General features: G+C 54.8%; 4 protein-coding genes, 1 long non-coding RNA gene, 1 other non-coding gene and 12 pseudogenes across 11 annotated transcripts; 1 reads left to right on the forward strand and 17 right to left on the reverse strand.

The window, feature by feature from the left end:
• The first annotated feature begins 4,948 nt into the window (after positions 1–4,948).
• Positions 4,949–24,751, forward strand: Wfs1 (wolframin ER transmembrane glycoprotein). Of its 2 annotated transcripts, none has more exons than XM_003464363.5 (8): positions 4,949–5,120; positions 11,080–11,312; positions 15,692–15,774; positions 16,798–16,942; positions 17,495–17,665; positions 18,003–18,083; positions 19,067–19,218; positions 22,318–24,751. In XM_003464363.5, the coding sequence occupies exons 2-8, from the start codon at positions 11,081–11,083 to the stop codon at positions 24,118–24,120; spliced, it is 2,667 nt and encodes an 888-aa protein (XP_003464411.1). In that variant the 5' UTR covers positions 4,949–5,120; position 11,080; the 3' UTR covers positions 24,121–24,751. The 2 variants fall into 2 exon arrangements, with proteins under 2 accessions (XP_003464411.1, XP_005001246.1); XM_005001189.4 differs by having other exon boundaries at positions 4,961–5,120; positions 11,076–11,312.
• A 4,689-nt stretch (positions 24,752–29,440) lies between these two features.
• On the reverse strand, positions 29,441–29,542 carry LOC111755331 (U6 spliceosomal RNA). The gene has a single exon (XR_002789888.1). It is a non-coding gene; the product is annotated as a U6 spliceosomal RNA (small nuclear RNA).
• Positions 29,543–41,997: 12,455 nt separating this feature from the next.
• On the reverse strand, positions 41,998–129,190 carry Ppp2r2c (protein phosphatase 2 regulatory subunit Bgamma). 5 transcript variants are annotated; one of them, XM_063230202.1, is made up of 10 exons: positions 128,966–129,190; positions 74,483–74,580; positions 72,094–72,259; positions 70,719–70,831; positions 67,103–67,280; positions 55,191–55,355; positions 50,615–50,815; positions 48,871–49,040; positions 47,516–47,607; positions 41,998–44,488 (listed from the first exon to the last, which is right to left on the reverse strand). In XM_063230202.1, the coding sequence occupies exons 1-10, from the start codon at positions 129,033–129,035 to the stop codon at positions 44,197–44,199; spliced, it is 1,545 nt and encodes a 514-aa protein (XP_063086272.1). In that variant the 5' UTR covers positions 129,036–129,190; the 3' UTR covers positions 41,998–44,196. The 5 variants fall into 5 exon arrangements, with proteins under 5 accessions (XP_063086272.1, XP_063086273.1, XP_063086271.1 ...); XM_063230203.1 differs by having other exon boundaries at positions 128,889–129,031; XM_063230201.1 differs by lacking the exon at positions 128,966–129,190 and adding an exon at positions 121,832–121,958.
• Positions 129,191–132,462: 3,272 nt separating this feature from the next.
• LOC134471410 (uncharacterized) lies at positions 132,463–142,873 on the reverse strand. The gene is made up of 3 exons (XR_010040880.1): positions 142,749–142,873; positions 142,384–142,546; positions 132,463–137,490 (listed from the first exon to the last, which is right to left on the reverse strand). It is a non-coding gene; the product is annotated as an uncharacterized LOC134471410 (long non-coding RNA).
• A 7,338-nt stretch (positions 142,874–150,211) lies between these two features.
• On the reverse strand, positions 150,212–152,165 carry LOC134471526 (basic proline-rich protein-like; the record flags this gene model as incomplete). Its single annotated transcript, XM_063230415.1, has 2 exons — positions 150,212–151,674; positions 152,003–152,165. Coding segments are annotated over 2 exons (1,626 nt in total), but the record flags the coding sequence as incomplete, so codon positions are not given.
• Positions 152,166–153,553: 1,388 nt separating this feature from the next.
• On the reverse strand, positions 153,554–154,730 carry LOC134471527 (uncharacterized; annotated as a pseudogene).
• Positions 154,731–163,793: 9,063 nt separating this feature from the next.
• LOC134471528 (uncharacterized) lies at positions 163,794–164,844 on the reverse strand (the record flags this gene model as incomplete). Its single annotated transcript, XM_063230416.1, has 2 exons — positions 163,794–164,149; positions 164,514–164,844. Coding segments are annotated over 2 exons (687 nt in total), but the record flags the coding sequence as incomplete, so codon positions are not given.
• A 1,673-nt stretch (positions 164,845–166,517) lies between these two features.
• On the reverse strand, positions 166,518–170,227 carry LOC134471529 (basic proline-rich protein-like; annotated as a pseudogene).
• Positions 170,228–189,753: 19,526 nt separating this feature from the next.
• Positions 189,754–197,939, reverse strand: LOC134471530 (basic proline-rich protein-like; annotated as a pseudogene).
• A 1,495-nt stretch (positions 197,940–199,434) lies between these two features.
• Positions 199,435–201,780, reverse strand: LOC134471461 (basic proline-rich protein-like; annotated as a pseudogene).
• Positions 201,781–211,844: 10,064 nt separating this feature from the next.
• LOC134471462 (basic proline-rich protein-like) lies at positions 211,845–222,775 on the reverse strand (annotated as a pseudogene).
• A 2,469-nt stretch (positions 222,776–225,244) lies between these two features.
• LOC134471463 (uncharacterized) lies at positions 225,245–226,974 on the reverse strand (annotated as a pseudogene).
• A 3,025-nt stretch (positions 226,975–229,999) lies between these two features.
• On the reverse strand, positions 230,000–231,936 carry LOC134471464 (uncharacterized; annotated as a pseudogene).
• A 651-nt stretch (positions 231,937–232,587) lies between these two features.
• On the reverse strand, positions 232,588–236,426 carry LOC134471532 (basic proline-rich protein-like; annotated as a pseudogene).
• A 2,029-nt stretch (positions 236,427–238,455) lies between these two features.
• On the reverse strand, positions 238,456–239,744 carry LOC134471533 (uncharacterized; annotated as a pseudogene).
• Positions 239,745–241,226: 1,482 nt separating this feature from the next.
• On the reverse strand, positions 241,227–250,057 carry LOC134471465 (basic proline-rich protein-like; annotated as a pseudogene).
• A 264-nt stretch (positions 250,058–250,321) lies between these two features.
• Positions 250,322–253,083, reverse strand: LOC134471531 (basic proline-rich protein-like; annotated as a pseudogene).
• A 1,756-nt stretch (positions 253,084–254,839) lies between these two features.
• Positions 254,840–257,286, reverse strand: part of LOC134471534 (basic proline-rich protein-like) — a 5,455-nt pseudogene continuing 3,008 nt past the window's right edge.

Raw genomic sequence — 257,286 nt, forward strand, 5'->3', positions numbered from 1 at the left:
GTCAATTCCTAAAATTCTCTGGACCTGTCTTCCTTATGGGAAGTCATTACTAAAATTATAAATACCCTGTTGATTATATTTGACTCCTGCACACTTACTTAATTCTACAGATACCTTCTACTGTAGTCCAAATCCCAAACAAAAAGGCAAAACTTGACCTTCAAACCTCATAGAGATCTTAATATGGCTTTTTGTATTTCCAACAATAGAGATAACCATAACACTTGTGACACTTGGAGTTCTGAGACAGGTAAATCGACACAAGGTGGAGCTGCCTGGGCCCCCCATGGACCATGCCTCAAATGCAGCAGAAGACATTGGACAAGAGAGTGCCCCATCCTGGCATTCCTTTGAGACCTTGCCCCAGGGCTACTGGACTGTCCTAGCCACCAGAAAGAGGGTAAGTCATCCTAATTTCCAACCCTCACAGGAAATGCCAACACTGCCAGATTCATCGCCGACAGATCTGCTTAGACTTGCTGCTGAAGACTGACGTGGCTCAGGGCCAACAACAGCCCCCTTTATGGGTGTCCGTCTCAGAGTCCAAGTCACACTAAAAGTCTCAGGTAAGACATTCTCTATACTTGTGGACATAGAGGCCATATATGCAGAGCTCTTCCTGAGTTTTCAGGCCACTATAGTAAGTCCTTGATCCCTAGGAGGTATTAAGGGTCAACCTATACCATATACAAACAGGCCCTATTTTGTACAGGTCTCAGACTGCTTCTTCCCAATCCACCCAGTGGTGCCAAATCTTCCCTCCACCACTCACTCTACAGTCCTAAATCTTAAAAATGCTTTTTATTCTCTTGTGTTTACAGGCTGACCCAGATACTGAGGTCTCAAGAGCTTACACCTGTTATCGCTACTAAACCTCTCCTTAATGATACTAGACCACCTCCTTCCTTTCTTATTCACTAATTTCTCAGACAACCCTGGTCAAGACTTTTGTCTTCTCACTTTGTTTATACTTTTTCAGGATACATAAAAGCCTTTCCCACAACCAGGGAAACTACTGATATACTTACTAAAATCCTGTTACAGCAAATCATTCCAAGGACTACAACCAGGTTACAGTGACCCATACCTGATATTCTTGGCAACCTCAACAGTGATCAAAGTTGCTAGACTGCCATCCTGGTTTCACATCACTCAGGCTAAGTGGTGCCCTTCCAGCCTTAGATCTAATCATCCTGTTGCCTACTCATCTCCTTCTCTGCCTTACAAAGGCCACAACTCTCAGGCTGTCATGTTTTGTTATCCAATTTGGTTTCTAATTTCTTATTCTTTTTACAGCAGGACTCTTAACAGTATTTCCTAAAGACTCCAATGTTATTCATACCAGAGACAAGCCTTACCCTCTTAACTTTTACCCTTTCAGATGGGGAAGTAATCACCTCTCATAACTTCACTCCTCCTAACCCCACACTTATTTTTCAGAATTCTACCTTACTGTAGCAATGATTCTACCTCAGTGTGGTCCTGATATAATGACATGTCTAAATCAAATGCACCTTTCCTTCTACCTCATCTGGGTCCTTAAATATGACAGTGACATGTCTCCTCATAACATCTTGTCTCTTTGTTTTTCCAGTCTAACATACGTGCATTCACCAGTGAAGCTGTCCTGACTAAAACAACTGGCACCAGCTTCTACTTGGGAATCAACCATCATCCTGTCGACTCCCCTCGACCCCAGTACAGCACCCCCAGCCAGCAGGAAGCAGTAAAGAGAGAAATCTTTGCCCCTTTTCATAATAATAATCATAAGACGGGATATGAAAGAGCTTTGGCCCAGATAGGACACTGTAGCCTGTAAAGCCTTAGGCGGAACCAAAGAGTTCCTATCTCCCCCACCCCTAGGAATTTAACTATGGCGCCAAACAAAGACCAATGGGCTACCTGTGCATCCCTGATACTCCCTCAGGTTCCACCCCAAACCTAGGCTACTTATAAGCCTCCACTCCACATGTTCCACGGAGAGATCGCCAACCCCTGGGAGGGGGAAATGCCATGCTCCAGGGGGTCAGGGGTGACTCTCCCCGCATTCTCAAAATAAAGGTCATTTATATTTCATACTTCTTATCTTTTCAGCTGCCGCTGGTCCGCCACAGTTCTATCAAATCCCAAAAGCTGATATTCGCAGGTTATTTATTCCATGTCATTTTGTTTCTTTTTGTTGAACTGCATTAGTATGGCTATCGCTTCCTCTTTTTTCCCTTCCTTCATTTTCCTCACGGTTTGTTCTCCCTGGCCCCACCCAGCTTCTACCTATTGATTGACAGGCCGCCCTTTCTTTTCTACTGGTTGCTAATTTCTATCTCCTGCAGTCACAATCTGGCTCATCCCCTGAGGGCATATTAGAAGTCAATGATAAGGGTGTTGGCCTGGAGCCTCTTTCTCTGCTGTCTTCCAGGTAACAAATCAGGCCCTCTTACTTCCTTCTTCCCCCTCAGCCGGAGGTGACTGTAGCCCATTCTGACCCTTCCACGATAAGACAGACTTTATATAGTTTTTTCAAGCTAATACAGATTTCCCCTATAGCATGTGGCTTATGTTTCAAGCCTGCTCACTTAGCAATCACAGCACAAAATTACAGACACTCTCAGATTAGACTGTACATTTGGCAAAGGGCATTGCTTTCTAGTACTTCCTGTCCTGGGGACCTGCTCTAAGTCTGATCTCTACTGTGATTGAGCCACATCTGTGAGAGGGGAACTGCGTGGCTGTCTTTCCTCTGAAAAGAGTAAGAACCGCACCTTCTCTCTGCCTTCCCCTGTTGGGAATGTTCCTTCTTTTTCCCTGGGCAAATGAGTCCCAGCCTGGGAAAGAACAGCTGATCATATAACCAGAGCGCCTGGACCATTGTTCCAGTGCCCCTAGGAAGCTGATGTGCCCAGATTTTCCTTTCTTTGGCTGTGGCCTGTGATAGAACTGTCAGCCTGGTCTTTCTGAAATGTTGCAAGACTTTCTCTGAATCCTAGTTTGGAACCACAGCAAAGTTCAGCTCAGGGACTCTGCTTAGAATCTCTTTAATCTGTGTTTCCCTTCCAGCTCTCTCTGGGCTCCTGTTCACTACATGATACCCTTTCTGGAACTGTCTTTCAAGTCCTCTTCCTTTTATGGGATGATTTTCCTCCTCCTTGTATTTACTTGAAGTTGTTTTCCTCTTTGCTAATTTGTCCTCACCTTGATTATTTAATTTCTGAATTTTAAAAAATGGGTTTTTTGAAACAGTCTTCTCATGCTGCCTAGGCTGGACTTGCTGTGTTGTTCTAGGATCAAATTGCTGTGGTTTCCTGAGCAGCTGCCAACCAGCAGCACGTGGGAGATGAAGTTGAGGACTTTCTTGTAGATAGCAAAGAATGAGTTAGCAAAATCACGCTGCATTGTTAGGGAAGGCCGTTTGACTTGCAAGTGCAGATGGGGCTGCTGGTCCCCAGGTGGGCAAGGGAGACACCCAGGGAGAGCCCAGCCCTCCTTCCTAGCTGCAGGGCAGAACAGGTGAGTCAAAAATAAAAGAAACTCAGAAGAGATCTCTAAACTCTTAAAAAATAGATGGGAGACAGAAGCTTTTCCAGATTAAGAATTAGGGCTGGGGGTGCAGCTCAGTGCCAGCATGCATGAGGCCCTGTGTTCCGTTCCCCTAACCACCACCAAAACAAAACAGAACAAAAGTTAAGAAACAAGCTATGGCTTGAAGGGAGGGAAGGAAAGAGAGAGGCTGATAAATGGGCGCCCTTATGGTGAGCCAGCACAGCAGTTCCTTCTGATGTACTGTTGCATGGTAGGCCGGCTGCACACAATGAACATAGCCTGTGTGTGTCAGGAAGCTAGAAGGCTCTTCCAACGCTTTCACCGTGAAGGAATGACAGGGGCGAGGGGACAGGTGTGTGCTCGGATTTCAACAGTACCCAGTGCGGACCTGTAGAGCAGCACCCCGTGACACCCCACCGCACGTACAATCTTCTCAGTAATAAAAAACGGTTCCAGCGTCACCTATCCCGTAGAGTCCCTGGAATGAAATTAAAAACCTCTTCACGTGAAAACCCAGCCAGAGGGCGCGGGCAGAGCCAGGCTTCAGAGCGCTGTTTCCTCCCGCCGCTGGGAGCCACGCAGGGTTGCAGAAGATGGGGACCGAGGAACTGAGACTCATCAGATGGGGACACGAGCGGCTTTGACAAGGTGCAGGAGAAAATGTGTTCCATGAACAGAGCCCACCCGTCCACCCCTAATATTAGCTCCTGATCCGTGGGCGGCGCAGCCTCTGGGGAACCTGGAGCTGCACTCTGACAGCGCCAGCCCTGCACCGGCACCGCGGGTTGGCTCCGAAGACCAGAGGTGGAGCCCACAGACAAGACCTCCCTTCCAGGCCGGGCTCGAGCGCCGATCTCCCGACCGCCTGAGCCTCCACGCACCCCTCCCTGGACTAACGCATATTTTCCCGCGTGCTGCAATCCCCTCGGGGGAACTGTGCCCCGCTGCATCTGATCTTGTGGATTTAAAGCTACTTTTTTCTGTCCCTGCTGCTATATTGGCAAAGCCCTCTGTATGGACAGCAGTACCGAAATTCGAGGGTGCAAAATCTATTTGTTAATAATCACAGCTGCGAGTATAATCAATCGGAGGCGGGACTGAGACTTGTCAGTGAGTCCAACCACTTGTTCAGCAACTGACTCAGTCTTGGTTTTACTGCAGGACGTCCCGTGGGCGGGGCTCGGGAGAGCCAGTTCGGGCCGACTCCGCTCGGAAACTTTCGCTAGGGCGGCCCCGCCCACCAGATGCCCAGAGACCTTCTGCTCAGGAGAGCCAGCCTCAGCAGGCGAGGCGTGCTGTGATTGGCAGAAGTGCACATTGATTGGCGGGCATTCTGACCGCTCCAGCGGGCCGAGTCGGTGCTGTGCCGTAGGAGCCGCAACGGGAGTGGAGAGCTGTCGGAGACCCCGCCCTCAATCCCCGCCCCCTGGCGCCGGAGGCCGAGCTAGCCGGCTTCTACCGCAGCGCCCCGCCGGCCGCGCTCGGTTCTCCTCTCCCGCGCCTCCCGTGGCTCCAGACTAACTTTGCGGCGCGCCTGGAGGCCAGAGGGCGTTGCGACACCGCGTTCGGCCCACTCGCGGCTGGTGAGTGCTTTCGGGCAAGGACAAGTCTCGAGGTGGGTCGCGGGGAGCAGGCTGGGGCAGAAGAGTCCCGATTGCCGGGAGGCGCCGGCCGCCGCGTGCCTCGGTTTCCCCTTCTGAGTCGATGAGTGGCCGCCCCCTCCCCAATCTCTGCAAGTTCCAGAAGTTGGAGGACCAGGGGTACCGCTTGCTCCCCGGGGCCCGAGGTGATCTCTACTCGGGCCGATCGGGGCCTCCCGGAGCGCGCGCCCCTCTCGCAGCCTCGGACCAGGTCTCTCAGGCCCTCGCCTGCAGCACCGTTCCGCCCGCGAACTCACGGCGACATCCCCCTGAGGGTGAGGAGAGCGGCTCGGGAGCCCAGCGGCGCGTGAGACAGGGCTGCTGGCGGCAAGCAGGCACACCGCCTGCGCCCCCCACAAGTTGCCCCGTCATGCACTGCCCCCAACAGTCCCAGGGGACCCAGGGCCGCCTTCGAACCCACCTGCCCGCTGGAAAATACAGGCCCCAGAGAGGGCTGCAGGGGAAATCGGGGTTTAGTACTCTGCGGGATCCGAGCTGACTGAACCCCGCCAGCCTACCTAGAGGTCGTGTGACAGTTCCTCTCCTGGTCGGGGCTCCCCTCAGTACAGGGGAGAGGAAAGGGACAACCCTACCCCCTACCTGGTGGGACCTGGTCTGGTGCGACCCTGTCCCTCTCCTCCAATGACCCGGGCTGTGGTGTGGATCCCACCCTCTGGAATTTAGTTTCTAGTCCAGTAGGTGCAGCTTTCTGGAGAACGTTGCCCAACCTCCTGGTTGTGAGGGAGGAGTGTCCTCCTACCTCTGTCTTGTAGTTGACTTTAGGAAACTTCAAGAAACTGGACACACACCCCCATCGTTGGCCCTCTCTGTGGTCTGGGATAGGAGTTACAGTCCTCAGGTGATACAAAAAGCTGGGGGCAGAGGAGGAGGATGTGAGAGGTCTGGGAGCCCCAGCAAGTGTGGCTCCGCCTCCCCTCACCTTGGACAATGACCTTTGGCATTTAGCCCAGGGCTTTACAGTTTGTAAAAGGATCCTGCTTTCTGTCAGGATCCATCACTCAGAGCTGCTGTGCCCCAGATCCCCTGGGGAGCCCAGAAACCAGACATCCACCTTTGAAAAGGGGGCCCAGGGAGCCCTTTGCTTCTGAATCTAGGAAGAGTTCTTTACATTCCATTGGCTCTCTTCCTGCCTCCTCCAGACTTGGGCAGGGCTGGCTGGAAGTCCCTGTGTCACCTCTGTTCCCAGGAGGAAGAATGTAGGACCCCTCCAGCTCTGGCTGCTCTCACCCCAGCCTTTGGAGCTGGTTGCAAAAGGGAACCCGGTCCAGTCTTGGCCCCCAGAAATGCCAATGCTGCAGGTCAGATGCCCAACAGGACTTTAGTGGCACCAATAGGTAGACAGGACGGTTTGTTGTCTGCAGGGCACAGCGTTCCCTCCCGCCTCCCTCACTCAGGAGGTGGGCTGTAGTCCCAGCCTGAGCCAGGCCATGTTCTTCCCGGAAGTCCCCTGTTCTTCGTATTCAGGGGAGAAATGGCTTTGTGCCATCAGTGCCTCACAGGCTTTGTATTTGTGACCTGTCTCTCCTGCCTGCCCTGGCCTGGGCTCTTCGCCTCTCCCTGGACAGCCCCCAGCCCTCCTGGGATCTCCCCAATCACATCTGGACCAGGCAGCCATGATGCTCCTTAAGCTGCTGTTGCTAGGCCTGTGGGCAGGAGTCATCCGGGCCTGGCACAGCGGGGTGGGGGGCGGGAGGGTGGTGTTCAGGCTTCCAGGACCTACCGTGCCTTCACAGAGCCTCTCCTTCCTGAGTCTCCCCTTCAGCAGTTACATCCCAAGGCCCTGCGCCTTCCCAGCCATGATGCTGGCTCGCTGTCCCTGGGCCACCTCTTCTCTTGGACACCTCCTCTCAGCCCACGCCTGCTGACCGGCCCAGAGCAGGGGCCAGGTGTGGCAGCAGGCCTAGTTCTGCTCTGTGTTCCTGTACCCCTTGCCACATTAGGGAAGGCTGAAATGTTCCTTGGTTCAGCCCTTAATACTCTGGGCAAAAATAGGTACCTGGGATCTACCAAGGGCTTTGTGCCCTTGTCTTGAGTCCTGTGCTTGGGTCAGGCCAGGGAGGCACTGCAGGCTGAGGACCTGCTGGGGCCTGCTTCCCTGGGGCTTGGTAACAGGTGGGTTTTAAAATAACACTTTGCTGCATTTCCGGGGGGGGGGGGTGAATTTGCACGTTAAAGAAAATCAAAGAAATATAGTTTTAAGAGAATTTTCACCCAGAGACAACAAGATTAACATGGGGAAGGGGTATTTTCTGCCATCTGTTTCTACAGGTAACTTTGCTTTTGACCTAAATAGCCAGGGTGACAGCTTACCCTGGGAACAGTGTCCTCTGAGCATTTCTCTGTCTTCACACCTCGATATATGAGATCACGTTTTGTGGCTGTAGATGTCCTCAATTTCATTACTCTTCCCTCTGTGGATGCCAAGGGTGCCACTTGCGAGGGGGACCCTGTGTATGACCCTACAGGTGTCTCCGTGATTCCCATTCGGTGCAGGCACTGGTCATCTTGGCCTCTGGCTCCGAGGTGGAGGGGGTGGCCCCACAGAGAATGGAAGGGCCAGCCTGGGCAGTGAGCGTGGAGCATTCCGGTGGAAGGTCACACGTGGTCACTCTGCTCCGTGTCTCAGCAGTTGAGTGGCCACAGCAACCCTCCCTCAGGGGTGGCAGCTTCTCAGCTGAGCTCCTTGGTGCTGGCGTTTGTGTTTGGATGGGATAAAAATATGCCTTGGCACTCACGGGGAAGGAATGCTAGTCCCTCCGTGTTTCAGGATCTTACACCATGGCACCATCGTGCTGCCCCTTGGGGAGTTGGGGTCAGGGGAGGAGGACAGACGGGGTGACAGGTCCTTGTCCTCTAGGGATGCCTGCATCTAGGGAGGGACTCACTTAAAGTCTGACAGCCACATCTGTCCCTGCTCAGGCTCCTTCCAGGGCCAGGCCGACTCACGCACGTTAAGCCCCCAGCCCGAGCCCTGTTACACAGTCCCTGCCCTCTGGGCTCTCGGTCGCACTGGTCAGGAAGGAGGGAGTAGACACAGGTCCTTTCTGCATGGATTCCTCTTGGCCTTCGGTGTCCAACCACGGGCAGGACTAGTCCTCCATGGACCGGAAATCCATCCCTTGCTGACCGGAGGTTTTCCTCTAAGTGGTTTCACTTTGGCTGACTTTTTAAGACTTTTTTTTAGTTGAATGGGAGAAACACTCAGAGTTTTCCTCAGTGCCTCACAGCTCACCGAGCACTTGCACCTCTGTCCCACCCACAGCAGCCATGCAGAAGGTGCTGCCCCTGCCTTACGGGCGGGAAACTCAGATACTGAGATTAAATCGATGCCGTGGTGATAATGTCCCTGGTCAGGACAGCGCTGTCCCTCCCACTGCTGCCGCAGAGCGAGGCAGGCCGGAGAGGCCGGCTGTGTAAGGAAACAGGACCCCGGAGGAGTTACCGGGAGGCACCACTGCAGTGGGCTCTGGGGCTGCCCAGCTTGGGGGGGGGGGGTGCAGAAAGGCTCCCAAGAGCAAGGTCAGCAGTTGTGCCTTGCGGTGCGGGGCAGCCAGCGTTCTGGGGTGAAGGGGTGGGGTGGGGTGCCCATGGAGGTAGAAAGGCTCTCTTGTCACAAGTACACTTGCTCAGGCTTTGGACTCGAATCTTGGCCCTGGCACTGTGAGCTGTTTGGCCTGGAGCAAGTCTCTCATCTGTCTGGGACTCGGTTTGCTGGCTGTGAAATGGGGGGACAGTCAAGGGCTAGGCAGTTTCTCCACCCAGACACAGGGATGATGTCACGCTTATCTGCCAGAGAGCGGGACCTGTGGGGAAGTTTGTGACACGCTGAGCTAGTGTCCGTGGTGATGAGCACTGCCCTCCTGTCAGAAGCCAGGACCCGGTAGAGGTGACTACCCTCTGCCGCCGTCCTTGGCATGGGCACCACGGGACAGGGTGAGCCAGAGTGTGGCCTTCCACCCGGCACAGCTGTGGCTCTGTGTGCCTGGCTGTCCAGTGCCCATTCCCTGCTCCGCTGGCCGTGGGCCCCTGGGGTCTGCCCTTGTGATTCAGCACAAAGCTTGCGGGAGGCTGCAGTTAATGGGCAGCGCCCTGGGCCCATGCTCGAATTCAAGAGGCCTGGCCACTGCTTCTGGGCTTGAGTCAGCCCCTGCAGGGATGTTTTAAAATAAGGGCTCGAGCCGGGCGTGGTGGTTCACGCCTGTAATCCCAGCACTTGGGAGGTTGAGGTGGGAGGATTGTTTCGAGTTCAAGACCAGCCTGGGCTACAAAGTGAGCTCAAGGCCAGCCTGAACTGCATAGTGAGACCCCGTCTCAAAAAAGACAAAAAAATACAATTAGGAGAGCTTCGTGCCGGGGTGTAGCTCAGAGGTAGAATGCACAAGGCCCTGAGTTCGATCCCCAGGACCACAAAGGGAAAAAAAGGAGGCAACGCTTCCTTTTGAAGATCCTGGCTGCTCTTTGACACAGATCTGCTCTTCAGGACTGTGGGTGTCTGGAGTGGAGCAGGAGGGAGCTGTGTGGGGCTGGCATATGGGACCTGGCCCTGTCCCTTCAGTGGCAGTGGTATCCAGAAACATCCAGCACCACCCTTTTGGGCCGGGGCAGGGCTTGGAGAGGGGATATCAGCCACCTCATACAGTGCAGTGTCTGGTCCCACTGGGTAGACACCCAGTCGCCAAGGTGATGTCCCACCCCAACGAGGACATGGAGGTGCAGCAGGGCCACAGGCTGCTCAGGGCCACCCACTTTAATATGAGAGTCACCTGGCTGTGTGTCTCAGTTTCCCTGTGTGACCCTGAGCTTGCAGAGGCAGTCTCCCCACACCTTCTGTGTACAGTTCTGACAGCTTTTGGATTTGTGCCCTGGACGCTGGTCCAGGCCCTGGGTCCTCCAGAGCTTTCTGCTCCATGGTCCACGGCTCACACAGGTGCACTTAATGGAGTTGAGGAGCTGTTTTCAGTGTTGCTAAGCAGCTCATGGGCCTGGTGGTTGCTGACCTATCCCCAGCCTGCCGGCCCATCAGCTGTGCTCTCTGGTGTGTTCCAGAAGACCCTTCCAGTGTCACCACCACACTGTGCATCCATTTGCTCTTTAGTGTGTGCTGACAACTCTGGGACTTTCGCTCTGTGACTAGGGCCCTGTGGGAGGGCCCAGGGCCAGAGGATTGGGTCTGACTTCCTCATGGTTGTGTGCTCTGTACCAGGGTATGTGCTCCCTAGAACCCCTGTGAGCAGTCACAGGGACTTGGTGGCTTACGCTGCAGCAATTCATGTGTGCACCGAGCTGGTTGCTTCTGTCCCTGCCCCTCTCCAGTGACAGGCGGTGGCCATCAGCCTTCAGGAAGCATCCTGTGTCTTCATGTGTCTCTTACAAGTCCCTAGATTTAGGGCCACCTGAATCCAGAATGATCCATTTCAAGATCTTCAGCTTAATTACATCTGCAGAGATTCACTGTCCCAGCTAATGTCGCTTCTGCAGATTTGGGTGACTTGCCACTAGGGACCCCTGTCCTGCCCTTTGGCCAGGCCCCGAGCTCAGTGCTTCACTCCCATGGTTGCTGCTGGGAGGTGGGGATGCAGGGCCTGAGCTGCCCTGAGCAGATGGAGCAGGAGGGCCGGAATGAGTCTCCTTGACCTGGGGCTGGGCCTGCAGTGCTGTGAGTTCACGAGATCCCAGAGTGCTCTTTTGCGCCGCCCATCTCTGCTCTAGAGCCCAGACTGGCCTCAAAAACTTGTGGCCATCCTTCTGCCTCAGCCACCTGAGTGCAGGTTTTACAGGCATGTGCTGACACACCCAGCTTTTTCTTCTCTTTACCAAAACTGCAAGCTGGAGCAGGCTGGAGCCTGGCATGCCTCTGACCCTCTGCTTTTCCCCCAGGCAGGATGGACTCCGGCACATCTCCACTGAGCCCCTTAGACCTACAGTCCCCACCACCACCACAGCCCCAGGCACGGGCTCGGCTCAACGCCACTGCCTCTGTGGAACAGGAGGGGAGCGAGGCACCCCGAGCTTCAGGACCTCAGGCTGGGCCTGGCCTGCATGTTGGAGAAGCAGCTGCCCCCACCAAGCCCCAGGTCCCTCATGCCAAGAGCCGAGAAGGAGTGGACAGAGCTGGTAAGGGGCGAGCTGGGAAGCCCAGTGGCCATGCTATTCAGTGAGCAGGTGCGGGTGGCCCAGGAACCCCTGGTCATCGCCGTAGGACCACATCTGCACCCTGCATCTGCCCCTGCCCCTGTGCGCAGTCCCACATAGGCCGCAGGTTGCAGATGCAGTGAGGGCTCGTGGGGTGCTCAGTACCCTATTCTGAGAGCCCCTGGGTGCTTGTCGGAAGCCCTGAGTTGCCTCTCCTCCCGGAGAGGCCCTAGCTGGGCTCAGCACTTTCCTACCTGCTCAAGGCCCGTCCGGGGACCTCCATCCCAGATGTGCCACCCACCCAGGGCTCTCCTGCCTCTGGTGCTTCCTGACCTCGGGCCACAGCAAGAGCTGCTGCCCCTGCGCGCTCACACTTGGTGGCACACGCATTCCCAAGCAGTGGCATTGCTCCTCTGTGGCCGCTGCTGTTCCCTGCCCCAGGTGCTCATGGGAAGTGCTCCTCTCTGTGTCCACAGCTGGCTTTTGTCTCCCTTCTCCTGTGTCTCTGTCCCTGGCAGGCATGGAGCACAGCTGAAACTGAGGGAAGGATTCCGGCACCAGAACGGATTGGCAACCAGCCGAGGGTAGAGGGGCAGGGCTTGTTTGGGGCCGTGGAAGCTGGGAGGAAGAGGGCGCACCTGGGGCAGGGCTCAGTGTGTGCACAGGGGTGACTTGGGGCCAGAGGTCCCCATGATGGGTCCTGAGCCACATGGGAGCGGGCTTGTCCCCTCCAGTCAGTGCCATTGACCCACACTGCGTGCCTCACTGTCCGCTTTTGGGACAGAGCTCCACGCTCTCTGGAGCGCATGGGCGGCAGCAGTCACAGCAGGGCTGTGTTTCCTCGAGGTCCGGAGTGCAGGTTTTCCTTTCCCCAGGGAGCCCTGCAGTACACAGACTGTGCAGAGTAGAGAAGACCCATGGCTCTCATGTCCCCCATGTGCTGAGCTCCTCTGTCACTCAGGCAGGGTGGTTGGGGGCCTTCGCACTCCAGTTGGGGAGCGCACATGAAGAGGTCCCCTCTGCCATCATCAGGTCACCTCCCTCACCCCCTCTCTCCAGCTCACGTCAGCCCTGTCATCCATTTCCCTGAGCAAGGCCCAAGGCCTGCAGTGATTGCTCCAGCCACACGGAGGCTTCTGACCTATGGTGCCCCCAGCCCCTCCTGCCTGCAGGGCAACTCATGACCCTGCCCAGTGGGCCTGTGTGGGGAAACTGAGGCTCAGAGTCTCGTGACCGGCAGAGTACCTACCTCTCCTGTTACTGGCAGAGCTGGAGGGGGTTCCAGTCAGGCCGAGGGGGGCTCCCTCAGTCCTTGCCATCTCCTTGGACAATCACCGTCTTCCTCCATCTGCCTCCAAGATTCTCCGAGGTGCCTGGCTCCGGGACCTGGGCTTGGCCACAAGTGCCACCTGGTCTGCTGCCTCTTGGCTGCAGGGAGAGGCCAGGGCTGGAGGTTGGGTCTCAATCTGAGTAAGGCCACACAGCCCGCAGAGCAGCTACCAGAGTAAGAGACGGTGATCAGGAAGCAGATGTGGTCTGCGTTTGGCTCTGTCCCCAGTGGAAGTGAATAGCTAGCTGCAAGGGCCGGCAGTGACCAGGGTGACACTCAGTGCGCGTCTGGGTCGCTCGTGGCCAGGGAGCTCCACGGTACAGCCTCAGGAAGTGCATGAGAAGTGGGACAGGGCAGGCCAGGATCAGTCACAGGGGCCGAGACCCAGCCCTGTCCTCCAGGAGCCCTGGGCAAGTCCCAGTGTCCTGGAGGCTAAATCCGTGCTGGTGACTTTGGGGTGCAGCTCCTGGGGCTCCCAGAAGGGGCATTAGGAAGGCTGCCCAGAGGAGGCGGCCCCTGCCTGTGCACATGGGCAGCACCAGGCTGGTCCTGCAGTCCCTGTTCTCAGGAAAGGCTGGAGGCAGGTTACCATCTGTGCTTCCTGTCCTGCATGTGTCCCTGGCCAGTCTCCTGGCACATGGGGACCTGCTGCCCATGTGGATCAGGCTGGAAGAGGTGCCTGGGCAGGGAGCAGAGAGTGCTGGGCCCTGGGCAGGATGCATTCCTCACACCCAAGATGTAGGGGGTGGGTCCTTGGCTAGCTGAGCATTGGGGAGTGGGGCTGAGACCTGAGGGGCATCAGGGAACCCGGGCAGAGCCTGAGGAGTGCAAGTCTTGGCGCAGAATGATGTGGATGACTGAAAGGCCACTGTGACCTGTCCCCAGCTGGGCCTGGCCAGGCTCCTGTGCAGACGGTGTCCAGATCGTTGGGGACCTTGGCTGTGCACCCTTTGGTTGTTACTTTTAACCTCCTGCTTACCCTAGCACCTGTCCAGACAGGATGTGGTCCTCAGGCTGTCCTGGCAGGTGGCTCTCTGAGCTCCTGGTACCCAGGCCAGCCCTGAACCAGGGCTCCATCAGTGTCTGGTGGGAGAACCCTCAGCCTCCGTCCCTGTCCCAGGTGTCGGCCTCACTGTGTCCCCTCAGGAGTTTCAGAGACAGCGTCATACCCTGATGTGGGATGGCCCGAGTGCCCCATGTGGAGACTCCCCTGATAACTCCAGCTCCCCATGTGCAGCCTTGGTGGTCCTCCCTGCCCTGTGTCGGGGCCTCCTTTGTGCAGGAGGAACCCTGTTTCCCCACCATTTTGGTTCCCATGGGACAAGGGCATACCCCGCGCTTTGCCCGGCACACAACCCCCTCAGGCCTTCACGGCCACCTGTGCCACAGGAACAGACGCTAGAGGCCAGGGCAGCAAGTGACATGAGGCAGTCAGGTGAGCAGGTTTTGTTGCAACCTCTGTGACAATTTCTGTCTGAATGTCCCTCAGGAGTCTTGTGTGCTCAGGAGTAGCGTTCTGGGCAGGTGACTGGATTTTGGGGGTGCCATAGCAGACTTGCAGTTGGAAGTGGGTCCCTGGGGGTGTATGACCCAGAAGACTCCCAGGTGAGGAGCTGGGGGTGCAGCACCGTAGAGACAGCTGTGGCTTCACGTTCAGGGGCTGCGTGTTTACCGCTTCACTCTTGTAAGAACATCTGACCTGCATTTGAAAACAGAACAAACTCAGTCGGAGCCGAGTGGTCACAGTGACAAAGCAAAAGCAGATGGCTCAGTGCCAGCTGTGTTGGGGAGCTCAGAATAGGACGGGCTGCTGGGGAAGCACCCGGGGCTGCCCTATGTGGCCTGGGGTGACCCACGGAGCCCACCATCTCCTCCCCTGCGGAATCCACCCACCAGCCAGGGAGCTGGTAGCTGTTCAGTGGCTGGGCCAAAGGTGAGGATGTGATGGGATTTGGGGGACAGGCAGAAACTGCAGGAGCTGCTCACAGTGGCATCTCTGTCCACCCTGCCCCTCCACACTCAGCCAGAAGCTGGACGATGGAGCTGGGCAGGATAGTCCAGCCCGTGAAGCCAGGTGCTCCCCGTGAGTACTGGTTTCCTAAATCAAAGAAACTGGTAACAATGACTTTTTTTTAAATTCAATTATTGTAATAATCCCCACTGTTGGGGAAATGGATGGAGTCACTCGATGCTTTGGAAATTGGGGTGACTTGGAACAGTAGAGCACAGCACAAGATGTGTGACTCTTGGCCCTTTGACCGGAAATTCAGCTGGCCTGTGACAACCAGGAGGCGGGGGCCATAGGAGTGATGTTCCTGGTCCTGCAGGTGGAAGGGGGATTGGGCCCTTCATAAAGAGACCCCAGACGGCTCCCCCAGCCCCCTGAGTGTACAGCAAGATGGTGTGACTGTGCACCATGAGTTCTGGCGGACACCCACTCTGCTGCACTCCAGACTCAGGCTTGCAGCCTGCAGAACTGCAAGCTTGAGTTCCTCTGCGTGGGGCCCAGCTGGGTGGTGGCCGGTATCCGGCAGCTCCAGGCCAGGCTGCTGGCCTTAAAGTAAAAAGCACCCTGAGGTGTCCACAGGAGACCCTCCCTTTGTGACGCACTCCGTTGGCTGGGTTTTTGTTCTGTAGGTCACAAGCTCTCAAACTACAGCCCATTGGGAGCAGGCCTAAATGGAGGGGTCAGGGGTGGGACTCAGGGTTCCCCTCAGAGCTGCTGGGGATTGATGGGCCAGGGAGGGCAGCAGTGCAGGCTTGGAGGGAAACCGCCCACCCTGTCTGTGTCTGTCTCTATATATGTAGCCTGATTTTTGTTTGTTTTGTTTTTTGAGACATGGTCTCACTATGTAGCTCAGTCTGGCCTCAAACTCACAGCAATCCTCCTGCCTCAGCCTTCCAGGTGCTGGGACTATACCTAGCCTGGGTTTTACGGGAAGGATCAGCCACAGCTGAAGCCCACTCTTGCCTTGTCTCCTGCTCTTCCGGGAATGACAGCCCCTGTGACAGTTCTGCTTGTTTCTCCCAGGACCCATTAAAGGCAACATGGATGTCCCCTTTGAGGAGATCTTGGAGAAGGCCAAGGCAGGAGACCCCAAGGCCCAGACCGAGGTGAGGACCATGGTGATGGAGGGGAAGCTGGGGACACAGCCCCTGCCCAACCAGCCTGGCTGAGGGCTTGTGCCCAGGGACGGGGCGTGCATCCCTCTCTGTTCATTGTGTCCTTAGCTTTTTACAGGGATCCTCAGGTGTGGTGGGGCTGCCCATCCTTGTGTGCCACTGTGTCACCGACTCAGGCCTGGGCTTGGGATGTCCTTGGAGGTGGGTCAGCCTGCCCAGGTGACAGTGAGGCCAGGGAGCCTTGGTGACCGCCCAGGTCACACAGCCAGGCCTGGCAGCTTCTGACCCCGCCCAGCTACCCTCATCATCCCACAGTGGTCCTGTGGATGCGTCCCAAGCAGTGGCCTGTCCCCCTGTGCCTGGCTCGAGTAGGTGATGACAGTCACCCAGAAGACACTCGCTCCACACATCCCTGAGGATCAGGACAGCTCCGTGCTGAACCAGGGACAAAGAGCCCATGTCCTCAGGTTGCAGCTGTGTTGGGCTCTGAGGCCCTGCATCCGGCTGCCCAGTGTCCCCAGGCCAACAGGACATAGGACCCTAATGTGCGTGGGTCTGTGTGTGACCTGGGTCTCTATTTGTCCTTTTGTAGGGTAAGAGGATGGGACCAGGCCAAGTAGTGAGTACCGTGGTTTTAACTCAGCTTTCTCGTAGAGCGCAAAACAAGCTGCCATGTCCACAGCTTGTGTAAGAGTGGCTATGGTTGTGTTTCAATAAAACTTTATTTACAGAAAACAAAATAAGCACTTGGCCTGTGGGCAGTGTTGTCCCTGGCTGGCTGGTCCCTCTCCAATCCTGATGGCTTGTGCCCCTGGCTGCTTGCAGAGGCGCTCAGTGCACCGGCCATCACTCAACTTCCATCTACATGATGAGCCTTGGGCTTCACAAGACAGGAACAGCTTAAGGAGGAGCCAAGAGCACCGTCTCTAGGGGACCCCAGTGGGAACCATTCCTGCCACCCCGAGTTTTGGGTGGGTTGGGTCCAGCAGCCTGGTGATGGTGCCCGCCCTGCAGGTGGGGAAGCACTATCTGCGACTGGCAGACACCGCCGACGAGGAGCTCAACAGCTGCACGGCCGTGGACTGGCTGCTGCTGTCGGCCAAGCAGGGCCGGCGTGAGGCAGTGAAGCTGCTGCGCCGCTGCCTGGCAGACAGGAGAGGTGAGTGGGGTGGGGTGTCCCAGCAGCTCCAGGTGGAGGCAGGGCACCCCGGCCTTGGGTAGGCTGTCACCCTGTCCTGCCCAAGGAAAGCGCCGTCCCTGGGCTCCCAAGCCTAGCTTCCTGCAGTTCCAAACCTGGGGAGGGAGGAAATCGGTCACAGATGTTTTGTTTTCAATGGTGGTTTATGTTTAGATTGTAAAAACCTTTTGTGCTTATCACACACAGCATGGAACAGACCTTAACGCGGTGCAGTGCGGGACTGAGTCTAGGGCCTTTGCACTTAGCTATGTCCCCAGCCCTTTTTCAAGGTGATTTTTTTTTTGGTTTTTTTTTTTTTGAGACAGTGTCTTGCTGAGAGCCAAGGCTGGAACTTGTGATCCTCTTGTCTCAGCCTCCCACAGTGCTGGGATTACAGGCATGTGCCACCATGCCTGGCTGCCGGGATGTCCTTGGGTCACGTGTCCATGCCATTCGTTAGGCGCAGCTCTCCCAGTGCAGGCAGCCCGGGCTGAGGGGCTCAGCAACTCATGGCCACCTCTGCCCATCCCGCAGGCATCACAGCCGAGAATGAGCTGCAGGTGAGGCAGCTGTCTTCCGAGACCGACCTGGAGCGCGCCGTGCGTAAAGCCGCCCTGGTCATGTACTGGAAGCTCAACCCCAAGAGGAAAAAGCAGGTGGCCGTGTCGGAGCTGCTGGAGAACGTCGGGCAGGTCAACGAGCATGGTGGGCAGCATCGCGGGCTCGGGCCCACCGTAGGGACAGGGTGGAGGGCGAGGAGACGGGTGAGGGCAGGTTGAGCCAGGAGCTGGGCTGGGCAGGGCTAAGCATAGAGAAACTTGCTGCCCCAGTGACCCGGGGGAGGAGGGCCATTGCCCAATGAGAGCGCTGCTGTGTCCCTGTGGGGGGTGTGTCAGCCCTTGCAAGGCCTGTGGACTCCAGTGACGGTCTCAGGCTCTGTGCTTCCCGAGTTTGGTGACCCATGGAGGGCCCCAAAGCCCAGGGGCTGCAGGCCACTAGGAGAAAACTAGCCCCAATTCTCAGCCGTCCCTGTCCCCTGCAGATGGAGTCGGGCAGCCGGGCCCTGTGCCCAAGGTCCTGCAGAAGCAGCGGCGGATGCTGGAGCGCCTGGTCAGCAGCGAGTGTGAGTAGGGCTTTCCGGACTTCCCCTGCTGCCCCGGTGCCCGCCGCCTCCAGCACGCAGGTCCCGGGCTGGGGAATGGATTCCGGGTGTAGGGCCCGTGGTTGTCAGTGTCTGGGGCACCAGGACCTGGACTCTGCCACTGGAAAGAGTGTGACTATCCTTGCCGGACAGAGAGGCCAACAGCAAGGGTGGGTGCCCTAGGCAGGGGGACAGCATGACAGAGCCTAAGTGGGCAGCCACAGGGGTGTGAGGGTCTGGGGAGGGGGTAGAGATCTGGGGAGCACTGAGCAGGGCTTCTCCAGGGCTAGGAAACTGGAAGATGTATTCCTGCCCTCTATGGGCAGTGCTCACCCTGCTGGACATTGTGTCCACAGACTAGGGCCTGGGCTCCATTCCAGAAGAGGCGAGGCCAAGGACCACAAGGGTCCTGCTCAGCATTAACAGGAGGCTGAGCCAGGGATGTGCTGGGAGAGGAATGAGCACACCAGGCCCCTTGTTTGATGTCTGTCCCTCTCGCCAGATGGTCCCCCCATGCCTAGGCACACACGAGGGTTTGCTTGCCGTTGTCTGTCCAGTCCCTGGAGAAGTGCTTGGCTTGGATGGTCAGTGGGTGCACAGTGGGCCCTGTAGATTGTGCTGGATGGAGGACTAGTCTGTGCACAGTAGGGCCTCTCCTGATCCTGTTGGAAGTCTCTGGGAAGCGTCTTTAGGGCAGTGGAGTGGCTCAAAGGTGCAGGACGCTGGGCATTAGGAGCTGGGAGGACGGTCACTTAACGGAGCAGAGGCTGGCATGTGGCATCCCCGTCCCTTGTCCCCATGAGGCCGGTCATCACTGGTCTCCGTGCCAGGGAAGAGTCCTGCACCTGAACTCGCTTGGCTCCTGCCCCAGCCAGGACCAGGCCACTGTCCCCACCCCCCATCCGCATCCGATCCCGGATGGCTGGCAGTCCGGGAGGCCCTAGCCATTTTCTCTTGGTCTTCAGCCAAGAACTATATCGCGCTGGACGACTTCGTGGAGATCACCAAGAAGTACGCCAAGGGCATCATCCCCACCAACCTGTTCCTGCAGGACGATGATGACGACGACGACGAGCTGGCTGGGAAGGGCCCTGAGGACCTGCCGCTGCACCAGAGGGTGAGTGGCTGCCTGTCCCTGCCCAGGGCGCTGGTGCCACGGGGAAGCTGTGATGGGGAGGTCCTGGCCGTCACAGACGTCCCAGAGCTGTAGCCCTCATGCCTAGGCACTTCCTGGGTCCTGTGTGGAGGTGCATCTGCAGGAGGCCACCTCCCTCTTACTCAGCTGGGCCACAAACACAGCCATGGTGGGCGGATGTGCGTAGGGGAAGCACGCTGCGGCCCCGCAAGTGTCTTTCCACACAGAGTGCCCTGTGGACAGCAGGCCAGGCTCTGGCTTCCTGCTTCTCACGTGTAGAGAAGCCTTATGTGCACAGGCCGGGCCAGCTCCTCAAAGGCACCCACCATAAGCAAAGTGCAGGTGTCCAGCAGCCAGGGCAGGAAGCAGTTCGGGCTCAGCTCATGAGGCTGGATTGGAGGTTACTCACCAGGGTCCCCAGGGACTAGACCTCCTGCCCCAGACAAGGCTACAGGCAGCACAGGCTCCGAGCACAGGGGCCACTCTGCAGCCCTTGGGCTCTGTCGCCTGGCATTCCTGGGCTGTGCATGTAGTTGCTGAAAACCCAATAAGCCCACTGGCAGGACAGAGGGCTCGCAGCAGGGCATGATGGTCAGCTGAGTGGCACCAGGCAGGAGCCACTGTGTGCACAGCACACAGATGGGAGAGAAGACAGCAGAGAACAGGAGACGCTCAGGGACTTGTGTGGGGGTCCCCGAGGAGCACCTGGATCAGGAGTTCCCCTGGGGCAACAAGTTACAGGCCTCCTTTTCCCTCCTGGACAGGCATCATGTCCAGGATAAGAGACCTGGCCACTGTAGGGTCTGGATGCCGGGCGCAAAGTGCCTGGTCCTGTGGAGCTTGGGTTCACAGACAGGACCCCTGGTTCCCATCCCACTCTTGAAAAGGAAGCTAGGTGCCCACTTGTGGTTCCTGGAAAATGCCAGTGTAGTCAGAGGGGAAGGGTTGCTGGGCCAGGTGTCCGGCGTGAGCACTAGTGACATCCTTCCCGGGCTCGGTCTGAGCAGCATGCATCACCGCAGAGGGTGTTGAGCCAGTGCTGAGTCTGGAGGTCCTTTTAGGGAGAGAGCGACTTCAGGTTTTCTGCCAAGAAGTAAACAAGGATGCACGCTTCCTCTGGAGCCCGCAGAGTCCAGACCTGTGCCAACTCCTATTGAGAGCCCGCAGAGCAGAGGCAGCAGACGTCACAGCGTCCCCAGCTCCAGTGCAGCTCGCCCCAGACGACCTGCAGCTGTGCCCTGCTGCCCAGGCACAGGGGGCAGCGCAGACCAGGCCCTCTCCAAGGCGACTGGGTAGCACAGATGAGCCTCACGTGCTTCATACTAAGTCCCTGGAAATCAGCCCAGACAGCGATCATCTCATCCCGCAGGCCCAACCGAGCAGGGAGCCATGGGCTTCCTCGCCACTCCTCCCCTCAGGCTGTCCAACGGGCTCTGGTGGCAGTCACGGCACCCTGTCCTGTTCCTTGGCCAGTGAAGACTGGTCCCTCAGCCTGCACGGAGCAGGCTTCACCCTGGCTCTCTACAGCCCTATTCTTCACTTTTGTTGATTTTCCTGAATGAAGGTCAAATGCATGTGTTAAGTACGCACTCCCTGGACCCCCACCTGTGCTCATGCCACACCTCAGGGCTGTCCAGGGCCTCGTCCCTCTGCTCTTCCCGCCCCCCCACTGTGCCCTGGCACAGTGGGTGTCTCCTGGGGGATGAGTGGGACCCTTCTGTGCCCTTGGGAGGCGGCTCTGGGCCTGACAAAGCTGTGAGGAGTGGCCTCTTTATGAACAGCGTGGGGGTGCCTCACGCATCCTGTGGTGATGGACGGGGTGGGCAGCTGGCTCTCAGGGTCTCATTCGGCTCCTGCAGCCAAAGCCAGCTTTGGTCAAGAGGCAGGCACTGCCTCCACCGTGCCAAGCTGGTGGACACGGTAGGGCCCAGGGCACTCACACCGCAGCCTTGGAGCCTCGTATGGCCTTGTGGAGTGGGGGTCCCATGACCCTTGGTCCTTGGGAGGGTGATGCTCTCGCTGCAGTGGGAGACAGCTGCAGCCTGGCTCCCGACAGGCAGCCTAGGGCTTCGTCCTCCCAAGCAGGAGGCCGGAGACAAGGATGAGGTGAGCAACAGTGGCTTCGTCCAGGTGCCTAAAGTCTCCAGGGAGAAGCAGGCACAGCTGAGACCTGAACCTGGTGGAAGGCAGGCTGAGCAGAGAAGGGCTGAGGCCAGAAGACAGGGCTGGCCCTGCAGGGCTGAGGGCAACTTGGAGAGGAATGGTCAGTATGGGCCGCACATGATGTGATTGAAGTGTACGTATGGTCGGCGTTGAACGTTTTTTGCCCTTTTGAGACAAGGTCTCCCTATGCAGTTCAGGCTGGCCTTGAGCTCACTTTGTAGCCCAGGCTGGTGTTGAACTCACAACGATCCTCCTGCCTCAGCCTCCTGAGTGCTAGGATTACAGAGGTATACCACCACACCTGGCTCTTAAACTTTTAAAATATTTTAAAAATTTATCCCAGTCAAAGACACATTGAGCCACTTCCAAATCCTCCCCACTTGCTTCCAACACACTCATCCCACCCTGTTTAGCCACTTTCCAAAGGGGCTCCTTCTGGGAGCCCTTCCTCTGTGTGACCGTAAGCACACAGTGCTGCCCCCTGGTGCCCACTGGAAGGCACCTTGTGAAAATGTGCCTTGCATGCGCATCCACTGTGCTCTGAATGGATTCCAGAGAGCCAGGCAGCCACAACCCTGCGACTAAAGGCACCCAGGAAGGAGGACTTTGGGGCTGCTGCAGAAAGTGACGAAAAGGATGGGATCCATGTGTCCGGGGCGAGGGAGGACTCTGCGGAGGCCTTACTGGCATGCGCCTTTCCCTGTCATAGTTTATGACTTGACGTTCATGATTCTCACCACGCAGAGCTTGGGCCCAAGGAGGCCTGGCCAGGCGGAGCAAGGCGGAGTGGGGTGGAGCGGGTGGGAGGACCCCTGTGGCTCGGGCAGGCAGGCGGGTCGTTCACTCTGCACAGGGCGAGGGGGCTGAGGCGTTGAGGGGTCCCCAGGCCCACTGGTTCCAGCTCCTGTCTCCCCGCAGGTGGTGAAGTACCCACTGCATGCCATCATGGAGATCAAGGAGTACCTGATCGATGTGGCCTCCAAGGCGGGCATGCACTGGCTGTCCACCATCGTCCCCACCCACCACATCAATGCCCTCATCTTCTTCTTCATCATCAGCAACCTCACCATCGACTTCTTTGCCTTCTGCATCCCGCTGGTGTTCTTCTACCTGTCCTTCGTGTCCATGGTGATCTGCACCCTCAAGGTCTTCCAGGACAGCAAGGCCTGGGAGAACTTCCGCACCCTCACCGACCTGCTGCTTCGCTTTGAGCCCGACCTGGATGTGGACCAGGCCGAGGTCAACTTCGGCTGGAACCACCTGGAGCCCTACGCCCACTTCCTGCTCTCCGTCGTCTTCGTCATCTTCTCCTTCCCCTTGGCCAGCAAGGACTGGATCCCTTGCTCAGAGCTGGCCGTCATCGCTGCCTTCTTCACCGTCACCAGCTACATGAGCCTCAGCAGCTCTGCCGAGCCCTATACCAGGCGGGCCCTGGTCACTGAGGTGGCTGCCGGGCTGCTGTCCCTGCTGCCCACCCTGCCGCTGGACGGGCACTACCTGAAGATGCTTGGGCAGACCTTCTACACCGTGCCCGTTGGCCACTTTGTCACCCTCAACATCAGCCTGCCCTGCGTGCTCTACATCCACCTCCTCTACCTCTTCTTCCGCATGGCCCAGCTGCGGAGCTTCAAGGGCGTCTACTGCTACCTGGTGCCCTACCTGGTCTGCTTCATGTGGTGCGAGCTCACCGTGGTCATCCTGCTGGAGTCCACCGGCCTGGGCCTGGTCCGCGCCTCCATCGGCTACTTCCTCTTCCTCTTTGCCCTGCCCATCCTGGTGGCTGGCCTGGCACTCATGGGCGTGGTGCAGTTCACCCGCTGGTTCGTGTCCCTGGACCTCACCAAGATCCTGGTCACCGTGGCAGTCTGCAGCGTGCCCCTGCTGTTCCGCTGGTGGACCAAGGCCAGCTTCTCTGCCGTGGAGTTGCTCAAGTCACTGACGCGCAGCTCCGTGGTCAAGCTCATCCTGGTGTGGCTCACAGCCATCGGGCTCTTCTGCTGGTTCTACGTGTACCGCTCGGAGGGCATGAAGGTGTACAACTCCACGCTGACCTGGCAGCAGTACAGCCACCTGTGTGGGCCGCGGGCCTGGAAGGAGACCAACATGGCCCGCACCCAGATCCTGTGCAGCCACCTGCAGGGCCACCGGGTCACATGGACAGGCCGCTTCAAGTACGTGCGGGTGACAGAGATCGACAACAGCGCCGAGTCGGCCATCAATATGCTGCCCTTCTTCATCGGTGACTGGATGCGCTGCCTCTATGGCGAGGCCTACCCAGCCTGCAGCCCCGGCAACGCGTCCACGGCTGAGGAGGAGCTGTGCCGCCTCAAGCTGCTGGCCAAGCACCCGTGCCACATCAAGAAGTTTGACCGCTACAAGTTTGAGATCACGGTGGGCGTGCCGCTGGGCGACGGCAGCCGCGCCCACGAGGAGGATGACATCACCAAGGACATTGTGCTGCGGGCCAGCAGTGAGTTCAAGGGTGTGCTGCTCAGCCTGCGCCAGGGCAGCCTCATCGAGTTCAGCACCATCCTGGAGGGCCGCCTGGGCAGCAAGTGGCCGGTCTTCGAGCTCAAGGCCATCAGCTGCCTCAACTGCGCGGCACAGCTTGAGCCCGCCCGGCGCCATGTGAAGATCGAGCATGACTGGCGGAGCAGTGTGCACGGTGCCCTCAAGTTCGCCTTCGACTTCTTCTTCTTCCCCTTCCTATCCGCCATGTGAGCCGACGCCAGGCATGCATGTGCCCCGAGTGCAGACCGGGGCCTGGGGACCTGACTCATGTGCAGGCTGCCCAGACCCCAGTGCTGGGCTGGCGGTCCCTTTACTGTATCCCTCGGGACGCTGAGCTTCCTAGACGTTGCATGCAGTCTTTACTGTGACCCTCACCCTCCCAGGGACGCCGGGGTGCAGGCCAGACCAGCAAGAGCCCCTGTCCCAGAAAGCACTTTACAGATGGATCCCCTCCCCCCACACGCTCCATTGGCCTTTATTTACTTCTGTCGGGTTTGTTTCATAAAAAACCAAGTGTGTGTCCGCAGCATTTCTTATTTATTTGGTTACTGCTAAGCCCTGACAGCTGCGGGCCTGTCCTGGGGCCTGCACAGCTGCCTACAGCCTGTCCTGGAGCTGAGGCCTCACCAGTGGGGACCAGTGTGTCCCCAGCCTGGGCCCCAGCCTGAATCAGGTCTAGCAGGTGGTGAGTGAGTTCAAGAAGCTTCCTTGAGGCCACCCCTTGGGAACCAGGAAGCCCAGAGCGTCCTTCCTGGTGCCCAGGAGAGCTCAGCCAGACTGCCCTGGAGGAGAGGGTCCAGGTCCTAAAGCAGCTGAAATAAAGAGCTTTTATGAAGTCTCACACCTGTCCTCGTGTTCGAAGGCGGTCTTTCCTGTCCCCTCATGCCCACCAGTAGGTGCTGGGCTCCTGTGAGTGAAACACAAGGGCAGTTGGAGTTGTAAGCGGCAGAACCCGTGTTCACATAGTCGATGCCCAATTGCCAAGAAGCACAAGGGGCCCTTGAGGTCTGTGCAGGGATCCTGGGGTGGGGGCAGCAGGGGCACCTGGCACCAGCGCACCCAGTGTCAGCCCAGTTGCCGGGAGCTCTTCAGAGAGGAGTATGCATGGCCACAGGGTCTCTGCAGCCTGAATTCCTGGTGAGATACAGTGAGTGATGGTTCTCAGCTGGGCGGTTGCTGCCCTGGTCCAGCCTTGCCGTGCATAATAGTAATCCAGGGATTATCCAGGGCTTGGATCACGTGGGGTGCTGGAGCAGCTCAGCCCCACCCAGTGGGTGAGCTCAGGCCCTGGGGTTCTTAGTTTCTCCCCTGGGGGTGGGAGCAGGTCCTATACCACCCCTTACCCCCGCAGGTCAGGTTGGGGATGTACTGGCTGGTTCAGGGCGCACCAGACTTGGTTGTTCTGGGCCTTGTGTATAACATGGGTGCAGGCAGCCACATCCCTTCTGCCCAGCAGGGTCCACCTGAGACCCCTCAAGGTAAAGAAACACAGGAGCTTGCTCCTGGTTTTCCTCCTGGACAGTGGAATGAGGTTAAAGGCCAGCTGGGTTGCCCTCTCCACCCTGCAGGTTGTGAGGCTAGAGATGCAGTGATGGTGACCAAGGGACTCTGCGGCCCAGTGCACCACAGACTGGAAACCCAAAGTCTTTTCAGGTCCTGTGACAACCTCAGGGTTCAGAGAGGAGGGCGCAGCCCGTGTGATCAGCGGATCCCAGGCCACCATGCTCTCCCTGGCAAGCATAGTGCTGAGTCCACAGCTGCCCACAGAACCATGGCCCCAGTTGGAGGAGAGGATGTCAGGGACTGACCAGAGTCTCCACTACCACCTGTGCCCGGGCCTCTGTGTGCTGGGCAGTGGTTTAGGGTCCCCGTGTGGACACCTGGATGGCCCTCCTTGAAGAAGAACAATTCTCTCCATCCTGGCTAAACCTACCTGTCTCATGTACTGTTTGGGTGCGGTGCTGGCCAGGACTTCCGCTGATCCCCTCAATGTAAGTCAGTCTGGCCAGTTGCTGGTGTGGAGTCTTTGAAGCAAGGGACAGGCAGTTTCCCCACTTGTGATTTCTAAAAAGCCTGTGTGAGCCGGGCTGGAGGGAGGGCCAGGCTCCATGCTGCGGGCTGGGACAGAGTCGCAAGAGAAGAAGCTGTGACTCCCAGGACAGAAAGGGTCACACATCCATGCTGCAGCACCAGCCCCAGTACTTCCTCGAGCTGTGCTGTGCAGATTGGTCTCCCATGGCCTTCTCTTTATGCCCAGCTCTTAGTGCTCACGTACTTCTTGCTACTGTCATGGTCACTCATTCCCGAGCCACTGCCCTCTTCACCAATGAATAAAATCTGGGTTTGGCCCTGGGTTGAGGCTTTTGTTCCAGTTGACCATCACCCCAGCTGGACTTAGGACCCCTTGGCTCCCCACTACTGTAGATACACCTCGGTGCCTTTGTCCTTGCCATGGGTAGCACTGGAAGTGGTAGATTAAAATTAGCGCACTAGAATTCCCATAACTTCTCCATGGAATTTCAAATGCAAATTTCCTGGACCCTGAAAGGTATGGGTGGGAGAAACCAACTTGTACAGAGCTCCAAGGTGCAGGTAGCAAAGGTGTCCTTGCCTTTCAAAAACAGTGTGCCTGGATCGGGGTCCTGCAGCTGAGCCTCTTACCTGCGTGACCGTGGGCAAGTCCCAGCTTTCAAGGCCTCAGTTCCCTCATCTGTAAAATGTGGATATAACAGGATCTGCCTCACTGAATATTTGTGATGGGAAAAGAAGTTAATTTTCTGACAGCAGTTAGAAAAGAGTCCAGCATGAGTGCATGCTCCATAAACTTTTGGCAATTTTTTGCCCGAGAGGCAGGATCTCACTAAGTAGCCCAGTCAGGCCTCAAGCTCATGTGCTCCTCCTGCCTCAGCCTCCCAATTGGGGGGTTACAGGCATGCACCACCACGCCTGGTACATTTGGTAATTTTTAAAAAGAGGTTAAACATTTAAAAACTTCTGAATGACCAAGAGATAGGCCCTCGCCAGCAGACTGTAAAGACGTTGCTGGCATGGAAAGAATTTAAAATTTGGATTGGAACTGAGTGGGTGGCCTGGTCCACAGGATGCAGCCAGCTGTCCAGGAGTTCATCCATCCTCACCACACAGCCAGAAACGCCCAGCCAGCATCTGACTGTCGATATGAAATGTGGCCCGTCCACCTTAACTCTCAGCCTCTGACGTATCACTGTCGCCCTTGCACAAATATTTACTGGGGCGTTATGCTGGGGAGGGGCCTGCGATTCCATGGTTTGAATCAGGCTGCTGTAGCCACCTCCAGAGAATCCCGAGCCTATGGGGTTGGCCCAGATGTCTGAGGCCCCGAGGGGAGGGGAGGCTTCCAGGGAGGGGGCTGGGGCCCACAGAGGCGTGGGTGGCGTGGCCTGGGCAGCGGGTCAGGATCGGGGTTTGTGGAGTTCCCGTGTAGTGTGGCTGGGTGGCTGGAGAGCCAGCAGGCAGGGGTGACTTCAGGGACGTAGCCTTTGTCCCACAGGGAACCTGGATGAGATCAAGGTTGAGCTCTGGGGAGCTGTACCTGGGAGTCCTGAGAGGCCAGGTTTGGGGGAGAAGAAAGACTAAAAGTTCCCTATTCTCAGCAGGCCTTGGTGTGGAGCCCTCTCTGAGATCAGCAAGGCTGCAGTAGCCCCAGGCCAAAGCTCCCTCTAGTCCCCTGGAGAGTCCCCAAGATCATACCCCCTGGGACAGAGGCAGCTGCTGTAGGAGGTGACTCCGCCCCCTGCAGAGTGGCTTTCTGCCCCTTGCTTCAGTGGAGACTAGGCCCCACCCCTCATCATCATGTAAATAAATTATGCAAATGACCATTCATAAACAGCAATTCTTGAAGGGCCATGGATGAGCAAGTTCCCCAGTCTCATAGGTAGGAGGTGGCAGAATTGGGAGGGGAACTGGCACTGTCCCCACCCAGGCACCCAGAGCTCCTGATCACTCCACAGCTGGAAGCTTCGAGAAGGGGAACCTGGCAGTCAGCGATCTCTGTCCTCAGCCTGGACAGCGTGCTGGCCTGGCTGATGTCCTGCTCTCTGTGCTACCCCTGGCCCTGGCAGCCACACCCAGCTGCCTCCACTCACTGGGTCCCAAGGGAGTTTGTCCTGGTTGATACCTAAGGACCAGGGTCTCCCCGGCTGTCTGGCCCCAAAGGCCCACTCCCACCCATCATCCAGGTCCTAGGTGCGAAACTCTGTCAGATGGGTGGAATCGGACAGGCCAAAGCTCCCATGTACCCCTTGGCCTGATGGCAGCTTCCAGACTGAACGCTGCTCCCTGGGAAGAGCCCTGTCCAGGCTTCGTGCTGGCCTCGTGTGAAGGCAAACCTGAGGCATCTCGGGCTTTGTGTGGACACAGAACTCGGTAAACAGCACCATTTTCCTGCCAGCAGAAACAGGTGAGACCTCTTCTTCCATAGGAACAGGAGCCTTGGTTTGAAGCTGGGCCTTGAGCCCAGGGCAACCACATTCCCCAGCTCCCCTGCAGCCCAGTGGCTTAATGATGTTCCTTGTATCTAGGACAAAAGGCCTGACACCCAACAGCCTAGGCTGATTTTTTTTTTTTAAGGAGAAAAAGAAAAAAACAGAAAAAGGATACAAGTAATACAAAATTTTAAAAATAAACAGTAAGAAATCACTAGTTAATAGATTACATATTCTCATCTTAGAAATAGTTGTTCAAGTTACAAATTTGAAGCATATAAAGTGGACTTTCAAACAGTGAGAGTGCATACAGTTTTGTTCAATGATCCAAAAAAACTCAGTAATATGTTTATCCATCTTATACCCTTAAACATATATGCAGTTATGACCTATAGAGCACTTTCTTTTCTTTTGTACAATGACAATTACACATTTTGGGTTTTATTACTCCCACAGTTCTTATTACTTTTTTCGAAGAGAGTAAAACTAAATGCGACATATCAGAACAGAGTCAGTCAAATCAAAAAGATGGACATAATAGATAATGTAAAAACAAAATACAAGGTGATCAACAATGGTTACCATACTGCCTCTTGCTATTTTAAGAAGAATTTCCAGTTATAATAAGATTGAACAAAACAGTAAAGAATAAAACCAAAGCATTGGAGACATTACAGGACTTTAAAAGAAGATAATAGTCAACCAGAATGGGCATCATAATGAATCTTATTGTCTTCACAGTTGTTGCCTATACTTTCGAACTTGGTACTATCAAGCAAAGCAGAATAGGGGAAAATCAGTCAAAACAAAATGGTGAGGACAATACAGATTTCAAATCAAGTTAATAGGAAATCAAAGTAGGTTACTATAATGTATCCTGCTATTTTTATTTGTTTTTCCCTTAAATAAAAAGATAAAAAGAAAAAGTAAATAATTTTTTTTTAAAAAGGGGGATTGAGGTAAAAGAGGGCATAACAACACAACAGCGCGGGTCAAAACATAACCATTTAAGCAAAATAGTGTTTCACCACAAGATATCCTGACGTAAAAACAGTTACCATAGTGTTAAAAATATGGAATGCTTCACAAATTTGCGTGTCATCCTTGCGCAGGGGCCATGCTAATCTTCTCTGTATCCAATTTTTTAGGCTGATTTTGGCTCACACTTCAGTCCGCTGTTGGCTGGTTCTGAGGCACAACAGCATGGCAGAGGGGCCTAGTGCAGGGAAGCTGCTCAGGGCAGAGGGGACAGGAAGCAGAGGGTGAGGAGAGGAACAGGGAGGGAGATAAACCCTTCCAGCCCCACCCCTGTCCAGATGTGTAAGTTCAAGGCTCAGAGCCCAGCTGCAGCTTGGGAGGGGGGCGGGGAGCAGGTCCCTAGGCGGTACCCAGAGGGATGCTCTGACCTCAGGCTCTCTCCTCACTCTGCCTGTCAGCCAAATCTGAGCAGCCTCCTCCGCGCACCCTTCTGCCAGGGTGCTCTGCCTTGTCACGGGCTGGAAGCCACGGGACCCGCCTCCCATGGACTGGAACTTCTGAACCCGTGAGCCCAAATAAAGCTTTCCTCCTTTAAATTGATTTTCTCAGGTCTAAGGTGTGATCAAAAAATACAGAGCATGTTTAAAATAGAAAGCTTATTATACTAAAAGACACATTATCATGCACCCGCCTTAGAGCCTTCCCTCTCTCCTAGAACCCATTCATCCCATCCTTCTTGCCACTTCCTGAAGCAGATCTAGAGTCCTCTGTCATGAGGGCCTTTAATTGCGATGTCATGGCTGCCTTCAGTGTCCTGAAGTTACTAAAAATATTTGCCTCTCATGGTCATTTTGGCTTTGGGGCTGAGCCCGAAGTCCCCGTGTGCAAAGCCCTGTGAAGAACTGGATGCAGGCACAGCGTGGTATTTTTATGAGGCTGCTTTTCCCCGGGATGGCGTGTGGCAGCAGCGTTTCATATCTAGCACAAACACCCCTGAAGGACTCCAGAAGTGCTCCAGAAAGTGGAGGGAAAGATGGGCTAAGCGTGTTCAAAGACGGGGAGGATTATGACAGGTGTTTGTGTCAATGTGTCTTCCACTGTTAACACCTTTAAAACATAAATGTTCACCACATACTTGGATCACCCTCTAGTTTTGTCCCATCAGTGGGTCAGGGACTAATGTAGCCATAAAGGACCCGGGGTCTCCTGCCCTTACTCTCTCCTGCCACGTTGGACTGGCTTCAGGACCATGGCAAGCCCCAAGGAGGAGCAACACCAGCTCAGACTCCTCCTATCAGAGACAGAATTATTTGGGGTCTCTAGCAACAGAGTTGCACCCCTGACCATGTCTGCTGGCCTGGGGCTGCAGGCATGAGCAGTAACCAGCCATCGTCCTCCTGCCAGCCTCCACTGGGACCTGCCAGGCAACACCAGGGTCCTGAGACAGCTCAGACCCCTCAGGCTGCCCTCGGCTGGCACTTGCTGGCTGCAGGCTGCCTCACCCTTTCCTCCGGGTCCCCCTGCGCCCCGTGCTGCAGCAGTGTCCTCCTTGGTGGAGCCCCCAAGTCTCAGCATGGCCACAGCCCATCCCGGGGTGGCCAGGACCCAGCTGCAAGGTTCAGCAGGGCTTTCCTAAGGACTGGCTGTGGGCAGAGGAAAGGTCGTCACCCTACGAGGGGCCGGTTGTTCCCCATGTTGTAGATGAGGTCCTGGAGGTCAGCAAGGCAAGGGTGTCATCCCAGGGCCCACAGCTGGCATCAGGTCAGGATCAGCATCCACTGCCTGGAGTCCCAGGGTGGGAACGCTGTGGGTGCTCAGGAAACTCGCGTTCAATGAGTGAACAGATGATGGACCGCTGTGCGGAGAAGAACCCCAACCAGCGCGTGGGCACAGACACCTGCACCTGTGGGAGCCTCTGCAAGTGACCCCGTTAGGAATTTACTTCAGCCACACCACGCCGCATGCCTGGAGTTTGGGAGGCGTGGGCTGATTAACCCCCCTCGCCGCCCTCCCTGGCGCTGCCTCTGCAGACCCGGCCCTCCCCGGGGTCACGTGCCTGGTGGACTCTGCCTCATTCAGACCATGCCTCGGGGAGACAGCGGGGCTTTGTTTCTGTTTTTGCTTTTTTTAAGGACCTCACTGTCTGAAAAGACTCCTCCCAATGAGCAACTCTGGGCTCCACCAGCTTCCCAATGCTGGGATCCTGGCAAACCCTTGTCAGCAGCTCATCCAGTCCTAACCCTAACCCTAACCCTAACTTCACAGCATAACTTTGAATTTAGTTTGGTGAAACCAAACCAAAACAGTAGGGAGGGGTTCCTCTTGTCTTCCTTTCTAAAAGTGAAGTCAATTGACAGAACTCACAGGTTTAGCGAGGCCAGTAGGGAGGTGGCCAGGTTCCCCCAGCATCTCTGCGGGAGGTGAGGGAGCCCGGGACCCTGGAGCTTCGTGGCTGTCATCTCATTTCATGCTCGCACGGCTCCTGCGGGGGAGACTGTGGTCCCGGCTTTACACACAGGGAGCCTGGGCCACATACAAGGGCAGCGACCTGCCCGAGACCCGAAGGTCCCTGCCACCACCCCGCAGCCCCTCCCCACGTGGCACGGCACAGCAGATGGGCTGTCACTGCTGAGGTCTGTTTGTAAGAATCAGCACAGCAGGGCCAGGATACAGCTCAGCGGCACAGCACCTGCCTGACAAGTGCAAGGTCCTGAGTTCGAATCCTGGTACCAAAAGGAAGAAAAAAAGAATCAGTGCATTAACATGGCTTCTCTGGGGAAATGAGCTGTTGTGAGCCACCTGAGTGGCCGGGAGCCCAGGCCTCAGCCAATAGCCTCCTCAAATGACCTTTGGGACAGTGCCACCTAGAGGTGGTGGCCACAGCCAAAGATGACCACAGACTCGGGAGACCCTGAAGCCAGGACCCCGCTAGGCTAGCCTTGGGTCCTGACCCACTAAAACTCAGTGTGGTGCTGGGATGGGATCAAGGGCCTGGCCCAGACAAGGCGCGGACTCTACCGCCAAGCTAGACCCCCCCACCCCACTTATTCTTTATTTTGAGGAAAGGTCTCGCTGAGTTGCCCAGGCTAAAATTGTTCTCTTCCTGCTTCAGCCCCAGTGTTGTAGTTGTTGTTGTTGTTGTTTTTTGTTGTTGTTGTTGTTTTTTTAATGCATTCTTTCTTTGATATTAGGGATTGAACTCACAACCTTGAGCTTGCCAGGAAGGAACTTCCACCACTGAGCTAAACCCCTGGCCCTTCAGTGTTGCAGTTTGTTGCAGTTTTAAACGGCTGGATTTTGGGGTAATTTGTTGCGCAGCCGCAGGTAACCGATATGCTGCCTTCCCCAGGCCAGGGGCCGTCCCTTTCAGGCTCCCTTCCCAGCCCCCTCAAAGCCCCCGGAAGCTCAGAATGTCTTCCTGGCGACTCTGGGACTGTTCTGTTTGCCAGAGGGTGGGTCCCACTCTCCCATGCTTGCGCCGTACTTTTCTGGATATTTCCACCACTCCCGCCTCAATTCCCTTTAATGGGGCTTAAAGTGAGCGCAGTTGTTCTGAGCGTGGGACTTCAACAATTTCAGAATCTCCAGGAACTAAGCTGCTGGTGTCCTGGGCCACCACGTTTGTCCTCCTGATCTGATGCCTGTTTCTTTCCCGGCCTGCTAGGGGCCTAGGGCAGGGCTCTGGGACATTTGCTAGGGATTGGATGTGGCTTATCCCCAAGGCAGGTGGGTTCCCCCATGTGGTGGCATCAAGTGGTGGGGCCCTGGGGAGTTGAAACCTGACCAAGCCACTGCCGGGGAAGAGATGAATGCTGATCGCAGGGTGAAGCAATTTTCCCTAAGAGTGGGTTTAGGGCGTGCAGCCGCTCAAGTCTTGGCCCCACCCACAGGTTTGGCCCCACCCATATGTTTGGTCCTGCCCACATTTAACCCCACCCACGACCGCCTGTCCCTTCCTGCTCCTCTGCCATGCCATGCTGGGATGCAGCCCAGAGTTCTTACCAGAGGCCAAACAGTGCCGGCCCCAAATTTGGATTTTCAGCCTCCAAATCCATGAGCTGCCACCAAACCACTGGCAGCTTGACTTTTGCTTTCCTGCTCTGAATGGCAATTTTGCTATTCATAAACAATGCCAGTAAAGGCAGTTTGTGGCAGCAGCCCAAATAGACCGAGCCGATATTCCCTTGTTTTTCTAATTTTCCAGATGTAGATGCTATCCACCGACGACAACGAAGACACATGTAGCCCTTGCAGCATTTTCAGGATAAACAGTTATCTGGCAATGTATCTGTCTGGCTTCTTCCTTCTGTTCTCTAATCCCTTTGCTGAGTGTCGTGAACAACCAACATGCAGCAACGGAGATGCGTACTCAGCTTCTGCCTTGCATCCCTAAGCACTCTCTTCCACAGTTCCCGCTTTCCGGCTTCGGCCGTGCTATTGGCTTGTGGTCCCTCCCTCCTGGCTGTCCCTGGTACCTGCTGTCCCCTCCCCCTGGCCTCCTTTGCATCTCCTATGTTGGATCCAGGATTAAGGGGTGCTACATATTTTAGCCAGGAAATAAGTCAGGCTTCTCTGACACAGCGCCCAATGCAGCCGCTTATGCGAGGAACATTTCCTTTCTTTGAGGGATAATAAAAGTGCTGTGCTGTGTGGTTTCTCCCATCCTGCTGCTCTCTTGGACCCATATTTTCTCTCTGGAGATGTAAAAGCTGCTGCAGACCCCGCTTTGAGTCCCCAGCCTACCCAGTGTCAAGGGTCAAAGGGCAAGCTGAGGCCTGACTCTCTCCTTTCAGAGCAACACTGGGAGCTGCCTGCCCATCGACTTTGCACTGGCTGTGCCTTGATGCAAAAGAGGCTGGGAAATGTGGCCCTTGCCCGTGGTGGTGTGGCCAGATGACAGCCCTGCGGATGAATGAGGAGGGAATGTCCTATATGGGGACAACCAGGAGTCCCTTCCTTGGCGTCCTCTGTCTTCCTGGCTTCTGCCTTCACATTGGGGGACGCATCCTCAGAAACGGCACATGGATAAATGAAGGGAGGCACTTCAGAATCTTCCCATTGTGAACTCGGCCCCTCAGTGGGCTCCTCGAATACTGATGCTGACCTGGGTCCTGGGACTGGTTCAGCCAGTGGAACAGCAGCATGTGTAACTCCAGCAGAGGCCCAAGAGGCACATGTACCTTGTGGCTCTTGGAGATGCTGGCCCATCATGGGAAGAGACCATGCGGTGACCAGAGGCATGTGTGATGGCAGCTGGGTTGCGTTGCTCAGCCTTGAGTCAACCCCACGTGTGCCAGGGAGGCCATTCTAGAACATTTAGCTCAAGGTGAGAATGGTGAGAGGTAGAAGTGCTTAGTTTTTTTAAGCCACTAAATGTTTGGGGTGGTTTGTTACACAGCACAAGTTAACAGACATAGGACTGTCTGTGAGTGTGTGAAACGGTGCTGATTGGATTTCCTGGAGAACATGGCAGATAGATAACAGCAGCTACAGAGGCTCTCTGAGGTAGCCAGCTTAGATTCCAGGAATGGTGCAGTGTGGGGAGTCCTAAGCAGGGGGAGATACACCCTGCTGACCCAGGAATGAATTAAGCTGAGAGAAACCAACTGGAAATGCAATCCTGGTGCTACGACTGGAACAGCTAAAGTCTCAGTGCCGAAGCTGGCCCACACCTCTGAAAAACGCAGCTTGAATTTCCTGCTGCTGCTGCTGCATCTGAATCAGAACAGCAGGGATAGAGATGTGAAAGCTCTGAGAGTGGGCATCAGCAAACGGAATTGAGAGCAGAGCTGGCGGGGAGCTCTACATTGACCTGCAGTGAGTGAGAGGAACGGGGACCCTTCCATAGACTAGGAGGCCCCAACAGAGGACATTCTGGGACCGGGCAGACTAGCCAGAACAGGATGCTGCAGTGACTTCAGTCACATATTCCCCTCTCATGCAGGATTGGTGGGGAGCGCTTGATCTGGGTGACGCCATGGACTAAGACTCAGTAGGCTAGCCCAAACCAGGTCCCCTGTGCCTGGCAGGGCATCCTAATGCAGTGAAGCCTTCAGCAGGTTGACTGACCTGGAGGGGCGGGCCCAGCATAGGCTGCCCAGGTCTGTGTCTCCCTAGTACACTGCAGTGGGTGGGAACACCTAACCAGCACAATTCAAACAAACTATAACCAACAAAGAAAGAAACTGGGCCTCCTATATACGCTTGTATGGAAGGAACAAAAAATATGAGAAGAGGAGGAAACAAGAAAGGGTCCTCGGCCCCCAATCCTGAGAACACTGATCCAGGAAAGGTAAATGCAAAGGAGAATGAGGACAGAAAACATGCAATATCAAGCATGGCACCAATAGACATAAAGCAATATCTCCAGGACCTCATAAATGAGTTCAAAAGTGAAGTATTTAACCAAGTAAAGCAAGATATAAGTAGAATAGTTAGAGAAATGCTAAGCACTGCCCAAGAAAAAAACAGATGATGGAATGGAAGAACAGAAAAAAAGGGGAGAATTGATGGAGAAAATAGAAAAAACATAGAATACGTGAAGCAGGTTCAAAGAGATTACCAGGATAATAAAAACTCTATTGAAAGCTGGCATAACAGCTTGAAAAAAACTAAGGATAGATTATCTGAACTGGAGGACAGATTTGTAATGTAAGAGCATGAAATGAAAAACTTCTTAAAAATAACAAGGAAACAAGCAGTAACAATACAAAGGCTAGAAGATAAGAGGATCTATAACTTAAGAATTAAGAATGTAAAGGAAGAAGCAGGGATACAAACAAATGAACTACAAAGGCTATTCACAGAAATAATCTAGGAGAACTTCCCTAATATGGGAAAAGGTAAAGATACTCAGATCTATGAGGCATACAGGACCCCAGCCACCTACAACCCAAACAGAACTACACCCAGGCATATAATAATCAAAATTCCAGAAATCCAATATAAGAATAGAATATTAAAAGCTGTCAGAGACAAGAAACAGATCACTTACAAGGGAACACCCATCAGAATTACAGCAGACTTCTCTGCACAAACCATCAAATCACAAAGCGCATAGGGGGGAATAATTCAAGCTTTGAAAGATAATAAACTCCAGTCAAGATTGATATATCCTGCACAACTGTCCCTAGAAATTAATGGAGAAACAAGGTGCTTCCAGGATAAAGAGGAACTAGAGGAATTTGCAACCACTAATTTAACTCTACACAGAATAGTGGAGGACATTCCAAAAAAGAAAATACCAAGATTCCAGAAACAGTGGCAGAGAGGCCACAATGAATGGAACAGAAAGCAAAATGAAGAAGACAAACTGACAACTAATGACAGAAAAAGAGCTCAACAGAAATGAGGCAGAGAAGATTGGATGGTATAAACAGCTATTTTGGAGAAAAGACATCATAATAGCTAGTGCTGATTTAATATCATCTTGTTTTGAAGTCCCATCAAGCTTTTGTTCTTCTGTCTCCATCAGTCTTAACAGGTTGTATCTTATTGGATTTTATTATATGTGATAATATTAACAAAAACTTTTATAGACAAGGAGATTATACAGAAATGATTGTTCATTTTCTGTTAGTTTGTTCTAAATACCCTGTAATACTGTCATTCTCTTGAATGGTTTTTTTTTTCTTTTTTGAGATGGGGTCTCGCTATGCAGTTTAGGCTGTCCTTGGGCTCACCTTGTAGCCCAGGCTGTACTCGAACTTGCAATGATCCTCCCACTTCAGCCTCCTGAGTGCTGGGATTACAGGCATGCGCCACCACGGCCGGCTCTCTTGAATGGTTTTACATTGTCTTATATGTTTGATGCTACAGTATACGAAGTTATACTCAAAGATTTCAAGGGAAGAGACACTATGGAACCTACTTTTATGTCTGGATATCTTGTGGTGAGACACTATTTTGCTTAAATGGTTATGTTCTGACCTGTGCTGTTTTGTTGTTATGTCCTCTTTTATCTCAATTTCCTTTTTTTATTATTTACTTTTATTTTTATCTTTTTAATTAAGGGAAAAATAAATAAAAAATAGCAGGATATATTATAGTAACCCACTTTGATTTCCTATTAACTTGATTTGAAAGCATGTATTGCTCTCACCATCTTGTTTTGATTGATTTTCCTCTATTCTGTTTTGCTTGATAGTACCAACTTCGAGAGTATAGGCATCAACTGTGAAGATAATAAGATTCACTATGACACCCATTCTGGTTTGACTATTATCTTCTTTTGAAGTCCTGTAATGTCTCTAATATTTTGGCTTTACTGGTTTTGTTCTTTACTGTTTTGTTCAATTTTATTATAACTTAAGATATAGGCAATTCTTTTTAAGATAGCAAGAGGCATTATGGTAACCATTGTTGATCACCTTGTATTTTTTTTTTTTTTTTTTGTCTATTTTATCGGTACTGGGGATCGAACTCACGACCGCCTGCTTGCAAGGCAGGTGTTTATGCCACTGAGCTAAATCCCCAGCCCCCGTATTTTGTTTTTACATTATGTATTATGTCCATCCTTTTGATTTGACTGACTCTGTTTTGTTATGTCACATTTGGTTTTTTCTCTTCAAAAAAAAAGTAATAAGAACTGTGGGAGTAATAAAACCCAAAATGTGTAATTGTTATTGTAAAATAGAGAGGAAAAGAAAGTGCTCTAAAGTATATAATTGCATGTATATTTAAGCGTATAAGATAGATAACCATATTACTGAGTTTTTGTTGGATCATTGAATAGAACTGTTTGCAGTCTCACTGTTTGAATGTGCACTTTATAGCCTTTAATTTTGTAACTTGAACAATTATTCCTAAGATGATAATATGTAATCTATTAACTAATGATTTCCTACTGTTTATTTTTTTTTAATTCTGTAAAACTTGTACCCTTTTTCTGTTTTTTTTTTCTCCTTAAATAAAATTTAAAAAAATAAAAATAGAAAAGGTGCTGATTTCCCCTCATGCATGCGTTATGATTTGGTGGGCTCAGTCTGGGTTAGAAGCAGTCCTTGAGAGCAGCGCTTCCTTGATTTCTAACCTCCCTCCCAGGCTGTGAAACCCACGGGACTCTGACACTCCCAAGCAAGCTTTCCTGGCGTCCTCATTGTCACAGTGGGCTGAGCTTGGCCTCGATGGCCCTGACACGCGTGCTGTCCCAGCCACTGTGCCCACACAGTGGCCTTTTTGCGTCTGGAAGTGTGGATTCTTCGGGCCTGGAGTTCTTCTCTTCCCTTCCTCCATTTCCTGCTCTTTTCTTCCTGACTTCAGAGCGCTGACAGGCTCTGTTTTCTCCAAGTGTCTCTTTGATTTTTAAACATCTACATCCTGAGAAATTTCCTGAATTTTATCTCCCAATCTCTGGAGAAATCTTTGCTCGGCCATCGCACTCCCAGTTCCCATGGTTTCTGCCCTTTGAACATTTCCTGTCTCCTCTCATCTCATGTGGACGTTTATTGTAATATTTTTAGAAAATCTTTATTCAATTACTGCTCGTATCTGATGGTTCCCATGCCTGCTTGCTCTGCTTTCTCAGCTTGTTTTCACCCTGGTCTTTTCTGAAGCAGGGCTGTCTCTGGCGCCCACCGGGCCTCGCAGCACAGCACCGTGCCGCCCAGAGGCTGTGTGCTGAGCAGGGCAGGATACGGATGCAGTGATGCTCCCCCGTGGGATGCCTGGGTCCTCCAGATGCCAGTGTTGGGGTCTCAGTGTCTCACTTGGGGAGCCTCTCAACTGCTCCCTGGCGGTGGGGGTTACCCATTCTCAGTACGCAGCTCCTCCTTGGTCCCAAAGGAGGAGCACCACCCTAGTGCATGAGCCTCTCTTGAGCCACTCTGCCTTCTGCAGGGTAGCATTGGGGTCGGTCCTTCAACAGGTGCTCTTTCCTCCCGCACCCCATCATCGGGTCTGGGGTCCTCTGCTGTCCCTCCCTGCTCACTCAGGCTCTGCCGGCTGGAAACTGCCCCCCCCCCCATCACTTCCCAGAGCTTCAGGCTGCTGCTCCCTCCCAGTCCCCTGGCCTCGTGGATTTCTGTCGGCTGTTGCCACAGGAGTGAGGGGTGGGAAACAGGAAGCTTCGGTCTGGAGTGCACACCAGGGGCCTGGGGGCCATGCACTGTGCCAAACAGTCCAGATGGGACTGGCTCAGTGAGTTCCCATGAAGACATCAGCACAGGGCTGCACTGGGCACAGAGATACAGCAGGATGCGGAGGTGGTCTCTGGCCTTATTGTGGCTTGTGCTGTGACACCAAAGAGGAGGCTCAGTGGAGGCAGGGGCTCGGGCTCAAGCCTCATCCAAGTTTCTTGGGGAGCAAAGTGTGCAGTCAGGTGTAGGAAGGAGAAGGAGAATCTGGACGGCGGCCAGCAGTATCCCTCAGAACAGCACCTGCAGGGACCTGGATGCCCAGGGACCAGGGTGTCTGGCACAGCTTGGTAACTACGACCCTGGGCTCTGGGTGAGTCACCCTCCAGTTTGTGACACAGTGAGAATGAGCGCACCCTGTGTCCAGGTGACCACGTGGGTGACTGAGCCACACATTTGCAGCTCCCAGTACTGTGCACGGCTCAGGGGTGTCCCTGTTTATACCAATAACGACATGCTGTGCAGGGATAGACAAGAAAGCGGGTCGTCCACAGACACCAGTGTTGGGGGCCTCAGAGCTTGTGGTCCAGGGAGAGATGTGACCCCAATTATGCTTCCAAGTCCGTGACTGTTAATTACGAAGTCAATTTCCTGGATTAAGAAGCCTAAATTACTAAAGCAACCCTCTGGGTGGTCTGTGGGTGGCTCCACGAATGATTGGCGTGTGGGCCAGCAAATGGAAGGGGAAGGCCTCCCCTGGGGGTGGTTCTGTCCAATGGGCTTGCAGCCGGATGCACTGACAGAGAAGGAGGAGGAAGTCAGCCTGCTTTTCAACAGCTCCACTGTGCTGTAGCCTGGGTGCCTTTTGCTGCGGTCGCCTGTGGATGCCAGACTCCAGCTTCTGCAGCCTTGCGAGACAGACTCACACCAGCGGCTCTGTAAGGAGCTTCCAGCCTGCAGCCTGGGATTGGCCGCCGCCTTCTTTAGACTTCTTTTCCGTGGGTTCAGCGGCTCTTCAGCTCTCCAGCACGTGGACGCCCACTGCGGCCTCATCCTGGGAATTGATCATGGTTTTCCTTTTTTCTGTTGTTTCTGTTCCCCTAGAGAATCCAAGATGACCATCTCAAGGGCAGGGAGGGAGTCAAGGCTATCGCACTACCCGCAGCCACCTGCACCCTCCCTGGCCTCCACAGCTGGCGCACAGGGCTGGGCACAGCATGGAGCCCCAAGTGCCTGGCTACCTCTGTGCCTGCTCCCCTGTCTCCTGAAGCCCCACGACCCTAGTAGGAGTCACCACCTCACCTCACCACCATTAGGAAACCCACCCTTAGGAACCCCAGCCATCAGCAGGAACCAAGTGCCATGTGACCATGGGCAGTATCTGGACCGCTCTGAGCACCCTCATCTGTAAATAAGGAGCTCTCCCCTAAAGGGGTTGCCATGGGAACACGCCTGGGGATATTGGTGTCCAGGGCTGCTGTGACCAAGGACTACAAACTTGGTGGCTTGAAAGAATACACATTTATTACCATCCATCCTGACAGTCAGAGGATAACATGGGTCACCATGGGCCAAGGTCCAGGGTGGCAGGGCTGGTTTTCCAGGGCTGTCAGGAGAATCTGTTTGCTGGCCTTGCTGAGCTCCTAGAGGCCTCAGGTCTTCAGAGTCAGCAATGGCTGTGATAGACCGCATGTCACCCCTCTGGTCCTCTCTCTTGTGACAAATGCAGGCAGGGCTGGTTAATGCTGCAGAGCTCATGGGGTGTCAGGGCCTGCCCAGAGATCCAGGACAATCTCCCATCCTGAGGTGGGCACACCAACCTAAGCACATCTGCACGATCTGTGTCGGAGCCTCACTGGCATTGGCCGAAGCTGGATGTGGGAGGCCGGGGCCACACCATCTGCCACAGTCCCAAGCCCTCCCATTTGCGGGCATTGTCACCATTGTGGTTTGAAACCTGACCCCACTATTTCCTAGTTCTTGAACATTAGGCCCATGTTACATTACTTCCCCCCTCTTAGCCTCAGTTTCTCCACCTGTACAATGAATAGGGCCACAGGAACACTGCCCCCTTCCCCTGCAAAAGAGGGATCTTGTGACACCTAGACAACACCCATGTGGCAGAACCAGGTCACATGGGTCCCCAGATGGCCTGAGGAGCTGTGAGCTGTTTGCATGTACAGATCAGAAGTTAGCTGGGGAGCCAGAGGTCACAGAGTTAGGAAGCACCTTCTCCCTCCAGCTGCCCTGGGGACTGTGCAGGTGACGGAGGAGCGGGCCTGAGTGTAGATCCCACGGACAGACGGGTGTAAGCAGTGAGATCCGGGCAGGTGCACAGGACCCGGGTGCACAGCTTTTCCCGTCCGCCGGCAGGCCATGCAGCTTCCTGCACCAGCCCAGGGCCCTGGCTCTTCTCCACTGGGTGGGTGAGGTGACCCAGGACCCTGAGGCTGGGAGGCAGCAATCCCCCTGGGAACCAGGTCCCCTGCAGAGCCCACCTGGCTCGTGACCTGAAACCCATCCTGCACCCCATGACAGGCTCGGCCACATGAAACAGCATTCTGGGTCTTGGGTTAGATGTAACATTTGTTATTTTATTGGAAAAAGCTGGTATTCACATATTTATAATTTTATTCAACAGTTGGATAATCTGTGAGACACCCAAGAAAGAAAGAATGCACCTAGGAGTTCCCGAATCCAAACCCTCAGGCCCACTACACCCACGCCCCTTCCCACCCAGGGCTGCGCCTCAGAGAACAGCAGCCCAAGGGGAAGAAATAAAGCCCCAGTGACGGTGTCACCCCAAGAAGACCAGAGGTGGAAGCAGAAAAAGGGCTCAAGCCTGTGGCTTCCTGGAGTCCCCCACAAATTTTTGCCCCTCCCCATATTTCATTATTTGCAGCCGGCTTTGGACCCTGCGTCTTCTAGGGACCCAAAGCCACGCTTTTCTTCTGAGATCTCTCCCCAGCTTTCCTTTGCTCCCCACCCCCTTTTTGGTTTGGTACCCAAAGTTTAGAACAGAGGTCAGGAAGTAGAAACCGCGTGAGGACCCCTTCCGAGACCATGTAGGATCTGCACTCTGGAGATGATGAATGGTAAGCCTGGGACGCCAGGGGAACTTAGACCTTCCAATTCCCATTTCCTCTCTGGACGCCGGGATCACAGAGGGAGACGGCGGTGCCCAGGTCCCCAGCAAGTGCTTGAGGCCCGCAGCGCTGGATTTTGGCTTCGGCGAGATTTCTGTACAATTTCCAACACCCTCAAGCATCTTTACACGGGGGGATGAAGTCACCCGCTCTTGTGATTGTTAAACTTAACTAAGGTAGATATGTACATATAATACTGTCCGGGCCAGCTGGATTAGACAGCGCTATATAAACAGACATCTTCATTCACATCAATCAAAAAGAAAAACTCAGTGGATCCATTTGTGTGTAAATATACTATGGCCAGCAGTGAGTGCACATGCGTTTTGTGCTTTTACACACACACACACACACACACACACACACACACAGCCCATGGCAGCCCACCAAGGACGCCCCTGAGGCCATTGCCTGGCTGATGGTCTGCAGTGTAGGAAATGAAGACACGAGCCTGGCCCAGCTGGGTCCTGCCTGACTGCTCTTGCACCCCAGGCCTGAGCTGCCTGGTTCTGCTGCCATCCTGAGGGCCACAGGACAGAGGGTGGAGTCCAGTGTCACCCAGCAGGATGCACTGTGGAGACCTTGCTCCCTGCAGACCTCAGGGCTGGGTGGGGGAGCGTGTGTGGTCCTCAAAAATACCCTAATGTGGTCACAACATGCATTTCCTCTTGGAGGCGGTTCAGCATGGCTGCACCAGGAGCTGCAGGTGCCACCTGGGGTACAGTCCCTGGGAGGGGACAGCCCTACGGCACCAAACACAGCGGCTCCTCCATCTTCCCTCTGTGTCACCCCTTGTTATCGAGATGCTGCTGTGTCCTGCTTCACAAGTGCAGAGAGGCTGCCTTCAGGCCTGGGTTCATGTGAGCATGGTGCCCACGCAGGGCAGGACGGCACCCCAGCGTGACAGTTCCTGGCACCTGCCTCGGGCACTACATCTCTACCCAGCGCCTCGGCTTCCTCTTGTGTACAATGCTGACAGTAATTCTTCTCCCTCTATCCCTGGCCCCAGCGCAGGGCCCGGCACAGGGACATGAACAGACATCCACGTCAGTCATAGGCGGGAGCCAGTGTCCCAAGGGGAGGTACCCAGCAATTTTGACAGACGACAGCAAAGCTGCCCGGACTGGGCTGCAGGAATCTGAGCACCCCACCCAGCGTGCCCCAGCAGCTCAGCGATGCGACACTGAGGCAAGGGGACAGGCAGGCGTGGAGCCCTACCTTCCCCTCGGGAACCTGCCCTGGTATGGGACATCCACAAATTCTCAGTGCCAGCTCCCCACCGGGAAGCTGAGGCAGGACCAGCTCCAGGCAGGGCCAGCTGCCCACTTACATCCAAGTCCCAGCAGGCCCATGCAAGCCTCAGTCTCTGTCCTGGAGCCTCTATTCAGACCAGCTCCGGCCTCCCCTCAAGAGAGCAGCCGAATGAAAATTAATAGCATGGGAAAGACCGCAGCCCTGGCCGGCAGCGGGAGAGTGATGAGAACCCTGAACCATGCGGACGGGACCACAGCCGCCAGGAACCTGCACCTGTGGACACTGCTTCCTCCTCTAGACAGGTCGCAGCCGTCCAAGGCCAGTGCGGCCCAGGGCAGCTGGCAGAGCGGGCCCCACTAGGGCCACCGGGGCCTAGTGCATGTCGGAGTTGACCTTGTCCTGGAAGATGTAGAGGTTGTTGGTGGCGGCGATGGCGATGATGTTCTCGGCCGGGTGCCAGGCCGTGTGTAGGATCTTCTTGGTGAAGTCCAGGCTGTCCACGCTGACGTCGTCCCGCCGCCGCTTGCCCCCCACGCACACGCGCCGCGGCTTGAGCACAGCCCGCGGCTTGCTGCTCTCCCGTGACGCCTCCAGGGTCACGTCCCGCTTGCTGTTGCGGTCGAACATGCGGAAGAAGTTGTTGTAAGCCCCAGTCATGATGACGCTGGTGGGAGAGGGACAGGTGTCAGCAGAGTGGGGACAGAGAGAGACACAGAGGAACAGGACGGAGGGGGCAGCCACAGCTGCCACTGCCACTGAGACTTTGGGGCCACGTGCTAAGAGTCCTTTAAGGCTCTACCCCAACACAGACTCGACACCCTCCTGCCTTCTCCCCCAAGTGTAGGAACTGTCCCTGGGCCCTCCCACTGTCCACTGCCCAGCTCCAAAGAACTAGGTGTAATGCTGGCCACGGTGGGCTGCGGCAGGTCCCTGAGCAGTCACACGAAGGGTGAACACAGTGGCCACGGGGTTGGTCCAGGCTCCACAGACCCTGACAGTGTTCCCATCCACTCCCAGTTCCCTCCTCCTCGGCAGGCACTTTCGCCTGGTGATGTAAGGGCAAAGTTGTAGAGGAGCAAACTTTCAGAGCAGAAGTTAACGGTCAGTCAGTCAGGGGCCTGTGTCCACGCGTCTGTCAGCCTGCTCAGCTCAGTCAGCCCTGACTATCCAGCTGCTTCTCTGGGACAACGCGCTGGGTCAACCTGACTGTGCCTGCGGCGATGCTTATGTTTCTCCCTACTTGGCAAAATACTTACGGCTTTTCCAACCTGCTTCAAGGACTTCATGTCGGGGTCAGACTGACCCAGTCAAGGACACACTGGACTCTACCCACTCAGCTCAGACCCCTCCCCTGCCTCCCGGGGTGTTCCTACCTTGTGGTAAACAATTCCTTTTAAGTAAACCTACTTAGAACCAGCTGGCTTGACAACACAGGGCTCAGTGCATGAAAACAATCATGTGATAACCTGCCACCAGCCTGGTATCTCCTGCTTGCAGAATGTACTTAAGCTGCACTAAGCGGACCTGGGGCTGGTGGCTCGGAACCGTGCCCCCCACCACCCCCAGCCTGCTAGTGTAATGAATCATGGCCTTCCAAACTCCTCGGTACAGAGGACCTTCCTTTCGGGTCAGAACCAGGTTTCTACAACAGTGGCAGGAAGGGTTAACATTCTGTGAGGCTGGACCTGGGACAGAGGGCAGTTCCAGGAAGGGGTCTGTCGGCCTTAGGTCTCCAGGACAGTATGGGAATGGGGGCCACCTGGGCACCTGGTCAGTGGCCTGCCTAGGGATACAATGTGGTCCCACCCTGCCTGTGCCACAGCCTTTGGGAGTCCCTGGGTCCTGGGCCTCAGCGCTTGCCTATAGCTTGGCATCCTGATGACACAGTGTAAAGATGGCCCCACAGGGGACAGCAGTGCAGAGGGCCCGCTGGCATGGGTTGGCTCCCTGGGGGAAGGGCTCCTGGCCCAGCCCTGTGGACTGTCAATCACAGTGTTCCCCCCCTGCCCCCATGATACTCATGTCCATGCTGATTGGCTCCAAAGTGAGCCTGTGACCCAACAAAGCCAATCAGATTCTTCCATGAGAATTCAGACACCCTGAAAGAGCCAATGGGGCCGAAGACAACAGGCAGGGGACTCTTTGGGGTTGTCATCCAAGCAAAAGGGGGGAAACGGCCTGCAGCAGGAGAGGGTGAGGCAGGGACATAGGGGAAGCAGAGAGGGACAGACAGGGACAGGTTAGAGGCAAGGAGGTCACCCCAAAGCCAGCCAGCCTCCAGGAGCCCTGAGGGGCTTCTCTTCGGAACAAGGCACCGGGAGTCGCCAGGTGGGCCCAGGTCTCTTTTTCCCACACAGAGCCCACTGCAGAGGAGGAGGCGTGGGAGCTGGCCTGGAGGAGGGCAGGATGCTGGGACAGGTGACCTGGACAGCATGGGCCTGCCAGCATCTACGGTCAAAGGGGACCTGCAATCTTGATGGGTGTCACAGGGACTCACAGGCGCCCTCTGGTGGCAACACAAGGGGACCCCCCCGGGCCCTGCTCCTCAACACACGTCCACGCATGGTAGCTGGAATGGAGGCATCTTTTCTTTTTTTTTTTTTTTTTTTTTTTTTTTGTCTTTTTCATTTTTCTCGGTACCAGGGATCGAACTCACGACCGCCTGCTTGCAAGGCAGGTGCTTATGCCGCTGGAGGCATCTTTTCACAGCCGCGAGCCCCTCGCCTGCGGCCTTCACAGGACCCCATGACCATCTCCCACGGTGCACAGTGGAGCCCCAAACATGCAGCACTCCAGCTTGAGAAATTCCTCAGGGCCCTGGACGTGGGTGTGGGCAGGAGAGGGCCACTCAGGCTCCGTCCCTGGGGCTTGGTCCTGGCCTCCTCAATGTCCTTTCGTGGAGCCCCATGGCCATCACGGTGACCCATCTGAGTGACCCCTCCGGGCCCTGTCCCTGTCCCCGCCTACCTCCCCCTATAGTCGCACCTAGGCCCAAAGCCAGAGGTCCAAGCATGGCAGTTCTGCTGGCCCCCACCTCACAAGCTGGCCAGGGCAAGATTCATCCCTGCTTTCCCTGTCACAGTGAGACCTCTCCCACACACCAAGTGTCGGACAGAAGGAGGCACTGAGAGGCCACTGCTTGGCTCTGCAGACTGGGAAGCAGCTTTGACCCTCAAGTCCGAGCCATGCAGCCCACACTCAGTGCTGTGAAAGATTGTGAAGACTGGGGAGGAGTTTCCTGCCTTGGGGGCAGAGGGAGAATCCCTGGGCCCTGGGTTGCAGGGAGGAGAGGACCCTCAGGTAGTCGGGAGAGCACTGCTGGGAGCTGTCCCCATCCATAGCCAGCCTGGGCTGTGGCCACGCGGAGCTCACGTCGGGCACAGGAGCGAGGCTGAGAGTGGAGGGCGGACGTGTGGGTCCTGGCCGGCCTGGACAGGCGCCCCTGCTATGTTTATGAGCCCCAGAGTGATTTCATGGGGCTGCCGCCAAGGCCGTGGCCCAAACAGTGATGGCGGGAGGGGAGGAAGGTGGACAGGGTCAGGGCCAGGTGTGAACTGCCCGCTGCCTTTCGGAGCCCTGAGGACTCGGGACCCGGGCTACCACGTGCATCCCTGATGCCGCAGAATAGGGGCCCTTAGGATCAGGACAAGAAAGCGCCGGGCAGCGGGCGGAGGGCGGGGGAGGGGCTCACCTGTCGCTGCCGTTCCAGGCGCACTCGAACTTGTCAAAGATGCAGTCGTTCTCGTAGAGGGAGCAGAGCTTGCTGCGCAGGTAATCGTGCACCTGCGGGGGGCGTGGCCAGTGAGAGGCGTGGCCAGGCGAGGGGCGGGGCGGGGCCTGGCGATCGCAGGCAGCTTCCGCTTGGAAGGCGGAGCCCGCAGCCTGCATAGACTTCAGGCTGCCACGGGGAGCATCGCCGGGGCCCTGACCAGGTCTGGGACCAGTCACTGCTCCTGGACCGTCGACGGCACCCCAGACTCTCACGACAGGAGAAAAGTAGCGCTTATTTGCTGGGTCCCCCAAGCCGTCAGCACCATCCTGCACACGCCGTTTCTAGCAGACTCTAAGTCGCCCTAAAATGCGAGGTGCTGGGCTGCATCACTACTTGGCATCAATCTGCCTGCAGGGCCAGAAGCCGGGCACCCAGCTTGGGGCGAGAGCCTAATTCTCCTTCATGCGGTCCCCGTGAGCCTGGGATGCTCTAAAGGTTCCACAGCCCCCCAATATGCACGGGGCTCACAGGCAGGAGGCCAGTGTGGGCCCGGGCCGCACGCCTGCAGGTGTGAGCGCAGCTTCTTTGGTCCCTGTCTCCCTCTCCGGCCTTGGAGGAACACGGAGGGGGGCCGGTCTTGCCGGGAGTCGGGGAACCACAGCCACTGTTGTGGGTTCACAGGTGGCCTGAGTCAGACGGCACACACGACTCTGAAGCCCTGCACCCTTTAGGGGATCCCCAGAACATAGCCCTCCCTGGCCCTCGGGAGCAAGCAAAGGACTTTGGGTCAGATCAGAGCTAGATAGTGCCTGCTGTGAACCACTTTTTCTCCCTCCCACAGCCCTCTTTAAGATTTAGTCTTGCTAAATTGTTAAGTTGTGCAGGCTGGGTTTGAACTTATGATCTTTCTGCCTCAGCCTCCCAAAGTGCTGGGATTACAGCTTTGCACCACCCCATTCAGCTTCCCCTCACTACACTAACACCATGTGAGTTTGGTTCCTACCCCAAGCTGTCTGGAAGGACCACGACAGAACACTAATGAATAGTGCTTTCCATGACACACTCAGGCTGGCCCCAGGTACTGGGTAAAGGATCTGTGCTGGGGACCCTGAGACATGGGTGAGCCTGGGTCACCTGGCTGGCGTTGTTAACGGGTGCTCCCTGGAGACGGCAGTGCTGAGATCACCCAGCATGCAATCCCAGATGCCAGCACCCCAAATTCTGGCCCCACCACTTCCCCTCCCTGAGGGCTGGCTTGGCGATGGCCCTGGCTCTCCAGGAGGCAGGGTGAGCCCCTCGGGGGTCCTGGGCACAGTTCGGGACCCGGGGCCCACCTGGTAGGTCTCTATGGGCCTCGCCTCCATGTTCAGGTCCCAGACCTTGACCGTGAGGTAGTCCCGTGTGAGCATGTAGCGGCCGCTGTGACTGAACTTCACGTCCGACACCGAGGAGATGATCTCGGAGAAGAAGGAGCGGCTGCTAGGGTCCTCAGGCTCCTCGAAGACTGTGGAGACAGAGCCAACCTCGTCACCAGGACGCCCACCCCAGGCCAGAAGGACAGGTGGCTACAGGGACCTGCAGTTCAGCCATCATTTGTACATTCACTAACTCATTCATCAAACCTGCACTACGGTACTGAGGTACAGGCCCAAACTGGGAGGATTTCAGGGGATTTGAGGCAATGCATTTTTCACTGTGGTGATTTATTCAAACACACTCCACATATTTAATTATCTGCCACATTAGTTCATCCAACCCCCAATGAAAATGTCAGCTGACAGCCTTGTTCCTCCCATTTTATAGCCAAGAAAACTACAAACCAGGCCCAGGCCTCAGAGCTACAAGAACTCCAGGGCCTGAGCCCAAAGCGCTAGGCAAGGCACTGCCCTCTGCTGCCCCCTACTGGTGGCCAGCCCTGGACCAGGGTGCCATTCCCTCCTGTCCCTGGTGTCACAGCGCTCCTGGATAGTCCCATCCTTTAGCAATCCTGGGTTGGAGCAGGTGGGGACTGGGACCTGCAGAGCCAGGCGTTAACATCGTGGGAAGGACTAGCCATCCTCATGGAAACGAAATCTGACCAGCACTCCAGAGCCCCTCCTGGCCTTGAGATCCCAGCCCCGAGCCTCTCCTCTGGGGTCCCCCTTACTCCCTTCAAGTCCAGAGTCCATGTTGCTCCCACCTTAACCTTTTGCAGACATGCAATTCTCAGCCAGCTCCCTTCCACAAAGCAGCTGGGGTCCCCCCATCCTGGGCAGCGCCCTGGCTCCCTCTTGCGGGCAGTGACCCCTGGGAAAGGTGCGCTCCACACAGTAAGAGCAGCTCATGCAAAAGCCCTGAGGCTGGCCAGACTGAGGGATATACAGACAGAGAAAGCAGTAGCAGGGGAGGAGGGCCGTGGGGGCCAGGACTGGTGAGCCAGGCCGAGCGATGAGGGTGCTGGCACAGGGCAGGTGCAAGCACTGAGGTCCAGAGGCCAAGGGTGAGCACGGTAGGAGATGAGGCCTCCTTCCCATGCAGGAAGGAAGGTTCTGGCATCCTGAGGCTGGGCTGCAGAGCAGATTCATCTTCACCTCAGCCCAGCAGGGCGGGCGGGAGGTGCTCTTCCGGGCCAGCAAAGGCTCCCTCGTCCACTGGAGGCCTCTGCCACCTGCCCTGCCCAATGTTCTCTCTGGGCTCCAGTGTCCTGGCTGAGCCGGTGGGGCAGGGCACAGAGGGCCATGGGTGAGGGAAGGAGCCGTAGAGAGCTGATGTGAGGCTGGGGTGTGGATAAGGCCATGAGGTCTCCTGGGCCACACTGAGCACCCAGAGCACCTGCAGGCTCACCTAACCAGCCACCTGCGGGCAAGGGCAGCGGTCACCTCTTTGGGGGTCGAGGCTCCATGCTGTCCGAGGGACTAGAACACGGGCTCTGTTCCAGGGGAGCGGGGCCCCAGGCTGCTGGGCAGATGGGGAGAGGCCCAGGGGCTCATGAGCACCTACTCCCCAATCCTGTCCCAGCCCCTGACCACACACAGGGAGCCCAGCTGGCTTCTCTGCTACTGGAGCCAGCACTCCAAATGGGGCCAACCCTGTGCCCACCTTGGGGGTGGCCATGGTCCTCTGGTCTAAGTACCCCAAGACACCAGGGCTGGCCCGAGTCCCAGCGTGCCTTGTGGGGCGAGGTAGGAGTGGGCATCGGCGGGCAAAGGCGCACCCTGAGCTCAGGGCTGGCGTGACTGGAGAGCTGCCTGCCAGTCTGGAGGAGGAGAAGCAGAGGCCAAAGGCCACGAGGACCCCAACCTGCCATGGAGACAAGACAGCAAGGATCACTGGCTGCATCTTAGCGGTTCCCGCTGTACTCGGACATTTCTAATCATCTTTCCCCTCCTTCCTTTTTTTTTTTTTTACAGTGGTACCTGGGATTGAAACCAGGGAGCCCCAGCCCAGCCCTTTTTGTTTACTTGGATTATTTTGAGGTAACAGTCTTACTAAATTACTCAGGCTGAACTCAAATTTGCAATCCTCCTGCTTCAGCCTCCCAGAGTGCTGGGATAACAGACATGAGCTATTGTGCACCCAAGGTCTTGAGTTCAGTTTCTAGTACTAAAAGAAAAAAAAAAAAAGAATATTTTTGTGGGGCTGGAGATACAGCTCAGTGGCATAGCACCTCCCCGACAAGCACAAAGTCCTGAGTTCGATTCCTGGTACAAAAATGAGCCACCATGCCAGGACTTCTGATGGTTTTTAAGGACAAATGCGCCAAGGTGCAAAGGATAAGTGGGAAAGTTATTAACCAGCCTGAAAAATTATCTAAAAATTCTTACTTTTCTTTTTATCTATGATATTTTTGATCTATGAAATTTGGAGGGGAAGAAAAAATTTTTTGTCTTTTCGAGACAGGGTCTCGCTACGTGGTTCAGGCTGGCCTCGAACTCACTTCATAGCTCAGGCTGGTCTCAGACTCTCAGCGATCCTCTTGCCTCAGCCTGCCAAGTGCTGGGATGGCAGGCATGCGCCATCACGCCCGGCCAAAAACCCCAAGAAATTCCGGCACAATGTCTTCGGAAGACAGACCAATCTGCTCCCTATCAGTCCCTGCCCTTTGCCCCTGCCCGCAGCCTCCTCCCTGGCCTCACGCAACTCTGACGGCGTCCTCTTGCCTAACACCTCCATGGCCCCCCAGCGCCCCCGAGACCGAGGTTCAAGGCCCTACTCGAGGCTGACGAGCTCCTTCCTAACTGGGTCCCAAGCCTCCTGCTGCCCCCGGCGCACCCTTCCCGCACACCTCAGGCAAGGCTGCTGGGAGTGGAGGACCTTGTGCCCTGGCCACACTGCTGTGTGACCCCAGGTGAGGCCCAGACTTCTCTGAGCCCAAGGCAATGCTGAGCCTTCAGAAGTAGGGCCCAGAGTCACTGAGCCAGGGCGAACCCACTAATCCAAGTTCCATTTTTTCCATTTCATTTTTTCCTTACTGCTCCCTGAAAATCTCTTCCTCGTTTTGTGGCCCTAACAGGCCAGGCCAAGCCCCTCCCCACTCAGTACTCCTGTGTCTTCATGGCTTTCAGGACAGATCAAAGCTCCTGCCATGGCCCCCACTCCCTCAACCTTCCCTGCCCTTCCCTCTCTGCTTTGCTCCTGCCATGTGGGCCTCGAGACCCAGCCACAGGGCCTTTGCACCTCTGCAGAGCTGAGCCCTGGCTCTGCCCCCTGTACCTGTGAGGACCAGGCCGAGGCTACCTTCCTGCTGCAGATCCATTAGCAGGGGTTAAGTACCAGGCGTCTACCCCATGTGGCCCCTTTAAATGAGCCTTTCAAGAAAAAGACCCTGGATGGACAGCAGGAGACTCTCTGAGGTAACTTGGGGCTCCCTGGCTGGGCAACCTTCAGCAAACATCTCAATTCATCTATGCATCAACTCGGTAGATCATGCCAGCCCCTAAAGATGTCACACCATCCTCCCTGGAACCTGTGCCAGAAGGGACCTTGAAACTGGCAGTTGTCCTGAGGATCAACACAGCCTCATGGTGACCCAGGGAAGGCAAGGGTCAAGGAGCAGGTGAGGAAGCACCCCGCCCCCACCCCGACAATGGACACAGCGGCCTCTAGAGGCCAGAAGTGGCAAGGCCGTGATTCTCCCGTGGAGCCTCCCAGAGACCAGCCTGTCACAGCCACAGCGGCCTTGGGCCCGTGGCCTCCATGAGGATGGCACGGAGAGGAGCTCGACTGTCCCCGCCGCATACTTAGGGAACCGCTGTGCTGGGGCTTAGCCTCCCTGCCCGCTGCTGCACACTGACCAAGTTGGAATCATGGCCTATGTTGAGAGTTCACAGCGGTTTCCATGGTTACCCTGTCACAAGACCTGGCAGACAAAAGACCCAGGTGTCCACTGTAATAGAAGCCAGGGTCAGGGGACGGGGTGGCCTGCATACCCCGAGCATGGCTCCAGGTAGACAGGACAGGCAGTGACCATGCCCCCTGGACCCTCAGGCTCCTCGTCTGTCTGGTGGCATCTGAGACGACACCACTTCCCTGGGAGGTCGCTCCCAGCACCCATGATGGGCGTCAAGGAGCCCGCCGACCCAGTGCATGTAAAGACCTGGCCTGTTCTCTGGGTGTCCAGCGGCGCTTGGGGCATTGGGAGCACTCGACAGCCCAGCCACCCGCTAAGTGGAGACAACGCTGGGAGCTGACAAGGATTTCAGGGATTTGGAGGATGAGGATTTCAGCCATGCACTGCTGGCTTATGGCGAATTAAACGGGAAAGGCAGACACATTGGGAGGGCAGTTAAGACTGGTCCAGGAAGCTGGGCGTGGTGGCGCACGCCTGTCATCCCAGCCTTGGGAGGCTGAGGCAGGAGGATCAGTGTGAGTCTGAGACCAGCCTGGGATACATAGTGGCTCAAGGACTGCCTGAACTGCATAGAGAGAATCTGTCTCAAAAAGACAAAGAAAGAAAGAAAAAGAAAGAAAGAAAGAGGTGCAGAGGCCTTCTGCCTGCATTCAAGGAAAGAATCTGGGCTGGGGTAGATAGAGCGCTTGTCTGGCATGTGTCAGGCCCTGGGTTCAATCCCCAGTACAGAGAGACAGAGACAGAGAGAGGCAGGGAGGGAGCTGTCAATTTTCTCTGCAAGATATTGAGCATAAGAAAAAATATTCTAGAAAACTAATGTGCAGAATTAACACTAATAGGAAAATGCGCAAGACATTAATGAAAAAGGAAACCACAGTGGGCTGCGGTGATGCGTGCCTCTAATCCTAACAGTCTGGGAGGCTGAGGCAGGAGGATCACAGTTCAAGCTCAGCCTGGGCAACTTGATGACTAGGAAGACCCCATACTGAAAAGGAACAGGGTTCAGTGCAAAGGCCTGGGTTCAATCCCGAGTGTCGCAAAAAGAAAAAGAAAAAAGAAATTGGCTTTAAAAAAAGAAAAAAAGCAAATCTCAGCCAGGAGTGATGGTGCACACTTGTGACACCAATACGCAGAAGGCTGAGGCAGAAGGGTCCCTGCAAGTTCTAGGCCAGCCCGGGCCACATGGCAAGACCCAGTTTATAAAATTAAACAAATAGGTAGAAGGAAGCAACTTGACACTGTCCTCATAAGTGAAATAAATCAGACTCACATTTGTAAATATCGTATTTTCTCTCTAGTGTACAAAATAATAAAAAACTGAAAGAGTAATAAGATCCAAAATATATAACAGATACTGAGATAATGAAAGGGAAGGAAAGTGCTCTAAAGGGTGTAACTGTGTATGTCTAAGTATGCAAGACAGCTAATGATATTACTAAGCTTCTGTTAGTTCATCAGACAGAATGGTTTGTGCTGTCCTTGTCTGATTGTGCACTTTTTATGCTTTGATTGTGTGACTTGAGCAACTGCTTCCAAGATAACAATATGTAATTTGTGCACTAGTGATTTCTTAGCTTTTTTTTTGAAATTCTGTATTATTTCTACCCTTTTTTCTGTTTTGCTTTTTTTCTCTAAATAAAAAAAAAACTAGTAAAATTTTTAAAAATTAAATAAATAGAACCTCTCTCTTAAAATGACACTGGACAGACTGACACCCACTCTGCCGGGACATGCTGGGGTGTGTTTACCATCCTGACTTCCAGAGAAAGGAAACGCATGCCATGCCCAGGACAGAGCACTGTGACAAACCAGGCGAAGAGAAAAAGGAAGAGCAACTTCATCAGGCCAGCGGCTCTGCCCGCTGCGGCTGCGGGGAGGGGCCTGGACCCCAGGATGCTGCCCAAGCCAGCAGCCGGCCTTGGGAACTTCTGAGAACACCTGGCCTTGGGGTCTCCGGGCTCTATGACCTGATCTACTGGGGTCCTGAAGCCCAGCATCACCTGGGACAGGGAACAGCATGGCACAGCTGAGATGTGGGGTGGGTCCTTGGCCCCAGGCTCCCACAGCGCCCCTGGTGGCCCCCTGGTCACACGCCAAGGAGCTCAGGAACCTGCGTGGTTGGAGCAGGAAGTCCCAAGAGCATGGCCAGGTGCGGAGGTCAGGGCACCTCTCTTTGCTACCCCAGGTTCCCAGACTCGGGGGCCCTGGCAGCCAGATGGCTCCTGTCTGAGCAGGGACCAGCAGTCAGGACCCGGCCCAACAGTCAGAGCCGAGATCAGGGAGCCCAGGCCACATACCCACATCTGCACTAGCGCGGCCACTTACGCTTGGAGTGCCTGTCACACAGGGCGGCCGCCCGCATGTCGCACAGTCGCAGGGAGCCCTTGCTGCTGCTGTAGACAAAGAGATTGCAGTGGTGGGGGTGGAACTCGGATGCAGTGATCACCTCCGTGAGGTCCTCCATGTTTGCTGGCTTGATGTCCACAATATCTGGGCAGCCGGGTCAAGGAAGGTGGCAGCAGGCGCCCCACAGCTCCCCAGGAAATTCAAGCTGCCTCAGGATCCTAGATCCAGACACAAACCCCGGCAGCCAGAGGGTCCCCAGCATGTCCTTGGACCTGCAGAGCCAAGCCTCCTCCCCAGTGAGTGATGAGATGACCGAGGAGTGGTCTCCAGGCCCCAGTGACACCTCTGCACCATGGGTGACCCCTGAATCCTGCGTCTGGTGTGTCATGATCCTCTGAAGAAGTCACTGTCCGTCCTGTCACTCTCCTGCCCCACCCAGGGCTCTGTGGTGTCCGCGCCCCAAACCTGACCCTGCTACTGTCCCGGGGTAGGGGACCCCTCAGGACCGTACTCACTTCTTAAAGCACTGTTTCCATGTGACACAAAATGCAGTTGTGGCCAAGGTGGACAGGACACCACTGGGCAGCCCTGTCCCTGTGTCTCCAGAGCCCAGAGCCATGCCCAGCACCTGGGGGAAAGCACAGCATCCTGCAGACCATGAGCACCCACTGGGGCCCTGGTCACCGGGTCCTGGACCTGCCTGGGTCATCAAGTCCATCTGTGTAGCCTCAGTTTCATTTCCGCACAGCAGGCTGGGCATGGCAGGGTACCCCTTTTCTTTGGAGAGCTGTCCCCTCCTCATTGTATAGCAAAAGATGCACTTCACTTCCGGGAGAACATGGCGGATAGATAACAGCAGCTATGGAGGCTCTCTGAGATACTCAGCTTAGATTCCAGGAATGGTGTGGTGTGAGGAGTCCTAAGCAAGGGGAGATATGCCCTGCAGACCCAGGAACGAACTAAGCTGAGAGAAACCAACTGGAAATGCAATCCCGGTGCTATAACAGGAACAGATAAAATCTCAGCGGCGAAGATGGAACCCGCACCTCTGGAAACCACAATTTGAATTTCCTGCCACTACTGCATCGGCACAGCAGGGATAGAGACGTGAAAGCTCTGAGAGTGGGAATTGGCGAATGGCATTGAGAGTGGGACTGGCGGGGAGCCCTGCATCAACCTGAGGTGAGTGAGAGGAACGGGGACCCTTCCATAGACTAGGAGGCTCCAACAGAGGAAATTCTGGGACCGGGCAGACTAGCTAGAATAGGATGCTGCAGTGACTTTGGTTGTATATTCCCCTCTCATGTGGGATTGGTGGGGAGCGCTTGATCTGGGTGACACCATGGACTAAGACTCAGTAGGAGAGCCCAAACCAGGTCCCTGGGCCTGGCAGTGCACCCTAATGCAGTGAAGCCTTCAGCAAGTTGATTGACCTGGAAGGGCGGGCCCAGCATAGGTTGCCCAGGTCTGTGTCTCCCTAGTACACTGCAGTGGGAGGGAACACCTAACCAGCACAATTCAAACAAACTATAACCAACAAAGAAAGAAACTGGGCCTCCTATATACGCTTGTATGGAAAGAAGAAAAAATATGAGAAGAGGAGGAAACAAGAAAGGGTCCTCAGCCCCCAATCCTGAGAACACTGATCCAGGAAAGGTAAATGCAAAGGAGAATGAGGACAGAAAACATGCAATATCAGGCATGGCACCAATAGACATAAAGCGATATCTCCAGGACCTCATAAATGAGTTCAAAAGTGAAGTATTTAACCAAGTAAAGCAAGATATAAGTAGAATAGTTACAGAAATGCTAAGCACTGCCCAAGAAAAAACAGATGGTGGAATGGAAGAACAGAAAAAAAGGGAAGAATTGTTTGATGGAGAAAATAGAGAAAACATAGAATACATGAAGCAGGTTCAAAGAGATTACCAGGAAAGTAAAAACTCTATTGAAAGCTGGCATAACAGCTTGAAAGAAACTAAGGATAGATTATCTGAACTGGAGGACAGATTTGTAATGTGGGAGCATGAAATGAAAAACTTCTTAAAAATAACAAGGAAACAAACAGCAATAATACAAAGGATAGAAGATGATAAGAGGATCTATAACTTAAGAATTAAGAACATAAAAGAAGAAGTAGGGATACAAACAAATGAACTACAAAGGCTATTCACAGAAATAATCCAGGAGAATTTCCCTAATTTAGCAAAAGGTAAAGATACTCAGATGTATGAGGCATACAGGACCCCAGCCACCTACAACCCGAACAGAACTACATTCAGGCATGCAATAATCAAAACTCCAGAAATCCAATATAAGAACAGAATATTAAAAGCCATCAGAAACAAGACACAGATCACTTACAAGGGAACACCCATCAGAATTACAGCAGACCTCTCAGCACAAACCAACAAATCACGAAGAGCGTGGGGGGAAATAATTCAAGCTTTGAAAGATAATAAACTCCAGCCAAGATTGATATATCCTGCACAACTGTCCCTATAAATTAATGGAAAAACAAGGTGCTTCCAGGATAAAGAGGAGCTAGAGGAATTTGCAATCACCAATTCAACTCTACAGAGAGTACTGCAGGACATTCCAAAAAAAGAAAATACCAAGATTCCAGAAACAGTGGCAGAGGGGCCACAATGAATGGAGCAGAAAGCAAAATGAAGAAGACAAACTGACAATTAATGACAGAAAAAGAGCTCAACAGAAATGAGGCAGAGAAGGTTGGATGGTAGGAACAGCTATTTTGGAGAAAACAAGACATTATAATAGCTAGTGCTGACTTAATATCATCTTGTTTTGAAGTCCCATCAAGCTTTTGTTCTTCTGTCTCCATCAGTCTTGACAGGTTGTATCTTACTGGATTTTATTATATGTGATAATATAAACACTTTTATATACAAGGAGATTATACAGAAACCATTGTTCATTTTCTGTTAGTTGATTCTAAATACCCTGTAATACTGTCATTCTCTTGAATGGTTTTACATTGTCTTGATATGTTTGATGCTGCAGTATACGAAGTTATACTCAAAGATTTCAAGGGAAGAGACACTATGGTAACTACTTCTATGTCAGGATATCTTGTGGTGAAACACTATTTTGCTTAAATGGTTATGTTTTGACCTGCGCTGTTTTGTTGTTATGCCCTTTTTTATCTCAATCTCCTTTTTTATTATTTACTTTTTTATTTTTATCTTTTTAATTAAGGGAAAAATAAATAAAAGTAGCAGGATATATTATAGTAACCCACTTTGATTTCCTATTGACTTGATTTGAAACCCTGTATTGCTCTCGCCATCTTGTTTTGACTGATTTTTCTCTATTCTGTTTTACTTGATAGTACCAAGTTTGAGAGTATAGGCAACAACTGTGAAGATAATAAGATTCATTATGACGCCCAATCTGGTTTGACTATTATCTTCTTTTTAAGTTCTGTAATGTCTCCAATATTTTGGTTTTATTGGTTTTGTTCTTTACTGTTTTGTTCAATTTTATTATAACTTATGATATAGGCAATTCTTTTTAAGATAGCAAGAGGCATTATGGTAACCATTGTTGATCACCTTGGTTTTTTTTTTTTTTTTTTTTTTTTATCTATTTTATCGGTACTGGGGATCGAACTCATGACCGCCTGCTTGCAAGGCAGGTGCTTATGTCACTGAGCTAAATCCCCAGCCCCTGTATTTTGTTTTTACATTATGTATTATGTCCATCCTTTTGATTTGACTGACTCTGTTTTGTTATGTCACATTTGGTTTTATTCTCTTCAAAAAGAGTAATAATAATAAAATGTGTGATTGTCATTGTACAAAAGAGAGAAGAAAGTGCTCTAAAGGATATAACTGCATGTATATTTAAGTGTATAAGATAGATAACCATATTATTGAGTTTTGTTGGATTATTTAACAGAACTGTTTGCAGTTTCAGTGTTTGAATGTCCACTTTATATGCTTTAATTTTGTAACTTGAACAATTTCTAAGATGACAATATGCAATCTATTAACTAGTGATTTCCTACTGTTTTTCTGAAATTCTGTATAACTTGTAACCTTTTTCTGTTTTTTTCTTTTTCTCCTTAAATAAAATTTTAAAAAAAGATGCACCCTATTCCCCCTCAGCCACTATACTTCAGTTTGTTAATTGCCTAGGTAACAGTTCCTGGTCCAGTTCTGGGTAGTTTTGTCTTCTAGAAACAGCTGCTCACTGTGAGGGCCAATCCCCAGCTGACCACCGGCCATCGGCCACTGTCCTTTCTGCCTGCTATTCTGGGAATGATCCCCATCAGTGCCATCCACATAAATAAATCTGCCTCAAACCCTGGGTGTCCTTTCATGACTGCCTGCAGAATTCCCACCTCGCTCAGGTGTGTTCAAGGTCACCTGGGAGCAGCTCTCTAGGGTGAGAGGAATCAACTCCTCAAGCCCCGCCCACGAAGCATATGTGGGCAATTTTTTCACCTAATTCTGTCTGCCTATGGGCTACGGGATCCTTTCCATCTCTCTTTGGCAACTAAGAGTCAGTTTCCTGCAGGAAAGGTTTGTCAGGCCTCAGGCACCCTCAAGGGACCAGCACACTGGGAAGAGGAGAAGGAGGAAGAGGACAAGAAGGGGAGGACAGCTAAGACCCACACATCTCAGATCAGCCGGAATTACCTTCTTCAGGGCCAGGGGCCAAGGGTGACCTCCAAAAGTTGTATGCAGAAGCCCTGATCTCCAGAGACGACCTTGACCTTATTCGGGAAAAGGGTCTGAACAGATTTAACAAACTTGGGAATCTTGAGGTAAGATCACCCTGGCTGGCCCTAAGCCCAACCTAAGTGGCACCCAGGGCAAAGACAGAGGCACCCAGGTAAGTGACAGACATCAGAGAGGTGGCAGTGTGTGGAGGCAGAGGCAGGGACTGAGAGGGGCAGCCCCTGCAGCTGGGAGAGACAAGGATGGCTGGGCAGATGCAGCCTTGAGGGACAAGTGGGTCGATCAGTTCCACCTTGAGGCTCCCTGGGCCCATCAATCAAGGTGGGGAACTGGGTTGTAAAAGAAAATGCACCCTCAGCCCATACACTGCAGTTTGTAAGCTGCCCGGGTAACAGTTCTTTCCAGTTCCAGTTGCTTCTGGTCTCTTAGAAATGGCTGGTTATTGTGATGCACAGTGTTTAAACCAGTCCCCCATCCACAAGCCATCCTGCCTCTGTCCTTCCTGCCTGCTCATCTCACACAAGCCCGGGACCACCCAAGATCCAGGGCTGCTGTCCTGGGTGTGACCCCCATCAGTGCCCGCCAATGTAAGCAAACACACCTCCAAGTCCTGGGGGGTCATTTCGGTGCTTCTGCTCGCCATAGCAGAGTGACCGCATTGGGGCACAGTGGGTGCTGGGGGAGTCCACAAAGCTTGAAATCAAGGGGCCGGGCTGAGCAGCCCAAGGGTGAAGCTCAGGTCCTTCTGGCCAAGAGCACAGGAAATTCGATCCATGGCGTCTGTATGGTCCTCGGGTTGCAGAGGTTTTTATAGAAACTCCTTTTTTGCCGCAGCCAAGGGCCCCCCCAGATTCCCTGGGCCTGGCCAACAACACCAGTATTGTGGCTGCTGCAGCTCAGAAATGTCAGAGACTAGGTCTCTCCGTGCCTTGGGGCCCCGCTAGCACCCTCCCTGCCTGATGAACTGCACCAGACAGAGCTCAGTGTCCCCACCCGCACAGCGAGCCTGTTACTCTGTGGCACCAGGCCATACACGAAGAACCACCCTGGTTGTTCCTGCAAAGAGGCCAAGGGAGGGGCCCACACGTGGAGTACTCAGAGACAGCCAGGCAGCACAAGGCCGCCAGGGCCAGCGACTGCAGGGGAGACACTGCGCCAGGCACTCCGCAGAGGCAGTGACTAACTGAGCACCCGGACTCAGTGACAGCACCACAGTGCGGTGCCCAGACACCAGCAGGCACGGAAGCTTTCCCAGGAGGAAGGGACACCATGCTCCAGTCCATCCAGGGGGCGAGGGGGGCCAGAGCCGCGATGATGTTCATGGGCCACACAGGACACTGTGGCAGAGAGAGCTGGCACCTCAGCTTCCCAAGGTCCCCCCTGCACTTCTCCCTTTTGTTCCACAGCCATCCCCACCTCTCTCCACAGCTCTGCACCCCAGGGCCCAGCTGTGTCCCTTGGCAAGGCGCAGCTGAGCACTGACCCTGAGTCCACAAGGGCAAAGGTTGTGGCCTTGGGCTCTGTGGATCTAAGTCAGCAAAATGGGGTTCTTCCAGGTGTCTCCTGGGAGCTGCTCTCAGGCTGTCCCCATGGCAACCAGGCAGCTGCTGACGAGAGGATGGAGGATGCCCTGCCAAGGGCACCCTATGAAAGGCCCCCGAAGGGGCTGGCCAGGGGCGGGGGTGCAGAGGCTTCTGTCTGCTTAGTTCTCACTGCCTCAGAGCCCAGAAGTTCAAGTCCAAGGGTCAGCAGGGATGGTCCCGCCTGAATCCTGTCCCCTGGGCTTTGTAGTCATCCTCTGCTCCTTGGGTCCTCGTGTGGCCTCTCTGTGCTCACACATCGTCAGTATCCAGGTGCCCTTCTTCCTTAAGGACAGCAGCCTGGTTGAGATGGGGCCACCCTGCTGCCCTGACTTAAACTTAACTATTCCTTCAACACCCCACCATCGGGCACCGTCCCATCCTGGGGTCCTGGTGCTACTAATGGTGGGGACAGTTTGGAGTGTGACAACCCCTTCTTGTCTCTACTTCTTGACGATGCTCTTGATGAGCATCTTCTTGACGATGACAGTGCAGCCCCTCATGGGGAATAGAACCCTCATTTCCTGATGATCAGGATGGCAGGTTTGAGTCCTGCGCAAGACACTGCTGCCAGCTCCCTCTGGGGAACACACTCAGCTGTCACCCCTCAACAGCAGGAAAGCAAACACCCCAGTTAGTCGTGTCCTCCGGCACCCTGTCATGCTGTCTACAGGATGCGGAGATAATTTCAGCTTGCAGGCTGTCATGGGCACTGAGGGTTAGCATGTGGCCAATTTGGAATCAAAATCAGTCTTTCTCCCCCCCTGGAGAGTGGAGGAACCCATAAAACTGAGCAGGATGCAAACCAGGCAATGCTACTGCCCCCCAGAAGGCCCAGGAGCATCAGTGCTGACCGCATGCCCTGGTTTCCAGGAGCTGGAGCCCCAGCAGGTGTGGAGGTATACACCTGTAACCCCAGCACTCTGCGAGGCTGAGACAGGAAGATGGCAGGTTTGAGTCCAGCTTGGGCAACTCAGCAACTAAGCAAGACCCAGCCTCAAAATAAAACGTGGAGACTGCTCGGCGAGTGCCCAGGGTGAGGAGCAAAGGTGGGAGGTGGAGACCCTGAAACCAGGCTTGGTGGCAGCTCTGGTCACGGGGCTTCGGTGGGCAGCACATTGTAGGGCACCGGGAAGGTTGAGGACTGGATGCGCCCCATCCTAGAGCCACCTAGAGGAAGGGGTACAGATGCTGCACGCTGCCAGAGCCCAGCACTCAGCCACACCAGGACATGGCCTCCCAGCCTGGCTGCCCCAGCTGTGCGACTCGGCAGATCCCGAGACCCTGGCAGGGCACAGTGTCTTCCTCAGTCAAAGGGGGCTGTGAATGCTGCCAACTGCACAGAGCACTGTGACACAGAGGAAGTGCCTGCAATGGTGACCAGGGGAAGGAGGGGCAGAATGGGCAGGTGACAGGAGAAGCCCTCAGCCTCCTGCCCTGGGAGGGGCTGACCACCTAGCTGCCGGGCCCTCGGGGGACACGTAGGAGAAACACAGGCTGGCGCCCGGGAACTGCACCAAGAACGAGCATCCCAGATCCACGCTGACCCAGGGCTTCGACCGGCTCCCTCCCAGCACAAACAACCATTCAGGGGAAGAAAAATCAATGGGACTATTTTTAAAATTCTTCGAGTGCTAAAAATAAAGCAGAGGCCATCAGTCCGGCCTCTTGTGCAGCTTGTCACCCTGAGGACCCAGCCAGCTGCAGAAAACCCACCCAGAGCCAGGTACCCATGCAGAGCACTGGTATTCAAGCCGCAAGAGGCTTTCCAAACTCGCTGAGCAGACTTCGAGAACTCACACTGACCCCAGGGCTTGTTTAAGAGAGAAAACAACCGGGCTTAATGCTGGGTCCTGATCAGTGGCCGGGCCATAAGTGAACAGTTTCTCTGTCCCTTACAAATACCCTTAGGACAGCCAGCAGATGGCTGTGATCCCAGCACTCTGGGAGGCTGAGGCAGAGCTGCAAGTTCGAGCTCACACTGGGCAACTTAGTGAGATCCTACCTCAAAATAAGAAGTGGTCTGGGGGCATGGCTCAGTGCAAAGGATCTGGGCTCAACCTCCAGCATCACCAAAGGAAACAACCAAAAAATAAAAATAAGAACCCGGGGAGAAGATGTTTTGTCCATTTTCTTTCATGAAAGCTGACAGTCGGGGTGGGTTGGGAGGGGAGACAGCACAGGGCTGAGCCCGCACCTTCAGGCCCCAGAGCAGAGCCATCTCCTCGGCTCTTCAGGGTCTGGGGTCTGAGCTTCCCAATGCCCAGACTGACAGGGAGGTGTCCACCTGTCCTGCTCCATCGATGGCCACCTGCAGCCCAGGCCATGGGTGGCCTGCATGCTGCCTTAGAGGACCCAGAGGAGCAGTGCCTGGGTTCCTGATCCCAGGCCCCAGCAAAAAGGCTGAGTTGTGGCATTTACAGCAAACCCGGGCAACCAGGATGGGCCAGGAGCCCTGCGGGGCGTGGAGAGGGCAGGCGGGAGGTGCTGGTGATGGGGTAGACACTCAGGGCCTTCGGGAACAGCAGGCTCAGAGAGAGATGCTGGGGTTGGAGCCGGGCGTGGTGGCTCATGCCTGTAATCCCAGCACTCAGGAGGCTGAGGCAGGAGGATCGTTGGGAGTTTGAGACCAGCCTAGGCTACAAAGTGAGCTCAAGGCCAGCCTGAACTGCACAGCGAGACCCTATCTCAAAAAGACCAGAGAGAGAGAGAGAGAGAGAGAGAGAGAGAGAGAGAGAGAGAGATATGCTGGGGAGGGGCCAGCAGAGGCAGGTACAGCCCCAGCCCAAGGCTGATGCCCAGGAACAGTCAGGAGGCACCAAGAAGCCAGCCACTGTCCAGGGTGACTCCACCAGGTGCTGAAGGAGCCGCTGGGGCTTCGCACAGCAGCTCGGTCAGGATAGGGTCACCAGGGGCCAGGAGGCTGCTGGACCGGAGGTCTAAATGAACGCTACTGCACTGAATAGAGCACTCGGTTCACAGCAGCCTGGCCACAGCTCTCAAGCTCGGCCAGCAGGGTCCCAGCAGCAGGTGCAAGCCAGACACCTGGCATCCCGGAGCAGAGCAGGCCACTCACTTCCTTTGTTAAATACAAAGGTTACAAATGCTTTCATGGTGTTTATCTTTACAGCTACTTCCTAGATATGGTGTGTGATGTTCTATTTTTTATTTTATCTTAAGACCATGTCTTCCTATGTAGTTCAGCCTGGCCTTGAGCTCACAGTGATCCTCCTGCCTCAGCCTCCTAAGTAGGATTACAGGTCTGCAGCATCACAGCTGGCTCAGGCACCATGTTTTAATTTATAATAGTGACGCTAATTCCCTTTCAAAAGACAGTGATTTAGGCAAAATTTAGCATCCTGATTTAAAGATAACTCATAAAATTTAGAAAACTACATGGCAAGCAGATGTGGCAATGGCTTTCTTTGAAAGACGTGCTCAGAGCTGGAGCCACCAACCCGGGCAGCCCACAGCTTGCACACTGTCCAGCTGGCCTCAGCCATCTCCCACCTGCAGGCCCCTCCCACATATCGCACCCCAGACCCTCCCAGGAGACCCCTACCTGTGTGCTGCCCCCACCCCCAGCCCCACTCCAACCCACCTGCGCACACAGGCTCTCGGGGAAGTCACCCATCTGGGGCTGGTCCAACGGTGAGTTCACAGCTAAGTGAGCTGACGGGAGATGGAGCCCGGTAGAAAGGCCCATTGCTGGGGCGAGGCCCAGGGGGCACTCGGCTCCCTGCTCACCATGTCCCGAACAGCTTCTGCTCCACCATCCCCAGTGCCAGTGCCGAACCACTCTACCTTGGAGCCCAGGGACAGAATGACTGGTAGGCGGCTCTGGAAATGGCAGAGTCCTAACCAGGAAGCCCTGTGGATCTTGGCCTCCCCATTTGCGGACCTGGGGTCCCTGCATTTCATGTCCCTTGCTTTATGCTACTGGGAAGTGGTGAATGATGTCAGACCCGGCAGTGGGCATCTGTCTGTCTGTCCATCTCAAAGGCCCCAGTACCTGCATCTCCTGATGACCTCTGGGAGGAATCGGCTGGGAGCAGCTGTGAGCCCTGCCTGGCCAACCAGAGTGAGGGCTTCTCCTTCCTCAACAGTGACAGGCTCAGAGGAAGCCATGCCCAGATGGAGCCACAGGGGAGCCACTAGGGTCCTGGTGGGATGGAGCCCAGACTGCTGGCACACAAATGTCACCACAGGAGCCCAAGGGGAGCCAGAGGGCAGACCCGAGGCAGGCAGCCACCCCAGGATGCCAGGAGCCCCTGGACCCACCCATGCCTGAAGCCCTCTTATGGTTACAAAGACCTATAACAGCCATGTTCACCGAGCGAGGCCGTGTGACCCTGGCAGCAGAAAAGCCTTAACTAACCATGGCTCCACGCGGCGGGGGCACTAACCATGGCTCCATGCGGCAGAAACAGGTGGTCAGCTCAGGCTCTGCAGCCCGAGTAGAAGTACAGCCCGGTCCTATCCGTCCTGCTGAGGCTGGGCTTTTATGCTCCACTCTTCCTGGAGCCTCCTGACCTCTCCATCCTCTCCCACCCTCCACTCACCACAGCCAGGACCCAGTGATAGGTGCTGAGGTCCCTGCACATCCGGAGCTGACTCAGCCTATGAGGAGGGATCACAGAGGTGTGACTCTGCTGAGGGCACACAGCTCGGTGTGGCAGTGAGGCTCCTAGACAGGTTCCAGCAGCAAAGCCCTGGCTGGCACGTGCCCCAGGCCTCTCAGTTGGCTCCGGGCTGTCCCAGCTCCCTCCTTCTGGATGGCATCTTCCCACTTTCCTGGCCCTGTCACCCTTTCCTTCTGGCCCAGCAGCCTGCTCCCTTTTGCTCTAGGTCCCTGCAGACCTGCAGAGACTGTCTGGTCCCACGAAGGTCCAGGGTGTCCCCCCACCCCACATCCCCCTGCACACCTGGCCAGCTCTGAGTTCCAGCTAATGGTGGTTGACCTTGAGACCACAAAGTGTCACCTCCTAGGGGTCAGGCAGGTGACACAACATAAAACTAATGGTGATTCCAAGCACCATGGTACTACCTGGCACCCGGGGCCTCACGCACGTCACTGCCACTGAGGATGGCCTGGAGAAGAGCTATGTCCACTTGGCCTGCCCTCCCCAGGCCGAAGCTCCGTGTCGGCCCCTGGCCTCACTGCCTGCTGGGAATTGTCCACCCCTTGCCTCAAGCTTAACCTCGAACAGGGACACCAAGGAGAGCCCCCTGCACCCCACTCTAAGCCCCGGGCAGGACCCCAGTGCTGTCCCTCTAACCCAGGTGCAGATCTTGGGCCCTGGGAAAGGGGACAAGGAGGGAGCCATCCTTGGGCCACCTGTCCCTCTTCTAGGGCCAGGACTCTGGGTTCTTTCCCTTCTGCACAGACCCCTGTTCGGGGAGGGTCAGGGTGACAGGAACCATGGCCACTCACGTGTGACCTTCAGCAGCTGTGTCTGTTACATTTCCCCAAGCAGAGGACGCTGGATCCCACATCCAGGCCTCACGCACATGCTCACCCAAAGGGTCCTAGATGAAGCCATGAACCAGAGCACAAGCCCCGCCCCCGCCCCACCCACGTGCCCTCCTCGCAGGACCAGGATACTGAAGCTCCTGTCGGTGACCGCCAGGTGCCAGAGGTTGATGCGCAGGTCGTCCGCCGACATGTAGGTCTCGCAGTCGCTGTTGACGGAGATGGAGTTGATGTGGTAGGTGTGGCCATTGGCGAAGATCCTCCTTGGGCTCACCTCCACCATCAGGTCCATGGGCTTCAGCACCGGCACCTGGGCAGGGCCAAGGTCAGAGCTGGGCTTCAGGGGCAGGGAGGGTGGCAGGGTGCAGTGGGCATGAAACTTCATTATTTTATTTTATTTGTGTCTTTTTGAGACAGGGTCTTGCTATGCAGTTCAGGCTGGCTTTGAGCTCACTGTGTAGCCCAGGCTGCTCTCAAACACACACCCATCCTCCTGCTTCAGCCTCCCAAGTGCTGGGATTACAGGCATGCACCACCAGGCCTCACTGAGCATATGACTTTAATGAAAAGCTGCACTACTCAGGCAGGTGTCCATCCTGATGTTTCCGGGATTAAAATAAGCAGGGACAAATACAAATGTCCCTCACCTGCCCAGCCCTGCAGGAAAACCTGCTGACTCTACCCAGGCAGACTGCTAGGATTGGTCCTGAGCCCAGGCTGGATGTTTACCACTGTGTCAGTGAGTGAGTAGCTGAAGCCCTCTGCCCCTGGTTCCCTCAGCTATGACATGGAAGAAAGTAACACAGCAGAGCCAGCTAACTGTCCACCAAACACAGCATCTGTCTTCCACAATGATGTGTTTGAGAGATGCCACCCAGATGTGGACTACATTTCCCAGCATCCCTTGCATCTGATTGATGACTCTGACCAATGAAATGCGAGCAAAGTGTCACATGTTCAGTGACTAGCTGGTGAAGCAACAGTGTCTTTCCACCTGGAACATGAGGATTCCTGCCTTAGGGGTGATGGAGAAAGAAGCCTGTGGAGAGCCGCAGCCAACCAGAGCACCCACCCCAGCCTTCCAGCCAGGAGAAACGCATTTCTGTGCAGAGCACCTGAGTGCTAGATGGTGTGTCACAGTGGCTGGAGCTGGTGGTCCCTGCAGTGACATCGGACATGGGCCTTTGCTTTCACTGTGCCCTCTGCTTGTAATGCCAGCAGACAGACACACAGACGTGGCTTCATCTAACCACATCTAGCCTCATCTCCCCACACCTGGCTGGACTGCATACACAGGAAACTGAACCCAACCCGCCCCACATGCAGGCCAAGCCAGGGACCGCGCAGGGTCCCTTGCATGGTACAGCTGTCACCTGCTCTGGGGGGATGGGGCACCAGTCGGGTGTGGCACATTGTCTCTGGTTTATCTATCTCTTTGGCACCTAGTCCATGCCCAGCCCAGAGAGGCACACATGGGTGACTGAATGAGAGGCCAGTGGGCTATGTCCTTGAACTTGAGGACAGGTGATACGGGTGACAGCCTCTGTGTTTTCACGTATCACAGCACCTGAGCCCATCTGGCTCTGGTGGTTCCAGTGTCTCCACCTGGGTCTGCATGCGTGGGAGCCTCCGTCCCTGTGTTTAGACCTGCAGGAGCCTCCCTGCGCCTGTTCCCACCTGTTGGTTCATCCAGGTCTGCCACAAACCTCCCCTGCCCTGGGGCACAGCCACCATCCACATAGGAGACCCTGGGGCAGTAAAGACAGGAAGTCCAGCTGCTCCAGGTGAACACACTCAGGGAAACCCCAACCCAGCAAAGGCCTGGTGTCTCCGCCTCCTTGGGGCACAGTGCTTCCTCCTGGCACTGCCATCCTCCAATCCAGTCTCCAAGGCCATTTGAATACATAAGAGGAGGAGGAAAGAAGCTGCCCTGAAAGCTTCGGGTCGTCAGGAATAAAGCATCCTCCTGATGACTCCCAACAGTCATGACCTAGTTGGAGTGATGGGCAAGAAAATGAACACCAGCACTGAGGGCAGAACGGTGTCAGACACAAAAGGTTAGAGTGAACGCAGGATGGATAAGATTTTCTTCTGGCCTGTGTAGAAAACAAAGGCTTTACAGAGATGAAGGCTGACAGGATTTTAAAGGATGAATGGGAGTTCACCAAATAGAGAAGATGGAGAAAGGTCTTCTGAGCTCTCACAGCCGCTGTGTGTCCCTCTGCCACAGCACCGCACACCAGTGCACAGTGATTCAGTGTCGGTCTCCTTGGGCAAGGGCTGGGGACACTATAGGGGACAGGATTGAGTCTCGGATTCACCTCTGGTGCCTTAGCTCCGACCCCACACACAGCAGCTACTCAGTACACATTGGCTGCCGCCATCATGGCTTCGGCAGAAAGCCAGGTACGATTCGGGTGGCTTCAGTAACATGAACAAACAAGGTCAGAGGCAAGAGGAAGAAAGACCTGGTCACCTATGCTGTTTAACAATCGTGTCATCCAGACAGGGTTAGGAGTCACCTAGCGAATTGGAGGAAACCGGTGGATAGTGTTTCCAGAAGTGATTGGCATGTGGGCCAGCAAATGGAGGGGGAAGGCCCGCCCTGATGGTGGTTTCATCCAATGGGCTTGCAGCTGGATGGACTGACAGGGAAGGAGGAGGAAGCAGGCCGGCATTTGAACAACTCCGTTGTGTTGTACCCTGAGTTCCTTTTGTTGGCACTGCCTGTGAACCCCAGACTTCAGCTTCTGCAGCCTTGCGAGGCAGACTCGCACCAGCGGCTCTCCAGGGAGCTTCCAGCCTGCAGCCTGGGACTGGCGCCGCCTTCTTTAGTCCTCTTTTCCGTGGGTTCAGCAGACGGACGCCCACTGCGGCCTCTCTCAGTGAACTGGGCTAATTAACCCCCTTGGTCCCTTGCACAGTGATCTACATTCTATTGATTCTGCTCCTCTAGGGAACCCTGGCAAATAAACACCCGCGTTTCCCTCCTTCTCAGCCTTGGTTTACAGTTAAGTGTCTGGGGAGACAGTTGACATAAAAACTCCCATGCGGGAGGGAAGGTGTGATTCCCACTGGCCTCCTGCTCTGCCTCAAATGCCAGGCCAATCTAGATGTGATAATTGCGTCCCTCCCGCATAGCCCTCATAAACCTCCCTGGGCTGGGGGTGCAGGGCAGGAATTGTCAGTCCCACTGCCAGTGCAGAAGGGAAATAGCTTTCCCGCATTCTCAGAATTTGTGCAATTTGCCAGTCATTTAGAAGCCAGCATATTTTTGTTTTGCTTTGTTTTGTTTTTTTGAGACAGGGTCTCCCTATGCAGTTCAGGCTGGCCCTGAGCTCACTTTGTAGCCCAGGCTGGTCTCGAACTTGCAACGATCCTCCTAACTCAGCCTCCCAAGTGCTGGGATTACAGGCTGAACCACCATGCCCAGCTAAGCCAGCGTGTTTAAACACCAATTTCTTCTCTGAGACAACACTGATAACCCTTCTACTGATGACAGACACTGGGTGCTTGGCATGTATGCATCTGCTCAGTCTCATCAGGAAAGGAACAAGCATGGAGCACTTTGCTGGTGAGAAACTGAGGCGTGAAGCACAGGAAGAACCCTAAGCCTCTCAACTAGGACCAACCAGGACGCAAACCTGCCCCTAGCTCCAACCTGAAGGCCCAAGTCCTGCAGACCTCCTGGTTTCATGAAGGAAGCATAGCACTCCTCACTCCCCTGGGACCCCCAGTGGACGCTCACCTGCAGCGACGTCACCGTGGACAGGTCCTTCAGCTTCCCCTCCTCATCCTTCAGGTTGTAGCCCTCGGGCCTCTTATCCCGCTCAGTAATCTTCCATAACTTGATGGTTTTATCTTTAAGGACAGAACAGAGAAAGTGGACACATGACCATCCACCAGGACAGAGGACAGAGAACCCATCACACCAGTTGCAGGTGACACAGACTCCAGAGGCCACGTGGCCTCACCCCGTTCTCAGACAGCACACCCGCAGGCACCTCACACACCTCATAGATGGATGCGTACACAGTGTGTCTTTTACACTGTTCCTTCCTCATCACCGATCGAAACAGCGACAGTGCTTCTGAAGGTCACTCTCAGCTCCTAAGCTGATTTCCAGGTGCGGGACCACTGTACTTTCCCACTCTGTTTATTTTTTGGGGTACTAGAGATTAAACCAGTGCCTTTGCGCTGAGCTACATCCCCATTCATTCATTTGCTCAGGATTTATAATTTTGAGTTAGGGTCTCATTAAGTCTTTAAATTGTCAGTCTGGACTCAAACTTTGGATCCTCCTACCTCAGCCTCCCAGAGTGCTGGATTACAGGTTATCCCAGCCTACTCTTTAAAGTCCTTAGCTGACAACCTGACCCATCTGCTCCTCCTAAGGAACAGCACCCTGCCATCCAGCAATGAGCTCCTAGGAGCCTCATTTCCCTGGACTCTATATCTCAGAGGAAGCTTCAGTAGCTGTGATGGTTAATCTGGGTGTCATCTCTCCTGCACCGTGATACCCAGATATCTGGTTAAATGAGTCTTAGGTCCTGCTGTGAAAGATTTTAGATGAGGTTAAAAGTTCAGTCACTAAAGCCTGTGACTTTCTACCCCATGGTGGGCCTCATCCAATCAGCTGAAGGCCAGCTAACACCAAGTCTAACCTGGGAGACCTTTAGCCTACTCGCTGGGTCTCCAGCCTGCAGCCCAACCTGCAGGTCACACGGCCAGCTCCCGGTCACATCCACCAATTCCTGAGTCAGTCTCCACCTCTGTCTCTGTTTATCTCTGTTTGTCTGCTTCTATCACCTCTTTCCCTCATGGCTCTGGTTTCTCTGGAGAACGCCACCCAGCAGAGTGCCCAGAATAATCACCAGCATGCCCAGCAGAAGTAATCGGTGAATTCAGTCTGCATCCCACAGTCAGTGGGACCTAGTCCCCTCCACCCCAAAGGCAGCATTCACAAAGGTATCGGGTGGCACTGTTTACAATGGGAGTGATCAGGGTCCAGCCTGGCTTCTCAGGGCTGCTCTGAGCATCACTCTTCAGGATCTAAAGACCCAGAAACATGCGCACAACCAGAGTGACACAGATGGCCTCCACTGACCCCAATGAGGGCTCACCGTTGGTGGACAGCAGCGAGTGGGCCGCATTCTGCTGCGGGAGCCATTTGATCTTGTTGATCTTCTCCTCTATCTCCAGACTCTTGAGATAGTCGAACTCGGGCTCGTGGCTCTGGAAGGTGCTATAGACATCGTACTCACCCTGGCTATGAGGCGCATTTTTGCTCTGCAGGGAAACCACAGGTGGGATGAGCTGCGGGACAGCCTGATGCCACCTCGGGATTGGCTGGCCAGCAGCACCAGTGGGCCCAATGCGATGACCAAAGAACACCCTGCACTTCACTACCCTGCAGGGTAAAGCAAGGCCAGTCCTGAGAGAACAGGGAGCCCGAAGCAAGCCAGGCTGTTCCAGCTCCAGAAGGCCAGGGGCCCAGCCAGTCAGGCCAACAGGTTGCTAGGCAGCGGGGTTTAATGGCTCACCTCCTCCTGAGTGTATAAAGGTGCTACTGTGGCTGAGCAGTTCCTCTCCTCTCCTCCCGAGAGTAAGGGCTCCATCCCACCCCAGCTTTCACCTTTTCTTTATTTTTCTCATCCTCTCGGTGTCCTTCACCCCAAGAGCTTCAGATCATGGCAGGCAAGTACAGTATCCCAGCAAGCTCACGTGTACTGAGCAGCTACTACAGGCTGAGCACTGAGCCAAGGGGCCCCCACACCTCACTTCTTCTGTGCTTAGGGCTCCTCCCTAGGTGGGTGGGGGTCACAGGACCACCCACTCCTACGGGTGGAAGTGGAGACCCAGAGGCCAGGTAGCTTCAAGGGGCCATGGTCACTGAGCGGCCACCATTCCCTCTACTGGGGTCAGATGCTAATGCTCAGGCTGTGACAGTGCCTTTTCCGGGCCCTGGCCTGTGCCTGAGCCTGTGGTTCCCTCCTGGGCCGGACTTGCACTTTGGAGCAGAGGCTGTGCTGGGGTGGCCCCGAAGCATCACACAGGGGACAGTCAGGGCCCCTTGGCCTCCATGGCAGCTCCTGTCTCAGTTGGGAAAGCAGAGTTCCTCAAAATAAAGACCCCACTGTGGAGCCCCTGCACGGCTAGGGGTGAGTCCCCCCCCCCCCACAACTCAGGTTCACACGACGTAAGCCCACAGCCTCAAATGAAGGCCACCACAGCTCCCTGCTCCTCTTCATTTTTCTAAGCACCCATGTTCATTATTTAAAGGTATCTATTTTTAGGTTCCTACTCCTGTCTTGGTTTTTGCAAGGCTCTAAAGCTCTTGAATATTTTGAATATCACCTCCAACTCACTTTCTTGGAAATGATCACAGGTTATGACAAAGGTCAGGGGAGCAGAATGAAGAAAAACTAAAGGAGAAAATTTCAGAACGGAGTGGATCAGGTCTGCCAATGTAACTGCTCTCTGCAGCCCAGTGAAAGACAGGCTGGACTCTGCAGTCCCGTGGACTCGGGTCTACCCTGTGAAACCCATGGCACCTGCCACAGAACTGACCCCTGGCACATGCCACCCAGAGCGCTGATGTGTGGGCGTCCCCGAGCCCACCCTGGGGACTCAGGTAAACCCTGCGGCTGCGTTCACTGTGAGCATCAGCTTGCCCAGACTCAGGTGGGAGGGGAAGACTCCTCTGGACTCCTTTGTCCTGCCCACTCGTCCTGCCCACTCTCCCCTCCTGGTCTCTGTGCAGCCAGAGTCTCAGTGCCTACAGTCCAGGTCCCAGACCTGCTATGCTCCTCACTAGCTGGGTGACTCAAGACTTTGCCCATCTGTAAAGTGGATGTGGATCCTCACCTCCCAGGGGAGCAATTAAAAGACACTCAGCACCTAATCTGAGCAAAGCAGGTGCTTAGTAAGTGGGGGTGGGATCTTTTCATCACCGAGGGCTTTCAGGGTTTTAAAATGACCCTGGGGCAGCTGTCCTAGGTTCAGTCAGGTGTGGACAGGGGAGGAAATAAAAAGGGGCTGGGAGGGCCCACAGGAGTGGGTATGCCCCTGCCTTCCCTGGTGGGCACTGCGTGCCAGGCTGCCCAAACAGGGAGAGGTCCCCCTGGTGCTTCAGCAAGAGCAGCAGCACGGTCTGCCTGGCTTTCTAGGGTCAAGAACAGCAGCACAGCAGGCATCGAGCAATCAGCCAACCCCTGCAGGTGGTGGAGCTCAGAAGGGCAAGCCCACTGGACCTGGGAGCTCTAGGGCTGCACCTGCTGGCCATGTTCCCCACCTCCTTTCCCAGGATCCCGCGGTGCAGGTGGAGCTGGGCTGAGGAGGCAACCCTGGCAGGAGGCAGTGACACTTATGGGCCACAGGCGCCTCCACTCTCCAGTTCTCACCCCCCACCTGCCACCTCACCCCAACCTTCCCACCTGACCCCGCCCCTATACTTGCCCCTCCCACCTGACCCCACCCACACTGGCCCCTCCCATCCGGCCCTCCACGCACCTCTGGTTCCCGCTGGAAGATGACAACCCGGCCGCCCTTGTCGCCTGTGGCCAGCAGCTCCCCCGTGTGGTTGAACTCGACAGTAGAGATGATATCGGCTGCAGAGAGATAGGAGGGGCACTCATAACAGCCACCAGCAGGGTGACACCCATCCCCAGGGCCCACACCCTTGGACGGAGGATGGGAAGGGGAAGTCTCCCGGGGCTTCCTGTCCCTCCCTGCAGGAAGCGGTCTGCAGGTGTCTGTCTGGGAGCAAAATACAGGACAGCAAGTGGTCAGGGTGCATGCCTGGGGGGCTGGCAGCTCGGCAGAGGATAAGACAGTGGCCAGAGCATGGACCCTGTGGGGAGAGCAGGTCCCTGGGGAAGAACAGCGGAGTCATCCTTAGAGCTGGATGAAAATGGAAAAGTTGGCACCTAAAGCCACCTGGACATGGCCTCACCCTTCTGACCTAAACCCCACAGGGCCCCGAGCTCCGGCCACGGGGGCAGACCAGCCCTTCCCAGCCACTGGAGATGGACACAGTGCCGGGGGGGGGGGCAGTGTCCAGGATGGAGCCCTGGGGACCCCTCCAGACTGCGCCCCTGGGACACATTCCTCCCTGCTTCCCGCCCAGAGCTCCTAAAGTCACCCCAGTACCTGGCGCCTTGGGCTCCCAGGGGGCCCCTTGTGTGTTTTAGAGAAGCAGCAGCCCCACCTCCAGGCCCCAGTGTTGATGCTGGGAGCAAGGGGACCCCCCCCACTTCCACCCCAACGTTCTCAGGCTCCATGAGTCACACATCCCAGGACCAGCCTGGCAGAGAGGACTGGAACTGGGCTGGCAGAAGGAAAGCCACCCCTTCGAGACACAGATGGCTCGGCGATGCACTCATCACCTCAAAGCACAGGCTGTTCCACCAGCAAGCTTTGGGGCCCCAAAATGATCTTTATTCTTAGTCCGCATTCCCAGTATTTGAGAAATGCGAGTGTTCCTGTAAAAACCCACACATTCAGTGTGTCTTTAAAAATGTAAAGTTCTAGAATACCCAGACTATGCCCCACCAGCACCCAGCAGTGGGTCCCATGAAGGGGACCTTTTGCCTCGCCCTCCTGGAGTAGACGCTGTGCACACCCAAACCTCCCTCCCTGTCAGAACCACAGAGGCAGCCCCTCTTGCTGGCAGCCCAAGGATTCGGGAGTCCCAGGCCCACCCCGCACTCCACTCTGACAGCCGCAGGGGGCTGGACAGGCTCCCGAGTCGTGGAGGGTGTCATGGTGCCTTTCTAGAGGTCGCAGGAAAGCCTCCTAAGCTGATAGGACCTTAAAAGGGGACTGGATCCTGGGACTCAGTAGAACGCTGTTAGAAGATGCGGCCTGATTGGACAAGGGGGTCCCAGGGGTGTAGCCTGATAGGAAGAGGCGGTCCCAGGGGAGGGGCCTGGTGGGAAAAGACTGTCCCCAGGGCCCCAGGGCAAGGCCTGATGGGAAGAGGCAGCCTCCGGGGCGTGGCCTGGAAGGTCTCAGAGGCGGGGCCTGGAGGACGACTTGGTCCCAGAAGGTGGGGCTTGGTGAGAAGGGCTGTTTCAGAGGCGTGGTCTGGCGATGAGGTGGTCCCAGGGACCCGGCCGCACAGGTTCATTGCCCTCCTGGCTCCTCCCTCTAAATTGTGCTTCCTTCAGCCCTTGCCTTGAGCAGCTCCCCTCTGCCAGGCCCCCGTGCCGGGCTGCCCTCTTTTTTTTTGTTTGTTTTTTTCCTTTTTATCGGTACCGGGGATCGAACTCACGACTGCCTGCTTGCAAGGCAGGCGCTTATGCCACTGAGCTAAATCCCCAGCCCCGGGATGCCCTCTTTTGGAGCAGCGGACTAGGACTACAGAGTAGAACGTGAGGCACAATCAACCTCTCTTCACTTAAATTGTGAGTGTCAGGTGTTTTGTCCCTGCGGTATGGTCAGTGACTAAGGCCGGGGCTCGGTGCACAGCCTTCCTTATCTCCTCCCTGCTGCTTCATGGTCTGGGGATGGCAGCCCCGGGGCTGGAGGACTCCCCAGGTGCCCGATTCTCTCCCTCCACCCCACACCAGGTCCTGCTGGCGCCATCACATAACTGGCCCACTTGCTTCTCCGGGTCCACTGCAGTCTGGCTGCAGTGAAGCAGTGAGAGGGAGCTGGCACACCTGAGACCCACACTGTGTCACCCCTGCTCAAGGCTCCCTTGTGGGTCCACATTTCATAGTCAGGAGAGCAAAGGTCTCAGAATGGCCTAACAGCACCTGGCGAAGCTCACTGGTTACCCGTACTATGCCCTGCGCCTCCCCCTTGGCTTCTGAGGGCATGGGCTGCCCAGGGTGGCCGTGGGACCTGGGGTGGGGTGGGGGTTGGCAGAGTCACTGGCCAAGCCCACGCCCAGCCCATTCAGTTACCACAGCCACACCTCCAGGTCTCAACTTAGTGGAAGGACCGGACGACTGCATCCAGCCCAGCCTCCTCCTGCTCTCTCTCCCTCCTTGCACTCCTGACCACGGGCTCCAGGCTCCCTTCGGTCACTTCTGCTCCCCAAAGGTCCGTTGTGTGCCCCATCCACATCCCATGCAGAGCAGCCTGATGCCCCCTCATCCTGGCCTCTGCTTCCTAGGACACTCGCCCGTCTGTGACCTATCTCCCCCAGCAGAGCAGCTCTGGGGCTTTGAAGGCCACAGCTGCACCACAAGGCCTCTGCGGTCCTGTGTGAGCTGGGCTGCAGCAGACATCTGCTCAACACTGGCCCTAGGAGTCGGTCCCTGGTCTCCCCAGCCCTCTGGGCCCCGGCAGATGCTGGCTGTGATGTCACCAGGAAAGGAGAGAGAAGGGTTAGAAGCGGATGAGAGGCTGTACACTTAAAACTGATCCAGACGACGCCCACACTGTTGTACTTAGGCAAGACCAGGAGAGCAGCACACTACGGGGGACCACGGGTCCACCAGCATGGGGGCACAGTGTCCCAGCCACCTGATGCTGACTGTCCATGAGCAGTCTGCCCCGGCCAGGGTCACCCAGAGGCTGACACTGAGCCTCAGCCTAGCCATGCTGAGTCCCAGGGTAGCACTGGTGCTGGCTGCTGCATATTAAGACCCCCGAAGGGGAAAGAACAGGATGTAAAATTGTACATAAAACGTGCCTAATTATATAGACCAGTGATCACAGCCCTGAGAAAGAAGTAAGCTCGCAGCGGAAAGCTGGGGGAGAAGGCTCCAGAATGCTGACAGGGATCGCTTTGGTATGGCTGAAACAGAATCAATTTTTTCCTCCTCTTTCTACTCTTCTATGTTTTCTAAATTTTCTGTAATGAATGTGGATTATTTCTAATAGCTGTATTGGGGTATAATTGATATACACATTTGCATAATTTAATGTGTACGTCTGGTGCATTTAGACACATGCATAATGCATGTTATTTTTATGATGGGGAAAATAGCAACACTATTAAATTAAAACACCAACAAAACCACTGCTATGGGGCCATGAGGTCCGCCGTAGCTGGGTGGTTACCACAGTAACAGGCACTAACGTCTGCAAGCAATTTACAATTTCTGTGTCATTTTCATATCCGCTGTCCTCTGCACCTCAGCCCAGCTCCCGAGGGGGACATCACTACACCCCCAGGCAGTGGGAGAAGGAATCCTCCATGACTGGCACTACTGGGCAGGACTCTGCGGTCTCTGCTTCCCACCAGCCACCTGCTAGGGAAGTGCGCAGATGGATCCGGGCGCCCAGCCGTGTACCACCCAAAGCCCCAGCCTTTCCAATCCTGTGGTGCAAAATCTATGAAGCCACTAAAGCCCCTCCAACTAAGGCGCAGGTCCAGCAAAGGCCTGGTGCCCAGTATCTGCATGTGGGATCTTCTTTTTGTTGCAGTACCAGGGGTTGAGTCCAGGTCCTTTGTACTGAGCTGATCCCTGACCCGCTTTATTTTTTGAGACACTGTCTGGCTGGGTTTCGATTTACAATCCTCCTGCCTCAGGCTCCCACAGTACAGGGATTACAGAAATGTTTGACTAAGCTTATAGCGAGTTGTCTTCAGAGTTTGCTTTAGGAAAAAGCACCTGCATTAATAGCCAGAGGTTCTATCCCTGGAACCCCCACATCAGCCACCTGGTGGCCCCTGTGCAGCACAGGCCACCCATTCTGGAGGGATGGGACCTATGTCCCGCATCACCTCCTCAGGAAGCTCTCCTAACACACCTCGCTCCATCCCCAGGGTGGTGGTCCTGGGACCACCAAGTGCCCCTTATAGGGTCCCAAGCACATGCTCCCTGATAACGCCTGTGTCCCACAGCCTGCAGCCCTTAGCCTGGGGGCCAGTGCGGTGCTGATCACGGTCACCTGTGGCTCCCAGGCACAAGGTCTGCATGGTTCTGCTCTGAGCCTGTAGGAGCGGCTCCTTTCCCAACAAAACCACATCCGAGGCACACAGAATGACAGCAAGCCAGGCTGGAGTGAGCCCCAGAAAGGGATCCCCAAAAGTAGGGTAAAGTCTGCCTGAGTCTCTGGCCAAACCCAGGCTACACAGGCACCTGACAGGTCCAGGTAGCTGCAGGCAGCGAAGGTATGAGGTGTGGCTCAGCTGGCCCACGTCTGCCACAGTGTTTGGCCAAGGATCCACTCCCACAGGGAGAATAAACTGCATGCAGGCGCAGTGGGGCTCAACTGTGATCTCAGCGCCTAAGAGGCTGAAGCAGGAGGATCGCCATGAGTTCAAGGCCAGCCTGGCCTACACAGTGAGTTCAAAGTCACCACCTTCTGTGCCTTTGGGCTGTCCTCCTCTGGACCTGTCACATAAATAGGATCATCCCGTGTGTGGCTATCCATCTTCTTTTACCTGGCACAGGGTTCTCTTAGAAACCCCATTTCTTTTATAGCTAAGAAATATTCCACTACATCTCAGCACTGTGTTTTAAGACAGTTCCTTGCTCATCAAACAGAAACGGGGCCCTGGAAGAGATCTAGGGTATCACAAGCCTCAGCAATCCCTGCATCCTCACCTGAACTGTGGCAGTGCCCAGCAATGTCAGCTGCAAGGCTGCTGCAGGGTGGATATCACTGCCCCTTCCAGGGCACTCCACAGGGGGTGGGGGAGGGGGATGCCAGGGTGATGGCTGCCAGCTGATCCCTGCCCAAGACCCAGCCAAGTGTGTGCTGGCTGGGCTGGCAGAGGCAGATGGCCTTGGAGGAGGGCAGCATGGGTTTGCCTGTGAGCAGTGGGGTCTGTTCCTGAGGCTGTGTGTGGCAGACCAGGGGAGACTGTGTCACAGTGAAGGGGACACCAGTGCCAGCCTGGGTGCTGTCCCTCAGTCACAACCCTATGGCTCTTCAAAGATGGCCAGGTGGCCTGGGCCAGCTGCTGCCTCGGGACCCAAGAAGGAGACCAGCCGGCCCAGTCTGATTTCTTGCAGCACAGCACCTTGAGACCCCTACCCTCCTAGGGGTCCCCCAATGATGGGCGTTCTCTGAGTCCCCAAGCAACAGCCAGGTCACCAGGGCCAAGCACTGACAGCAGGGCGGGAAGGTCCCCATGCTCAGCCTCCGGGCCTCAGCTGCCCCTCTACAAGGGGCCCAAGACCCGGGGCTGGATGTGGAGATGAAAGGAGACAGCACATGGACCACCCCCCTGGCACCTGGAGTCTAGCAAAACTGTTATTAGTGATGGAGGAAGAGGAGGATGCTGAAGAGGAGGAGGTGTGATCCACACATACAGGGAATGTTACAAGTTTTTAAACAACTTCCTGCAGTAAGACAGACTGCAGGGCACCAAGCCCCTCCCACAGTAATCACCCACAGCCCCTGCTTCGGCTTCACTTACCCCCTCATTCCCGCCACTTCTGAAGCAGCTCGAGTCCTCTTTCATCGGTGTCTTTGCAAGGCGGGAGCAAAACACAAAATGCTGCCGCTGCTGAGCACCATGCAACAGAAGGCGGCTCGCAGACAGGACGCTGCCCTCACCCACCAGAGCTGGCACGCTCTGACTTCTCCCCAAAGTCAAAAGGACCATGAAAAGAAATACTTTGAATGGATTCTGGGCATCAAGGCAACTACAACGGTGCAAGTATGACATGGAAGAGGACTCCAGAGCTGCTTCAGGAAGTGGCCACAGGATGAGTGTGTCCCGAAGCGGGGGGAGAGAGCAGTGCCAATGCGTCTTTTTATTTGAGCATATTTTCTTTCCAGTTTAAACACTCACCGAGTTTTCACTCACACCACGAACTGTACCCGGCCATATCAGAGGGCGCCAGAGGAGGCTGCACTGAGCACAGGGAAGAGCGCTGTGAACTCGCCGCGGGGACTGGCTTCAGCTCCCGCCATGTGCTGCGGCTGTGACCCACACCAGGCTGCGTTTCTCCGTCCCGCCTGCAGCACAGTGACCAGTGCTGGCCATGGTGGTGGCTCTGCAAGCCATGAAGCACCATCCAGTGCCAGGAGGAGCACGACGGCCTCATGCTGATCCCCACTGACCACTCAGTCTGGACCTGTCAGCTGGCCGGGGCAGGCTTCTATCCTCCTGGCATGGGACACCACCACCACCCCCCCGCCGGGCTCCTCCTGCTCAGGTTACAGCCAGCTTGAATACCCAGCCGGCAGACAGACAACAGGGGTGGGCACTGGCCTGGCAACAAGGACACCTCTCAGGTCTCATCGTGTCAGTGTGCCTGCCAGACCCTTGAGCCAGGCTGTCTGATCTGGGCAGCAGTTGGGAGCTGCTGTGTCCTGTCCCAATTTCCTAAGCTGTGCTGAGGTCAGAGCTGGCAGGGCCAGCCCAAGTCCTCTGGCCTCTGCCACTGTCACTGTTTCAGAGAGACTTCAAAACTAATGCCTCGTCACTGCACACTCCGTCGGACACAGGTCTCCTCAACCTGGCTGCCCCTCCTGCTCACTACTTACAGCCTGACGCCTAGCCCAGCAGGCATCTTTCATTTCTCCAAAAGATGCAGCTATTTATCAGCAAGCACGTACTGCACCCCTGCTGCCGCCACCGATTTCTGCCAGATTCGCCCAAGCAAGCCCATGAGGAAAATCCAGGGTGTTCCCCATACTTCAGTCCCATACAGGAAACTTGAACCCAGGCCCTGCCCTGCCGCCTCCCACAGACCCCACTGGGGTGCGCCCAGCCACCTGGATTTCTGAGCTGGACTTTATCAAAACTAAAACTGCACACTATTTAACAGAAATCTTTATGAAATAAAAAAGCCCACAATGGAATGAGGAAATATTTGAGATGCGGGCAAAGGACAAGCCACTTGTGTCCTCAATGTGTAAAGACTTCATGCAGCTCAGCCACAAGAACATCAGCAAGCAGATGAAAGACTGAGGGGACCCCTCCTTAAACACTGGGCGGGGGCAGCCGTGCACATCGGAAGACACCCGGCCTCCTGAATCCCCAAGGAGCTGCACCTCGAGGCCTCCCACAGACACAGATGCACGTGCTTGAGAATGGCTCGAGTTTTCAGGACCGATGGCACCAACCTGGTGAAGATATGGGGTGTCTGGAACATCTGTCCCGTGCCGGTACCATGGGAGTGCTCTGAGCAGCTCCTTAAACACAAAGCAAGGCATGCTGGCCCATCCCTGTAACCCTAGCACTTGGGAAGCTGAGGCAGGAGCATCCACCATGAGTTGTAGGCCAGCTGGGCTACATAGTGAGACCCTACCCCCAAAAAAGTTAAGCGCATGCCCCACATGCCATGCAAACACTCTCAGTGGAGAGCAGAAAACACATGAGCACACATATGTTGACACGTATGTTCATCCACAGCAGCTCAGTCTAAACGGCCTTCAGCAGGTGAAAGAATGAACATGCTCCAGCACAACCATGCGACAAGCAAGTGCACAGCCACACAAAGGGTCACACTATGCTCACTCAAGACAACATGGGAGCATCTCAGAGTGATTATGCTGAGCCAGAGAAGCCAACTAAGCACTGCGCGGTCCCTTCCCACCAGAACACAAACCCAGAGCTCAGTGACAGAAAGCTGCTCGGCGGTGACCAGGGCACAGGGCAGGGACAGAAGGAGCCCCAAGGGAGTGAGGGCCACTCCAGGATGACAGTGATGCTGGGAGCCGGGCTGACGGGGTTTCCCAAGTGCACACAGCCACTGGGGCACAGGAGAAACAGCCCGTGTGACTCAACCCTCAAAGTAGATGCCGTGCATTGAACTGAAGTTTTTATTTTTTAATTTCATTTTAAAGAGAAAAAAACACAGAAAAATCAAGAAGCTAAAAAACAACAACAAATGCAAAAAGACGACAACAAAACCAACTAGAGTGATACAGGTTTTCAAAACAAGATGCCAGGAGTTTAACAATGGTTGTGATACTGCATGTTGGTGTCTTCAATTAGTTGCTCAGTTGGCAGATACAGGAATAAAACAAAACAGTAAAACGGAACGAAACACTGGATTTCAAAAACAAGACAGGCGGAAATCCCCGCCCCCAACTGCCGGTGCGCACTGCCATCCTCCAAGTAGACGCCCGACCCCCAGCCCAGGCTGCAGTCAGTCAAACAGCACAGCGCCAGGCTGATCCTTTCACCTCAGCTGCCGTCATCTCCCCGAGTCCCCTGCATCAGCCAGCGCTCCCAGGGTGAGGGGGTGAGGGTGCTCTTGGGGTTCCCCCGCCTGTGCACGGGCCGGCTCATGGGCGGGCATGGCTTGTCTTCTTGCACTAAAGTTCTTTTTAAGTCTTCCTTTACAGTAAGGGCAAAGAAGAAGGGCAGACAGGAGAAACAGTGCCCCCGCTCCGAGGCCTCCGGCAGCGGTGGATCTGACCCCGTGACCTGGATAATCGAATCTGCCTTCCAGTCCAGGTAACCCTATCCAGGGAAACACCACAGTTCGGCTCTCTTTTCAGCAACAAAGAACATGAATTTTTACCAAGTCCTGAAATGTCCCAGATTCATCCGATGAGGTCTGACCCACCCAGCCTCGAGAAGCTCACTATGCACGCATGGAATAAACAAATGGTCACCTCACTCTCCCGGGTGCTCACACCCCACTGGTGATGATGGAACCGGAAGCCAGATGGGCAGTCTGAGCAGCCCCTCGGGGAGGCCCGCATAGACACTGCCATTTACAGGACCCCTAGATGTGACCAGGAAGGAGCAAATCAGTGGCAAAGCTTGAAAACCAGCGTGCAGCTGGCAGGGGCCTAGCTGACAGGTGTCCACCAGAGATGCCCTGCACCCTGGACCATGGGACTCTGCAACTGAGTGAGAGTGCTTGGGACAGCTGAGCCACAGGACACGGGCCTAGACAGAAGCCAGACGCCAGGCCAGCTGTGGCTGTGCAGCCTTCCTGGCCCATCTCCCAGGGGGAGCGCTGCCAGGACTCCAGAGACCCAGCCCCGCCCTGCCCAAGCAGGAGGCCAGCGGGGGCCACAGTGCCCTCCTGTGTCCTTTGAGTCCGAACCACGCTGAAGAGATTTACAAAACCACCCCTTTTCTTACGCACACCCAACGTGGGTGGGGACAAAACCCTGCTGTATAAAGCACTTTTTCAGGAAAAAATAAGAAATTATTTATGTTAGCTGGTAGTAGATTTGTGTGATTTTTTAAAATTTGGAAATATATTCATCCATAAATCTTTATTATCTCAGCTTTAATTTCTAGCATCAACTTCTAAACATCAGCGACGCAGCCCACGTACGCCAAGGCTTTCCGGGGCCCAGCGGTCCCTGTTACGAGTGTAAAGAGGTCTAAGCCCAAAACATCTCCCCGCCACCTGGTAAAACAAGCTAAGCAACCCGAGCTTTGACTGCAGCGCACCTGTCACTCCCATAGTGGTCCTCCGGGCAGCAGCTGCTGGCCCACCTAGGACACTCCCTGTCCCTGTACTGATGTCCTCTGTCCCCAGACACACAATGGAGAGGTCACAGCCAGCCTGGGGGCTGAGGGCCACACCAACTGCTGGCTCTCCTGCTCTGCTGCTCCGGGATGACCTGGGAAGCCAAGGGGGTCAAGGACCTTGCTAGAAGCTGGACGTGGCGGGGCACTGTCATCCCAGCACTCGGGAGGCTGAGCAGTCTGGGCTAGAAAGTGAGGCAAGGCCAGCCTGACCATGTCTCAAAAAGAGGAAAAGAGAAACTCCCTCAAGGCAGAGTGCTCCAGCCACTCAGCCTGCCCGCCAAGCCACCTGCAGGGTGGGTGGGGACAAAACCCTACAAGCAGAACATTGGGGGCCGGGGAGACGCTTCTGCTGGTTGCCAGGCTGTCTCTGGCCTGCCTCCTTCACCTGTGGACTCATATTCATAAAAACGGTCCATCCGTGTTTGCTGTATGTAATGAAGACCCTCACCGTGGGTGGCTGGTGCATGTGTGCGACACACCTGTGCTCTCGTGATGTCTCCGGCCCCTCCCCTCCCATCTCTCGGTCTCCCTGCCCTTTTACAAAGGATCTATCTCCCTGCTTCCTACCGTCTTTCATTTTGCTCTTTATTTATACTTTGGGTCTCTCATATATGAGAAACCACATGACCTATAAGCATCTGATTTATTGCACTTTTAACATCAGGGTCTCAAGGTGCATCCATTCTCCTACAAATGACCCAAGCTCAACCTTCTTTGTGGCACAGTAATATTCCACCATGGGCCAATACCACATTTTTTTTTATCTGTTCACCTGTTGATGGACATATAGGTATTTGGCTATATATATTTTGCCTGTTGATGGACATATAGGTATTTGGCTACTGCAAGATCTGCCTACTGCAAGCTGTGCAGTGTGGGTGTGCATGGATCACTGGAAGGTGACATCTTTAACTCTTCTGAAAATTGGAGATTTCTCAAAAATGACCCAGCCACTTCCCTCCTAGGTATCTTCCTGTACTCTACACATGCTCACTCGGGAGTCACCCAGCACATCAGCTATGAAGGTGACGCCCAGTGACCCCAGGCAGCCCATGGTGAAGACAATGAGGCACTTGGGCCCTCCAGAGGCCGAGGGTGAGACCAACACCTGCAGCAGCTGCTGGCCCTGGCCTCTGGTGCCCTGGCCCTGTGAGGCCCAGACCTGCCCTCCTCTGCTCACTGCCCTCGGTCACCAGGATTTTATGCAGGCAGCTCTGGGGCCACAGTCACAGGCTGGTGACCCCAGGTCAGTGCCAATGCCCAGGCAGTGAGCTCATTGAGGATGGTGGAAAGCAAGTCCCCGGCAATAAGCCTGAGCTTCCTGCTGCTCAGGAAACAGAATCCACTGTGGAGGTCTGAGCAGAGACACGGCTGGGAGGACACTGGAGGTGATAACAGTGGCTGCCGGTGCCTTGGGAATCAGGGCGGCTTCCTGGAGAAGGAGACTGAGAAAGCCCTGCGCTGCAAGGAGGTGATGGGCTGCATGGTGTGTCTCCTGGCCACCTCCACCTTCCTAGCTGGGAACCCAGTGGGCAGGAGGGGCCAGGAGGAGCCGCCAGCCCTCGCCAGCACCAGAGCAGGAGGGAGCTTCCACCGCAGAACCCTGATGTTGAATGAACAAAAGGCACGACCACGAGGACTCCCTGGCCAAAACAATGATTGCTCCTGGCTGGGGTCAGAGCCTTAGATTCAGAGGGGCCACAGGACAGGTGGCTTAGCAGCAAGAACTACAGGAACAGCCTCAGCCTCTCCCTTGCTCCCTGGGCGTCTTCCTTGACTGGAAAAAAGAATGAAACTGGGCTCAAATCCCAGCCCTGCATCCAAGCACATAGAGCTCTGAGCAAACATCAGTGGAATAAGGTCAGTCAGGACCCGGCTGCAGGGAGGGCTCCAGCTGGGCACCCTGGTGGGCAGCCACACCCACAGTCCCCTCTGGTCCAACAGGGCTTTGCCCACCACGAGAGGTGGACACTATCCTGACCTCACCATCTGCCCAGCACTTTGGGGCACAGGAACACCCCCTTCCCAGCTTGGTCACAAAGTGCCAGGTGGCAGGATGGTAACCCCAAAGTCTTGGATGGGAGACCTTCAGAGAACAAGGAGATGGTCCCTGATCCTATGAGGGTGTCAGAATCACCCTCAGCCTGCCAGGAAATGGCAGGGACTGTGGAGGGGGCCAGGAATCCGTGATAAACAGGCCCCAAGAGGGGCTCTTAGCGGGGAGCCAGGAGCTGCAATCCGTTCAAGGGTGGGAGGCACGGACATGGGAGCTCAGGCTGGGAACACAGCTGGAATCAAGACGGGGTCACTTCCATCAAGCCCTCACCAAAAACAGGGAAGGGAAGTCAAGAGGTGCTAAGCCGGGGACCCCTCACAGGGGCCCAAGGAAGTAACTACACAGCTTCCCCGGCACCACAGCTCACACAAAGGCTACGTCCACAAGGACACTGCCCAGCTCCATGTTTAACCCAAAGAGCGCCACCCTGGCTGTTGATCCTGGGGGCCAAGGGTTACTGCTTCAGGACACCTGGTGAAACCCACCTAGCTTCGCCTGTGAAAATTCCCGCTGGCCGCCTCCTCCCTGAATGTGCACTTCAATTACCATGTACCTGTGTTTCCATGGCAATGTCCTGCTACTGCCCGGTCCAAGGTGAGCAGTGGGAATCCTGCTCTGTGATATTCGGGGGCGATGGGACCTCTGCAGTGGGGTGTCCAACATGGAATGGGCAGCCCAGGTGGGTAGAGCCCCTGGGGTGCCCATCTGATGGCCAGGTCAGCCTGGAACCACAGCCCCTCTGCTGGCGCCACTCCGAGCAAGACCACACCTTCCAGGCCTCCACCGCCTCAGGGACAGAGCAGCAGTGATGATCGTGCCCACTGCTATGCGTGCCCACAACGAGAGTCAAGCTGCAGGGCTCAGGTCCACACCTCCTGTAATTCTGCCAGGGAGTGACCATTAGATCAGGCTCCCCATTTCTTAGCTGAGAAACCAGCAGGCAGGGTTAAGGGGGCCCCCAAGGTCATGAGGCTCCTGGGCAGAACCCGATCACCCCTTCTTCACTGCTCCCACGCCACCTGCTAACTGCGGCCTGGCAGCCACTCAGCTGGGGTCTAGCACAAATAAACGGGTGAATGACCAAGGCAGGAAGAGATAAATGAATGCCAGAGTCCCCAAGTCAGAGGCAGGAGAACCCCAACCTAATTACGAGGGGAGACCCAGGGCAGTCCCCGAGGAACACTCACGGAAGGCCTGTCGTTATCTTTTACTGCTTCCAGGGACATTAGCCGACCCCTCAGATTCCCAGGCAGTGATCAGCAGAGGAGGGGCCGGGTCTGCTCCCTGCCACCCCATGGGTCCAGGCCAGGCAGCGGTCCATCCTGAATCCAGATGCTGACAGGACAACAGGCAGAAAGCAGACCCAAATCTCACTGGCAAGTCCAAACTCCTGCCACCTGACAACCACACAGAACAGGGCTGAGCAGATACATAACTCGAGCCCCAGGCAAGCAAGACCAGGCAATAGCTTCCCAGGGGCAGGCAGGGCCCTAAAGGTGGCTGCCAGCAAGGCCACTTGGCGACTTTCAGTGGATCCTAGTGGGGACTCCTTTTAGCTAATAACGCAGGAGAATGTGACACGGAGGGCAGTGTGTGAGAATGGTAATTACACCCGCACCTCCACAGTCAGCACAGTCAAGTGCCCAGCTAGGCCTGGCCTCCCCTGAGTGTCACACGTACTCACATACCAACTTCAGAACCATTTAAGAATTCTGCTCTTCCGCTCCCTTCCACTCTGCCTCGTGGATGCACCCAATGGGCTAACTCGTGAGACTGACCCCTGTCAGGCCCTGCCCCCCCCCCACCCAGGTGGATGCCACTGGGAAGGTGGCCATTCGTCACTCACTAGCAACTCACAGCTTGGCAAAATAAAACCCTGCCTCGCCCCTTCTGCTTCTGCCAAACCCCAACAGCTCACTGTGGAGAGATGAACTGTGTTCTCCCCCAAAAATGTGTGCACATTTGAATCCCCAGAACCTACGACGTGAAGAAGTGTTTTTGCGGCCATGATGATGAGAGCTCATCCTGGATTCCCAGAAGGCCCTACACCTAGCAACAAGAAAGAGAAGAGGACAAGCAGAGGAGGGGCGACGCTAAAAGCGAGGGGAAACCGGAGTAAGGAGGACGGCTCTCCTCTCTCCCCGGACTGCGGCTGTGGCCTGCTGACCCGGGAAAGCCACCTGGTGTGTAGTAGTCATGGCAACCACGGGAGGCCAATAAGCTCCCTGATCGGAAATGGAGGTGGACAGTGTGCTTCCTGGCCTTGGAGAGGCCCAGCAAACACAGGACACAGCAAGTCATGATGAAAACACTGCATAATGGACGGTACACTGTGATGTCTTGAGAAGGCAGGTGCTTAACTAAGTTACTCAGTATCTCTAATCGTGGGATGTAGAGGACAGGCCCCTACTGCCCTAGGATGCACTGTGTCAGCTTGAGAAGTTTAGAAGTTTAACTAGGTGACTCGGTAGTAGATAGCCTGCCCTGTGCAGGAGGAGGGCCAGGAGATGGGGTGCGTGCTGCAGCAGTCTGTGTACAATGTAAGGGGAGAAAGAGCTCCCCTCGTGTTTGCTATTGCTGCTTCTGCTGTCTTCTGCCACCTTGAACTGTGGCCCCAGTGCCTTGCACCCCGCCTTGGAGCCAGCTGATTATGGACTAAAACCTCCACAAACTGTGAGCTAAAGAAACCTCTTCTTTCTTCATTTTGGGTGTCTGGTATTTTGTCTCATAGCAAGGAGAGAAACGTAACAAAGACACTCTGCATTCCCCAAACCACAGCAGATTCTGAGAGCATGTGTTGCTAAAATCCTGGCTCTCCTCCCACCATACTCAGATTGGACCCAAGGCCTCTGCACGTCCCAGCCCTTTTTTATTTTTCACTTTGAGACAGATTCTGTGAGGTTGCTAAATTGCCTTGGCTGGGCTTGGATTTGTGATTCTCCTGCCTCAGCCTTCAAAGATGTTGGGATTATAGACATGTTCCACCAGGCCCGGTTCCCCATATTGTGAAGTTAGACACCCTCAAACAAGTGAGTTGAACAAATCTTCAACTATTGAAAATAGATAAGAGACAGGTTTTAAAAATTTTCCCCAAGAATAAAAAACGCATTAAAAATTACTCCCCAGGGTTACAAAGCAGAGTCACTGCTGCGAGCTGCTGGGCCGAGAGTGGCAGGTTCCAGTCTCAGGAAGCCACCAAGGCCTCCAGCTGGAGGCAGGCTGAGCTGAGATGCACCCCAGTATGCAGACAACAGAGAGTTAATGCGTAAAACAGCATACATCATTTTAAGATACTAGATACAGAAGTGATGACCAATAATTTGCCTTTTCTTTCCTTTTGTGCACTATGGCTACTAAGAGTTTTAAATTACACACATGGCTCCCATTGTTTCATCTGCTCAGCACCAATGTATCTGATACTGCAGATTTTAAATATTAAGTTGTGTCTTTACTTAACAAAAACATTATAATACCAAGAGACCCAACAGGAGCCCAGGGTCTGATAAACTGATAATCCAACTGCAATGGTAGATTCCTCTTTTCTTCCTTTCCTTTTTAGGCCCCCTCAATTCCCTTCTAAGAGAGCTGTCCCTGAAATCCTAGTTAGTCATCCTTCCCACCTGACCATACCCCCACAACGGCTTATCTGATTGGATCAAGGGGCAGCCATGCCCTCATAGAAACAGCCAATCATCAGGCTTCCTAGAGAGCTAAGAGGACCATGCCTCTCTCCCAGGACCCCAGCAGGTAGACAGGAGGGCGTAGGGAGCCCTGTGAGTGCAGAGAGATGTGAGTTGGGATGTGAGGGTGGGGGTGGGGGACCCCAAACCTACCCTGGAGCACAGATAATCTGGAGCACAACAGGTACCCTGCAGGGCAAGTGAGAGTGGGGCCTGGAGAGTACACACGGGCCAGCCCAGCCAGGGCTGTCACTATCCCAGGGCCCCTAAAGGATAGTGAGGCATTTATAAAGGATCACAATACTCAGACTTTATTTTTTATTTATTTATTTTTTTTTTGTCTTTTTCCTTTTTATCGGTACCCAGGATTGAACTCCGACTGCCTGCTTGCAAGGCAGGCGCTTATGCCGCTGAGCTAAATCCCCAGCCCAATACTCAGACTTTATTAAACATGAAACACTGCTGTTGGTTTCTTCACTGTTAAAAACAAAAAAGTCAACCGTGGTGTTGTATCCACTGCCCTGGAGAGCTAGATCGTAGAAATTCAGCCAAGCAACCAGAGGGAGGACACACATGAAAGGCCGTGTTCCGGCCAAATGGTGGCAAACAGCGGCTTGTGTTCTCCGTGGCAGTCATCCTGCCACCTTCACTAAACGAAACACAGACAGCTGAGCTACGCACAGAAAGGCATGGTCACGGCACGAGAGCTGTTCCTAAAATAGCCAACCCGGGGTCTTCGAAGTGAGCTCTAGCCTCTCGCGCTGGGGTTTTGCTAAGTGGCCAAATTGGGCTTGAACTTGCAATCCTGCTGCCTTCCACGGGATTATAGGCATGTCCCACCATGCCCACCTTTGTTTTTTAAATAAATAAAACTGCCTAAAAATATATTCCACAGAGGAGAAGCAAAAGCAAAACAAATCACAAACAAAACCAAACAAACGGAAACCTCACCTTGGCCTAAGGCTTGCTGGCATGGAGCCAAGGCAGGCTAGTGGAGAAACCAAGCCCCCGTGGCCTTGGGGAGCTTCCTGTAGCCTGGCGGTGGGCCAGGCACTGGGACTGTGGGGCTGGAACAGATGGGCCCGGCACCCTCCTCCCAGGGCTGCCCTGAGCTTTGCCAGGAGCGGCCAGCCCTTGAGCAGGAGGTTGAGGGGGCAGGCACTGGGGATGGGAACCACCATGGGATACGGACAGCACCACTGTCACAGGCCCCCTGGGCAGCAAGAATCAAGTCTGTGACAACAGACCAGAAGCTGCCACTCCATCTTAGCCCTGGGGACATGGCCACCATTGATGTGATATGTGAACCTCGGAGACCTTAATGGCACAAGGACCTCAGGCCTACATTCCCAGGCCAGCCAACATGCAATCCAAGAATGAACAAATGGCAGCAGGCTCAGTGCCTGGGCCCACACTCCAAGTGCCCTGGCCCAGCCCACCCCAGTGCAGCTTCCCAGGCTGATGAGACCGAGCCAGCTGTAATTACACCAGCACCAAGCGCTCCGGGACTGTCGGGCGGGTGCGGGCCTAATGAAGCATCCCATGTCGTACAAAGCCTGGTGCGCACTTTAATTAACCCTCCACGTGTGTGTGCCTCACTCCCAAGGTGTCCCAACAGACTCCCAAGACCTGAACAGGGATACTGCAAGGGTGAAGGCCTTAGGGTGCACCACAGATCGGGGACTTGGCAGCAGAGTGGGGCCTGGGGGCTGAGCTCCCATTTGGAGGGAACAGTGTCCCAAAGATGGGGTGTGGAGAGGTGCAGCTGATATAGGATGAGGTACACAGGCAGGACGGTGCCTGGAAGGTTCAGGCGTATTCCTGGAGGCCGTTCTGATGGTCGGGAAGTGTGCACAGGGTGCTGGGGGGGCGGAGCAGAGTCAGCGGGTGGACTCAGCTCCGGACCGCACAAGTGTGGCAGAACCTTGCCAGGAGGAAGCTGTTCCCGGTCACATGTCTCGCTCCACCCTCACAGCAGCCCTAAGGGGCAGCCACTACCAGCACCCACATTTTAATGACGAGGATGTCAACGGCCAGAGAGCAGAAGTAATAGCCAGGAAGCAGGCGGGCAGGGCTGAGCTGTCTGCCTACCTAGGACCTGAAGCCGCCCTGGAGCATGAGTGTCAAGGCAGGGCTGACACCGTGGTGGCAAGCAGGGTGGGAGAAAGTGCGGTTCTCAGCCTCCCCACAACCTCCACCACGCAAAGATCCCGAGTCACCACCCTTGTCTGTGCCCTGCCGTCAGGTCTCAAACAACAGTCTCTAGTCACCTGGCTTCCTGCCGTCACCCAGCCCCAGCACCTCTGCCGCGTACTCAGCCACTCCTTATCCCGGTGCCTCCATGCCTTTGTCTGAGAAATGGAACTAAGAAGACCTCGAGGGGTTGCCGTAAGGATTACAGGAGTACACAGCTGAGAAGTAACTGGGACAAAGCCTGGCAAACAGCAGGGGTTCTGCCCAGCTCCATAGCTCTAATCCCCTCTTCCTTTCTTAGCAACACCAGTGGTGAGTGGGTGCTGGGGCTTCGGGTCCCCAGGGTGACCCCGAGATGTGCCAAGGCCACTGTGCTGTGCTGTGGTTGCCCACGTTCCCAAAGGTTCACATGTGGGAAATGTAATCCCCAAACTCTGGAGGTGAGGCCTGCAGAAGACAACACGGGGAGGGGAGGTCATGAGGCCATGGGGTGCGGCCCCAGCACAGCAGGACTAGTGGCTTCAGAAGACACAGGGTGGGCTGAGGATTTAGCTCAGCAGTTCACTGCTTGCCTGGTAAGTGTGAGGTCCTGAGTTCAATCCTGGTACCAAAAACAACAACAATACAAAACACCAGAACAGCGCGGAGTCCTGAGCTGGCACCTGCTCTGCTTCCATGGCTAATGATCCAGCACCAGCCCTCAGCAGCTCCCAGACCTTTTACCCTAAAATTACCTGGTGTCAGGCGCAGACAGGCTCCGGGGGAACAGGTGAGGAAACCAAGGTTCCGGGCTCCAGGGCTCGGCTTGGAGTGGGGGGTATGGAGACCCCTGCCCCACAGCTGTGAGCAGCAGCAGGGCTACTCTGTCCTGTGTCGCTTCAGGGGACCAGGGACGAGCCCAGGTGTCTTCTGTGCAGAACACTTGGTGGGCAGAAGGTCCCCAACTCCATTCAAAGCGTGAACACTGGGGGTGTGTAATCAGGAGAAGACAAGACCCAGGGATGAGAGGCCATGTGCCCGGGGCTCTGAGAGTCATGAGACTCTCGCAGTGGCCCAGGGGTCACGTCGGGCCAGCGTCGGGAGACGCAAGGTCAGACTCAGGTCGGAGCAGAATGGGCAGGGAGGCAGGGAGCCCTGAGCACTCAGCATCCTCCTCCCTGCCCCCCAGGCCAGTGGCCTCCAGGGGAAGGGGACCTTGTGGTGGCTGGGACCTTACAGAAGCCACAGCCACAGCCAGCTCCTTCTGCCTTAAAGACTTTGGTGCCAGGTCACACAGGTACTACCCTCCAGATGCCAGGCCCTCTAACAGGGAGGGGTGCTGGTGATCCCCAACCCCATGGCCTGTCCTCACAGGCTTGGGGCATGGGCATCTTCCACTGAACAGGACCATTCTTGCTGGATGAGCAGCCTCCTCCTGGGCATGACGTTGGGTGACCTTGGTGGGGCCTGCAGAGGTCACCCCCCAACCTTGCACCAGGCTGGGATTTGGCCTGGGCTCCTTGAATCCCAAGGGCAATGTCTCAAGAGACCTCTCCAGCCTGGCTGCCTGGCATGCCCATGACTGGCTCACTCTGCACATGGTGCCAGCTTCGGTGTAAACACAATCGCCTGCCAAGACTGTTGGGGTGGTCCCCAGGGACCCAAGTCACAGTCACTGACACACACATAGCAGCAACACAAAGCTGTCTCCTGATCAAGGGCAAATCAACCTGTGCCAAACCTGCACTGATGGAGGCCAAGCAGTAAAGCCAGAATTCATGTCCAGGCCAAGCTGCTGGGCCATCACCATCACACCCTGGGACCCAGTGCTCCTGGCTGTGCAGGGACAGCTGATGGCCTGGAACCCTGTCCCAAACAATCCCACCAGGCGAGCTGGTCCCCTGTCACTGCATCCTGTCAGATGACTCAATGGCATCCTGCCCTCTCTCAGGGACAAAGAGAGGGAGGGCCCCAGCGGCCAGAGAGCTTCAAGAAAGTTCCTTCCTATAAATCTCCCCTGAGCTCTGCCCACACTGAACCCTGAGCTCAGCACCCAGGAGACCCACAGGCCCCGGCTAGGAAACCAGACATGTCCCCGATGCACTGTCCCCAAGCCACAGCCAGGAGACCAGCACTCCAGCCATGCAGAGACAGAGCAGCGGCTGGTCCGGGTCCACTGGGCCTCCAATGAGCTGTGCACAGCAAGGGTTTCTAAGGAGAAAAAATGAAGGAAGAAGTCCCTTCCCCATCGGGCCAACTCCGCCCCAAAAGTGAAAACACTTCCTGCATCTTTACAGGGCCATAAAACAAACGACAAAACCAAGAAAACACAAAATAGAGACCACATGCTGACCCCAGTGCTTCACCACTGACCTTTGCAGAAACCAAGAGGCAACTCCGCACCTCCGAGTGCAGCTGCAGAAAATCAGGGCCCGAAGTCGAGGGGTCAGACTGGGCATCGGTGCCAATGATGCAGCTCAAAGCAACAGGGGGCAACTCTGAAATCAAGGTGGCCACAGGACCAGGGCCCCTGGGTGTTCAAGGGAGGGAGGGTTTCAGGGTTGTGGAGATAATCCTGCCCTTCTTAGATCACAGACGGGTCCCTCTAGTCCATGCCTGTGTCCTCACGGCCTCCATCCCTCTGTGTCTCTGTGACCAGCAGCCAGACTTCAGGCTGACTTTTATCCAGTATGACCTTGTCTTAGCTGGTTACGTGCACAAGGTCTCCATTCCTGATAAAATCACATGCTGAGGTCCTGGGTGGATGTACATCTGGGTGAACGTTCCTCACACAACTGCCTAGAATCCCAATCTTGAGGGGCTCTGTGTTCTCAGAGGCGGATTCTTCACCCCTTCTCTCTCTCTCTCTCTCTCTCTCTCTCTCTCTCTCTCTCTCTCTCTGTGCACACACACTCCACTCCAAATGGCAGGTGGGCACAACTTCCCAAGGACACACTGTGGGACAACACCCAGGCTGGCGCACGGCCATGACAAATGGCCTGCCAAGTCCCGCTGCCAGAGTCTCCTTCCACCAGAATGTGCTGCGGGTGGTGAAGGTGAGAACAAGATCATTAGCCACAGGAAACCCAAAGGCCCCTCCCTGTGCTTGGCAGCAGGCCACAGAGTCCTCCAGGTACCAGCCCAGGGCTCTAAGCTGCACGGGTGGCTTCTGGTCCCAAGGACAGATGCCCTTTTCCAGCAGAATGTGCCAGTCCTGTCTCAACAGCCATGCTTCCCCGTGCCCATCTGGCATTCCCACCTGCACAGGTCGCAAAGTGAGCTGACCCTGGCCGAGCTCCTGCTGTCTCCTGGGGACCCTGCCATCTGGGACTCACATGACAGAGATGTGCTCTCAGCCTGCCACAGGGCACGCTGAAGGAAAGGATGGAGGGGGAACACAGTAGCAGTGGAAAACCGAGTGCCTGCTGCCTGGTGTGACTGCAGTGGAAGGTAGCCCCCAAGCAGCAGCACCAAGGACAGGCAGGTCTTTAAAGGTGCCAGGGTAACGAGGTTCTGACAGTGAACAGATGACGCCACTATGGTGGGAGTAGCTCCCGTCAGAACAGGTTTGGCCCAAAGGGAAGCCCAGCCCTGCTTGCAAGCTCGGGCCATGTGACACCTCGAGTCCTGCCAGGACCCAGCAAGATGACCCTCAGCGGGGCGGCTCCTGCTCACGGGTTTCATCGTAGAAATGACCCAATCCTTCGCGTTCTGTTACAGGCACACAGGACAGACCGAGACCTCGACAGAAGAGAAGCAGCCTTCCACCCCCTGCACGCAGTAGTTCTGGCACCGGACCTACGGGAACACGGAACGACAACTGCGTGTACCTGGTGACCGCAGTGCTCTGGGCACACAGCAGATGCACGCTGCATGCTTGTAAAGGTCCCAGAGGCGTGTTCCGGGCCAGCATGGAGAACTAGTCCTCCACGGAGGCCCTGGGAGGGCTCCATGGGGAGCTGATTCTTGGGAGGGGACCAGCAGGACAGAGGCATAGTCCCATGCCACAGGCAACAGGACAAGGCCGTCAAGGTTACTGACAGCAAAAATCATGAGCTGACCCTTCCCCCCAGTTGTCCGTCACCCCGACATCACTGGGCACAGCATCAGGATACAGCAGGCTTTGCTGGGCTCTGGGTAGCACTGCGTGTACCTCCTTCCTTTTTGGAGGCGCCTCCCATTGCCTGTGTACCCTAGAAATGGAATCGCAGAACGTATGCCTGGCCAATCACACACCACTTCCTGGTTGTCATGTGACCTATGTGGGCCAATTAGATTGCTCCCACTGGGACTCATTCATAAACACATCCACCAAAAGGGGGTTGTGACAGAATTGAGCCCGCACTACAGGGAGTGAACCACGAAGGAGCAACGCTACTTACAGGGTGATTTCTGATGAAATAGGGGGCAGCTGTGGGGCACCGAGGGGCACTGGGGTGCACCTCCCTCAGGGTCATCAACTTGCAATCTGAGCGGTGGAACATTTAGGGTCTGCCGTGCCCACCTCCCTGTGGAAAGAGGCTTTGCAGGCAGCCCAGGGGACACACTCACCTGGTGCTGGACATCTCACACGCAGACTCCTGAGCTGACTTGGATGTTTGTGTGTGAGGGGTATGGGGATGGAACCCAGGCCTCTGCACTGGTCTGTAGCTTCAGCCCTTCTTTTATCTTTTGAGACAGTCTTTCTAAGACACTAAATTGCCTGGGATGGGTTTGAATTTGAGATCCTCCTGCTTCAGCCTCCCAGAGCCTGGGATCATAGATGTGTACCACTGCGACTACGACCACATTCAACTGGAATTTTTTTTTTTAAAGAGAATTTCCCCTTCTCCAGCAATGTTCCAGGAAAGCCGCAGGCTGTATAAACTGTATTCTGCGCCTAGATCCAGCAGATCCAATGGGGGAACTTTCTTGTCTTCTTTATTTTACAGTAGCAGAACCTCCTTCTCTCACAAATACCACTCCACCCTGAAGAACCATACGCCAACAGAGAGACGGAAACCCCACAAACATGGGTGTCCCTGAGACTTTCTGAGATTTAAACAGACCCCTGCACTCAGCAGCCAGGGTGAGAATGCACCCTGGTCCCAGCCTGCAGGACTGTCTGGTCCACCTGATGAGTGCCAACCACCAGTGCCTAGCCAATCAGCAGGCACTGGGGCGAGTGAGCTCCCCTCCCACATTTAAAGAAGGAGGAGCCTTCTGGGGGGAGCCTGAGAGCTAAAGGAGGCACTGCTGACTCGGTCTGTGGGGGCTGCCCTGACAAAGCCCCACAGCTGGGGCTCCCACAGCAGAAGTAAATTTCCTGACCCTTGGGAAGGTGCGGCTGCCACGATGGCTTCTCCAGAGGAAGCACACGTTTAACAGGACCAGAGGGTGGACTCATTTGGACCAAACTCACAAAAGGCTGAGGGATAAACCAGACCACTCATTCAAACACTGACAATGCCAAAAACCCGCACACCCTCCAGGCACAGGCTCCGAGTTACACGTCTCAGTCTAAATAAGATTCTGGGACAGTGGACAGCTCTTTCCTGCATTTTACAGATGCATACCCAGTGCCTGGACCGGTAAAGAGAACTGGCTGGAGTCCTCAGCCAAGGCGCAGCAGAGCTGCGACTGGAACCTAGGTCTGTTTGGCTCCCCACCCTGCAGACTTCTAATACAGATGGCTGACCCTGAGCTGCAAACTTCTTTGGTACCAAGAGCCAGCAAACTCTGGACAGAGCCATCATCAGTATCTCAGCTCTGTAACAGTGCTGGAAGAGGAGACACAGCAGTATGCAATGAGTGTGTGTGGCAGTGTTCAAATAAAACTTTATTTAGAGACCGGATTATGCCCGCTCTGGACCATGGGACACAGCACAAGCGTCCTCCATTTCTGCCTGTGGTGTTGGCTTTTGCTAACTTAAACACTGCCCCTTTGTGTCCACCTTCTGAGTTAAACTGCCATATCTCTTTAAAAGGTGAGTGTATAGTTCAAACAGATAATCAATAACCAGTGAATGGCCAGCCCCTCGTCCCTCAAAGAAAGACAATAACAAAGATGGAAATCTGCACTTTAAGGTTGCAAAGAAGAAACTGCACCGGAAAAATCTAATGCAAATGTGAAAAGGAACCCTGCAGGCTGCCCAGCATTGCGAAGTTCATGTTAGCTCAGACGCCTCAGAACAGTAACTGGGAGCCCCGGGGGTGGCCTGCCTGATGATGCCTGCTCCATGTGGACCCAGGGCCAGAAAGGCCAGAGCGCTGCCTGAGGCCCACCCACACTTTCTCTGCTGTTTCCCACCTTGGGTCAGGGAACCACCAAAGGGATGACAGGTCAGAAGAGACAGGTGATTTCTCTGCGTGAGGAGCTCCCAGCCTGGGAACAGCATTCTGTGTCCCTGTGTGGCAAGGCCCACAGTCAAGCGTCCCCAGGGTCACACTGAACCTCCACAGAGTGTGCACATCGCTGGGGACAATAGTGGCCGGCTGCCAGGGAACTCGAAGACAGGCTGGTGGGGCCTTTGGAAAATCCAGGCCACTTCCCTGACGCCTTTGCCCTGTTTTCACCCCAGGACAGCTCCACCGGTGCCTGGGAGGAAAAGGTTCCTCACGCCCCTGCTGCCCTGGGCTCTGACGGTTGCCCCAGTTTAAGAAGACAAACTTAGAGGCCCCACGGGGCTTCAGTTTCCAGGCCCAAGGACTGGAACAGCAGGGGGTGGGGGCCAAGGGGCAGCAGCCAGGCTGATAAAGGGAATCGGATCGAGCAGTGCCAGCCACAGCCCCGTGTGAACACCTGAACCCTGACCTACTGCAAATGGCCAACAATGTGACCGAGGGCAAAGCAACCCACTCCCAAACGACATCAACACATCCCCCAGGAAGTGAGCAGGCGCTGACACCCGCCTCACCAGCGGCACCCCACCTTCCGGGCTTCCGGCTCCCCCAGATAGCAGCACCCACGGCTGGGACAGTGGCCAGTACCACCTGGGTCACTGGTGACCCCAACCCCACTCCAGACTGTGCTCCTGAGGCTGAGCTCAGAGCCTGGGAGCAGGGTTGGCTTCCAGTTTGTTCTCAGCCCATGTCTCAAGCCACTCACCCTGCCCTCCTTGGGGACACTGCACTCCAGCAGCCACACCCCCACATCCACAAAGAGCAGAGGGCACAGAATCGAGGCCTCCACTGTGGCAGCTTCTACCAGGTGGCCAAAGGCCCTCACCTGGAAGCCACAACCTCCTTGCCACTTCCTACTGTCCCCACTGGGCCCCCAAGTACTTTCTCCTTTGTCTGTGGTACTAGGGACTAAACCTAGGGCCTCTGAACTGAGCTATATTCCCAGCCTTGTTTGAGACAGAGTCTGCTAAACTGCCAAGGCTGGGTTTGAACTCAACCATTCTCCTGGCTCAGCTTCTCCGGGTGCTGGGATTATAGTGGTACACCACCACATCTGCCTTCTGGGGTGTCTCCTATAACGACCCTTATCTCAGGGAAGAGGGTTCCAAATTCTCAGGCAAATCACCTCCCAACACTGCAGTGTCTCTGAGGGGACCTAGACCTCTAGACCAGGCCACGGCTCCAGTGGGCACAGAAGGACCATACTAGGCCCAAGGACGTAACACACACTGTGTCCAAAGGCCCCCAGGGTGTCCACAGCCCACAAGAGCAGCCCACCATGCCCACCAAGGCCAGTACCTTCAAAACCTTGGAATCTCCTGAAAATCTCAGCGCCCAGTCATTGCCCACCAACCTCCAGCAGGACCCAGTGTTTGAGGCCAGAGAGCGTCTGAGACCAAGACAGCAGGGACCACATATGACACCCGTTCCCTGGGAGGATCAGGGCAGCATGCAAACACATTTATCTTTCCTTATCAACACAGGAAAATCAGCACTAGGAGAGGAAAGGCTATAAATAGCGTCCCATCAATTTAGGTCGGTTACACTGCCAAACAGGTTAGGAAAAACCCATGACTCTCAGCCCTTTGGGATTCCTGAGGGTTGCTGAACAGGTTTCTTCGTGCAGAGCTAACAGATTCCAGGTCCTCCTGACATAGCAGGAGGGCGGGGGGGGCGCAGCCTTGATGCCTTCAGCACCTCTTGGTCTACAGGGACAAAGGACCTTCTGGACAGCTGGCTCTCTTCACCCCCGGGGCAGCATGTGGAATCTCTGTCCCTGAGCACATCCCCGTGCAGGGCATCGCAAGCCCCCTGGGCCCAGGCTGCCCAGAGCCCCCAGCCCTGCTGTTTCTATCCCCCATGTCCACTGATCACCTGTCTGGTCTCCTTGCGTACCCACGGTAGAACAGTCACCAAAGCAAAGGGCAAGTGCTTCGTCCCACTTCTCAAAAAGCTTGGTCAAGGGCCTGGCTGCACCCAGCTGTCAAAAAGCAGCTGCAGGAGGTGCGGTGTCACAGGCTTGTAATCCCTGCTCCCTGGGAGGCCGAGACGGGAAGGCTGCAAATTCAACACATCCAAGACAACTCCATGACCTATGGACACTGTGTCTGAAACAAAAACTGGGAAGGGTGAAGATGGAGGGTGGCAGTGACACGGTTCACAGCCCAAAGTCCAAACTGTCCCTTTCCTGCTGGTGACCCAGGGCCTGCAGCACACAGCCGGAAAATCCTCTGCAGCCTCAGCTGCAACCTCTTTGTTCTAAAGATGAGCAGTGGCACCACAGCAGGAAACGGGACCGGGCCAGTGGCACAGGGAGTTGGGAAAGAGCAAGTGTCACACATCACCTAATCTGGACCCTGTCACTCTTCAGCCCGCTGGCCTGGAGGCAGCAGTGCATGTTCTCAGTGTCTTCTGATGTTCAGGTGCAGGTGAACCCAGGACTCCATTCGGGGACAGGAGGGACCAGGGACAGCACACCCCAGTGTCTGTCCCCTCCCGTGGAAGGGGCAGAAGTGTCCCGTGGAAGGGACAGGGAACTGCCGCCTCTTGAAACAGATTGACAAGGCCTCAGAAGCAGGGAACAGACAGGGGTGCTCCAAGCTCCTCTGCCTCAGGCCAACCCCCAGGAGCCCACCCCCAGTTGCCTGCCTGCACCTGGAACGGCTGTCCCCATCACAGCTTGGTCACTGCATGTGATCTTCCTGCCCCTGCTCTGCCTGGAGCTCCTGCAAAGCAAACCAGGTCACACATGACTCGTAAACAGAGAGTGAGGTCAGCCCAAGGAAAGCCAGGTTCAAACACGGCTTCTGTGTCAGTGGTGCACAGGCTGCCCAGCAGCTGTACTGAAATCCACCAGGGGTGGGCATGGCGCACCGCCAGGCAACAGGGACCCACGGGACACATCAGCCTCCCCAGGGCAGTCACCTCATGTCCCAGCTCAGGCCCTGCCCCAACCCGCTCGGCTCCCTCCCTATAGCCCCTCCCTGCCCCGATCTATACAGCATTTTGGTGACTCTGTTACCCTCCAGCAACACACGGCACAGATTGTCCAGGGTCAGTGCCAACCACGTTTGGCCCATGGCCATGCACACGTGGGTTGGCAGCCCGGGGACCCTCTGGGGATGCCTGGGTCTCACGAGAGCAGAATCTTGGGCTACTCTTTGGTGAGGAGAAGCCAGGGCTGGATGTGTTGGCTCTGCCTCCTGGCAGAGCTGGTTACCAAGGAAACAGAGGCAAAGAGTACATGATCTCACACAGGTGGCTGCTGGTGGAGCTGAGTTTAGGAGGAAGAAACGTGATCGGCATGGATGTGGCAGAAGCCAGCGCACCAGTGGGCCAGGCCGGTGGCCTAGTGACACACGGAGCAGACAAAGGCTCCTTTCTGTCTGCGACTCTGAGCAGTGCTGGGGACGTGCTGAGAACCCAAGGATCCAAGACACACACCTGCCACCATCACCGCCTGCCGGGTTCCTAGTGGAACAGGCAGAAACACGGGGGCAGACAGGGCAGCCAGACCGGGCAGGTCCCAGAAATCTGCTCCCACTCACCCCGCATGGGCACTGCACTGCAGGATCAGCAGAAATAACTAATTACTCCAGTCTGGAGCCCAAAAAGATAAAGAATCAGAGTTATTACACAGGCACGGTGGTGCTCTATGGCTCGCTCCCGAGGGGTGCCAGGCACTGGTTTATAGCACCCCACACACGGGGCGATGATTTTCAGTTTCTAATGCTCCAAAGCAGACATGGGTTAAAGGAAAACTAGAAATCTCACTTTATGAATTTAGAAATAGCTCTTTCTACCCAGAAGAAGCAGAGATGCAAAGGCCCTTTCCTCTTTGTTTTCTTCTAAATTAGGGAGATGTGATGGGGTGACAGAGGACACTAGCCACCCAGTCACAGCCAGGCCCCAGGGCCACCTCCCTCCCAACAGCCCCCACCCCACCCCACTCATCTACCCCTACATACCCACTGAGCGCTCCCCAATCGGAACTCTGGGCACTGCACAACACCCCCAAGTTCCACATGGAGGAAACTTTCTGTTTCATGGATTTTCTTGTTTTTTGATACAAGGGCTCACTATGTAAATCAGGCTGTCCTTGAACCCATGGCAATCCTCCTGCCTCAGCTTCTAGGGAGCTGGGGTCACAGGCATACACCACCACACCTGGATTTCATGGGGAAGGAACTTAATCCCCAAGACAACACTGCCAGGAGATGGAGACCAGGTAGAGGTGACCAGGACCCGAGGATACCCTCACGAATGATAGGTGCCCTCATCCCACTGGGTTAATCATCACAATGGCGGGTTTGTTAGGAAAGTGAGTGGCACCCTCTGGCTGGCTTGTACCCTCTCCGGCACCTCTGCCTCCCACCGTGGGACCCTTGCAAGGTGCCAGCCCCTTGACCCCAGACTTCTCCGCCTTCAGAACTATAAGAAAGAAACCATGCTTCCTTTTAAGTTACCCAGCCTCAAGCAGTTTGGGATAGCAAAACAAAACTGACCCAGACAACATGTCGGATGGGGGGACAGAGGACCAGGCCAGGGATGTCCCACAGCTTCACTTTCAGGAAATCCTCAGGAAAAGACTTTCAGGTCTCCATACCTGGGCAATCTCCAGCCCAGCCACAAGCCCAGGAGCACAAACAGGGACCCAACATCCCATCAGATCCGGGCCCAGGGCACCGTCTACAGGGTGGGTATGTGGTGCCCAACAGCCGAGACCCCAGACACCACAGCATCACAGTGGCCAGCAGCTGTCTGCAGCGGGGACAGACTGGGCAGAGCTGCTTCAAGCCTGAGAGCCCTGGCTACCGCACCCCAGGGGATGCTGCTGGTGCTGTCCATGGTGCTGACACAGCCCTCTCCAGGGGACCTCCCCCTGTGCTGTTGGGGAGCCCCTTCCTACAGCTATCACCGCACCTGTGCTGCTGCCCAGCCTGGTGCTTCCTCTGCAGGGCTGGGATCTCCTGAGCTGGGCCAGAGGAAGGGCACTGCCTGGGAAGTGCTTCAAGAACCCCAGAGAGGGACACACTCTGGGGACCCCTCAGGGGCCCCAACCAGGAACAGCAGTCATCTCATGGGTCCTTGGGTGAGGGCTGTCCTGCACCTCCAGCTCTGCGGGTGGGTCCTCTGCAAAGAGGGTCCCAGCAACTCAAGGTGACCTCCAGGGCACCCAAGGGCTGCCCTGGAGAGAAAGCACCTAGGGCCTCTGCTCAAGAACTCGGCAAAGGCCTGCACAGGTGTGAACGTCAGCCCAGCCCAGCCTTCAGCTCCTCCCTCGAGCCCTCCCCACACAGACACCGAAGTGGCACTTTTCCTGGCCTGGCTGCCCCCTCCTGGGCTCACAGCCTGTCCCAAACCTCCCACCACCACCACCAGCTCAGAGGACTCCAGCTCCCCAAGTGCCCTGCAAGACCCTGGTGTATAACCTCAACCCCATCCTCACTGACCACACGCATGCACTGTGATGCCTGCCAGAAAGCCCACCCAGTTCCCCTCCTCCTAGTTCAGCACACCAGGGCCTGGCTTCTCCCATTCCCAGACCTGTGCGGTGCTCCCCAGGCCTCTGCTCCCATCACGACTGTCCCAGAGAGGAGCAAAGAAATTCATATAAAAGCTTAAGAAACACCCGAGTGATTGTGATATGGAAATAAAGGGAGGGGCTGGGCATACAGCACCCACAGGAGACCCTGCAATGCCTCGACTTCTGTGCTGGGCTGGCCCAGCACAGGCAGGACACCCCAGACTCAGGGCCCCCCAGCTGTGGCCCCTCCCCCAGCACCACCAAGAGACACCCGCTGCTCTCGGTCCTCTGAGTCTCTCTTCCTGCCCCTGTGTGTCCCACAGGCTGCTACAGAAGCCACCTGGCCACCCTGCAAACCCGGAGGAAACCCAGGCCGAGCCAGTGGGCAGGAGAAGGTAGGTGGCCAATGCTACCATCTCATCTCATATCCTTGGGCTGACACATCCTGCTGTGACTCAGAGGCTGCCAGTGGCCAGAGGACCCAGAGCAAGGATTCCAACCTGTGCTCCAAGGAGCCACCAGACTGTGTCTAACTTGCCATCACCCGTGCGGGCGTCAGCACCTAGCCTGCTGCTCTGGCCATCTGCCCCCGGCAGGAGGCCTGTCCTCCCTTCAGAGCAGTGCCACCTGCCTCAGCCCCCGGGGCCACCAATCTGTGACCATGCGGCTTAATGACCACTCAGTTCCATTTAGTTCAGGAGACTTCAATGCCACCAAGCATGGCCCAGTGGGCTAGGAAGAGGGGACACGGGATGACAATGATGGTCATAGTGATTATCTCAGACACCAAGATAAACAGAACACATACCAAGTACCCAGCACTACGTGTTTCATACAAACTAACTGCAGAGACCCAGTTTGGCTTGATGCTGACCACGGTGGAGAGAAACCCCAGGGTGAGTGCATGCCAGACGGGCTCTCTGCCACTCAGTTACATCCCCACCCTTTCCACCTTATTTTAAGGCTAAGATGATCTCCCAGGGTGGCCTCAAAATCGCAACCCTCCTGCCTCAGCTTCCAGAGTAGCTGAGATTACAAGGATTTGCCTCCAGGCCCAGCTAAAGAGGGCACTTTGGGATTCATGCAGGGCACAGTCCAGCCTAGCCCTGCCTGTCCACCGGCGCCACTGGACACAGAGCAGTCAAACAATGCCCAAGGGCCCAGTAGGACCTGGGAGGGCATCAGGCACTGACAGAGGTGCCAGCTCGGTCCTACACACAGCGCCCCACACAGGGTTTCTCATAAGCCACTCCACCATGGTTCTCAGCTGGAGCCTCAGGAGCCTAAGGTGAGACACACAGCCTAGGAGTCGGGAAGCCCTGGGTTCAAACTCCTGGGCTATGTGACCTTCACCAGCAACTCAGCCCCTCTGGGCATCCTGTTTGCAGTCACTGTCAACATGGGTGACAAGGCCTGGCTCCTCGGGCTGTGCTGGGTGCTGGGCAAATGCACCGCCTCCGCCCCCAGGAGTCTCCGAGAACCATCTGGTCCAGGCTGAGGCAGATGGCACGGTGCATTCTTCTCTCCAGTCTCCGTCACCCACGCAGCCTAAGAGGAGCCGGGCGCTGGGCTGATCCAAGCGACAGCAGCCCTGCCTGGCACAGAGGGGGCTCCCACAGCCCTCTCAGCCCAGCGTGGCCTCTGGGACCCTCGTCTGGTTCAAACACCTTTTAGGAAAGAGTAGGCAAATCAGGACCTGCGGTGTGGACGCAGAGGCCACACAGGCCAGAGCAGAACTGGTGAGGTGGGGACAGGAGGATGTGAAGAACAAGGCCGCTGCATCCCAGGGAGCCGGGAGCTGGACAGAGGCTAGGTCTGAACTGCCCTCGCAGACCTGTTTTCTTATTTACTCTTCCAGACACTGCTAAAGCCTCACAGCTCCTCCTCTCATTTTATTTGTTTTTTAAATTTTGTTTTATTTTTTTTTTGAAAACAGGGTCACACTATGTAGTTCAGGCTGGCCTTGAACACATTATGTAGCCCAGGGTGGCCTGGAATTCACAGCAATCCTCCAGGCATGGTGGCATATACCTGTAACTCCAGCACTCAGGAGGCTGAGGCAGGAGGATCTTCATTTTACATATGAAAAGGCCAAGGCTAAGAGAGATCATGTAACTTCCCCAGGGCAGCCAGGACAGCTGGGAATTCCCAATGCAAAGCACTGCCACTCTGGGGGATATTCATGCCGCCCGGTGTAAATCTCCCCAAGGATTCTCCAAACCATCAAACCCCTTCTCTTCTGTTCCCATAGCCTCTAAGCCAATCCGTCTGCACTGTGGAGAATACTGCATGGGACTCGGGGCCTCAATTTCTTTCACCTTGAGAAAGTTGCTCGCGGTACAAAATGATAAAGGTACTCCCTGTTTCCCAGTGATGGTGTCCCGCCTTCAGAAGAAGAGTCTTCTCCGACTCACCTTGCCCATCCCAGTCCCCTCACGTCATTCTCCTCACCGTCCCTCCACAACTGCCCAGAAGACCCGACTTGGCTCCAGAGCCAGGAAGCCACGCCCTGCTGGAGTCACTGAACCTGGCCCATTGAAGGGAGCTACAGAACTAAGTTGGCAAAAAGGAGGATTTTTTTGTGTGTGTTTTTCATTTTTATCGGTACCAGGGATCGAACTCACAACCACCTGCTTGCAAGGCAGGTGCTTATGCCGCTGAGCTAAATCCCCAGCCCCAGAACTAAGTTGGCAAGAGGGTGCACAAAGAGAGACAGCAGAGTCAGAGACGCCCCAGCCTACCCGCCGTCAGCTGAGACTCAGGAACCAGCGTCTATGACAGCTCACCTCACCCAACCACACAGCTCTGCACTCAGACCAGCCAGACTTCGAAGTCCACGCCTGAAGACAAAGTGAGTCTTAAACCATGACTTGGACCGGGAGTCCAGTGCTTTCCCCACAGGCTCTGAAAGCTGTTCCTCTGCCCACCATGTGTCCTGTGACCAGAGCCACCAGGTCTCCAGACTCAGGCGACTGCTCTGGGCCCTCTCCACGGACCCTGAGACCACAGTCTCCTGCTGCTGCTTCCTGGCTGAGTGCCCTGGATACAGCACCTGACCTCCTCAGTTTCCTCCCATGGAAAATCCACACACCGTGGGACCTACCCTCAGGGTCACATGGAAGACTAAACAAAGTGTTCAGGACCGTGCCGCACCCGCAGGAACTTCCTGGGAAGCAACTGGTCTAACCCCAGACACCAGAACACAGGGGTTCCTGCAGCACCTCCACCCACCCTGCCCAAAGGCCCTGGTTTCCCTCCTACCCCACAGACACCAAGCACTACTCAATTGGGAACGAGCCTGGTGGATTCCCTCCTAGGGATTCTTAACTCCTCTTCACTGCCAGGCCAGGCAGCCAGGCCACGGGTAGTGTGGAGACTGGATTCTCAGACTGGGGTCTGCTTCCTTCCAGGCATGGACCAAGATCATACTGGCCTCCCACCTCAGTTTCCCCATCTGTAGCGATCACCATCACCAGCCTTGCAGGCCCAGTGCACAAACCCAACACAACTGCCCACAGGAAAGTGCTGCCCTGATAGGGGCTGTGGGAGTGAGGGCCCCACCGTCCTGGGGCCACTTCTGCAGGTCACCAGCTCCCAGCGGCCTCCCTGCCTCTGACAGTGCATCCAGGGGCCACTGGCCCAGTGTCACAGGCATGCTGAGGACACCTGCGCAGTCACCTTCACACAGCTCCAGGGGACCCTCGGCAGTCCGGGAGCACAGGCAGCACCATCCCACTCACGATGGGGAAGACAAGGGCTCTGCTAGTTGAAAACAGAATCGCACAGGCTACTGAGAGCTGGGTCTTCGAGAGAGGGCGGGGCCCACACACATGTCATCGGCCACACCTCGGAAGAAGTCCTGGGGCGGAAGCAACGGCTGGAGCACAGCCGTTACAAGAAAGGAACTGGAAGTGGTGCCTGCTGCAGAAAGTGACTTTAGGTGAGGCCACGACTGGGGTTTCCTGGGGAGCTCTCTGCACCCCACACCCAAGAGCCAAGGGCTACAGCCAGGTGTGGAGGGGGTGCTGGGCTCTCAAAGGCCCCATAGCACAGAGCAGGCCCCTCTCGCCCTCAGCCGGCATGCACTGCCACCTCAGCCAACTCACACGTGCAGAGAGGAGCCACCCACGCCCGTTTCCATGGGAACCCCCTTGAAATAACCCCGCAGCGGCTGTCATTTTCGCCTGCCGGAGGAGCAGCTCCCAAGAAATGCGCTGCTGCAGGGAGGCAGGCGCTCGCAGGTCCCCAGGATGCTCAGGAAATCTGAGGCCCAGGGCCTCCTGTGCCCCTACATCCCCACTCCACTCACACTCTAGGTTGGCTGCCTGAGCTTTATCCCCTCCCTCTGCTTCACGGGTGCAAGGAAACCGTTAAATCTCTCCTAGTCAATTCAGTGGGAAAAAGGAAATCAGCAGTCCCATGGGTGCTACGCCCATCCACCCCCTGGGGGCGGATGGTCTTGACAACCTTGTTGGGCCCCAGTTTGCAGGGTCAAAGCCTGGAGCCAGATCCAGGGCTAAGAGTGCCTCTGAGAAGCTGCTGGCTGCCCTACAGGTAGCCAAGAGCCAGCAGCCAGGGGCCCAGCAATGAGGCAAGGTGTGTGCTATGGTTTGTGTCTAGATGTCCCCCGAAAGCCTCCTGAAGTCATGGAGGCATCTGAATCTAGAGTTTGTGACTGATTCCTGGTCCAGTGCTGGGATTATGGGTGTGAGTGCTGCACCTGCCCTAGGGTGGGCAGCCTGCATGCTAAGGGACAGAAAGAGTTCTCTCAGCTCCTCCGCTTCTGCTCTTGCTGCTTTGCTGTCTTCTGCTGCCTTGAAGAGTTGCCCCTGTGCCTCCCCACCCTGCCTTGGAGCCAGCCATTATGGACTGAAACCTCCGCACACCATGAGCTAAACAAACCTTTCCTTCCTTACTTCTGGTGTCAGGTATTTTGTCTCAGCAATGAGAGAAAAGTAAACAAGACTTTGTACATAGCCTGATCGTCCTGCAGTGCACAGAGAGCGCTGTGGCTCACCTAGCTACTCATGCAGCACTGATTCCATAGCCCCTCCCTGGACAGGGCAAGGGGGTAAAGCATCCTGTGGAACACCCGCCCACGAACTGTGCCATGACCCAGCAGGACACTGGCAGCCACCAAGAAGGGCTGACAGATGGAAAGACCTTAGCTCAGGGCAGCCAGAGACCACCAGGCTGGTGAGGAGGCGCCTTCAGGGACATGGCAACACCTGCTGCACTTTCTCGGAGCCAGACCCACGCATGCCCTCCCTTCTGCTTCCCGCCCACCTCCGCGGCCAGAGTGGGACTGGAGAACCATCCCTGTCCCTGCTGTGCTGCAGATACTGAGGCACCCAGAGGCCCCATGGGGGCTGAGGCCGATTGTACTGCACCACAAAGTCTCTCTCAGCCCCAGGGCTGTCCACCCTCCACTGCAGCCAGAGTCACCAGGGCCAGCGTGGCCTGAGGAGAAGTCAAGTGACCTCTCCCGGCTTTCAGCTGCCAAGGCCAGAGCTGCCACTTCCAAGTCCCTTTCATCTGTTCCCAGCTGTCCCCTCCCTGCAAGTCAGCAAAGGGACCACAAGCCAATGGCCATGGTCACAAAGGGGCCGGCCCACTGCAGGAGGCCACCGCACAGACCCTGTTACGTGGTTGACTCCAGCAGGTAGCAGGAGGGTCCCTGCCTATGCACTCAGCTGTGGCCCCTCACTGGCACTGGGGGGAACCAGCACCCCAGAGCTAAGTTCCTTCAGAGAGCACCGGCGGTCGGCAAAACCAGACAGCCCTGAGGCCAACTCATGGATGACAGCATCAGGGACTGCATCTGCCCCTACAGTGATGCCCATAGCTGCCCAGGGGCTGGACGTGTCCAGGTGCCCTGACCCACACTTACACCTCCACTAGTTCTGAGACTCTGGGCTGCAGGGACACAAGGTGTCACTTTCAGTAACAGGCTGAGTCCTCTCCGCTGAGAGAAGGGACACAGAGCTGTGCTGCTGTGAGACATGGACGGCTGCCCTGCACACAGCCAGTAGTCCCTAGTCCTGCGTGCCATCCTGGGGCACACGGGCTACAGCCCAACCTGCGGCCTGTCCTCCAGTCCCAGAAGCAGGTGACACCCCGAAGGAGCCCTGTGCTGAGGGGTGAGTCTTCCCCTTCCTCCGGGAGCCAGGTCCAGTGGGGCATGGTTCTCCCAGAAGCACCGTCATCCCGCTGCCGGCCCTGTGCAGCCCGGGGCAGTTTCCCAGCACAGCAGAATTAACGCCCAGAGACCCTGGGTGCAGTGGGAACTGCATCTGCTGGAAAGTCAGCACAGCATCCAAACCCCAAGTCCACCGTCCTGGTCAGCCCTGTGCCGTGGCTCTGGGCAGGGCCTAGCCTCTCTGAGCTCCATCTCTGGGCTCTGGGCTGTGATGGGGGTGGCAGCCACAGTGCCTATGTGTGCTGGCACCAGGTGCATGGGGCCAGGCTCCAGGCCCTCTTCCCAGCACAGACAGAAATGCTGACCTCCAGTCCTGCCCTCACTGCCCCTTCCAGTCAGTTATCCAGTCATGCATTCACGGCCCAACTCAGGGCCTTCACACTGAGCTGCATCCCCAGCCCCTTTCTGCTTTATTTTGAGACAGGGTCTCACTAAGTCACTGCTCTACCCCACACGACTCAAACTTGGGATCCTCCTGCCTCAGTCTCCTGAAGCGCTGGGATTCCAGATGTGTGCCGCAGTGTCCCCCATTTCTAATCTGAATGCAGCATCTCCTTTTATGGGGTGAATGGCTACTCCAGCTTTTGTCTGGATCAGCTCAGAGAGTGCCCAGGCCCTCAGGGCCAGCTCTGCCCTCGGGGCCACCAAGCCTAAACCAAAAGGAGGCAATGGGAAGGGCCCAAAGAAGGCCACGGTGACTCAGCCCCAACACCCGTGCAGGACAGCCACCAGGATGTGGGTGCAGGGAGGCACAGCCCACCTGACCAACCTGGGTTCAAATCCTAGCCCACCCCCTTTTAAGCTATGAGTTTCCTGTCTATCCCTGGAGGTGACAACTCCCCTGGGGGTGGGGTCTCAGACAGGCCAGGCCAACTTATCCAGGTGGCCCACAGCCCCGTTCTGTCTACACTGCAGGACTCCCTGCCCCCCCATCTACTTCCCGTCTCTTCTGCTCTCCTGGGCCCCCAACACCTGCCTTATCATGTGCTTTCCCACCCTCCCTCCTCTGGGAAGCTCACCCTGCCCTACCCAGTCCTGCCCTGCCGCCACCCAAGCGGGCATACGGCCCCCTTTCCTTCTGAGACTCTGTGCCATGAGCTCCTCCTACACTGTCCCAGCACTGGCCAGGTTCAGGGACACAGGACACAGACCTGGTCCATTAAGGCATCCCGAGTCCCCCGGCCCCAGGACACCTGCATCATCAGGTCACCACACAGCACCCTGGAGGAGGACTCCGTGTGCAAAGGGTCGCAGTACCACCCAGACCCCTTCCTGCCCACAGGGCTTCTCAGCACAGGCAGCAGCTCCAGGGGCTCCTTTTACTGCACCAGGGATGAGACCCAAGGATGGGCCTTCTGCACTCTAGGCAGGCACTCTGCCCCCAGTCACACCCCAGCCCTTTTTGTTTAGCCCCTCTAAGTTCCTCAGACTTGCAGTTCTCCCACCTCAGCCTCCCAAATGTCTCCACTCATTTTTAAATAACCGCAATCCCCAATGACACCGAACTTCTCACTGTCACCAATCGCAGGCACACGTGTCACAGTGAAGGTGCTTCCTGCCTGCAGCTGGCCTTGTCTGCATCTGCGCCCCGTGCGGCAGTGGGGGTGGGGGCAGGGTGCCTCACGCCACATGGCGCTGGAGGGCCGGGTCATAAATTCCCGCAGCCGGTTTTACGGGGAAGGTGCTGTGCTGCTGATAGGTTTTATAGCTGCCTGTTTACAGAGACAAGGCGTAATGAAGTCCCAGGCTGGCTGGGCTGAGAGTAGCCAGCAGGGAGAGGGACAAAGGACGAGTGGCCTTCTCCTGTGCCCAGCCTGTCTCTGGGTGGTTTGGGGCCCCATCAATGACAACGATGACTCACTCCCCAGTCCTGCCCGTGTCTGAAGCTTCCTGAAGGACAGCATCCTGGGCCCAGACCACCATGGCGGCACAGCTGCCGTGAGCAAATGAGGATCATCCTTCCTGGAGCCAGGCTGTGCAGAGTTAGCCAGGCAGAAAACCAGTCTGCTCACCCCTTCCCACCCACTCCTACATGCAGGGACCAGCAAGAGAGTGGAGGGGCCGCACGTGGCCACAGAGCCCCAATTCAGTACCTCCAAACCTGTGCAGAAGATGGAGGGGACGAGGATGGGGCATCCATAGGCTGACCCATGCACACCCAGGCACGTGGGTACCACAGGTCGGACCGAGCCCTAAGGAAAGCTTCCCCTCACCTTGTTTCTGGACAAAAGGAAAGAGCAAAAGGAAGGGATGTGTTTGCTGCTTTTGAACAGGGGGTGCACGGTGTCCTCTGCCCAGGCAGGAAGACAAGAGCCTGAGCTTCACAGAGGGTTGGCACCCAAGGTTGGGATGGTGCCCTGCCCGACTCTGCCACCTGCCCCGTCTGTGCATGGAAGACTCGACCCACCTCCCACAGGTGCAGGGAGACTTCCAGGGTGCTCAGGAAAGGCCTTGTGGCTTCCACTAGGGCACTCATCCCATTGTCCCAAGACAGCCACACTGGGCAAAGGACCCCGACCTTTGGGTAGTCCCCACCCACACACATGGGCCCAGCTGTAAAAGGAGGCTTGGCAGATCACATTCAGCACGACAAGCTGCCCAGCCAGGCTCTGCCCAAGTCCCTGCTGTGCAGAACCTGAGGTCACAGTGAGCGGCTGTCACCTGTCCTCAAGAGTGAGAGCTGTCTGTGCCTGCCGTAAGCACAGCACTCCTGATGTGACAGGCTTCATGATGTGGTACTCTGAGGCTCAGTTCCTGATGTGGCAGTGATCACCCCCACCTCCCGGAGGGGACAGAGGTCTACAGACATGTCCTCACACAGCAGTGTTATGAATTCACCATGCCACCAGGGTAGTTACCCTGGCACTGCCAGGTTCACACCACGACCAGTGCTCCAACCCACCCCAGCAGACCCATGAAGAAAGAGGATGAGCAAGTCCCCACCCCGTGAAATCCATCCTCTTCTTTTTTAAAGCAATAAAGACAAACCCAAACCAGGTGTGGCAGTGCATGCCTGTAATCCCAGCACTTGGGAAGCTGAGGCAAGAGGATCGCTGCAAGTTCAAGACCAGCTGGGCTACAAAGTGAGTTCAGGGCCAGCATGAACTGCATAGTGAGACCCTGTCTCAAAAAGACAAAAAAATGACAAACTCTAGCAAGTTGGTTCTAATGTACAGAGGACTCTAGGGGGCCTTGTACGTGCACTGGCTCTGCTCACCCCAAAACATTCAGCCAACTTGAACTTCAGCTTACTAGGCAACATGATACTCAAGAGCTTTACCTGGGCCCTTAACACTCCTGGCCTCTCACCAGACACTACGCTCCGAGAGAGCCAGACACAGGACTGCTCTGAAAAACAGGAATGATCGTCAGCCCTGAACCTGCAACCCCGAAGTGGGGGTGGAAAATGGGCGATAATAGAGGGGTGTTACAGTTTAGATACAGAATGTCCCGCAGTGTATCCTGTGCTCAGAGGATAGGCTTAGGGAGAATGACTGGACCATGGAGATGCCACATCAACGGTGGAAGTCCATCAAAGAACTGAAAGCTAATCCATTTTATTTCAAAGATATAAAAAAAAGAAAAAGCAGCCCCCCCCCAAAAAAAACTTAAAAGCTAACGTTATATGGGGTTGGGGGTGGGGCATGACATGGGTGGGGCCTTTGGGAAGGGGCGGTCCCTGGGCGGGGCCTGCAAGAGGCAGGCCTGGGGGCAGGGCCTGTGAGATGGGCGGGGCCTTGGGAAGAGGCGGTCCCTGGGCGGGGCCTGGAAGTGTTTATCTCCCTCCTGGCTCCTCCATTCTCTGGCTGCTTCTTGTCCCCAATGCAGTGAGCACCGTGTCATAGCAAGCAGTGACTAAGAAGGGCCCTTGAGGCTCCACCCACCACATCTCTGCCTCTGTGCCTGGGGTCTGATTAAACCAGTGACCAGAGGGGAGGCCCGGCCTTCCCTGATCTGCACCCAGGCCCGCATGTGGCCCAGACACCTGACCACCCAGTGCCTTCACTTTGCCTCTTCCCACTGCCAACTCTGGAAACTTCACTGGCACTTTGTGGCATTTGCTGGAAGTGCCCATGCCCCCTTCCCCCTACAAGTCCGTCTGGGAGCTCCTGAGATTGTGGCCACTCTCAGTGGCCGCTCCTCCCACCCTGGACGGACTCCCCTACGCTGGCCGAGATCTGCAAGATGCACAAGTAATGCTCCAGGAACCTGGCACAGAGTGATTCCCGCCTTGGTGTGCGGCCACAACCCCCCACTCCCTGTCTGGAACGTCTTCCCCGTACTGCAAGGCACCAGCTGCTCCTTGGCCACCACACAGCCTTTGAATTTGTCATGCGACAGGAACCCGGCCCACCACCCTGAATTAGGGCCATCTGCTGTATCTCCCTGGTTCCAGAAGTTGGGGGAGAGGCCTGGCCGTGCTCCTCCTCCCTGCATCCTCCTGCCCCATCCACACACCAACCACAGACAACACCAGCCTGATGAATGAATCCACACATAGCTGTTGACCAAATAAGAATCTCTACATTGTGGAATACTATGCAGCTGATAAAAACTGTTTACTCAGAGTCCGTGATAAGAGGAAAATGTTTATACTGTGTTTAATGTTTTGAATGATACAAAACTTATTTATGTTACAATCTAGGGGGCGACTGTAGAAAAATATGTAAATTGCCAGCAATGTTTCTGGGGGCACTGAAACCAAGGACATTATCCGCCTGCACCCCTTTATACTACTTTCTGCGTTTTCAAGTGTTTTTTTTTTTTATTCAAGTGTTTTTACACTGAGATAAAAATAGAGAAACACAAAACAAATCTCCTCACCAGGACATCTTAACCCATTCACAATTCAGCTCCCAGGTCTGACAGCCTGGGACGCCAGGTGATGGATTATATTTTCACAGCTTCAGCAAGGAGCCTGGCTTCTCCTCGGGGCTATGAAATATTCACGGTTGTTTTTATCACCTTCCCGGTTGAAAGCTGGCGTAGGAGCCACTGTCATTCAGTCTCATGACTCCACCATCCTGTTGGATCATTCCAGAAGCAGCGGGCTTGCTCGAGCTCACATCTGCAGAGCTGCATCCCTCTCGTTGACCCAGGGGCTGCCCAGCCACAGCCGCTGTGAGGGCCTCTAGGCACCTCCTCTTCCCCAGGTGAGACCATCAGTACCAAGAACGCCAACTGCAGTCCCCATCCTTTCAGAACGCGAACCACAGTCTTCGGCCCAGCCTGCGCTGCCCATCTGCAAAGACAGCCTGGGGATCTCACTTCTCAGAGCCACCTGGGATTCCCCAAAAGTGACCCTGCAGGTAGAAACCACTCTGAGCCACCTTAGCAAGCAGCGCGAAAGTTTACAACCACCGTATGACCTTTAACACTCTGCTAAGACATTAAGAACTCACACGCCGAGTGTTACACAGGGACAGGGAACTCACAGTAACTGCTATTCATTTAGGACGCTGTAATTTCAGATGCCAGGATCGCAGAGGCAGGGCTGCGGCCCGAGGCAAGAGCTCGGACTCGCTGTGTGCCTGTGCCCTGCCTGCGCCCTGAGACTAAGTTTAGATCAGCACCCAAGGTTTCTACACCTCGTGCCACCTTTTTTTTTTGGTACTGGGGATTGAACTTACGACCTCAGGCTTGCCAGGCAGGTGCTTATGCCGCTGAGCTAAATCCCCAGCCCCTTGTGCCACCTTCAAGAGTCCACGCCGCCTCTAGAAGGGCAGCGCTTCTGCATTTCCCAGGAGGCACCGCTCTGCGCCCCGCCCACACTCAATTCAAAGCCTCCCGCACTGCCTTTTCGTGACTATGTCGCTGCTGGTGTTCTGTTTGCTTGCTTGCCTGTTTGTTTCCGGATGGGTGCTGGAGACACAGCCGGGGCCCGCTGCCTGCTAGACAAGCACATTATCATCCTTGTCTTTGCTGAATGACTGATCGGCCAATTCCTTCTTTTAGTCATTTGGGGTTTTCAGTTTGGTTTTCGGTTTTCTGAGACAGTCTCGCTGTGTATTTCAGGCTGTCACTCACCACGCAGCCCAGACTGCCCTGAACTCTCAGGGATCCTGCCGCCTCTGCCTCCTGAGTGCTGAGATGACAGGTGTACACTACAGTGCCCGGCTAACTCTGGATTTGTGGAACGTCATGTGCATTTCTCCCTGGGAGGGTGTGGTCTGTTTGGGCTGCCACGATGAATTCAGGACCCTGGGCGGCTCACACACACTGGACAGCTGCAATCCCAGGAGAAGAGACCAGAAGTCCAAGATCAAGGCGGGCAGACCTGTGCCGGTGCAGGCAGCCTTCCAGCTCACAGTGGTGCCCTTTCACCTTTGCTGTGCCCTCCCTGGCAGGGGGAGCAGAGGTTCCCAGACAGGGCTCCCCTCTCAGGATGCAGTCACAGCCCCGAGGCCCTGCCCTACAATGTGCTCCTGCTGACCTAGGATGGGGCATGAGGGGACACACAGGGGATGTGTTGGGCAGGGAGACAGGACACAGTCCGGCTGCACACAGTGCTGTCTGTAAGTGAACAGCCATGTGCGGAAAGAGGAGCCTTGGTGACATGTCACAGCGTCTATCTGGGGACTGGGGAGTGGGCCTCCAAGTGAGGCTCCGTGGACACATGCAGTTGCACCAGGTAGGATCTGAGGGGTGCTGTCGGGGCTGGCATCCCCGAATCCACAGAACCTGAAATCAGTGCGTGTGGCCTGTGCCAGCTGAAGACTGCCTGTCCCCAGGGGTCTGACCAGACTGGGGTGACACCCTGGAGAGAGCAACCTGCATGGTGCTGAGCTCACACACAGAGCTGCGCCTTCCCCTTGCTCTGTCATCAAACACATTCCCTGGGCACCAGCAGCTGAGCCAGATATGGATGAGGCAGAAGCTGGGTTCCTGTCCTGGCTCTTGATGTGCTGTGCTGAGTCATTTCTCCCGGCTGGAGTGGGCGCTGGTGCCTGGGCTCCACAGCATCGAGAGGTCAAGGAGGAAGAGGCCGAGAGGCTCCCAGGAACCCACGGAATCATGGGAAGCAGCAGGATATATGGGCTTGAAGGAGATGAGGGGCAGCAGCTGGGGGACCCACGACCACATAGGTGTCCACTACTGCACAGCAAAACTCCCTGATAGACAGCTCCGCACAGATACTACTGCGGCAGGGCATGGTGCAGACGGCAAATCTCCCACAACCCTGATGGCGTGACAGGGGCTGGGGTTCTGCCTCACCTTCATCCCCTTGCCTGTTGGCTGGCGGCTCAGCCAGGCACCTGTTTTTTCCCTCCAAGAGCCTCTCCACAGCCCACTGGGCTGCCCACATAGGTGGCCAGCTTCCAAGACCAAGGGTCCGCAAAGAACAAGGCCTGGCTCTGCGGTGGCCTCTTTGTAACCTGGCCTCCGAAACCACACAGTGTCACCTCCGCCATACTCTGCTGGCTCCTGTCACAGCCAAGCAAGGGGAAGTCGATCCCCAGGAGAGTCTTACAAACACCAACACCTGGCCACACAGAATGAAACTCAGCCAGAGGCAGAGGACAAGCCAGGGGGCTGCGTTAGGGACCCAGGCAACATCTAACGCAGAAAAACAGCCGAAGGCCATACGCACCTCACACACGGATGGACACTGCAGCCAGGCAACGTATACCAGGCACGTCACAAAAGCACAGCATATCTCACGGTTACCTCAGCAAATTCCAGAGGCCTGTGGCCAGAAGGCTCAGGGAAGGAGCTACAGACGCTTAGATTTGGCTATGAAGAAAAGCTGTGTTAAAACAGACTCAAAAGCAGCTGCTGCACCTCCCGGGAAAACTGCCAAGTTGTGCAAAGGTGCCCATCTCTGCACTGTTTATGAAGACACATGTCACCATGCTGTTCATGACCCCATGCACACACAAGTCCCCTTGTCACCACTGGGATGGAGCTGACTACAGCTCGTGACAGTTCCTGAAGGTGGCTGTCATCCCCAGCAGGTGTCTGTCTAAGTCCTCATGCCAGGACCTCAGGACATAACTGCATTTGGAGACAGGGCTGTCCCAGAGGTGACTGAAGTAACATGTGCCCCTGTGGGTGGCCCTGATGTCCTCCCAAGGACAACCAGTGAGGATGCAGGGAGAGGACACTGCTGCAAGCCAAGCAGGGAGAGTCCAGCAGGAGCCAGCCCCACTGACACCTGACTGTGACGTCTGTGTCCGGAAGTGGAGATTACTCAAGCTGCGTGGTCACAGCCCGTGGGGCCTTGCTCTGGTGGCCAGGGCAGAGGGTACAGCAGGCTCTGTGTGTCCTAACTTGAGAGACACAGAGAAGGCTGCAGGAAAGCCATGAAGAGGGTAAAACAGGATGGGCACAGAGTAGGTGTTCCAGGTTTTCACTGGAGGAATGAAGGTGGATGGACAGAAAGAGACAGACACGGAGAGACAGGATGAGTATACACATGCAAAGAAAAAGAATCCAAAATAGTTTCAGAGACAGGATTTCATCTTTCTCCTTTTCACTTTCCATATTTTCTGAAACTCCTCCAGTGATCTCGTGGCCAGTATTTTTGTGGTAAAAGCGTCTGACAATAGCCATGAAAATGGTCTCAAATGGGAAATGGTGGGCCTCTCACTACGGCACTCTGGTGTCAAGAGGATGAATCCAAATCCCATGTCGCTATGTTCAGAACCTTCCACCTCTGCTCAGCGCCCCTCAGCTGCGCCCCAGCCTCTAAGCCAGGGAACATGCACCTCTCCGAGAAGTGATGCCCAGGTCACAGCCACAGCCCCTCTCCTGCCAGACCTGCCTGTGCTCAGCCCACTGGCTCCCTGGACACAGCCTCCAAGACAGAGTCCCTGGCCTCCCACTTGGTCCCACTGTGCTCACAGTGACACTGAGGCAGGGACCGAGAGGGCTAGGGGTCAAGGGAGGCTTCCAGGGCAGGGTGCCCAGGATTCTTCAGACTGAAATATGGCATCTGTCTTGTCAGGTCACATGGCAAAGACAGCGAGTGGCACCTAGATCCACGCTCTGGGCCCCTCTGCAGGGTCAGCCCTGTGCTGCCTAACCAGGGATGCCACCTGCTCCTCCTGTGCAGCTGGGTGGTACCGTGTAACCAGCTCTGGGGTGATGGGCAGCACTTCCAGCTGCCCATGTGTGAGAATCCAGGACATCTCCCCCGGAGCAGGGAGAGAACAGGGGCTGCAGATGGCAGGGCCTGAGCCCCCGGTCACTCTGTGGACGGGACTACCACCAACTGCGGGGGTTACCAGAGCAGAGCTCCTCAGTATTAAGCTCTCTGCTGCTGCTGTAACAACAGAAATCCCGACATCTGTTGGGAGGAACTGTCCATATGGCATACCCTGTTTCTCTCAAGACAACGGTCGCCTGGTCCAGACACAGAGCAGCGTGACCGTGAGCCCAGCACTCTGGGAGGCTGAGACAGGAAGACTGCAAGTTCCAGCCTAGCCCGGACAACTCAGTGTGACCCTGTCTTAAAACTTAAAAAACAGGGGCTGGGGATTTAGCTCAGCGGCATAAGCGCCTGCCTTGAAGCAGGCAGTTGTGAGTTCGATCCCTGGTACCGATAAAAACGAAAAAGACCAAAAAAAAAAAAAAAAAAAACAGGCCAAGCGTGGTGGCCCACTCCTGTAATGCCAGCACTCAGGAGGCTGAGGCAGGAGGATTGTTACAAATTCAAGACCAGCCGGGGCTACAAAGTGAGCCCAAGGCCAGCCTGAACCACATAGGCAGACCCTGTCTCAAAAAAAAAAAAAAAAAAAAAAAAAAAAAAAAAAAACAAAAGAAAACCTTAAAAATAAAAATTTTAAAGGGATGGAGAAGGTAACTCAGTGTGAAGGCCTGGAGCTCCATCCCCAGTACCAAAAAAAAGGAGAAGAAAAGAAAGCACTTGGAAGGCCTAGAAGGTGGGACAGAAGGCAGGCATCCACTCAGAGAAGAAGGCAACTCACACCCGCCGCGCCAGCCGAGGAGCTGGGTCCCTGAACCGTCCCACCAGCCACCACCACCCCAGAGGCAGGAGCATCCCCTTCACCAGGTCTCCGAGGTGATCGCTGGGTGTGGCCTGGCTGAGACACCTCCTAAGGCCAGGGCTGGGCTGGCATCTCAAGGCGGGAGGGGCCCTGCTGAACAGGAGTCAGCCTGGGCTGGTTCCCACAGTGCCAGCGGCCACTGCCAGCCCAGCATGGGTCAGGGACAGGAGGGCGGCACTGTAACCCTCCTACAACACCCATCAATGTGTCAGCCAAGCAGGGGTCTGAAAGTGAGAGAGGACTGCCCACTCCACATCAAGAAGACTGTAAGAAAAAGAATGGCAGAGGGCCAGGCATAGCTCAGGGGCATAAGCATCTGCCTGGCAAATGCAAGGTCCTGAGTTCCATTCCTGGTACACACAAAAAGCATATACTAGTGCTTCATTCCTTTTCTAGGCATGGTGGTGCATGCCTGTAATCACAGCACTCCGGAGGCTGACACCATTCATTGCCAGTTTGAGACCAGCTTGAGTTACCAAGTGAGCCCAAGGCCAGCCTGAACTGCATAGTGAGAGCCTGTCTCAAAAAAGCAAAAGAGCGGCAGGACTCAGACTCTGGGAAACTAACTCACGGCTAAGGCATTTGGGAGACAGCAGGGGAGGTTGGGCCAGAACTTAGATAACTAGGATTAGTATGCATCGCTAGGTGGGTTCATGGTATTTGGTTATGCAAGAAAACTCGTCGGCAGTAAGAGATGCCTGGTGATGTAACCACAGGAGCCTTACATTTGCTTAAAAATACTTCTTCAGCCAAAAGCCAGGAAGTAGAAGCACTGGGAGATGGCAGAAGTGGAACGAAATCTCTGATGGCATTTGAAGGGAGGGTTGGCAATGCGACATACTCTTTTCTCTACTTTGCACACATTCCAAAAGTGTTGTGAAACCTTTCTGGAACTGCTTTTTCAAAATTCCAGAAGTTAGTAACTTAAAAGTTGCTGTTTCACTCTAACTTCCACGCGGTGCATACCTTATTTCATTCAATCTTGGCCAAAAGCCTCTTGGGTTGGACGCTCTCGCTGCTGTGTGGATGGGGAATTTGGCTTGGAGGCCTCGGACACAGCCAAAGGCCCGAAGTTGTGCCACAGCCCAGCTCAGCCTCAGAGCCCAGCCCCAGGTTCCAGCCTCAGCAGCTGCCCGGTCCAGATGAAGCCCAGCCAGGGCCTGTGGTGGGACAGTCCACCCCTACCAGGGCAGCCTGTCCTCCCTGGTGGCCGGGGCCTGTAGGCAGCCTTTGTTCTGCCTCAATGTGTCATTCAGCCCAATCTAGAGGACAATGGCCCCTGCTGTGCCAGGGCGCTGGTTGGCACAGTGGCTCCCTGATGCCCGGCTTCCATGGGCAGCAACTTCGTCCTGGACTCAGAAGTCCAGACCTTGTCAGGGACAAGCACCATGTCCCCTCTGCTCCTCCTGCCAGGAAGGCATGGGAACCCCGCTCCATCACCAGCAACAGCCCCCTGCAGGCCCCCGCCACTCACCTGTGCACTGGGCAAGGCCAGGAACACCAAGTTCACCTTCTGAGCATGGTGCCTCATCCAGAGGGCCAGGTGCTGCCCCTCGGTCCCTTCCAAGCCATGTGACACAAGGCATGAGTCCATACCTGCTGTCTCCTCTGTAAAACAAGGTGCCATACCCATCATACTAGGTGACAGTGGTGCCCACAGCATCATGCCTGGCAGATGGTGAGCCATCAGCATCATGCCTGGCAGGTACTCACCAAGTGACAAACTGCAGCCTTAGCCATTGTGTGTGGTTTGTCATTATTTAACCCACAGAGGTAATTATTGAGTCCACATAGGTCTTTTTTTTTTCTTTTGCTGGTACTGGGGTTTGAACCCTGGACTTTCCCTCTGAGCTACGGTCCCCACCCTTTTTATGCTTTATGCTGAGTCACTAAATTGCCCACTCTGGGTTTGTTACTTGTACTCCTCTTGCCTCAGCCTACCAGAGACCTGGGATTACAGGCATGTGCCACCACGCCCAGCCATGTGGGTCACTCTGCCATGGTGTCTGCCTTTGCAGGGCCCTGCTTAATCAGCAGACCCTGCCAGGGCATCATGGGGACACAGGGTCCCCCTCCAATGTTAGCAGGGTGCTCAGGTGCCCGTCCTCTCACTGGTACCCAAGTCCGTGGGAAGGAGGACTGATGTTGCTGGAAGAGCACAGCCTGGCTGGTGTCCATAAAATGAAACCTGGAAGGGCCGGGGATTTAGTTCAGAGGCAAAGTGCCTGCTGACAAGCAGAAGGTAGTGAGTTCCATCCTGGTAGCAAAAAAAGAAAGAAAGAAAGAAGCCTGGAGCAGGCGGCTCTAGAGAGCAGACAGGGCTGGGAAAGCAAGGCAGAATGCACGGAATCGGGACGCTTCGAGGCAGGGATGGGGGGGCACCACAAAGAGGCCTCCAGAGGAGACTGCAGTCACTTCCACTGGCCTGCAGGAAAGTCTGACTCTTCTCCCTGCTGTCCCCACTCCCTGCTTCCTGGGAGGCACCACGGTCTGTGTCCCCTACCTCTGCCTCCATATGGCCTCCCAGATCTGTACCCGCTCCAAACGTCTCAGTCTTTGTCCCCTGGATGCTGGTAGACCTGGAGCTAGGGCCTCTGCCCTCCTCTCTCCTCTCTCCTTCCTCTCACCCACTCTCAGCCTCCCAGCTCTTTCTCATCCTCCAGAAGTATTTGTTGAAAGAATGAGTGATGCCAATGTCCAGCCAACACAGAGGCTGGACCTCTGTGTGTCCAGCCTCTAAGGGGAATCAGGAGACAGCAGGCACAGAAGGCACGCTCAGTTCCACCTCACTGGGTTTCAGACGGGGACTGAAGCAAGTTTCTTCTCATCTAGGATGTTTGCAAAGGTCAAACAAATCAAACTACCGAATGCCGACCGGTATGTGGCAAAACAGAAACATGTTCAGAACCATCTGGCGGACGTATCAAGAGTATTATAATTTTATATCAAGTTCATGTGCAAGATTCTCTCGCTGAAGAACACCGTTCCCCAGTTTGAGGAGAGGATGGCGCAGGGAATCTTCATGGACAGCGTCCCCTCACCCAGCACTCATTATGAAGTGGCAGAAAGCAGCCTCGCCCACAGCACAAGAGGGACTGCACTGTGACTATCCCAGCAGCCACCAGACGATGGCTATAAACACTAGGGATCTGGGGCGACACAGCGGTCCCGTTACCGCTCTCCTCTACAAGGATATGAGAATGCCCAAGACTTCCAAAACGGCAAAGAAGGAGGAAAAATTAACACAGGGCCGCTGGCCCTGTGCCTGTCCCCAGAAGAACAGCCTGGGGTGGTCAGGTCCCTGCTGCACAGGGGCATAGTGGGCCAAGGAACGTTAAAGCTCTGGTCCCGCCCCCTAGGGAAAAACTGTCCAATAGATGCCAGGCTGCCTCTGTTTCCACCAATCAGAAAATCTGGGGGCGGAGCCAAGGAGCCACCTTGTAAATTTTAACACATCACTTCTGTGTCTACCATGGTGTTAGTTGCTATTTAACAAAAGTAAAGAGAAGTATTCAGTTTACTGTAATCACTTAGGGTGATTTCCATAGCTTGTCATTCTGGGCCATTCCAATTTTAAGCGCCAGTGGAACACAAGAAATAGGCCGGAAGGGGAAAGGGGAGGGCAATCCCTACACTGCACTTTGTGGAAAGCTGTAGGTTCAAGGCACACTGGTGCTCCAGTCTATCATTTTCTCTCATTCTAGGAAATTTACCCCAAAATTTTCCCCCCTAAGACGCTTAAATATATAAAGAGTCTGCAAAATGAGCCCTTGGATGTGGTGGCACATGCCTGTAATCCCAACACTCGGGAGGCTGAGGCAGGAGGATCACCATGAGTTCGAGGCCAGCCTTAGCTGCACAGAATCAAGGCCAGCAGGAACTACACAGCAAGACCCTGTCTCATAAAACCAAAGTGGGGAAGGGTCCTGCCTTCCACCATTAAATGGAGCCCAGCTTTCTATGGATCGGCAAATTGCAGATTTCCACCCCTTGGGACACACAGTATCCCATCCCGACGGTAACACACCTCACCCTGCCTGCACCCCGCACCATTCTGCATGTTTTCCTTCCTGCCTGGTAAATCCTTCTATCCCTCCCCTGACACAGCCTGGAAATTCTTTTTCTCTGGCAGGGCGGGTGAATCCACTCCGAGGTGGGGGCCCCACCTCCTCTTGGGGTGGCCTCGTGGACCCACGCAGGGACACCTGCACTGAGGCGGGAAGCAGAATCGCTCAAGGCACAATTCATATTTCAGAGTCGCACTTGGGGCCTACCGGAGCTGAGTGGGGCTGCGGAAGCCGCGGGAACGCAGCCCACTTCAACCACTTCCTGCGGGGCAGCGCAGCTCCAAACCTCTGCCCTCCGCAGGCAGCGGGGGAGGACCTGGGTGCCGCCTCCTCCTCGTCCCCCCGAGTCTCCGTGGGGCTGACTGGAGCAAGAAAGGGTGCGACCGCCTCCCGGGCGCCTCTGCTTCTCGGAAGCCACTGACGACCTTAAAGGACGAGGCCGCCCCGCGCACGCAAGGTCGGGGCGCACAGGGAGCGTGGCCCGGCTCCCGGAACGTTTCCAGACGCAGCCGCGGGGTACCACGCCACGCGTGGGGCTTTCCGTGGGTGAGGATGCGTGGGACGGCCGGGCCTGCAAGCGAAGCCCCAGAAAATCCTACGCGCCAGCTAAATTAGAAAAGCAGTTTCTACACACGTTACATAAAGAGCGGTTTCGGCTTTTATTAAAAACAGACGCAGGCATTATAGATTTTTTTTTTATCGGTACCAGGGATTAAACTCACGATCATACACTTGCCAAGCAGGCGCTTATGCTGCTGAGCCAAGTCCCCAGATGCAGGCATTAAAGAGACTGGAAGGAGAACTACAGGGCGCCCAGAGACCAGCAGCGGGGGGCCCTGCGCTTCCACCTCCCGGTGGCCACTGTCCCCACCCCCACACAGCCCAGAGCCCGCGCCCCAGCCACACTGCCAGGGCCAGGGCCAGGTCGCATCTGGGCTCCTGAGGCACGAACACCAAAATCTGCAGCAAGGTTAAGACCGCGGCAAGGTGCAGAAACGCTGCATTAGAACCTCACTTCATCTTTCAAGAAGAAAAACAGAGCCGGGCCTGGTGGCACACTCCTGTCATCCCAGCACTCCGGAGGCTGAGGCAAGAGGATCGTTGTGAGTTCAAAACCAGCCTGGGCTACAAAGTGAGCTCAAGGCCAGCCTGAACTGCATAGCGTGACCCTGTCTCAAAAAGACAAAAGAAAAATGGAACTGACCGAAGCCAATGGCAGCCACCACAGCAGCAAGCCCCTCTGACCCACGCTGCCTTTATCACCAAGCTGTGTGACAACAGAAGGCCAGGGAAACTCAGGCCTGGGGAGACTCGGACAGGGGGACAAGAGGCAAGTCTCGCGGAGTAGGGCAGGATGTGGCCCCCAGCCCCTTGGTGCCCTGGTCCCCACTTGGCCAGTGGGTTCAAAGGCAGCCTGGTGTTTTCCTGACTTGCTTCAAGGCCAGGGAATGGGGGTGCTGCTGGCCGCAAGGAACAGAACTGACTCAAAGTGCAGTGGCAGGGTGTGTACCGCGTGTGCAAGGAGAAGCCGGGAGGTAGGGTGGACGTGAGGCCCAGACGTCACCATGGCTTTCAGGTCTCCTTCACCCTCCACCCTGCCACCAACAATGTCAGTTTAAGACTCACTCCCTCCATGGTGCCAAGAGGGCTACCAAGCATCACTGGGGCTCCACATTCACACTATGAGAAGGACGTCTGCTTTCTTCCCAACCTCTAGAACACACGTCCACTCTGGATCCGGTCCTCACAAAGGGAGGACAGCACCCCAGGACCAACCAGAACTAGCCAGGGCCTGCAGTCCCTTTCCGGGAAGGAACCACAGTGCACTAGGCGAAGAGAGGGGACCGGTTTGACATCCGCCCCAGGGGACAGTTCCCTCTGCAGGGTGGGTCAGGGGTGGGCAGAGAAAGAGTAGAGTATCCAGGATGCCACTGAGGACAGCACCACAGAGAGGAAACTGCCTGGGGGCCACGCTGAGATCCACCTGGGCCCTGGCTCCTGGAGTGCCCTCCTCACACACACTGGCCCACCGCACACACACTGGAGCTGAGTCCCAGGGCTGCAGCCAGGCTACCCAGCTTCCTCTCTTCCCTGGCGCCCCTCTTTGGGACCCCTCACTGTCATAAGAGTCTCTACTTCACTGCTCACCCCAATCCCCAAATTCTGCATGCCCTGAACCTATACCTAAGATCCCAGCCACCTTCAGTACAGCAGAGCTTAGCCAAGACCATGCACAAGGAAAACCAGGCCCATACTGTACTAGCTCACACCGAGGTGTGAATGACTAACAAACCTAAACTCTTCTCAAGTTATACAGGATTTTAGAGCCATGGGAACTCAAGCAGGGCTCCCACTGGCAAAGGCAACTTCTGACTGGAGACAGGAAGAATTAGTGGGAGTAGGTGAGGAGGGAAGGTGCTCCAGGCAGGGGGAGCAGCCAGTGCAAAGGCCCTGAGGCCACAAAGAACATGTTCGATTGCTTAAGGAACAGGAAGTAGACCACATCCAACCAGGAAACTGAACTCTCCGGCTTTTGGCAAACTGAGTCTCAACATCCACCAGTCCTCTGCTCCTCCAGGTTATGCTACACTCTCACAGCGCCAGCCACATAGGCTGTTCCTGCATCATGGTGTACCTTCTTCATCAGCACAACCACCACCCCCTCCATAATCCCGAGAAGGAGCCTTAGGATCACTCCCTTCCCCAAAAAAGAAAGCAGAGCCCAGAGAAGTTTAGTAATCTGTCTGAGGCAGCACAGCACGTGGAGTCAAAGGCATAATTTTAACACAAGTCCATCAGGCACAGGCTGGATCTTGACTACCCCATACTTGGAGCACAAAATACATTCAGGATACAATAGCAAGAATGCAAATTCCGTGGAGGGAGGCCAGAGCGGGGTGCAGGCTCCGGAGCCTGGTGTGGGAGGGCCAGGCACTCCGCGGGTGTGCAACACCCTGGGCCTCATTCCATGACCTCTCTTCCCTGGGCCTCCCAGAAATGCCAGCCTGCGCTGCAGAAGCATCTTACCCGTGCCCATTTCACAGATGGGGAAACAGGCTCCCTGGTGGGGGGACAGGGCTGCTTAATAGAATGCAGGCCGCACGGGACAGGGAATCCAGGTCCCCAAGGCAAACCAAGGGTTGCTCCCTAGGGTGCTCAAGAAGCCTGTGCCCAGCAAAGGACGCGGTGGGTAGCGGCACCACAGGCCCTTGGTGCGCCCTGCTGAGGGCCAGCGATGGATTACAGAAGGGGCTGCATGAAAATGCCACCGCCTGTTGCCCAACGCAGCCTGTCCCAAGACCACAGCCCAGGCACAGGGCACAGCGGCACCCGCCCAGGGCCCTCAGAGCCCGGTCTCCCAGTACCTGCCAGCAGCCAGCGGCCTCCTCTGCCCCACCTCAGACGCCGATCTGCTCCACCTCGCCGCGCGGCGACAAAGGGCAGACCCCGGGCCCGGCTGCGTAGTCTGGGTCCCAGGCCCTGTCCCTGGTTTTGGTCCCGGTCCCGGCCCCACCCCTCTCGCGCCTTGTGCGGAGCGTGACTCAGCGGTTCAGCTCCGCACCGGCCCCGCGCCCCGGGTCCGCCCAGCTGCCGCACGGCCTGGTTTCTAGCGAACGCGGCCTCCGGCGGCAGACAGCAGCAGGCCCACGCGGAATCCCCGCACGGTCACCCACGCAAGCCAGAACTCAGGCCGACCCCTCCCCCAGGGACCCGTTGGAAACCTCAGTACTGGGGGCCGGTGCTCTGGGGGTGCCCCGCCCCGTGCCCGGGAGGTCCCGGCACGCGTGTCCTCAGCGCCACAGCCCACTCGGGGCTCCTGGGGCCCTCCACCCAGGGTCACTCCATGCCTGGCTGCTCCCTGGCGCTGTCCCACTGTGCCCGGGCCTGGCTGCGCAGGGGATCCCAGAAGTTCCTGCTCCTTTCCTCCGGGCTGCAGCAGGCTGGGGTGGGGGCTGGGCTGGAAGGCACAACTTGGGGCGTTAGGGACCCAAGGTCTGTCGCGAGCACGTCCCACTTTCCTGGAAAGCCCTGCCGGCATGGCCTGGCTCCGCCGGTCCCTGTCTAACTCCCGAGGAGAAGGCCAGGCCCGAACCGTCTTGTCGCTCCCTCCCAGGGTCCCGGTTCTGGGGGCGCAGCGCAGGAAGGGCCCAGGGCAGGCGCGCCTCTAGGGGAATCTGGCGACAGATATTCATTAATTTCTGTCTTATTTTTATTTTTCTGGTTCCCTCTTCGTCTCCAGGAGATGGGGCAGAGCCGAGCTCTCCGCGTCCGATGGGCGCAGCAGGGCCTTTAGGAAAATGACGTCCCCCGGCGGGGGCGCAGCGGCTTCCCAAGGGCGGGCGGGCAGCACGGAGCAGGGCGCGGGGCGGCGGGGTCCGGGTCCCGGGGCCCCTCCCTGTCGGGCCCGGGGCGGGGTGAAGCGGGGTGGGGCAGGGGGACACGACACACACGCGCGGTCCAAACCTTCGGAGGGCATTCGGTGCGACGGCATCCCCACGCCGCGGCCGGCCGGAGGGGGCCTCAGACTACACGTACGTTACCTTCGGTCACATAGCTGTGGTCCCGCAGGAAGCTGTGGTTAATTTTCCGCGTGTCCGTGTCCTCGCCCATTGAAGGCCGTGCCCGGTGCCCTGGGCATGCCCCGCCGCCGCGCACCGATGCAATCCGCAGAGGTCGCGCCGGGCGCGCGGGCCATGCCGCCACAGCCTAGCAGGGGCGCGGGCCGCCGGGGCCCCGGGGGGCGGGCATCACGGCCGGGGGCGGGCGGGGCGCGGGCGGCCGCGGGTTCGGGCGCGCGGGGTCCGGGGCGCGCATCCCGGCCGGCCCGAGCGCGCTGCGTCGTGCGCCCGCGAGGAGGCGGCGGCGGCGGCGGCGGTGGCGGCTTGGGGACGCGCGCGGCGCTGCGCTGCGCCGAGAGCCCGGCGGGCGGGGCGACGCGGGGTCGGGGCGTCGCCGTCACAAGCCCCTCCCCCACGCCCCGACCCCGCCCCTCGGCCGCCCGCACGCGCGGCCGGGACCCCCGCCTGGCGGAGAATCTGGGTGCTGGGCGCCCGCGCGGGCGGGCGAGGCGAGCGCTGGCCCGGGGAGGCGGGGTTCCCGGCGCCGAGCTCGGGGAGGGGCCACCTTAAGCGTCCAGGTGCCCACGCACGGCAGAGACACCCGGGGGCAGAGGGCCCGGAGGACCTGGCGGGGTGGGCGCGGCCGGAGGGGTCGCTTTGCGGGCCGGGCGCGGGCTGGGGTCGCTGCGGCGCGCGGACGGCGCTCTGCAGGCCACACTAGCCGGTCCGGTGCGTCCCGGCGCGGCGCAGTTCTCGCTGCAGGTGAGAGCGGGGCGCCGTGCACCCGGGCCGGGAAAGCACTGCCCCCTCCGGCCGCCCGCCGCGCGCCCTCCTCCTCCTCCCCACTGTCACTGTGGTTGCCCCGCCTGGGCCTTTCACCGCGCTGCCTACCTGAGGAAGGTGCCGGCCCCATCCTCCCACCTCGGCACCCCATTCCGGCACCTTAACCCAGCCCCCACTCAGTCCACACCCGTCCTGCCTCTACCTCAGGACCGCAGACTCGCTGCAGCCTCACCCACTGGAAGACAGGCAGCCCGGGTTCCAGTCCTGACCGCCCCCAAGGAGGCCGCACAGCCTACTGTCAGAGGGACACAAGGACAAGATCTTTGCTTGGCGGGGGTCTGGCTGCACTGGGGGTGCATCTGGGGGCCTTCCCCCTCTTTCATGGCACCCCTTTACTTGGTATTAAGCCTTGAGCCCAGGGCCTTTGCTCTGAGCTACATCCCAAGCCCATTTTGTATTCTGAGACAACGACTTGCTGCGTTGCCCAGGCAGGGCTGGGACTTGCAGTCCTCCCGCCTCAGTCTCCTAGAGTGCTGGGATTCCTGGTGTGCGCCACCACGCCTGACATCGTTGACTTACGATGTGTGTGCACTGAGCACCGGCTACATGCAGACACGGTCCCAGCACGGGAGCAGGGTGGCAAACGGAAGAGACGCAAGCCCTGCGCCCATGGAGGGCCTGCTGGTGACGATCGTCCTTCCTTGCCCTTCCCAGTTCACCGTCCGGTGCCAGAGGACACGGCCACACCCCTGCCTCGCCTTCCCTAGTCGTCTCTCACAGCTGCAGCAGCTCATCAGCCTCCCACCCGACACCAAAAAAGACACTGGGCTCGCGGCACAGGGCTGGGAGAATGGCTTTCCGGTTCCTGGAGCCAGCGGACAGGAGCGTCACTGATGGGACCCCCACATAGGGTCCCACGCTCCAGTCGCTCGTCCTGCCTCTGCCGCCGCTCCTCAGCTGTCCCAGGAGTTATGTCTGCTTCTTCTCACCGCTCTGCTAGGCATGCGGCCTCGTGCCTCAGTTTCCCCCTAAGCGCAGTAATACTGCAAAATACAGCTGGATCGGATGGGCCCCGCCCAAGCCCTGTGTGGCGGCATCCGGGGGCAGGGCCTCAGGGGCACCTGGGGTTGGATGAAGCCTGACCAGAAATCTTGCTGGATCCCTCCCACAGTCTGCGGGGCAAGAGCCGGGCCAACTGTGCACCAGACAGAGGGCCCTCACCAGGGAGCCGAGGTGGCCAGCACCTCGACCTTGGACTTCCGGCCTCCAGGGCTGCGCGGAAGTCATTGCTATTGTTTTAGCCGCTGCCGCCACCCCCAGGGCAGCCTGACCGACAAATGCACAAGCAAAGTGAAACATCCCACTTAGTGCACACCACCTTCTGTGGAGAATACACTGCCACCCAGGCCTACCCCCCCCACCACCCCACCACCCCACTACCCCGTCTTTTGGAATCTGGGAAACAGCTCCAGCATCTCTAGCACTGCGGGAACCCGCATGTGTGTTGCTTATGCCACCCAGGCTGTGGTAGTGGTGTTCCTGCAGCCACCCCAAGGCTAACCCCACCCTGACTTCTAACTGCAGTGTTGCAAGCTTGGGCATTTTCTACAAGTAGCCTACCAGGTACAAGTTTTTTCCATTTTTGCTTAGCTTTGTGTTTCTGAGAGTCATATTATTAGATGTGTAGCTGTGACTTGTTCATTTTTCACTGCCATGTAGTATTCCTTTGGCAGGGCATGGCCATTTACCCACAGCTGGTGGCCTCCGCAATGACTGCAGGTTGGAGGCCGCAAGGGACAGCACCCTGCGTCCCAGCATCCACGTGCACGCAGTGCTGTACAGTCACATAGCAAGTCTGTGGATACTAGGCAATTTCCCAGGAAGGGAAACCTCTTGTCGCATGGCCCTTTTGTCAAGGTGCCACTCAAGAACCCTCATCCTCTCTGGGCACTGGACTGGCTTGCTCCCCACACCACCAAAGACAAATGGGGTCACCCCAGCCCTCGAGACGCCTTCCCAGCTGGCCGTGGGAAGCTGTCCAAGCCTCCTCCAGCCAGCACCCACACTCCGGGCCCACAAAACCCAGGGCCCAGCTCCTTCCTGCTCCGATCCCCAGGCTCCTAGCTATGTGCACTGTCTGGGTCAGGGGTCTTTCCAGTCAGGCATGGTGGCATCTTGGGAGGCTGAGGCAGGAGGATTACAAGTTCAAGTCCAGTCCGAGCAAAACTTAGCAAGACTCTGACTCAAAATAAAAAACTAGAAAAGGATTTAAGAATGGGACTCAGTTCAAAGGCTCTGGGTTCATCCCCAGCACCACAAAAGATCTGCGTGTACTCCCTACAGGGCCTCTTACCTTTCCTCCTCCTCCTCCTCCTCCTCCTCCTCCTCCTTCCAGGCCCCACCAGGGGTGCCCCTTCCAGAGTGAGGCAGTCCTCCAGGAGGCCTACCCACCTAGACCCTGCCAGTCTCAGCATAACGCCATGTGCCCCTGCTGTCCCTCCGCCTGGCACAGGCCTGACCCTCCTGACATACCCGAGAGCCCCCAGGCGGCCAGCAGCTCCCAGCATCTGCTCTCTGTGCTCTGTGTCTCCAGCCCTTTGGACACTCCTGGCGCCTGAGCACTTTGGGCAGTGGCTGTCAGGTCAGAGGAGGTACAGTCTCTTCAGAGAGGCAGAAGAGCCTCTTCGTTGGGTTGCTTTTCTTCTTCCTTGGGGTCTTAGAAGAGCACCCATGCAGATGGAGCGACTTCCTGAGAGCTAAGCTGTGGAAGTGCCCTGTTTGTCCATCCCCAGAGGGACGCTTAAAGAGGATGTGGTGTTCACACACTGTGGAGTACTACTGTGTCATAAAGAAGGACACGCTTGAGCCATTGGTAGGAAAAGGATGCAGCTCAAGACAGTCCTGTCAAGGGAACTAAATCAGACACTCAAGCTTAAGTATCAAATGGTTCCTCTTACGTGAGAAACCCAGAGTATAAACAAAGAGCAAGGTAACAGGCAGACAAGAGGCAGCAGGGAGATAAATCTTTTTTGAAATGGGAACAGACCCAAGAGCTCAAGGGAAGGGGAGAAGAGAACAAGATTTTTAAAAAGGATGAAGATGTGTTGTGTGCACAGACCAACTCCCCACAAGCACTGGGATCACTGTATACTGCAAACGTGTGCTGATAAAATTAGGCCAGGTATGGGGGTGCACATCTGTAATTCCAGCACTTGGGAGGCTGAGGCAGGAGGATTGCTGAGTTTGAGGCCAGCCTGGGCTACAAAGTGAGCTCAAGGCCAGCCTGCACTGCATAGCAAGACCTAGTCTGAAAAAAGTAAAATAAGATAATAAAGAAATAAATAAGATGAAGAATGACACCTGCCAAGACCCTGAATGACTGCAAAGAACAAAGACCCTGCTAGGGTGAAGAGAGAGGATTCTGTGCAGGTGACTGTGACCTTCGAGGAGCTGTTTGTCAACTGCAGGAGCCCTCGATCCTGACCCTCCCCCTTCTTCAACAGGTGGGGGCTCAGCCTGTCCCAGGACAGAGGAGGAGTCCGGGTGACCGTGCAGCAGCCACACTGCAGCTTCCCAGCCCCTTGCCAAACCATGTGCCAGCCGGGGGGACACAGCCCTGACCCTGTCATCTCTGCCCCAGGACCCAGGCTGAAGGGGCCAGACCACACATTTGTCCCCTGCTGGGCACATGCAGAGGTAAAGGAGACAGCAGGGCATGAGCTTGCCCTGAGACATCACAGAAGCCCACACTCGAGCTCCAAGGGACACTGAGGGGCCCCGGGGCACTCGGCCACATGGCCAGGGCAAAGTGCGGGGCAGTCCTCCTCCAGGAAGGCCGCAGTGCTTTGTGTAATAAAGAAGGCCACACCAGTTCTGTTTCGTTATAAATGAAAACGGCGCTGAGTCACTGTCCCCAAACCCCGAGCTCGCCTGCCGCAGCGATGACATTTACCAGAGTCCCTGTAGAACCGGGATGGAACTCCCGCAGCTGCCCTGCAGCAGCCCGCTGTCAGGGTCCACACGTCTGGCCGGGCTTCTAGCCCACCTGCTGTAGCCTCCTGGGGTGGCTGGCTGGATCAGAGCCACCGAGGCAGCTCTTCTCCTCCAACAGAACGACAGTCCCGGTGCCACCAACACAGCCCGGCCAGGCCGCACCAGCGTGCCTCCTGACTGAAGGTGTCTGGGGAGCTCCTGACAGGCTGAGCCCCAGCCAGCGCCTTCCCTTTGGAATGTGTCACTGGCCTCCCCAGGTGCAGTTCACATTGTGTTTACCTGCCTGACACAGTGCGGGAAAAGCGAGGCCTGCGTTCCTGGAACCCCGCCTTCCCGGCGCTCATGTGTTCTCTTTTCATTTAAGAAGTAAAGGGGGGGGGGACGGACCGAGGACAGGGAGGAGGCCATCCCCTACCTACGCCTCCCTTCTTCATCAGGGGCAAACCCTGTCCCCGGCTGCCTTCTGTTCTTTCACACCTATGCGCGCCTTATTCCATTTCGTGCAGTTTTAAACTTCACAGAAACATTATCACACTGATGGCCCGCGCTGAGCCGCTCCACCCCGTTATTGTTTCAGCTCGCCCTCGCGTTTGCGCTCATCTGGACGCTGGAACACAGCGTCCGTCCGTGAGGCCCCTCGCCGGAGCCCATCTGCGCCCCTTCCCCGCTCGCCGGGGCCAGCGATGCCCAGGCAGAGGCGGCAGGACTCAGCCACAGGGGAAGCTGCACCCCGGGAGTCGGCGATGGAGCACAGTAACCGCGTCCCAGCGACCGGCTGAGCCCCGATTAACTGCCTCTCCCGGCCTGGCTGCACCCTTCCGTGGCTATTTCGGTTACCTGTCACCGCTCAGTGTCAGACGGTTCCCCGAACCCGGAGGTTCAGAGGGAGGCAATGAGGGCGGGGCAAGTCGGCTGGACACGGGGGCGTGGCCTGTCCGGTAGGGAGACCGGGGCCGAGTCAGGAGGATCCAATCAGAAGGGGCTTTCTGCGCTTTGGCCCCAAATCGGTTTTTGATAGGTCGGCCTAGACCTGACGGCAGGCTGAAGAATGAGAGATACGGGGGACCCTGCTGTAACCTCCTGGTCACTCCTGGCTTCTGCGCTTGGCGCACGCATTGTCTGCCTTAATATAGGTAAAGCCTGGGTCGGGGGGTCAGCTCAGTGGCATAAGCGTTTGCCTGGCAGGTCCGAGGTCGTAAGTTTGATCCCCAGTACTAAAAATAAATAAATGTAAAATCCCACTACTCTTCTTCACGTGTCTTGTCCATTTCTTTTGTTGAGGACACCAAGAACCTGGAACGGAGACCGCTGGGGCGTGCTGGGGCCTGCGTGCTACTGCAGTGGGTGTTTAACGTCGCCTTGCTGCCAAATGGAGGAGCCCTCTACACTCCTCCCGCAGGGGACCACGCGCGGTCTCCCGCAGGGGACACAGTAGAACTAATTTCATGTGAAGTTGGCCCTTGGCTGATACCATGCTGATTATTTAATTTGCAGTTCCTGTTTACTGGCATGGCTATGAAACTTTCCGCCGCTGCTTTCATGACCTCTGTTTTGAATTTCCTGTCCTTTGCCTTGGCCCATGTGTCCATTGGGTGGCTCACTGCCTTTCTTCTTACTGGCTTCCTGGAGCCTTTTATATCTTGGCACCATCTATGCTCCGTTTTCAGATGTGTCCTATGAGTGTCTTCTAATCCTTCGCCCTTCGGTTACTATTGTTTATGACACTCTTCCCCTATAGAAGGGGCTAATGTTACAGCACAGTTTATCATAGTTACATCTTAGAAACAGCACACATGTCCATTGGCAGATGCATGGATGAGGGAAATGTGGTATTTATACATAATCCAGTATTACACTGTCACAAAGAAAGGTACATTTAGCCGGACGGAGTGGTGCACACCTGTAATCCCAGCACTCTGGAGGCTGAGGCAGGAGGATTGCTTCGAGTTTGAGGCCAGCCTGGGCTACAGGGGAAGCTCAAGTCCGGTTTGAACTGCATAGAAAGACTGTTGGGTTTCAAACAAAACCCTATTGGGTTTTCATAGAATTTACAATGAACTTATATTTAAGTGTGTAAGATAGATGACCATATTACTAAGTTTTCGTTGGATCATTGAACAGAACTGTTTGCAGTCTCACTGTTTGAATGTCCACTTTGTATGCTTTAATTTTGTAACTTGAACAGCTATTTCTAAGATGATAATATGTAATCTATTAACTAGTGATTTCTTACTGTTTATTTTTTTGAAATTCTGTATTACGTGTACCCTTTTTCTGTTTTGTTTTGTTTTTTCTCTTTCAATAAAATTTTAAAAAAAGAATTTACAATGAACTGATAAGAACCAGGGCACACTGACATCTCCCTGATACCGACACATCTCCACCCAACTCTGTTTTTTCAGCTCTTTCATGCCCTTCAATTCTGTGATGCTCACCGTAGAAAGAGCCACGATGTATGTAGAGCTAATCACACACCAGCTGCTGACCTGAACACTTTATGTATAATTCCATTCATCTTCCCAACTCGCCGAAAGAAAGTTACTACTACTATCGTCCTTCCACAAATGAAGAAACTGAGGCATGGGCGACCCACCTAACGCGTGCTAGCCAGGAGGCGGCAGACCAGCCGGCAGTCAGCTTAGGTCTGCTAGGGTCAGCCCGCTAGGTGCCTGCCTTCCCTCCACCCAGGCACTGCGCAATTTTGTCAGATTTTGTTTGAAGCGCCCAGTAGCTGCCATGGCTCCCTCACCATTCTAACCAACAGCACGGTCCAGAGGAACGCTACAACTGCTTGATGCAGCCAGCATTTTGGTTAAGCTGTCCCAGCTTCTGGAGAGCAGGTTCTCCTGTATAGATGAACACGTGTTGGCAAACACACAATTCTGTCTGCCGGCCAGCCCCGCTGGGTCCAAGGCCAAGAAGAGCCAACCAGCAGTGCTGCTGGAAGGCGAGTTCGCCTCGGGCCTCACAATGCTTTCAGAGCATCCCTGTGAAAAGTGATGCTGCCTGCTTGGTGCCACCTGGTGTCTTTTCTCAGATCAAGAATTCTCTTCCGAGTTTTCTGAGTGAGTTTACCAAGCATGAGGATTGAACTTTATCCGACGTGGTTGCTTTGCTTTATGGTATCTACTGATGTGTTTGCAGGGCTTTTTCTCCTTTTACCTTTTAATAAAATAAGTTGAATGAACACTTTTGCCTTTAGCCATCCTTGAATTCCTAGGGCGAATTGCTCCAAGCTCAGGATACAGATGCAGTCACATTTGTCTTGCTAATAGGGTGAGTTTACAGGTAGAGTTGGCTAATAATTTTCTTGCAGTTTTGTAGTAACTCATAAAACGAGTGGAAGGACTTTCTTATGTTACGGAACAGTGGCATGTGGTGGGGGTCTTATCCCAAACTGCTTCCAGAGTGGTCCTGCAGTGTCACATCTCCAGCTTCTCCCCATCTTACCAAGATCAACACAGGCAGCCTTTTTAATGTAGGCCGCTCTGACAGGTGTGCAGCAGAGCCCCACCGTGGTCTAAGTGTGCAATATCCTGGAATGCTGAAGATGTCCGCCTTTTTTTTTTTTTTTAAAGCAAATGTTTATCATATTTTCGGTTTGTAGAAGTTTCAGCTCACCGTTGGCAGACTCCAGGGCGGGACAGCGTGGCAGAGGGGAACTAGTTCATGGCAGGCAGAAGACAGAAGGCAGCAAGCTACATGCTTACCTTTTCATACATTGAATTTGTCTTTATTTTAAAGAGAAAAAAACAGAAAAAAGAGACAAACAACTGTAAGAACAACAAAAAACAATAGCAATATAGGCTTTCAAAACAAGATGATAGGAATTTAACAATGGTTGTAATATTGCTATCTTCAAAAGAGTTGGTTAGATATCAGACATAGATATGCAAAATTGATCTATAATCATATGAGTACTAACTGTTCTTTTCCAAGAGCTAATCAAATTAGTCAGATAACCATCTTAGCTGTTTTATGTACATATAAACAAATTTGTATCTTTTTTCTTTTCCCTCCCTTTTTTTTTTTTTTTTTTTTTTTTTTTTTTTTTTTCTGGTCTTTTTGAGACAGGATCTCGCTATGCAGCTCAGGCTCACTTTGTAGGCCAGGCTGGTCTCGAACTTGTAATGATCCTCCTGCCTCAGTCTCCCGAGTGCTGGGATTACAGGCATGAGCCACCACACCTGGCTTTCCCTCCCTTCTCTCCTTTCCCTATCACAGTTATTTTTCCCCTTTAATAATTTCTTATCCTTGTACAATATCTATTGTAGATTTTGGTTCTCATTTACTCTCAGTTTCTTACACTGGGGAGACAGTGCAGTATTTACACATGTGAGTCAGATTTATCTCACTTAATAAAAGCCAATAAAAGCTTCAATGTGATCCTTCTTTTGTTTTTTTTTGGGGGGGGGGGATGTACCGGGAATTGAACTCACAACTGTGTGCTTGCAAGGCAGGTGCTTATGCCACTGAGCTAAATCCCCAGCCCCAGTACAATCCTTCTTTAAAACTGAGTAGTACTCCATTGTATAAACACAACACATCTTTTTTACCCATTCCTTGGTTGATGGGCATTTGAGCTGTTTCTAGGATTTGGTTATTAAAATTGTGCTGCTATAAACATGGGTGATTTGTTTTTTGTTTTGTTTTTTGTCTTTTTTTAAATAGGGTCTCACAGTGCAGTTCAAGCTGGCCTTGGGCTCATTGGGCTCATTCATAGTCCAGGCTGGTCTTGAACTGGCTACAATCCTCCTGCCTCAGCCCCCTGAGTGCTGGGATTACAGGAGTCACTACTACACCCGGCTTTTTGGAGGGGGGACAGTTTCACTATGCAGTTCAGGCTGGACTTGAGCTCATCTTGAAGCCCAGGCTGGCCTTACATTTAGCAGTCCACCTGCCTCAGCCTCCCAAGTGTGGGGATTACAGGCATGTGCACTACGCCCAGCTTCAACACTGATTAACCATCTCAGGTGAACTGATGTTCAGACTTCCTACTTACTAATTAGCTTATGCGTCTTCTTATTATTGAGTTCTAAGGGTTCTTTATGTATTTCTTGTTGGGGTCTGTGCATAGACCCCCAGCCCCCCAAATGGGGACTCAAACAAATGAGACTCAGCATAATCTTTAGGCAGAGCTCGTAACTCTGCTAGCCGGCTGGCCTACTGACCCTGGGCAGCCCATATTTAATCAGAACAAGCAAGGAGCTGAGTGGACAATCTTGAGAGGGGTTCCAGGACCCCTCAGAGCACCCAAGGATGCTAATTAAGGAGAACTAGCCACAAATTCTCCAGGTGTCCTCAGCTGTGGCCTGTCTTGCCTGCTGAGATGCCTCCTCGTTCTGAATTCAACCATACCCGGACCATGCCACAGCCCTGCACGTGTACTCAGCCTCAACAGCTCCAACAATTTCTGAGATAAGCCATATATATGCTTTGCAAAGATCTGCTCCTATTCAGGGCTTCTATTTTCATTTTCTTAATTCTTTCAAAGGAGGAAGTGCTGTCCATTGTTACGGTTCCCAAATCAGCTTTCATCTTATGGGTCCTGCTTCAACTGCCACCTCTAAGAAAGCAACTAGCTCAGGGCCATAAAAATGTTTATCCTGTTTCCTTCTACGACAGAGACTGGCAAACTGCATCCAGGAGCCGACTGCCTGGCCCGTCTCTAAAGTCCTGCTCGTTCTGTTTGTCCCTCGGCCAGGATAAAGGACCCCAAGTACACAGCCCAGAGCCCTGCAGCTGCCTGCAGTGGTCTCACTGCCCCGCCCAACAGTCAAATGAGGGGGTTCAGACTGGGGTCAGGGAGGGGAGCTGGGGTGCACAGAGAGGAACCTCCTGGAGCCCTCATGCATCCACCACTCGTCCCTATCCCACTCCAAGGAGAAGCCAACACACCCACTTTCACCCTCCATACTGATGGAGGTTCAAGCAAAATTAAGGGGCGCAGAGCTAGTCCTGTCCCCAGGATGGCCCCAGAGAATTCAGAAACCAGGCAATTAAACCTATGGAGCAGTTTGGCCAGGAGGAAAATGACCCCGCTGCACATTCCTGTCTGCTGATCAATAATTCACAGCACTTACACCAGTCGGGTGTGTGGCCTCCAGCCGGGCTCTCTCCAGGCCTCCTGAGAGCCCTGAAGGTCAACTGCTCCTCTCCTCCATCCACCAGAGATGGAGGCCCCGAGACAGTGCCTCCCCAGCCTTCCTGGGGTGCTTGGTGACTGAGTCTTTAGAGCATTGGTTCCACCACTCGTTGCCTAGGAAATGATGATTAGCCAGGCGTGGTGGCCCATGCCTGTAATCCAAGCATTCAGGAGGCTGAGGCAGGAAGGAGGATTGAGAATTTGATCCCTGCCCTGGCAATTTAGGGCTTGTCTCAAAACCAGCAGGGGAGGGGATGTGTAGCTCAGTGCAAAGATCCTGTGTTCAATCTCTGGTACCCCCAAAATTTGTAAATTTTAAAAAGCGCTGCAGCTGTAGCTGAGATGCAAAGGCCCTAGGGTTCAATCCCTAGTACCAAATAAAAGAATCAAGACTGCAGCCAGCTGTGATATACCTGTAATCCCAGTACTCTGGAGGCTGAGGCAGGAGGATCACTGCAAATTCGAGGCCAACCCAGGATTCACAGTGAGTTCAAAGCCAGTCTGAACTGCCTAGCCAAAGCCTGTTTCAAAAAATAACATAAAGAATCAAGGCTGCAGTAGGCACCGGAGCAGAAGCCACCCTGAAGGACTCAGGGAAACCATAAACCAAGGGACGGGTGAGACAGATGAACAGGAAAGTGTTCAAAACCCCAGGCTGCGTCCAGTCCCCAGGACTGAGTTTTACCCCCTGGGGAGAGTGGTGTCACTTCCCTGTGTCCAGGCTCAGAGGGAATTGGGCCAGGATGGAAGCTCAGGTAGCACACTGCATACCCCACGTGAGATCAGAAGCTCCAGCTCAGTGCCACTTGGCTTCCCCTTGCAGGCTGGTCCCTCTCAGCACTGAGAGGGGCAGGGAGCGGGCACAGTCAGCAGAGCAGAGCCCTGGGAAGCGCAGATAGCGCCCATCCCCCAGGCAAGGGCGCCCAGCTTTGACCGGCCCAGGGCCAGACACTGAAGCATGAGGGGTGCAGGCAGACGCCATCGTGACTGCAGTGCAGCCCAGTGGATGGCGCCCGGCCCAGCGAGGCCTCCCCTCCTCTTTGTGTGCTTCACTCCAAGTCCTGGGCCACATGCGGGGTGCTGTGCCTGGCTGTGTGGAAAGTGGGGATCAGTGCTCTCGTGCTGACCCACTGCATGCTGAGCTGAGACTCCGTGGAGGGTGCTACTGCCCACGCGCCTTGAAGGGGCCTGTTCTAGGGCCTCCTCCACAGCCTGGAGCCGGGTCCCAGTGCCAGTACCCGGATCCACCATCTGCCTGCGCCCAAGGCTTGTCTCCGGCTCTGTCCCGTGGAGAGGGTCCCCAGGGTTCACAGAGCAGCAGCAAGGACAGCAGTGCAGGCTGCTCAGAAAGGGCAGGCTGGCCTTTGGCAAGAGGGAGGCCTGACTGCAGGGTGTGTGTGCTGGGGTGGGACTGGGGTGAGTTTAGGATTGTGACCTGTCAGCTGTGATGTGCTCCAGGGCCTAGGGACCCTCAAGGGTCTGCTTCCATTCTGCCCCTGCTCGGCCTCCCTGGTGTGTCACCCACACTGTGTACCCACCCCAGCCTCAGGGCCTTTGCACCTGCCGCCGCTGCCTTGTGCTTCCGGGCCTGCAAGGCTTGGTTCCTCAGTTTCTTCAAGATGTTGCCCAAATGTCAACTTCTCGATGAGCCAAGCAAGTTCTCCTACATACAGATGCCACTAATTCCCTTCTCTCTCTCTCTCTCTCTCTCTCTCTCTCTCTCTCTCTCCCTCCCTCCCTCCCTCCCTCCTTCTTTCCTCCTGGCCCTCTGTATTTCTTTTCTTCCATAGCATGTTTTTATCATAAGATACATCTGCCTGACGATAGTAACCGACACCTATGCGCGGTGTCCCCATCAGAACGCCAGCTTCTAGGAGCGGGGGCTTTGCCTTCCCGGCTGTCGCTCCAGGAGACTGGCACACGGTGGGGATCGGCCTTACAACCCGGCGCTCCGCCCACGCGCGGGGGGAGGGGGAGCTGGCAGAGACCGCCGCGAGCGGGACCCGTGCCGGGGTCTTCCCCGCACAGGCGGACTGAGGGCTGCACGCGGGGCGGGGACCCCACTGCGCGCCCAGCTCCCACCCCCGTGAACGGCTTCTCTTAGGTCACACCCGCCTGGCTCTGCTCTGTTGCCTAGCAACAGCAGTGAATCAACAGAAGGAGCCGGAATGGGAGGCGAACCTCCGCCGGCAGAGGCTCGGCCTTCTCACATCCTGGGGGGTCATTTGTCTCCCGTGCCTGGGCCACACGCAGCCCCCTGTGGGGGTCTGAGGCGGCCACCTCGGCAGCCCTTCCACCGCTCAGCACGCGGGTTGTGCGGGTCTGGAGTGGAGGCGTCTGAAGGATTTGCCTCAGTCCCACGCCTCGCCCTCTGTCCCTCGCCTCAGACCCCCGAGTAACCCCACATAGAGCGGATGTGACACACCTCGACCCTCCTGACCCAGCCTGCTTGCATTCCTTCACCTGCCCAGTCACTTACTCATTCGACAAACAGTTCCAGGCACTTCCTGTGAGTCTGCACTCCACACTGGGTGAGGGCTGGCTATCACACAGCAGCAGCAGCACTGGTCCCCAGACTGGGGGCGCCTTGGGCCGGGCTTAGTGCCAGCCGCTCGGGTGGGAGGAGGTGAGGTAGAGCCAACCTGGAGCGACAGACACCAGTGGTACCTGATGAGGGAGACATGGCCCAGGCACGGACCCAGGTGAGGGGCAGGCATGCAGGGCGAGGAGAAGGCTTCATGCGAATGGAAATGGGCTGCATGGGGTGGGCTGCTACTCTGGGGTCCCCGCACCCTGCAGACTCCACCGCGGAAAAGAGGAGGCTGGGAGGGGACATGCACTCACAGTGACCTGCGGCCTCCAGCCGGCCCCATCCTAGCAAGCCTTCAGCTACAGCCTCTAGTGATCCAGGCTCCGCCCCCAGGCCTGCCCTGAGCAGGGCTGTGTTATAGGGGGGCTTAGAATTTAGGGGGGCAGCTTGGAGGCAGGGGGTGATGGAGGAATGACCTGGGGATTATGGCTTGTCCCAGCCCCTCGCCTCTCTCTCTCTCTGTCTGTCTCTCTCTCTCTCTCTCTCTCTCTCTCTCTCTCTCTCTCTCTCTCTCTTTCTCTCTCTGTCTCTGTCTCTCTCTCTCTCCCTCCCTTGGCCTCTCCCTTCCTGGCTACCCTGAGGTGAGCAGCTCCCCACCATGACACCGGCCTTAGGCAAAGAGCCGAGTGACCTGGACCCGACCACTGAAACCCTGAGCCTCAGTAATGTCTCCTCCTCTAGCTTGACTCTCTAGATTCTGTCACAGCAACAGAGTTCTGCCTGTGCTGTGCCACTCACAGAACAGCCGGGGCACTGGCTCCTTGGGGGAGAGTGGGCTGGTAGATTTGTGAAAGGAGGAGGAGCACAGAGCCATGGCCTGACGACCTGGGGTTCACTGAAGCGAGTCCTGGCGTCAGAGGTGGGAGCCTGCGGCTCTGAGGTCCAAGGACAGGAGATGCTGCCCCTGCTCCTAGAAGGGGAGCCCCACCCTTCCAGGTCCCCAGTCCTGGACTGTGTCCACTCACCCCAGGGACAAAGCTGTCCTCCCTGTCCCCACAGGCCAGATAATCTCCCCTCATAGACACACCCCAAATAACCCTTGATTCTGTCTTCAGGTGCCCCTAGAGTCATCCACCAGAGTCAATGCCTGCAGGCTCTGCCCTCGCTGCAAGCAGAAGCCGCTCCACGGTGACCCCTCTTCGAGGGGCATGAGCCCTGTGCCACCGCACCCGCTCTCTCACACTCGTCATGGCACAGGCCTGTCTGTCCACTCTTGTTTTGTCTCTGACCTCCCAGTGGACGTGAGCTCCGCTGAGGGTTTCTGGCCATTGCATACCCAAGCTAGAACTGTTCCCAGCCCAAGTTGGCCCCGCATAAGCACCAAGCAAATGAAACCCACTGGGACAGAAAGGACTCCAGTTTTTTCTCAGCAGCAGAATGAAGACAGGCATCACTCAGCCCCACATGACCCCTGCAGCCCAGGCAGCTGCCTCAGGACCGCCCCTGAGCTACCTGGAACATCGTCTCCCAGGAGGCTGCTGTCTCACCTCGGTGCATGACCAGGAAGAAGGGCAGCAGGTTCCTCGAGCCGCGCCCAGCTGCATCTGCGCCTGTAATACACAGCCCCAAGGCCCGGCCTGGCACACATGCCCGGCACCCGGGGGAGCAGCTCAAAACCCTCATCCTGGACAAAGAGCTCTAATCTGAGAGCTCATCTGAAACCTTGCAGGGTCCCCAAGGAGCCGGTGTTAATGATAATAAAAGCTGACAGAAGCAGAACGATCGCATTAACAATGCCGCTTTCCCGCCGGCATCCGCACCCATACACGCGCACACACACATATGGGACAGCAGGGATCAAACCGTGAGTGTGTGACACGGCTCCCAGGCCCACTGCAGCCCCCAGCTTGAGCGTCCCCGCAGCACCAGGGGAGGAGTGAGCTTTGCCATCCCAGTGGCGTCCCTGCGTGGGATAGCTAGCTGGGAACGACTGCCCCATCTGGGATGGGCCTCCTGACCAGCAGAAGCCCTGGCCCTGCGTTTCCATTGCTCAGTGCCCAGGGCACCAGGCTCTGGCTGCCACACAGTCAACCCAGCTTCTGCCACACAACAGAACTGGCCGGTCCTGGGAGCAGATGTGACAGTTACCAGGCTGCTACTCTGAAGGCGGCGTCCAGGGGCCCCCACAAACCTCACCTGCTTCAGGGTCAGGGATGGTTCTGGAACCCTCATGCCCAACCCAGCACCACCAGAACCGAGCTGGGTGTGGAACTTCCTCAGCAAATGCTCACAGGACCCCAGCCCTGTCCTCAGGTCCCCCTGAGTCCTCTCCAGCCCCATCCTGGAGCAATTGTGGTTTCTGCATCTTGGTGCCTCCCTTCCTTCGGCACACATCGCCCCACCTGGCTGGCCACAGAGAGCAGAGGAAGGAGACGAGGGCTGGGCCCTGCAAGGCAGCCGTGAGCTTCGACCTATTTCACAGACAAGGAAGTGGGGCTTGGGCAGCCCTGCTGGGCTGCGGAGACCCCGACTATCCTGCCCTGTGGGTGCCCCAGCTGCTCCCAGAGCCATAGGCAGGGCTGTACCATCCATGGCCCACACCACTCTGCACAGAGAGGGACCGAGGCTCACGGTTGTGGCCCTAGAGCTGAGCACGGGCCGGGCACAGAGGGGTGCCCAGGACTCTTGGTGGCTGGAGAAAGGAGGCATCAGGTGTGTCAGAGGAGCTGGAGAGAGGCAGGGCTTTGGGACCTTGTATCTGTCCTCAGGCACCCAAAGGGCTGCACCCCGGGGCTGCAAGAACCAGCCTGTGCTGGGAGCTGGGTCCTAGGTACCTGGGGCCAAGGACAAATGGAGGCAGAGGGCATGGTGACTGCTCCTGCCACCAGCGCTGCTCAGAGCTAAAACAAGTGGCTTCCACCTTGGAAAACTTGCTTGGTCACTGGGGTCCACGCAAGCCAAAGGCCAGCCTGAGCCCAGGTTCACAGGGACTTTCACATGCCCTGGATACTACCTAGGACTTCACTTCGAGAAACAAGCAAGTCTCCCATGGGTGCATGCTCACACAGACAGACAAGCAGACATCGGGTGTGAACGAAGGACAGGGACACAGGTCCTTCCCTCCTGCCCGCCTCCTCCCTCCCTGTTTCCTGCCTTTCTCCCTGCCTTCCTTCCTTCTCGTTCTGTCATCTATCAGGCCACACCCTGAGCCGCCTTGGATTGTCCTCCAGCAAGACAGAAAAACAATAAACAAGCAACTGAGAAATCAGATCCTTTCCAGAGGCTGGATCCATAAAAAGCTTGGCAAGGCGACAGCTCAGAGTGACCTCGTATGCTTCCTGTGCCCGTCCTTCCAATAAGTGCCCCGTATCATTTTACCAGATCGATACCGAGTGTTCACATCAATCTAGTCACTCACTGCTTCCAGTCACTTAGCGAGGAACTCGAGGAGTTTTCCTGGCACTGTCTTTCTCTCTCTAGACCCAGGCCTCTCTGTCAGTAAATCCCACCAGCTCTGCCTTCCAACTGCCCCGGCCAGTGTTGCCCATCTGCGGCTCTCCCCTAGCTAAGCCTCAACACACAGCCAGCTCAGCCCTCCTCAGTCAGGGTCCAGGTCTTCCCAGCTCCATCCTACCATGGTCCATGAGCTGCACCGCACGTCCTGCGTCCTCTGTTCCTGTGCTACCTGAACCTCGTGTCCTCCTCTCCTAGGCTCCCTCCACCCCAGCCAGGACCACTGCACAGCTGCTGTCCTCGGCCTAAATTCCTCCCCAGAAACCCCTTGCAGCAAACTCTTCTGCCCAGTCAACTCAACAAAAGCCCCCCACCTAGCTCTGTCCTCTCCCTGTGGACTTTGCCTACTTTGTCCCCCTCCCCATGTGACAGAAACCTGAGAAAAACAACTTATGAGGAAAGACATTCATCTCACTCATGGTTTCAGAAGGTTCAGTCCATGGTAACTTGGCCACAACACTTTGGGCCTGCAGCAAAGCAGAGCATCGTGGTGGGAGGAGCAGAGCAAAGGTGCTCACTTCCTGGTACCAGTGAAGGAAATTAAGAGAGACAGGCTGGGCCAGTGTCCCAATATCTTTGTCCAGCACACAGCCCAGTGACCTCACTTCCTCCCAATAGGCCCCAATAGGTCACTAAAAGTGACCACACTTTTAGTACATGGGCCTTTGGGGGACACTGCAGACCTAATCCATAACAACATTGCCCTCAACATCTGCTAACATACATAGAGTACACTTAAGGATGTATCTGTTTTATTCCTGCATTCCTTATCTCTAGAATAATTTAGGCAATGAGAGAAGCTATGAATAGCCAGATAAGTATGGTGCCATTTCCCTGTAATCCAAGCACTCAGGAGGCTGAGGCAGGAGGATCAATGCAAATTTAAAATCAACCTGGATAGACCAGCCTGAACTACACAGCAAGAACCTGTTTCAAAAAAAGAAAGAAAAAAAAAAAGACAGATTTAGCTCAGTGGTATAAGCACCTATCTGGCAAGCACAAGGTCATGAATTCAATCCCCAGTGCCACCCCCCCCCAAAAAAAAAACAAGTTAGGAAAGGGGCCAGGGGGTTAGCTCAGCAGCACAAGTGCCTGCCTGGCAAGTGCTAGGTCACAAGTTTGATTCTTCAGTATCTCCCCCCCAAAAATTTTAAAAGACGAAACGAGCAGGGCGTGGTGGCTCACACCTGTAATCCCAGCACTCAGGAGGCTGAGACAGGAGGATCATTGCCAATTGAAGACCAGCCTGGGCTACCAAGTGAGCTCAAGTTCAGCCTGAACTGCATAGAGAGACCCTGTTTTCAAAAGACAAAGAAGAAGAAGAAGAAGAAGAAGAAGAAGAAGAAGAAGAAGAAGAAGAAGAAAAGAAAAAGCAATGAATAAAAACTAGACAATTTTTAATAAATATACACCTACTCTGTAACCCAGACATTCCAGTCTTGGGCATTTACATAAACAACATTTCTGTGCCCATCTAAGACTTCCACATAGGTGCTCCTGGTGTCTGTATTCATAGCAGCCAGAAACCCATTTGCACTTCACGTGCCAATCAGCAGAAGGTAAACACACTGCAGGATGCACACAAGGGAATATCACTCAGAAATGTAGAAGGAATGGTACACTGAGAATTCTGCTCCCAGTAATGCAACAGAGCGCACGGCAGCACAGCTGCCCCAGGAGTAACAACCATGACCTCAAACAACGCATAAACATAGCTACTGGGACACTTCAGGTCTGGAGCCGCCCACAGGCCCAAGGTTTCCAGCCTCAGTCCCCACCCTGACCCCACTGGGAGATGGTGGGAACCTCAGTGGGGTCTGAAGGAAGTTCTGGGAAACTGGCCCTCCTCTTTTCTCTCTTTTGCTTTCTGGTTGCCAGGAGGTGAGAAGCATACTTGCCATGAGCTGCTGCCATGGTGTATGTGATGCCACTAACCCAAAATCAGCAAGACCAGCTGACCATGGACAGAAACCTCCAAAGCTGTGAGCCCAAATAACCTTTCTGCATTGAAGACCTTGGGCACTGTGTGACAGTAACAGGAAGCTGACTGGCACACTCCCAGAGGCACTAAAAGACAGCAAAAGCAGATAGACCCTGAAGGGGATCAGCTCTTGTAAAAGAAAAGGGGCCTGGGAGTACTGTCGTCTTGGGGCATTTCACCCCTCTGTCAGTGTAGCTACGACTACCATTAAACCTGTTCTTTCTGCAGCTTTAGGGAGCAGCCAACAGTGTGGAGGACAAGGACAGAAGCAGGGGAACAAGGAGAAAGTCAGAGCCGAGGTCAACACATCCCCAATGTGAACTCAGCCCACATCTCAGCCCCACCACATCCAGTGTAGACCATGTTCATGTGGAACAAATGCAGAGCAACTTCCTCCACAGTCCTCGAAGAAGTGACCCTGGAAAGCAGTGATGGGAGGGTCAGTCAGGAGATACGATGGTGCTCCATGCAGGGTTTTATGGGAGAGTTACAACAAAAACCAGGCCAAAGCCTTCGGAGGGTCCAATGCATGTTAGATTTCGGGAGGATTAGCTGATGTGATTGTGGTGAAAGTGTTACGGGATGGTGGTGATGATGGTGGTGGTGGTGATGGTGGTGGTGATGGTGATGGTGGTGGTGGTGATGATGATGGTGATGATGGTGATGGTGGTGATGCTGGTGATGGTGGTCGGGATGGTGGTGATGGTGGTGGTGGTGGTGATGGTGATAGTGGTGATGGTGGTGATGGTGGTGATGGTGGTGGTGGTGATGGTGGTGATGGTGGTGATGATGGTGGTGCTAGTGATGATGGTGGTGGTGATGGTGGTGATGGTGGTGGTGGTGGTGATGGTGGTGGTGCTGGTGGTGGTGGTGGTGATGATGGTGGTGGTGATGGTGGTGATGATGGTGGTGGTGGTGATGCTGGTGGTGGTGATGGTGGTGATGGTGGTGATGATGTTGGTAGTGGTGATGGTGATGGTGGTGATGGTGGTGGTGGTGGTGATCGTGATGGTGGTGATTGTGGTGATGATGGTGATGGTGGTGGTGATGGTGATGATGGTGATGGTGGTGATGGTGGTGTTGCTGATGGTGGTGATGGTGGTGTTGGTGATGGTGGTGATGGTGATGATGATGGTGATGGTGATGATGGTGGTAGTGATGGTGATGGCGATGATGAAGGTGAAGGTGGTGATGGTGGTGATGGTGGTGGTGGTGTTGATGGTGATGGTGATGGTGATGGCGGTGATGGTGGTGATGGTGATGGTTGTGATGGTGATGATGATGGTGATGATGCTGATGCTGGTGATGCTGGTGATGGTGGTGATGGTGGTGGTGGTGTTGATGGTGATGGTGATGGTGGTGATGGTGGTGATGGTGATGGTTGTGATGGTGATGATGATGGTGATGATGCTGATGCTGGTGATGCTGGTGATGGGGGTGATGGTGGTGGTGGTGGTGATGGTGGTGATGGTGGTGATGGTGGTGATGATGGTGATGATGGTGATGGTGATGATGCTGGTGATGGTGGTGATTTTGGTGATGCTGGTGATGGTGGTGGTGATGGTGATGGTGGTGATGGTGATGGTGGTGATGGTGGTGATGGTGATGATGATGGTGATGATGGTGATGGTGGTGATGCTGGTGATGGTGGTGGTGACGATGATGGTGGTGATGGTGGTGGTGATGGTGATGGTGGGGGTGGTGATGATGGTGATGGAGGTGATGGTGGTGATGGTGGAGGTGGTGATGGTAGTGATGGTGGTGATGGTGATGATGATGGTGATGGTGGTGATGGTGGTGATGATGGTGGTGCTGATGGTGGTAATGATGGTGGTGGTGATGGTGGTGATGGTGGTGGCGGTTTTGATGTTGGTGGTGGTGTTGGTGGTGATTTTGGTGATGGAGGTAATGGTGATGATGATGGTGATGGTGGTGATGGTGGTGGTGGTGATGGTGGTGGTGGTGGAGATGGTGGTGATGGTGGTGATGGTTTTAATGGTGGTGGTGGTGATGGTGGTGGTGGTGGTGATGGTGGTGATGGTGATGGTGGTGATGGTACTGATGATGGTGATGATGGTGATGGTGGTGATGCTGGTGATGGTGGTGGTGATGGTGATGGTGGTGATGGTGGTGATGGTGATGGAGGGGGTGGTGATGATGGTGATGGTGGTGATGGTGGTGGTGGTGATGAGGATGGTGATGGTGTGATGGTGTTGATGGTGCTGATGGTGGTGGTGCTGATGGTGGTGATGGTGGTGATGGTGGTGATGATGGTGGTGATGGTGGTAATGGTGGTGAGGGTGGTGATGGTGGTGATGGTGATGGTGGGGGTGGTGATGGTGGTGATGGTGGTGGTGGTGGTGATGGTGGTGGTACTGGTGGTGCTGATGATGCTGATGGTGAGGATGATGGTGATGGTGGTGATGGTGGTGATGATGGTGGTGGTGATGGTGGTGATGATGGTGGTGGTGGTGATGGTGGTGGTGGTGATGGTGGTGATGGTGGTGATGATGGTGGTGGTGGTGATGGTGATGGTGGTGATGGTGGTGGTGGTGGTGATGGTGATGGGGGAGATGGTGGGGGTGATGGTGATGGTGGTGGAGGTGATGGTGGTGGTGGTGATGGTGGTGGTGGTGATGATGGTGGTGATGGTGGTAATGGTGGTGAGTGTGGTGATGGTGGTGATGCTGGTGAAGGTGGTGATGGTGGTGATGGTGATGGTGGTGATGGTGGTGGTGGTGATGGTGGTGGTGGTGGTGATGGTGGTGATGGTGATGGTGGTGATGATGGTGGTGGTGGTGATGGTGGTGATGATGGTGGTGGTGGTGATGGTGATGGTGGTGATGGTGGTGGTGGTGGTGATGGTGATGGGGGAGATGGTGGTGGTGGTGGTGATGGTGATGGGGGAGATGGTGGTGGTGATGGTGATGGTGGTGGTTCTGGTGGTGCTGATGATGCTGATGGTGAGGATGATGGTGATGGTGGTGATGGTGGTGATGATGGTGGTGGTGATGGTGGTGATGATGGTGGTGGTGGTGATGGTGGTGGTGGTGATGGTGGTGATGGTGGTGATGATGGTGGTGGTGGTGATGGTGATGGTGGTGATGGTGGTGGTGGTGGTGATGGTGATGGGGGAGATGGTGGTGGTGATGGTGATGGTGGTGGAGGTGATGGTGGTGGTGGTGATGGTGGTGGTGGTGATGATGGTGGTGATGGTGGTAATGGTGGTGAGTGTGGTGATGGTGGTGATGGTGGTGAAGGTGGTGATGGTGGTGATGGTGATGGTGGTGATGGTGGTGGTGGTGATGGTGGTGGTGGTGGTGATGGTGGTGATGGTGATGGTGGTGATGATGGTGGTGGTGGTGATGGTGGTGGTGGTGATGGTGGTGATGGTGGTGATGATGGTGGTGGTGGTGATGGTGATGGTGGTGATGGTGGTGGTGGTGGTGATGGTGATGGGGGAGATGGTGGTGGTGATGGTGATGGTGGTGGAGGTGATGGTGGTGGTGGTGATGGTGGTGGTGGTGATGATGGTGGTGATGGTGGTAATGGTGGTGAGTGTGGTGATGGTGGTGATGGTGGTGAAGGTGGTGATGGTGGTGATGGTGATGGTGGTGATGGTGGTGGTGGTGGTGATGGTGGTGATGGTGGTGGTGGTGATGGTGGTGGTGGTGGTGATGGTGGTGATGGTGGTGATGGTTTTGATGGTGGTGGTGGTGATGGTGGTGGTGGTGGTGATGGTGGTGATGGTGATGGTGGTGATGGTACTGATGATGGTGATGATGGTGATGGTGGTGATGCTGGTGATGGTGGTGGTGATGGTGATGGTGGTGATGGTGGTGATGGTGATGGTGGGGGTGGCGATGATGGTGATCGTGATGAGGATGGTGATGGTGTGATGGTGTTGATGGTGGTGATGGTGGTGGTGGTGATGGTGGTGATGGTGGTGATGGTGGTGATGATGGTGGTGGTGATAGTGGTGATGGTGGTGGTGGTGGTGATGGTGGTGGTACTGGTGGTGCTGATGATGTGATGGTGATGATGATGGTGATGGTAGTGATGGTGGTGATGATGGTGGTGGTGGTGATGGTGGTGGTGGTGGTGATGATGGTGGTGGTGGTGATGGTGATGGTGGTGATGGTGGTGGTGGTGGTGATGGTGATGGGGGAGATGGTGGTGGTGATGGTGATGGTGGTGGAGGTGATTGTGGTGATGGTGTTGGTGGTGTTGGTGGTGATGGTGATGATGATTGTGATGGTGATCATGGTGGTAGTGATGGTGAAGGTGATGATAAAGGTGGAGGTGCTGATGGTGGTGATGGTGGTGGTAGTGTTGATGGTGATGGTGATGGTGATAGTGGTGATGGTGGTGGTGGTGGTGGTGATGATGGTGGTGATGGTGGTGATAGTGGTAGTGATGGTGGTGGTGGTGGTGATGGTGGTGATGGTGGTGATGGTGATGGTGGGCGTGGTGATGATGGTGATGGTGGTGGTGATGGTGGTGGTGTTGATGATGGTGATGATGATGGTGATGGTGGTGGTGGTCATGGTGGTGGTGGTGCTGATGGTGGTGATGGTGGTAAAGGTGGTGGTGGTGGTGATGGTGGTGGTGGTGGTGATGGTGATGGTGGGGATGGTGGTGGTGGTGATGGTGGTGGTGATGGTGGTGGCGGTGATGGTGGTGGTGGTGGTGATGGTGGTGATGGTGGTGGTGGTGGTGATGGTGATGATGATGGTGATGGTGGTGATGGTGGTGAGGGTGGTGATGGTGGTGGTGGTGGTTATGGTGGTGCTGATGGTGGTGGTGGTGATGCTGTGATGGTGGTGATGGTGGTGATGGTGGTGGTGATGCTGATGGTGATGGGGGTGGTGGTGGTAGTGGTGATGGTGGTGGTGGTGGTGATGGTGATGGTGGTGTTGGTGGTGGTAGTGCTGGTGGTGGTGATGGTGGTAATGGTGTTGGTGGTGGTGATAGTGATGGTGGTGATGGTGGTGATGGTGGTGATGGTGATGGTGGTGATGGTGATGATGATGGTGATGATGCTGATGGTGGTGATGCTGGTGATGGTGGTGATGGTGGTGGTGGTGGTGGTGATGGTGGTGATTGTGGTGATGGTGGTGATGGTGATGATGATGGTGATGATGGTGATTTTGGTGATGCTGGTGATGGTGGTGGTGTTGTTAATGGTGGTGATGGTGATGGTGTTGATGGTGGTGATGGTGATGATGATGGTGATGATGGTGATGGTAGTGATGCTGGTGATGGTGGTGGTGATGGTGTTGGTGGTGATGGTGGTGGTGAGGGTGATGGTGGCGATGGTGATGATGGTGATGGTGGGGATGGTGGTGAAGGTCGTAGTGCTGATTGTGGTGATGATGGTGATGGTGATGATGATGGTGATGGTGGTGATGGTGGTGATGATGGCGGTGGTGATGGTGGCGATGGTGGTGATGGTGATGATGATGGTAATGATGGTGATTTTGGTGATGCTGGTGATCGTGGTGGTGATGGTAATCGTGGTGAAGGTGATGGTGGTGATGGTGGTGATGGTGGGTATGGTGGTGGTGGTGAGGGTAGTGATGCTGGTGATGGTGGTGATGATGGTGATGATGATGGTGATGGTGGTGATGGTGGTGGTGGTGATGGTGGTGGTGATGGTGGTGGTGATGTTGGTGATGGTGGTGATGGTGGCGGTGGTGGTGATGGTGATGGTGGTGATGGTGGTGATGGTGGGGATGGTGATGGTAGTGATGGTGGTGATGGTGATGATGATGGTGATGGTGGTAGTGGGGATGGTGGTGGTGATGGTGGTCATGGTGGTGATGGAGGTAATGGTGATGGTGGTCATGGTGGTGATGATGGTGATGGTGGTGTTGGTGATGGTAGTGATGGTGGTGATGGTGATGATGATGGTGATGGTGGTGATGGTGGTGATGATGGTGGTGGTGATGGTGGTGATGGTGGTGGTGGTGGTGATGGTGATGATGATGGTGATGGTGGTGATGGTGGTGATGGTGGTGATGGTGGAGGTGGTGGTGATGGTGGTGGAGGTGGTGATGGTGATGATGATGGTGATGGTGGTGGTGGTGATGGTGGTGGTGGTGATGATGGTGGTGATGGTGGTAATGGTGGTGAGGGTGGTGATGGTTTTGATGGTGGTGATGGTGATGGTGGTGGTGGTGGTGATGGTGGTGATGGTGATGGTGGTGATGGTGGTGGTGGTGATGGTGGTGGTGGTGGTGGTGATGGTGGTGACGGTGGTGATGGTTTTGATGGTGGTGATGGTGATGGTGGTGGTGGTGGTGATGGTGGTGATGGTGATGGTGGTGATGGTACTGATGATGCTGATGATGTTGATGGTGGTGATGCTGGTGATAGTGGTGGTGATGGTGATGGTGGTGCTGGTGGTGATGGTGATGGTGGAGGTGGTGATGATGGTGATGGTGGTGACGGTGGTGGTGGTGATGGTGGTGATGGTGGTAATGGTGATGAGGATGGTGATGGTGTGATGGTGTTGATGGTGGTGATGGTGGTGGTGGTGATAGTGGTGATGGTGGTGATGGTGGTGATGATGGTGGTGGTGATAGTGGTGATGGTGGTGGTGGTGGTGGTACCGGTGGTGGTGATGGTGCTGATGGTGATGATGATGGTGATGGTGGTAATGGTGGTGATGATGGTGGTGGTGATGGTGGTGATGATGGTGGTGTGGTGATGGTGGTGGTGGTGATGGTAGTGATGGTGGTGATGATGGTGGTGGTGGTGATGGTGATAGTGGTGATGGTGGTGATGGTGATGGTGGGGGTGGTGATGATGGTGATGGTGGTGACGGTGGTGGTGGTGATGGTGGTGTTGGTGGTAATGGTGATGAGGATGGTGATGGTGTGATGGTGTTGTTGGTGGTGATGGTGGTGGTGGTGATGGTGGTGATGGTGGTGATGGTGGTGATGATGGTGGTGGTGATAGTGGTGATGGTGGTGATGGTGGTGATGATGGTGGTGGTGATGGTGGTGATGATGGTGGTGTGGTGATGGTGGTGGTGGTGATGGTGGTGATGGTGGTGATGATGGTGATGGTGGTGAAGGTGATGGTGGTAATGGTGGTGGTCATGGTGATGGTGGTGGTGGTTGTGATGGTGGTGATGATGGTGATGATGATGGTGATGGTGGTGATGGTGGTGGTGGTGATGGTGGTGGTGATGATGGTGGTGATGGTGGTGATGGTGGTGATGCTGTGATGGTGTTGATGGTGGTGATGGTGGTGGTGGTGGTGATGGTGGTGGTACCGGTGGTGGTGATGGTGCTGATGGTGCTGATGATGGTGATGGTGGTGATGATGGTGGTGGTGATGGTGGTGATGATGGTGGTGTGGTGATGGTGGTGGTGGTGATGGTGGTGAGGGTGGTGATGATGGTGGTGGTGGTGATGGTGATGGTGGTGGTGGTGGTGGTGGTGATGATGATGGTGGTAATGGTGGTGACAGTGGTAGTGATGGTGGTGGTGGTGGTGATGGTGGTGATGGAGGTAATGGTGATGATGATGGTGATGGTGGTGATGGTGGTGGTGATGGTGATGGTGGTGATGGTGGTGGTGATGGTGGTGATGGTGGTGGTGGTGGTGATGGTGGTGATGGTGGTGAGGGTAGTGATGTTGGTGATGGTGGTGGTTTTGGTCATGGTGGTGGTGGTGATGGTGGTGATGGTGTTGGTGATGATGGTGGTGGTGATGGAGGTGGTGGTGATGGTGGTGATGGTGGTGATAGTGGTGATGGTGGTGGTGGTGGTGATGGTGATGGTGGTGATGGTGGTGGTGGTGGTGATGGTGATGGTGGTGATGGTGGTGATGATGGTGGTGGTGATGGTGGTGATGGTGGTGGTGGTGGTGATGGTGGTGATGGTGGTGGTGGTGATGGTGGTGGTGCTAGTGATGGTGATGATGATACTGATGGTTTTGGCGGTGATGGTGGTGGTGGTGATGGTGGTGATGGTGGTGGTGGTGGTGATGGTGATGATGATAGTGATGGTGGTGATGGTGGTGGTAGTTGTGGTGATGGTGATGGTGATGGTGGTGGTGGTGGTGGTGGTAGTGGTGATGGTGGTGGTGGGGGTGATTGTGATGGTGGTGATGGTGGTGGTGCTGATGGTGTTGGTGGTGGTGATGGTGATGGTGGTGATGGTGGTGATGATGGTGATGGTGATGATGATGGTGATGATGATGATGCTTGTGATGCTGGTGATCGTGGTGATGGTGGTGGTGGTGGTGATGGTGGTGATGGTAGTGATGGTGGTGATGGTGGTGATGGTGAGGATGATGGTGATGATGGTGATTTTGGTGATGCTGGTGATGGTGGTGGTGATGGTGATGGTGCTGATGGTGATGGTGGTGATGGTCTGATTGTGATGATGATGGTGATGATGGTGATGGTGGTGATGCTGGTACTGGTGGTGGTGATGGTGATGGTGGTGATGGTGGTGGTGATGGTGATGCTATGGGTGGTGATGATGGTGATGCTTGTGATGGTGGTGATGGTGGTGGTGGTGATGGTAGTGATGGTGTTGATGATGGAGATGGTGGTGGTGGTGATGGTAGTGATGGTGGTGATGATGATGATGATGCTGATGGTGGTGATGGTGGTGATGCTGGTGGTGGTGATCATGGTGATGGTGCTGGTGGTGGTCATGGTGGTGGTGGTTGTGGTGGTGATGGTGATGGTGGTGATGGTGGTGATGGTTGTGGTGCTGATGGTGGTGATGGTGGTGATGGTGATGGTGTTGATGGTGGTGTTGATGCTGGTGGTGATGGTGGTGGTGCCGATGATGGTGATGATGATGTTGATGGTGGTGGTGGTGATGGTGGTGGTGCCGGGGATGGTGAGGATGATAGTGATGGTGGTGATGGTGATCGTGGTGACGGTGGTGATGGTGGTGATGCTGGGGATGGTGGTGGTGATGGTGATGCTGGTGATGGTAGTGGTGGTGGTGATGGTAGGGGGGTGGTGATGATAGTGATGGTGGTGATGGTGGTGATGGTGGTGGTGGTGATGGTGGTGATGGTGGTGATGGTGGTGGTGGTGGTGATGCTGATGATGATGGCGATGGTGGTGATGGTGGTGATGGTGGTGATGGTGGAGGTGGTGGTGATGGTGGTGGAGGTGGTGATGGTGATGATGATGGTGATGGTGGTGGTGGTGATGGTGGTGGTGGTGATGATGGTGGTGATGGTGGTAATGGTGGTGATGGTGGTGAAGGTGGTGATGGTGGTGATGGTGATGGTGGTGTTGATAGTGATGGTGATGGTGGTGATGGTGGTGGTGTTGGTGGTGACGGTGGTGATGGTGGTGATGGTTTTGATGGTGGTGGTGGTGATGGTGGTGGTGGTGGTGATGGTGGTGATGGTGATGGTGGTGATGGTACTGATGATGGTGATGATGGTGATGGTGGTGATGCTGGTGATGTTGGTGGTGATTGTGATGGTGGTGATGGTGGTGATGGTGATGGTGGGGGTGGTGATGATGGTGATGGTGGTGATGGTGGTGGTGGTGATGGTGGTGATGGTGGTGATGGTGATGAGGATGGTGATGGTGTGATGGTGTTGATGGTGGTGATGGTGGTGGTGGTGATGGTGGTGATGGTGGTGATGGTGGTGATGATGGTGGTGGTGATGGTGGTGGTGGTGGTGATGGTGGTGGTACTGGTGGTGCTGATGATGCTGATGGTGATGATGATGGTGATGGTGGTGATGGTGGTGATGATGGTGGTGGTGATGGTGGTGATGATGGTGGTGGTGGTGATGGTGGTGATGATGGTGGTGGTGGTGATGGTGATGGTGGTGATGGTGGTGGTGGTGGTGATGGTGATGGGGGAGATGGTGGTGGTGATGGTGATGGTGGTGGAGGGGATGGTGGTGATGGTGTTGGTGGTGTTGGTGATAGTGATGGTGGTGATGGTGGTGGTGATGGTGATGGTGGGGGTGGTGATGATGGTGATGGAGGTGATGGTGGTGATGGTGGAGGTGGTGATGGTAGTGATGGTGGTGATGGTGATGATGATGGTGATGGTGGTGATGGTGGTGATGATGGTGGTGGTGATGGTGGTGATGGTGGTGGCAGTTTTGATGGTGGTGGTGGTGTTGGTGGTGATTTTGGTGATGGAGGTAATGGTGACGATGATGGTGATGGTGGTGAAGGTGGTGGTGGTGATGGTGGTGGTGGTGGTGATGGTGGTGATGGTGGTGATGGTGGTGATGGTTTTGATGGTGGTGGTGGTGATGGTGGTGGTGGTGGTGATGGTGATGGTGGTGATGGTACTGATGATGGTGATGATGGTGATGGTGGTGATGCTGGTGATGGTGGTGGTGATGGTTATGGTGGTGATGGTGGTGATGGTGATGGTGGGGGTGGTGATGATGGTGATGGTGGTGATGGTCATGGTGGTGATGAGGATGGTGATGGTGTGATGGTGTTGATGGTGGTGATGGTGGTGATGGTGGTGATGATGGTGGTGATGGTGGTAATGGTGGTGAGGGTGGTGATGGTGGTGATTGTGATGGTGGGGGTGGTGATGGTGGTGATGGTGGTGGTGGTGGTGATGGTGGTGCTACTGGTAGTGCTGATGATGCTGATGGTGAGGATGATGGTGATGGTGCTGATGGTGGTGATGATGGTGGTGGTGATGGTGGGGATGATGGTGGTGGTGGTGATGGTGGTGATGGTGGTGATGATGGTGGTGGTGGTGATGGTGATGGTGGTGATGGTGGTGGTAGTGGTGATGGTGATGGGGGAGATGGTGGTGGTGATGGTGATGGTGGTGGAGGTGATGGTGGTGGTGGTGATGGTGGTGGTGGTGATGGTGGTAATGGTGGTGAGTGTGGTGATGGTGGTGATGGTGGTGAAGGTGGTGATGGTGGTGATGGTGATGGTGGTGATGGTGGTGGTGGTGGTGGTGATGGTGGTGATGGTGGTGATGGTTTTGATGGTGGTGGTGGTGATGGTGGTGGTGTTGGTGATGGCGGTGATGGTCATGGTGGTGATGGTACTGATGATGGTGATGATGGTGATGGTGGTGATGCAGGTGATGGTGGTGGTGATGGTGATGGTGGTGATGGTGGTGATGGTGATGGTGGGGGTGGTGATGATGGTGATGGTGATGAGGATGGTGATGGTGTGATGGTGTTGATGGTGGTGATGGTGGTGATGGTGGTGATCGTGGTGATGATGGTGGTGGTGATAGTGGTGATGGTGGTGGTGGTGGTGATGGTGGTGATACTGGTGGTGCTGATGATGCTGATGGTGATGATGATGGTGATGGTAGTGATGGTGGTGATGATGGTGGTGGTGGTGATGGTGGTGGTGGTAGAGATGATGGTGGTGGTGGTGATGGTGATGGTGGTGATGGTGGTGGTGGTGGTGATGGTGATGGGGGAGATGGTGGTGGTGATGGTGATGGTGGTGGAGGTGATTGTGGTGATGGTGTTGGTGGTGTTGGTGGAGATGTTGATGATGATGGTGATGGTGATCATGGTGGTAGTGATGGTGAAGCTGATGGTAAAGGTGAAGCTACTGATGGTGGTGATGGTGGTCGTAGTGTTGATGGTGATGGTGATGGTGATGGTGGTGATGGTGGTGGTTGTGGTGGTGGTGGTGATGATGGTGATGGTGGTGATAGTGGTAGTGATGGTGGTGGTGGTGGTGATGGTGGTGATGGTGGTGATGGTGATGGTGGGCGTGGTGATGATGGTGATGGTGGTGGTGATGGTGGTGGTGTTGATGATGGTGATGATGATGGTGATGGTGGTGGTGGTCATGGTGGTGGTGGTGCTGATGGTGGTGATGGTGGTAAAGGTGGTGATGGTGGTGATGGTGGTGGTGGTGGTGATGGTGGTGGTGATGGTGGTGGCGGTGATGGTGGTGGTGGTGGTGATGGTGGTGATGGTGGTGGTGGTGGTGATGGTGATGATGATGGTGATGGTTCTGATGGTGGTGAGGGTGGTGATGGTGGTGGTGGTGGTTATGGTGGTGCTGATGGTCGTGGTGGTGATGCTGTGATGGTGGTGATGGTGGTGATGGTGGTGATGGTGGTGATAGTGGTGGTGATGGTGGTGATGGTGGTGATGGTGGTGATGGTGATGATGATGGTGATGATGGTGATTTTGGTGATGCTGGTGATGGTGGTGGTGTTGTTAATGGTGGTGATGGTGATGGTGTTGATGGTGGTGATGGTGATGATGATGGTGATGATGGTGATGGTAGTGATGCTGGTGATGGTGGTGGTGATGGTGTTGGTGGTGATGGTGGTGGTGATGGTGATGGTGGCGATGGTGATGATGGTGATGGTGGGGATGGTGGTGAAGGTCGTGGTGCTGATGGTGGTGATGATGGTGATGGTGATGATGATGGTGATGGTGGTGATGGTGGTGATGATGGCGGTGGTGATGGTGGTGATGGTGGTGATGGTGATGATGATGGTAATGATGGTGATTTTGGTGATGCTGGTGATCGTGGTGGTGATGGTAATGGTGGTGATGGTGATGGTGGTGATGGTGGGTATGGTGGTGGTGGTGAGGGTGGTGATGTTGGTGATGGTGGTGATGGTGATGGTGGTGGTGATGGTGGTGGTGATGTTGGTGATGGTGGTGATGGTGGCAGTGGTGGTGATGGTGATGGTGGTGATGGTGGTGATGGTGGTGATGGTGATGGTAGTGATGGTGGTGATGGTGATGATGATGGTGATGGTGGTGGTGGGCATGGTGGTGGTGGTGATGGTGATGATGATGGTGATGGTGGTGATGGTGGTGATGGTGGTGATGGTGGTGATGGTGGAGGTGGTGGTGATGGTGGTGGAGGTGGTGATGGTGATGATGATGGTGATGGTGGTGGTGGTGATGGTGGTGGTGGTGATGATGGTGGTGATGGTGGTAATGATGGTGAGGGTGGTGATGGTGGTGATGGTGGTGAAGGTGGTGATGGTGGTGATGGTGATGGTGGTGTTGATGGTGATGGTGATGGTGGTGATGGTGGTGGTGGTGATGGTGGTGGTGGTGGTGGTGATGGTGGTGATGGTGGTGATGGTTTTGATGGTGGTGGTGGTGATGGTGGTGGTGGTGGTGATGGTGGTGATGGTGATGGTGGTGATGGTACTGATGATGCTGATGATGGTGATGGTGGTGATGCTGGTGATAGTGGTGGTGATGGTGATGGTGGTGATGGTGGTGATGGTGATGGTGGGGGTGGTGATGATCGTGATGGTGGTGACGGTGGTGGTGGTGATGGTGGTGATGGTGGTAATGGTGATGAGGATGGTGATGGTGTGATGGTGTTGATGGTGGTGATGGTGGTGGTGGTGATGGTGGTGATGGTGGTGATGGTGGTGATGATGGAGGTGGTGATAATGGTGATGGTGGTGGTACTGGTGATGGTGGTGGTACCGGTGGTTTTGATAGTGCTGATGGTGATGATGATGGTAATGGTGGTGATGGTGGTGATGATGGTGGTGGTGATGGTGGTGATGATGGTGGTGTGGTGATGGTGGTGGTGGTGATGGTGGTGATGGTGGTGATGATGGTGGTGGTGGTGAAGGTGATGGTGGTAATGGTGGTGGTCATGGTGATGGTGATGGTGGTGGTGGTGATGGTGATGGTGGTGATGGAGGTGATGATGGTGGTGGTGGTGATGGTGATGGTGATGATGGTGGTGGTGGTCATGATGGTGATGGGGGAGATGGTGGTGGTGACTGTGATGGTGGTGGAGGTGATGGTGGTGATGGTGTTGGTGGTGTTGGTGGTGATGGTGATGATGATGGTGATGGTGGTGATGGTGGTGGTGGTGATGGTGGTGGTGATGGTGGTGGTGATGGTGGTGATGGTGGTGATGGTGTGATGGTGTTGATGGTGGTGATGGTGGTGGTAGTGTTGATGGTGGTGGTTTGTGGTGGTGATGGTGCTGATGGTGATGATAATGGTGATGGTGGTGATGGTGGTGATGATGGTGGTAGTGATGGTGGTGATGATGGTGGTGGTGGTGATGGTGATGGTGGTGATGGTGGTGGTGGTGGTGATGGTGATGGGGGAGATGGTGGGGGTGATGGTGATGATGGTGGTAGTGATGGTGATGGTGATGATGAAGGTGAAGGTGCTGAAGGTTGAGATGGTGGTGGTGGTGTTGATGGTGATGGTGATAGTGATGGTGGTGATGGTGGTGGTGGTGGTGGTGGTGATGATGGTGGTGATGGTGGTGATAGTGGTAGTGATGGTGGTGGTGGTGATGGTGGTGATGGAGGTAATGGTGATGATGATGGTGATGGTGGTGATGGTGGTGGTGATGGTGATGGTGGTGATGGTGGTGGTGATGGTGGTGATGGTGGTGGTGGTGGTGATGGTGGTGATGGTGGTGAGGATAGTGATGTTGGTGATGGTGGTGGTGGTGGTGATGGTGGTGGTGGTGATGGTGGTGATGGTGTTGGTGATGATGGTGGTGGTAATGGAGGTGGTGGTGATGGTGGTGATGGTGGTGATAGTGGTGATGGTGGTGATGGTGGTGATAGTGGTGATGGTGGTGGTGGTGGTGATGGTGATGGTGGTGATGGTGGTGGTGGTGGTGATGGTGATGGTGGTGATCGTGGTGATGGCGGTGGTGGTGGTGATGGTGGTGATGGTGGTGGTGGTGATGGTGGTGGTGCTAGTGATGGTGATGATGATACTGATGGTTTTGGCGGTGATAGTGGTGGTGGTGATGGTGGTGATGGTGGTGGTGGTGATGGTGATGATGATGGTGATGGTGGTGATGGTGGTGATAGTTGTGGTGATGGTGATGGTGATGGTGGTGGTGGTGGTGGTGGTAGTGGTGATGTTGGTGGTGGGGGTGATTGTGATGGTGGTGATGGTGGTGGTGGTGATGGTGGTGCTGATGGTGGTGATGGTGTTGGTGGTGGTGATGGTGATGGTGGTGATGGTGGTGATGATGGTCATGGTGATGATGATGGTGATGATGCTGATGCTTGTGATGCTGGTGATCGTGGTGATGGTGGTGGTGGTGGTGATGGTGGTGATGGTAGTGATGGTGGTGATGGTGGTGATGGTGATGATGATGGTGATGATGGTGATTTTGGTGATGCTGGTGATGGTGGTGGTGCTGGTGATGGTGCTGATGGTGATGGTGGTGATGGTGTGATGGTGATGATGATGGTGATGATGGTGATGGTGGTGATGCTGGTACTGGTGCTGGTGATGGTGATGGTGGTGATGGTGGTGGTGATGGTGATGCTATGGGTGGTGATGATGGTGATGCTTGTGATGGTGGTGATGGTGGTGGTGGTGATGGTAGTGATGGTGTTGATGGTGGTGATGGTGGTGGTGGTGGTGATGGTGGTGGTGGTGATGGTGGTTATGGTGGTGATGGAGGTAATGGTGATGATGATGATGATGGTGGTGATGGTGGTGATGATGGTGATGGTGGTGGTGGTGATGGTAGTGATGGTGGTGATAGTGATGATGATGCTGATGGTGGTGATGGTGGTGATGATGGTGGTGGTGATCATGGTGATGGTGCTGGTGGTGGTGATGGTGGTGGTGGTTGTGGTGGTGATGGTGATGGTGGTGATGGTGGTAATGGTTGTGGTGGTGATGGTGGTGATGGTGGTGATGGTGATGATGATGGTGATCTTGTTGATGGTGGTGTTGATGCTGGTGGTGATGGTGGTGGTACCGGTGATGGTGATGATGATAGTGATGGTGGTGATGGTGATGGTGGTGATGGTGGTGATGGTGGTGATGCTGGGGATGGTGGTGGTGATGGTGATGCTGTTGATGGTGGTGGTGGTGGTGATGGTGGGGGGGGGTGATGATAGTGATGGTGGTGATGGTGCTGATGGTGGTGGTGGTGATGGTGGTGATGGTGGTGATGGTGGTGGTGGTGGTGATGCTGATGATGATGGCGATGGTGGTGATGGTGGTGATGGTGGTGATGGTGGTGATGGTGGAGGTGGTGGTGATGGTGGTGGAGGTGGTGATGGTGATGATGATGGTGATGGTGGTGGTGGTGATGATGGTGGTGATGGTGGTAATGGTGGTGATGGTGGTGAAGGTGGTGATGGTGGTGATGGTGATGGTGGTGTTGATAGTGATGGTGATGGTGATGATGGAGGTGGTGGTGATGGTGGTGTTGTTGGTGGTGACGGTGGTGATGGTGGTGATGGTTTTGATGGTGGTGGTGGTGATGGTGGTGGTGGTGGTGCTGATGGTGCTGATGGTGATGGTGGTGATGGTACTGATGATGGTGATGATGGTGATGGTGGTGATGCTGGTGATGTGGTGGTGATTGTGATGGTGGTGATGGTGGTGATGGTGATGGTGGGGGTGGTGATGATGGTGATAGTGTTGATGGTGGTGGTGGTGATGGTGGTGATGGTGGTGATGGTGATGAGGATGGTGATGGTGTGATGGTGGTAGTGATGGTGATGGGGATGATGAAGGTGAAGGTGCTGATGGTGGAGATGGTGGTGGTGGTGTTGATGGTGATGGTGATGGTGATGGTGGTGATGGTGGTGGTGGTGGTGGTGATGATGATGGTGGTAATGGTGGTGACAGTGGTAGTGATGGTGGTGGTGGTGGTGATGGTGGTGATGGAGGTAATGGTGATGATGATGGTGATGGTGGTGATGGTGGTGGTGATGGTGATGGTGGTGATGGTGGTGGTGATGGTGGTGATGGTGGTGGTGGTGGTGATGGTGGAGATGGTGGTGAGGGTAGTGATGTTGGTGATGGTGGTGGTGGTGGTGATGGTGGTGGTGGTGATGGTGGTGATGGTGTTGGTGATGATGGTGGTGGTGATGGAGGTGGTGGTGATGGTGGTGATGGTGGTGATAGTGGTGATGGTGGTGGTGGTGCTGATGGTGATGGTGGTGATGGTGGTGGTGGTGGTGATGGTGATGGTGGTGATGGTTCTGATGATGCTGGTGGTGATGGTGGTGATGGTGGTTGTGGTGGTGATGGTGGTGATGGTGGTGGTGGTGATGATGGTGGTGCTAGTGATGGTGATGATGATACTGATGGTTTTGGCGGTGATGGTGGTGGTGGTGATGGTGGTGATGGTGGTGGTGGTGGTGATGGTGATGATGATGGTGATGGTGGTGATGGTGGTGATAGTTGTGGTGATGGTGATGGTGATGGTAGTGGTGATGGTGATGGTGATGGTGGTGGTAGTGGTGATGGTGGTGGTAGTGGTGATGGTGGTGGTGGTGATGGTGGTGATGGTAGTGATGGAGGTAATGGTGATGATGATGGTGATGGTGGTGATGGTGGTGATGATGGTGATGGTGGTGGTGGTGATGGTAGTGATGGTGGTGATGGTGATGATGATGCTGATGGTGGTGATGGTGGTGATGATGGTGGTGGTGATCATGGTGATGGTGCTGCTGGTGGTGGTTGTGGTGGTGATGGTGATGGTGGTGATGGTGGTGATGGTTGTGGTGGTGATGGTGGTGATGGTGGTGATGCTGGTGATGGTGGTGATGGTGGTGATGGTGGTGATGCTGGAGATGGTGGTGGTGATGGTGATGCTGGTGATGGTGGTGGTGGTGGTGATGGGGGTGGTGGTGATGATAGTGATGGTGGTGATGGTGCTGATGGTGGTGGTGGTGATGGTGGTGATGCTGACTATGATGGCGATGGTGGTGATGCTGGTGATGGTGGCGATGGTGGAGGTGGTGGTGATGGTGGTGGAAGTGGTGATGGTGATGGTGGTGGTGGTGATGGTGGTGGTGGTGATGATGGTGGTGATGGTGGTAATGGTGGTGATGGTGGTGAAGGTGGTGATGGTGGTGATGGTGGTGTTGATAGTGATGGTGATGGTGATGATGGTGGTGGTGGTGATGGTGGTGGTGTTGGTGGTGACGGTGGTGATGGTGGTGATGGTTTTGATGGTGGTGGTGGTGATGGTGGTGGTGGTGGTGATGGTGGTGATGGTGATGGTGGTGATGGTACTGATGATGGTGATGATGGTGATGGTGGTGATGCTGGTGATGGTGGTGGTGATTGTGATGGTGGTGATGGTGGTGATGGTGATGGTGGTGATGGTGGTGATGATGGTGATGGTGGTGATGGTGGTGGTGGTGATGGTGGTGATGGTGGTGATGGTGATGAGGATGGTGATGGTGTGATGGTGTTGATGGTGGTGATGATGGTGGTGGTGATGGTGGTGATGGTGGTGATGATGGTGGTGGTGGTGATGGTGATGGTGGTGATGGTGGTGGTGGTGGTGATGGTGATGGGGGAGATGGTGGTGGTGAAGGTGATGGTAGTGGAGGTGATGGTGGTGATGGTGTTGGTGGTGTTCGTGATGGTGATGGTGGTGATGGTGGTGGTGATGGTGATGCTGGGGGTGGTGATGATGGTGATGGAGGTGATGGTGGTGATGGTGGAGGTGGTGATGGTAGTGATCGTGGTGATGGTGATGATGATGGTGATGGTGGTGATGGTGGTGATGATGGTGGTGGTGATGGTGGTGATGGTGGTGGCGGTTTTGATGGTGGTGGTGGTGTTGGTGGTGATTTTGGTGATGGAGGTAATGGTGACGATGATGGTGATGGTGGTGATGAAGGTGGTGGTGATGGTGGTGGTGGTGGTGATGGTGGTGATGGTGGTGATGGTTTTGATGGTGGTGGTGGTGGTGGTGATGGTGGTGGTGGTGGTGATGGTGGTGATGGTGATGGTGGTGATGGTACTGATGATGGTGATGATGGTGATGGTGGTGATGAAGGTGGTGGTGATGGTGGTGGTGGTGGTGATGGTGGTGATGGTGGTGATGGTGATGGTGGGGGTGGTGATGATGGTGATGGTGGTGATGGTGGTGGTGGTGATGAGGATGGTGATGCTGTGATGGTGTTGATGGTGGTGATGGTGGTGGTGGTGATGGTAGTGATGGTGGTGATGGTGGTGATGATGGTGATGATGGTGGTAATGGTGGTGAGGGTGGTGATGGTGGTGATGGTGATGGTGGGGGTGGTGATGGTGGTGATGGTGGTGGTGGTGGTGATGGTGGTGGTACTGGTGGTGCTGATGATGCTGATGGTGAGGATGATGGTGATGGTGGTGATGGTGGTGATGATGGTGGTGGTGATGGTGGTGATGATGGTGGTGGTGGTGATGGTGGTGGTGGTGATGGTGGTGATGGTGGTGATGATGGTGGTGGTGGTGATGGTGATTGTGGTGATGGTGGTGGTGGTGGTGATGGTGATGGGGGAGATGGTGGTGGTGATGGTGATGGTGGTGGAGGTGATGGTGGTGGTGGTGATGGTGGTGGTGATGGTGGTAATGGTAGTGAGTGTGGTGATGGTGGTGATGGTGGTGATGGTGGTGATGGTGATGGTGGTGATGGTGGTGGTGGTGATGGTGGTGGTGGTGGTGGTGATGGTGGTGGTGGTGGTGGTGATGGTGGTGATGGTGGTGATGGTTTTGATGGTGGTGGTGGTGATGGTGGTGGTGGTGGTGATGGTGGTGATGGTCATGGTGGTGATGGTACTGATGATGGTCATGATGGTGATGGTGGTGATGCTGGTGATGGTGGTGGTGATGGTGATGGTGGTGATGGTGGTGATGGTGGGGGTGGTGATGACGGTGATGGTGATGAGGATGGTGATGGTGTGATGGTGTTGATGGTGGTGATGGTGGTGATGGTTCTGATCGTGGTGATGATGGTGGTGGTGATAGTGGTGATGGTGGTGGTACTGGTGGTGCTGATGATGCTGATGGTGATGATGATGGTGATGGTAGTGATGGTGTTCATGATGGTGGTGGTGGTGATGATGGTAGTGGTGGTGATGGTGATGGTGGTGATGGTGGTGGTGGTGGTGGTGGTGATGATGGAGGTGATGGTGGTGATAGTGGTAGTGATGGTGGTGGTGGTGGAGATGGTGGTGATGGTGGTGATGGTGATGGTGGGCGTGGTGATGATGGTGATGGTGGTGGTGATGGTGGTGGTGTTGATGATGGTGATGATGATGGTGATGGTGGTGGTGGTCATGGTGGTGGTGGTGCTGATGGTGGTGATGGTGATAAAGGTGGTGATGGTGGTGATGGTGGTGGTGGTGGTGATGGTGATGGTGGTGATGGTGGTGGTGGTGATGGTGGTGGTGATGGTGGTGGCGGTGATTGTGGTGGTGGTGGTGATGGTGGTGATGGTGGTGGTGGTGGTGATGGTGTGATGATGGTGATGGTTCTGATGGTGGTGAGGGTGGTGATGCTGGTGGTGGTGGTTATGGTGGTGCTGATGGTGGTGGTGGTGATGCTGTGATGGTGGTGATGGTGGTGATGGTGGTGGTGATGCTGATGGTGATGGGGGTGGTGGTGGTAGTGGTGATGGTGGTGGTAGTGGTGATGGTGATGGTGGTGTTGGTTGTGGTGGTGCTGGTGGTGGTGATGGTGGTAATGGTGTTGGTGGTGGTGATAGTGATGGTGGTGATGGTGGTGATGGTGGTGATGGTGATGGTGGTGATGGTGATGATGATGGTGATGATGCTGATGGTGGTGATGGTGGTGGTGGTGGTGGTGATGGTGGTGATTGTGGTGATGGTGATGATGATGGTGATGATGGTGATTTTGGTGATGCTGGTGATGGTGGTGGTGTTGTTAATGGTGGTGATGGTGATGGTGTTGATGGTGGTGATGGTGATGATGATGGTGATGATGGTGATGGTATTGATGCTGGTGATGGTGGTGGTGATGGTGTTGGTGGTGATGGTGGTGGTGATGCTGATGGTGGCGATGGTGATGATGGTGATGGTGGGGATGGTGGTGAATGTCATGGTGCTGATGGTGGTGATGATGGTGATGGTGATGATGATGGTGATGGTGGTGATGGTGGTGATGATAGTGGTGGTGATGGTGGTGATGGTGGTGATGGTGATGATGATGGTAATGATGGTGATTTTGGTGATGCTGGTGATCGTGGTGGTGATGGTAATGGTGGTGATGGTGATGGTGGTGATGGTGGTGATGGTGGGTATGGTGGTGGTGGTGAGGGTGGTGATGCTGGTGATGGTGGTGATGATGGTGATGATGATGGTGATGGTGGTGATGCTGGTGGTGGTGATGGTGGTGCTGATGGTGGTGATGGTGTTGGTGGTGGTGATGGTGATGGTGGTGATGGTGGTGATGATGGTCATGGTGATGATGATGGTGATGATGCTGATGCTTGTGATGCTGGTGATCGTGGTGATGGTGGTGGTGGTGGTGATGGTGGTGATGGTAGTGATGGTGGTGATGGTGGTGATGGTGATGATGATGGTGATGATGGTGATTTTGGTGATGCTGGTGATGGTGGTGGTGCTGGTGATGGTGCTGATGGTGATGGTGGTGATGGTGTGATGGTGATGATGATGGTGATGATGGTGATGGTGGTGATGCTGGTACTGGTGCTGGTGATGGTGATGGTGGTGATGGTGGTGGTGATGGTGATGCTATGGGTGGTGATGATGGTGATGCTTGTGATGGTGGTGATGGTGGTGGTGGTGATGGTAGTGATGGTGTTGATGGTGGTGATGGTGGTGGTGGTGGTGATGGTGGTGGTGGTGATGGTGGTTATGGTGGTGATGGAGGTAATGGTGATGATGATGATGATGGTGGTGATGGTGGTGATGATGGTGATGGTGGTGGTGGTGATGGTAGTGATGGTGGTGATAGTGATGATGATGCTGATGGTGGTGATGGTGGTGATGATGGTGGTGGTGATCATGGTGATGGTGCTGGTGGTGGTGATGGTGGTGGTGGTTGTGGTGGTGATGGTGATGGTGGTGATGGTGGTAATGGTTGTGGTGGTGATGGTGGTGATGGTGGTGATGGTGATGATGATGGTGATCTTGTTGATGGTGGTGTTGATGCTGGTGGTGATGGTGGTGGTACCGGTGATGGTGATGATGATAGTGATGGTGGTGATGGTGATGGTGGTGATGGTGGTGATGGTGGTGATGCTGGGGATGGTGGTGGTGATGGTGATGCTGTTGATGGTGGTGGTGGTGGTGATGGTGGGGGGGGGTGATGATAGTGATGGTGGTGATGGTGCTGATGGTGGTGGTGGTGATGGTGGTGATGGTGGTGATGGTGGTGGTGGTGGTGATGCTGATGATGATGGCGATGGTGGTGATGGTGGTGATGGTGGTGATGGTGGTGATGGTGGAGGTGGTGGTGATGGTGGTGGAGGTGGTGATGGTGATGATGATGGTGATGGTGGTGGTGGTGATGGTGGTGGTGGTGATGATGGTGGTGATGGTGGTAATGGTGGTGATGGTGGTGAAGGTGGTGATGGTGGTGATGGTGATGGTGGTGTTGATAGTGATGGTGATGGTGATGATGGAGGTGGTGGTGATGGTGGTGTTGTTGGTGGTGACGGTGGTGATGGTGGTGATGGTTTTGATGGTGGTGGTGGTGATGGTGGTGGTGGTGGTGCTGATGGTGCTGATGGTGATGGTGGTGATGGTACTGATGATGGTGATGATGGTGATGGTGGTGATGCTGGTGATGTGGTGGTGATTGTGATGGTGGTGATGGTGGTGATGGTGATGGTGGGGGTGGTGATGATGGTGATAGTGTTGATGGTGGTGGTGGTGATGGTGGTGATGGTGGTGATGGTGATGAGGATGGTGATGGTGTGATGGTGGTAGTGATGGTGATGGGGATGATGAAGGTGAAGGTGCTGATGGTGGAGATGGTGGTGGTGGTGTTGATGGTGATGGTGATGGTGATGGTGGTGATGGTGGTGGTGGTGGTGGTGATGATGATGGTGGTAATGGTGGTGACAGTGGTAGTGATGGTGGTGGTGGTGGTGATGGTGGTGATGGAGGTAATGGTGATGATGATGGTGATGGTGGTGATGGTGGTGGTGATGGTGATGGTGGTGATGGTGGTGGTGATGGTGGTGATGGTGGTGGTGGTGGTGATGGTGGAGATGGTGGTGAGGGTAGTGATGTTGGTGATGGTGGTGGTGGTGGTGATGGTGGTGGTGGTGATGGTGGTGATGGTGTTGGTGATGATGGTGGTGGTGATGGAGGTGGTGGTGATGGTGGTGATGGTGGTGATAGTGGTGATGGTGGTGGTGGTGCTGATGGTGATGGTGGTGATGGTGGTGGTGGTGGTGATGGTGATGGTGGTGATGGTTCTGATGATGCTGGTGGTGATGGTGGTGATGGTGGTTGTGGTGGTGATGGTGGTGATGGTGGTGGTGGTGATGATGGTGGTGCTAGTGATGGTGATGATGATACTGATGGTTTTGGCGGTGATGGTGGTGGTGGTGATGGTGGTGATGGTGGTGGTGGTGGTGATGGTGATGATGATGGTGATGGTGGTGATGGTGGTGATAGTTGTGGTGATGGTGATGGTGATGGTAGTGGTGATGGTGATGGTGATGGTGGTGGTAGTGGTGATGGTGGTGGTAGTGGTGATGGTGGTGGTGGTGATGGTGGTGATGGTAGTGATGGAGGTAATGGTGATGATGATGGTGATGGTGGTGATGGTGGTGATGATGGTGATGGTGGTGGTGGTGATGGTAGTGATGGTGGTGATGGTGATGATGATGCTGATGGTGGTGATGGTGGTGATGATGGTGGTGGTGATCATGGTGATGGTGCTGCTGGTGGTGGTTGTGGTGGTGATGGTGATGGTGGTGATGGTGGTGATGGTTGTGGTGGTGATGGTGGTGATGGTGGTGATGCTGGTGATGGTGGTGATGGTGGTGATGGTGGTGATGCTGGAGATGGTGGTGGTGATGGTGATGCTGGTGATGGTGGTGGTGGTGGTGATGGGGGTGGTGGTGATGATAGTGATGGTGGTGATGGTGCTGATGGTGGTGGTGGTGATGGTGGTGATGCTGACTATGATGGCGATGGTGGTGATGCTGGTGATGGTGGCGATGGTGGAGGTGGTGGTGATGGTGGTGGAAGTGGTGATGGTGATGGTGGTGGTGGTGATGGTGGTGGTGGTGATGATGGTGGTGATGGTGGTAATGGTGGTGATGGTGGTGAAGGTGGTGATGGTGGTGATGGTGGTGTTGATAGTGATGGTGATGGTGATGATGGTGGTGGTGGTGATGGTGGTGGTGTTGGTGGTGACGGTGGTGATGGTGGTGATGGTTTTGATGGTGGTGGTGGTGATGGTGGTGGTGGTGGTGATGGTGGTGATGGTGATGGTGGTGATGGTACTGATGATGGTGATGATGGTGATGGTGGTGATGCTGGTGATGGTGGTGGTGATTGTGATGGTGGTGATGGTGGTGATGGTGATGGTGGTGATGGTGGTGATGATGGTGATGGTGGTGATGGTGGTGGTGGTGATGGTGGTGATGGTGGTGATGGTGATGAGGATGGTGATGGTGTGATGGTGTTGATGGTGGTGATGATGGTGGTGGTGATGGTGGTGATGGTGGTGATGATGGTGGTGGTGGTGATGGTGATGGTGGTGATGGTGGTGGTGGTGGTGATGGTGATGGGGGAGATGGTGGTGGTGAAGGTGATGGTAGTGGAGGTGATGGTGGTGATGGTGTTGGTGGTGTTCGTGATGGTGATGGTGGTGATGGTGGTGGTGATGGTGATGCTGGGGGTGGTGATGATGGTGATGGAGGTGATGGTGGTGATGGTGGAGGTGGTGATGGTAGTGATCGTGGTGATGGTGATGATGATGGTGATGGTGGTGATGGTGGTGATGATGGTGGTGGTGATGGTGGTGATGGTGGTGGCGGTTTTGATGGTGGTGGTGGTGTTGGTGGTGATTTTGGTGATGGAGGTAATGGTGACGATGATGGTGATGGTGGTGATGAAGGTGGTGGTGATGGTGGTGGTGGTGGTGATGGTGGTGATGGTGGTGATGGTTTTGATGGTGGTGGTGGTGGTGGTGATGGTGGTGGTGGTGGTGATGGTGGTGATGGTGATGGTGGTGATGGTACTGATGATGGTGATGATGGTGATGGTGGTGATGAAGGTGGTGGTGATGGTGGTGGTGGTGGTGATGGTGGTGATGGTGGTGATGGTGATGGTGGGGGTGGTGATGATGGTGATGGTGGTGATGGTGGTGGTGGTGATGAGGATGGTGATGCTGTGATGGTGTTGATGGTGGTGATGGTGGTGGTGGTGATGGTAGTGATGGTGGTGATGGTGGTGATGATGGTGATGATGGTGGTAATGGTGGTGAGGGTGGTGATGGTGGTGATGGTGATGGTGGGGGTGGTGATGGTGGTGATGGTGGTGGTGGTGGTGATGGTGGTGGTACTGGTGGTGCTGATGATGCTGATGGTGAGGATGATGGTGATGGTGGTGATGGTGGTGATGATGGTGGTGGTGATGGTGGTGATGATGGTGGTGGTGGTGATGGTGGTGGTGGTGATGGTGGTGATGGTGGTGATGATGGTGGTGGTGGTGATGGTGATTGTGGTGATGGTGGTGGTGGTGGTGATGGTGATGGGGGAGATGGTGGTGGTGATGGTGATGGTGGTGGAGGTGATGGTGGTGGTGGTGATGGTGGTGGTGATGGTGGTAATGGTAGTGAGTGTGGTGATGGTGGTGATGGTGGTGATGGTGGTGATGGTGATGGTGGTGATGGTGGTGGTGGTGATGGTGGTGGTGGTGGTGGTGATGGTGGTGGTGGTGGTGGTGATGGTGGTGATGGTGGTGATGGTTTTGATGGTGGTGGTGGTGATGGTGGTGGTGGTGGTGATGGTGGTGATGGTCATGGTGGTGATGGTACTGATGATGGTCATGATGGTGATGGTGGTGATGCTGGTGATGGTGGTGGTGATGGTGATGGTGGTGATGGTGGTGATGGTGGGGGTGGTGATGACGGTGATGGTGATGAGGATGGTGATGGTGTGATGGTGTTGATGGTGGTGATGGTGGTGATGGTTCTGATCGTGGTGATGATGGTGGTGGTGATAGTGGTGATGGTGGTGGTACTGGTGGTGCTGATGATGCTGATGGTGATGATGATGGTGATGGTAGTGATGGTGTTCATGATGGTGGTGGTGGTGATGATGGTAGTGGTGGTGATGGTGATGGTGGTGATGGTGGTGGTGGTGGTGGTGGTGATGATGGAGGTGATGGTGGTGATAGTGGTAGTGATGGTGGTGGTGGTGGAGATGGTGGTGATGGTGGTGATGGTGATGGTGGGCGTGGTGATGATGGTGATGGTGGTGGTGATGGTGGTGGTGTTGATGATGGTGATGATGATGGTGATGGTGGTGGTGGTCATGGTGGTGGTGGTGCTGATGGTGGTGATGGTGATAAAGGTGGTGATGGTGGTGATGGTGGTGGTGGTGGTGATGGTGATGGTGGTGATGGTGGTGGTGGTGATGGTGGTGGTGATGGTGGTGGCAGTGATTGTGGTGGTGGTGGTGATGGTGGTGATGGTGGTGGTGGTGGTGATGGTGTGATGATGGTGATGGTTCTGATGGTGGTGAGGGTGGTGATGCTGGTGGTGGTGGTTATGGTGGTGCTGATGGTGGTGGTGGTGATGCTGTGATGGTGGTGATGGTGGTGATGGTGGTGGTGATGCTGATGGTGATGGGGGTGGTGGTGGTAGTGGTGATGGTGGTGGTAGTGGTGATGGTGATGGTGGTGTTGGTTGTGGTGGTGCTGGTGGTGGTGATGGTGGTAATGGTGTTGGTGGTGGTGATAGTGATGGTGGTGATGGTGGTGATGGTGGTGATGGTGATGGTGGTGATGGTGATGATGATGGTGATGATGCTGATGGTGGTGATGGTGGTGGTGGTGGTGGTGATGGTGGTGATTGTGGTGATGGTGATGATGATGGTGATGATGGTGATTTTGGTGATGCTGGTGATGGTGGTGGTGTTGTTAATGGTGGTGATGGTGATGGTGTTGATGGTGGTGATGGTGATGATGATGGTGATGATGGTGATGGTATTGATGCTGGTGATGGTGGTGGTGATGGTGTTGGTGGTGATGGTGGTGGTGATGCTGATGGTGGCGATGGTGATGATGGTGATGGTGGGGATGGTGGTGAATGTCATGGTGCTGATGGTGGTGATGATGGTGATGGTGATGATGATGGTGATGGTGGTGATGGTGGTGATGATAGTGGTGGTGATGGTGGTGATGGTGGTGATGGTGATGATGATGGTAATGATGGTGATTTTGGTGATGCTGGTGATCGTGGTGGTGATGGTAATGGTGGTGATGGTGATGGTGGTGATGGTGGTGATGGTGGGTATGGTGGTGGTGGTGAGGGTGGTGATGCTGGTGATGGTGGTGATGATGGTGATGATGATGGTGATGGTGGTGATGCTGGTGGTGGTGATGGTGGTGGTGATGGTGGTGGTGATGTTGGTGATGGTAGTGATGGTGGCGGTGGTGGTGATGGTGATGGTGGTGATATTGGTGATGGTGATGGTAGTGATGGTGGTGATGGTGATGATGATCGTGATGGTGGGGGTGGGGATGGTGGTGGTGGTGGTGATGGTGGTGATGGTGGTGGTGGTGGTGATGGTGATGATGATGGTGATGGTGGTGATGGTGGTGATGGTGGTGATGGTGGAGGTGGTGGTGATGGTGGTGGAGGTGGTGATGGTGATGATGATGGTGATGGTGGTGGTGGTGATGGTGGTGGTGGTGATGATGGTGGTGATGGTGGTAATGATGGTGAGGGTGGTGATGGTGGTGATGGTGGTGAAGGTGGTGATGGTGGTGATGGTGATGGTGGTGTTGATGGTGATGGTGATGTTGGTGATGGTGGTGGTGGTGATGGTGGTGTTGGTGGTGGTGATGGTGGTGATGGTTTTGATGGTGGTGGTGGTGATGGTGGTGGTGGTGGTGATGGTGGTGATGGTGATGGTGGTGATGGTACTGATGATGCTGATGATGGTGATGGTGGTGATGCTGGTGATAGTGGTGGTGATGGTGATGGTGGTGATGGTGGTGATGGTGATGGTGGGGGTGGTGATGATGGTGATGGTGGTGACGGTGGTGGTGGTGATGGTGGTGATGGTGGGAATGGTGATGAGGATGGTGATGGTGTCATGGTGTTGATGGTGGTGATGGTGGTGGTGGTGATGGTGGTGATGGCGGTGATGGTGGTGATGATGGTGGTGGTGATAGTGGTGATGGTGGTGGTGCTGGTGATGGTGGTGGTACCGGTGGTGGTGATGGTGCTGATGGTGATGATGATGGTGATGGTGCTGATGGTGGTGATGATGGTGGTGATGATGGTGGTGGTGGTGATGGTAATGGTGGTGATGATGGTGATGATGATGGTGATGGTGGTGATGGTGGTGGTGGTGATGGTGGTGGTGATGGTGGTGGTGATGGTGGTGATGGTTGTGATGGTGTGATGGTGTTCATGGTGGTGATGGTGGTGGTGGTGGTGCTGGTGGTGGTACCGGTGGTGGTGATGGTGCTGATGGTGATGATGATGGTGATGGTGGTGATGGTGGTGATGATGGTGGTGGTGATGGTGGTGATGATGGTGGTGTGGTGATGGTGGTGGTGGTGATGGTGGTGTTGGTGGTGATGATGGTGGTGGTGGTTATGGTGATGGTGATGATGGTGGTGGTGGTGGTGGTGCCGGTGATGGTGATGATGATGTTGATGGTGGTGGTGGTGATGGTGGTGGTGCCGGTGATGGTGATGATGATAGTGATGGTGGTGATGGTGATGGTGGTGATGGTGGTGATGGTGGTGATGCTGGGGATGGTGTTGGTGATGGTGATGCTGGTGATGGTGGTGGTGGTGGTGATGGTGGGGGGGGTGGTGATGATAGTGATGGTGTTGATGGTGCTGATGGTGGTGGTGGTGATGGTGGTGATGGTGGTGATGGTGGTGGTGGTGGTGATGCAGATGATGATGGCGATGGTGGTGATGGTGGTGATGGTCGTGATGGTGGAGGTGGTGGTGATGGTGGTGGAGGTGGTGATGGTGATGATGATGGTGATGGTGGTGGTGGTGATGGTGGTGGTGGTGATGATGGTGGTGATGGTGGTGATGGTGGTGATGGTTGTGGTGGTGATGGTGGTGATGGTGGTGATGGTGATGATGATGGTGATGGTGTTCATGGTGGTGTTGATGCTGGTGGTGATGGTGGTGGTGCCGGTGATGGTGATGATGATAGTGATGGTGGTGATGGTGATGGTGGTGATGGTGGTGATTGTGGTGATGCTGGGGATGGTGGTGGTGATGGTGATGCTGGTGATGGTGGTGGTGGTGGTGATGGGGGGGTGGTGATGATAGTGATGGTGGTGATGGTGCTGATGGTGGTGGTGGTGATGGTGGTGATGGTGGTGATGGTGGTGGTGGTGGTGATGCTGCTGATGATAGCGATTGTGGTGATGGTGGTGATGGTGGAGGTGGTGGTGATGGTGGTGGAGGTGGTGATGGTGATGATGATGGTGATGGTGGTGGTGGTGATGGTGGTGATGGTGGTGATGGTGGAGGTGGTGGTGATGGTGGTGGTGATGGTGCTAATGGTGGTGATGGTGGTGAAGGTGGTGATGGTGGTGATGGTGATGGTGGTGTTGATAGTGATGGTGATGGTGATGATGGTGGTGGTGGTGATGGTGGTGGTGTTGGTGGTGACGGTGGTGATGGTGGTGATGGTGGTGATGGTGGTGGTGGTGGTGATGCTGCTGAAGATGGCGATGGTGGTGATGGTGGTGATGGTGGTGATGGTGGAGGTGGTGGTGATGGTGGTGGAGGTGGTGATGGTGATGATGATGGTGATGGTGGTGGTGGTGATGGTGGTGGTGGTGATGATGGTGGTGATGGGGGTAATGGTGGTGATGGTGATGATGATGGTGATGGTGATGGTGGTGATGGTGGTGGTGGTAATGATGGTGGTGATGGTGGTAATGGTGGTGATGGTGGTGAAGGTGGTGTTGGTGGTGACGGTGATGATGGTGGTGATGGTTTTGATGGTGGTGGTGGTGATGGTGGTGGTGGTGTATGCTGATGGTGCTGATGGTGATGGTGGTGATGGTACTGATGATGGTGATGATGGTGATGGTGGTGATGCTGGTGATGGTGGTGGTGATTGTGATGGTGGTGATGGTGGTGATGGTGATGGTGGGTGTGGTGATGATGGTGATGGTGGTGATGGTGGTGGTGGTGATGGTGGTGATGGTGGTGATTGTGATGAGGATGGTGATGGTGTGATGGTGGTAGTGATGGTGATGGTGATGATGAAGGTGAAGGTGCTGATGTTGGAGATGGTGGTGGTGGTGTTGATGGTGATGGTGATGGTGATGGTGGTGATGGTGGTGGTGGTGGTGGTGGTGATGATGATGGTGGTAATGGTGGTGACAGTGGTAGTGATGGTGGTGGTGGTGGTGATGGTGGTGATGGAGGTAATGGTGATGATGATGGTGATGGTGGTGATGGTGGTGGTGATGGTGATGGTGGTGATGGTGGTGGTGATGGTGGTGATGGTGGTGGTGGTGGTGATGGTGGAGATGGTGGTGAGGGTAGTGATGTTGGTGATGGTGGTGGTGGTGGTGATGGTGGTGATGGTGGTGGTGGTGGTGATGGTGATGATGATGGTGATGGTGGTGATGGTGGTGATAGTTGTGGTGATGGTGATGGTGATGGTGGTGGTGATGGTGATGGTGATGGTGGTGGTAGTGGTGATGGTGGTGGTAGTGGTGATGGTGGTGGTGGGGGTGATTGTGATGGTGGTGGTGGTGATGGTGGTGGTGATGGTGGTGATGGTGTTGGTGGTGGTGATGGTGATGGTGGTGATGGTGGTGATGATGGTGATGGTGATGATGATGGTGATGATGCTGATGCTTGTGATGCTGGTGATCGTGGTGATGGTGGTGGTGGTGGTGATGGTGGTGATGGTAGTGATGGTGGTGATGGTGGTGATGGTGATGATGATGGTGATGATGGTGATTTTGGTGATGCTGGTGATGGTGGTGGTGATGGTGATGGTGCTGATGGTGATGGTGGTGATGGTGTGATGGTGATGGTGATGGTGATGATGGTGATGGTGGTGATGCTGGTACTGGTGGTGGTGATGGTGATGGTGGTGATGGTGGTGGTGATGGTGATGCTATGGGTGGTGATGATGGTGATGCTTGTGATGGTGGTGATGGTGGTGGTGGTGATGGTAGTGATGGTGTTGATGGTGGTGATGGTGGTGGTGGTGATGGTGGTGATGGTGGTGGTGGTGGTGATGGTGGTGGTGGTGATGGTGGTGATGGTGGTGATGGAGGTAATGGTGATGATGATGGTGATGGTGGTGATGGTGGTGATGATGGTGATGGTGGTGGTGGTGATGGTGGTGATGGCGGTGATGGTGGTGATGATGGTGGTGGTGATAGTGGTGATGGTGGTGGTGCTGGTGATGGTGGTGGTACTGGTGGTGGTGATGGTGCTGATGGTGATGATGATGGTGATGGTGGTGATGGTGGTGATGATGGTGGTGATGATGGTGGTGGTGGTGATGGTGATGGTGGTGATGATGGTGATGATGATGGTGATGGTGGTGATGGTGGTGGTGATGGTGGTGGTGATGGTGGTGATGGTTGTGATGGTGTGATGGTGCTGATGGTGGTGATGGTGGTGGTGGTTGTGCTGGTGGTGTTAGCGGTGGTGGTGATGGTGCTGATGGTGATGATGATGGTGATGGTGGTGATGGTGGTGATGATGGTGGTGGTGATGGTGGTGATGATGGTGGTGTGGTGATGGTGGTGGTGGTGATGGTGGTGTTGGTGGTGATGATGGTGGTGGTGGTTATGGTGATGGTGATGATGGTGGTGGTGGTGGTGGTGCCGGTGATGGTGATGATGATGTTGATGGTGGTGGTGGTGATGGTGGTGGTGCCGGTGATGGTGATGATGATAGTGATGGTGGTGATGGTGATGGTGGTGATGGTGCTGATGGTGGTGATGCTGGGGATGGTGGTGGTGATGGTGATGCTGGTGATGGTGGTGGAGGTGGTGATGGTGGGGGGGGTGGTGATGATAGTGATGGTGTTGATGGTGCTGATGGTGGTGGTGGTGATGCTGGTGATGGTGGTGATGGTGGTGGTGGTGGTGATGGTGGTGGAGGTGGTGATGGTGATGATGATGGTGATGGTGATGGTGGTGATGGTGGTGGTGGTGATGATGGTGGTGATGGTGGTGATGATGTTGGTGGTGGTGATGGTGATGGTGGTGATGGTGGTGGTGGTGGTGAGTGTGGTGATGATGGTGGTGGTGGTGATGGTGCTGGTGGTGATGGTGGTGATGGTGGTGATGATGGTGGTGGTGGTGATGGTGATGGTGGTGATGGTGGTGGTGGTGGTGATGGTGATGGGGGAGATGGTGGTGGTGATGGTGATGGTGGTGGAGGTGATGGTGGTGATGGTGTTGGTGGTGTTGGTGATGGTGATGGTGGTGATGGTGGTGGTGATGGTGATGGTGGGGGTGGTGATGATGGTGATGGAGGTGATGGTGGTGATGGTGGAGGTGGTGATGGTAGTGATGGTGGTGATGGTGATGATGATGGTGATGGTGGTGATGGTGGTAATGATGGTGGTGGTGATGGTGGTGATGGTGGTGGCGGTTTTGATGGTGGTGGTGGTGTTGGTGGTGATTTTGGTGATGGAGGTAATGGTGACGATGATGGTGATGGTGGTGATGGTGGTGGTGGTGATGGTGGTGGTGGTGGTGATGGTGGTGATGGTGGTGATGGTGGTGATGGTTTTGATGGTGGTGGTGGTGATGGTGGTGGTGGTGGTGATGGAGATGGTGGTGATGCTGCTGATGATGGTGATGATGGTGATGGTGGTGATGCTGGTGATGGTGGTGGTGATGGTTATGGTGGTGATGGTGGTGATGGTGATTGTGGGGGTGGTGATGATGGTGATGGTGGTGATGGTGGTGTTGGTGATGAGGATGGTGATGGTGTGATGGTGTTGATGGTAGTGATGGTGGTGGTGGTGATGGTGGTGATGGTGGTGATGGTGGTGATGGTGGTGATGATGGTGGTAATGGTGGTAATGGTGGTGAGGGTGGTGATGGTGGAGATGGTGATGGTGGGGGTGGTGATGGTGGTGATGATGGTGGTGATGATGGTGGTGGTGGTGATGGTAATGGTGGTGATGATGGTGATGATGATGGTGATGGTGGTGATGGTGGTGGTGGTGATGGTGGTGGTGATGGTGGTGGTGATGGTGGTGATGGTTGTGATGGTGTGATGGTGTTCATGGTGGTGATGGTGGTGGTGGTGGTGCTGGTGGTGGTACCGGTGGTGGTGATGGTGCTGATGGTGATGATGATGGTGATGGTGGTGATGGTGGTGATGATGGTGGTGGTGATGGTGGTGATGATGGTGGTGTGGTGATGGTGGTGGTGGTGATGGTGGTGTTGGTGGTGATGATGGTGGTGGTGGTTATGGTGATGGTGATGATGGTGGTGGTGGTGGTGGTGCCGGTGATGGTGATGATGATGTTGATGGTGGTGGTGGTGATGGTGGTGGTGCCGGTGATGGTGATGATGATAGTGATGGTGGTGATGGTGATGGTGGTGATGGTGGTGATGGTGGTGATGCTGGGGATGGTGTTGGTGATGGTGATGCTGGTGATGGTGGTGGTGGTGGTGATGGTGGGGGGGGTGGTGATGATAGTGATGGTGTTGATGGTGCTGATGGTGGTGGTGGTGATGGTGGTGATGGTGGTGATGGTGGTGGTGGTGGTGATGCAGATGATGATGGCGATGGTGGTGATGGTGGTGATGGTCGTGATGGTGGAGGTGGTGGTGATGGTGGTGGAGGTGGTGATGGTGATGATGATGGTGATGGTGGTGGTGGTGATGGTGGTGGTGGTGATGATGGTGGTGATGGTGGTGATGGTGGTGATGGTTGTGGTGGTGATGGTGGTGATGGTGGTGATGGTGATGATGATGGTGATGGTGTTGATGGTGGTGTTGATGCTGGTGGTGATGGTGGTGGTGCCGGTGATGGTGATGATGATAGTGATGGTGGTGATGGTGATGGTGGTGATGGTGGTGATGGTGGTGATGCTGGGGATGGTGGTGGTGATGGTGATGCTGGTGATGGTGGTGGTGGTGGTGATGGGGGGGGTGGTGATGATAGTGATGGTGGTGATGGTGCTGATGGTGGTGGTGGTGATGGTGGTGATGGTGGTGATGGTGGTGGTGGTGGTGATGCTGCTGATGATAGCGATGGTGGTGATGGTGGTGATGGTGGTGATGGTGGAGGTGGTGGTGATGGTGGTGGAGGTGGTGATGGTGATGATGATGGTGATGGTGGTGGTGGTGATGGTGGTGGTGGTGATGATGGTGGTGATGGTGGTAATGGTGGTGATGGTGGTGAAGGTGGTGATGGTGGTGATGGTGGTGAAGGTGGTGATGATGGTGATTTTGGTGATGCTGGTGATGGTGGTGGTGTTGTTAATGGTGGTGATGGTGATGGTGTTGATGGTGGTGATGGTGATGATGATGGTGATGATGGTGATGGTATTGATGCTGGTGATGGTGGTGGTGATGGTGTTGGTGGTGATGGTGGTGGTGATGCTGATGGTGGCGATGGTGATGATGGTGATGGTGGGGATGGTGGTGAAGGTCGTGGTGCTGATGGTGGTGATGATGGTGATGGTGATGATGATGGTGATGGTGGTAATGGTGGTGATGATAGTGGTGGTGATGGTGGTGATGGTGGTGATGGTGATGATGATGGTAATGATGGTGATTTTGGTGATGCTGGTGATCGTGGTGGTGATGGTAATGGTGGTGATGGTGATGGTGGTGATGGTGGTGATGGTGGGTATGGTGGTGGTGGTGAGGGTGGTGATGCTGGTGATGGTGGTGATGGTGATGATGATGGTGATGGTGGTGATGGTGGTTGTGGTGATGGTGGTGGTGATGTTGGTGATGGTGGTGATGGTGGCGGTGGTGGTGATGGTGATGGTGGTGATGGTGGTGATGGTGGTGATGGTGATGGTAGTGATGGTGGTGATGGTGATGATGATCGTGATGGTGGGGGTGGGGATGGTGGTGGTGGTGGTGATGGTGGTGATGGTGGTGGTGGTGGTGATGGTGATGATGATGGTGATGGTGGTGATGGTGGTGATGGTGGTGATGGTGGAGGTGGTGGTGATGGTGGTGGAGGTGGTGATGGTGATGATGATGGTGATGGTGGTGGTGATGGTGGTGGTGGTGATGATGGTGGTGATGGTGGTAATGATGGTGAGGGTGGTGATGGTGGTGATGGTGGTGAAGGTGGTGATGGTGGTGATGGTGATGGTGGTATTGATGGTGATGGTGATGGTGGTGATGGTACTGATGATGCTGATGATGGTGATGGTGGTGATGCTGGTGATAGTGGTGGTGATGGTGATGGTGGTGATGGTGGTGATGGTGATGGTGGGGGTGGTGATGATGGTGATGGTGGTGACGGTGGTGGTGGTGATGGTGGTGATGGTGGTAATGGTGATGAGGATGGTGATGGTGTGATAGTGTTGATGGTGGTGATGGTGGTGGTGGTGATGGTGGTGATGGCGGTGATGGTGGTGATGATGGTGGTGGTGATAGTGGTGATGGTGGTGGTGCTGGTGATGGTGGTGGTACTGGTGGTGGTGATGGTGCTGATGGTGATGATGATGGTGATGGTGGTGATGGTGGTGATGATGGTGGTGATGATGGTGGTGGTGGTGATGGTGATGGTGGTGATGATGGTGATGATGATGGTGATGGTGGTGATGGTGGTGGTGATGGTGGTGGTGATGGTGGTGATGGTTGTGATGGTGTGATGGTGTTGATGGTGGTGATGGTGGTGGTGTTGGTGCTGGTGGTGGTACCGGTGGTGGTGATGGTGCTGATGGTGATGATGATGGTGATGGTGGTGATGGTGGTGATGATGGTGGTGGTGATGGTGGTGATGATGGTGGTGTGGTGATGGTGGTGGTGGTGATGGTGGTGTTGGTGGTGATGATGGTGGTGGTGGTTATGGTGATGGTGATGATGGTGGTGGTGGTGGTGGTGCCGGTGATGGTGATGATGATGTTGATGGTGGTGGTGGTGATGGTGTTGGTGCCGGTGATGGTGATGATGATAGTGATGGTGGTGATGGTGATGGTGGTGATGGTGCTGATGGTGGTGATGCTGGGGATGGTGGTGGTGATGGTGATGCTGGTGATGGTGGTGGAGGTGGTGATGGTGGGGGGGGTGGTGATGATAGTGATGGTGTTGATGGTGCTGATGGTGGTGGTGGTGATGCTGGTGATGGTGGTGATGGTGGTGGTGGTGGTGATGCTGATGATGATGGCGATGGTGGTGATGGTGGTGATGGTGGTAATGGTGGAGGTGGTGGTGATGGTGGTGGAGGTGGTGATGGTGATGATGATGGTGATGGTGATGGTGGTGATGGTGGTGGTGGTGATGATGGTGGTGATGGTGGTGATGATGTTGGTGGTGGTGATGGTGATGGTGGTGATGGTGGTGGTGGTGGTGAGTGTGGTGATGATGGTGGTGGTGGTGATGGTGCTGGTGGTGATGGTGGTGATGGTGGTGATGATGGTGGTGGTGGTGATGGTGATGGTGGTGATGGTGGTGGTGGTGGTGATGGTGATGGGGGAGATGGTGGTGGTGATGGTGATGGTGGTGGAGGTGATGGTGGTGATGGTGTTGGTGGTGTTGGTGATGGTGATGGTGGTGATGGTGGTGGTGATGGTGATGGTGGGGGTGGTGATGATGGTGATGGAGGTGATGGTGGTGATGGTGGAGGTGGTGATGGTAGTGATGGTGGTGATGGTGATGATGATGGTGATGGTGGTGATGGTGGTGATGATGGTGGTGGTGATGGTGGTGATGGTGGTGATGGTGGTGGTGGTGGTGATGCTGCTGATGATAGCGATGGTGGTGATGGTGGTGATGGTGGTGATGGTGGAGGTGGTGGTGATGGTGGTGGAGGTGGTGATGGTGATGATGATGGTGATGGTGGTGGTGGTGATGGTGGTGGTGGTGATGATGGTGGTGATGGTGGTAATGGTGGTGATGGTGGTGAAGGTGGTGATGGTGGTGATGGTGGTGAAGGTGGTGATGATGGTGATTTTGGTGATGCTGGTGATGGTGGTGGTGTTGTTAATGGTGGTGATGGTGATGGTGTTGATGGTGGTGATGGTGATGATGATGGTGATGATGGTGATGGTATTGATGCTGGTGATGGTGGTGGTGATGGTGTGGTGGTGATGGTGGTGGTGATGCTGATGGTGGCGATGGTGATGATGGTGATGGTGGGGATGGTGGTGAAGGTCGTGGTGCTGATGGTGGTGATGATGGTGATGGTGATGATGATGGTGATGGTGGTAATGGTGGTGATGATAGTGGTGGTGATGGTGGTGATGGTGGTGATGGTGATGATGATGGTAATGATGGTGATTTTGGTGATGCTGGTGATCGTGGTGGTGATGGTAATGGTGGTGATGGTGATGGTGGTGATGGTGGTGATGGTGGGTATGGTGGTGGTGGTGAGGGTGGTGATGCTGGTGATGGTGGTGATGGTGATGATGATGGTGATGGTGGTGATGGTGGTTGTGGTGATGGTGGTGGTGGTGTTGGTGATGGTGGTGATGGTGGCGGTGGTGGTGATGGTGATGGTGGTGATGGTGGTGATGGTGGTGATGGTGATGGTAGTGATGGTGGTGATGGTGATGATGATCGTGATGGTGGGGGTGGGGATGGTGGTGGTGGTGGTGATGGTGGTGATGGTGGTGGTGGTGGTGATGGTGATGATGATGGTGATGGTGGTGATGGTGGTGATGGTGGTGATGGTGGAGGTGGTGGTGATGGTGGTGGAGGTGGTGATGGTGATGATGATGGTGATGGTGGTGGTGATGGTGGTGGTGGTGATGATGGTGGTGATGGTGGTAATGATGGTGAGGGTGGTGATGGTGGTGATGGTGGTGAAGGTGGTGATGGTGGTGATGGTGATGGTGGTATTGATGGTGATGGTGATGGTGGTGATGGTACTGATGATGCTGATGATGGTGATGGTGGTGATGCTGGTGATAGTGGTGGTGATGGTGATGGTGGTGATGGTGGTGATGGTGATGGTGGGGGTGGTGATGATGGTGATGGTGGTGACGGTGGTGGTGGTGATGGTGGTGATGGTGGTAATGGTGATGAGGATGGTGATGGTGTGATGGTGTTGATGGTGGTGATGGTGGTGGTGGTGATGGTGGTGATGGCGGTGATGGTGGTGATGATGGTGGTGGTGATAGTGGTGATGGTGGTGGTGCTGGTGATGGTGGTGGTACTGGTGGTGGTGATGGTGCTGATGGTGATGATGATGGTGATGGTGGTGATGGTGGTGATGATGGTGGTGATGATGGTGGTGGTGGTGATGGTGATGGTGGTGATGATGGTGATGATGATGGTGATGGTGGTGATGGTGGTGGTGATGGTGGTGGTGATGGTGGTGATGGTTGTGATGGTGTGATGGTGTTGATGGTGGTGATGGTGGTGGTGTTGGTGCTGGTGGTGGTACCGGTGGTGGTGATGGTGCTGATGGTGATGATGATGGTGATGGTGGTGATGGTGGTGATGATGGTGGTGGTGATGGTGGTGATGATGGTGGTGTGGTGATGGTGGTGGTGGTGATGGTGGTGTTGGTGGTGATGATGGTGGTGGTGGTTATGGTGATGGTGATGATGGTGGTGGTGGTGGTGGTGCCGGTGATGGTGATGATGATGTTGATGGTGGTGGTGGTGATGGTGGTGGTGCCGGTGATGGTGATGATGATAGTGATGGTGGTGATGGTGATGGTGGTGATGGTGCTGATGGTGGTGATGCTGGGGATGGTGGTGGTGATGGTGATGCTGGTGATGGTGGTGGAGGTGGTGATGGTGGGGGGGGTGGTGATGATAGTGATGGTGTTGATGGTGCTGATGGTGGTGGTGGTGATGCTGGTGATGGTGGTGATGGTGGTGGTGGTGGTGATGCTGATGATGATGGCGATGGTGGTGATGGTGCTGATGGTGGTAATGGTGGAGGTGGTGGTGATGGTGGTGGAGGTGGTGATGGTGATGATGATGGTGATGGTGATGGTGGTGATGGTGGTGGTGGTGATGATGGTGGTGATGGTGGTGATGATGTTGGTGGTGGTGATGGTGATGGTGGTGATGGTGGTGGTGGTGGTGAGTGTGGTGATGATGGTGGTGGTGGTGATGGTGCTGGTGGTGATGGTGGTGATGGTGGTGATGATGGTGGTGGTGGTGATGGTGATGGTGGTGATGGTGGTGGTGGTGGTGATGGTGATGGGGGAGATGGTGGTGGTGATGGTGATGGTGGTGGAGGTGATGGTGGTGATGGTGTTGGTGGTGTTGGTGATGGTGATGGTGGTGATGGTGGTGGTGATGGTGATGGTGGGGGTGGTGATGATGGTGATGGAGGTGATGGTGGTGATGGTGGAGGTGGTGATGGTAGTGATGGTGGTGATGGTGATGATGATGGTGATGGTGGTGGTGATGGTGGTGGTGGTGATGATGGTGGTGATGGTGGTAATGATGGTGAGGGTGGTGATGGTGGTGATGGTGGTGAAGGTGGTGATGGTGGTGATGGTGATGGTGGTATTGATGGTGATGGTGATGGTGGTGATGGTGGTGGTGGTGATGGTGGTGGTGGTGGAGGTGATGGTGGTGATGGTGGTGATGGTTTTGATAGTGGTGGTGGTGATGGTGGTGGTGGTGATGGTGGTTATGGTGATGGTGGTGATGGTACTGATGATGCTGATGATGGTGATGGTGGTGATGCTGGTGATAGTGGTGGTGATGGTGATGGTGGTGATGGTGGTGATGGTGATGGTGGGGGTGGTGATGATGGTGATGGTGGTGACGGTGGTGGTGGTGATGGTGGTGATGGTGGTAATGGTGATGAGGATGGTGATGGTGTGATGGTGTTGATGGTGGTGATGGTGGTGGTGGTGATGGTGGTGATGGCGGTGATGGTGGTGATGATGGTGGTGGTGATAGTGGTGATGGTGGTGGTGCTGGTGATGGTGGTGGTACTGGTGGTGGTGATGGTGCTGATGGTGATGATGATGGTGATGGTGGTGATGGTGGTGATGATGGTGGTGATGATGGTGGTGGTGGTGATGGTGATGGTGGTGATGATGGTGATGATGATGGTGATGGTGGTGATGGTGGTGGTGATGGTGGTGGTGATGGTGGTGATGGTTGTGATGGTGTGATGGTGTTGATGGTGGTGATGGTGGTGGTGTTGGTGCTGGTGGTGGTACCGGTGGTGGTGATGGTGCTGATGGTGATGATGATGGTGATGGTGGTGATGGTGGTGATGATGGTGGTGGTGATGGTGGTGATGATGGTGGTGTGGTGATGGTGGTGGTGGTGATGGTGGTGTTGGTGGTGATGATGGTGGTGGTGGTTATGGTGATGGTGATGATGGTGGTGGTGGTGGTGGTGCCGGTGATGGTGATGATGATGTTGATGGTGGTGGTGGTGATGGTGGTGGTGCCGGTGATGGTGATGATGATAGTGATGGTGGTGATGGTGATGGTGGTGATGGTGCTGATGGTGGTGATGCTGGGGATGGTGGTGGTGATGGTGATGCTGGTGATGGTGGTGGAGGTGGTGATGGTGGGGGGGGTGGTGATGATAGTGATGGTGTTGATGGTGCTGATGGTGGTGGTGGTGATGCTGGTGATGGTGGTGATGGTGGTGGTGGTGGTGATGCTGATGATGATGGCGATGGTGGTGATGGTGGTGATGGGGGTAATGGTGGAGGTGGTGGTGATGGTGGTGGAGGTGGTGATGGTGATGATGATGGTGATGGTGATGGTGGTGATGGTGGTGGTGGTGATGATGGTGGTGATGGTGGTGATGATGTTGGTGGTGGTGATGGTGATGGTGGTGATGGTGGTGGTGGTGGTGAGTGTGGTGATGATGGTGGTGGTGGTGATGGTGCTGGTGGTGATGGTGGTGATGGTGGTGATGATGGTGGTGGTGGTGATGGTGATGGTGGTGATGGTGGTGGTGGTGGTGATGGTGATGGGGGAGATGGTGGTGGTGATGGTGATGGTGGTGGAGGTGATGGTGGTGATGGTGTTGGTGGTGTTGGTGATGGTGATGGTGGTGATGGTGGTGGTGATGGTGATGGTGGGGGTGGTGATGATGGTGATGGAGGTGATGGTGGTGATGGTGGAGGTGGTGATGGTAGTGATGGTGGTGATGGTGATGATGATGGTGATGGTGGTGATGGTGGTGATGATGGTGGTGGTGATGGTGGTGATGGTGGTGGCGGTTTTGATGGTGGTGGTGGTGGTGGTGATTTTGGTGATGGAGGTAATGGTGACGATGATGGTGATGGTGGTGATGGTGGTGGTGGTGATGGTGGTGGTGGTGGTGATGGTGGTGATGGTGGTGATGGTGGTGATGGTTTTGATGGTGGTGGTGGTGATGGTGGTGGTGGTGGTGATGGAGATGGTAGTGATGCTGCTGATGATGGTGATGATGGTGATGGTGGTGATGCTGGTGATGGTGGTGGTGATGTTTATGGTGGTGATGGTGGTGATGGTGATTGTGGGGGTGGTGATGATGGTGATGGTGGTGATGGTGGTGTTGGTGATGAGGATGGTGATGGTGTGATGGTGTTGATGGTAGTGATGGTGGTGGTGGTGATGGTGGTGATGGTGGTGATGGTGGTGATGGTGGTGATGATGGTGGTAATGGTGGTAATGGTGGTGAGGGTGGTGATGGTGGAGATGGTGATGGTGGGGGTGGTGATGGTGGTGATGGTGGTGGTGGTGGTGATGGTGGTGGTACTGGTGGTGCTGATGATGCTGATGGTGAGGATGATGGTGATGGTGGTGATGGTGGTGATGATGGTTTTGGTGATGGTGGTGATGATGGTGGTGGTGGTGATGGTGGTGGTGGTGATGGTGGTGATGGTGGTGATGATGGTGGTGGTGGAGATGGTGATGGTGGTGATGGTGGTGGTGGTGGTGATGGTGATGGGGGAGATGGTGGTGGTGATGGTGATGGTGGTGGAGGTGATGGTGGTGGTGGTGATGGTGTTGGTGTTGATGATGGTGGTGATGGTGGTAATGGTGGTGAGTGTGGTGATGGTGGTGATGGTGGTGAAGGTGGTGATGGTGGTGATGGTGATGGTGGTGATGGTGGTGGTGGTGGTGGTGGTGATGATGGAGGTGATGGTGGTGATAGTGGTAGTAATGGTGGTGGTGGTGGTGATGGTGGTGATGGTGGTGATGGTGATGGTGGGCGTGGTAATGATGGTGATGGTGGTGGTGATGGTGGTGGTGTTGATGATGGTGATGATGATGGTGATGGTGGTGGTGGTCATGGTGGTGGTGGTGCTGATGGTGGTGATGGTGGTAAAGGTGGTGATGGTGGTGATGGTGGTGGTGGTGGTGATGGTGATGGTGGTGATGGTGGTGGTGGTGATGGTGGTGGTGATGGTTGTGGCGGTGATTGTGGTGGCGGTGGTGATGGTGGTGATGGTGGTGGTGGTGGTGATGGTGATGATGATGGTGATGGTTCTGATGGTGGTGAGGGTGGTGATGCTGGTGTTGGTGGTTATGGTGGTGCTGATGGTGGTGGTGGTGATGCTGTGATGGTGGTGATGGTGGTGATGGTGGTGGTGATGCTGATGGTGATGGGGGTGGTGGCGGTAGTGGTGATGGTGGTGGTGGTCGTGATGGTGATGGTGGTGTTGGTTGTGGTGGTGCTGGTGGTGGTGATGGTGGTAATGGTGTTGGTGGTGGTGATAGTGATGGTGGTGATGGTGGTGATGGTGGTGATGGTGATGTTGGTGATGGTGATGATGATGGTGATGATGCTGATGGTGGTGATGGTGGTGGTGGTGGTGGTGATTGTGGTGATGGTGGTGATGGTGGTGATGGTGATGATGATGGTGATGATGGTGATTTTGGTGATGCTGGTGATGGTGGTGGTGTTGTTAATGGTGGTGATGGTGATGGTGGTGGTGATGGTGTTGGTGGTGATGGTGGTGGTGATGCTGATGGTGGCGATGGTGATGATGGTGATGGTGGGGATGGTGGTGAAGGTCGTGGTGCTGATGGTGGAGATGATGGTGATGGTGATGATGATGGTGATGGTGGTGATGGTGGTGATGGTGGTGATGGTGGAGGTGGTGGTGATTGTGGTGGAGGTGGTGATGGTGATGATGATGGTGATGGTGGTGGTGGTGATGGTGGTGGTGGTGATGATGGTGGTGATGGTGGTAATGATGGTGAGGGTGGTGATGGTGGTGATGGTGGTGCAGGTGGTGATGGTGGTGATGGTGATGGTGGTGTTGATGGTGATGGTGATGGTGGTGATGGTGGTGGTGGTGATGGTGGTGGTGGTGGTGATGATGGTGGTGATGGTGGTGATGGTTTTGATGGTGGTGGTGGTGATGGTGGTGGTGGTGGTGATGGTGGTGATGGTCATGGTGGTGATGGTACTGATGATGGTGATGATGGTGATGGTGGTGATGCTGGTGATGGTGGTGGTGATGGTGATGGTGGTGATGGTGGTGATGGTGATGGTGGGGGTGGTGATGATGGTGATGGTGATGAGGATGGTGATGGTGTGATGGTGTTGATGGTGTTGATGGTGGTGATGGTGGTGATCGTGGTGATGATGGTGGTGGTGGTGGTGATGGTGATGGGGGAGATGGTGGTGGTGACTGTGATGGTGGTGGAGGTGATGGTGGTGATGGTGTTGGTGGTGTTGGTGGTGATGGTGATGATGATGGTGATGGTGATGATAGTGGTAGTGATGGTGATGGTGATGGTGAAGGTGAAGGTGCTGATGGTTGAGATGGTGGTGGTGGTGTTGATGGTGATGGTGATGGTGATGGTGGTGATAGTGGTGGTGGTGGTGGTGGTGGTGATGATGGTGGTGATGGTGGTGATAGTGGTAGTGATGGTGGTGGTGGTGGTGATGGTGGTGATGGAGGTAATGGTGATGATGATGGTGATGGTGGTGATGGTGGTGGTGATGGTGATGGTGGTGATGGTGGTGGTGATGGTGGTGATGGTGGTGGTGGTGGTGATGGTGGTGATGGTGGTGAGGGTAGTGATGTTGGTGATGGTGGTGGTGGTGGTGATGGTGGTGGTGGTGATGGTGGTGATGGTGTTGGTGATGATGGTGGTGGTGATGGAGGTGGTGGTGACGGTGGTGATGGTGGTGATAGTGGTGATGGTGGTGGTGGTGGTGATGGTGATGGTGGTGATGGTGGTGGTGGTGGTGATGGTGATGGTGGTGATCGTGGTGATGGTGGTGGTGGTGGTGATGGTGGTGATGGTGGTGGTGGTGATGGTGGTGGTGCTAGTGATGGTGATGATGATACTGATGGTTTTGGCGGTGATGGTGGTGGTGGTGATGGTGGTGATGGTGGTGGTGGTGGTGATGGTGATGATGATGGTGATGGTGGTGATGGTGGTGATAGTTGTGGTGATGGTGATGGTGATGGTGGTGGTGGTGGTTGTGGTAGTGGTGATGTTGGTGGTGGGGGTGATTGTGATGGTGGTGATGGTGGTGGTGGTGATGATGGTGGTGATGGTGGTAATGGTGGTGATGGTGGTGAAGGTGGTGATGGTGGTGATGGTGATGGTGGTGTTGATAGTGATGGTGATGGTGATGATGGTGGTGGTGGTGATGGTGGTGGTGTTGGTGGTGACGGTGGTGATGGTGGTGATGGTTTTGATGGTGGTGGTGGTGATGGTGGTGGTGGTGGTGATGGTGGTGATGTTGATGGTGGTGATGGTACCGATGATGGTGATGATGGTGATGGTGGTGATGCTGGTGATGGTGGTGGTGATTGTGATGGTGGTGATGGTGGTGATGGTGATGGTGGTGATGGTGGTGATGGTGGTGATGGTGATGAGGATGGTGATGGTGTGATGGTGGTAGTGATGGTGATGGTGATGATGAAGGTGAAGGTGCTGATGGTGGAGGTGGTGGTGGTGGTGTTGATGATGATGGTGATGGTGGTGGTGGTGATGGTGGTGGTGGTGGTGGTGGTGATGATGATGGTGGTAATGGTGGTGACAGTGGTAGTGATGGTGGTGGTGGTGGTGATGGAGGTGATGGAGGTAATGGTGATGATGATGGTGATGGTGGTGATGGTGGTGGTGATGGTGATGGTGCTGATGGTCGTGGTGATGGTGGTGATGGTGGTGGTGGTGGTGATGGTGGTGATGGTGGTGAGGGTAGTGATGTTGCTGATGGTGGTGGTGGTGTTGATGGTGGTGGTGGTGATGGTGGTGATGGTGTTGGTGATGATGGTGGTGGTGATGGAGGTGGTGGTGATGGTGGTGATGGTGGTGATAGTGGTGATGGTGGTGGTGGTGGTGATGGTGATGGTGGTGATGGTGATGGTGGTGGTGATGGTGATGGTGGTGATGGTTCTGATGATGGTGGTGGTGATGGTGGTGATGGTGGTTGTGGTGGTGATGGTGGTGATGGTGGTGGTGGTGATGGTGGTGGTGCTAGTGATGGTGATGATGATACTGATGGTTTTGGCGGTGATGGTGGTGGTGGTGATGGTGGTGATGGTGGTGGTGGTGGTGATGGTGATGATGATGGTGATGGTGGTGATGGTGGAGATAGTTGTGGTGATGGTGATGGTGATGGTGGTGGTGATGGTGATGGTGATGGTGGTGGTAGTGGTGATGGTGGTGGTGGTGGTGATGGTGGTGGTGGTGATGGTGGTGGTGCTAGTGATGGTGATGATGATACTGATGGTTTTGGCGGTGATGGTGGTGGTGGTGATGGTGGTGATGGTGGTGGTGGTGGTGATGGTGATGATGATGGTGATGGTGGTGATGGTGGTGATAGTTGTGGTGATGGTGATGGTGATGGTGGTGGTGATGGTGATGGTGGTGGTGGTGGTAGTGGTGATGGTGGTGGTGGTGGTGATGGTGATGGTGGTGATGGTGGTGTTGGTGCTGGTGGTGGTGATGGTGTTGATGGTGGTGATGGTGATGGTGGTGATGGTGGTGATGGTGGTGATGGTGATGGCTGTGATGGTGATGATGATTGTGATGATGCTGATGCTGGTGATGCTGGTAATGGTGGTGATGGTGGTGGTGCTGGTGATGGTGGTGATGGTGGTGGTGGTGATGATGATGATGATGGTGGTGGTGGTCATGGTGGTGGTGGTGCTGATGGTGGTGATGGTGGTAAAGGTGGTGATGGTGGTGATGGTGGTGATGGTAGTGATGGTCGTGGTGGTGGTGATGGTGATGATGGTGGTGATGGTGGTAATGGTGGTGAGGGTGGTGGTTGTGATGGTGGTGATGGTGGTCGTGATGGTGATGGGGGTGGTGTTGGTGGTAGTTGTGATGGTGGTGGTGGTGGTGATGGTGATGGTGGTGATGGTGGTGGTGGGGATGGTGGTGATGGTGGTGGTGATGGTGATGGTGATGGTGGTGGTGGTGATGGTGGTGGTGGTGGTGATGGTGATGTTGGTGATGGTGGTGGTGGTGGCGATGGTGATGGTGGTGATGGTGATGATAGTGATGGTCATGATGGTGGTGATGGTGATGGTGGTGATGGTGATGATGATGGTGATGGTGGTGATGGTGGTGGTGGTGATGGTGGTGATGGTGGTGATGGTGATGAGGATGGTGATGGTATGATGGTGTTGATGGTGGTGATGGTGGTGGTGGTGATGGTGGTGATGGTGGTGATGATGGTGGTGGTGATGGTGGTGATGATGGTGGTGGTGGTGATGGTGCTGGTGGTGATGGTGGTGATGGTGGTGATGATGGTGGTGGTGGTGATGGTGATGGTGGTGATGGTGGTGGTGGTGGTGATGGTGATGGGGGAGATGTTGGTGGTGAAGGTGATGGTGGTGGAGGTGTTGGTGGTGTTGGTGATGGTGATGGTGGAGATGGTGGTGGTGATGGTGATGGTGGGGGTGGTGATGTTGGTGATGGAGGTGATGGTGGTGATGGTGGAGGTGGTGATGGTAGTGATCGTGGTGATGGTGATGATGATGGTGATGGTGGTGATGGTGGTGATGGTGGTGGTGATGGTGGTGATGGTGGTGGCAGTTTTGATGGTGGTGGTGGTGTTGGTGGTGATTTTGGTGATGGAGGTAATGGTGACGATGATGGTGATGGTGGTGATGAAGGTGGTGGTGATGGTGGTGGTGGTGGTGATGGTGGTGATGGTGGTGATGGTTTTGATGGTGGTGGTGGTGGTGGTGATGGTGGTGATGGTGATGGTGGTGATGGTACTGATGATGGTGATGATGGTGATGGTGGTGATGAAGGTGGTGGTGATGGTGGTGGTGGTGGTGATGGTGGTGATGGTGGTGATGGTGATGGTGGGGGTGGTGATGATGGTGATGGTGGTGATGGTGGTGGTGGTGATGAGGATGGTGATGCTGAGATGGTGTTGATGGTGGTGATGGTGGTGGTGGTGATGGTGGTGATGGTGGTGATGGTGGTGATGATGGTGGTGATGGTGGTAATGGTGGTGAGGGTGGTGATGGTGGTGGTGGTGATGGTGGGGGTGGTGATGGTGGTGATGGTGGTGGTGGTGGTGATGGTGGTGGTACTGGTGGTGGTGATGATGCTGATGGTGAGGATGATGGTGATGGTGGTGATGGTGGTGATGATGGTGGTGGTAATGGTGGTGATGATGGTGGTGGTGGTGATGGTGGTGGTGGTGACGGTGGTGATGGTGGTGATGATGGTGGTGGTGGTGATGGTGATGGTGGTGATGGTGGTGGTGGTGATGGTGATGGGGGAGATGGTGGTGGTGATGGTGATGGTGGTGGAGGTGATGGTGGTGGTGGTGATGGTGGTGGTGATGGTGGTAATGGTGGTGAGTGTGGTGATGGTGGTGATGGTGGTGAAGGTGGTGATGGTGGTGATGGTGATGCTGGTGATGGTGGTGGTGGTGATGGTGGTGGTGGTGGTGGTGATGGTGGTGATGGTGGTGATGGTTTTGATGGTGGTGGTGGTGATGGTGGTGGTGGTGGTGAAGGTGGTGATGGTCATGAGGGTGATGGTACTGATGATGGTCATGATGGTGATGCTGGTGATGCTGGTGATGGTGGTGGTGATGGTGATGGTGGTGATGGTGGTGATGGTGATGGTGGGGGTGGTGATGATGGTGATGGTGATGAGGATGGTGATGGTGTGATGGTGTTGATGGTGGTGATGGTGGTGATGGTTCTGATCGTGGTGATGATGGTGGTGGTGATAGTGGTGAAGGTGGTGGTGGTGGTGATGGTGGTGGTACTGGTGGTGCTGATGATGCTGATGGTGATGATGATGGTGATGGTAGTGATGGTGTTGCTGATGGTGGTGGTGGTGATGGTGGTGGTGGTGGTGATAATGGTGGTAGTGGTGATGGTGATGGTGGTGATGGTGGTGGTAGTGGTGGTGGTGATGATGGTGGTGATGGTGGTGATAGTGGTAGTGATGGTGGTGGTGGTGGTGATGGTGGTGATGGTGGTGATGGTGATGGTGGGCGTGGTGATGATGGTGATGGTGGTGGTGATGGTGGTGGTGTTGATGATGGTGATGATGATAGTGATGGTGGTGGTGGTCATGGTGGTGGTGGTGCTGATGGTGGTGATGGTGGTAAAGGTCATGATGGTGGTGATGGTGGTGGTGGTCTTGATGGTGATGGTGGTGATGGTGGTGGTGGTGATGGTGGTGGTGATGGTGGTGGCGTTGATTGTTGTGGTGGTGGTGATGGAGGTGATGGTGGTGGTGGTGGTGATGGTGATGATGATGGTGATGGTTCTGATGGTGGTGAGGGTGGTGATGGTGGTGGTGGTGGTTATGGTGGTGCTGATGGTGGTGGTGGTGATGCTGTGATGGTGGTGATGGTGGTGATGGTGGTGGTGATGCTGATGGTGATGGGGGTGGTGGTGGTAGTGGTGATGGTGGTGGTGGTGGTGATGGTGATGGTAGTGTTGGTGGTGGTGGTGCTGGTGGTGGTGATGGTGGTAATGGTGTTGGTGGTGGTGATAGTGATGGTGGTGATGGTGGTGATGGTGATGGTGGAGATGGTGATGATGATGGTGATGATGCTGATGGTGGTGATGGTGGTGGTGGTGGTGGTGATGGTGGTGATGGTGGTGATGGTGGTGATGGTGATGATGATGGTGATGATGGTGATTTTGGTGATGCTGGTGATGGTGGTGGTGTTGTTAATGGTGGTGTTGGTGATGGTGTTGATGGTGGTGATGGTGATGATGATGGTGATGATGGTGATGGTAGTGATGCTGGTGATGGTGGTGGTGATGGTGGTGGTGATGCTGATGGTGGCGATGGTGATGATGGTGATGGTGGGGATGGTGGTGAAGGTCGTGGTGCTGATGGTGGTGATGACGGTGATGGTGATGATGATGGTGATGGTGGTGATGGTGGTGATGATGGCGGTGGTGATGGTGGTGATGGTGGTGATGGTGATGATGATGGTAATGATGGTGATTTTGGTGATGCTGGTGATCGTGGTGGTGATGGTAATGGTGGTGAATGTGATGGTGGTGATGGTGGTGATGGTGGGTATGGTGGTGGTGGTGAGGGTGGTGATGCTGGTGATGGTGGTGATGGTGGCGGTGGTGGTGATGGTGATGGTGGTGATGGTGGTGATGGTGGTGATGGTGATGGGAGTGATGGTGGTGATGGTGATGATGATCGTGATGGTGGGGGTGCGGATGGTGGTGGTGGTGGTGATGGTGGTGATGGTGGTGGTGGTGGTGATGGTGATGATGATGGTGATGGTGGTGATGGTGGTGATGGTGGTGATGGTGGACGTGGTGGTGATGGTGGTGGAGGTGGTGATGGTGGTGATGATGGTGATGATGGTGGTGGTGATGGTGGTGGTGGTGATGATAGTGGTGATGGTGGTAATGATGGTGAGGGTGGTGATGGTGGTGATGGTGGTGAAGGTGGTGATGTTGGTGATGGTGATGGTGGTGTTGATGGTGATGGTGATGGTGGTGATGGTGGTGGTGGTGATGGTGGTGGTGGTGGTGGTGATGGTGGTGATGGTGGTGATGGTTTTGATGGTGGTGGTGGTGATGGTGGTGGTGGTGGTGATGGTGGTGATGGTGACGGTGGTGATGGTACTGATGATGCTGATGATGGTGATGGTGGTGATGCTGGTGATAGTGGTGGTGATGGTGATGGTGGTGATGGTGGTGATGGTGATGGTGGGGGTGGTGATGATGGTGATGGTGGTGACGGTGGAGGTGGTGATGGTGGTGATGGTGGTAATGGTGATGAGGATGGTGATGGTGTGATGGTGTTGATGGTGGTGATGGTGGTGGTGGTGATGGTGGTGATGGTGGTGATGGTGGTGATGATGGTGGTGGTGATAGTGGTGATGGTGGTGGTGCTGGTGATGGTGGTGGTACCGGTGGGGGTGATGGTGCTGATGGTGATGATGATGGTGATGGTGGTGATGGTGGTGATGATGGTGCTGGTGATGGTGGTGATGATGGTGGTGGTGGTGATGGTGATGGTGGTGATGATGGTGATGATGATGGTGATGGTGGTCATGGTGGTGGTGGTGTGATGGTGGTGATAGTGGTTGTGGTGGTGATGGTGGTGGTGGTGATGGTGGTGATGGTGGTGGTGGTGATGGTGGTGGTGCTAGTGATGGTGATGATGATACTGATGGTGGTGGCAGTGATGGTGGTGGGGGTGGTGATGGTGGTGATGTGGTGGTGGTGGTGATGGTGATGATGATGGTGATGCTGGTGAGGGTGGTGGTACCGGTGGTGGTGATGGTGCTGATGGTGATGATGATGGTGATGGTGGTGATGGTGGTGATGATGGTGCTGGTGATGGTGGTGATGATGGTGGTGGTGGTGATGGTGATGGTGGTGATGATGGTGATGATGATGGTGATGGAGGTGATGGTGGTGGTGGTGATGGTGGTGGTGATGGTGGTGGTGATGGTGGTGATGGTTGTGATGGTGTAATGGTGTTGATGGTGGTGATGGTGGTGGTGGTGGTGATGGTGGTGGTACCGGTGGTGGTGATGGTGCTGATGGTGATGATGATGGTGATGGTGGTGATGGTGGTGATGATGGTGGTGGTGATGGTGGTGATGATGGTGGTGTGGTGATGGTGGTGGTGGTGATGGTGGTGTTGGTGGTGATGATGGTGGTGGTGGTTATGGTGATGGTGATGACGGTGGTGGTGGTGGTGGTGCCGGTGATGGTGATGATGATGTTGATGGTGGTGGTGGTGATGGTGGTGGTGCCGGTGATGGTGAAGATGATAGTGATGGTGGTGATGGTGATGATGGTGATGGTGGTGATGGTGGTGATGCTGGGGATGGTGGTGGTGATGGTGATGCTGGTGATGGTGGTGGTGGTGGTGATGGTGGGGGGGGTGGTGATGATAGTGATGGTGGTGATGGTGCTGATCGTGGTGGTGGTGATGGTGGTGATGGTGGTGATTGTGGTGGTGGTGGTGATGCTGATGATGATGGCGATGGTGGTGATGGTGGTGATGGTGGAGGTGGTGGTGATGGTGGTGGAGGTGGTGATGGTGATGATGATGGTGATGGTGGTGGTGGTGATGGTGGTGGTGGTGAGGATGGTGGTGATGGTGGTAATGGTGGTGATGGTGGTGAAGGTCGTGATGGTGGTGATGGTGGTGTTGATAGTGATGGTGATGGTGATGATGGTGGTGGTGGTGATGGTGGTGGTGTTGGTGGTGACGGTGGTGATGGTGGTGATGGTTTTGATGGTGGTGGTGGTGATGGTGGTGGTGGTGGTGATGGTGGTGATGGTGATGATGGTGATGGTACTGATGATGGTGATGATGGTGATGGTGGTGATGCTGGTGATGGTGGTGGTGATTGTGATGGTGGTGATGGTGGTGAGGGTGATGGTGGTGATGGTGGTGGTGGTGGTACTGGTGATGGTGGTGGTGGTGGTGATGGTGATGGTGGTGATGGTGGTGGTGGTGCTGGTGATGGTGATGGTGGTGATGGTGTTGGTGGTGGTGATGGTGGTGATGGTGGTGATGGTGGTGATGGTGGTGGTGGTGGTGATGGTGATGGTGGTGATGGTGGTGGTGGTGGTGATGGTGATGGTTGTGATGGTGATGATGATGGTGATGATGCTGATGCTGGTGATTCTGGTGATGGTGGTGATGGTGGTGGTGGTGGTGATGGTGGTGATGGTGGTGATGGTGGTGGTGGTGATGATGGTGATGGTGGTGGTCATAATGGTGGTGGTGCTGGTGATGGTGATGGTGATGGTTGTGATGGTGGTGGTGGGGGTGAAGGTGTTGATGGTGGTGGTGATGGTGATGGTGGTCGTGGTGATGATGGGGGTGGTGGTGATGGTGGTGGTAGTGATGGTGGTGATGATGGTGATGGTGGTGATGATGGTGATGGTGGGCGTGGTGGTGATGGTGATGCTGGTGATGGTGGTGGTGGTGGTGATGGTGATGGTGGTGATGGTGGTGATGGTGGTGATGGTGGTCGTGGTGGTGATGGTGATCATGGTGATGGTGGTGGTGGTGATGGTGATGGTGGTGATGATGGAGATGGTGGTCGTGGTGGTGATGGTGATGGTGGTGATGGTGGTGGTGTTGGTGATGGTGGTGGTGGTGGTGATGTTGATGGTGGTGGTGGTAATGGTAGTGGTCATGGTGATGGTGATGCCGGTGGTGGTGGTGGTGGTGATGGTGATGGTGGTGATGGTGGTGGTGATGGTGATGGTGGTGGTGATGGTGATGGTGTTGGTGATGGTGGTAGTGGTGATGGTGGTGATAATGGTGATGGTGGTCGTCGTGGTACTGGTGATGGTGGTGATGGTGGTGGTGGTGGTGATGGTGATGGTGGTGATGGTGGTGATGATTTTGATGGTGGTAGTAGTGATGGTAGTTATGGTGGTGATGGTGATGATGATGGTGATGGTGGTGATGTTGGTGATGATGGTGGTGGTGATGGTAGTGATGGTGGTTGTGGTGGTGATGGTGGTGGTGGTGATGGTGGTGATGGTGGCGATGGTGGTAATGGTGATGATGATGGTGATTGTGGTGATGGTTTTGATGGTGATGATGATGGTGATGGTGGTGATGGTGGTGATGATGAGGTTGGAGATGGTGGTGATCGTTGTGGGGGTCGTGATGGAGGTGGTGGTGATGGTGCTGACGGTGGTGGTGGTTGTGGTGGTAATGGTGGTGATAGTGGTAGTGATGGTGGTGGTGCTGGTGATGGTGGTGATGGTGGTGATGGTGATGGTGGGCGTGGTGATGATGGTGACGGTGGTGGTGATGGTGGTGGTGGTGGTGATGGCGATGATGATGGTGATGGTGGTGGTGGTGATGGTGGTGATGGTGGTCGTGATGGTGATGGGGGTGGTGGTGGTGGTAGTTGTGATGGTGGTGGTGGTGGTGATGCTGATGGTGGTGACGGTGGTGGTGGTGATGGTGGTGATTGTGGTGGTGATGGTGATGGTGATGGTGGTGGTGGTGATGGTGGTGGTGGTGGTGATGGTGATGGTGGTGATGGTGGTGGTGGTGGCGATGGTGACGGTGGTGATGGTGGTGATGGTGGTAATAGTGATGGTGGTGATGGTGGTGATGGTGGTGATGGTGATGATGATGGTGATGATGGTGACGGTGGTGATGTTGGTGATGGTGGTGATGGTGGTGGTGGTGGTGATGGTGGTGATGGTGCTGGTGGTGGTGATGGTGGTGATGGTGGTCGTGATGGTGATGGGGGTGGTGGTGGTGGTAGTTGTGATGGTGGTGGTGGTGGTGATGATGATGGTGGTGACGGTGGTGGTGGTGATGGTGGTGATTGTGGTGGTGATGGTGATGGTGATGGTGGTGGTGGTGATGGTGGTGGTGGTGGTGATGGTGATGGTGGTGATGGTGGTGGTGGTGGCGATGGTGATGGTGGTGATGCTGGTGATGGTGGTAATAGTGATGGTGGTGATGGTGGTGATGGTGGTGATGGTGATGATGATGGTGATGATGGTGACGGTGGTGATGTTGGTGATGGTGGTGATGGTGGTGGTGGTGGTGATGGTGGTGATGGTGCTGGTGGTGGTGATGGTGGTGAGGGTGGTGATGGTGGTGATGGTGACGGTGGTGATGGTGGTGATGGTGGTGATGATGCTGATGGTGGTGATGCTGGTGATTTGGGTGATGGTGGTCGTGGTGGTGATGGTGGTTATTGTGGTGATGGTGATGATGACGGTGATGATGCTGATGCTGGTGATGCTGGTGATGGTGGTGATGGTGGTGGTGGTGGTGATGGTGGTGATGGTGCTGGTGGTGGTGATGGTGGTGAGGGTGGTGATGGTGGTGGTCGAGCTTATGGTGGTGTTGATGGTGGTGGTGGTGATGCTGTGATGGTGGTGATGGTGATGATGCTGTTGATGGTGGTGATGGTGGTGATGGTGATGATGATGGTGATGATGCTGATGCTGGTGATGGTGGTGATGGTGATGATGATGGTGATGGTGTTAATGGTGGTGATGGTGCTGGTGGTGGTGATGGTGGTGAGGATGGTGATGGTGGTGGTCGTGCTTATGGTGGTGTTGATGGTGGTGGTGGTGATGCTGTGATGGTGGTGATGGTGATGATGCTGTTGATGGTGGTGATGGTGGTGATGGTGGTGGTGATTGTGCTGGTGATGGTGGTGGTGGTGGTAGTGGTGATGGTGGTGGTAGTGGTGATGGTGATGTTGGTGATGTTGGTGGTGGTGCTGGTAGTGGTGATGGTGTTGGTGGTGGTGATGGTGATGGTGGTGAATGTGATGATGGTGGTGATGGTGATGGTTGTGATGGTGATGATGATGGTGATGATGCTGATGCTGGTGATGCTGGTGATGTTGGTGATGGTGGTGGTGGTGGTGATGGTGGTGATGGTGGTGGTGGTGATGATGTTGATGGTGGTGGTGGTGATGGTGGTGTGTTTGGTGATGGTGGCTATGGTGGTGATGGTGATGGTCGTGATGGTGGTGGTGCTAGTGATGGTGATGGTGATGGTTGTGATGGTGGTGGTGGGGGTGAAGGTGTTGATGGTGGTGGTGATGGTGATGGTGGTGGTGGTGATGATAGTGGTGGTGGTGATGGTGTTGGTGGTGATGGGGGTGATGATGGTGATGGTGGTGGTGATGGTGATGCTGGTGATGGTGGTGGTGGTGGTGGTGGTGATGGTGGTGATGGTGGTGACCGTGGTGATGGTGGTCGTGGTGGTGATGGTGATCGTGGTGATGGTGGTGGTGGTGATGGTGATAGTGGTGATGGTGGTGATGGTGGTGATGGTGATGGTGGTGATGATGGAGATGGTGGTCGTGGTGGTGATGGTGATGGTGGTGATGGTGGTGGTAGTGATGGTGGTGGTGGTGGTGATGGTGATGGTGGTGGTGGTAATGGTGGTGGTCATGGTGATGTTGATGGTGGTGGTGGTGGTGGTGGTGATGGTGATGGTGGTGATGCTGGTGGTGATGGTGATGGTGGTAATGATGGTGGTGGTGGTGGTGATGGTGGTGGTGGTGATGGTGGTGATAATGGTGATGGTGGTCGTGGTGGTTCTGGTGATGGTGGTGATGGTGGTGGTGGTGGTGATGGTGATGGTGGTGATGGTGGTGATGATGGTGATGGTGGTAGTGGTAATGCTGGTTATAGTGGTGATGGTGATGATGATGGTGATGATGGTGATGTTGGTGATGATGGTGGTGGTGATGGTGGTGGTGGTGGTAATGGTGGTGGTGGTGATGGTGGTGATGGTGGTGATGGTGGTAATGGTGATGATGATGGTGATTGTGGTGATGGTTTTGATGGTGATGATGATGGTGATGGTCGTGATGGTGGTGATGATGAGGTTGGAGATGGTGGTGATCGTTGTGGGGGTCGTGATGGAGGTGGTGATGACGGTGGTGATGGTGGTGCTGGTTGTGGTGGTGATGGTGGTGATGGTGGTGATGGTTGTGATGGTGATGGTGGTGATGGTGGTGATGGTGATGATGATGGTGATGGTGGTGATGGTGGTGATGATGAGGTTGGAGATGATGTGATCGTTGTGGGGGTCGTGATGGAGGTGGTGATGATGGTGGTGATGGTGGTGCTGGTTGTGGTGGTGATGGTGGTGATGTTGGTGATGGTGGTTATGGTGATGGTGGTGATGGTGGTGATGGTGATGATGATGGTGATGGTGGTGATGGTGGTGATGATGTTGGTGGTGATGGTAGTGGTGCCGGTGATGGTGATGATGATGGTGATGGTGGTGATGGTGGTGATGATGGGGGTGGAGATGGTGGTGATGATTGTGGTGGTCGTGATAGAGGTGGTGGTTATAGTGGTGATGGTGGTGATAGTGGCGATGGTGGTGGTGGTGATGGTGATGGTGGTGATGGTGGTGATAGTGGTAGTGATGGTGGTGGTGCTGGTGATGGTGGTGATGGTGGTGATGGTGATGGTGGGTGTGGTGATGATGGTGATGGTGGTGGTGATGGTGGTGGTGGTGGTGATGATGATGATGATGGTGATGGTGGTGGTGGTCATGGTGGTGGTGGTGCTGATGGTGGTTATGGTGGTAAAGGTGGTGATGGTGGTGATGGTGATGATGGTAGTGATGGTGGTGGTGGTGGTGATGGTGATGATGGTGGTGATGGTGGTAATGGTGGTAATGGTGGTGGTTGTGATGGTGGTGATGGTGGTCGTGATGGTGATGGGGTGGTGGTGGTGGTAGTTGTGATGGTGGTGGTGGTGGTGATGGTGATGGTGGTGATGGTGGTGGTGGTGATCGTGGTGATGGTGGTGATGACGGTGATGGTGATGGTGGTGGTGGTGATGGTGGTGGTGGTGGTGATGGTGATGGTGGTGATGGTGGTGGTGGTGGCAATGGTGACGGTGGTGATGGTGGTGATGGTGGTGATAGTGATGGTGGTGATGGTGGTGATGGTGGTGATGGTGATGATGATGGTGATGGTGGTTATGGTGGTGGTGGTCGTGGTGGTGATGGTGATGGTGGTGATGGTGGTGATGGTGATGATGATGGTGATGATGAGTGACGGTGGTGATGCTGGTGATGGTGGTGGTGATGGTGGTGATGGTCGTGGTGGAGGTGATGGTGATGGTGGTGATGGTGGTGGTGGTGGTGATGGTGACGGTGGTGATGGTGGTGATGGTGGTGATGTTGATGGTGGTGATAGTGGTGATGGTGGTGATGGTGATGATGATGGTGATGGTGGTGATGGTGGTGGTGGTGGTGGTGGTGGTGATGGTGGTGGTGACGGTGATGGTGATGGTGGTGATGGTGGTGATGGTAATGATGGTGATGATGGTGATTTCAGTGATGCTTGTGATGGTGATGGTGGTGATGGTGGTGGTGGTGGTGATGGTGGTGGTGGTGGTGGTGGTGATGGTGTTGTTGATGGCAGTGGTGGTGGTGATGATGGTGATGGTGGTGATGGTTGTGATGGTGGTGGTGGTGTGGTGGTGATGGTGGTGGTGGTGGTGATGGTGGTGGTGGTGGTGGTGGTGATGGTGTTGTTTATTGGCAGTGGTGGTGGTGATGATGGTGATGGTGGTGATGGTTGTGATGATGGTAGTGGTGATGGTGGTGATGGTGGTGGTGGTGGTGATGGTGATGGTGGTGATGGTGGTGATGGTGGTAATTGTGATGATGATGGTGATGGTGCTGATGGTGGTTTTGGTGCTGGAAGTGACGGTGGTGATGGTGGTGATGGTGATGATGATGGTGATGGTAGTGATGGTGGTGATGATGGTGGTGGTGATGGTGGTGATGGTTGTGGTTGTCGTGATGGAGGTGGTGGTGATGGTGGTGATGGTAGCGGTGGTTGTGGTGGTGATGGTGATGGTGGTGATGGTGGTGGTGGTGGTGATGGTAATGGTGGTGATGCTGGTGGTGATGGTGATGGTGGTGGTGGTAATGGTGGTGATAGTGGTGATGGCGGTGATGGTGATGGTGGTGATGGTGGTGTTGGTGATGATGATGGTGATGGTAGTGATGATGATGGTGTTGGTGATGGTGATGATGATGGTGATGGTGGTCATGGTGGTGGTGGTGTGATGGTGGTGATAGTGGTTGTGGTGGTGATGGTGGTGGTGGTGATGGTGGTGATGGTGGTGGTGGTGATGGTGGTGGTACTAGTGATGGTGATGATGATACTGATGGTGGTGGCAGTGATGGTGGTGGGGGTGGTGATGGTGGTGATGTGGTGGTGGTGGTGATGGTGATGATGATGGTGATGCTGGTGAGGGTGGTGGTACCGGTGGTGGTGATGGTGCTGATGGTGATGATGATGGTGATGGTGGTGATGGTGGTGATGATGGTGCCGGTGATGGTGGTGATGATGGTGGTGGTGGTGATGGTGATGGTGGTGATGATGGTGATGATGATGGTGATGGTGGTGATGGTGGTGGTGGTGATGGTGGTGGTGATGGTGGTGGTGATGGTGGTGATGGTTGTGATGGTGTAATGGTGTTGATGGTGGTGATGGTGGTGGTGGTGGTGATGGTGGTGGTACCGGTGGTGGTGATGGTGCTGATGGTGATGATGATGGTGATGGTGGTGATGGTGGTGATGATGGTGGTGGTGATGGTGGTGATGATGGTGGTGTGGTGATGGTGGTGGTGGTGAAATGATAATGATGATGATAATATGATAATTATAATAATAATGATGAATAATTATAAGGGATATGATGATGAGATGTGATGGTGGTAGGTGATGGTGATGTATGGATGGTGATGGTGATGGTGGTGATGGTGGTTATGTGTGGTGGGTGGTGGTGGTGATGGTGAGTGGTGATGGTGGTGATGGTGGATGTGGTGGTGATGGTGTGCTGGTGATGGTGGTGAGGTGGTTGGGGATGGTGGTGGTGATGGTGATGGTGGTGGTGGGTGGTGGTGGGGGTGGGGTGGTGGTGATGATGGTGTTGGTGGTGGTGATGGTGATGGTGGAGGGGGTATGGATGGTGATGATGGTGAGGTGGTGGTGGTGGTGTGGGTGATGGTGGTGATGGTGGTGATGGGGGTGGTGGGATGATGGAGGTGGTGATGGTGATGATGGTGTGATGGAGGTGGTGGTGATGGTGGTGGTGGTGATGGTGGTGGTGATGGTGGAATGGTGGTGGGATGGTGAGTGATGGTGGTGATGGTGGTGATGGTGTGAGTGGTGATGTGGTGGTGGTGGTGATGGTGGTGGTGGTGGGTGATGATGGTGGTGGTGATGGTGGGTGATGGTGTTGGTGGTGATGGTGGTGATGGTTGTGGTGATGGGGTGGTGGTGATGGTGGTGATGGTGATGATGGTGATGGTACTGATGATGGTGATGATGGTGATGGTGGTGATGCTGGTGATGGTGGTGGTGATTGTGATGGTGGTGAGGGTGGTGAGGGTGATGGGTGATGGTGGTGGTGGTGGTACTGGTGATGGTGGTGGTGGTGGTGATGGTGATGGTGGTGATGGTGGTGGTGGTGCTGGTGATGGTGATGGTGGTGATGGTGTTGGTTGTGGTGATGGTGGTGATGGTGGTGATGGTGGTGATGGTGGTGGTGGTGGTGATGGTGATGGTGGTGATGGTGGTGGTGGTGGTGATGGTGATGGTTGTGATGGTGATGATGATGGTGATGATGCTGATGCTGGTGATTCTGGTGATGGTGGTGATGGTGGTGGTGGTGGTGATGGTGGTGATGGTGGTGGTGGTGATGATGGTGATGGTGGTGGTCATAATGGTGGTGGTGCTGGTGATGGTGATGGTGATGGTTGTGATGGTGGTGGTGGGGGTGAAGGTGTTGATGGTGGTGGTGATGGTGATGGTGGTCGTGATGGTGATGGGGGTGGTGGTGGTGGTAGTTGTGATGGTGGTGGTGGTGGTGATGGTGATGGTGGTGATGGTGGTGGTGGTGATCGTGGTGATGGTGGTGATGACGGTGATGGTGATGGTGGTGGTGGTGATGGTGGTGGTGGTGGTGATGGTGATGGTGGTGATGGTGGTGGTGGTGGCAATGGTGACGGTGGTGATGGTGGTGATGGTGGTGATAGTGATGGTGGTGATGGTGGTGATGGTGGTGATGGTGATGATGATGGTGATGGTGGTTATGGTGGTGGTGGTCGTGGTGGTGATGGTGATGGTGGTGATGGTGGTGATGGTGATGATGATGGTGATGATGGTGACGGTGGTGATGCTGGTGATGGTGGTGGTGATGGTGGTGATGGTCGTGGTGGAGGTGATGGTGATGGTGGTGATGGTGGTGGGGTGGTGATGGTGACGGTGGTGATGGTGGTGATGGTGGTGATGTTGATGGTGGTGATAGTGGTGATGGTGGTGATGGTGATGATGATGGTGATGGTGGTGATGGTGGTGGTGGTGGTGGTGGTGGTGATGGTGGTGGTGACGGTGATGGTGATGGTGGTGATGGTGGTGATGGTAATGATGGTGATGATGGTGATTTCAGTGATGCTTGTGATGGTGATGGTGGTGATGGTGGTGGTGGTGGTGATGGTGGTGGTGGTGGTGGTGGTGATGGTGTTGTTGATGGCAGTGGTGGTGGTGATGATGGTGATGGTGGTGATGGTTGTGATGGTGGTGGTGGTGATGGTGGTGATGGTGGTGGTGGTGGTGATGGTGGTGGTGGTGGTGGTGGTGATGGTGTTGTTTATTGGCAGTGGTGGTGGTGATGATGGTGATGGTGGTGATGGTTGTGATGATGGTAGTGGTGATGGTGGTGATGGTGGTGGTGGTGGTGATGGTGATGGTGGTGATGGTGGTGATGGTGGTAATTGTGATGATGATGGTGATGGTGCTGATGGTGGTTTTGGTGCTGGAAGTGACGGTGGTGATGGTGGTGATGGTGATGATGATGGTGATGGTAGTGATGGTGGTGATGATGGTGGTGGTGATGGTGGTGATGGTTGTGGTTGTCGTGATGGAGGTGGTGGTGATGGTGGTGATGGTAGCGGTGGTTGTGGTGGTGATGGTGATGGTGGTGATGGTGGTGGTGGTGGTGATGGTAATGGTGGTGATGCTGGTGGTGATGGTGATGGTGGTGGTGGTAATGGTGGTGATAGTGGTGATGGCGGTGATGGTGATGGTGGTGATGGTGGTGTTGGTGATGATGATGGTGATGGTAGTGATGATGATGGTGTTGGTGATGGTGATGATGATGGTGATGGTGGTCATGGTGGTGGTGGTGTGATGGTGGTGATAGTGGTTGTGGTGGTGATGGTGGTGGTGGTGATGGTGGTGAGTGGTGGTGGTGATGGTGGTGGTGCTAGTGATGGTGATGATGATACTGATGGTGGTGGCAGTGATGGTGGTGGGGGTGGTGATGGTGGTGATGTGGTGGTGGTGGTGATGGTGATGATGATGGTGATGCTGGTGAGGGTGGTGATGGTGGTGGTGCTGGTTATGGTGGTGTTGATGGTGGTGGTGGTGATGCTGTGATGGTGGTGATGGTGATGATGCTGTTGATGATGGTGATGGTGGTGACGGTGGTGGTGATGGTGATGGTGGTGGTGGTGATAGTGGTGATGGTGGTGGTGGTGGTGATGGTGATGGTGGTGATGGTGGTGGTGGTGCTGGTGGTGGTGATGGTGGTGATGGTGTTGGTGGTGGTGATGGTGATGGTGGTGATGGTGGGGATGGTGATGGTGGTGATGGTGATGATGATGGTGATGATGCTGATGGTGGTGATGCTGGTGATGGTGGTGATGGTGGTGGTGGTGATGGTGGTGATGGTGGTGATGGTGGTGATGGTGATGATGATGGTGATGATGGTCATTTTGGTGATGCTGGTGATGGTGGTGGTGATGGTAATGGTGGTGATGGTGATGGTGGTGATGGTGGTGATGGTGGTGATAGTGATGGTGGTGATGGTGGTGATGGTGGTGATGGTGATGATGATGGTGATGGTGGTGATGGTGGTGGTGGTGGTGGTGGTGATGGTGGTGGTGAAAGTGATGGTGGTGATGGTGATGATGATGGTGTTGGTGGTGGTAGTGGATATGGTGGTGATGGTGGTGATAGTGATGGTGGTGATGGTGGTGATTGTGGTGGTGGTGATGGTGGTGATGGTGGTGGTGGTGATGGTGGTGGTGCTAGTGATGGTGATGATGATACTGATGGTGGTGGCAGTGATGGTGGTGGGGGTGGTGATGGTGGTGATGTGGTGGTGGTGGTGATGGTGATGATGATGGTGATGCTGGTGAGGGTGGTGATGGTGGTGGTGCTGGTTATGGTGGTGTTGATGGTGGTGGTGGTGATGCTGTGATGGTGGTGATGGTGATGATGCTGTTGATGATGGTGATGGTGGTGACGGTGGTGGTGATGGTGATGGTGATGGTGGTGGTGGTGATAGTGGTGATGGTGGTGGTGGTGGTGATGGTGATGGTGGTGATGGTGGTGGTGGTGCTGGTGGTGGTGATGGTGGTGATGGTGTTGGTGGTGGTGATGGTGATGGTGGTGATGGTGGGGATGGTGATGGTGGTGATGGTGGTGATGGTGATGATGATGGTGATGATGGTCATTTTGGTGATGCTGGTGATGGTGGTGGTGATGGTAATGGTGGTGATGGTGATGGTGGTGATGGTGGTGATGGTGGTGATAGTGATGGTGGTGATGGTGGTGATGGTGGTGATGGTGATGATGATGGTGATGGTGGTGATGGTGGTGGTGGTGGTGGTGGTGGTGGTGATGGTGGTGGTGAAAGTGATGGTGGAGATGGTGATGATGATGGTGTTGGTGGTGGTAGTGGTGATGGTGGTGATGGTGGTGATAGTGATGGTGGTGATGGTGGTGATTGTGGTGGTGGTGATGGTGGTGGTGCCGGTAATGGTGATGATGATAGTGATGGTGGTGATGGTGATGGTGGTGATGTGGTGGTGGTGCTGGTGGTGGTGATGGTGGTGATGGTGTTGGTGGTGGTGATGGTGATGGTGGTGATGGTGGGGATGGTGATGGTGGTGATGGTGATGATGATGGTGATGATGCTGATGGTGGTGATGCTGGTGATGGTGGTGATGGTGGTGGTGGTGGTGATGGTGGTGATGGTGGTGATGGTGGTGATGGTGATGATGATGGTGATGATGGTCATTTTGGTGATGCTGGTGATGGTGGTGGTGATGGTAATGGTGGTGATGGTGATGGTGGTGATGGTGGTGATGGTGGTGATAGTGATGGTGGTGATGGTGGTGATGGTGGTGATGGTGATGATGATGGTGATGGTGGTGATGGTGGTGGTGGTGGTGGTGGTGGTGATGGTGGTGGTGAAAGTGATGGTGGTGATGGTGATGGTGATGGTGTTGGTGGTGGTAGTGGTGATGGTGGTGATGGTGGTGATAGTGATGGTGGTGATGTGGTGATTGTGGTGGTGGTGATGGTGGTGGTGCCGGTAATGGTGATGATGATAGTGATGGTGGTGATGGTGATGGTGGTGATGGTGATGATGGTGGTGATGCTGGGGATGGTGTTGGTGATGGTGATGCTGGTGATGGTGGTGGTGGTGATGGTGGGGCTGGTGGTGATGGTGATGATGATGGTGATGGTGGTGATGGTGTTGATGATAGGGTTGGAGATGGTGGAGATCGTTGTGGTGGTCATGATGGAGGTGGTGGTGATGGTGGTGATGGTGGTGATGGTGATGATAATGGTGATGATGGTGATGGTCGTGATGCTAGTGATGGTGGTGGTGATGGTGATGGTGGTGATGGTGGTGATGGTGGTGATGCTGGTGATGCTGGTGATGGTGGTAGTGATGGTGGTGGTGGTGGTGATGGTGGGGCTGGTGATGATGGTGATGGTGGTGATGGTGGTGATGGTGGTGGTGGTGATGGTGGTGGTGATGATGGTGATGGTGGTGATTGTGGTGGTGGTAATGGTGGTGATGGCTGATGGTAGTGGTGATGTTGATGGTGGTGATAGTGGTGATGGTGGTGATGGTGATGATGATGGTGATGATGGTGATGGTGATGATGCTGGTGATGGTGGTGGTGATGGTGATGGTGGTGATGGTGGTGGTGGTGGTGATGGTGGTGGTGGTGATGGTGGTGATTGTTGTGATGGTGGTGATGGTGATGATGATGGTAATGATGGTGATTTTGGTGATGCTGGTGATGGTGGTGGTGATGGTAATGGTGGTGATGGTGATGGTGGTGATGGTGGTGATGGTGGTGATAGTGATGGTGGTGATGGTGGTGATGGTGGTGATGGTGATGGTGGTGATGGTGGTGATGGTGATGATGATGGTGATGGTGGTGATGGTGGTGGTGGTGGTGGTGGTGGTGATGGTGGTGGTGAAAGTGATGGTGGAGATGGTGATGATGATGGTGTTGGTGGTGGTAGTGGTGATGGTGGTGATGGTGGTGATAGTGATGGTGGTGATGGTGGTGATTGTGGTGGTGGTGATGGTGGTGGTGCCGGTAATGGTGATGATGATAGTGATGGTGGTGATGGTGATGGTGGTGATGGTGGTGGTGGTGCTGGTGGTGGTGATGGTGGTGATGGTGTTGGTGGTGGTGATGGTGATGGTGGTGATGGTGGGGATGGTGATGGTGGTGATGGTGATGATGATGGATGATGCTGATGGTGGTGATGCTGGTGATGGTGGTGATGGTGGTGGTGGTGGTGATGGTGGTGATGGTGGTGATGGTGGTGATGGTGATGATGATGGTGATGATGGTCATTTTGGTGATGCTGGTGATGGTGGTGGTGATGGTAATGGTGGTGATGGTGATGGTGGTGATGGTGGTGATGGTGGTGATAGTGATGGTGGTGATGGTGGTGATGGTGGTGATGGTGATGATGATGGTGATGGTGGTGATGGTGGTGGTGGTGGTGGTGGTGGTGATGGTGGTGGTGAAAGTGATGGTGGTGATGGTGATGGTGATGGTATTGGTGGTGGTAGTGGTGATGGTGGTGATGGTGGTGATAGTGATGGTGGTGATGGTGGTGATTGTGGTGGTGGTGATGGTGGTGGTGCCGGTAATGGTGATGATGATAGTGATGGTGGTGATGGTGATGGTGGTGATGGTGATGATGGTGGTGATGCTGGGGATGGTGTTGGTGATGGTGATGCTGGTGATGGTGGTGGTGGTGATGGTGGGGCTGGTGGTGATGGTGATGATGATGGTGATGGTGGTGATGGTGTTGATGATAGGGTTGGAGATGGTGGAGATCGTTGTGGTGGTCATGATGGAGGTGGTGGTGATGGTGGTGATGGTGGTGATGGTGATGATAATGGTGATGATGGTGATGGTCGTGATGCTAGTGATGGTGGTGGTGATGGTGATGGTGGTGATGGTGGTGATGGTGGTGATGCTGTTGATGCTGGTGATGGTGGTAGTGATGGTGGTGGTGGTGGTGATGGTGGGGCTGGTGATGATGGTGATGGTGGTGATGGTGGTGATGGTGGTGGTGGTGATGGTGGTGGTGATGATGGTGATGGTGGTGATTGGTGGTGGTAATGGTGGTGATGGCTGATGGTAGTGGTGATGTTGATGGTGGTGATAGTGGTGATGGTGGTGATGGTGATGATGATGGTGATGATGGTGATGGTGATGATGATGGTGATGATGGTGATGGTGATGATGCTGGTGATGGTGGTGGTGATGGTGATGGTGGTGATGGTGGTGGTGGTGGTGATGGTGGTGGTGGTGATGGTGGTGATTGTTGTGATGGTGGTGATGGTGATGATGATGGTAATGATGGTGATTTTGGTGATGCTGGTGATGGTGGTGGTGATGGTAATGGTGGTGATGGTGATGGTGGTGATGGTGGTGATGGTGGTGATAGTGATGGTGGTGATGGTGGTGATGGTGGTGATGGTGATGGTGGTGATGGTGGTGATGGTGATGATGATGGTGATGGTGGTGATGGTGGTGGTGGTGGTGGTGGTGGTGATGGTGGTGGTGAAAGTGATGGTGGAGATGGTGATGATGATGGTGTTGGTGGTGGTAGTGGTGATGGTGGTGATGGTGGTGATAGTGATGGTGGTGATGGTGGTGATTGTGGTGGTGGTGATGGTGGTGGTGCCGGTAATGGTGATGATGATAGTGATGGTGGTGATGGTGATGGTGGTGATGGTGGTGGTGGTGCTGGTGGTGGTGATGGTGTGATGGTGTTGGTGGTGGGATGGTGATGGTGGTGATGGTGGGGATGGTGATGGTGGTGATGGTGATGATGATGGTGATGATTGCTGATGGTGGTGATGCTGGTGATGGTGGTGATGGTGGTGGTGGTGGTGATGGTGGTGATGGTGTGATGGTGGTGATGGTGATGATGATGGTGATGATGGTCATTTGGTGATGCTGGTGATGGTGGTGGTGATGGTAATGGTGGTGATGGTGATGGTGGTGATGGTGGTGATGGTGGTGATAGTGATGGTGGTGATGGGTGTGTGTGGTGATGGTGATGATGATGGTGATGGTGGTGATGGTTGGTGGTGGTGGTGGTGGTGGTGATGTGGTGTGAAGTGATGGTGGTGTGGTGATGGTGATGGTGTTGGTGGTGGTAGTGGTGATGGTGGTGATGGTGGTGATAGTGATGGTGGTGATGGTGGTGATTGTGGTGGTGGTGATGGTGGTGGTGCCGGTAATGGTGATGATGATAGTGATGGTGGTGATGGTGATGGTGGTGATGGTGATGATGGTGGTGATGCTGGGGATGGTGATGGTGATGGTGATGTGGTGATGGTGGTGGCTGGGTGGATGGTGATGATGATGGTGAGTGGTGATGGTGTGATGATAGGGTTGGAGATGGTGGAGATCGTTGTGGTGGTCATGATGGAGGTGGTGGTGATGGTGGTGCTGGTGGTGCTGGTGATGCTAATGGTGATGATGGTGATGGTCGTGATGCTAGTGATGGTGGTGGTGATGGTGATGGTGGTGATGGTGGTGATGGTGGTGCTGCTGGTGATGCTGGTGATGGTGGTAGTGATGGTGGTGGTGGTGGTGATGGTGGGGCTGGTGATGATGGTGATGGTGGTGATGGTGGTGATGGTGGTGGTGGTGATGGTGGTGGTGATGATGGTGATGGTGGTGAGTGTGGTGGTGGTACTGGTGGTGATGGCTGATGGTAGTGGTGATGTTGATGGTGGTGATAGTGGTGATGGTGGTGATGGTGATGATGATGGTGATGATGGTGATGGTGATGATGCTGGTGATGGTGGTGGTGATGGTGATGGTGGTGATGGTGGTGGTGGTGGTGATGGTGGTGGTGGTGATGGTGGTGATTGTTGTGATGGTGGTGATGGTGATGATGATGGTAATGATGGTGATTTTGGTGATGCTGGTGATGGTGGTGGTGATGGTAATGGTGGTGATGGTGATGGTGGTGATGGTGGTGATGGTGGTGATAGTGATGGTGGTGATGGTGGTGATGGTGGTGATGGTGATGGTGGTGATGGTGGTGATGGTGATGATGATGGTGATGGTGGTGATGGTGGTGGTGGTGGTGGTGGTGGTGATGGTGGTGGTGAAAGTGATGGTGGAGATGGTGATGATGATGGTGTTGGTGGTGGTAGTGGTGCTGGTGGTGATGGTGGTGATAGTGATGGTGGTGATGGTGGTGATTGTGGTGGTGGTGATGGTGCTGGTGCCGGTACTGGTGATGAAGATAGTGATGGTGGTGATGGTGATGGTGGTGATGGTGGTGGTGGTGCTGGTGGTGGTGCTGGTGGTGATGGTGTTGGTGGTGGTGCTGGTGATGGTGGTGATGGTGGGGATGGTGATGGTGGTGATGGTGATGATGATGGTGATGATGCTGATGGTGGTGATGCTGGTGATGGTGGTGATGGTGGTGGTGGTGGTGATGGTGGTGATGGTGGTGATGGTGGTGATGGTGATGATGATGGTGATGATGGTCATTTTGGTGATGCTGGTGATGGTGGTGGTGATGGTAATGGTGGTGATGGTGATGGTGGTGATGGTGGTGATGGTGGTGATAGTGATGGTGGTGATGGTGGTGATGGTGGTGATGGTGATGATGATGGTGATGGTGGTGATGGTGGTGGTGGTGGTGGTGGTGGTGATGGTGGTGGTGAAAGTGATGGTGGTGATGGTGATGGTGTTGGTGATGGTGTTGTGGTGGTAGTGGTGATGGTGGTGATGGTGGTGATAGTGATGGTGGTGATGGTGGTGATTGTGGTGGTGGTGATGGTGGTGGTGCCGGTAATGGTGATGATGATAGTGATGGTGGTGATGGTGATGGTGGTGATGGTGATGATGGTGGTGATGCTGGGGATGGTGTTGGTGATGGTGATGCTGGTGATGGTGGTGGTGGTGATGGTGGGGCTGGTGGTGATGGTGATGATGATGGTGATGGTGGTGATGGTGTTGATGATAGGGTTGGAGATGGTGGAGATCGTTGTGGTGGTCATGTTGGAGGTGGTGGTGATGGTGGTGATGGTGGTGATGGTGATGATAATGGTGATGATGGTGATGGTCGTGATGCTAGTGATGGTGGTGGTGATGGTGATGGTGGTGATGGTGGTGATGGTGGTGATGCTGGTGATGCTGGTGATGGTGGTAGTGATGGTGGTGGTGGTGGTGATGGTGGGGCTGGTGATGATGGTGATGGTGGTGATGGTGGTGATGGTGGTGGTGGTGATGGTGGTGGTGATGATGGTGATGGTGGTGATTGTGGTGGTGGTAATGGTGGTGATGGCTGATGGTAGTGGTGATGTTGATGGTGGTGATAGTGGTGATGGTGGTGATGGTGATGATGATGGTGATGATGGTGATGGTGATGATGCTGGTGATGGTGGTGGTGATGGTGATGGTGGTGATGGTGGTGGTGGTGGTGATGGTGGTGGTGGTGATGGTGGTGATTGTTGTGATGGTGGTGATGGTGATGATGATGGTAATGATGGTGATTTTGGTGATGCTGGTGATGGTGGTGGTGATGGTGATGGTGATGATGGTGATGGTGGTGATGGGGGTGATGGTGATGATGGATGGTGATGATGGTGATGGTGGTGATGCTGGTGATGGTGGTGGTGATGGTGATGGTGGTGATGGTGGTGGTGATGGTGATGCTGGGGTGGTGATGATGGTGGTGGTGATGGTGGTGGTGGTGATGGTGGTGGTGGTGATGGTGGTGGTGATGGTGGTGGTGGTGGTGATGGTGATGGTGGTGGTGGTGGTGATGGTGATGGTGGGGACGGTGGTGGTGGTGATGGTGGTGGTGCTAGTGATGGTGATGATGATACTGATGGTGCTGGCGGTGATGGTGGTGATGGTGGTGATGGTGGTGGTGGTGGTGATGATGATGGTGATGGTGGTGATGGTGGTGATGGTGCTGGTGGTGGTGATGGTGATGAGGGTGGTGATGGGGGTGGTCGTAGTTATGGTGGTGTTAATGGTGCTGGTGGTGATGCTGTGATGGTGGTGATGGTGATGATGCTGTTGATGGTGGTGATGATGGTGATGGTGGTGGTGATTGTGATGGTGATGGTGGTTGTGTGGTAGTGGAAATGGTGGTGTTGGTGGTGATGGTGATGGTGGTGATTGTGGTGGTGGTGCTGGTGGTGGTGATGGTGGTGATGGTGTTGGTGGTGGTGATGGTGATGGTGGTGATGGTGGTGATGGTGATGGTTGTGATGGTGATGATGATGGTGATGCTGATGCTGGTGATGGTGGTTATGGTGGTGATGGTGGTGGTCGTGATGGTGGTGGTGCTGGTGATGGTGGTGGTGATGGTTGTCATGGTGGTGGTGGGGGTGAAGGTGTTGATGGTGGTGGTGATGGTGATGGTGGTGGTGATGATGGTGGTGGTGGTGATGGTGGTGGTGGTGATAGTGGTGATGATGGCGATGGTGGTGATGATGGTGATGGTGGGCGTGGTGGTGATGGTGATGCTGGTGATGGTAGTGGTGGTGGTGATGGTGATGGTGGTGATGGTGGTGATGGTGGTGATGGTGGTCGGGGTGGTGATGGTGATCATGGTGATGGTAGTGGTGGTGATGGTGGTGGTGGTGATCGTGGTGATGGTGGTGATGGTGATGGTGGTGATGATGGAGATGGTCGTCGTGGTGGTGATGGTGATGGTGGTGATGGTGGTGGTGGTGGTGATGGTGGTGGTGGTGGTGATGTTGATGGTGGTGGTGGTACTGGGAGTGGTGATGGTGATGGTCATGGTGGTGGTGGTGGTGGTGGTGACGGTGATGGTGCTGATGGTTGTGGTGATGGTGATGGTGGTGGTGATGGTGGTGGTGGTGGTGATGGTGGTGGTAGTGATGGTGGTGATAATGGTGATGGTGGTCGTGGTGGTTCTGGTGATGGTGGTGATGGTGGTGGTGGTGGTGATGGTGATGGTGGTGATGGTTGTGATGATGGTGATGGTGGTAGTGATGATGGTAGTTATGGTGGTGATGGTGATGATGATGGTGATAGTGGTGATGTTGGTGATGATGGTGGTGGTGGTGGTGATGGTGGTGGTGGTGGTGGTGGTGATGGTTGTGATGGTGGTAATGGTGATGATGATGGTGATTGTGGTGATGGTTTTGATGGTGATGATGATGGTGATGGTGGTGATGGTGGTGATGATGAGGGTGGAGATGGTGGTGATCGTTGTGGGGGTCATGATGGAGGTGGTGGTGATGGTGGTGATGGTGGTGGTGTTTGTGGTGGTGATGGTGATGGTGGTGATGTTGGTGATGCTGGTGGTGGTGATGGTGGTGATGGTGGTGATGGTGATGATGATGGTGATGGTGGTTATGGTGGTGATGATGGTGGTGGTGATGGTGGTGGTGCTGGTGATGATGCTGGTGGTGATGGTAGTGGTGCCGGTGATGGTGATGATGATGGAGATGGTGGTGATGGTGGTGATGATGGGGGTGGAGATGGTGGTGATCATTGTGGTGGTCGTGATGGAGGTGGTGGTCATGGTGGTGATGGTGGTGATAGTGGCGATGGTGGTGGTGGTGATGGTGATGGTGGTGATGGTGGTGATGGTGGTGATAGTAGTATTGATGGTGGTGGTGTTGGTGATGGTGGTGATGGTAGTGATGGTGATGGTGGGCGTGGTGATGATGGTGATGGTGGTGGTGATGGTGGTGGTGGTGATGGTGATGATGATGGTGATGGTGGTGGTGGTCATGGTGGTGGTGGTGCTGATGGTGGTGATGGTGGTGGTGGTGGTGATGGTGATGATGGTGGTGATGGTGGTAACCGTGGTGCTGGTGGTGGTGGTGATGGTGGTGATGGTGGTCGTGATGGTGATGGGGGTGGTGGTGGTGGTAGTTGTGATGGTTGTGGTGGTGGTGATGGTGATGGTGGTGATGGTGGTGGTGGTGATGGTGGTGATGGTGGTGGTGATGGTGATGGTGATGGTGGTGGTGGTGGTGATGGTGATGGTGGTGATGGTGGTGGTGGTGGCGATGGTGACGGTGGTGATGGTGGTGATGGTGGTGATAGTGATGGTGGTGATGGTGGTGATGGTGGTGATGGTGATGATGATGGTGATGGTGGTTATGGTGGTGGTGGTCGTGGTGGTGATGGTGATGGTGGTGATGGTGGTGATGGTGGTGATGGTGATGGTGATGGTGATGATGGTGACGGTGGTGATGCTGGTGATGGTGGTGGTGATGGTGGTGATGGTCGTGGTGGAGGTGATGGTGATGGTGGTGATGGTGGTGGTGGTGATGATGATGGTGATGATGGTGACGGTGCTGATGCTGGTGATGGTGGTGGTGGTGGTGATGGTGACGGTGGAGATGGTGGTGATGGTGGTGATGGTGGTGATGATGGTGATGATGCTGATGGTGGTGATGCTGGTGATTTGGGTGATGGTGGTGGTGGTGGTGATGGTGGTGATGGTGGTGATGGTGGTGATGGTGGTGGTGGTGGTGATGGTGATGATGATGGTGATGGTGGTGAGGGTGGTGATGGTGGTGGTCGTGCTTATGGTGGTGTTGATGGTGGTGGTGGTGATGCTGTGATGGTGGTGATGGTGATGATGCTGTTGATGGTGGTGATGGTGGTGATGGTGGTGGTGATTGTGATGGTGATGGTGGTGGTGGTGGTAGTGGTGATGGTGGTGGTGGTGGTGATGGTGATGGTGGTGATGGTGGTGGTGGTGCTGGTGGTGGTGATGGTGTTGATGGTGGTGATGGTGATGGTGGTGATGGTGGTGATGGTGGTGATGGTGATGGCTGTGATGGTGATGATGATTGTGATGATGCTGATGCTGGTGATGCTGGTAATGGTGGTGATGGTGGTGGTGCTGGTGATGGTGGTGATGGTGGTGGTGGTGATGATGATGATGATGGTGGTGGTGGTCATGGTGGTGGTGGTGCTGATGGTGGTGATGGTGGTAAAGTTGGTGATGGTGGTGAGGGTGGTGATGGTGACGGTGGTGATGGTGGTGTTGGTGGTGGTGGTGACGGTGGTGGTGATGGTGGTGATGGTGTTGGTGGTGGTGATGGTGATGGTGATGATGGTGGTGATGGTGGTGATGGTGATGGTGGTGATGGTGATGATGATGGTGATGATGCTGATCCTGGTGATGCTGGTGATGGTGGTGATGGTGGTGGTGGTGGTGATGGTGGTGATGGTGGTGATGATGGTGATGATGGTGATGGTGGTGATGCTGCTGATGGTGGTGATTTTGGTGATGCTGGTGATGGTGGTGGTGATGGTGATGGTGGTGATGGTGATGGTGGTGATGATCATGATGGTGATGATGGTGGTGATGATGGTGATGGTGGTGATGCTGGTGATGGGGGTGGTGACGGTGATGGTGGTGATTGTGGTGGTGATGGTGATGGTGGGGGTGGTGATGATGGTGATGGAGGTGATGGTGTTGATGGTGGAGGTGGTGATGGTGGTGATGGTGGTGATGCTGATGATGATGGTGATGGTGGTGATGGTGCTGATGGTGGTGATTGTGGTGGTGGTGTTGATGGTGATGATGCTGGTGATGGTGGTGGTGGTGGTGATGGTGTGGGTGGTGATGATGGTGATGGTGGTGATGGTGGTGATGGTGGTGGTGGTGATGGTGGTGCTGGTGGTGATGGTGATGATGATGGTGATGATGTTGATGGTGGTGATGCTGGTGACGGTGGTGGTAGTGGTGAGGGTGGTGATGGTGATGATGATGGTGATTGTGGTGATGGTGGTGATGGTGGTGGTGGTGATGGTGGTGCTGGTGGTGATGGTGATGATGATGGTGGTGGTGGTGATGGTGATGGTGGTGATGGTGGTGATGATGGTGGTTGTGATGGTGGTGATGGTGGAGGTGGTGGTGATGGTGGGGATGGTTGTGGTGGTGATGGTGGTGGTGCTGGTGATGGTGATGATCATACTGGTGGTTTTGGAGTTGACGGTGGTGGTGGTGGTGATGGTGGTGATGGTGGTGGTGGTGATGGTGATGATGATGGTGATGGTGGTGATGGTGGTGATGGTGGTGATGGTGATGGTGGTGATGGTGATGATGAGGGTGATTATGCTGATGCTGGTGATGCTGGTGATGGTGGTGATGGTGGTGGTGGTGGTGATGGTGGTGATGGTGGTGATTGTGGTGATGGTGGTGATGGTGATGATGATGGTGATGATGGTGATGGTGGTGATGCTGGTGATGGTGGTGGTGATGGTGATGGTGGAGGTGGTGATGGTAGTGATGGTGGTGCTGGTGGTGATGGTGATGATGATGGTGGTGGTGGTGATGGTGGTGATGTTGGTGATGGTGATGATGCTGGTGATGGTGGTGATGGTGGTGGTGATGGTGATGGTGATGGTGGTTGTGATGGTGGTGGTGATAGTGGTGATGGTGGTGGTGGTGGTGGTGGTGATGGTGGTGATGGTGGTGGTGGTGATGGTGGTGGTGATGGTGGTGATGGTGTTGGTGGTGGTGATGTTGATGGTGGTGATGGTGGTGATGGTGGTGATGGTGATGGTGGTGATGGTGATGATGACGGTGATGATGCTGATGCTGGTGATGCTGGTGATGGTGGTGATGGTGGTGGTGGTGGTGGTGGTGGTGATGGTGGTGATTGTGGTGATGGTGGTGATGGTGATGATGATGGTGATGATGGTGATGGTGGTGATGCTGGTGATGGTGGTGGTGATGGTGATGGTGGAGGTGGTTATGGTAGTGATGGTGGTGATGGTGATGATGATGGTTATGGTGGTGATGGTGGTGATGATGGTGGTGGTGATGGTGGTGATGATGGTGGTGGTGGTGATGCTGGTGGTGGTGATGGTGGGGATGGTGGTTATGATGGTGGTAGTGGTGATGGTGATGGTGGTGATGGTGGTGGTGGTGGTGATCGTGATGGTGGTGATGGTGGTGATGATGGTGATGGTGGTGGTGATGCTGATGGTGGGGGTGGTGATGATGGTGATGGTGGTGATGGTGGTGATGGTGGAGGTGGTGATGGTAGTGATGGTGGTGATGGTGATGATGATGGTGATGGTGGTGATGGTGGTGATGGTGGTGATGGTGATGGTGGTGATGGTGATGATGACGGTGATGATGCTGATGTTGGTGATGCTGGTGATGGTGGTGATGGTGGTGGTGGTGATGGTGGTGATGGTGGTGATTGTGGTGATGGTGGTGATGGTGATGATGATGGTGATGATGGTGATGGTGGTGATGCTGGTGATGGTGGTGGTGATGGTGATGGTGGAGGTGGTGATGGTGATGGAGATGATGGTGATGATGATGGTTATGGTGGTGATGGTGGTGATGATGCTGGTGGTGATGGTGGTGATGATGGTGGTAGTGGTGATGCTGGTGGTGGTGATGGTAGTGATGGTGGTGAAGGTGATGATGATGGTGATGATGGTGGTGGTGGTGCTGATGGTGATGATGCTGGTGATGGTGGTGATGGTGGTGATGGTGATGGTAGTGATTCTGGTGATGGTGGTGATGCTGGTGATGGTGGTGCTGGTGGTGGTGGTGATGCTGGTGGTGATGGACATGGTTGGGGTCGTGATGATGGTGATGGTGGTGATGGTGGTGATGGTGGTGGTGGTGATAGTGGTGATGGTGGTGATGGTGATGATGATGGTGATGGTGATAGTGATGGTGGTGGTGGTGGTGATGGTGGTGGTGGTGGTGAAGGTGATGATGATGGTGATGGTGGTGGTGGTGAAGGTGGTGATGGTGGTGATGGTGGTGATGATGATGGTGATTGTGGTGATGGTGGTGATGGTGGTGGTGGTGATGGTGGTGATGGTGGTGATGGTGATGATGATGGTGATGGTGTTGATGGTGGTGATGATGCTGGTGGTGATGGTGGTGGTGCGGGTGATGGTGATGATGATAGTGATGGTGGTGGTGATGATGGTGGTGGTGGTGGTGATGGTGGTGGTGGTGGTGAAGGTGATGATGGTGGTGAAGGTGGTGATGATGGTGATGGTGGTGATGGTGATGATGATGGTGATGGTGTTGATGGTGGCGATGATGCTGGTGGTGATGGTGGTGGTGCCAGTGATGGTGATGATGATAGTGATGGTGGTGGTGATGATGGTGGTGGTGGTGGTGTGATGGTGGTGGTGGTGGTGAAGGTGATGATGCTGGTGATGGTGGTGATGCTGGTGATGGTGATGGTGATGGTAGTGATGCTGCTGATGGTGGTGATGCTGGTGATGGTGGTGGTGGTGGTGGTGGTGATGGTGGTAGTGATGGTCATATTGGGGGTTTTGACGATGGTGATGGTGGTGATGGTGGTGGTGGTGATAGTGGTGATGGTGATGATGATGGTGACGGTGGTGATGGTGGTGATGGTGTTGTTTGTGATGGTGATGATGGTTGGGATGGTGATGATGATGGTGATGGTTTGATGGTGGTGATGATGGTGGTGGTGATCGCGGTGATGGTGGTGGTGGTGATGTTGGTGGTGGTGATGGTGGTGATGGTCGTGATGGTGATGATGATGGTTATGGTGGTGATGGTGGTGATGGTGGTCATGGTGATGGTGGTAATGGTGGTGATCATGATGATGATGGTGCTGGTGGTGATGGTGATGATGATAGTGATGGTGGTGGTGGTGGTGGTGGTGATGGTGGTGATGGTTGTGATTGTCGTGATGGAGGTGGTGGTGATTGTGGTGATGGTAGCGGTGGTTGTGGTGGTGATCGTGATGGTGTTGATGGTGGTTGTGGTGGTGATGGTAATGGTGGTGATGCTGGTGGTGATGGTGATGGTGGTGGTGGTGATGGTGGTGAGGGTGGTGATGGCGGTGATGGTGATGGTGGTGATGGTGGTGTTGGTTATGATGATGGTGATGGTAGTGATGATGATGGTGTTGGTGATGGTGATGATGATGGTGATGGTGGTGATGGTGTTGATGGTGGAGATGATGCTGGTGGTGATGGTGGTTGTGCCGGTGATGGTGATGATGATAGTGATGGTGGTGGTCGTGATGGTGGTGGTGGTGGTGATGGTGGTGGTGGTGGTGAAGGTGATGATGATGGTGATGGTGGTGGTGGTGATGGTGGTGGTGCTGCTGATGGTGATGATGCTGGTGATGGTGGTGATGGTGGTGATGGTGATGGTAGTGATGCTGGTGATGGTGGTGATGCTGGTGATGGTGGTGGTGGTGGTGGTGATGGTGATGGTGATGGTCATGGTTGGGGTCGTGATGATGGTGATGGTGGTGATAGTGGTGATGGTGGTGATGGTGATGGTGATGATGATGGTGATGGTGATAGTGATGGTGGTGGTGGTGGTGATGGTGGTGGTGGTGGTGAAGGTGATGATGATGGTGATGGTGGTGGTGGTGAAGATGGTGATGGTGGTGATGGTGGTGATGGTGGTGGTGGTAATAGTGGTGATGGTGGTGGTGATGATGATGGTGATTGTGGTGATGGTGGTGATGGTGGTGGTGGTGATGGTGGTGATGGTGGTGATGGTGATGATGATGGTGATGGTGGTGATGGTGGTGATGATGCTGGTGGTGATGGTGGTGGTGCCGGTGATGGTGGTGATGATAGTGATGGTGGTGCTGGTGATGGTGGTGGTGGTGGTGATGGTGGTGTTGGTGGTGAAGGTGATGATGATGCTGATGGTGGTGGCGGTGAAGGTGGTGGCGGTGGTGATGGTGGTGATGGTGGTAATGGTGGTGATGGTGGTGATGGTAATGGTGGTGATGCTGGTGATGGTGGTGGTGCTGGTGATGGTGATGATGCTGGTGATGGTGGTGATGGTGGTGATGGTGATGGTAGTGATGCTGCTGATAGTGGTGATGCTGGTGATGGTGGTGGTGGTGGTGGTGGTGATAGTGGTGATGGTGATCATGATGGTTATGGTGGTGATGGTGGTGATGGTGGTGGTGATGGTGGTAATGGTGGTGATCGTGATGATGATGGTGATGGTGGTGATGGTGATGATGATAGTGATGGTGGTGGTGGTGTGGGCGGTGATGGTGGTGATGGTGGTGATGGTGGTTACGGTGCTGGTAGTGGTGATGGTGATGGTGGTGATGGTGGTGATGTTAGGGATGGTGGTGGTTGTGATGGTGGTGATGGTGGTAATGGTCGTGATGGGGGTGATGGTGATGGTGGTGGTGCTGGTGATGGTGATGGTGGTGATGGTGGTGGTGGTGGTGATGATGGTGGTGGTGGTGATGGTGATGATGCTGGTGATGGTGGTGATGGTGGTGATGGTGGTGTTGGTGATGAGGGTGCTGGTGGTGGTGATGGTGATGGTGGTGGTGGTGGTGGTGGTGGTGATGGTAATGATGATAGTGATGGTGGTGGTGGTGGTGGCGGTGATGGTGGTGATGGTGGTGATGGTGGTTACGGTGGTGGTGGTGGTGATGGTGATGGTGGTGATGGTGGTGATGGTAGGGATGGTGGTGGTTGTGATGGTGGTGATCGTGGTAATGGTCGTGATGGGGGTGATGGTGATGGTGGTGATGGTGGTGATGGTGGTGATGGTGGTGTTGCTGGTGATGGTGGTGATGGTGGTGATGGTGGTGTTGGTGATGAGGGTGCTGGTGGTGGTGATGGTGATGGTGGTGGTGGTGGTGGTGGTGGTGATGGTAATGATGATAGTGATGGTGGTGGTGGTGGTGGCGGTGATGGTGGTGATGGTGGTGATGGTGGTTACGGTGGTGGTGGTGGTGATGGTGATGGTGGTGATGGTGGTGATGGTAGGGATGGTGGTGGTTGTGATGGTGGTGATCGTGGTAATGGTCGTGATGGGGGTGATGGTGATGGTGGTGATGGTGGTGATGGTGGTGATGGTGGTGGTGCTGGTGATGGTGATGATGCTGGTGATGGTGGTGATGGTGATGATGGTGATGGTAGTGATCCTGCTGATGGTGGTGGTGGTGGTGATGGTGGTGGTGGTGGTGGTGAAGGTTGTGGTGGTGGTGATGGTGGTGATGGTGGTAATGGTGGTGATGGTGGTGATGGTGATTGTGGTGATGCTGGTGATGGTGATGGTGCTGGTGATGGTGATGATGCTGGTGATGGTGGTGATGGTGGTGATGGTGATGGTAGTGATGCTGCTGATGGTGGTGATGCTGGTGATGGTGGTGATGGTGATGATGATGGTTATGGTGGTGATGGTGGTGATGGTGGTGGTGATGGTGGTGATGGTGATGAAGATGGTGATGGTGGTGATGGTGGTGATGTGGTGACGGTGATGATGCTGGTGATGGTGTTGATGGTGGTGATGATGGTGGTGGTGATCTTGGTGATGGTGGTGGTGGTGGTGATGGTGGTGATGGTGAAGGTGGTGACGGTGGTGATGGTGATGATGATGGTTATGGTGGTGATGGTGGTGATGGTGGTGGTGGTGATGGTGGTAATGGTGCTGATCATGATGAATATGGTGATGGTGGTGATGGTGATGATGATAGTGATGGTGGTGGTGGTGGTGGTGATGGTGGTGATGGTGGTTATGGTGGTGGTGGTGGTGATGGTGATGGTGGTGATGGTGGTGATGGTGGGGATGGTGGTGGTGGTGAGGGTGGTGATGCTGGTGATGGTGGTGATGATGGTGATGGTGGTGATGGTGGTGATGGTGGTGATGGTGATGATGATGGTGATGATGGTGATGGTTGTGATGCTGGTGATGGTGGTGGTGATGGTGATGGTGGTGATGGTGGTGGTGGTGGTGATGGTGGGGTTGGTGATGATGGTGATGGTGGTGATAGTGGTGATGATGGTGGTGGTGATGGTGGTGATAGTGATGTTGATGGAGATTGTGGTGATGGTGGTAATGGTGGTGATGGTGATGGTGGTGATGGTGGTGATGGTGATGATGATGGTGATGATGGTGATGGTCGTGATGCTAGTGATGGTGGTGGTGATGGTGATGGTGGTGATGGTGGTGATGGTGATGATGATGGTGATGGTGTTGATGGTGGTGATGATGCTGGTGGTGATGGTGGTGGTGCGGGTGATGGTGATGATGATAGTGATGGTGGTGGTGATGATGGTGGTGGTGGTGGTGATGGTGGTGGTGGTGGTGAAGGTGATGATGGTGGTGAAGGTGGTGATGATGGTGGTGGTGATGGTGATGATGATGGTGATGGTGTTGATGGTGGCGATGATGCTGGTGGTGATGGTGGTGGTGCCAGTGATGGTGATGATGATAGTGATGGTGGTGGTGATGATGGTGGTGGTGGTGGTGTGATGGTGGTGGTGGTGGTGAAGGTGATGATGCTGGTGATGGTGGTGATGCTGGTGATGGTGATGGTGATGGTAGTGATGCTGCTGATGGTGGTGATGCTGGTGATGGTGGTGGTGGTGGTGGTGGTGATGGTGGTAGTGATGGTCATATTGGGGGTTTTGACGATGGTGATGGTGGTGATGGTGGTGGTGGTGATAGTGGTGATGGTGATGATGATGGTGACGGTGGTGATGGTGGTGATGGTGTTGTTTGTGATGGTGATGATGGTTGGGATGGTGATGATGATGGTGATGGTTTGATGGTGGTGATGATGGTGGTGGTGATCGCGGTGATGGTGGTGGTGGTGATGTTGGTGGTGGTGATGGTGGTGATGGTCGTGATGGTGATGATGATGGTTATGGTGGTGATGGTGGTGATGGTGGTCATGGTGATGGTGGTAATGGTGGTGATCATGATGATGATGGTGCTGGTGGTGATGGTGATGATGATAGTGATGGTGGTGGTGGTGGTGGTGGTGATGGTGGTGATGGTTGTGATTGTCGTGATGGAGGTGGTGGTGATTGTGGTGATGGTAGCGGTGGTTGTGGTGGTGATCGTGATGGTGTTGATGGTGGTTGTGGTGGTGATGGTAATGGTGGTGATGCTGGTGGTGATGGTGATGGTGGTGGTGGTGATGGTGGTGAGGGTGGTGATGGCGGTGATGGTGATGGTGGTGATGGTGGTGTTGGTTATGATGATGGTGATGGTAGTGATGATGATGGTGTTGGTGATGGTGATGATGATGGTGATGGTGGTGATGGTGTTGATGGTGGAGATGATGCTGGTGGTGATGGTGGTTGTGCCGGTGATGGTGATGATGATAGTGATGGTGGTGGTCGTGATGGTGGTGGTGGTGGTGATGGTGGTGGTGGTGGTGAAGGTGATGATGATGGTGATGGTGGTGGTGGTGATGGTGGTGGTGCTGCTGATGGTGATGATGCTGGTGATGGTGGTGATGGTGGTGATGGTGATGGTAGTGATGCTGGTGATGGTGGTGATGCTGGTGATGGTGGTGGTGGTGGTGGTGATGGTGATGGTGATGGTCATGGTTGGGGTCGTGATGATGGTGATGGTGGTGATAGTGGTGATGGTGGTGATGGTGATGATGATGGTGATGGTGATAGTGATGGTGGTGGTGGTGGTGATGGTGGTGGTGGTGGTGAAGGTGATGATGATGGTGATGGTGGTGGTGGTGAAGATGGTGATGGTGGTGATGGTGGTGATGGTGGTGGTGGTAATAGTGGTGATGGTGGTGGTGATGATGATGGTGATTGTGGTGATGGTGGTGATGGTGGTGGTGGTGATGGTGGTGATGGTGGTGATGGTGATGATGATGGTGATGGTGGTGATGGTGGTGATGATGCTGGTGGTGATGGTGGTGGTGCCGGTGATGGTGGTGATGATAGTGATGGTGGTGCTGGTGATGGTGGTGGTGGTGGTGATGGTGGTGTTGGTGGTGAAGGTGATGATGATGCTGATGGTGGTGGCGGTGAAGGTGGTGGCGGTGGTGATGGTGGTGATGGTGGTAATGGTGGTGATGGTGGTGATGGTAATGGTGGTGATGCTGGTGATGGTGGTGGTGCTGGTGATGGTGATGATGCTGGTGATGGTGGTGATGGTGGTGATGGTGATGGTAGTGATGCTGGTGATGGTGGTGATGCTGGTGATGGTGGTGGTGGTGGTGGTGATGGTGATGGTGATGGTCATGGTTGGGGTCGTGATGATGGTGATGGTGGTGATAGTGGTGATGGTGGTGATGGTGATGATGATGGTGATGGTGATAGTGATGGTGGTGGTGGTGGTGATGGTGGTGGTGGTGGTGAAGGTGATGATGATGGTGATGGTGGTGGTGGTGAAGATGGTGATGGTGGTGATGGTGGTGATGGTGGTGGTGGTAATAGTGGTGATGGTGGTGGTGATGATGATGGTGATTGTGGTGATGGTGGTGATGGTGGTGGTGGTGATGGTGGTGATGGTGGTGATGGTGATGATGATGGTGATGGTGGTGATGGTGGTGATGATGCTGGTGGTGATGGTGGTGGTGCCGGTGATGGTGGTGATGATAGTGATGGTGGTGCTGGTGATGGTGGTGGTGGTGGTGATGGTGGTGTTGGTGGTGAAGGTGATGATGATGCTGATGGTGGTGGCGGTGAAGGTGGTGGCGGTGGTGATGGTGGTGATGGTGGTAATGGTGGTGATGGTGGTGATGGTAATGGTGGTGATGCTGGTGATGGTGGTGGTGCTGGTGATGGTGATGATGCTGGTGATGGTGGTGATGGTGGTGATGGTGATGGTAGTGATGCTGCTGATAGTGGTGATGCTGGTGATGGTGGTGGTGGTGGTGGTGGTGATAGTGGTGATGGTGATCATGATGGTTATGGTGGTGATGGTGGTGATGGTGGTGGTGATGGTGGTAATGGTGGTGATCGTGATGATGATGGTGATGGTGGTGATGGTGATGATGATAGTGATGGTGGTGGTGGTGTGGGCGGTGATGGTGGTGATGGTGGTGATGGTGGTTACGGTGCTGGTAGTGGTGATGGTGATGGTGGTGATGGTGGTGATGTTAGGGATGGTGGTGGTTGTGATGGTGGTGATGGTGGTAATGGTCGTGATGGGGGTGATGGTGATGGTGGTGGTGCTGGTGATGGTGATGGTGGTGATGGTGGTGGTGGTGGTGATGATGGTGGTGGTGGTGATGGTGATGATGCTGGTGATGGTGGTGATGGTGGTGATGGTGGTGTTGGTGATGAGGGTGCTGGTGGTGGTGATGGTGATGGTGGTGGTGGTGGTGGTGGTGGTGATGGTAATGATGATAGTGATGGTGGTGGTGGTGGTGGCGGTGATGGTGGTGATGGTGGTGATGGTGGTTACGGTGGTGGTGGTGGTGATGGTGATGGTGGTGATGGTGGTGATGGTAGGGATGGTGGTGGTTGTGATGGTGGTGATCGTGGTAATGGTCGTGATGGGGGTGATGGTGATGGTGGTGATGGTGGTGATGGTGGTGATGGTGGTGGTGCTGGTGATGGTGATGATGCTGGTGATGGTGGTGATGGTGATGATGGTGATGGTAGTGATCCTGCTGATGGTGGTGGTGGTGGTGATGGTGGTGGTGGTGGTGGTGAAGGTTGTGGTGGTGGTGATGGTGGTGATGGTGGTAATGGTGGTGATGGTGGTGATGGTGATTGTGGTGATGCTGGTGATGGTGATGGTGCTGGTGATGGTGATGATGCTGGTGATGGTGGTGATGCTGGTGATGGTGATGGTAGTGATGCTGCTGATGGTGGTGATGCTGGTGATGGTGGTGATGTGGTGACGGTGATGATGCTGGTGATGGTGTTGATGGTGGTGATGATGGTGGTGGTGATCTTGGTGATGGTGGTGGTGGTGGTGATGGTGGTGATGGTGAAGGTGGTGACGGTGGTGATGGTGATGATGATGGTTATGGTGGTGATGGTGGTGATGGTGGTGGTGGTGATGGTGGTAATGGTGCTGATCATGATGAATATGGTGATGGTGGTGATGGTGATGATGATAGTGATGGTGGTGGTGGTGGTGGTGATGGTGGTGATGGTGGTTATGGTGGTGGTGGTGGTGATGGTGATGGTGGTGATGGTGGTGATGGTGGGGATGGTGGTGGTGGTGAGGGTGGTGATGCTGGTGATGGTGGTGATGATGGTGATGGTGGTGATGGTGGTGATGGTGGTGATGGTGATGATGATGGTGATGATGGTGATGGTTGTGATGCTGGTGATGGTGGTGGTGATGGTGATGGTGGTGATGGTGGTGGTGGTGGTGATGGTGGGGTTGGTGATGATGGTGATGGTGGTGATAGTGGTGATGATGGTGGTGGTGATGGTGGTGATAGTGATGTTGATGGAGATTGTGGTGATGGTGGTAATGGTGGTGATGGTGATGGTGGTGATGGTGGTGATGGTGATGATGATGGTGATGATGGTGATGGTCGTGATGCTAGTGATGGTGGTGGTGATGGTGATGGTGGTGATGGTGGTGATGGTGGTGGTGGTGATGGTGGTAATGGTGCTGATCATGATGAATATGGTGATGGTGGTGATGGTGATGATGATAGTGATGGTGGTGGTGGTGGTGGTGATGGTGGTGATGGTGGTTATGGTGGTGGTGGTGGTGATGGTGATGGTGGTGATGGTGGTGATGGTGGGGATGGTGGTGGTGGTGGTGGTGATGGTGGTGATGGTGGTTATGGTGGTGGTGGTGGTGGTGGTGATGGTGATGGTGGTGATGGTGGTGATGGTGGGGATGGTGGTGGTGGTGAGGGTGGTGATGCTGGTGATGGTGGTGATGATGGTGATGGTGGTGATGGTGGTGATGGTGGTGATGGTGATGATGATGGTGATGATGGTGATGGTTGTGATGCTGGTGATGGTGGTGGTGATGGTGATGGTGGTGATGGTGGTGGTGGTGGTGATGGTGGGGTTGGTGATGATGGTGATGGTGGTGATAGTGGTGATGATGGTGGTGGTGACGGTGGTGATAGTGATGTTGATGGAGATTGTGGTGATGGTGGTAATGGTGGTGATGGTGATGGTGGTGATGGTGGTGATGGTGATGATGATGGTGATGATGGTGATGGTCGTGATGCTAGTGATGGTGGTGGTGATGGTGATGGTGGTGATGGTGGTGATGGTGATGGTGGGCGTGGTGATGATGGTGATGGTGGTGGTGATGGTGGTGGTGGTGATGGTGATGATGATGGTGATGGTGGTGGTGGTCATGGTGGTGGTGGTGCTGATGGTGGTGATGGTGGTGGTGGTGGTGATGGTGATGATGGTGGTGATGGTGGTAACCGTGGTGCTGGTGGTGGTGGTGATGGTGGTGATGGTGGTCGTGATGGTGATGGTGATGGTGGTGGTGGTGGTGATGGTGATGGTGGTGATGGTGGTGGTGGTGGCGATGGTGACGGTGGTGATGGTGGTGATGGTGGTGATAGTGATGGTGGTGATGGTGGTGATGGTGGTGATGGTGATGATGATGGTGATGGTGGTTATGGTGGTGGTGGTCGTGGTGGTGATGGTGATGGTGGTGATGGTGGTGATGGTGGTGATGGTGATGATGATGGTGATGATGGTGACGGTGGTGATGCTGGTGATGGTGGTGGTGATGGTGGTGATGGTCGTGGTGGAGGTGATGGTGATGGTGGTGATGGTGGTGGTGGTGGTGATGGTGACGGTGGTGATGGTGGTGATGGTGGTGATGGTGGTGATGGTGGTGGTGATGGTGGTGATGGTCGTGGTGGAGGTGATGGTGATGGTGGTGATGGTGGTGGTGGTGATGATGATGGTGATGATGGTGACGGTGCTGATGCTGGTGATGGTGGTTGTGGTGGTGATGGTGACGGTGGTGATGGTGGTGATGGTGGTGATGGTGGTGATGATGGTGATGATGCTGATGGTGGTGATGCTGGTGATTTGGGTGATGGTGGTGGTGGTGGTGATGGTGGTGATGGTGGTGATGGTGGTGATGGTGGTGGTGGTGGTGATGGTGATGATGATGGTGATGGTGGTGAGGGTGGTGATGGTGGTGGTCGTGCTTATGGTGGTGTTGATGGTGGTGGTGGTGATGCTGTGATGGTGGTGATGGTGATGATGCTGTTGATGGTGGTGATGGTGGTGATGGTGGTGGTGATTGTGATGGTGATGGTGGTGGTGGTGGTAGTGGTGATGGTGGTGGTGGTGGTGATGGTGATGGTGGTGATGGTGGTGGTGGTGCTGGTGGTGGTGATGGTGTTGATGGTGGTGATGGTGATGGTGGTGATGGTGGTGATGGTGGTGATGGTGATGGCTGTGATGGTGATGATGATTGTGATGATGCTGATGCTGGTGATGCTGGTAATGGTGGTGATGGTGGTGGTGCTGGTGATGGTGGTGATGGTGGTGGTGGTGATGATGATGATGATGGTGGTGGTGGTCATGGTGGTGGTGGTGCTGATGGTGGTGATGGTGGTAAAGTTGGTGATGGTGGTGAGGGTGGTGATGGTGACGGTGGTGATGGTGGTGTTGGTGGTGGTGGTGACGGTGGTGGTGATGGTGGTGATGGTGTTGGTGGTGGTGATGGTGATGGTGATGATGGTGGTGATGGTGGTGATGGTGATGGTGGTGATGGTGATGATGATGGTGATGATGCTGATCCTGGTGATGCTGGTGATGGTGGTGATGGTGGTGGTGGTGGTGATGGTGGTGATGGTGGTGATGATGGTGATGATGGTGATGGTGGTGATGCTGGTGATGGTGGTGATTTTGGTGATGCTGGTGATGGTGGTGGTGATGGTGATGGTGGTGATGGTGATGGTGGTGATGGTCATGATGGTGATGATGGTGGTGATGATGGTGATGGTGGTGATGCTGGTGATGGGGGTGGTGACGGTGATGGTGGTGATTGTGGTGGTGATGGTGATGGTGGGGGTGGTGATGATGGTGATGGAGGTGATGGTGTTGATGGTGGAGGTGGTGATGGTGGTGATGGTGGTGATGCTGATGATGATGGTGATGGTGGTGATGGTGCTGGTGGTGGTGATTGTGGTGGTGGTGTTGATGGTGATGATGCTGGTGATGGTGGTGGTGGTGGTGATGGTGTGGGTGGTGATGATGGTGATGGTGGTGATGGTGGTGATGGTGGTGGTGGTGATGGTGGTGCTGGTGGTGATGGTGATGATGATGGTGATGATGTTGATGGTGGTGATGCTGGTGATGGTGGTGGTAGTGGTGAGGGTGGTGATGGTGATGATGATGGTGATTGTGGTGATGGTGGTGATGGTGGTGGTGGTGATGGTGGTGCTGGTGGTGATGGTGATGATGATGGTGGTGGTGGTGATGGTGATGGTGGTGATGGTGGTGATGATGGTGGTTGTGATGGTGGTGATGGTGGAGGTGGTGGGGATGGTGGGGATGGTTGTGGTGGTGATGGTGGTGGTGCTGGTGATGGTGATGATCATACTGGTGGTTTTGGAGTTGACGGTGGTGGTGGTGGTGATGGTGGTGATGGTGGTGGTGGTGATGGTGATGATGATGGTGATGGTGGTGATGGTGGTGATGGTGGTGATGGTGATGGTGGAGATGGTGATGATGACGGTGATTATGCTGATGCTGGTGATGCTGGTGATGGTGGTGATGGTGGTGGTGGTGGTGATGGTGGTGATGGTGGTGATTGTGGTGATGGTGGTGATGGTGATGATGATGGTGATGATGGTGATGGTGGTGATGCTGGTGATGGTGGTGGTGATGGTGATGGTGGAGGTGGTGATGGTAGTGATGGTGGTGCTGGTGGTGATGGTGATGATGATGGTGGTGGTGGTGATGGTGGTGATGTTGGTGATGGTGATGATGCTGGTGATGGTGGTGATGGTGGTGGTGATGGTGATGGTGATGGTGGTTGTGATGGTGGTGGTGATAGTGGTGATGGTGGTGGTGGTGGTGGTGGTGATGGTGGTGATGGTGGTGGTGGTGATGGTGGTGGTGATGGTGGTGATGGTGTTGGTGGTGGTGATGTTGATGGTGGTGATGGTGGTGATGGTGGTGATGGTGATGGTGGTGATGGTGATGATGACGGTGATGATGCTGATGCTGGTGATGCTGGTGATGGTGGTGATGGTGGTGGTGGTGGTGATGGTGGTGATGGTGGTGATTGTGGTGATGGTGGTGATGGTGATGATGATGGTGATGATGGTGATGGTGGTGATGCTGGTGATGGTGGTGGTGATGGTGATGGTGGAGGTGGTTATGGTAGTGATGGTGGTGATGGTGATGATGATGGTTATGGTGGTGATGGTGGTGATGATGGTGGTGGTGATGGTGGTGATGATGGTGGTGGTGGTGATGCTGGTGGTGGTGATGGTGGGGATGGTGGTTATGATGGTGGTAGTGGTGATGGTGATGGTGGTGATGGTGGTGGTGGTGGTGATGATGGTGATGGTGGTGGTGATGCTGATGGTGGGGGTGGTGATGATGGTGATGGTGGTGATGGTGGTGATGGTGGAGGTGGTGATGGTAGTGATGGTGGTGATGGTGATGATGATGGTGATGTTGGTGATGGTGGTGATGGTGGTGATGGTGATGGTGGTGATGGTGATGATGACGGTGATGATGCTGATGTTGGTGATGCTGGTGATGGTGGTGATGGTGGTGGTGGTGATGGTGGTGATGGTGGTGATTGTGGTGATGGTGATGATGATGGTGATGATGGTGATGGTGGTGATGCTGGTGATGGTGGTGGTGATGGTGATGGTGGAGGTGGTGATGGTGATGGTGATGATGGTGATGATGATGGTTATGGTGGTGATGGTGGTGATGATGCTGGTGGTGATGGTGGTGATGATGGTGGTGGTGGTGATGCTGGTGGTGGTGATGGTAGTGATGGTGGTGAAGGTGATGATGATGGTGATGATGGTGGTGGTGGTGCTGATGGTGATGATGCTGGTGATGGTGGTGATGGTGGTGATGGTGATGGTAGTGATTCTGGTGATGGTGGTGATGCTGGTGATGGTGGTGCTGGTGGTGGTGGTGATGCTGGTGGTGATGGTCATGGTTGGGGTCGTGATGATGGTGATGGTGGTGATGGTGGTGATGGTGGTGGTGATGATAGTGGTGATGGTGGTGATGGTGATGATGATGGTGATGGTGATAGTGATGGTGGTGGTGGTGGTGATGGTGGTGGTGGTGGTGAAGGTGATGATGATGGTGATGGGGGTGGTGGTGAAGGTGGTGATGGTGGTGATGGTGGTGATGATGATGGTGATTGTGGTGATGGTGGTGATGGTGGTGGTGGTGATGGTGGTGATGGTGGTGATGGTGATGATGATGGTGATGGTGTTGATGGTGGTGATGATGCTGGTGGTGATGGTGGTGGTGCGGGTGATGGTGATGATGATAGTGATGGTGGTGGTGATGATGGTGGTGGTGGTGGTGATGGTGGTGGTGGTGGTGAAGGTGATGATGGTGGTGAAGGTGGTGATGATGGTGATGGTGGTGATGGTGATGATGATGGTGATGGTGTTGATGGTGGCGATGATGCTGGTGGTGATGGTGGTGGTGCCAGTGATGGTGATGATGATAGTGATGGTGGTGGTGATGATGGTGGTGGTGGTGGTGTGATGGTGGTGGTGGTGGTGAAGGTGATGATGCTGGTGATGGTGGTGATGCTGGTGATGGTGATGGTGATGGTAGTGATGCTGCTGATGGTGGTGATGCTGGTGATGGTGGTGGTGGTGGTGGTGGTGATGGTGGTAGTGATGGTCATATTGGGGGTTTTGACGATGGTGATGGTGGTGATGGTGGTGGTGGTGATAGTGGTGATGGTGATGATGATGGTGACGGTGGTGATGGTGGTGATGGTGTTGTTTGTGATGGTGATGATGGTTGGGATGGTGATGATGATGGTGATGGTTTGATGGTGGTGATGATGGTGGTGGTGATCGCGGTGATGGTGGTGGTGGTGATGTTGGTGGTGGTGATGGTGGTGATGGTCGTGATGGTGATGATGATGGTTATGGTGGTGATGGTGGTGATGGTGGTCATGGTGATGGTGGTAATGGTGGTGATCATGATGATGATGGTGCTGGTGGTGATGGTGATGATGATAGTGATGGTGGTGGTGGTGGTGGTGGTGATGGTGGTGATGGTTGTGATTGTCGTGATGGAGGTGGTGGTGATTGTGGTGATGGTAGCGGTGGTTGTGGTGGTGATCGTGATGGTGTTGATGGTGGTTGTGGTGGTGATGGTAATGGTGGTGATGCTGGTGGTGATGGTGATGGTGGTGGTGGTGATGGTGGTGAGGGTGGTGATGGCGGTGATGGTGATGGTGGTGATGGTGGTGTTGGTTATGATGATGGTGATGGTAGTGATGATGATGGTGTTGGTGATGGTGATGATGATGGTGATGGTGGTGATGGTGTTGATGGTGGAGATGATGCTGGTGGTGATGGTGGTTGTGCCGGTGATGGTGATGATGATAGTGATGGTGGTGGTCGTGATGGTGGTGGTGGTGGTGATGGTGGTGGTGGTGGTGAAGGTGATGATGATGGTGATGGTGGTGGTGGTGATGGTGGTGGTGCTGCTGATGGTGATGATGCTGGTGATGGTGGTGATGGTGGTGATGGTGATGGTAGTGATGCTGGTGATGGTGGTGATGCTGGTGATGGTGGTGGTGGTGGTGGTGATGGTGATGGTGATGGTCATGGTTGGGGTCGTGATGATGGTGATGGTGGTGATAGTGGTGATGGTGGTGATGGTGATGATGATGGTGATGGTGATAGTGATGGTGGTGGTGGTGGTGATGGTGGTGGTGGTGGTGAAGGTGATGATGATGGTGATGGTGGTGGTGGTGAAGATGGTGATGGTGGTGATGGTGGTGATGGTGGTGGTGGTAATAGTGGTGATGGTGGTGGTGATGATGATGGTGATTGTGGTGATGGTGGTGATGGTGGTGGTGGTGATAGTGGTGATGGTGGTGATGGTGATGATGATGGTGATGGTGTTGATGGTGGTGATGATGCTGGTGGTGATGGTGGTGGTGCCGGTGATGGTGATGATGATAGTGATGGTGGTGCTGGTGATGGTGGTGGTGGTGGTGATGGTGGTGTTGGTGGTGAAGGTGATGATGATGCTGATGGTGGTGGTGGTGAAGGTGGTGGCGGTGGTGATGGTGGTGATGGTGGTAATGGTGGTGATGGTGGTGATGGTAATGGTGGTGATGCTGGTGATGGTGGTGGTGCTGGTGATGGTGATGATGCTGGTGATGGTGGTGATGGTGGTGATGGTGATGGTAGTGATGCTGCTGATAGTGGTGATGCTGGTGATGGTGGTGGTGGTGGTGGTGATGGTGGTGATGGTGATCATGATGGTTATGGTGGTGATGGTGGTGATGGTGGTGGTGATGGTGGTAATGGTGGTGATCGTGATGATGATGGTGATGGTGGTGATGGTGATGATGATAGTGATGGTGGTGGTGGTGTGGGCGGTGATGGTGGTGATGGTGGTGATGGTGGTTACGGTGCTGGTGGTGGTGATGGTGATGGTGGTGATGGTGGTGATGTTAGGGATGGTGGTGGTTGTGATGGTGGTGATGGTGGTAATGGTCGTGATGGGGGTGATGGTGATGGTGGTGGTGCTGGTGATGGTGATGGTGGTGATGGTGGTGGTGGTGGTGATGATGGTGGTGGTGGTGATGGTGATGATGCTGGTGATGGTGGTGATGGTGGTGATGGTGGTGTTGGTGATGAGGGTGCTGGTGGTGGTGATGGTGATGGTGGTGGTGGTGGTGGTGGTGGTGATGGTAATGATGATAGTGATGGTGGTGGTGGTGGTGGCGGTGATGGTGGTGATGGTGGTGATGGTGGTTACGGTGGTGGTGGTGGTGATGGTGATGGTGGTGATGGTGGTGATGGTAGGGATGGTGGTGGTTGTGATGGTGGTGATCGTGGTAATGGTCGTGATGGGGGTGATGGTGATGGTGGTGATGGTGGTGATGGTGGTGATGGTGGTGGTGCTGGTGATGGTGATGATGCTGGTGATGGTGGTGATGGTGATGATGGTGATGGTAGTGATCCTGCTGATGGTGGTGGTGGTGGTGATGGTGGTGGTGGTGGTGGTGATGGTGGTGGTGATGGTGGTGGTGGTGAAGGTTGTGGTGGTGGTGATGGTGGTGATGGTGGTAATGGTGGTGATGGTGGTGATGGTGATTGTGGTGATGCTGGTGATGGTGATGGTGCTGGTGATGGTGATGATGCTGGTGATGGTGGTGATGGTGGTGATGGTGATGGTAGTGATGCTGCTGATGGTGGTGATGCTGGTGATGGTGGTGATGGTGATGATGATGGTTATGGTGGTGATGGTGGTGATGGTGGTGGTGATGGTGGTGATGGTGATGATGATGGTGATGGTGGTGATGGTGGTGATGTGGTGACGGTGATGATGCTGGTGATGGTGTTGATGGTGGTGATGATGGTGGTGGTGATCTTGGTGATGGTGGTGGTGGTGGTGATGGTGGTGATGGTGAAGGTGGTGACGGTGGTGATGGTGATGATGATGGTTATGGTGGTGATGGTGGTGATGGTGGTGGTGGTGATGGTGGTAATGGTGCTGATCATGATGAATATGGTGATGGTGGTGATGGTGATGATGATAGTGATGGTGGTGGTGGTGGTGGTGATGGTGGTGATGGTGGTTATGGTGGTGGTGGTGGTGATGGTGATGGTGGTGATGGTGGTGATGGTGGGGATGGTGGTGGTGGTGAGGGTGGTGATGCTGGTGATGGTGGTGATGATGGTGATGGTGGTGATGGTGGTGATGGTGGTGATGGTGATGATGATGGTGATGATGGTGATGGTTGTGATGCTGGTGAGGGTGGTGGTGATGGTGATGGTGGTGATGGTGGTGGTGGTGGTGATGGTGGGGTTGGTGATGATGGTGATGGTGGTGATAGTGGTGATGATGGTGGTGGTGATGGTGGTGATAGTGATGTTGATGGAGATTGTGGTGATGGTGGTAATGGTGGTGATGGTGATGGTGGTGATGGTGGTGATGGTGATGATGATGGTGATGATGGTGATGGTCGTGATGCTAGTGATGGTGGTGGTGATGGTGGTAATGGTGCTGATCATGATGAATATGGTGATGGTGGTGATGGTGATGATGATAGTGATGGTGGTGGTGGTGGTGGTGATGGTGGTGATGGTGGTTATGGTGGTGGGTGGTGGTGGTGATGGTGATGGTGGTGATGGTGGTGATGGTGGGGATGGTGGTGGTGGTGAGGGTGGTGATGCTGGTGATGGTGGTGATGATGGTGATGGTGGTGATGGTGGTGATGGTGGTGATGGTGATGATGATGGTGATGATGGTGATGGTTGTGATGCTGGTGATGGTGGTGGTGATGGTGATGGTGGTGATGGTGGTGGTGGTGGTGATGGTGGGGTTGGTGATGATGGTGATGGTGGTGATAGTGGTGATGATGGTGGTGGTGATGGTGGTGATAGTGATGTTGATGGAGATTGTGGTGATGGTGGTAATGGTGGTGATGGTGATGGTGGTGATGGTGGTGATGGTGATGATGATGGTGATGATGGTGATGGTCGTGATGCTAGTGATGGTGGTGGTGATGGTGATGGTGGTGATGGTGGTGATGGTGATGGTGGGCGTGGTGATGATGGTGATGGTGGTGGTGATGGTGGTGGTGGTGATGGTGATGATGATGGTGATGGTGGTGGTGGTCATGTGGTGGTGGTGCTGATGGTGGTGATGGTGGTGGTGGTGGTGATGGTGATGATGGTGGTGATGGTGGTAACCGTGGTGCTGGTGGTGGTGGTGATGGTGGTGATGGTGGTCGTGATGGTGATGGTGATGGTGGTGGTGGTGGTGATGGTGATGGTGGTGATGGTGGTGGTGGTGGCGATGGTGACGGTGGTGATGGTGGTGATGGTGGTGATAGTGATGGTGGTGATGGTGGTGATGGTGGTGATGGTGATGATGATGGTGATGGTGGTTATGGTGGTGGTGGTCGTGGTGGTGATGGTGATGGTGGTGATGGTGGTGATGGTGGTGATGGTGATGATGATGGTGATGATGGTGACGGTGGTGATGCTGGTGATGGTGGTGGTGATGGTGGTGATGGTCGTGGTGGAGGTGATGGTGATGGTGGTGATGGTGGTGGTGGTGGTGATGGTGACGGTGGTGATGATGATGGTGATGATGGTGACGGTGCTGATGCTGGTGATGGTGGTGGTGGTGGTGATGGTGACGGTGGTGATGGTGGTGATGGTGGTGGTGGTGGTGATGGTGACGGTGGTGATGGTGGTGATGGTGGTGATGGTGGTGATGATGGTGATGATGCTGATGGTGGTGATGCTGGTGATTTGGGTGATGGTGGTGGTGGTGGTGATGGTGGTGATGGTGGTGATGGTGGTGATGGTGGTGGTGGTGGTGATGGTGATGATGATGGTGATGGTGGTGAGGGTGGTGATGGTGGTGGTGGTGGTGATGGTGACGGTGGTGATGGTGGTGATGGTGGTGATGGTGGTGATGATGGTGATGATGCTGATGGTGGTGATGCTGGTGATTTGGGTGATGGTGGTGGTGGTGGTGATGGTGGTGATGGTGGTGATGGTGGTGATGGTGGTGGTGGTGGTGATGGTGATGATGATGGTGATGGTGGTGAGGGTGGTGATGGTGGTGGTCGTGCTTATGGTGGTGTTGATGGTGGTGGTGGTGATGCTGTGATGGTGGTGATGGTGATGATGCTGTTGATGGTGGTGATGGTGGTGATGGTGGTGGTGATTGTGATGGTGATGGTGGTGGTGGTGGTAGTGGTGATGGTGGTGGTGGTGGTGATGGTGATGGTGGTGATGGTGGTGGTGGTGCTGGTGGTGGTGATGGTGTTGATGGTGGTGATGGTGATGGTGGTGATGGTGGTGATGGTGGTGATGGTGATGGCTGTGATGGTGATGATGATTGTGATGATGCTGATGCTGGTGATGCTGGTAATGGTGGTGATGGTGGTGGTGCTGGTGATGGTGGTGATGGTGGTGGTGGTGATGATGATGATGATGGTGGTGGTGGTCATGGTGGTGGTGGTGCTGATGGTGGTGATGGTGGTAAAGTTGGTGATGGTGGTGAGGGTGGTGATGGTGACGGTGGTGATGGTGGTGTTGGTGGTGGTGGTGACGGTGGTGGTGATGGTGGTGATGGTGTTGGTGGTGGTGATGGTGATGGTGATGATGGTGGTGATGGTGGTGATGGTGATGGTGGTGATGGTGATGATGATGGTGATGATGCTGATCCTGGTGATGCTGGTGATGGTGGTGATGGTGGTGGTGGTGGTGATGGTGGTGATGGTGGTGATGATGGTGATGATGGTGATGGTGGTGATGCTGGTGATGGTGGTGATTTTGGTGATGCTGGTGATGGTGGTGGTGATGGTGATGGTGGTGATGGTGATGGTGGTGATGGTCATGATGGTGATGATGGTGGTGATGATGGTGATGGTGGTGATGCTGGTGATGGGGGTGGTGACGGTGATGGTGGTGATTGTGGTGGTGATGGTGATGGTGGGGGTGGTGATGATGGTGATGGAGGTGATGGTGTTGATGGTGGAGGTGGTGATGGTGGTGATGGTGGTGATGCTGATGATGATGGTGATGGTGGTGATGGTGCTGGTGGTGGTGATTGTGGTGGTGGTGTTGATGGTGATGATGCTGGTGATGGTGGTGGTGGTGGTGATGGTGTGGGTGGTGATGATGGTGATGGTGGTGATGGTGGTGATGGTGGTGGTGGTGATGGTGGTGCTGGTGGTGATGGTGATGATGATGGTGATGATGTTGATGGTGGTGATGCTGGTGATGGTGGTGGTAGTGGTGAGGGTGGTGATGGTGATGATGATGGTGATTGTGGTGATGGTGGTGATGGTGGTGGTGGTGATGGTGGTGCTGGTGGTGATGGTGATGATGATGGTGGTGGTGGTGATGGTGATGGTGGTGATGGTGGTGATGATGGTGGTTGTGATGGTGGTGATGGTGGAGGTGGTGGGGATGGTGGGGATGGTTGTGGTGGTGATGGTGGTGGTGCTGGTGATGGTGATGATCATACTGGTGGTTTTGGAGTTGACGGTGGTGGTGGTGGTGATGGTGGTGATGGTGGTGGTGGTGATGGTGATGATGATGGTGATGGTGGTGATGGTGGTGATGGTGGTGATGGTGATGGTGGTGATGGTGATGATGACGGTGATTATGCTGATGCTGGTGATGCTGGTGATGGTGGTGATGGTGGTGGTGGTGGTGATGGTGGTGATGGTGGTGATTGTGGTGATGGTGGTGATGGTGATGATGATGGTGATGATGGTGATGGTGGTGATGCTGGTGATGGTGGTGGTGATGGTGATGGTGGAGGTGGTGATGGTAGTGATGGTGGTGCTGGTGGTGATGGTGATGATGATGGTGGTGGTGGTGATGGTGGTGATGTTGGTGATGGTGATGATGCTGGTGATGGTGGTGATGGTGGTGGTGATGGTGATGGTGATGGTGGTTGTGATGGTGGTGGTGATAGTGGTGATGGTGGTGGTGGTGGTGGTGGTGATGGTGGTGATGGTGGTGGTGGTGATGGTGGTGGTGATGGTGGTGATGGTGTTGGTGGTGGTGATGTTGATGGTGGTGATGGTGGTGATGGTGGTGATGGTGATGGTGGTGATGGTGATGATGACGGTGATGATGCTGATGCTGGTGATGCTGGTGATGGTGGTGATGGTGGTGGTGGTGGTGATGGTGGTGATGGTGGTGATTGTGGTGATGGTGGTGATGGTGATGATGATGGTGATGATGGTGATGGTGGTGATGCTGGTGATGGTGGTGGTGATGGTGATGGTGGAGGTGGTTATGGTAGTGATGGTGGTGATGGTGATGATGATGGTTATGGTGGTGATGGTGGTGATGATGGTGGTGGTGATGGTGGTGATGATGGTGGTGGTGGTGATGCTGGTGGTGGTGATGGTGGGGATGGTGGTTATGATGGTGGTAGTGGTGATGGTGATGGTGGTGATGGTGGTGGTGGTGGTGATGATGGTGATGGTGGTGGTGATGCTGATGGTGGGGGTGGTGATGATGGTGATGGTGGTGATGGTGGTGATGGTGGAGGTGGTGATGGTAGTGATGGTGGTGATGGTGATGATGATGGTGATGGTGGTGATGGTGGTGATGGTGGTGATGGTGATGGTGGTGATGGTGATGATGACGGTGATGATGCTGATGTTGGTGATGCTGGTGATGGTGGTGATGGTGGTGGTGGTGATGGTGGTGATGGTGGTGATTGTGATGGTGATGATGATGGTGATGATGGTGATGGTGGTGATGCTGGTGATGGTGGTGGTGATGGTGATGGTGGAGGTGGTGATGGTGATGGTGATGATGGTGATGATGATGGTTATGGTGGTGATGGTGGTGATGATGCTGGTGGTGATGGTGGTGATGATGGTGGTGGTGGTGATGCTGGTGGTGGTGATGGTAGTGATGGTGGTGAAGGTGATGATGATGGTGATGATGGTGGTTGTGGTGCTGATGGTGATGATGCTGGTGATGGTGGTGATGGTGGTGATGGTGATGGTAGTGATTCTGGTGATGGTGGTGATGCTGGTGATGGTGGTGCTGGTGGTGGTGGTGATGCTGGTGGTGATGGTCATGGTTGGGGTCGTGATGATGGTGATGGTGGTGATGGTGGTGATGGTGGTGGTGATGATAGTGGTGATGGTGGTGATGGTGATGATGATGGTGATGGTGATAGTGATGGTGGTGGTGGTGGTGATGGTGGTGGTGGTGGTGATGGTGGTGATGCTGGTGATGGTGGTGGTGATTGTGATGGTGGTGATGGTGGTGATGGTGGTGATGATGATGGTGATTGTGGTGATGGTGGTGATGGTGGTGGTGGTGATGGTGGTGATGGTGGTGATGGTGATGATGATGGTGATGGTGTTGATGGTGGTGATGATGCTGGTGGTGATGGTGGTGGTGCGGGTGATGGTGATGATGATAGTGATGGTGGTGGTGATGATGGTGGTGGTGGTGGTGATGGTGGTGGTGGTGGTGAAGGTGATGATGGTGGTGAAGGTGGTGATGATGGTGATGGTGGTGATGGTGATGATGATGGTGATGGTGTTGATGGTGGCGATGATGCTGGTGGTGATGGTGGTGGTGCCAGTGATGGTGATGATGATAGTGATGGTGGTGGTGATGATGGTGGTGGTGGTGGTGTGATGGTGGTGGTGGTGGTGAAGGTGATGATGCTGGTGATGGTGGTGATGCTGGTGATGGTGATGGTGATGGTAGTGATGCTGCTGATGGTGGTGATGCTGGTGATGGTGGTGGTGGTGGTGGTGGTGATGGTGGTAGTGATGGTCATATTGGGGGTTTTGACGATGGTGATGGTGGTGATGGTGGTGGTGGTGATAGTGGTGATGGTGATGATGATGGTGACGGTGGTGATGGTGGTGATGGTGTTGTTTGTGATGGTGATGATGGTTGGGATGGTGATGATGATGGTGATGGTTTGATGGTGGTGATGATGGTGGTGGTGATCGCGGTGATGGTGGTGGTGGTGATGTTGGTGGTGGTGATGGTGGTGATGGTCGTGATGGTGATGATGATGGTTATGGTGGTGATGGTGGTGATGGTGGTCATGGTGATGGTGGTAATGGTGGTGATCATGATGATGATGGTGCTGGTGGTGATGGTGATGATGATAGTGATGGTGGTGGTGGTGGTGGTGGTGATGGTGGTGATGGTTGTGATTGTCGTGATGGAGGTGGTGGTGATTGTGGTGATGGTAGCGGTGGTTGTGGTGGTGATCGTGATGGTGTTGATGGTGGTTGTGGTGGTGATGGTAATGGTGGTGATGCTGGTGGTGATGGTGATGGTGGTGGTGGTGATGGTGGTGAGGGTGGTGATGGCGGTGATGGTGATGGTGGTGATGGTGGTGTTGGTTATGATGATGGTGATGGTAGTGATGATGATGGTGTTGGTGATGGTGATGATGATGGTGATGGTGGTGATGGTGTTGATGGTGGAGATGATGCTGGTGGTGATGGTGGTTGTGCCGGTGATGGTGATGATGATAGTGATGGTGGTGGTCGTGATGGTGGTGGTGGTGGTGATGGTGGTGGTGGTGGTGAAGGTGATGATGATGGTGATGGTGGTGGTGGTGATGGTGGTGGTGCTGCTGATGGTGATGATGCTGGTGATGGTGGTGATGGTGGTGATGGTGATGGTAGTGATGCTGGTGATGGTGGTGATGCTGGTGATGGTGGTGGTGGTGGTGGTGATGGTGATGGTGATGGTCATGGTTGGGGTCGTGATGATGGTGATGGTGGTGATAGTGGTGATGGTGGTGATGGTGATGATGATGGTGATGGTGATAGTGATGGTGGTGGTGGTGGTGATGGTGGTGGTGGTGGTGAAGGTGATGATGATGGTGATGGTGGTGGTGGTGAAGATGGTGATGGTGGTGATGGTGGTGATGGTGGTGGTGGTAATAGTGGTGATGGTGGTGGTGATGATGATGGTGATTGTGGTGATGGTGGTGATGGTGGTGGTGGTGATAGTGGTGATGGTGGTGATGGTGATGATGATGGTGATGGTGTTGATGGTGGTGATGATGCTGGTGGTGATGGTGGTGGTGCCGGTGATGGTGATGATGATAGTGATGGTGGTGCTGGTGATGGTGGTGGTGGTGGTGATGGTGGTGTTGGTGGTGAAGGTGATGATGATGCTGATGGTGGTGGTGGTGAAGGTGGTGGCGGTGGTGATGGTGGTGATGGTGGTAATGGTGGTGATGGTGGTGATGGTAATGGTGGTGATGCTGGTGATGGTGGTGGTGCTGGTGATGGTGATGATGCTGGTGATGGTGGTGATGGTGGTGATGGTGATGGTAGTGATGCTGCTGATAGTGGTGATGCTGGTGATGGTGGTGGTGGTGGTGGTGATGGTGGTGATGGTGATCATGATGGTTATGGTGGTGATGGTGGTGATGGTGGTGGTGATGGTGGTAATGGTGGTGATCGTGATGATGATGGTGATGGTGGTGATGGTGATGATGATAGTGATGGTGGTGGTGGTGTGGGCGGTGATGGTGGTGATGGTGGTGATGGTGGTTACGGTGCTGGTGGTGGTGATGGTGATGGTGGTGATGGTGGTGATGTTAGGGATGGTGGTGGTTGTGATGGTGGTGATGGTGGTAATGGTCGTGATGGGGGTGATGGTGATGGTGGTGGTGCTGGTGATGGTGATGGTGGTGATGGTGGTGGTGGTGGTGATGATGGTGGTGGTGGTGATGGTGATGATGCTGGTGATGGTGGTGATGGTGGTGATGGTGGTGTTGGTGATGAGGGTGCTGGTGGTGGTGATGGTGATGGTGGTGGTGGTGGTGGTGGTGGTGATGGTAATGATGATAGTGATGGTGGTGGTGGTGGTGGCGGTGATGGTGGTGATGGTGGTGATGGTGGTTACGGTGGTGGTGGTGGTGATGGTGATGGTGGTGATGGTGGTGATGGTAGGGATGGTGGTGGTTGTGATGGTGGTGATCGTGGTAATGGTCGTGATGGGGGTGATGGTGATGGTGGTGATGGTGGTGATGGTGGTGATGGTGGTGGTGCTGGTGATGGTGATGATGCTGGTGATGGTGGTGATGGTGATGATGGTGATGGTAGTGATCCTGCTGATGGTGGTGGTGGTGGTGATGGTGGTGGTGGTGGTGGTGATGGTGGTGGTGATGGTCATGTTGGGGGTCGTGATTATGGTGATGGCGGTGATGGTGGTGATGGTGGTGCTGATGATGATGATGGTGATGGTGGTGGTGGTGAAGGTTGTGGTGGTGGTGATGGTGGTGATGGTGGTGATGGTGGTGATGGTGGTGATGGTGATTGTGGTGATGCTGGTGATGGTGATGGTGCTGGTGATGGTGATGATGCTGGTGATGGTGGTGATGGTGGTGATGGTGATGGTAGTGATGCTGCTGATGGTGGTGATGCTGGTGATGGTGGTGATGGTGATGATGATGGTTATGGTGGTGATGGTGGTGATGGTGGTGGTGATGGTGGTGATGGTGATGATGATGGTGATGGTGGTGATGGTGGTGATGTGGTGACGGTGATGATGCTGGTGATGGTGTTGATGGTGGTGATGATGGTGGTGGTGATCTTGGTGATGGTGGTGGTGGTGGTGATGGTGGTGATGGTGAAGGTGGTGACGGTGGTGATGGTGATGATGATGGTTATGGTGGTGATGGTGGTGATGGTGGTGGTGGTGATGGTGGTAATGGTGCTGATCATGATGAATATGGTGATGGTGGTGATGGTGATGATGATAGTGATGGTGGTGGTGGTGGTGGTGATGGTGGTGATGGTGGTTATGGTGGTGGTGGTGGTGATGGTGATGGTGGTGATGGTGGTGATGGTGGGGATGGTGGTGGTGGTGAGGGTGGTGATGCTGGTGATGGTGGTGATGATGGTGATGGTGGTGATGGTGGTGATGGTGGTGATGGTGATGATGATGGTGATGATGGTGATGGTTGTGATGCTGGTGATGGTGGTGGTGATGGTGATGGTGGTGATGGTGGTGGTGGTGGTGATGGTGGGGTTGGTGATGATGGTGATGGTGGTGATAGTGGTGATGATGGTGGTGGTGATGGTGGTGATAGTGATGTTGATGGAGATTGTGGTGATGGTGGTAATGGTGGTGATGGTGATGGTGGTGATGGTGGTGATGGTGATGATGATGGTGATGATGGTGATGGTCGTGATGCTAGTGATGGTGGTGGTGATGGTGATGGTGGTGATGGTGGTGATGGTGGTGGTGGTGATGGTGGTAATGGTGCTGATCATGATGAATATGGTGATGGTGGTGATGGTGATGATGATAGTGATGGTGGTGGTGGTGGTGGTGATGGTGGTGATGGTGGTTATGGTGGTGGTGGTGGTGGTGGTGATGGTGATGGTGGTGATGGTGGTGATGGTGGGGATGGTGGTGGTGGTGAGGGTGGTGATGCTGGTGATGGTGGTGATGATGGTGATGGTGGTGATGGTGGTGATGGTGATGATGATGGTGATGATGGTGATGGTTGTGATGCTGGTGATGGTGGTGGTGATGGTGATGGTGGTGATGGTGGTGGTGGTGGTGATGGTGGGGTTGGTGATGATGGTGATGGTGGTGATAGTGGTGATGATGGTGGTGGTGATGGTGGTGATAGTGATGTTGATGGAGATTGTGGTGATGGTGGTAATGTTGGTGATGGTGATGGTGGTGATGGTGGTGATGGTGATGATGATGGTGATGATGGTGATGGTCGTGATGCTAGTGATGGTGGTGGTGATGGTGATGGTGGTGATGGTGGTGATGGTGATGGTGGGCGTGGTGATGATGGTGATGGTGGTGGTGATGGTGGTGGTGGTGATGGTGATGATGATGGTGATGGTGGTGGTGGTCATGGTGGTGGTGGTGCTGATGGTGGTGATGGTGGTGGTGGTGGTGATGGTGATGATGGTGGTGATGGTGGTAACCGTGGTGCTGGTGGTGGTGGTGATGGTGGTGATGGTGGTCGTGATGGTGATGGTGATGGTGGTGGTGGTGGTGATGGTGATGGTGGTGATGGTGGTGGTGGTGGCGATGGTGACGGTGGTGATGGTGGTGATGGTGGTGATAGTGATGGTGGTGATGGTGGTGATGGTGGTGATGGTGATGATGATGGTGATGGTGGTTATGGTGGTGGTGGTCGTGGTGGTGATGGTGATGGTGGTGATGGTGGTGATGGTGGTGATGGTGATGATGATGGTGATGATGGTGACGGTGGTGATGCTGGTGATGGTGGTGGTGATGGTGGTGATGGTCGTGGTGGAGGTGATGGTGATGGTGGTGATGGTGGTGGTGGTGGTGATGGTGACGGTGGTGATGATGATGGTGATGATGGTGACGGTGCTGATGCTGGTGATGGTGGTGGTGGTGGTGATGGTGACGGTGGTGATGGTGGTGATGGTGGTGGTGGTGGTGATGGTGACGGTGGTGATGGTGGTGATGGTGGTGATGGTGGTGATGATGGTGATGATGCTGATGGTGGTGATGTTGGTGATTTGGGTGATGGTGGTGGTGGTGGTGATGGTGGTGATGGTGGTGATGGTGGTGATGGTGGTGGTGGTGGTGATGGTGATGATGATGGTGATGGTGGTGAGGGTGGTGATGGTGGTGGTGGTGGTGATGGTGACGGTGGTGATGGTGGTGATGGTGGTGATGGTGGTGATGATGGTGATGATGCTGATGGTGGTGATGCTGGTGATTTGGGTGATGGTGGTGGTGGTGGTGATGGTGGTGATGGTGGTGATGGTGGTGATGGTGGTGGTGGTGGTGATGGTGATGATGATGGTGATGGTGGTGAGGGTGGTGATGGTGGTGGTGGTGGTGATGGTGACGGTGGTGATGGTGGTGATGGTGGTGATGGTGGTGATGATGGTGATGATGCTGATGGTGGTGATGCTGGTGATTTGGGTGATGGTGGTGGTGGTGGTGATGGTGGTGATGGTGGTGATGGTGGTGATGGTGGTGGTGGTGGTGATGGTGATGATGATGGTGATGGTGGTGAGGGTGGTGATGGTGGTGGTCGTGCTTATGGTGGTGTTGATGGTGGTGGTGGTGATGCTGTGATGGTGGTGATGGTGATGATGCTGTTGATGGTGGTGATGGTGGTGATGGTGGTGGTGATTGTGATGGTGATGGTGGTGGTGGTGGTAGTGGTGATGGTGGTGGTGGTGGTGATGGTGATGGTGGTGATGGTGGTGGTGGTGCTGGTGGTGGTGATGGTGTTGATGGTGGTGATGGTGATGGTGGTGATGGTGGTGATGGTGGTGATGGTGATGGCTGTGATGGTGATGATGATTGTGATGATGCTGATGCTGGTGATGCTGGTAATGGTGGTGATGGTGGTGGTGCTGGTGATGGTGGTGATGGTGGTGGTGGTGATGATGATGATGATGGTGGTGGTGGTCATGGTGGTGGTGGTGCTGATGGTGGTGATGGTGGTAAAGTTGGTGATGGTGGTGAGGGTGGTGATGGTGACGGTGGTGATGGTGGTGTTGGTGGTGGTGGTGACGGTGGTGGTGATGGTGGTGATGGTGTTGGTGGTGGTGATGGTGATGGTGATGATGGTGGTGATGGTGGTGATGGTGATGGTGGTGATGGTGATGATGATGGTGATGATGCTGATCCTGGTGATGCTGGTGATGGTGGTGATGGTGGTGGTGGTGGTGATGGTGGTGATGGTGGTGATGATGGTGATGATGGTGATGGTGGTGATGCTGGTGATGGTGGTGATTTTGGTGATGCTGGTGATGGTGGTGGTGATGGTGATGGTGGTGATGGTGATGGTGGTGATGGTCATGATGGTGATGATGGTGGTGATGATGGTGATGGTGGTGATGCTGGTGATGGGGGTGGTGACGGTGATGGTGGTGATTGTGGTGGTGATGGTGATGGTGGGGGTGGTGATGATGGTGATGGAGGTGATGGTGTTGATGGTGGAGGTGGTGATGGTGGTGATGGTGGTGATGCTGATGATGATGGTGATGGTGGTGATGGTGCTGGTGGTGGTGATTGTGGTGGTGGTGTTGATGGTGATGATGCTGGTGATGGTGGTGGTGGTGGTGATGGTGTGGGTGGTGATGATGGTGATGGTGGTGATGGTGGTGATGGTGGTGGTGGTGATGGTGGTGCTGGTGGTGATGGTGATGATGATGGTGATGATGTTGATGGTGGTGATGCTGGTGATGGTGGTGGTAGTGGTGAGGGTGGTGATGGTGATGATGATGGTGATTGTGGTGATGGTGGTGATGGTGGTGGTGGTGATGGTGGTGCTGGTGGTGATGGTGATGATGATGGTGGTGGTGGTGATGGTGATGGTGGTGATGGTGGTGATGATGGTGGTTGTGATGGTGGTGATGGTGGAGGTGGTGGGGATGGTGGGGATGGTTGTGGTGGTGATGGTGGTGGTGCTGGTGATGGTGATGATCATACTGGTGGTTTTGGAGTTGACGGTGGTGGTGGTGGTGATGGTGGTGATGGTGGTGGTGGTGATGGTGATGATGATGGTGATGGTGGTGATGGTGGTGATGGTGGTGATGGTGATGGTGGTGATGGTGATGATGACGGTGATTATGCTGATGCTGGTGATGCTGGTGATGGTGGTGATGGTGGTGGTGGTGGTGATGGTGGTAATGGTGGTGATTGTGGTGATGGTGGTGATGGTGATGATGATGGTGATGATGGTGATGGTGGTGATGCTGGTGATGGTGGTGGTGATGGTGATGGTGGAGGTGGTGATGGTAGTGATGGTGGTGCTGGTGGTGATGGTGATGATGATGGTGGTGGTGGTGATGGTGGTGATGTTGGTGATGGTGATGATGCTGGTGATGGTGGTGATGGTGGTGGTGATGGTGATGGTGATGGTGGTTGTGATGGTGGTGGTGATAGTGGTGATGGTGGTGGTGGTGGTGGTGGTGATGGTGGTGATGGTGGTGGTGGTGATGGTGGTGGTGATGGTGGTGATGGTGTTGGTGGTGGTGATGTTGATGGTGGTGATGGTGGTGATGGTGGTGATGGTGATGGTGGTGATGGTGATGATGACGGTGATGATGCTGATGCTGGTGATGCTGGTGATGGTGGTGATGGTGGTGGTGGTGGTGATGGTGGTGATGGTGGTGATTGTGGTGATGGTGGTGATGGTGATGATGATGGTGATGATGGTGATGGTGGTGATGCTGGTGATGGTGGTGGTGATGGTGATGGTGGAGGTGGTTATGGTAGTGATGGTGGTGATGGTGATGATGATGGTTATGGTGGTGATGGTGGTGATGATGGTGGTGGTGATGGTGGTGATGATGGTGGTGGTGGTGATGCTGGTGGTGGTGATGGTGGGGATGGTGGTTATGATGGTGGTAGTGGTGATGGTGATGGTGGTGATGGTGGTGGTGGTGGTGATGATGGTGATGGTGGTGGTGATGCTGATGGTGGGGGTGGTGATGATGGTGATGGTGGTGATGGTGGTGATGGTGGAGGTGGTGATGGTAGTGATGGTGGTGATGGTGATGATGATGGTGATGGTGGTGATGGTGGTGATGGTGGTGATGGTGATGGTGGTGATGGTGATGATGACGGTGATGATGCTGATGTTGGTGATGCTGGTGATGGTGGTGATGGTGGTGGTGGTGATGGTGGTGATGGTGGTGATTGTGGTGATGGTGATGATGATGGTGATGATGGTGATGGTGGTGATGCTGGTGATGGTGTTGGTGATGGTGATGGTGGAGGTGGTGATGGTGATGGTGATGATGGTGATGATGATGGTTATGGTGGTGATGGTGGTGATGATGCTGGTGGTGATGGTGGTGATGATGGTGGTGGTGGTGATGCTGGTGGTGGTGATGGTAGTGATGGTGGTGAAGGTGATGATGATGGTGATGATGGTGGTGGTGGTGCTGATGGTGATGATGCTGGTGATGGTGGTGATGGTGGTGATGGTGATGGTAGTGATTCTGGTGATGGTGGTGATGCTGGTGATGGTGGTGCTGGTGGTGGTGGTGATGCTGGTGGTGATGGTCATGGTTGGGGTCGTGATGATGGTGATGGTGGTGATGGTGGTGATGGTGGTGGTGATGATAGTGGTGATGGTGGTGATGGTGATGATGATGGTGATGGTGATAGTGATGGTGGTGGTGGTGGTGATGGTGGTGGTGGTGGTGATGGTGGTGATGCTGGTGATGGTGGTGGTGATTGTGATGGTGGTGATGGTGGTGATGGTGGTGATGATGATGGTGATTGTGGTGATGGTGGTGATGGTGGTGGTGGTGATGGTGGTGATGGTGGTGATGGTGATGATGATGGTGATGGTGTTGATGGTGGTGATGATGCTGGTGGTGATGGTGGTGGTGCGGGTGATGGTGATGATGATAGTGATGGTGGTGGTGATGATGGTGGTGGTGGTGGTGATGGTGGTGGTGGTGGTGAAGGTGATGATGGTGGTGAAGGTGGTGATGATGGTGATGGTGGTGATGGTGATGATGATGGTGATGGTGTTGATGGTGGCGATGATGCTGGTGGTGATGGTGGTGGTGCCAGTGATGGTGATGATGATAGTGATGGTGGTGGTGATGATGGTGGTGGTGGTGGTGTGATGGTGGTGGTGGTGGTGAAGGTGATGATGCTGGTGATGGTGGTGATGCTGGTGATGGTGATGGTGATGGTAGTGATGCTGCTGATGGTGGTGATGCTGGTGATGGTGGTGGTGGTGGTGGTGGTGATGGTGGTAGTGATGGTCATATTGGGGGTTTTGACGATGGTGATGGTGGTGATGGTGGTGGTGGTGATAGTGGTGATGGTGATGATGATGGTGACGGTGGTGATGGTGGTGATGGTGTTGTTTGTGATGGTGATGATGGTTGGGATGGTGATGATGATGGTGATGGTTTGATGGTGGTGATGATGGTGGTGGTGATCGCGGTGATGGTGGTGGTGGTGATGTTGGTGGTGGTGATGGTGGTGATGGTCGTGATGGTGATGATGATGGTTATGGTGGTGATGGTGGTGATGGTGGTCATGGTGATGGTGGTAATGGTGGTGATCATGATGATGATGGTGCTGGTGGTGATGGTGATGATGATAGTGATGGTGGTGGTGGTGGTGGTGGTGATGGTGGTGATGGTTGTGATTGTCGTGATGGAGGTGGTGGTGATTGTGGTGATGGTAGCGGTGGTTGTGGTGGTGATCGTGATGGTGTTGATGGTGGTTGTGGTGGTGATGGTAATGGTGGTGATGCTGGTGGTGATGGTGATGGTGGTGGTGGTGATGGTGGTGAGGGTGGTGATGGCGGTGATGGTGATGGTGGTGATGGTGGTGTTGGTTATGATGATGGTGATGGTAGTGATGATGATGGTGTTGGTGATGGTGATGATGATGGTGATGGTGGTGATGGTGTTGATGGTGGAGATGATGCTGGTGGTGATGGTGGTTGTGCCGGTGATGGTGATGATGATAGTGATGGTGGTGGTCGTGATGGTGGTGGTGGTGGTGATGGTGGTGGTGGTGGTGAAGGTGATGATGATGGTGATGGTGGTGGTGGTGATGGTGGTGGTGCTGCTGATGGTGATGATGCTGGTGATGGTGGTGATGGTGGTGATGGTGATGGTAGTGATGCTGGTGATGGTGGTGATGCTGGTGATGGTGGTGGTGGTGGTGGTGATGGTGATGGTGATGGTCATGGTTGGGGTCGTGATGATGGTGATGGTGGTGATAGTGGTGATGGTGGTGATGGTGATGATGATGGTGATGGTGATAGTGATGGTGGTGGTGGTGGTGATGGTGGTGGTGGTGGTGAAGGTGATGATGATGGTGATGGTGGTGGTGGTGAAGATGGTGATGGTGGTGATGGTGGTGATGGTGGTGGTGGTAATAGTGGTGATGGTGGTGGTGATGATGATGGTGATTGTGGTGATGGTGGTGATGGTGGTGGTGGTGATGGTGGTGATGGTGGTGATGGTGATGATGATGGTGATGGTGTTGATGGTGGTGATGATGCTGGTGGTGATGGTGGTGGTGCCGGTGATGGTGATGATGATAGTGATGGTGGTGCTGGTGATGGTGGTGGTGGTGGTGATGGTGGTGTTGGTGGTGAAGGTGATGATGATGCTGATGGTGGTGGTGGTGAAGGTGGTGGCGGTGGTGATGGTGGTGATGGTGGTAATGGTGGTGATGGTGGTGATGGTAATGGTGGTGATGCTGGTGATGGTGGTGGTGCTGGTGATGGTGATGATGCTGGTGATGGTGGTGATGGTGGTGATGGTGATGGTAGTGATGCTGCTGATAGTGGTGATGCTGGTGATGGTGGTGGTGGTGGTGGTGATGGTGGTGATGGTGATCATGATGGTTATGGTGGTGATGGTGGTGATGGTGGTGGTGATGGTGGTAATGGTGGTGATCGTGATGATGATGGTGATGGTGGTGATGGTGATGATGATAGTGATGGTGGTGGTGGTGTGGGCGGTGATGGTGGTGATGGTGGTGATGGTGGTTACGGTGCTGGTGGTGGTGATGGTGATGGTGGTGATGGTGGTGATGTTAGGGATGGTGGTGGTTGTGATGGTGGTGATGGTGGTAATGGTCGTGATGGGGGTGATGGTGATGGTGGTGGTGCTGGTGATGGTGATGGTGGTGATGGTGGTGGTGGTGGTGATGATGGTGGTGGTGGTGATGGTGATGATGCTGGTGATGGTGGTGATGGTGGTGATGGTGGTGTTGGTGATGAGGGTGCTGGTGGTGGTGATGGTGATGGTGGTGGTGGTGGTGGTGGTGGTGATGGTAATGATGATAGTGATGGTGGTGGTGGTGGTGGCGGTGATGGTGGTGATGGTGGTGATGGTGGTTACGGTGGTGGTGGTGGTGATGGTGATGGTGGTGATGGTGGTGATGGTAGGGATGGTGGTGGTTGTGATGGTGGTGATCGTGGTAATGGTCGTGATGGGGGTGATGGTGATGGTGGTGATGGTGGTGATGGTGGTGATGGTGGTGGTGCTGGTGATGGTGATGATGCTGGTGATGGTGGTGATGGTGATGATGGTGATGGTAGTGATCCTGCTGATGGTGGTGGTGGTGGTGATGGTGGTGGTGGTGGTGGTGATGGTGGTGGTGATGGTCATGTTGGGGGTCGTGATTATGGTGATGGCGGTGATGGTGGTGATGGTGGTGCTGATGATGATGATGGTGATGGTGGTGGTGGTGAAGGTTGTGGTGGTGGTGATGGTGGTGATGGTGGTAATGGTGGTGATGGTGGTGATGGTGATTGTGGTGATGCTGGTGATGGTGATGGTGCTGGTGATGGTGATGATGCTGGTGATGGTGGTGATGGTGGTGATGGTGATGGTAGTGATGCTGCTGATGGTGGTGATGCTGGTGATGGTGGTGATGGTGATGATGATGGTTATGGTGGTGATGGTGGTGATGGTGGTGGTGATGGTGGTGATGGTGATGATGATGGTGATGGTGGTGATGGTGGTGATGTGGTGACGGTGATGATGCTGGTGATGGTGTTGATGGTGGTGATGATGGTGGTGGTGATCTTGGTGATGGTGGTGGTGGTGGTGATGGTGGTGATGGTGAAGGTGGTGACGGTGGTGATGGTGATGATGATGGTTATGGTGGTGATGGTGGTGATGGTGGTGGTGGTGATGGTGGTAATGGTGCTGATCATGATGAATATGGTGATGGTGGTGATGG

This window comes from Cavia porcellus, unplaced genomic scaffold (genome assembly GCF_034190915.1).
Source record: "Cavia porcellus strain 051 isolate PalLab524CR breed Dunkin Hartley unplaced genomic scaffold, mCavPor4.1 scaffold_18, whole genome shotgun sequence".
In the NCBI taxonomy this organism is placed as follows: domain Eukaryota; kingdom Metazoa; phylum Chordata; class Mammalia; order Rodentia; family Caviidae; genus Cavia; species Cavia porcellus.

What these genes read in the sequence shown, in the direction of transcription:
- Wfs1 (XM_003464363.5), top strand. Translation starts at nt 11,081, where the DNA reads ATGGACTCCGGCACATCTCCACTGAGCCCCTTAGACCTACAGTCCCCA. An exon ending in AGAAGGAGTGGACAGAGCTG is followed by an intron (nt 11,313 to 15,691) that starts GTAAGGGGCGAG and finishes TGTTTCTCCCAG; the next exon opens with GACCCATTAAAGGCAACATG. An exon ending in GCGCCTGGTCAGCAGCGAGT is followed by an intron (nt 18,084 to 19,066) that starts GTGAGTAGGGCT and finishes CTTGGTCTTCAG; the next exon opens with CCAAGAACTATATCGCGCTG.
- Ppp2r2c (XM_063230201.1), bottom strand. Translation starts at nt 121,943, where the DNA reads ATGCCTTGTGTCACATGGCTTGGAAGGGACCGAGGGGCAGCACCTGGC. An exon ending in GTGTGACAGGCACTCCAAGC is followed by an intron (nt 50,816 to 55,190) that starts GTAAGTGGCCGC and finishes TCTCCATGGCAG; the next exon opens with GTTGGGGTCCTCGTGGCCTT. An exon ending in GGCCCATAGAGACCTACCAG is followed by an intron (nt 47,608 to 48,870) that starts GTGGGCCCCGGG and finishes CGCCCCCCGCAG; the next exon opens with GTGCACGATTACCTGCGCAG.